General features: G+C 40.4%; 6 protein-coding genes across 12 annotated transcripts; 4 read left to right on the top strand and 2 right to left on the bottom strand.

Moving 5' to 3' along the window:
- Positions 1–27,278: 27,278 nt before the first annotated feature.
- PDCD4 (programmed cell death 4) lies at positions 27,279–57,372 on the top strand. 2 transcript variants are annotated; one of them, XM_060034080.1, is made up of 12 exons: positions 27,279–27,432; positions 33,932–34,039; positions 38,653–38,913; positions 40,729–40,823; positions 41,906–42,019; positions 44,118–44,339; positions 45,895–45,992; positions 46,927–47,041; positions 49,599–49,706; positions 51,091–51,201; positions 51,882–52,021; positions 56,644–57,372. In XM_060034080.1, the coding sequence occupies exons 2-12, from the start codon at positions 33,997–33,999 to the stop codon at positions 56,702–56,704; spliced, it is 1,368 nt and encodes a 455-aa protein (XP_059890063.1). In that variant the 5' UTR covers positions 27,279–27,432; positions 33,932–33,996; the 3' UTR covers positions 56,705–57,372. The 2 variants fall into 2 exon arrangements, with proteins under 2 accessions (XP_059890063.1, XP_059890062.1); XM_060034079.1 differs by having other exon boundaries at positions 27,281–27,432; positions 38,611–38,913.
- Positions 57,373–57,490: 118 nt separating this feature from the next.
- BBIP1 (BBSome interacting protein 1) lies at positions 57,491–75,645 on the bottom strand. Of its 3 annotated transcripts, none has more exons than XM_060034081.1 (4): positions 75,471–75,645; positions 74,425–74,522; positions 63,520–63,590; positions 57,491–59,034 (listed from the first exon to the last, which is right to left on the bottom strand). In XM_060034081.1, the coding sequence occupies exons 3-4, from the start codon at positions 63,563–63,565 to the stop codon at positions 58,868–58,870; spliced, it is 213 nt and encodes a 70-aa protein (XP_059890064.1). In that variant the 5' UTR covers positions 63,566–63,590; positions 74,425–74,522; positions 75,471–75,645; the 3' UTR covers positions 57,491–58,867. The 3 variants fall into 3 exon arrangements, with proteins under 3 accessions (XP_059890064.1, XP_059890066.1, XP_059890065.1); XM_060034083.1 differs by lacking the exon at positions 75,471–75,645 and adding an exon at positions 75,172–75,303; XM_060034082.1 differs by lacking the exon at positions 75,471–75,645 and adding an exon at positions 74,644–75,064.
- Positions 75,298–189,073, top strand: SHOC2 (SHOC2 leucine rich repeat scaffold protein). Of its 4 annotated transcripts, XM_060034075.1 has the most exons (10): positions 75,957–76,039; positions 116,871–116,935; positions 142,601–143,531; positions 158,251–158,388; positions 172,893–173,023; positions 177,294–177,482; positions 182,832–182,954; positions 184,899–185,036; positions 185,358–185,475; positions 186,977–189,073. In XM_060034075.1, the coding sequence occupies exons 3-10, from the start codon at positions 142,829–142,831 to the stop codon at positions 187,183–187,185; spliced, it is 1,749 nt and encodes a 582-aa protein (XP_059890058.1). In that variant the 5' UTR covers positions 75,957–76,039; positions 116,871–116,935; positions 142,601–142,828; the 3' UTR covers positions 187,186–189,073. The 4 variants fall into 4 exon arrangements, with proteins under 4 accessions (XP_059890060.1, XP_059890058.1, XP_059890061.1 ...); XM_060034077.1 differs by lacking the exons at positions 75,957–76,039; positions 116,871–116,935 and adding an exon at positions 75,298–75,325; XM_060034078.1 differs by lacking the exon at positions 158,251–158,388.
- LOC138414308 (proline-rich protein 2-like) lies at positions 75,796–76,647 on the bottom strand. The gene has a single exon (XM_069541531.1). It carries the CDS (start codon positions 76,645–76,647, stop codon positions 75,796–75,798), a length of 852 nt encoding a protein of 283 aa, XP_069397632.1.
- A 23,732-nt stretch (positions 189,074–212,805) lies between the features above and the next one.
- On the top strand, positions 212,806–215,680 carry ADRA2A (adrenoceptor alpha 2A). The gene has a single exon (XM_060033565.1). It carries the CDS (start codon positions 212,885–212,887, stop codon positions 214,280–214,282), a length of 1,398 nt encoding a protein of 465 aa, XP_059889548.1. The 5' UTR covers positions 212,806–212,884; the 3' UTR covers positions 214,283–215,680.
- A 50,434-nt stretch (positions 215,681–266,114) lies between these two features.
- On the top strand, positions 266,115–267,937 carry LOC132439292 (oxaloacetate tautomerase FAHD1, mitochondrial-like). The gene is made up of 3 exons (XM_060033564.1): positions 266,115–266,650; positions 267,670–267,765; positions 267,848–267,937. Exon 1 carries the CDS (start codon positions 266,115–266,117, stop codon positions 266,556–266,558), a length of 444 nt encoding a protein of 147 aa, XP_059889547.1. The 3' UTR covers positions 266,559–266,650; positions 267,670–267,765; positions 267,848–267,937.
- Positions 267,938–270,841: the final 2,904 nt, after the last annotated feature.

The raw sequence follows: 270,841 nt of genomic DNA, 5'->3' as shown, positions 1-270,841 counted from the left end.
ACGCAGTGTGCACTCTGTAGGGACACTGTCTCTCAGCTTCTTTACAACGTTGAGAGACAGGCACCGTTATTCTCCCATCTCACAGGTGGGGAAAATGAGGCTCAGAGACACAAAGTGGTTTGCCCAGGGACAGGCAGCCAGTAAGTGGCAGAGTTGGGATTCAAACCCAGGTCCACGTGACTCTCAAACAATGCTTTTAACCAGTATTCTCTACCGCCCTTCTCAGGGCTGGGGTCTTCTCTTGTTCCTGCTTCTTGCTGAAACCTCTAGACCCTGGGTGGGCCAGGAATAGCCGGCTTGGGAGGATTACAGAGCCAAATTTAGCTAGACTCAGGTGCTTATGACTGACCTCCTGATGGTTAAATTCCTGAAACTGATCTCCTCAACACTTCCCCTCCTTAGAATGTAGCTGAAGAAAGGCCTCCACCCACGCACTGCAGGAAAACAGGCAGGAAGGCTGAAGGTGCCAGAGAAACACTGCTTCTTCCTTCTCCCGACTCAGGAGCTTCCACCCGGGGAGCTGGATCCAGGGGGTGAGGGATGGGGGAGGGCCGGGTGCTGGGGGTGCTGCTTTTGCTTCAGGGCAGGGAGGAAAGTGCCTTGTTTTGTGTTCCTGGGGAATTTCGGGGTATAAGGGCTGTGATCAGAAGGGGATTTCCCACTGCCCCAAAATGCGGGCAGGCTTTGCACTTTTAACCCTTCTTTCCTGAGGGGAACCTCTTAACAGCAAGGAGCTGAGATAATATACAACACAGGCCATGTGTGACCACATTAAGCAGAGAGAAGATATTTTAAGTGAGGATTGAGGAAACCTGGAGGCAGCAAGTGTGTGAGCAGTAAGGGCTGATGCGGTGGTGGTGAAGAAGCATGAAATGTGACTGGGAGCCTCCTGGGAGCCAAGGCAAAAAGAGCAAGCATGCTCCCTTACTTGCCTCTCCTTCTTAGAATAGAGAGAGCATGCCAGTTAATCTGAGGAAATTGTTCTACTCGATTCCATACTCCAGAAGAATTCTCCTTTGAGACTGTACATGGTATGGGCAGAGGCACTAAGAGGCTTGGAGATTATCCTTAGGTAGCTGGCAGCCTGAAGTTGGAAGAGAACACAGTGGCGGCCCCTCTGGAGGGGACATTAGGATGGTCCCTGGTCTGTGTGAAGTGGTTCCTGATGTGACAGTTAGGCCTCCCAAGTGTCCAAATGCCTGACCTTTGCTCATGCCTGCCTAGCCCACATAAGCCAGTGTGCTGGTTTGAGTTGGTGTGTTTCAGCTTTTTTTCCAAACTTTTTCAAATTTCTCTTGTTACTTGGCTGAGCTCCACAGGACAAGGAGGCCACTGTCATCGCTACCATCTGACTGCTCAGCACACCCACCTGAGAACAGAACACTCTGGGTGGGACCCTGCCAGTCTGGGTTCTGGGAAAATCTCGAGGGCATTTACTCTTTGCGGCTCCCCCATGGGCTGACCTCAGCCAGGAGGGAACCCAGCCATACTGGGAAGCACTGATTCCCTCAGTGCTGAGCCTGGAAGCCACCTCAAACCTGCCTGACAAGGACCAGCCCTGGGGAGGAGGAGCGCAGAGGACCCGCCTGTGAGAGCTCTCATGCTGCCGTCTGCAAGGCCGGGAGGGAGGGAGGGAACTTTCTGGTTCAGGAGCCGCTCCCTGTGCCAGGCCTCAGGGCCTTGAGCCCCTGTGTCAGATCCATAGTGAACTCACTCAAGCTTGGGCGAATGCGGACGTCCCGCCACCTCAGTCTTCCCGTCTGCGCTTGATGGCTGTCTTGAGCTTGCCCGAGGTTGTTGAAGGGAAAGTGGGACTTGAGTGGGACTCGAGGCCAGTCACGAGGGGCGGTGGTCGCCTCTGTCCCTGCACTTCCCCCAGCCCCAGTGCTGCGTGCCACAGGCCTGCCGGGAGATCTGGTCCTGTTACCGTCTTCCCATCCCCGCTGGGGCGGTCCACCGTCTGCGGGGGACAGGTCCCTCTCAGGAGCAAACATGGGTGCGTCTGCGGGGCAGGCTGACTCCTGTGCCATCCTGGCCTCTGGGCTCTGGATCCTCATGTGCCTCCACTGGCATCGCTGGAGCTACTCACTGCCTGCCTCGTCTCCACCCGCTTTCTCACCGCCACAGCCTCTACTTGTGGTCCGGCCATGCTCAGTGCTACATCGGTCCCCAAATAGGCCCCTTCTCAGCTCCTCGGTTTTGCGCCTGGTCCACTGCGTGGATGCCCTTCTCCCTTCTATTTGGAAACTATGACCTTCTTTAGCATTCATTCTAAGTAAGCGTTACCTCCTTTATGAAGCCTTCTTTGACCCTCTTTTTTCTCCCCACAGGTGTTACTTCTCCTGCACTGTGTCCCAGGACACAGTCCCGCATCACACACACACACACACACACGCACGCACGCACACACACACACGCCTCGCTTTTATAGCCCTTATCAGGTTGCCCTGTGATCTGTTTATAGGTTTGTCTCTGCATGAGCCATTGAGTCTACAAGGGCAGGGAGTGTGTCCTGCTGCCCTGTGCCCGCCACAGAACAGGCACCAGTGACTGTTAGTTGAAGGGCTAAGCAGCCCCCTTGCCCATCCCTGGGACTGGCTGCAGCAACAGATGCCTGAGCCCCGGATCTCTGCCCAGCCACCAGCTGTGCTGTAGGAACACGGTGTGTCCTTGGAGTGGTGCCAGGGAGCACCCACCTCCCACTTCCCCGCCCTGGCCCTGTCCATCTTTTCCTTCCGGGTTCCCACTTACCGAGGACTTGGGGCTCTGACAGTTGGTGACACAAACCCTGCTTGTGTTGCCCAAAGCTTGTCCTTTTAACAGATTCTTCTACAGCCACAGGGCTGGGCTTCCTGTGCCAGCTTCATTTCTCTGTGCCCCCAGGGGCATCCCCTCTCCAAACCCATCTGTCCTCACTCTGCATCCCCACCTAGTCAGGCCCACCCAGTTCTCAGGGACCTTCCCGGGTAGAGCTGGGAACAAAGCACGGTTTATGACAGTTGTGTCAACACTGGGTAGATGGCCTCAGTTCATCCTGCATCTTGGAAACCACGCCTGCCAGCTGCTTGGTGCCCACACCTAATCAATGCCTCCTAAAGACCCAGGAGCTGCAGGGAGGCGCCTCACACCCTCCTCTCCTAGCATCTGGAAAGCTAGGAGAGCTGGTGAGTGGGGATGTCACAGCTCAGGAAGAGAGAGACCTTGGTCTAGGCTGAATAGGCTGGTCAGATGATTAATAACAGGTCAGATGACCTGTTCCCAGCTAACACACCCGAGCCAGGAATCAGCAGAGATGAGGGGCAGAGAAGGAGGCCTGGAAGCTCAGCATGGGCCCAGCTCCAACCACCCGGGGGTTTGGGAGAGTCTTAGGGCTTCTCCTCACCTACCTAAGGTCCTACAAGTCCACCTCCCAAATAAGTATTTCCTGACTTTTACCACAGGCTGTGAGCTCCGGGCAGGCCTTGGGCAATTCCTAGACTGCAGCCAGCCTGGGTGGCCCTCTCCGGAGGGAGGGGTGGTGGTGGTAGAATTTGCAGATCAGATTGGACTTGGGCTCCACCTTTGTTGACACTTGATTTCCTCAACTCCATCTTGACTTGTGCAGCCTCTCCCCTCTCTTATTTATACTCCCGCTGCCCAGAGCTCTACAAAGGGCAGGGTACACTGGGCACCTTGTCTGATCCTGGCACGGGAAAAGCATTCAGCTCAGGGAAGTGGGAGCCAGTCAGCCGGGTTGCATTCTGCCCTCGTCACTGGGGGCCTCCTAAGTTCTCCCAACAGTCCGTTTCTGGCCACAAGAACCCCGAGACTCTGGGTGCCTGCTGGGCAACTTGGAAGCTGAGGACCCACATACCGGGGCTCAGCTAGGTGGCCAAAGCGGGGCCCACTCATTCCCTCCCCTGTTGCAGATCATCCTTATAGTTTGTCCCCTATTTTTTCCAAGGTCCTAAGGAAGCATGATCTCCTCCCCAGAGGCCACCTTCCCCCCGCCATCCTTCCTCCTTCCTGCTCTGCATCTCCCCAGAGCTAAGAGGCCTTTCCCGCCCAGTGGAGGCCACTCTTTTAGTACATTGTCCAGCCTTTTGTGGTTAGTGTCTATTTGGACTGGGTGGGGAGGAGTGGGCTTTCCAGCCGCCGTGGTGCTCTGGCCTTAAGCCAGCCAGCCTAACCTCTGTCCCTGGGCCTCCTCAACCCCGGGAGGGCAGGCAGTCATCCTCACCCCACCTTCCTCCCTCCTGGTGCTTTGTGAGGTGGGACAGAAAGGCCTCAGTCTGTTATTTAAGCACACGTGCGCATGTGTCTGTGCTTCCCTGCACGCATGTGTGATACATGTACGTGAAGCTTCTGAAGAACAGTGCTCACAGTTGGAGGTCTTAAAATCTGAGCCTTCCCAGGTTGCCCCATCTTAGGGATCACTCCAAGCCTGCCCCTTGCTGCGGCCCAGTGCACCCACCTCTGTTTTAACCGACACTGAGATCTGCCTGTTCTCTCGCTCCTGAATTATTTCTGTGGGATTAGTCAAAGCCTCTTTGCCTTTCCCCTTCCTTGCTAAAGAAAATTTTAACTGCCAAGCATCTGCCCCTCCCTCTCTTTCTTAGTAGCTAAAATAGGTCAATCTGCCAGGCTGGGGAGGAAACAGAGGAGTGAGCCTGGGGTGATGTCCTTTGAAGACAGCTGAGGCTGACTCTTAGAAGAGGGGAGGGAGGGAGGGAGAGAGAGCAGGAGGGAGAGGAAGAAAGAGGATGCACTCTCTGGGGAAGATGTCAAGGAGGTTTCATGATGTTTTGGTGGAGAGCAAAGAGTTTGGGATGGAAAGAGAGGCTTCTGGGCAGCTGTAGGTATTTGAGAGTTGGAAACCAAAAGAAAGCAGTGATTTCAGGACACGTTGCTGTGGATTACAAATTTGATCTTAAAGTTCTTTGAGAGACCCAAATAATATTTTTCGTCTTATCTAAGACAGCATCAATTATCAATTTTATCTTTATTTTTTGTACAACTAGGAAAGAAAAAACACTGCCAATTAAATTCTAACACATGTATTCTTATCAAATCGTTTGTTAGATGCAACCTGACTTTAAGGAATGTTACAATGTGAAAAATTGTGTGTATTAAAATATATGAATACAGTACTTTTACTTTAGATTCTTTAAAATGCAACAACATGCAGGGGCTAGGCAGTGCCAGGCTCTTAAATTTATTCTGAAACAGTCCTGCATTTGTTAGTCTCCCCAGTGCTAACCCATCCCTTGGAGGGACACTGACTCTTTCACCCTGTAACCTTCACAACATTTACTGCGTGAGCCTGGCACATCGTAGGAACCCATTTACTCAATTAAATTTTATGGAGCAATCATATATTCCCAGGGGGCTGCAGTTCCTCTCCTATACGTATTTTTCACTTAAGTGACAGTCTGAGAGATGGATAGACAGACACATACACACATACACCACAGTCTGAACATCTGGATGATCCGGTGACCTGATTTCAGTCCTCCTTGTATGTGTGGGTTTATGATGGCCTTGGTGCCAGCAGCGTACCAATTGCTCTGATTATCCCAGGCCCTTGAGGAAAGTATAGATAGGGGCTTCGCACACAAAGAATGTGTTTGTGCCTGCTGAAGGGACGAGGGGGTGGTTTTAAGAAAGAAATTGGCGGTAATTGAGAGCACAGGGACAGATCACGTTGCCTACAGAGAAGAAAGGAGGTTTTCTGGCAGAGCCCCCAAAGACTACCATCATTGAAGGGATGTGCAAAGGAGTCTGAGAAAAAGCAGCCGTAGAATTAGGAGGAAACCTGGGAGAATATGACATCAAGGAGACCCAAGTAAGAAAGTCTTTCAAAAGGGAAGTACTGGTCACCAGAGCTGAATGGTTGAATTGATAGTCTATAACCCTGATAGATTATATTAGATGAGTGCCTCTGAGCATAAACAAGTAGAAGAGGCAGAGTATGAAATGGTAAATGTGAAACAGCCTAGACAGGTAGAATTGCATTTGAGCAAATGCCATTTTAGAACTGCGATGTCTGACATGATATGACTTCCATTGACTTAAAACTTTCTTCTTTCTTCGGCCCAGTTGAGTTGGGGTTCTGTCACTTGCAAACAAGCGTTCTGACAATAGCCCCATCTGCCTGATGAGCTGGCCCAGGGTTCTCTGTCCTTGGCTCATGCCTAAACTGGACGCCCTCTGGACATTGTACTTTTTGTTGATTTTAATTGATAAAGGTTTAATTTTTAAATGCCTACAAAATGTGACATATGTCAACCAGTCTCATATAATTCAACCCATCTTGTATGTAGATATATACATTTTGTTTCAATGTGGAATTGTTAGAATGTGGATTAGGACCTCTAAAGCCAGGGAACCCTTAAAACATCCACCAAAATGATCCTCTTGATCTGTCACCATTGACTTTCTCATGGGCCTGTATACTTGCCCTCCACTCCATTTGCCCTGACACCATCCTCATCCCAGTACAAACTCTAATGTGCATATGAATCACTTAGGGATCTTTTAAAATGCGATAGGTCTGGGATGGTACCTGAGGTTGTTCATTTTTAACAAGTTCCTAGGTGATACCCATACTTCTGGTCCGTGGGTATTACTGAGGCAATAAACGCTTATTATTCTCAGGTTTGACATCCAGAGTTTGTACTCTTCCCTGGAAGTCCCAAAGGTCCAGAATGTGCAGTGATTTGTCATTTTATTAATCCATGAACTTTAATTAGGCAAGCTTTGAAACTGACAAATAGTATAAGCTGCTTAGCCAGTGACGACCTGGTTAACAGCCTACCAACTGCATTTTAAAAAACCGAAGTAATGTATACACTTAACACAAAAAAATCAAATTGCACTAAAAGACTTATTAAAGAAATGGCAGTTCCCTGTGTTGCCTGCTTAGCCATCCACAACCTACAACCAGCTTCTAACCACTCCCCACTGTTTCAGCTATTCTATTTTCCTCCTTCTTTCTCTCTCTCTTTCTTTCTTTCTTTCTTTCCTTCCTTCCTTCTTTCTTGCTGCATTGGGTCTCTGTTGCTGCACACGGGCTTTCTCTAGTTGTGGCGAGTGGGGGCTACTCTTCATTACGGTGCACAGGCATCTCCTTGTGGTGGCTTCTCTTGTTGCGGAGCATGGGCTCTAGGTGTGCGGGCTTCAGTAGTTTTCTGCATGGGGGCTCAGTAGTTGTGGCTCGTGGGCTGTAGAGCACAGGCTCAGTAGTTGTGGTACACGGGCTTAGTTGCTCCACGGAATGTGGGATCTTCCCAGACCAGGACTTGAACCTGTGTCCCCTGCATTGGCAGTCAGATTCTTAACTGCTGCACCACTAGGGAAGTCCTCCATGTTTCTAAATAATATGCATACAATGCATTCACTCTTGCTGAATGAGTTTTAGACATTCTCTACTGACTTCTTGGTATGGTAGAGGAGAATTTTAGCTTGCTTACACTACCCCTTCCCAACCTCCCTCCCTCCCATTCTAAATTGATATTTGTGTTTTTATTATTATAGCTAAATAGATATGAATCACTCCCGAGCCAAGTAGAAAGCTGTGATCACACTGTCTTTCTTACACTTTTTTTTTTCTTGGTTAATAATTACCTCTTTTTGTTGTTGTTGTCGTCGTTAGTGTCCTTTGAACCCAGTTCTGTAAATAGAATTATCCACAGGGTCAGTAATCTTTTGGTTCCTTTCTTTTCTTTTCTTTTTCTCTCTCTTTTTTTTTTTTTGCCTGGATCTTCTCTGTAGGACTCTTTCCCCACTTCTGTCTGTCACCCAGTTTCAGTAGGAGCCAGTTATCCTCCAGACTTACCATGAAGTTGTTGTCCTTAGACGGTCACTGCCATCATCCTAGATGCCCTTTGCATCTCTCCTGTGTTGTATCTCTTACTTCCTGGAGCCCATACCTTTCTCTTTCTTTATTTACTTTTGTTTTCAGTAGAGCATATATTCAAATAATTCCTGAAAAGCATGGGAAGTAATAGTTTTGAGGTTTTTCAGCTCTTGAAATGTCTTTATTCTACTCTCAAAATTGATTTGGAGCCTGGCCAGGTAGAGATTTCTGGGTGGAAAATCATTTTCATTTGCAATACTAAAAACATTGCTGCATTGTCTTCTAGTTTCCAGTGTTGCTTTTGAGAACTCCCATACCATTCTTATAATTGTTTCTTTGTGACCTGATTTTTCTTTCCCCTCTGGAAGTTTTTGGGATCTTCTTTATATCCTCAGAGTTTTACACATCACCGTATTGTACCTTGGTGTGGTTCTTTTTTAAAACAATTCATTCTGCTGGTTGCTTTTTACCCAGAGACTCACATGAATGTTGTGCTTCGACCTTCCCTAAGGCTATCTCTGCAGCTAGGTCAGTTTTCCCAGCTCCTGAGTACTGTGCTTGGCCTGTTTTGTGAGAAAGAGCCAAGTGGCAGGTAGCTGAGTGATAGCCATATGAACCCTCTGTTACCCATGCTTTGCCCTGTGGTTACAGAGATCAGGTCCACTGTCATAAAACTCCAGGGCACCATGGATTGGTAGTCTATGTGAGTGGTCCCACTGAAGCTGTTCAGTGCACACCCTACATGGTCATACCCAGCGGTCCTAAGAGCCATAGCTTTTCAAACTATGTTCCATTTGACTCTGATGCCACAATATGCAACTCACAAAAAGGATGCCATAGTTGAATAAGATTGGGAAGGCTGCATTTTATATATCCCTCTCTTGGAGATTCTCAGTGGAAATCTGCATACTAAAGGTTCTGAGGTCTTACAGTAAGGTCACCTGGTTGACTTGACTTAATCCTTTCTTTCCCCAACTATTTTACCATGCAATCACTGTAATTCAGAGGATACTTAGTAATATGCCATGCAATACTGGACTTTAGCAAATGCCATTGAACAATACTGTAAATTCCATGAGAGCAGAAACTATGGGAAGTCTTATTTTCTGCAGTATGCCAGGGCCTAATACAGTGCCGGGCACATAGTAGACCCTAGAAAATTATTTGTTGAATAAATCAATGAGTCAATGAATGACATGCTTTCACAAGTGCCTGATCTCCTTGGTACTCTCTATGGACAAAAAGTGAGGTCCTTTTAGTGCATTATTTATTTTGTTTCGCTCGCATTGAATTCTGTTCTGCGGTCAGTCGTCTTTTCCAAATGATACGTTTTTCAGGATGCAGTGAGATTTTAGGCATTTAGATTTGTTCCCTCTGTGCACGGGGCTGGGCAAGCACAACTGTTTCCCATTAATCCAGCCACTCTGAGGCCTCCCTTCTCTCTGTGGTTTGGGCTGGAGAAGAAGCACAAGCAGGCCCTTCCCAGTGGTTTTTTGTGTGGTTGGCAACAAGCTAACGCCAGCCTTGGAGAAGGAAGGGCATGCAGCCTCTCTGACTTCACTCTGTGCTTCTGGGGCCCTTGGGCAATAACGAAACTCCCAGAACCCCTTCTGGGGAGTTGCCAGGCTCAGCCTGTGTGTTCCTTGAGAAGGAAAGGCGTGAAAGTGTCTCAGAAACCCCAAGGTCTAGGAAATGTAGGATTTGGGGGCTGAGGTAAGAGCGAGAATGAAAATATTCTCCTCGGTTTTACCCTCAAGTGCAAGAGTTAATAAACTACAGCCTGAAGCCGAACCCACCCCACTGCCTCTTTTTGTACTGCCTGTGAGCTGAGCTTCATTGAAAACAAAGCGAAAAGAGTAATATTTTATGACACGTGAAAATTATATGAAATTCAACTTTCAAAATGAAATACATCAAATCTCATTACACATCAGCATTAACAGATGAATATTTGCAATAGCTTTTGAAGACAGAGGCACTGACTTTGAACTCCAGTTAAGTGAAATGTTACTCCTCAAAAAAGAATGTTATACTTCTCATCGGGAGACCTGTATTATTAAAAAAAATACTGTACTCTATTATCATTATTATATTTTGAACTCCATCATTAAAAATATCATAGAAATTTGTTTTCTCTTTTGCTTTTTAAGAGATACATAATAGTCCTGATTTTGCCTCTTGCCTACAAAGCCTAAACTATTTACTCTCCGACCCTTTGCAGAAAATGTTTTCTGACCCCTGCTTAAGCGGATTATCTGCTGTGTTGGGCTGACTTAAACTGCCACACGTGGTGGGGAGAAGGGAATTTAAGTTGATTCATCCAGTTTTCATTCAATCAACAAGTTCTCATGGGGACCCTGTAGCTACTAGGTCCTGAGTGTATAGAATTGGTGTTCAAAGTCGTCTTGGTTCCTGCCATCAGGGAACTGACAATCCAGGGTCAGGTCATTGGAAATTCACCAGCCTGTGTGTGCCGGTCTATAGGATAAGTCAAAATGACAACGAACAACTCTGGAGTTTTAAATGTGTCAGCTTGACAGTGGGTCACCTTGGCCAGGGCATGGCTGCCCAGAAGCGCTCTGAGAAGTTCCAGAAGGGTGTGTGAGGAAGGTAGGATCAGGTGAGTACCATGAGGCCAGCAGGAGAGAAGCCAAGTCCAGGAACGTCAACCAGGATAGGGTTGCTCTGTCCTATTGGTTCAGGCAAGAGGCCAGAGAGTTTAGCCAAAAGCAGCACCAGAGGATGAAAAGGAGGTGAGCCGCGTCTGGAGCACGGCTGCCTGTGCTGAGGACTCTTTTATGTTCTCCGCAGAGCGTGGCTAGGAGGGTGGCAAGCCTTAGACTCCGTGGGCTCAGGGCTCCTGAGCACAGCGAGGACACAGGGGTTGTCCTCTTGGGAGGCTGAGCAATTCACAGACTCACTCCTTCCTTTAGGTCCAGAATTTCTCTTTTCTTCCGGCTGCGGGGTCCTTGCTGGGTCCACAAGTACGCACGTTGAAAGTGCTCGCCTTAGATGCCGCCGAATCACCCTCCTCCTGAAGTTGTGCCGATTTACACTTGCACTCGAGGTGGACGAGAGTACTCACTTCTACATACCCTTGCAAGAACTGGGTTCTAATAATTGGAAAATTTTCGCATTTTTTCCACAGCAGTGAGGTTGAACCTCTTTTAATGTTTATTGGCCACCTGCCTTTCTTCTGTGAATTCCCTGTTTATATTCCTTGCCCATTTTTCTGTTTGAATGTTTGAGTTCTTAGCTGTAGGCACTCTTTGTACATTAACCATGGACATCTGTTGGTAGGAAGAAAAAACACTATATTTTGTGTTTTAAAATGTTTTAAAAATTTTTATTTTTTATACAGCAGGTTCTTATTAGTTATCCATTTTATACATATTAGTGTCTACATGTCAATCCCAATCTCCCGATTCATCACACCACCACTCCCCCACCACACTTTCCCCCCTTGGTGTCCATACGTTCATTCTCTACATCTAAAACAACTATATTTTGAAGCACCTGTGGGTGGCGGTGGGCCACCTGGAGCAGGTACTGAGGTGCCAGAAGTCTTTGTTTGACATTAGGGATATTAATCCTCTGTCTGTTAAACGCTGCAAATATTTTACCCAAGTCTGCTACTTGCTTTTAAACTTTATCTATGCTGCCTCCTATGTAAGAGTTTTAAATGTTTAAATGTTTCAGTATTCAAACCTGTCTTTTTTTTCTTTCTGGCTTCTGGGTTTCCTGTCTTGCTTAAGAAGTCTTCTCCATCCTCATATTACATAATTGGTCTACTCTCTTTTCTTGTAATGCTTTTATGGCTTCACTTATTTATATTCTTTTTTTTTTTTTTTTTGTGGTACGCGGGCCTCTCACTGTTGTGGCCTCTCCCGTTGCGGAGCACAGGCTCCGGACGCGCAGGCTCAGCGGCCACGGCTCACAGGCCCAGCCGCTCTGCGGCATGTGGGATCTTCCTGGACCGGGGCACGAACCCGTGTCCCCTGCATCGGCAGGCAGACTCTCAACCACTGCGCCACCAGGGAAACCCCTACATTCATATCTTTAATATTACAGGAATTTCTATCTGGAGTAGATGAGGAATTTATGTTCCCAGCATAGATGCTATGTTTCTGAGATTTTCTTCTCTCAACTCTCTGAATGCATGAAGGGACCCATAATTTTTTAAGTAAAAAAGACCCGTGTGCAGTGTGATCCTATTCATGCACTCATTCATATGAACAATTCTATAGCTTGTTAATGCTGGTTATTAATACAAACGTTAATATTGGTTATTTCTGTGTGATGGGATTGAAGATGCTTTTAATTTTTCTCTCTTCTCATCTGTATTTTCTTGTTTTGCTACATAAACAACTATTATCTGTGCACTGAAGTGTATTTAAAGAAAGAAGTATCAGGAAGAGTGCAGTTAACCTAATATCTCCCATTGACCTAGGCCCCATCCTTGAAAAGCAACAAGTCTATAAGCTTCTTGAGGGCAGCCCCATGTTTCTTGGGTGCCCCTCCCACGCACCTAGCACGGGGCCTGACCAGCAGCAGAAGGTGCAGCTCCATCAGTTAAATTTCTGTACAAGCCCACAGTGTCCACACAGATGTGAAGACCATGGCTTGGCTCGTTGAAAAAGATGTTTCTTCTGGACAGAAACTGTACTTCCTGGTTCCTCCCTCCCTCCCTCCTCCCACAGTGGGCTTGCCACATACCCTGGGAAGAGTCCACACTCTAAACAGTAGCCAAGGCAAAACAAATGAACATTCCAGGCCAACTCTTCAACCAGCATGCCTGTTAGGATCATTCCTAGACAGTCTTCAAGAACAATTCAAAACCAAGGGACTGCCCCTCACTATCCCAATGGTCACTCTGGATAGTGTCTGATACCTTTTCAATAGTTTCTCCATTCCCATTATTTGATTTTTGATCCTTGGGCCAAACACTAGTGTGCAGAGAACATGTATGACTGTGCCCTCCAGAGCACTCGTGGAATATGTATGTCTTTCCCGATGTCTGATGGTTCAGGATATTGGAGAATTTCCCCTTTAAGCACCCAAACATTATTTATTTGAAACACTTGCAAGGAAATCCTTCTAAAATAATATTCTGTAAAGCCCTGCCTTGCTAAACAGTAGAAATAGAGTGCGGTCATTTGAAATGTCCTTGGAAAGTCCTTGAAGGGTCAATTATCACACTAGGCTTCTAGGTGTGATGGCCTTTGGAGCTATTGACATGTGTAACCGTATTCACTCGAGTACTACATGGCTTGTGTTGCTTTCAAAGATCTTGTTTCTGCCCAACAATTTGTTTTTTCTCTTTCCTTTGGTTGCCTTTCTCTTGCTCTTTTGGTTGCCTTTTGTGTCTGTCAGTCACCCGTATGCCTATCTCTAGCAGACCAGCTCCCTGCTAATCAATTGTTTGTCAACTGTGGTCAGCCAGGAAGCAAGAAAACCAAGCATATTCTCATCATATGTGAACTAAAAAAACATAGGCTCCGAGAGAGGGGCAAAGGCAAGTTTTCTCTGAGCAAAGAACGAGATAGACGGACAGGTGGATTCATTTCTTAATTTGTTTTGATTACTCAGGAGCCTTTGGGATGTTCTTCCTGGTTTTCACATTGATGAAAGCATTAGTCCCACTTTACAGATGAGGAAACAAAATGCCACTGAGACAAGGTGACTTGGTCAAGGTCACAGTGGTAGCTGAGAGGCAGAACAAGCACTAAAGCCTGGGGGTCTTCCTCAGCCCCATGGGTGTCGGGCCCAGCCCTGGACGTGCTTTCTTTGATGAAGCAAGTGGCAGGATTCATCACTGCAGAATTCAGCATCGCCTCTTCTGTGTTTCCCACCAGAAGAGTGGGCCAGCTGTAGACCCTTGCCTCCCTGGGAGGCTTCACCAAACCTAGGTTCCATCTGGATCCCTTTTGCTAACGAAGCAGGCCCCTTCATCATTAGAAATGAGAGCCTGGCGAACAGCTGTGTCTACATCTTAAGGGCTTGTTGATCACTGCTCGGTCCTAGAGGGTATAGTTCCAGCTTATCGTCTCTAGATAGCAATGTGCTGAGGGCTGCACAGTTCTGACCCAGGTTGATATCAACTGCAAAACACGTAGTTCTGAACACACGCACACACACTTCTCAGGCAACGTAAGCCAGTTGCAGCTCAGTGACACATCCTTTCTTCAACAGGCTAACTCCTTCCCAGAAGGCTGTAAGCTGAGCCCAGGCAAGCGGGCAGGGCGGCAGAGGTCCCAGGACACTTTGTCTGTTGAGCCAGGACCGTTTCCCTGAGCTGGGTGCCGGCCTCCTGCCCCATATGCCTCATTCTCACGTCTTTCATGCAGGGAGGTGGCTGGGTAAGAGGGCACAGAGGAGAGAGTGGGCATCGGGCTGTGGAACATTCAAGACCAGGGACAAAGGGCAGCTTTTAACCCCTGCACATTTTATGCAAATCCTGAACTACTGTATTCAGGAAATAAAGCCCTTGTAAAAATGGTGGAAGCTGAGCCTTTCTCTTTTAGGAATTCCACAGTCTGGTTTTTCCAGGTGGTAGAGGACTAATAAAACTCTCCGGTCGCCATGGCTCTGATCTGCCCCCTGCCCTAGTCAACAGCCTCTAACAGCTTCCAACAGTCTGGCCCCCTAAAGTCCAAACTACCATTCAAGACCCTTCTTGGACTAGCCACAGCTTTATCTCCCTCCCAGCCTAGAATCACCTTCTTTCTGCCCTCAGCCTTCATAGTCTTTTATCTGTACCCCTCCTAGTACACTTATCACTTTGCACTGCATATTATACTTGTTTTTATGGGTCTTATCACTCCTACTGGTCTAGTCTATGAGCTCCTGAAGGGTAGGGCCTACGCTTATCTTTGTACCCTGAGTCCTTAAAACGGTACAGATTGCTGTGGGGTGCTCAGTAAGAACTGTCGAATTTAACTGAAAACTCTCCCCCAGGGCTGAGTTCACCTTGAGAGACACAGCAAGACATCAACTTCTCCACTGTCCCATGAGCAGAAAGGACACGTTCAACCCAGCCTGATGGAGCGCATTTTACACAGAAACCTCAAGGTCATGTGGCCCAACCCTTCCCTTGCATTTTAGAGACGGGGAGACTGAGACCCAAGCATAGGGCTAGGGGCAGTGGATATTATTTGTTTCCTTTATAGATGAGAGAGCTGAGGTTCAGCCAGCAGAAGCCACTTTCCCAAAGTCAGACAGGTAGAAGTTGGTAGAGCTGGGATTGACACCTGGGTCTGCCTGAGCCCAAAACCTATTTTCTGTTGTGAAAGGGCCCCCTGCCTCAGCCCCTGTACACCCAGCTGTCCTGCTGGTTTCCCAGAAGGGGGCTCTGGCTGACCAAGGCCAGGGAGGGTTTAGGCACTGAGGCAGGCAGCACCTGGCTCCAGTCTAGTCTGAGCTTTGTGGCTGGAGAAGCTGTTTATGAACTCTGCCTGTCCCAGACCTGGCAGCCCAGCCACCCCAGATGCGTCTTTTCACAGAAAACCCATCAGGCAGGTATTAGAACATCACACAGAACCTTTGGCCGGAGGGCACAGTGTTTTCCAATGAGAAGTTTGCCTTGGCCATGATGAAGGGGGCAAGGGAAGTAGAGGCCCCCAGGGCACTGCGCCAAGAAGGCAAAGCCTGCTGCTCCTAGAGGGAGGAGGGCAGAGAGGAGAAGAGAGCGCTTGGGCCAAGAGGGACCCAAGTTAGAAACTTGGGAGGGAAACAGCCTGGGTGGTATCAGGGCCGTGGAGTAGGAACTCCTCAAGGGCTCCAACTGGGTTTTGTGTTGCCAGGCTGCAGTGGGCAGTGGAAGCAGCTCAGGCTTATAGGTCCTCAGGTTCAAATCCTGCCCCTTACTGCTTGGAAGGACTTGGGCAATTTAAAAAATCTTTCTGAGCCTCAGTTTTCTTATCTGGTGTGTAAGGGGATAACAGAAGTGTTTCGCTGGCTGTGTTGAGGATCAGACGCCATGAATACACCCACGCACACAGTAGTCACTCAATAAATGGTGGGGTCTAGGAGTTTTTGGAAGCATTCCCTCAGTTCCCAGGTTTATAAACTAATAAAAAGACAGAGCTATGGAGAACACCTGGGTTAGTGGTGTCGCATGACTGTTGACCGAGAAAAGGAAACAAAATCACCATGAGTAGACCCACATTTAGAGGACCTCTGCCCCAGAAACAGCTGGGCAGAAAGACGACCTGTTTCCATTTAGGGAGCAGCCAATGGAAGAGCTGTGAAATTTGGAGTTGTTGATTCATGAATGTTTTAAACTTAGCAGGAGTATGTGTGTGGTGTATGATGTATATGTTTGTTGTATGTGTACACGGTTTGTATAGGTGTGTGTGGTGTGTGTGTGTATGTGTATAGTATATGTACACGGTGTGTATAGGTGTGTGTGGTGTATATGTGTGTGTGTGTGGTGTGTATGTATGTGGTGTATGTGTATGTTGTGCGTAGTGTGTGTGTTATCTCTAGAATAAGATTTCATCTTCTTACTGGAGACCTTGTCTTTCACCTTCAATAGTGCTCTATAGTGAAGGAAGGAAACATATTTATTATGTAAATGCTTAATCCTTTAGTATATGTTTTTGGCTTAAGTCTCCCAAAGGCTCTGGAAAATAAGGCTCAGAGAGGCCACTTGTCTAAGCTCAGCCATCTGGTAGGTGGCAGAGGCCAGCCCTAGACCCCGATCTGCCTGACAACAGTAGGTGTTGTTGACTCTTGAAAAGAAGAAACACCCAGATGCACATCAAGTGAAGGTGTTGTACGCTCTGACCCTCAGGCAGCTTTCTTGTGGTGTGTCACCCGAGTACCTGTGCTCTGCTCTGGCTCCCAGACCTGCAACTTCCTGAGCAGCACTTCAGCACTCTGGTTTTATTTTTGTCAGCTGTTCCTCTGAATTGTGCTCTCCCCAGTGAAGCAGGCTCAGTGAGAGCAGGAATAGCTCAGGGGCTGGGCCCGGCCCCTGCGCTGAGACAGAAACATCAACCCTGCCCCAGCCCATCAGGTCAGCGTGTTCCTGGGACAGCTGGAGTGTTCTTCTGCACGTTCTGCCCAGATCCAGCGTGCCTGGCCTCCCAGGAGAGCTCTGGCTTCCTGCCGTTCCTGGAGGCCCCTACACATTGCCACAGTTCCCCTCCTTGGAATGTTCTCAGCAAAGCCAGGCTTTAGCTACGAGCATTGAAGGCGGCTTCTTGCAGTTTATTCTCCTGGCAACTCCCTGCAGACCCAGCGAGTGACAGGCAGGCATCTGCTGGGCCAAACCAGGAAGTGAAACTCCCACTGACAGCCTCAGACGGGCTCTTGTACAGAAAATCAAGATTGTATTAGTTCCTTTATTCTTTCGCCAGACATTTATTGACGATCCCCTACGCTGTGCCTGATGGAGGAGCAGGGTTTTAGCCCCGCAGGAGCCCATAGTCTATTGGGGAGCCAGTGTGAAAACAAAAAGCTGAGCCTGGGAGAACAGCATAAGACCCGACAGGCCTATCGTGGGCGGGATGGAGAAAGAAACGCTTCACTCGGCCTGGCCCGGGCAAAACTTCTCACATTTTACCTGAGTCTGAAGGATCAGTCAGAATTCAATAAGTAAAAATAATATCAACATCAATCAAAGTATTATTATTAATTAGGTACTTACAATATGTCAGGCATCCTGCTGAGTACTTTACAAACATTATTTTTGAACAACAGCCCTAACGCAATAGGTAACGTATGATCCAGGTGATTTTACAGGTGAGGAAACTGAGGGTCAGGGAAGATGAGATAACTTGCTCAAAACTAGGAAACACAAGAGCCAGAATCGAACCCAGTTCTGCTGATTCCAGAACCTAGGCTGTTATACTTTTTTTTTTTTGGTGGTACGTGGGCCTCTCACTGTTGTGGTCTCTCCAGTTGCGGAGCACAGGCTCCGGACGCGCAGGCTCAGCGGCCATGGCTCACGGGCCTAGCCGCTCTGCGGCATGTGGGATCTTCCCGGACCGGGGCACGAACCCGCGTCCCCTGCATCAGCAGGTGGACTCTCAACCACTGCGCCACCAGGGAAGCCCTGTTATACTTTTTAATACGTCCAGAAATGATAGGAATATAAGCAGGTATACGCTGAGAAATCTTGCCTCCATCCTGGACCCTGTATACCTCATCTCCCCTTAGCCCTTATAGATGTAAACAGTTATATTCTTTTCTTGTATATCCTTTCTTTATGTAAATATAAAGAAGTCAAATATTCATATTTCTCCCTCTTTCTTGTAACAGAAATTGTCATATATTAACACTAATATTTACCTAATGCAGTCTTAGAGAATCTTCCATTGAAGTGTATAGAGATCTTCCCTGTTTTTTTTTTTTAATTTATTTTATTTCTTTGGCTGTGTTGGGTCATCGTTGCTGCGCACGGGCTTTTCTCTAGTTGTGGCGAGCGGGGGCTACTCTTCATTGTGGTGCACGGGCTTCTCATTGCGGTGGCTTCTCTTGTTGCGGAGCAGGGGCTCTAGGCACGGGGTCTTCAGTAGTTGTGGTGAGTGGGCTCAGTAGTTGTGACTTGCGGGCTCCTGAGAAAGATTTATTTTTGAAAGAGTCCCTATACGTGGCAAGAAGCTGCCACACAGCATAGCCTGCGTGGACATGTGGCCCCTCCTGGATACAAGGACACATACACTGCCACAGTGGTGGCTGGGGAAAGCCCTTCTGTGGAACACGTCCCAGCTTATCTCTGGCCCTGTTCCCTGCAGCCCAGGGCCCCTGCTTTTTATGACATCTTCCCTATGTTATGCCTGCAAAATTTTTATAGAGCTTCCTTTGCCTCGGATGCAGAAAAGCGTATGTAGTCTTAGTGCGTCACCCTGGGCTAATTCACTGATTGTGCAAGAGCCCAGGACCTTCACAGGGGGTACTTAGTGTTCCCAGGCCTCTAGTAGTCCCTGGGAAAGCTTGCCGTCAGGCTGTTACAGACTCAAACACGTTTGAAAGTGAGCTAGAGTCAGCACTCCTTTTCTCTGAGATAGGGGATTCTCCCAGAGGATAATAACGCCAGTGGGAATACATTTAGTCCTTTGAAAAGAGGCATTCGCTTTTAAGGTCATGCTTGGTAAAACCTTGCTGGCTTCAAAGAGGTTGTGCAGTTTCAAAAAAACCAGCCCCATCAAATGTACACGGCCTCCTGTCAGCAGCCTTTTTGTTTACTAAGGTCTATGGCTTTGAGCTTCTCACATGCACTCATCACAGTGATAAAGCCTCCCCCACTCTGCAGTGTGGTTTCATCCTGTCTAGTGCTTAGATATTTACTTTCTCTCTTTGAAGGATTCTTAAGAGACAGTGGCTTATCAGGATAGCAGGTACTACTGTACAGTCTCCTGGATGAAAATATGCATAATCATAGAAAATGGCTATAAGCAGAATCCAAGACGTCATATTGTACAGATCACAGCCCCAGAAAGAATCTGGGAGACGTTTTAAGTTCTGCACCTTTAGGGCAGTCAAATGGCCTAAAGTCACACATCCAATGAGTAGCAGAACTAGGATTGTAATCCAGGCCTCTTGCCTTCTAGCTCAGGTCCCATTCTACTGTATCATTGCTTTCCAGTGTGTATTTCATAAGATTTGAATAGACATTATGTAAAAACGAATGCCATGGTCAAGCAAGGTCAGCAAACATTCGGTTAAAGAAAATTGAATGAGTTTACTTATGCTAGGATTTCTCAGAACCTTTAAAATACCATTGTTTATTGTGATCCCACAACAGGGGAGACACTCAGGAGTTTTCTCCAAGTTACTTCATCCTAGCTTTTGTGCTGGAACATCTGTGGAGCATATTTTGAGAGACAACATATACTGTCTTCTCTCTTAAGTAAGTTCAAGAGTTTTTAAAAGATAAATTTGTGGATATCGGAGCTATATCCTTTGTTAAAGATACATGGTAGGTTCAGTTTATATAACTGACCCATGGAAGTCAACAAAATAGAAGGTAGCTGTCATACCTGACTGGAGTGTGTATTAGGCTGTCCCAAAATGTCATTCCAGCTCTTTTTAGGACCACTGCTATCTCCACAACCAATTTGATTTTGATTTGTTTCCTTGTTGTGGTTATTTTGAAGGTATTTTGATTCTGCACCTGGTTTGACGTACCAAGGAGAAGCCAGTGGCATTTCTTGGTGGAAAATTCACTCTGAAGATGAGCCTCAACATAATAGCATGCTGTATTCCAGAAGTTCTTGATCTTTTCTGGGATATGACTCTTTTGGGGGTCTTATTAATAGAAGTTACAGACTCCTTGGACCAGAAAATACATATTCCTAATAAAATTTGCATAAAATTTTAAAAGGTTCTTGTACCCTTTGAAGCTCATCAATAAATCACTGACCTAGATTCACTGACCTCAAAGAGAGCTTTCTAAAAACAAAACACGCACACACGTGCACATACACATACACAACACAAGAAATGGTGGTAAGATTTTAAGTGGCCCCCTCAGGAGTTATTTTTTTTTCTTTCTTTTGAATTCTTGGTTCTTGTACTTTGTCGCCTGCTAGTTCCTATTGAGATGCTGGCTTTGTCAGTTGTGCTGGAGGGCTGCCAATCACACTGTGTTAAATGTAGAGTTCGGGGATTTCCTGAGGCTGCTTAAAATGTCAGTCCTGGTTTTTCTTTGTGGAAGCTGCCCTTTATGGAGAGGAAAGGAGAGGAGAGGAGAGGAAAGGAAAGGAAAGGAAGGAAAGAAAGAAAGAAGGAAGAAAGAAAGAAAAAGAGGGAGGAAGGGAGAAAGGAAGGGGGAAAGAAAGACGGAGGGAAGGAGGAAGAAAGAAAGAAAGGAAGAAGGAAAGAGAGAGAAGAGAAAAGAAGGAAAGGAGAAAGGAAAGAAGGAAGGGAGGAAAGGAGGAGGGAGGAAGGGAGGAAGGGAAGAAAGGAGGAAGAGTGAGGACTGAAGGCCAAGACGCTGCAGAGAACCATACTGAGAGAGGAAAGCTGAACATAGCAAGGAGGGGTGCTGTGGCTGTCTGTACCTCGCCTGGAGCCAGACCTCTTCCGCTTTCTGGGCCTCAGTGTTTTCATCTGTATTCTGAGCAAGTTGGTCTCACTAGGCCATCTCCCAGGATCTTCTTCTGTCTCTGACCTTACATGGGGCTAACTTCATTTTATTATAAACATTTCATAATAAAAAGAAATATATGTCTTGGCTTAGCCCTTTTCTTTTCTTACTTTCCACTACTTTCTTTCTTTTTTTTCCCAAAATAAATAGAGGTTTGATTCGTTCCCTTCATTAACTTCCTTTTCTTTGTGTGTCTCCCTCTGTCCAGCAGTGACCTCTTAAGCCCACTCTCCACCCCCTCCAGCCTTCCCTGGTTGTGTTTCTTTGTAGATCAGCCTCTCTTAATCACCACCCATGACCACTCACTCTTATTTCCCAGGGTAAAAAGTCCACGTCAGGGCTTCCCTGGTGGCGCAGTGGTTGAGAGTCCGCCTGCCGATGCAGGGGACACGGGTTCGTGCCCCGGTCCGGGAAGATCCCACATCCCGTGGAGCGGCTGGGCCCGTGAGCCATGGCCGCTGAGCCTGTGCGTCCGGAGCCTGTGCTCCGCAACGGGAGAGGCCACAACAGTGAGAGGCCCGCGTACCACAAAAAAAAAAAAAAAAAAAGGTCCACATCATTTCACACCAGGCTCCTTGGGCTCTGCTGCCTCGTTTGGGAGGCAAGCGGGCACTGTTCGGATGCAGAGTGGACGAGGGCGTAATGGCAGTTTATGTGCACTCAGGGCTCACTGGAGAAGAGGGAAGGAACTCTGAGAAGTGTGAAGCCTAGCTGAGGACCCAGGGTTCCAGAAGAATGCAAAAGAGAAAAAGAAAAAGCCCCAGAGACACAACTGGAGGAGTTCTTCTCTACTCAGACCCAACACAATGAATTCAATGCAGGATGTGGCAGTTTTAGCAAGCGCTGGAAGCACTGGGCTGAATGGTCCCCTGATTGCACAGTTCTGAGGAGCTGGAGTTTTCACAGGCTTACAACTCAGGCCAGGTGCAGGAGATGTGTCATAATTTATGGACTCTTTGGGAAAAGATGATCTGGTGGAGCTTCTCAACCCTAATTTTGCTTGTTTCTAAACCCTCAGGTAGCAGGAGTGATTTGGTGGGGGGAAGAACACAAAGACGAATGCACGAAGAAAAGCCCTCAAAACTCGAATTGGGGAAGTAAAACCTCATTCGCCTTTCTTGGTACACACTATTTTTAAACATTGCATCTACTTCTTTGTGCTGTGCTTCACGTTACTCTATGCTCTTTACTCAGGAAAGAGACTCTTGAAAATGCCTCCATCAACAGCTTCTGAACATACAAAGCCTCCCAGGCCCTACGGCCCCTCCTTCCTCACTTCCAGTAAGCCCGCTTCCTTAAAATGTGCTCATCTGATAGCAGGAGGCTCTGGGGACCCATGTTCATATATTTAACTTTTATCCAACAGACTCAAAGTTGAGTGGCAGAGATAGTCCAGGCCAGGCCTGAGTGCCAGAAGGTCTGGACTCTTCCTGTCAACATGCTCCCTAGCCTGTGCAAGGCTGAGACACTGGGAACTCATTTGCACTCTGGCTCTGCTACTAACTAGCTGTATCGCTCTGGGCAACTCACTTAACTTCTCCGGGTCTCTGTTTCTCCATTTGTAAAATGAAGGGTTTGGACTAGAGATCCCCAAATTTCCTTTTAGTATAAAAGTCCCATGGTTACCAGTGATCTACTCAAGTCTCATTTTCCTCACCTGTAAAGCAGAGAGAGTGCTATCTGCTTGTCCACTTCACAGGGAGGGCGTGAAAGTATATGTGAAAGTGCTCAGTAAGTGTTAAAACAACACAAATGTCAGCTACTGTCATCATTATTAGAATTCTTTATGCAGCTCTCTTTCTTCAGAGCATGCTTCATGTCTTTTACCATTTGTGCTAAAGAAGAATTCAGTGCCTTAAAGGAATTCCTAAAATTCAGTCCTTGGTTTGACTGAATAGGAGGCGAGATATCAGTTCAAGCAATAAAGTTGTTGTAAGTGACGGTAGCATCTGAAAGTTCTTCGGAAGCAAGTGGGCTAAGGCATCCCTCAGTCCCCAGAGAGGTGGCCTTTTTTTTTTTTTTTTTTTTTGCCTCTTCTTGATCTCATTCACGGGCATAAACAGTGGTTGCTAAGAAACTCATGTTCTCAAATGGGGTTTTGCCCAACAAATGAAAAGGGCTTAGAGAGTTCCACAGGCAATAGCAGTAATTTGAGGTGCTTATCTTTTGCCTAGCATCTGTGCATTTCTAAGTAACTTACCCACATTAACTCATTAGTACTCCCAACCCTACACCGGGCTTTGGGATGGAGGGAGGTGATATTATCTGAGTTTTGCATTCAGAGAAAGCCCCTGGGTTGAGAGTGACAGTCCCTCTGTTCACACCTGGTAGAATTCTCCCCTGCCACCAGCAGCAAACCCTCTCATCTCTTGTCCCCCACTACCGGGACCCCAGAGGTGCCATCTCAGTGCCTTGCCCAGCATCATGGGGTGTCAGAAGTGAAATGGCTCTTTAAGGACTCCCTGCAGGGCCAATTCCACAGTGCAAGAAATCAGAGACATCTGATCAACCCAGAGGGGAAGTGAAACACCCAAAGCAACACAGCTAGCTAGGGACATAGTCAATAACTTGTCTCAAGAAGCAAAGACTAGAAACCACCCTCTACCCTCACCTTGCCTCCATACACCCTAACAAATTAAACACTCTTTGTGCACCTCTAGGTATCAACAGTGCTTAAACCTGAGGGGTCTGGGGAAGACGAGGTACATAATGTCTATCTGAACACACAGCACAGAGCTTCTGTTGCCACCTCTGAACAGTTATCTCATCCTGGGCCACAGCGGTGGCCCTTCATGGCCTAAGCTCCTGGAATAGGTCATTCTTAAGGGAAATGGAAGTAGTAATTCCATCATTCTGGAGAGGGGGAAGGGCTCTCTCCTTTTCTCTCATCCCGACAGCTAAATTAACATAACCCATAGGCACAGGGTTTTAGGAAATGGAAAAGTCAGTTTGTGAGCAATTATAATGTGAAATGAAAAGGTACGTTGTGGCCCAGAAGCCTGGGCAGCTCTGTGCTTCAGGCATCACCTACCCTAAGGTAGAACACAATGCCTTTTGCCAAGAACACACGTGGATCAGCTCCGTGCTTTTCACAGAATTGGCACACAACAAATATTTGTGGATTGATTTGGTGGGCAAAAATTCTTGGCGCTTGGATACTTTTCCATTTTTCAGCTTATTCTTTTGATTTTTTTATTCTTTTAAAATGTTTAGAACAGGTGGCCGGTGTTCAAAACAGCTGGCAGGAATGTTGGTGATAGAGGCTGTCATCTGTATTTTCCAAAGTGGTTTCTGAGTAACACTGATTCTGTTACTTAGGTTCTGTGTTTAAGTCAGTTGGGGAAACACTACTGAGCTTCCTACTCTGGTCCCTCAAGATTCTCAAGGCACATCAGCTTATTAAAGATACTGAGAAGATTTGGGGCAACAAAACAAAACAAAAAACTGAAAACCAGTTTTAACTTTGTTTAAACAATTTATTTTCAAGTCAATTTAATTATGGAACAATCTCTCCCCCGTTTAAAAAAATGATATCCATTAAAGTTCCACAAAATTCAGGTTCTTTGGAAAACATCCTGGGAACTACTAACAGAGGCCAATTTCTGAATTTTACTAGTGAAAAAACAGAGGTCCTGAGAGGGGCTGAAGTTCTTTCCGGTAGCTAGTGAGGGGAGCTAGGACTAGAACCTCATTTCCTGACTGCCTGGTCCAAACTGGTCAACCACATCCAACTAGAGGGGCATTCCCTAAGGTGGGTCCTGGGATGCCAGGCATCGTGGGAGGTCTTTGAGATAATAGGTAAAAAGAATGTGAACATTTTACTTTATAATAGGTCCTTTTGGGGGTAATTTGCTTAAAGATAGCGGTTGTTTTAGATGCTTTTAAAAATGGGTAATTTTATCCCACTCTTGTTATCTCATCGTTCTTGGGGTGCCTGCCCATTGCAGCCTGTGTGTGCCATAGGTTATGTGTTAAATGAGTAAATGAAAGAATCTAGCAGGAGTCAGAAAGGGAAAATGGGGAGAAAGAACGGGATGGATAAAAAAGGAGCCAGAAGTCAGTGATCAGTGGAGGATAGTGGCGCTCTGACAGAGAAGGGAAAGGAGACAGTTGTAGGTGATGGAAAAAAACAACAAAACAAAATTGAATTTGACCAGGAAGCTTTGCTTTTAAAAAGTGACTCATGAAGCTAATTCAGAACCTGGCCATGCCAGGAGGCACCTGGCCAGGAGATGAGGATTAGCATCAACTGCTGAGAACCTTTGTGAACCTGGATCAAGTTGTATTTATTGCACTGGTACAATAAATGTGCAAGACATTTTCTTAAGCACTACAACAGTAACAGATGAGTAAGACACAGGTCTTGCTGTCAACAAGGTGACAGTCTAATGGAGGAAAAGAGACAGGGACTCAGATAAAACGTCAGGTAGAATGTGATCAGCGCCTCTAGAGGTGCAACAAGCCAATACTGTGAGGAATCAGGAGACTGGCAGATCATATCAAGTAAGAGGCTTAAGGAGGACTGTGTGGGAGACCCATGAGGCATGGATAGGACTGCATCAAGCAGAGCTAAGAGGAGAGGCATTTCAAAGTGGTGGGGAAGCATATGGAACAGTGAGTGGTCCAAGTGGGTTGCAGTCACCGCGTGTGTGTGGACTGGGAGGGGTGTGGAGAGATATGGCTAGAAAGTCTTCAAGTCACACCACGGGGCTTTTTTTTTCTTTTTGTGGTATGCGGGCCTCTCACTGTTGTGGCCTCTCCCGTTGCGGAGCACAGGCTCCGGACGCACAGCCTCAGCGGCCATGGCTCACAGGCCCAGCCGCTCCGCAGCATGTGGGATCTTCCCGGACCGGGTCACGAACCCGTGTCCCCTGCATCGGCAGGCGGACTCTCAACCACTGCGCCACCAGGGAAGCCCATCCATGGGGCTTTGAATGCCTGGCTGAGGTGATGCTCCAAGCAGGCAACGGGAAGCTAGCAACAGATTTTTGTTGTGTGTGTGTGTATGTGTGTTGCGTGTGTGTAGGGAAATAATAGCATTAGAGATGATTCCCAGGCAGGATGACTGGCAGAAAGGGGTAAGCCAGGGGAAGGAGCTCACTTCGGTTCCAGAAAGACTAATTGACCATTCAGGTGTTGCACATCAGACAATCAGAAAATCTGGCCAGAGATACTGGCTAAGTCCTCTCCTGAGAGGACAGAGATAACAGAAGGTTCTGGTTATTATCTCAGGGAATAGGGAAACTAGGGAGAATGTGAGGAAAAGACTAGCCAAAGAGAAGGCAGCCAGGAGGAAAAGATGCAGAGAACAGCCACGGGAGGCCAAAGGTTCAATGAAGAAATTATAGCCATGGTTGAAAACCTCAACCTTGGAGCCGGGAATGTGTGAGATTTTTTTTTTTTAACACCTTTATTGGAGTATAATTGCTTAACAACGTTGTGCTAGTTTCACCTGCGCAACAAAATGAATCAGCCATATGCATACATATATCACCATATCTCCTCCCTCTTGCGTCTCCCTCCCACCCTCCCTATCCCACCCCCCTAGGTGGTCACAAAGCACGGAGCTGATCTCCCTGTGCGATGCGGCTGCTTCCCACTAGCTATCTGTTTTACATTTGGTAGTGTATATATGCCCATGCCACTTTCTCACTTCGTCCCAGCTTACCCTTCCCTCTCCCGGTGTCCTCAAGTCCATTCTCTACATCTGCATCTTTATTCCTGTCCTGCCCCTAGGTTCTTCAGAACCATTTTTTTTTTTTTTTTTTTAGATTCTATATACGTGTGTGAGTTTGAACCCCAGGGAACCGATTAGGCATACTTAGCAACGGGACTTCAAAGAGTTTTTGAGTCTGTTTCCTCATCTATGAAATGGGAGTGATTTCAACCTCAAAGGACCGAGCACATTCGCAAATCTTCTTAGCATGGGGTTTGCACACAGTAGGAGCTAAGGAGAGAGCAGGGGCCAGCGGGAGAAGGAAATGTAGAGGTTAAGGGTATCCCCTTAAGGAGTGTCGGGAAATTGAGGCAGGGCCCCTCAGGAAGCCCAAAGCCTTTGCTTCCGCCGAGTTTCTGACCGGCCTGTGAGGAGAATGGGTGAGCGGCTTCAGCCTAGTCCGCAGCCCGATTCTCCCACACTTCCATCCCGCCGCACCTCCCAGCCTCCCCCCACTCCAGCCTCCCTCCCCGCTCTTGCTCCCGCTCCAGCCAGGCCCCGGAGCCCGATGCGCATGCGCCCTCCCGCGCCCTTGCCCAGCTTTCCACGTTTCACTTCCCTCCTATTCCCTCCGCAACTCCCGCTCTACCGCCACGATTGGCCAGAAGAGCTCTTCGCCTCGGCCAATAAACGCTGACCTGTCGCCTCCGTGTTACTGGGTAGAACAAAACAAAAACAGAGCGAAACTGGTCCGAGACGCTTCGAGGCGGCTGCAGGGGCTGAGGTGCTGTGTCGGGGCCGGCGGACCAGGGACGTGGACGAGCGGCGGCGGCGGCCTGAGGGGTCAGTAGCGGCGGCGCGGCTCACGCGCTTGGGACGACTGCGACCTCTCCCGCAGCCCCTGCCTCTTCTCGGAGGCAGCCGCTCGTTGGGAGGGGGAGGGGGCGTGGAGGCCGCGGCCAGGTCAGGTCCGAGCCGTCGGGGAGGGGTCCGCTGCCTCTTTGGAGCTCGGCAGGCCCAGCCGCGCCCGCCCCAACGCCCCGGGCTGGGGAGGCCTGGGCCCAGAGCGTGGCGGCGCGGGCCCACCGCCTCCCGGACCCCCTCCGGGCTTAGAGGGGCGCGCGGGGCGCTCGCCGGCGAGGGGCTCCTCGTCCCCCAGAAGGCCGAGTTTATATTTTCCTTTGGGGGTGGGCGTCTGGAGGCGAGTTTCTGGCCTGACTGAAATCCTGTGAGGAAGGTTTGCGCCTTCCCCGCCCCCTGGCCTCCTTGGGGCCCCCGGCCCGTCTTCCCAGACCCGGCCCTCCGGCCGCCCCGGTCCAGCATCCCCCGGGGGTCGGCCTTGAATGGGTGCTGCGAGAGTCCCGGCCTGCGCGGCGGGGAAGCGGGCCGGGCCGCGGCGGGAGCGGCTTCTGGGAGGCGGACACGTGCCCGCCGCCCGGGCTCTGCACGTACTTCGCAGACCGCCCCCCCCCACCCCCCGGTCGGTTAAAGGGTCGCTGTTTAGTTTAAATGAAATTTCCAGGAGAAAACAAAGGCAGGAAGGGAGCCCCCTTCTGTGAAACGCTTGCTGTATAGGCTGTATTTGTCAATTTGGTGCTGCAGTGTTCAAGGGGAGGGTGTTTGTTTTTCCAAGAGCTTCAAAACTGCAGACGTCAAAATCGCCTGTCTCCCTACACCCTAGTGAGAACTGACCGCATAGCTAGCAACTGTGTGATATCTACAGATGATTAAAATGATTAAAAATGCAGCTTCCTCTGGGGGAATATAAAGTCACCGCCTGTGTTTTTGTTGCATTTTCACTGTTAAATTTTAGAATTTTGGCATTCTTACTAATGTAAGGCTTTTTAGGAACCACCATTCACTTTTTTTTTTAAAAAGGACCACTGCAGATGTGTTGTAAATTATTGGTATTTATGCCCTTAACTTTCCTTTATTCCAGGTTTATTAAACTCCTCAATATCTCAGCAAGCGTCTTTGAGTTATATTTTGATTGGTTTTTCTGTTGTAGTAATGAGAAAGGAAACATGGTTGCTAGGAGTGCAAAAATAAATGATACTTTTCTTTCCTGCTTATTTTTGCATCATTGTGGTCGAATGCTTTTAGCTGATTTTGTTTTAAAAGGCTAGTTAGCTATGATTGTAGCCCTGGAATGAATACAAGTAGTAGTTAATGTATGGCCTAAACTTGACTCCAAAAAAATGTTGAAGTGGTTTATGAGGTATATTTCAGGAAATAGATTTTTGGGGGGAGGTGGGGTGGGAAAGCCAGACTCTTTTAGTAAATGTCTTGGCAATTGAATACTTCTGATTGTATGTTTCTGTGAAACACACTGGAGAAATGAAAACAATGTTTAATTTCAGCCTTTTGTCTAACTTACAGTTTTGTTTTCTTACTGAAAATTAATTTTATGGTTTAGTATGAAGGATGTGGAGTTTAGATTTTTTGCTTTACATTTAAGTTTGGGGCAAAAATTTTAAGGATTGTTAAGTAACTGGAAACCCTCATTACTTTGAAGAGAGTAAAAACAGGGAGCCCATCTTTATCTTTCTGTAAACTCTTTTAAAACACCTGTGTTGCTATCAAGTGTGCCTGAGTTCTTGAATGTGTTATCATTGCCAAAAGACCCAGACAGGACTTTTTCTTGTTGTTGTGATAATTATTTAATAAAAACAAACCTGGTAAGTTATTTGTAGTCAATTACCTGATAATTTTCTTTGCCTGCCGTTTGTGTAATAGTTTAGGTATTATTTTTAGTGTTTGAAAAGCAGTATTTAAAAATTTGTTGTAACAGTAAGGGTCTGTGTTTTTGTAAGCTTCTCTCTGTTAACCCTAGAAAAGAGTCTTCCTGTGGCATATTAAAGTCTTGCGTTGAACTTGTGCAAACAGTAGTGGATTTAGAAGGTCTGGGTTCTAATCCTGGTTCTTCCAGTGAGCAGCTATCTCTCTTTGGAGAGATTAGTGATCTACCTTCTCTGAATCTGTTTAGTTGTATGCAAAGTGGAGTTCCTACCTCAAGATTGTTCTGAGAGGTACATGAAATAATGCGTGTAAAATTCTTTTTGAATTATAAAGGGCTTTTAAAACATTAGTTATAATCATTTCCTTTATTAGTTAGGTTCTTCAGAAAGTATTCTCTTGAAGATCATATTTGTATCAAGAATGAAAATGATTTTTTAAATGTAACTCCAGTTTAAAAATCTCACACACGTATCATGTGGCATTTTCACTTTCCTATGACATGTAATTCATATACTGAAATGAAACAAATAAGGCATTTTCAGTCCTGGAGGATACTAAATGTTTATGTTTACAAACTATTTTTGTATATATATCTTTTTTTTATTTTTAACATCTTTATTGGGGTATAATTGCTTTACAATGGTGTGTCAGTTTCTGCTTTATAACAAAGTGAATCAGTTATACATATACATATGTTCCCATATCTCTTCCCCCTTGCGTCTCCCTCCCTCCCACCGTCCCTATCCCACCCCTCCAGGCGGTCACAAAGCACTGAGCTGATCTCCCTGTGCTATGCAACTGCTTCCCACTAGCTATCTACCTTACATTTGGTAGTGTATATATGTCCATTATCTCTATGTACTTATTTCTGAGGTTCATTTTTTTCCCCCTAAATCTGAAGTTGGTAGGAGAAAGGAGAAGTTTTCTGGAGAAAAGGGCTGTAAAACTTGTAACATGTTAGAATGGTATATATTGAGGAATTTAAAAGTCAGTTTTCCCTTTGAGTTTCAGGAGGCATCATATCGTCTTTCTAAAATGACAACTAACAGTAGGTTATGTTATATAAAAACTAAATGCTTTTTTGTAATTAGTTTATTAGTCATTCTTATTAATTTGTGCACTTTATATCTTAAAAAAAGGTCACACTGTTGGGGAAATGATTATAAGTGGCCGGAAGGACTTACATCTAACCTATGTTACCTAAACAGATAAATTCTTAAACAGATAAATACTTAAGTACTCTAAACCACTATTTAAAAAATATTTCCAGAGAGATTCTGAAATCGCATTTGGTTAAATCTTCTGGTGATAGTTTTTATGAAAATTTTGATAGTGGGTTTTTTTTTTACAAGTAACAGTTGATTTTTTATCACTAATTGTCTAAATAAAAGGTAACTGATTTCATCAACCAGAACCTTCCAGCATTAATAATTTTTAAGCCATTTTGAAACCAAGGTCTAAAATATAGAGATGCTAATGTCATTGTACTTATTCCTTTCTTAAATAGGTAAGATTTAAAAAAAAAAATGGGTTTTTCAGATTATAAAAGTAATTCTCTCATTATAGAAAATGCTGATTTAAAAAATTTCTCCCAAAGGGAGCCCTCTTGCACTGTTGGTGGGAATGTAAATTGATACAGCCACTATGGAAAACAGTACGGAGGTTCCTTAAAAAACTAAAAATAGAACTACCATATGACCCAGCAGTCCCACTACTGGGCATATACCCTGAGAAAACCATAATTCAACAAGAGTCGTGTACCACAATGTTCATTGCAGGTCTATTTACAATAACCAGGACATGGAAGCAACCTAAGTGTCCATCGACAGATGAATGGCTAAATAAGATGTGGCATATATATATATATGGTGGAATATTACTCAGCCATAAAAAGAAACAAAATTGCGTTATTTGTAGTGAGGTGGATGCACCTGGAATCTGTCAGTGAAGTAAGTCAGAAAGAGAAAAACAAATACCGTATGCTGATACATATATATGGAATCTAAAAAAAAAAAAAAGGTTCTGAAGAACCTAGGGGCAGGACAGGAATAAAGACACAGACGTAGAGAATGGACTTGAGGACACGGGGAGGGGGAAGGGTAAGTTGGGACAAAGTGAGAGAGTGGCTTGGACATATATACACTACTAAATGTAAAACAGATAGCTAGTGGGAAGCAGCCGCATAGCACAGGGAGATCAGCTCGGTGCTTTGTGACCACCTAGAGGGGTGGGATAGGGAGGGTGGGAGGGAGATGCAAGAGGAAGGAGATATGGGGATATATGTATATGTATAGCTGATTCACTTTGTTATAAAGCAGAAACTAACACACCATTGTAAAGCAATTATACTCCAATAAAGATGTTAAAAAATTTCTCCTGATCTCAGAGTCTTAGAACAGTAATTACAGATGCCTACGTGATAAAATGGCAGATTTATCTGCCTTCAGATATGTTTTAGTGTGAAAAATAAGTCAATCATGTCTTTTTTTTTAACCAAAACCATGTTGTTTGCATTTTAGAGTACTAGTTCTTAGAGTTCATTGGTAACAAACTAATCAATATCTATGTATAGCAGATTAATTATGAGGCCTGGTATTCCTAAAAAGTTTGGAATGTGTATATATTCCTTTAACTTGAAATAAGCATGTATAGCAAACATATCTTTTTCTTTTTAACATCTTTATTGGAGTATAATTGCTTTACCATGGTGTGTTAGTTTCTGCTTTATAACAAAGTGAATCAGCTATACATATACATATATCCCCATATCTCCTTCCTCTTGCATCTCCCTCCCACCCTCCCTATCCCACCCCTCTAGGTGGTCACAAAGCACAGAGCTGATCTCCCTGTGCTATGTGGCTGCTTGCTATGTGGCTGCTTCCCACTAGCTATCTGTTTTACATTTGGTAGTGTATATATGTCCATGCCACTCTCTCACTTCGTTCCAGCTTACCCTTCCGCCTCCCCGTGTCCTCAAGTCCATTCTCTATATCTTTGTCTTTATTCCTGTCCAGCCCCAAGTTCGTCAGAACCATTTTTTTTTTTTTTAGATTCCGTATATATGTGTTAGCATATGGTATTTGTCTTTCTCTTTCTGACTTCTCTGTGTGTGACAGACTCTAGGTCCATCCACCTCAGTACGAACAACTCAGTTTTGTTTCTTTCTATGGCTGAGTAATATTCCACTGTATATATGTGCCACGTCTTCTTTATCCATTCATCTGTCGATGGACACTTAGGTTGCTTCCATGTCCTGGCTATTGTAAATAGAGCTGCAATGAACACTGTGGTATATGACTTTTTGAATTATGGTTTTCTCAGGGTATATGCCCAGTAGTGGGATTGCTGGGTTGTATGGTAGCAAACACATCTTTTAATTCCAAGTTAAAGGGGTGCTTTGGCACATTCAGAAATACAGGCTTTTTTTTTTTTTGACAACAGATAAACTTATCAAGAAGATTGAAACCAGATGTTAATTAGGGAAAGCTCTTTGAAAGTAAAGTGAACACTTAAAAAAAAATGGAATTATGTGGTGATTTTTTTTTTTAACAGTCTGAGTAAGTAAATAAAATTTACGTTAATTATATTGGTTTGGAAGATGTTGAAGCTTTTTCTTTCTTTTTTTCTTATTTTATTTTATTTTATTTTTAACATCTTTATTGGGGTATAATTGCTTTACAATGGTGTGTCAGTTTCTGCTTTATAACAAAGTGAATCAGTTATACATATACATATGTTCCCATATCTCTTCCCCCTTGTGTCTCCCTCCCTCCCACCGTCCCTATCCCACCCCTCCAGGCGGTCACAAAGCACCGAGCTGATATCCCTGTGCTATGCAGCTGCTTCCCACTAGCTATCTACCTTACGTTTGGTAGTGTATATATGTCCACGCCACTCTCTCGCTTTGTCATAGCTCACCCTTCCCCCTCCTCATATCCTGAAGTCAGTTCTCCAGTAGGTCTGTGTCTTTATTCCTGTCTTACCCCTAGGTTCTTCATGACATTTTTTTTCTTAAATTCCATATATATGTGTTAGCATATGGTATTTGTCGTTCTCTTTCTGACTTACTTCACTCTGTATGACAGAGTCTAGGTCTATCCACCTCATTACAAATAGCTCAATTTCGTTTCTTTTTATGGCTGAGTAATATTCCATTGTATATATGTGCCACATCTTCTTTATCCATTCATCTGTTGATGGACACTTAGGTTGCTTCCATGTCCTGGCTATTGTAAATAGAGCTGCAATGAACACTGTGGTATATGACCCTTTTTGAATTATGGTTTTCTCAGGGTATATGCCCAGTAGTGGGATTACTGGGTCGTATGGTAGCAAACACATCTTTTAATTCCAAGTTAAAGGGGTGCTTTGGCACATTCAGAAATACGGGCTTTTTTTTTTTTTTGACACAGATAAACTTATCAAGAAGATTGAAACCAAATGTTAATTAGGGGAAGCTCTTTGAAAGTAAAGTGACCAACTTAAAAAAAAATGGAATTATGTGGTGATTTTTTTTTTAACAGTCTGAGTAAGTAAATTGAATTTACGTTAATTATATTGGTTTGGAAGATGTTGAAGCTTTTTTTTTTTTTTCTTTTTAAAGAAATAACATCCCAGAGGAAGAGTTCCATTTGGTAATTTAATCAGTGCAAGTGAAATTAAGGAACGATGGATGTAGAAAACGAGCAGATACTGAATGTAAACCCTACAGGTAAATAATATCTTGAAGGAACCTTGACTGTATTGTGAGCAAGTTTCAGGCCATACCAAATTTTATGAAAACTTCTTTACTTTAAAAACCATCTTACTCATGCTATAAGAAAACAGGTCATATTTTAAAAATCAAGTTTGTGATTCTTATTTTTATGAAATTCATCACATGTTGTATTTTTCTGGCTGTCCTTTCACATTTCATATGTTTATTCTCCACTATTCATAATAAACTATATGGTGTAGAAAAGGAGAAGAATAGTGAACCTGCTCATTACTGTTCTCACATGAGCTAGTTAGTGGTCTTTATAATATAAACTATTGGTATCATTGATATCTTTCCTAACTAATAATCTGTATATTACAAATTAACTGTGTATTTCCCCTGATTTTCCATAATGCTTCAGTAGTACATTATTATCATAAAAACAGTTTTGTGGAATATGCCCAAAAGCTAAATAACTTCAGATCACTGAAAATGTATATATAGTTTTCAGAGTAACCTTTGTAGAGAGTTAATTAGGATTTTGAAATAGTCTCAAGAGTGAGAACTTTTCATGTTGGTACACTTTAGATAATTCTTTGCTTGATGGTTAATATTGAAAAAATCTCTGTAAATATGTTTAACGTATTTCATTTTTTAATACTACAGCTTCATTTTTTCAGTGACTTTAATTCACTATTGTGTCCAGTTACATAGTTTTCTTTGATCTGAATGCATACTTTGAAGTTGAAACTTCTTTGCTATTTTGTATTTACGAACCTGATTTAAAGTGTACTTGAAAATTATAGTTGAAAAAATTACAATAATTAATGATTATTTTGGTGCTGCTTTATATACAATAGCTGTATGAGTACTTGTTTTTTAGGATTACAAATTGGTATCATGTCCCTGCTTCATTGAGGTGAGAATGGTAATAATAAAATTTAAGAATATATTTCACAGATAGGTAATTGTTTCTTCTCTGCACTGTCTGGTATAGCCAGTAGTCACATATGGCTGTTGAGCACTTGAAATGTGACTTACCTGAATTGGGATGTATCGTAGGTACAAAATTACATACCAGATTTCAAGAGACTTGGTATGAAAGAAAGAGATGAAATCCTCAGTAATTTTTTCTATTGGTTACATGTTGAATTGATATAATGGATCTATTAGATTAAATAAAATATATTAAAATAAATTTTACTTGTTTCTTTTTAGTTTTTAATATGAATACTGAGAAATTTAAAATTACGTATTTGGCTTGCATTATATTTCTATTAGATGGCACAGCTCTAAGTTTTATACTTTTTGTTTTCTAACTATAACAAGTCCTTGTTTTAATCTTGTTCTTGATGTCTCTGCTGAGTACTTCCTTAAATACTTCAGTACTTCGATGAGCCTAAGGCAGACCTTCTTTGCAATAAATGCTTCCTGTAACAAATAGTCCAAGTCAGACAGACTAGTGTACTAATTCCAACTTCTACTTTTACCATCTCTGTTACTTGGGGAAAGTGGGTTATTTGCTTTGACCTTCAGTTCTTCATGTATAAAGCTGGGATTATAAATACCCTCTTTATAGGTTTATTGTTAGGATTAAGTGAGATACCGTGCATGTGTGTCATGCCCATAGCACATATTATGTATGTCACAAATGAAAATGAGCTAATATTGTTAATTATATAACTCAGTGGACCAGTAATTGAAAATGTGATCATCTGGTACTGTGGTGTAATATAAGTTGGGCTGGTTATTGAGATGTCAGAGAATTCAGAAAGAGGGAATTAGTACATAGTAGAAAAGAAGTCACCAGATTCTGTACTCAGGGTTTTTATCTTTTTAATTTTGGTCTTCTTAAAGTCAGATCAGTGGTGGTTATGGAACCCCAAACTTAGGTGAGTATGAATAGCAGAATATAAAAGAGCAGTTGATACAAACATGGGTTAAAAATTATAAGATCTAATATATAAAATATACCTAGATGTGTCTACTGTTGTAGATACATAAATGTGTATTTGAAAGGATATTAAAATAGTTGAAGAGAAGAAACTGAAGTGTAGGACATATGATTGCTTGAATACTTTAGTACTCTGAGGGACATTTTAAAGCATTCTAAGAGAGGCCTTTATCTTCTGGATCAGTTGTGGCAGCTTACCTTAATTGTAGAATAATGAAAGCAATATGTTAGAGGTAGATGTTTAATGTTTTCTTCAGTCATCCACTCTTACATGAAATGCCATCTGATTTGTCTGATCTCTGGTCTTTCCTTCCCTTTCCTCCTCTTCTTTTCTCTCTTTGTATTCATTCCCTTGTTGCCTATTTCTTTAGCTGTCACCACTCTGCTGTACTCTAGCTTTGTATTTTCTATAGTTATAGTCGTCTAAGATTCAAATGTGGGTTTGAATCCTGGCCACAGTCCTTTTTAGATATATAACTTTTCTATGAAACATCTTCTCTCTGAAAAATGAGGATAAACAGCTTCATTATAGAGCTTTGTGAGGATTATAGACCATGTATGTAAAGTGCTTGGAACCTGATACAGTAGGTAACAGTACTGATGGTAATGATAGAAGAAGTAATACGACTATTATGACTGACTACTGCTACTGCTGTTACTACTAGTCATAGTAGTTTAGTTATGATGATGTCTCAAACTGACCCTCCTAACACTGGCTTCCTTTCCTAGTCTAAAAATTTTTAAAACACGATTTTATTCTTTATTCTGTTTGAAAGCCCTTTAGTTTTTCTTTGAAAGTGTCACTTTCTTATTTACCCCAAAGTTATTAACCTTACCCTTTCCAGTTAGTTTGTGACTGAATACTGCAACATTTTCTTAGCTGGTCTCTCATTTTATAATTTCTCTTTTTTTCTAATATATCCTGTATTCCTCTGACAAACTAATTCCCCCATCATCTACCTATGGTATCAAATCTCAGCTCTGACCATTTGAATGTGGGAGTGGTCAGCAGCTATTCTAGTGATAGGGGCAAGATCATGAAGGACCTAACATTGCAGTGTAATGAGTTTACACTTCATTTCGACCCAATAGGAATACCTAGGGTTTTCAGTGGGAGAAATCAGTCTCCATGCAGTTTGGAGAATGGTTTGAAGACTGAAGGCAGCAGACTACTTATGAGACTGCCGAAGTAATTTGGCTCTACTTAATGTTTTGTTTGTTTTTTGATTACCACAGGGTTTGTTACTCACTTTCATACTTTTTGTCAAGAATTGTAAAGATTTTAACACATCTGTGCTTCTTTTTATAGGTTGATTTAAAAAATTTTTAGTTTCTACATATTATTACTTAAAAAAAACATGTTAAAGCCCACGCATATAGACTTGATACATCCTAATTATTAGGAATATTTAAAAACATTTGAGGGATTCAGCTCTGAGTTGAGTGAGTCATAATGAACAAAACTTGGGCCCAGGGATAACTAATTCAGTAGCTTTCTGACTTAAAAAGTTTTTGGAGTAATGCCCAGTGTCTCCATGTCGTTTGATCTCCATTGACATTGGAGTTGATGGTATAAAGGATACTCTGCTAGGTGCTGAGGATACAAAAACTACAGTATAAGCATGGTTCCTCTTTTGAGGCTTATGACTTATTTGGAAAAGCAATGACATATAAAAAGAAATAAAGTGATTTCCATGATGTGGTAACTGAGCAGTGTATGAGTGTTATTGTGGCTAGAATTGTTAGGAAAGTTTTCATGGAGGAAGTAAGACTCCAGCTGTATATCCTAAAGGATTTTGGTAACTGAAAAGAGCAGTGAGGATGACATTCTAAATGGAGGACCTTTGGGAACTCCTAATGTTGCTGTCTTTCAGGGGATAATGTACAAATCTTACACAGTCTGGAAGATTTTCAGAGATTGGTAAGTAGTGTGAGTCAGGTTTGGAGAGATGAATTAGAACTTTGAGATGATGGCTTTCTTTGAAAGCAGTGAAGCATCAGCAGTTTGGCACAGTAATCGTATATGATCACGTATTTGCTAAATGCCTTTCATGCTCTTTGGATTAGTACTATTTTCTAAGTGTCCACAATTAATTATGAGGTATTTGGCAAGTTATTTAAACAGTCTTAGCCTTAGTTTCCTTATCTGTATAAATAATGTAGTAAATAGCTCTCAAACTTGTGGATAAATGACAAAGTGCCCAGCCTAGTGCCTGGTAAATAGGCATTCTGTAAATATTAGTTTATCTACCTTCCCTAAAGATCCTTAGTCTTTTCTTACTATCTCCAATTGCTTGACTGTCTTAGCTCATAAAAGTCTCAAAGGTTTTGTACTGTATTTGGTGTTTATATTAACGAAGGTTTTATGATACAAACACATGAAATAACGTGCTTTCAGTAAAATTTTTCATTAACATTCAGTGCCTTAGTTCATTTGGCATGGTAATGTGAAAAGTACTACTAGTTTGTTGTCATGTATTGGACTGAGCCATATGAAATTGCCAATATGTGACTGTAACCTACAAAAATGATAATTTCATGTGATTCAACTTGGTATAACTTATGACTATAACTGGTATAGCAGTAGATGGTTAAAATACTTAGAATTCTTTTCCTTCATTTTCTTTTTAAGAGCCTGATAATTTAAGTGACTCTCTCTTTTCTGGTGATGAAGAAAATGCTGGGACTGAGGAAATAAAGAATGAGATAAATGGAAATTGGATTTCGGCATCCTCCATTAATGAAGCTAAAATTAATGCCAAGGTGAAAAGGCGGCTACGGAAAAACTCGTCCCGGGACTCCGGCAGAGGCGATTCCGTCAGTGATAACGGAAGTGAAGGCCTTAGAAGTGGAGTAACTGTACCAACCAGTCCAAAGGGAAGGTTGCTAGATAGGCGATCCAGATCTGGGAAAGGAAGGGGACTACCAAAGAAAGGTTAGTATATACCACGTCCAAAGACACAAATGGAAAAAATATTATCTGATTATTATACTACAGTTTCCTTGTTCTAAGAATGAGAGAAATTTAAACAGTGATAATGTTAAGGTTTTACGGCTTGTATATGTTTTTACATAGTAATAATCTGAGGACCATACCACTTTTTCTTTTAAGTTGAACCTTTTTTTCTTGTTTGAGTAGATTAGTTTTCTTGAGCAGTACTTTATCTCATATTTCCAGCAAAATACACACCAGTGTTCTTCACGGTTAAGAATTGTGCATGTATTCTCTAATTCTGCTTGAAAGAAGTAGGGTCAGAAATTCATCATGTCTATTATCTAATGAATCTAATTAGTTATGTCCATTGTTAAGAATACATGATAAATATAATTTGACTGGTAATATCTGGGTCAGAATTTTAATAATTTTGTAGATCTGGTTCTGAGTTCTTTTCAGGTCTGTTTGTTTTAGGTACTGGAGTGGAATGGTCTTGTTTCACTGCTGTATCTCCAGTGCCTGGAGTAGTGACTAGCAATCTGGGTACTTAAATATTTGTTGAATGAGGGGTCTGTCAGCCTCTGTCTGTCGTAGAATTTTGATGCAATTTGGAGATTTCACCAACTTCTAAATGGTGGGAGCTTCAAATTATGGCCTAGGATACTTGTAAAATGTTTTTGTGCCCTGTCAGAAATTGTTATTTTTGTTGAATGGCTCTGCAACCATTGGCTGGGTCAAAATGAAACCTAGTTATCAGATTCTGTTTTGCTCTGGTGGCAAGAATTATACTCTATGTGTAAAATAAAAACCTCCCCCCCCAAAACTGGTGATACTGTACAAGTTCTTTAAAAATAATGCAATATACTGAGCTTATAAAAACATTTCAATACGTTTATTTAGTAAAGCAACCTTGAAAGTTGGAATTGTTAAACTTCTTCTGGTGAATTTGTATGTAGAGAAGTAGAAATGATGATTAGTTCTGCTAATGCTTCAATAGCAATTAGTTATTTGTAACATATTTCTAGTTGTGAAGTATTTGTTTCTTTTTATATCTAAAGAGTATTTGACTTTAAAACATTTGATGGTGGTCAGTGTACTTCGTTTTTGAATAATTTCTCCCTTGTGGCGTTTTCCATGCCACATCTTTCTGGCTCAGCATATTTCTTTTTTGTTGTTGCTGTTCCCAAGATATGTCAGATAGAATTTAGAGCTCCAGGGCTTCCCTGGTGGCACAGTGGTTGAGAGTCCGCCTGCCGATGAAGGGGACACGGGTTCGTGCCCTGGTCCGGGAAGATCCCACATGCCGCGGAGCGGCTGGGCCCGTGAGCCATGGCCGCTGAGCCTGCGCGTCCGGAGCCTGTGCTCCGCAATGGGAGAGGCCACAACAGTGAGATGCCCGCCTACCGCAAAAAAAAAAAAAAAAAAAAAGAATTTAGAGCTCCACTGCAGTATCACTTGCCTTGAGGTCACCACTACAGCTATTTTTCTGATTTTTTTCGTTTGTTTGTTTTTGCTTTTATTTTAAAGCATCTGCCTTTTTAGTTTTAACTTTGTAGGCTATTTCAACTTGTTTTTCTGGAAATAGGTTATAAACTATGTAATATCTAATCATTACTGAAAAATCAGTGATCTGAATAAAAAGAGGCTTAACATATAATTCTCAACTGGCAAAATCACTAGCATAGAAATTAAAATACAGTTTTTTAACTGCTATTGAATTAACACCTGAACATCTAGAATTATTTCAGATTTCAATTAAAATTTATGAACTATGGACATTATGCACTCTCCTTTCTCAGTTCTAAACTTTTTCAGGTGGTGCTGGAGGCAAAGGTGTCTGGGGTACACCTGGACAGGTATATGATGTGGAGGAGGTGGATGTGAAAGATCCTAACTATGATGATGACCAGGTAGAAGTGTTTTACTTTCTGTAATATATACTTAAAATACTTATAAACTTTTTGACCTCATGTTTGTAGTATACTCATATATTTGTCAAATCATGTATTCTATATGTATAGTCTATACCATTCAAATCATATATATATATATAATTTTATAATGTGTCATTATAATTTGTGTGATTATCTGATATGTATATGAGTGTGTATATATGTGTGTACACATATTACACACATTAGTATGTATATCTAAATCATATATATTCAGTCCTTTCAGACTGTCAGGTTAATTTTGGATTAGAAAACCAAGTTAACTGATAGTAATGTATGAATAATTTGCACTTGGTTTCTGAATTTAATAATTAAACATGGAAATATTTCTAAGGGAACATGAAAAATATATTTTAAAACTAGTAGGATTCAAGTACTATAAAATCTTTGCTAAATGTTCTAATTTTAATATATAGTCTTGAAAGACTTGAAAGTATGTTGTTAGACTGAAGCCAGTCACGAGTTGCATATAAACATTTCAGGGCTTTTTTTTGCAGGGAAGGGGTATAGAAGATTATTGGACATCTTATTCTTTTTGAAATTTCAGTTGAATAATGCTTTTTCCTTAAGAGATTTTTTGGTCACTACAACATTGATTTTTGTTATAAGGGCTTTTTTATTATCATAATACTAATCATGAAGGCTTTGGCTCCTGCTGTTTGTTTTTTTTTTTAAGTGACGTTTTAATGAAACTACTAGGTGTGATAGGAAGCTTAAAGCTTTTTGGTCACTGAAGTATTGGTTTTGTGGGAGAGAGAAAAAAAATTAACAGAAGATATGGGGGATCAGAAGCAAGTCATATATTTGCTGTAGTTAGTGGTTTTAATCTGTATGTTGGTTTATTGTATTCAGATTTTATAAAAGAACAGTGACATAGATTCTGTTTTTATATTATACAAGTGATCAAAGTATGTAGCATCTCTTTTTCTTGCCCTGAATGGGTATTACTAACCAGTTGGAGTATAAAATTGTGAAACAATTTCAGTTCATCTGAATATTTTGTTCTTTAATTTATAACTTTCTGCCCCTTCCCTTTCCAGGAAAACTGTGTTTATGAAACTGTAGTTTTGCCTTTGGATGAAATGGCATTTGAGAAGACTTTAACACCAATCATACAGGAATATTTTGAGCACGGAGATACTAATGAAGTTGCGGTAGGTTTAAAGTTGAAAGTATAATTTATTTAATATAGGAGAGCAGACACTGTTAAAAGCAAAACATCGTATTCAGAATGATCTTGGATCACTGAAAAAGTTTAAGCATTTTCTTATGCATAAATGAATTTCTAACTAAGAAATGGACTAAAATTTTATTTAGACCACTTCTTACCTATTTGGGATCAGATGAGGGCTCTGTGCCATTTTCTTCTCTGAAAAATGGCACAACACAATAATTTTTATAATTATAGCATTTTTATAATTGATAGTTTATAAAATATAATTAATTTCAAGGCATTTATGGACCTTCTAAAATGTCCTTAGGGATCTCATTAAAAATGCCTCAGTTCCATTTTTTTGACATTCATTTCAATGCTTAGGACTAGAATAAAATTTATCTTTGTACTCTGTCCAGAAAAGAACACAGATACAAAAGTTTGGAAAAGAATGCATGCAGAAATCAAGAGAACAAATGTGTGGTGGTTTTTTGCTTTAAATTTATATATTTAATTAATTTATTTAATTTATTTAATTTGGGGCTGCTTTGGGTCTTGGTTGCTGTGTGCGGGCTTTCTCTAGTTGTGGTGAGCGGGGTCTACTCTTTGTTGTGGTGTGCGAGCTTCTCATTGTGGTGGCTTCTCGTTGTGGAGCACAGGCTCAAGGCACATGGGCTTCAGTAGTTGTGGCACACGGGCTTCAGTAGTTGTAGTTCGCGGGCTCTAGAGCACAGGCTCAGTAGTTGTGGCACATGGGCTTAGTTGCTCCGTGGCATGTGGGATCTTCCCGGACCGGGGCTCGAACCCATGTCCTCTGCATTGGCAGGTGGATTCTTAACCACTGCACCACCAGGGAAGCCCCACAAATGTGTTTTTGAAGCATAATTTGTATGGGAACATTTACTGTGTTACAAATTGTTTGTAAAGTAAATCTAAAAGGGTAAAATTTAATTATTGGTCTAGTTCAGTAGTTTAGTATTACTGACTTAAAGTAATAAAATTGCATCTCCATAGAAGATTTTTATAATTTAGATTCTTTTAATTCAGACTGGTTTTCTTTTTTTTTTTTTTGTGGTACGTGGGCCTCTCACTGTTGTGGCCTCTCTCGTTGCGGAGCACAAGCTCCAGACGCGCAGGCTCAGCAGCCATGGCTCACGGGCCCAGCCGCTCCATGGCATGTGGGATCTTCCCGGACCGGGGTACGAACCCGTCAGCAGGCGGACTCTCAACCACTGTGCCACCAGGGCAGCCCCTAGACTGGGTTTTCTTGGTTTGTCTGATAATATGAGGTTTGATAGCTTTGAGGTTTTGTAGGAATAAAACCAAGTATTTGTTCAGCTTACCTAACCGGTGTCCTTGTTAGTAGTCGTTACTCTAAGTAACTGAGTTACAAGTTAGTCTCTGTGGTCATACTGCCTATATTCCACTTCCAACCTGGGCACTCCTCTGGGTGCCCTCAGCAAATACTTAATTTTTCTGTGCTTTGGGTGTGGTGAGTATGATGATAATACCTCCCTCAAAGAGTATAAACTAAGGTGGCTGTTATAATTCCTGATACACTGTAAGTGGTCAGTAAGTATTAGCTGCTGCTATTATATTTTTTAAGAGAAAATTTTACTTTATCCCAGCATTTAAAACAATAATCCCACTTAAAAACAGTGGTTTAAGATCTCATTTTAAACTTTATATGAAAGTATAAATATTTGGGTGAAGAGAGTATAAACAGCTTATGATAATGTAAAATGAATTTCCCTACAAATGCTCATAAAACACTATTTCTAGAAGTAATAGAGTATAAGGCAGAGGGTTAGTTAACTCCTAACACCAAACTTAGCAATACTATGTAGTTTAATAAACTATTTTAGGTGTAGTTCACCTTCTTGATTTTAGTGATGTTCAGACAGTTGAAGCTTAAAGTGGATCAGTATTTATATGTAGAAAAAGATGTATTTATCTTATCCCCAAATTTTGAGTGTTTCTCTGATTTTTTCCAGTCAGGGAGAGAGAAGGATATATGGGTAATATCTTGATTTTTTTCAAAAATAAAATAAAATTAAATTGAACTATAGGCAGTGACATACTTTTTTTTTTTTGAATAGGAAATGCTAAGAGATTTAAATCTTGGCGAAATGAAAAGTGGAGTACCAGTGTTGGCAGTGTCATTGGCATTGGAGGGAAAAGCTAGTCATAGAGAAATGACATCTAAGCTTCTTTCTGACCTTTGTGGGACAGTAATGAGCACAAATGATGTAGAAAAATCATTTGATAAATTGTTGAAAGATCTACCTGAATTAGCATTGGATACTCCTAGAGCACCACAGGTTTGTATGATTCTTCCTCTTGTTCATTCTCTCCGTCTACTTCACTTGCAAGTATAGAACTAATACATACTCCTAGGAAATTTTATTAGATGAAAGAAGAAAAACTGGCCCATATTCCCTGTCACACAAAGATAGCCCTCTAATGTTTTAGTGTATTTTTTTCCCTAGCTGTTCTCACCCCCGCAACATAGTTTTCATCACACTGTAATTTTATATCTTACTTTTCCCCCCCATGCTCTGTATAGTTTCTAGGTCATGTTTTTTTGCTGTCTGTATATTCTCTATTACATGTAGTTAAGCTGTTTCATGAGCTAGGATTTTTAAAAAACGTAGATTGTTATAATTGAGGATTGAGTTTGCTTCACTAATGTTTATTATAAAAATAATGATAAATAAGATTGTTCCCTTTTGTAGCTTTGTGGGGAAATAATTAGAAAATTCATGACTTATGTATGCTTTTGTTGTTTAGATTCTGTTCAAAGCCTTTTACTTTTATTAGATTTCATACATGCTGACACTATAATATGACTTTCTGGTTTGAAATTGAAAATGTGTGAAATCGTTGCTATTTACCTGAGCAGAGTTTTAAAGCAAGGTAGGAGCACTTAAACATTAATTTAGGAATAGACTATAGGTAGGTTAACATAAATGCTGTTTCTGTTTTACTTTCCTGTGACAGACAGTAAGTAGTCTGTGTCAGTATTGAGCTGTGATTCAAACATGAATTTTTTTTCTTTTTATACAATACCCATACTTTAAAAAAAAACTGTACATAAGTTAATAGTCATTATGGAAGTTTTGAAAAATAGAAGGCAAAAGGAAGAAAGGACAGCAAAAATAACCACTGTTAACATTTTGGTGTTTAAATCTTCTGTTCTACTTTTTGTGGGTATATATCAGTGTATGGTTTTTACATATCCTTACGTTTTTTGTTTTAATAAAAAGTGGAATCATACTGTATATGTTACTTGGTAAACTTCATTTTTCTTACACCATAAAATGTGGTAAACATATTTGGCCACACGGTGTACCGTCTTACATAAATACCATTCAACCACACAATTACCGTTAGACACTAAGTTGTTTCCAGTTTTTTTAAGAAATAATGCTATGAACATACTTTCAGATAAGTATTTGTGCACAGCTTTTCCCCCTCAGATAAATTCCTTTAATCAAACAGTTTTGAGAGACCATAGTCCAATTTTTTTCTTTCCAGAAGAGATGTTTCTCTTGACTATTAAGTCATTGACTTACTAGCAAGTATTTTTGATTATATGCTATGTTTCAAGCAGTGTGCAACGTGTTGGGGATTCAGTAGTGAGCAAAACAGATATTTTATGCCCCCATGGCTTTTAACTTGAAGGTTAAGATGTGGGAGTGTATGCCAGGCATAAACAGTAGGTGCTAAATAGGTGTTTTTTGAATACTCCAACATGTCTTAGGTATTGACTGTGTAGTTCAACCAGTCTTTATCATTTATGTTTTTAGAAATTGTGTCCTATAAAGCTTTATTTTAGATTTTTTTATATAGCTCTTTTTTTTTTTCTTATTATAGCTGGTGGGCCAGTTTATTGCTAGAGCTGTTGGAGATGGAATTTTATGTAATACCTATATTGATAGTTACAAAGGAACTGTAGATTGTGTACAGGCTAGGTAAGTAAATTAATTTTTCTACTTAGACTTTCAAAATAGGGGAAAGTTCTACAGGATTCTGTTGAAATGACACTTGAATTAATCAGACTTTGTGGACGCCTATTTGTCATTTTTGTGTACTCTTTACCATTAAAACAAAATTGAGAGATTCTTGACATGATATAACAGAAAGAAGACAGTACTATAATGCAGAAGTTCTGGGTTTTAGCTAAACTGTTAGCTACCTTTATGTCAAGCCACTTTTCTCTCGGCCTCAGTTTCCTTATTTATAAAATGAAAGGATGGGACTTGGAATGTTTTTTAAGGTCCCTTTAGGTTTTAATATTCTGTAATTATTTAATATTCTAATAAGATGGACAGTATTAACAAAGGAGCCCTGTTTTCAATTCTATATTTATTTGCTATAGAAATCTTAGGAAATAATGTTTTTCACTTTTTTCTTTGGTATAATTTTAAGCTAAATGTGATATTTGGGAGTTATGCTCAGTGATTTTTCATAACTTCCTGGAAACTTAGACTTGTACTTAGCCATGTCTTAGGTTTTCACAGGTATAGATATTAATTTTCTAGGACTACTTCAGGTCAGAGTGGCATGGTTGCCCTGGTGGAAAGGCATGGATCTATGTAAAAGTTAGTTTTAGGTGAAACATTGCTTCTCAGGCTAGATCAGTAATTTTGAAATAACGTTATTAGACTTTTGTTGACCAAGAAATGGAAATGAGTGAGAGAATATTAATATGAGAAGCAACTTTTTTTTGTTCCCAACTTTTTATCTTGAAAAATAGTTTTTTAAGAGACTTCTGAACTTTAGGTTGCTTTTATGTTATATGAAAGCTTTTAGTGTATATGGGGTTTTTTCCCCCAACTTCATCCATAATTTGGTCAATCTCAAGCATGTCCATATGTCAAAATTAACTTTTTTTTTTTTTTGTAGAGCTGCTCTGGACAAGGCTACCGTGCTTCTGAGTATGTCTAAAGGTGGAAAGCGCAAGGACAGTGTTTGGGGCTCTGGAGGTGGGCAGCAGTCTCTTAACCACCTTGTTAAAGAGGTAACTACTGGGCATTGTCTTTAGCTTAATTTATATGTATTCTTCAAGGAAACAAACTCTACCCTCTAGCTGGTATTGTTGTGGACAAAAATTAATTTCAGTCTTATAGCTGCAAGTGGAAAATGGAATAATCCTTATATATTTGGATTTATGCCCTTTTGCTATAAATTATACAATAATTATATAGTCATTATTAAATTTTTATGGTTTCTCTGACTTAAACTAAGACTGTGTTAAGTTAAAGGGGCTTTCATGAAGTTAAAGGGGTTTTCATGAAGAAGGCTGTGTAGGAACCTCAAAGGAATACCTAAAGTCTTTTTCTTGGAATGTAAAATTTTTCAGACTGTTGAGTTTCTGTTTTGTAGTTATTCAGTAAATGTCCATATTTATAAGAGCAGTTTGAAACTGGGTGGTCTCAGATTGTAAGTTATGCATTATGAACACTAGAGTAGATCAGAGTGGTAGATTTTTGTAGGGAAGTTCACTACCTGTATGCATTCTTTAAAAGAAAAAGTAATTGGTTTTTGCATTAATACCAGATTTATTCTCTCTGGATTTTTTTTTCTGGCAGCAAAGTGATATTCTATAATAAGAAACCAGAAAAAGTAGTTAATCCTATTTGAAGATTTTTAAGAAAATTAGAAGATTTATATAGTACATGTGCTTCTGATTTTTGAGTATAATCTTTCATGTGACTATAGTTTTGATATTTAATAAATATTTTAATGATATGTATACCAAGTTTGAGTGTTAAGGAGCTCTAAATATTGTTAGAGCTTTGACCAGTTTTGTTTTTATATATGTTAAGGTAGATGAGTTGGTGTTTGTAATGTCATGATTGCAATATCTGTTTTAAAAAATTTTTAAAGTTATTACAAAAATTGAGGTATAAAAACAGTGGAAGTACCGGAGCAGTTCAGCAAGAAAATAAAATAAAGGCATCTAAGTTGGAAAAGAAGAAGTAAAACTATCTCTGTTCCCAGATGACATGATCTGTATACAGAAAATCCAAGTGAATTCTCAAAAAAACAAAAACACCAAACTATTATAAACGAATTCAGCACAGTTGCAGGATACAAGATCAGTGTACAGAATTTAATTCTAGGTCTTTTGTACACTAGCAATGCAATGAATGGTCTGAAATGAAATTAAGAAAACAGTTGCATTTGTAATAGCATAAAAAAGATTAAAATACAAAGGAATAAATTTAACAAAGGAACTGCAAATCTTGTGCACCAAAAACTGCAAAACACTGTTGAAAGCAATTAAATAAGGCCTAAATAAGTAGAAAGATATCCCATGTTTATGGACTGAAAGATTTAATATTGTTAGGATGATAATGCTTCTCAAAATTAATATTTTGAGAAACTGCCGAACTGTTTTATGGTATGTGAATTATCACAACAACAAAAAATGGTCACGATGAAATTGAAGTAAAACTACCAATATATGAGGTTGACATTATTTGGATATTCATTTATTTTACATGGAAGGATGAGTTGGACAGAGAGGACTTTCAGAAATATATACATGTATTTATAATTTATCGTTCTCAACAATACATGGGACCCAATGGGAAACACTTAAATACTTTAAATTAATAACAGTTAAAAAACTAAGTGATATAATTTAAATAATAAATATATTAGCTTATAATTATAAAGTGAAAATACTTTATTCAAGTAACATGCTTCAAATATTTATTTTCCTAAAGCATAATAACAATTATTCATCAAGATATATTCTGTTGATCAAATTTTACTATACTTTTAATGGAAATACATTGTAGAAGTTGAAAGTAGAACATACTTAAATGAGATTTCAGTCAGCCAATATTCATTGAGTGTCTGTCTACTAGGTGCAAAGATTATTTTAACAGGCGATGTATAGGGGAGGACATTCCTCGTTGAAGTTCTTGTGTTGAAAAACTTCTTTTCTCTGGAGCCATAGATGTTCTTGTGCAACTTTCAACAGGAGAGTCAAGACTTGCCTCCTTAGCTATAACTGGAAGCTGAATTACTGACGAACGTTTTAAATAATGGTCCTCAAATCTTCAGTTGTAGAGAAAAGAGAAAACTGCTTTGGAAATCTTTGCCCTGTCTAGTAAAGCCCTATTATCTCTCATTTTTTGGCTCCCACTTAATGTCATGCCGATGGAAATGGGTTTGCACCACTTTAAAAATTCATTTTGAGACTTTCAGTTAGTGCCCTCTAGTGGTATTTAGGGTCCCTTGTTTTACAGGGAGCATTGAAGCATTATGGTCACAACTCAGGCCAAACACATCTTAAGTCTACTCATCGATCGCAGTGGATTATTGAAACACACCGAAACACTGCATTACCTTCATGACTATGAACCATTTAAAATTTGGGAATTTGCTTTTTAATTATTAAAAAATTCTGTTATGATAGTGTCATGTCAAGACTATTCTTAGACAACTGTCTGTGACCTATTTATCATGTACTATATTGAGATGAGGGTAAATAAATCCTTAGGCAAAACAGAATTTTTTAAAAATCAAGAATTCTAACACATCTCAATCTTGAAATCTAATAGATTGTTATGCTGCTGAAAGAGTATTTACTCTCTGGAGACATATCTGAAGCTGAACATTGCCTTAAGGAACTGGAAGTACCTCATTTTCACCATGAGCTTGTATATGAAGTAAGATTACTTTGACATTCCAAAAAGAATTATTAAGTGTTCCTTTTTGCACCACAGTGACATAATGCTTCTTTAATAACATACATTTTTGTTTTCTTTTAAAAATTTTAATATTAAGGGGGAGAGGGTTTTACAATTTTTTCTTTTTTTATCAAGGTATAATTTAGAGTAAAATATACTCTTTAGCTGTGCAGTTCAATGAAGTTTTGACAAATGTATCAAGTCACATAATCACTATCTCAGAATATAGAACATTTCCATCACTTCCAAAAGTTTGGGGCTAACCTGCTCCCCTACCACTATCATCTCCTGGTAACCACTAATCTAATGTTTGTCCCTATAGTTGTGCCCTTCCCAGACTATCAGTCATATAAATGGAATCATACTGTGTGTCTGACCTTCTTCAGGTAGCATAATGCATTTAAGATATGTCCATGTCATTTTATGTAACAGTAAATTCACTTTTTAGTGCTGGGTGATATTGCATTTAATAGACCTACCATATTGTTTCCAGTTTGAGTGATTATTAAAAAAAAGCAGTCATAAATATTCACTCACAGGTTTTGTGTGGACATATCTTTTCATTTTTCTCGGGTAAATACCTAGGTGTTGAATTTCTGGATCATACAGTAAGAGTATTTTTAACTTTATAAAAACATTCATATTCATGATATGTACTTTCCAGATTTTTCCTTTATTTTATAATATCTTTATTAAAATAATGTTTTCATTCCAGAATATGCCCCCTTAACATATTGTATTAGATGTTTGGCAATATGTTAACACAATGCATTGGCTTTAATTTCTATATAGCATCTGTCATTTTATCTCAGATAATGATAATGCCAGGAGGTTTGAGTTAAATGAAAAGTACTTAGATAATGTTTAGCAGTTCTAGATTTAAATCTTAGCCTTGCACTTCTCATCTGTGTGCTTTTGAGTGATTCATTTTAACTTTTAAAGTATTAGTTTCCTCATCTTATTATTTATTTATTTATTCCCCCCCGACACACACACTGTATTTTATTTTTACAAGAGATAAATAAACTGACACCAAGCATTGTAAATGGATGATCGCAACAAAAGCAACAATGATTGCAACTACTGAATACGAAACACACTCATATTATGTCATATGACGTTCAGTCCAGTAATCCTCCACTGCAACAGCTCCTTTACTTTGCAGTGATAATTAATTTGTATATTTTTTGCCTCTGAGTCCTTGTTGGATTTTTTTTATTCAAACAAAGTCACAAAAATTATAATTATAATCATCCTCATCTATACATGTATATACACATATTAGAGATGAGATCTGATAGATTTTAGGAGTAGTTTCTTATATGAAAATGAGCAATAATTCAATCATTTATTCCATTTTTAGGCCATTGTAATGGTTTTAGAGTCAACTGGAGAAAGTACATTTAAAATGATTTTGGACTTATTAAAATCTCTTTGGAAATCTTCTACCATTACTCTAGACCAAATGAAAAGAGTAAGTATAACATTATTTTGAACAATTTTTAGGCTTACATCTTAAATATATATGATTGAATACAGATTACAAATTGTCAATGAATTTTCTTTTAGGCTTGTGTAGTAATATTATGCCTATATATATATATATATATATATATATATAAATGGTACTGTTTATGTTTGAACCTCTTATAGCCATTTCCTGGCAAGTAATAAATACTCCAGTATTTTTGAACCTGTATTTTGGAAAATGTGATGTGTATGTGTTCTTCAAGAGTTCTAAGATACGATAATTTCTTTTTTATATCTAGAGAGAAACATGAATTTCTAACAAATTTATAAAGTACTTAATTTATTCCTATTTAAAATTGTATGCATTGTTATTAAATATTGGTGAGGTTCTTACTTGCCTTTTATTTTTTAAAAATGTAGTAAATGTATTATAGAGAAGTAGATGGGGAAGAAATGTGTCCAACGTCTAATGTCTGCCTGAAGCTCTTTTGAGAGAACAGTTTTAAAGAAAATATTCTGTAAAAAAATAGACTTACTCTTTGTACTTTTCGAGGTTAGGATCTGACTGCAGTCTAATTATATGAACATTTGGCCTTAAATATAGATTGATAATAGTGATGGATTGTATGGCATTATGTATTTTATATGGGCTAACAACTCTGTATGTAATTCCATTGTTTTTAGGGTTATGAGAGAATTTACAGTGAAATTCCAGACATTAATCTGGATGTCCCACATTCATACTCTGTGCTTGAGCGATTTGTAGAAGAATGTTTTCAGGCTGGAATAATTTCCAGACAACTCAGAGATCTTTGTCCCTCAAGGTACTTTGTTTATTACTTTCTCAACGTGAAATACTGGCTGAGGTGCTTGGGAGGGCTAAGCTAATTTTCTGTTATTCCAGCTGTGTCTGAAAAATAATAGTATCTTCCCTGAAGTCACTCATCAGTGAAAATCATCTGAATTTATGGAGAAACAAGGGTGAAGCTTATTTTGTTCTCTTGTAAATCTGTATAGGACTACCTCATGAAGCCACAGTTCATTGGAAGGAAAATAATTTTGTGGAGTAGTTCTGTGTACCAGGCTCTGTTCTAAGTGGTTTAAATATTATTTCAGAGTAGATATCACCAGTGAGATGAAAAAATTGAGGCTTACGGCAGTGTAATGTACATTTTCTAAGGTCACGGTAGAAGCCAAGGATGGATCCAGACTTTTTCTGGCTTTTAAGATCTAGGTTCGTTCCTGTATTTCATGTGGGTTCCTTTTGCTCCCTCATAGAATGGAGAATTGGGACTGATTGGATTTTACCGCTCTAGAAAGTGTGTGTGTGATTCTTTTGGAGGTATTATATATGTGCTGCTAGGTTCAAACTCCTTAGGAGTTGATGAATTTTTTTTGTTATTGTTAAAGCTTATAATGAAGTTTGTATTGTAATAGATATAAAAGTTTAGCAACAGCTAACCCTCTGGTCTGGGTCTGTTTTATATTTTAAGTTTTTGTAATTTTTATATGAAGAAGTTTCAGTCTTTATGTATTTTTATGTAAGTGCACTGTGAGAATTAAATCTCAAAAAATACTTCCCGATAGTGTCCTTTGCTCTACAAAGTTTAGAAGCCATTAAGAGAGAAGAAAAAGATAATGGTGGAATATACATTTTAATGGCTTTGATAAAAATGTTTGAAAATGTAGATCTCTACTTTGGTGATGGCATCATTGATGTACTGATGTGCCAAGTGGTATACATCAGTAACAACTGCCAGCTTTGGCAAGGCTTTCTGCTACTTGCTGCTTCATTTCCAGCCTTGATCTCCTAATATTATAGTGTGAAGCCTTTACGTTCAGGAAAATACAGCTGGTTTACATTTAGACTTAGTATGAAAAGGGGTTAACTTTGGCACTGGCTCTTTTAAAAAGTTTTTCAGCCTCTATTCAAAGGTCTAACTAGTTACTTCTACTGTGGCTTTACTTTCAAGGATCATTTGAAGAGATGTCTAAACCTTCTATGTATTCCATAGAACTTTTACTTTTTATCTCTATCCTTTTGCTTATTTGGACGGAGTGCACATTTATGTGTGACCTTGAATGCCTGTGTGTATTGGTCTAGGGTCAGAGAATAATAAGGGCTAATCCTGCTCAAGTTCTGTTTAGCACTTACTGCTTTAGGCTGCTGTTCAACTGTTCCTCTTGGGCTGCTGTCACTACATGTAGCTAGTGTGTGGTTACATTATAGAGGAAGGTCTCTTGAGTTTGAAATAGCAGAAATCTCAAAATGGGGCATATGGGACTTCCATATGGGACGTCCAGTGGTAAAGAATCCGCCTTACAATGCAGGGGACATGGGTTCATTCACTGGTCGGGGAACTAAGATCCCACATGCCGCGGGACAACTAAGCCCGCACACCACAACTACTGAACTCGTGTGCCTCAACAAGAGCCTGCGTGCTGCAAGCTACAGAGCCCACGTGCTGTGGAGCCCGCACGCCGTGACTACAGAGCCCATGCACCCTGGAGCCCGCGCACCACAGCTACAGAGCTGATGCGTCCTGGAGCCCACGAGTCACAACTAGCGAGAGTAAACCCGCATGCCACGATTAGAGAGAAGCCTGCGTGCTGCAATGAGACAAGTCCACATGCCGCAATGAAGACCCAACACAGCCAAAAAAAAAGAACATAAATAAGTAAATATTTTTTAAAAAGGGGCATATACTGGAATTAACTGGACTCTGTTTTTCCACATTCAGGTTATGGCTTTTCTATATCTGAGAAAAAAACTAAACATTTTTAAACATAGATATTTTGATAGCTTCTGTAGCTCTAGTTTGCATAATTCCCAATCATGTTGGTGTTTCCTAGTTGGTTCAGTGTTTAGCTTTCAAATAATATTAATGACATACTAGAAATAAATACAGGCATACCTCATTTCATTGTGCTTTGCAGATGCTGTGTTTTTTACAAATTGAAGGTTTGTGGCAACCCAGCGTTGACAAGTCTATTGGTGCCATTTTCCCAACCAGCATTTGCTCACTTTGTGTCTGTGTTGCATTTTGGTAGTTCTCAGTATTTCTAACCCTCCACCAGCAAAAAGATTAATGACCTGTTAAAGGCTCGGATAATAATTAGCATTTTTCAGCAATAAAGTAGTTTTAAATTTTGATATGTACATTGGGTTTTTAGACATAATGCTTATTGCACACTTAATAGGCCACAGTATTGTGTAAACATAGTTTTATATTCAGGAAACCAAAAAATTCATGTGATTGTAATGTGATAGCACTTTATTGTGGTGATCTGGAACTGAACCCACAATAATTTTGAGGCATGTTTGTATTAAATTTCCAGACAGCATAATAATGTTTGCCTTATTTATATTTTAATTTTTTTTTTTACATGACTTCATTTGGACAGTGAACTTATTTCAATCATCAAGCTTTTATTTAACTAAAAACTGCTCAGATTAAGCAGTTCATTTGATATGTTCTAGGATACGTATCAGAGGAAGTCTTTTCAAAAGACTTAGAGGAATGCTGACTTTTAAAAATATAAATGACAATACACCCCTTCAAAAATTAATGAATAACCAAAAAAGATGAAGTTTTAAATTCTTTTAGTTGACTGTAGTCAGAATTTGTTTTTTTTTTTTTTAACATCTTTATTGGAGTATAATTGCTTTACAATGGTGTGTTTCTGCTTTATAACAAAGTGAATCAGTGATACATATTATTATATCCCCATATCTCTTCCCTCTTGCGTCTCCCTCCCCCCCCATCCCACCCCTCCAGGTGGTCACAAAGCACTGAGCTGTTCTCCCTGTGCTATTTGGCTGCTTCCCACTAGCTGTTAGTTTTACATTTGGTAGTGTATATATGTCCATGCCACTCTCACACTTTGTCCCAGCTTACCCTTACCCTTCTCCGTGTCCTCAAGTCCATTCTCTAGTAGGTCTGTGTCTTTATTCCCATCTTGCCCCTAGGTTCTTCATGACCTTTTTTTTAGCTTCCATATGTATGTGTCAGCATATGGTATTTGTTTATCTCTTACTGACTTACTTGACTCTGTATGACAGACTCTAGGTCCATCCACCTCACTACAGATAACTCAATTTCGTTTCTTTTTATGGCTGAGTAATACTCCATTGTATATATGTGCCACATCTTTATCCATTCATCTGTTGATGGACCCTTGGGTTGCTTCCATGTCCTGGCTATTGTGAATAGAGCTGCAGTGAACATTGTGGTACATGACTCTTTCTGAATTATGGTCTTCTCAGGGTATATGCCCAGTAGTGGGATTGCTGGGTCATATGGTAGTTCTATTTGTAGTTTTTTAAGGAACCTCCATACTGCTCTCCATAGTGGCTGTTTCAATTTACATTCCCACCAGTAGTGCAAGAGGGTTCCCTTTTCTCCACACCCTCTCCAGCATTTATTGTTTCTAGATTTTTTTGATGGCCATTCTGACTGGTGTGAGATGGTATCTCATTGTAGTTTTGATTTGCATTTCTCTAACGATTAATGATGTTGAGCATTCTTTCATGTGTTTGTTGGCAATCTGTATATCTTTTTTGGAGAAATGTCTATTTAGGTCTTCTGCCCATTTTTGGATTGGGTTGTTTTTTTTTTTGATATTGAGCTGCATGAGCTGCTTGTAAATTTTGGAGATTAATCCTTTGTCAGTTGCTTCATTTGCAAATATTTTCTCCCATTCTGAGGGTTGTCTTTTGGTCTTGTTTATGGTTTCCTTTGCTATGCAAAATCTTTAAGTTTAATTAGGTCCCATTTGTTTATTTTTGTTTTTATTTCCATTTCTCTAGGAGGTGGGTCAAAAAGGATCTTGCTGTGATTTATGTCATAGAGCGTTCTGCCTATGTTTTCCTCTAAGAGTTTGATAGTGTCTCTGGCCTTACATTTAGGTCTTTAATCCATTTTGAGTTTATTTTTGTGTATGGTGTTAGGGAGTGTTCTAATTTCATTCTTTCACATGTAGCTGTCCAGTTTTCCCAGCACCCCTTACTGAAGAGGCTGTCTTTTCTCCATTGTATATTCTTGTCTCCTTTATCAAAGATAAGGTGACCATATGTGCGTGGGTTTATCTCAGGGCTTTCTGTCCTGTTCCATTGATTTATATTTCTGTTTTTGTGCCAGTACCATACTGTCTTGATTACTGTAGCTTTGTAGTGTAGTTTGAAGTCCGGGAGCCTGATTCCTCCAGCTCTGTTTCTAAAGATTGTTTTGGCTATTCAGGGTCTTTTGTGTTTCCATACAAATTGTGCAATTTTTTGTTCTAGTTCTGTGAAAAATGCCATTGCTAATTTGATAGGGATTGCATTGAATCTGTAGATTGCTTTGGAAATTAATGAATAACCAAAAAAGATGAAGTTTTAAATTCTTTTAGTTGACTGTAGTCAGAATTTGTATCTGTTTTCATGTTTGTGTTCTTTTCATTGCAGGGGCAGAAAACGTTTTGTAAGTGAAGGAGATGGAGGTCGTCTTAAACCAGAGAGCTACTGAATATAAGAACTCTTGCAGTCTTAGATGTTATAAAAAATATATATATCTGAATTGTAAGAGTTGTTAGCACAGTTTTTGGTTTTTTTTTTTTTAGCACTTGTTTTGGGTACAAGGCATTTTTGAAATTTTGTAAACTTACATTTAAGGGAAATTTTTAAAGTAAGTGTTTTTTCTTTTTCTTTTTTGAGCGTGTAAAGGAGGGACAGAAAAGTAACCACTTCTTAAGTGGGATATTCTCATAAGCTACCTTTTTTAAGTGCCATGTTTATGACATAATCATTCCAAGTTTTGCATTGATGTCTGACTGCCACTCCTTTCTTTCAAGGACAGTGTTTTTGTAGTAAAATCACTGGTTTATACAAAGCTTTATTTAGGGGGTAAAGTTAAGCTGCTAAAACCCCATGTTGGCTGCTGCTGTTGAAATACTGTGCTTTGGGAGTAAAAAAAAAAAAAAAAAAAAGTTATTTCTTTGTCTTAAAGAATTTTAAAAAAATGACTTAGTTATGAGACTTATTCATCTTTCCAGGGAACATTGCTCGGTCTTAAAGACTAGACAGTTAAGTAAATGGTGGCTGGAACATCTATTTTTCTACAAAACTGGACGAATGAACCCAGTTCTAGAAGAATGTATGACAAAATAAAACATGTGAAGCAGTGTTGATTCTTTATTGGGAGTACCTTTATTTTAGGGCTTTCAAAAAACATATTTCACACAACAAATTTTAAATCATATAAAAGAGCATGTTTGAACCTAGTGGATTTTAAACTTTGCTCCTAGAAAACTTTTAAAAACAAGAGTACAGTAGTAAATGAATTATTTTAATATTATACTTGGTGGGAAATACTTGCACACTTACCTCTTTTTGATCTTATCTAGAGCTTAATGAAATTTCTAAAACATATATACCTTTCATAATTCTTAAGTTCTATTACCAAGTAATGCTTGTGTTACAAAAAATTATTCTTCAAAGACTCATAGTTTTACATTTACCCAGTGTCTGAGAAAATAGTTACCAATAAATAAGTTATCTAAAGAATGATCACATTTCTGACCTCTTTTGCCAAGCCTAAATACTCAGCAAGGCCTCAAGGTCCATACTAATTTAAATTGTCTGATACTGACTGCAGCAAACCAACCAAGAATTATATTGAGAATTCACAGAGGTATTCTTAGAACATACCCATTACAGGTTTAGCTACAGTCTTTTAGAACGAAAACTTCCAATTTTATGTTCATATTTACTTCATGGGCTCTTTCAAGTCCATATTAATTTCCATTTTTAGGGTTTTAAAATTGTGTTTGATACCTGGAAGACAAAGGTGGCCAGGTAAGTCCGTAAAATCAGTATAATTAAAAGCTTAGGTAACTACTGGATAGGTGAGGGTTTCTTAAAAATTAAATTTGTTTAAGAAATACAGTTTTGTCATTACTAGTAGTATCAGTTGGTCAGGCAAGATAGCCTTAAATGTGTCATGACACAAAATTCTTCAAATTCAGTTTTTAATAAACATTTACAGGATTCTCTGACTATAAAAGGTGCATTTACTCACTTGTGCCTAAGAATGTTATCTAGAAAATTGATGGGAATGGTGAACAATAATTGGCAGTTCTAAAAACTTGGGTTAAAAAAAACCAAAATCTGGGTTCAAAGTTTTAAAATTGCTTCTGTTTAGTACAAACTGGAGTGTTTTTTGTTTTAATTATTTTATATTTGTTTTTGGCTGTGTTGGGTCTTCGTTTCTGTGCGAGGGCTTTCTCCAGTTGCGGCAAGCGGGGCCCACTGTTCATAGTGGTGCGCAGACCTCTCACTGTCGCGGCCTCTCCCGTTGTGGAGCACAAGCTCCAGACGCGCAGGCTCAGTAGTTGTGGCTTATGGGCCTAGCCGCTCTGTGGCCTGTGGGATCTTCTCAGACCGGGACACGAACCCGTGTCCCTTGCACTGGCAGGCAGATTCCTAATCACTGCGCCACCAGGGAAGCCCCAAATCGGAGTGTTTAAATTCACAATCCAAGTTTTATTAATCTTGGTTATTTTTATATTATGGGAATAAAATCTGTTTTATTAATACATACTGCTTTCAGCATACAGATGCAGGTTATTTTCTAGCTATTGTTAATAATAAGGAAGGTGTAGGGTGTTCTGCAGAAGTGCTAAGTTATCATTCAGTGACTTATTTGCGGTTGTTCCTTTTCTGCCATTTCCTGTTGGCGAATTGTATCCTGTGCTGCTTGCTGCATTTTCTCCAGTTTTTCCAGAGTCAGAGATTTTAGGGGTAAAAGTTTGGGTTTACACAGCACCATTGTGGTTATATCTTCTACAGACAACTGCCCTAAAGTTTAAAAAGAAAGAAGAATTGGAGTGAGATAACACAGCTGTTTGGTGGTTTGGATTTGCAGCTAGAATTAAGGTGTAAAAACTTAATCCATTGACGTTGAAAAATCTCTTGTTCTCATAGTTCCCCCCCCAGTGTATCTTCAGTATAAAAATATAAAAGCAACATTTACCCTACAGCATATCTTCAATATAAAAGCAACATTTAATACTAGGAAGTTCATAAGGTATTGAATTTTTTAAGATCCTAAGCTACAATGAGACAACTTTTTGTGTCAAACGTTTAATCTCAAAAAAAAATTTGGGGGAAATACAATGTACATAAAAATAAGAGGAGGAACAAGATGGCACAGTAAAAGGACCTTGAGCTCACCCCCTCTCGTGAGCACACCAAAATCACAATGCTGAACAACCGTCGATAAAAAAGACTGAAACCTATCAAAAAAGATACATCCAAACACATAAGGCAGAAACCCAGTGAGATGGCAGGAGGGGCACACTCGCAATAGAATGATATCGCATACCCCCCAGGGTGGGTAACCCACAAACGAGAGAACAGTTACATTGCAGAAGTTCTCCCACAGGATTGAGAGTTCTGAGCCCCACGTCAGGCTCCCTAGCCCCGGGGTCTGGCATCAGGAGGGGAGCCCTCAGGGCATTTGGCTTAGAAGGTCAGTAGCGCCTGAATGCAGGAGCTCCATAGGACTGGGGGAAACAGACTCTCCACTCGTGGAACACACATACCAGGTATTGTGTGCCCTGGGACCCAGGGCAAAAGTGCAGTGACTTGATAGGAGCCTGGGCAAGATAGACCTGCTGGTCTTGGAGGGTCTGCTGGGGAGATGTGAGGTGACTGTGGTTCTCAGGACATAAAGGCTGGTGGCAAACATATACAAGAGTACTCATCTGAAGGCTAACATCTTGCTTGGGACGTTAACAAAAACAATAGAAAAGATTAATGAGACTAAAAGCTGGTTCTCTGAAAAGATACATGAAATTGATAAACCTTTAGCCAGACTCATCAAGAAAAAGGAAGAGGGCCCAAATCAGTAAAACTAGAAAAAGGAGAAGTTATAAGCAGCTATATGCCAATTAAATGGACAACCTAGAGGAAATGGACATTTTTAGAAAAGTACAATCTCCCAAGACTGAACCAGGAAGCAATAGAAAATATGAACAGACCAATTATAAGCACTGAAATTGAATCTGTGATTAAAATACCCCTGAAAAAAGTCCAGGACCAGATGACTTCACAGGTGAATTCTACCAAACATTCAGAGAAGAGTTAGCACCTGTCTTTCTGAAACTATTCCAAAAAATTGCAGAGGAAGGAACACTTCCAAACTCCTTCTATGAGGCCACCATCACCCTGATACCAAAACCACAGGTATCACAAAGATACCACAAAGAAGGACAATTACAGGCCAGTATCACTGATGAGCATAGATGCAAAAATCCTCAGCAAAATACTAACAAACTGAATCCAACAATATATTAAAAGGATCATACACCATGATCAAGTGGGATTTATCCTAGGGAAGCAAGGAGTTTTCAATATCTGCAAATCAGTGCCATATACCACATCAACAAATTGAAGAATAAAAGCCACACAATCATCTCAATAGATGCAGAAAAAGCTTCTGATAAAATTCAACATCCATTTATGATAAAAAAAAAACTCTCCAGGAATTGGGCATAGAGGGAACATACCTCAACATAATAAAGGCCATATATGACAAGCCCACAGCTAACATACTCAACGGTGAAAAGCTGAAAGCATTCCTCTAAGGTCAGGTACAAGACAAGGATGCCCAATCTTGCCACTTTTATTCAACATAGTTTTGGAAGTCCTAGTCACAGCCATCAGGGAAGAAAAAGAAATAAAAGGAATCCAAATTGGAAAGGCAGAAGCAAAGCTGTCACAGTTTGCAGATGACATGATACTATACATAGGAAATCCTAAAGACACTACCAGAAAAATACTAGAGCTCATCAATGAATTCAGTAAAGTCACAGGATACAAAATTAATACACAGAAATTTGTTGCATTTCTATACACTAACAATGAAAGATCAGAAAGAGGAAATAAGGAAATAATCCAATTTACCATCACATCAAAAAGAATAAAATACCTAGGAAAATAAACCCATCTAGGGAGGCAAAAGACCTAACTCTGAAAACTATAATACAGGGATGAAAGAAATCAAAGATGACACAAACAGATGGAAAGATATACCATGTTCTTGGATTAGGAGAGTCATTATTGTCAAAATCACTATACTATGCAAGCCAATCTATAGAGTCAATGCAATCCCTATCAAATTAGCAATGGCATTTTTCACAGAACTAGAACAAAAAAATTTAAAATTTGTATGTAAACACAAAAGACCCTGAATAGCCAAAGCAATCTTGAGAAAGAAAAACGGAGCTGGAGGAATCAGGTTCCCTGACATCAGACTATATGACAAAGCTACAGTAATCAAAACAGTAATGGTATGGCACAAAACCAGACATACAGATCAATGGAACAGGATAGAAAGCCCAGAAATAAACCCACTCACCTATGGTCAATTAATCTATGACAAAGGAGTCAAGAATATACAACGGAGAAAAGACACTCTCTTCAGTAAGTGGTGCTGGGAAAACTAGACAGCTACATGTAAAAGAATGAAATTAGAACATTCTCTAACACCACACAGAAAAATAAAATGGATTAAAGACCTAAATGTAAGACCTGATTCTATAAAACTCCTAGAGGAAAACATAGGCAGAACAGTCTTTGACATAAATTGCAGCAATATCTTTTTGGACCTGTCTCCTAGAGTAATGTAAATAAAAACAAAAAGAAACAAATGGGACCTAATTAAATGCTTTTGCACAGCAAAGGGAACCATAAACTAAACAAAAAGACAACCTACAGAATGGGAGAAAATGTTTGCAAATGATGAGACTGACAAGGGATTAATCATCAAAATATACAAATACCTAATACAACTCAATATCAAAAAAACAAACAACCCAATCAAAAAATGGGCAAAAGATCTGAATAGACATTTCTCCAAAGACATACGGATGGCCAATAGACACATGAAAAAATGATCAACTTCACTAATTATTGGAGAAATGCAAATCAAAACTATACTGAGGTATCACCTCACACTGTTCAGAATGGCCATCATCAAAAAGTCTACAAATAATAAATGCTGGAGAGGGTGTCAAAAAAAAGGAACCCTCCTATACTGTTGGTGGGAATGTAAATTGGTACAGCCACTATGGAGAGCAGCATGGAGTTTCCTTAAAAAACTAAAAATAGAGCTACCATATGATCCTGCAATCCCACTCCTGGACATATATCTGAAGAAAACCATAATTTGAAAAGATACATGCACCCCAATGTTCACTGCAGCACTATTTACAATAGCCAAGAACATGGAAGCAAACTAAATGTACGCTGACAGATGAATGGATAAAGATGTGGTATATATATGTGTGTGTGTGTATATATATATGTATATATACACACACATACATGCACACACACACACACACACACACAATGGAATATTAGTCAACCATAAAAACGAATGAAATAATGCCATTTGCAGCAATATGGATGGACCTAGATACTTTCATACTAAGTGAAGTAAGTCAGACAGAGAAAGACAAATATCATATGATATTGCTTATATGTGGAACCTAAAAAACATGATACAAATAAACTTACATACAAAATGGAAATAGACCCACAGACACAGAAAACAAACTTATGGTTACCAAAGGGGAAAGGTGTGGGAGGGATAACTTAGAAGTTTGGAATAAACATATACACACTACTTTATATAAAATAAACACCAAGGACCTACTGTATAACACAGGGAACTATACTAAATATTTTGTAATAACCTATAAGGGAAAAGAATCTGAAAAAAAGTAGATATATATGTATGTATAAGTGAATCACTTTGCGATACACCTGTAACACAACACTGTAAATCAACTATACTTCAATAAAAAAAAGAAATGGAAATACAACAACAACAAATATGTAGTAAAGTATGGTATTAACATGAATACTCAAATTACTGAATGTAATTGTAATTCGGCTTTTGCTACATTGTTTGATTTAGGTTTCTTTTCCCCCATTTTCAGACCTTATTTAGTATTATGGTAAATTATGGTGCTATTTTTTTCCACTGGAAATTCCTTATTGTAATCTGCAATCTTGAGTGTAACAGAATTTCTACATTTAAGAAACAATCCAACTGTCATTTTACATCCTTTTACTAGTGGGGGCGGGGAGGCAATGGATTACTCCTTTACAACCTACTCATGACAAAAGCATAGTAAAGGTGGAGAGTATGTGTGGTGTATAGAACACAAAATAGTTTCAGATATTTAGCTATTGAGCCTGCTACATGACACTGCCTATTAGTTTTTAGGTTCCTACAATATTCTATGACCTAAGTATTTGTAACTTAGATACCTTGTTTTGGAAGAACTTCCCGGAACATTGACTTCATTTCTGCCATATCTGAATTGTTGGATAGTTTCTTCCTTCAATGAGAAAACAATTATTAGTACTATTCAAGAATGAATTACCAAAGCATATTGCTTGAGATAGATATTTCCATTGCAGTTTAAGAAAATCACAATTCCTATAGAAAATGAACTATCCTATCCTTGCATAATTTTCCCATTAATTACCTGTGAGTCTTTTCATTGAAACAAGGTTGAGATAGTTCATATAAGCATGCAGATCTTGTCAACTTTCATTCATAAGTGGTGGTGGTAATTGGAAGGCTGCATGTTCTAAATTTTTCCCCTCCTAGTGAAAATTGGGCTTAAGTTTTTCAGGCAAAGGTAAATTATCCAATAGTTATCTATCCAGCTGAGGAAAACCAAAGGGATTTATGTGCAGCTGATAGCATCTCCCCTGAATGGTGGGTGATGTAAAAGACATGACCATTTGGGAGGTGGGGTAAGGCAGAGTGTTAGGGAAAGGAGGAGGTAGTATGTAAGTACTGCCTAACATCCCCACTTCCTTCAGTAACTAACAGCCAGTTTCTACTTTAATTCCTTTGCTATAATGACAAAAAGCATCTTAAGGATCAGTTACTGGCTACATAGCTGCAATTTGTAAGGAAGCAACACAAACAGGTGAAATTGGCTCTTGGATACCAGAAGCGAGGTGTGCTCTCAGTTTATTTTCCTCTAATACAGAGATACTCTATGCTGAAGCATCAGTGAATACCCTCACGTGAGTATTTTGTTATGAATATCCCAGCATATATGTCATCTCTGGCTGATTACAACTGTTCCCAGTGTTACATCCCAGTTTATGCCATGTTATATATATTCAAGGTGTTCTGGACTGTAACTTGCAGCATGACCCCTTTCCAAACACAGATGCTACTCTAGACAGTCCCACCCATTTTGTGATATTTCGCCATACTGATGCAACTCACTGTATATCTTTCACAACATCACCACCACAGAAGAAAGATTATTTATAATGTGGTGATGCTGGCTTGGTGCCTGCCTTTACCACCCACTGCAAATTAGTTATAATCAAGTGAAGCTGCTTCTGGTCTTAGTTATTCCCATTACCTCTACTTTGACATTCCTAAAAAAAGCTTCATACTCCCCATCCACCAAGCCTCTTCCCCTTCTTGTTCAAATTCCTATTCTGGAAGATCTAAAGTTCCTGAGGAAGCTCTATCTGCTTTCCACAACTGTCACTGAAACTTACCCCTATACTGCTGTCTCTGGGAATGAAGATGAAGTAGGGAATGGACCAGGAATAAAGCAACTCATCACTACCTAGAATCTGAGATAAATGCAATATACAATTTACTCAGAATGCACAGCTTCTCCTTCTGACACATTCTTTCCTTCTTGTTACTTAGGCCTGCCAGTGGTAACTAGTGTTCATTCCTTTTTGTTGTTGTTGTTGAAGGTTAGTAATATTGCAGATCTCTGAGTAGCATGAATACAACTATAACAAACAATACTTAGCCTCTCCATTCAGGATAACACAATGAAAATATTCATTAGGCCCTTATTTAGTACAAATCTGACATGATATGCTACTGAAAGGGAGGATAGACATTATAAATGTTGATGAATGTGAGAGAAATGCATAGCATCTAAGGGTTTTTTTTTTGAGGTACGCAGGCCTCTCACTGTTGTGGCCTCTCCCGTTGCGGAGCACAGGCTCCGGACGCGCAGGCTCAGCGGCCATGGCTCATGGGCCCAGCCGCTCTGCGGCATGTGGGATCTTCCCGGACCGGGGCACGAACCCGTGTCCCCTGCATCGGCAGGTGGACTTTCAACCACTGCGCCACCAGGGAAGCCCTAAGGGTTTTTATATCACCAAATTTTTAATCACCAAAATGATAAAATGATGGATGAACAAATACTTAACTCTTAGCTGTTTTAGAGTAGCAACTCTAGTTACTCAGAATTTAATCACTATCTTTTGCTATCTCTTCTTTTTTTTTTTTTTTTTTTTTTTTTTTTTTGCGTTATGTGGGCCTCTCACTGTCGTGGCCTCTCTCATTGCGGAGCACAGGCTCCGGACATGCTGGCTCAGCGGCCATGGCTTATGGGCCTAGCCGCTCTGCGGCATGTGGGATCTTCCTGGACCAGGGCACGAACCCATGTCCCCTGCATCGGCAGGTGGACTCTCAACCACTGCGCCACCAGGGAAGCCCTGCTATCTCTTCTTTATACCTCTTTCACATCCAAAATCTGGCTTGCGGAAAACAATGAAGCTTGGTGCTCTACCAAACCTTAGTTCTCTGAGTAAGCTTCCATTGTTACTGGAAAGGGTGTGGAGCCAAAGGCCTTGTAGGGAGTGGGTTGGGCCTGGTGTGGGGAAGATCAGTGCTGTCACTTGCCTGGGTGGAGTGTCTACTTTGCTAGGGTTGATTCTTGTTCCTAGGCCCCCCTAGGCATTGGCAGGAGAGGAACAGGAAGGGAGGGCTAAAATAAGCAAGGTGGTGGTTGGATGCCCAGCACTGCCAAGGCTACACTGTCTTGATAATCAACTGCCCAGGGAGCCCAGCGTAGGAAGGAGCATTTATATCCTTCTCCAGGGTAACTGCTAATAGCCAAGCATGGGTGTTTTGCCTGGTGTGATGCACCCTAAGGAGTTGTGGCTACCCCTAAGGGTACTTTCTAATTGGTAAGGTAATATGTGTGTACCACCAGGGATAGATGGGCCAAAGAAGAAATATATCAGCTGGGGATGAAATTCATGTGTATTATTCAAGTGCCACATCATTCAATTCAATAAATATGTGAGTGTCTACCATGTGCCAGGCACCATTCATTAGTGAACAAAAGAGAAAAAAATGTTTGCTCTTTCAGAGCTTACAGTCTAGAGTATGGGGAGAGAAATAATATAATGGTAGTAAGTGTTATAGAAAATAAAATAGTTTAAGGGGATTTAGGAGGGCTGGGTGTTGTGATTACAATTTGAACAGGAAAATCATTATAGCCTCATTAAGAAAGTGAAAATCATTGTGGTCTCATTTTGGTGTGTGTGTTGTATCTTTTGAGATTGTAAGAAAATCAGAAGCCTAGTATTCAGTTAGGGAATGTATAGGGTAATGGACACTCTATTGGTGGGCGGGTTTGTTGGTACAGCTTTTTTAGAGGGATAATTTATAGTATCTTTTAATATTTTGTAGTATCTACTAAAACTAAATATGCACATTTTCTTTGACCCAAACCTTCTACTAGTAATGCTCACTAAAGAAACAAAGCATGAGTGTGTAAAGATATAAGAATAAGAATGTTCATTAGGGCACTGCATTCAGGCACATGTCACAGGTCAAATAAATCACGGAACCACCATACCATGGAGTACTATGCCAGATTTTAAAACGATACAGATGGGCAAGCCATATTTTAAGAGAAAACATCAAATTGCAAAAGTAAAATGGGGCTTTCCTGGTGGCGCAGTGGTTGAGGGTCCGCCTGCCAATGCAGGGAACACGGGTTCGTGCCCCGGTCCGAGAGGATCCCACGTGCCGCGAAGCGGCTGGGCCCGTGAGCCATGGCCGCTGAGCCTGCGCGTCCGGAGCCTGCGCTCCGCAACAGGAGAGGCCACAACAGTGAGTCCCGCGTACCGCAAAAAAAAAAAGTAAAAGAAAATTCCTACAGTAATAGAACCCAAACTTTTAATGCTTAGAGAATGCAGTGTCAATTAGTCACTTTTTGAAGCTTTTAGTCTGGGTAATTAGAAAATAATCTGCTGTTTCCTTTCCCCCCAGTTTCTTTAGTTTGTAATTTCTCCCAGAGATAATGGTTTTGACGGATAATGTGTTTCAAAATCATGATAAAGGAACCAAACCTGTTGTAGCATTTGAGCTAGATGTCTAAAATTAACACAAAAGAACCCAGAGGGAAACCAAATCTTTGTCATGAAAAATTTTACTAAGTTGTTGGTGTGAGAGTTGAAAAGCATTTATGTCTAGGCAGGATTAGTACTTTAAGTCAATCATACACATGTTGATAACATAAATTAGTCATACAACTTGGACAAGTTAGAAATCTCTGGGGAGATTTAGTTTGATAACCAAACTAGATTCACTTTGACAACCAAACTAAATTATGGGTGTGGGACTGGACAAGAGCACTAGTGTGTCCTTCTGAACCTTAAGAATGAGTTCAGTAGTCCTCAAATTTTATCCTTGTATAACCCTTTTGAAAAAACTAGGCAGAGAAATTAGGTCACCTTTTACACGTTTCTAGATAGACATATAAATTTGTTATAAGTTTAGTTACAAAGGATAAAATTTCCAGCATATTTAAAAATAACATATTAATCCTTAAAAATATATATAATATAATCAAAATATCATAGCAATCTGATAGCTACCATCATCCATTAATAAAAAATGAAGAACTTAAAAAAATTTTTTTTTTAAGATTTAATTTTATTTTTTTGGCTGTGTTGGGTCTTCGTTGCTGTGCGCGAGCTTTCTCTAGTTGCGGTGAGCGGGGGCTACTCTTTATTGTGGTGCGCGGGCTTTCTCTAGTTGCGGTGGCTTCTCTTGTTGCGGACCACGGGCTCTTGGCGTGCAGGCTTCAGTAGTTGTGGCTTGCGGGCTCTAGAGCGCAGGCTCAGTAGTTGTGGCGCACGGGTTTAGCTGCTTTGCGGCACGTGGGATCTTCCCAGACCACGGCTCGAACCTGTGTCCCCTGCACTGGCAGGCGGATTCTTATCCACTGCGCCACCAGGGAAGTCCGAAGAACTCTTTTTTAAGTCAGAAATTTTGTATCTTTTTTTCTCCCTACATCTCTATTTCCACTCCACTTAATTTTATTTTAATGTATGTTTTCATGCTTGAACATATTTTAGTAATTATCCTACCATACTTCTCTGCCACAAAAATGTTTATAAATTTAAATGAAAACTTAAAATATTTTGGATTGAGTTATTCCAATTATTAGTGAAAATCAATAAAAATAAATTACACATCAATAATATAATTACTGAGCATAAAGAATAAAGCTAATGGCTAAAAAAAATCTCTTAGTAGGAAAAAATACTTTTTGTCTGTGGGTTTTGTTTTATAGCATTAGTCTTATTTTTAAAAGATGCTGCCACTGGAACTGTCAGATCTCAAGCTTAATCAGCAATAAGCAACACTTGAAAAGCTTACAAGTTTTGCATATTTTTCATAGATTAGCTTATATGAAAACATACTGTTGAGACCAAGATCATGGGTTAAATAGCTAAACAGGACTGTTAGCTTTAAATTGTACTCTATTTTCATCTAGCCAGCTGGAAAATGTAGACTACAGTCAGATGGGGGCAGACAGAGAAGAGGAATAGATTACTCAAATCCAAATTCCATTCCTGGTAACTCAAAACATATACATATGGATCAGAAATATCAAAATGGAAACATACTGTGGATGCCAAAGCCAAGTCTTAGCTTCTAAAAATGCTCAGGCCAGGATTTGGATATTTTAAAAACTCTCCTCCTAGGTCATACTAAAGTCTCCTTAGTCTAATATTTGATCTTTGATAGGAGCCCCAAAAGAGCCATTCTGTGGGTCAAGTGGTGTGCCTACCACTTCTAGTCCACCATTAGCTTTTCATCATTTTTTTCCCTCCATTAATTTATCTAAACTTACCAGCTTATCCTAATGGTACAAAACCCCATTTTTAAATTCTGAAATTGAATGCTTCAGAGTATTCTAGGATCCCAAGTATTTTAAACAAGCTGCAACGGTATAATCCAATGTATGATTTAAAACAAAAGCTTGTACTGGCATTTTTGTTTGTTTTCATTTTTTTCGGGTCAGTATATTCCATGTTTATACTTTAAATGGGTTGTACTCTGGCTAATTAGCTTTGTGACATTGAAAACATTTCCTAACCAATTGGAGGTTTGATTTTCTCATAAAAAACATGTTTAGTACCAGTCTTGAGTTGCAAGGTTCAAATGAAAAGTGAATGTAAAAGTGCTTAGAAATACAGTGTGACATTTATTATTCCATGTCTAATTTTCGTATCTCTATAATAAAAAACTTGTTGTACATTTCCTGTTAAGTGCCTTCCCACACTTAAAAACCCTCTGAATCCTCATCAACACCACAGTACCTACAAAAGAGCATGATCTATTTAAAGATGTTTTCCTTTAAAAATCTGTCTTAATTATTTACTTTTAAAGAGCATGGGCTACCGGATTGTTCTTTCTTTTCTTTAAATTTAATTAATTTTGGGCTGCGTTGGGTCTTCGTTGCTGTACGCCGGCTTTTCTTTAGTTGCAACCAGTGGAGGCTACTCTTCGTTGCGGTGCGCAGGCTTCTCACTGCAGTGGCTTCTCTTGTTGTGGAGCATGGGCTCTAGATGTGCGCAGACTTCAGTAGCTATGGCACGTGGGCTCAGTAGTTGTGGCGCATGGGCTTAGCTGCTCCACGGCATGTGGGATCTTCCTGGACCAGGGCTCGAATCCGTGTCCCCTGCATTGGCAGGCAGATTCTTAAGCACTGCACCACCAGGGAAATCCCATTTTTCTTAAATATATTAAAGATATGATAATAAAGAAAACTTATTTCCTAATATAATTCAAGGTTGAGAAAATGTGAACAAGTTTTTAATTTGGTGGAAAACAGTAAAAACCTTTTAAATTGCAATCAAGGAAATAGACACTTAGTGTACATAAGAGTCTATCTTTAATTTTTTTTTTTTTTTTTTTTTTTTTTGCGGTACATGGGCCTCTCACCGTTGTGGCCTCTCCCGTTGCAGAGCACAGGCTCCGGACGCGCAGGCTCAGCGGCCATGGCTCACGGGCCCAGCCACTCCGTGGCATGTGGGATCTTCCCGGACCAGGGCACGAACCCGTGTCCCCTGCATCGGCAGGCAGACTCTCAACCACTGTGCCACCAGGGAAGCCCCTCTATCTTTAATTTTTGATGGAGGCGATAAGTGACTTGTTACCTTACTTAGAGAAGTAAATGCACCTGAAATACGGCAAAAAAGGAAACATTTCTAAAGCATTCTGAGATTTTCAACCAAAGTACCAATTGCGTTTTTATGCAAGAAACACAGAGGTCATAAACTCGTAGCCCTTGGTGTTACCCAGTTAAATGTTTTGCTGGCTTGATTAATGTTTAAAAAGTATTCGAACCAATGTTTAAAAGTCAGGAGAGTTCAAAACAAAAAAAAAATTAAAAAAAAATCAGGATATTTCACATTAAGTCCACATTTTAGTTCCTCTTGACAAATCTGGTAACACCAGGTCCATATCCCCAGATGGCAAAATTTGGCTGGGGCTGGGAAGTGATGCCCCATTTAGGTGAGCATGGGGAGTTCTCCAATCCCCACCACTGCCTATTGTTTCCCTTAACATTACCTGCCCGGCAACTATAGGCACCTGACTTCACAACTTCAGTAAAACAGAGCCACGCCAATATATTACATGCCAAACGATCCTCTTTTATCATTAATAGGCATTAAGAAGCAAAAATACAATCTCTGGGAACCGAGGGAGGCACTGGAAGCAACCTTGTTTATGTAGAATACAGTAAGGGGTATTTTTCTTTTGTGACTATTTATTAATTCCTTTTAAGTAAGTTCAATCTCCCTGCTGCAGGTTGTCGATGGGGGTGGCAGGAATGGCAGGAACAAAAATGAAAAAATTTATCTTTTGTCTTATGCAAGACTTGTGTGGTTGACTGACAGATGAATTTTCAAACGCATATTAGATTTCTGAATGTAAACTAACATGAAAAAAGGTGAAAGAGGGAGTCCCAAAAAACGTGGTTTTCAGCAGATACAAATTAGTAATGCTCACTCTCACTCAAGTGGTTGACCACATGCTAGCAGACTGCTTAATTTGGATTGATAATGTTCAACCAGAGATGCCAAATAACATCATATGTCATGTAGTTGGAAACTAGAGTAGATTCTGTTTTGTTTTGCTATCTGGCATCTGCTGGTAGAAAAATGTTGCAACATGTTCAATTTGGCTAATTAATCCAGACTCATGTGAATAATATGTGCAGTGTCTAGTTTCTGAAACATGCCTAGGCCTAAGAACAGGAACTGCTCTTCTTGGGTGAACCTGGATGATGCCATTGGTTCTGTTACATTCCAGTAGCAGACACTACTGTTAAGTTAGTAGAAAATGACATATCCTACTCATGCAGAATACCTTTTTCTAATAATTTGTTTTTTCAAAATTCAGTACTAGAAAGTGGTTCTAAAACTGTTAGCTACTAACCCTTAAAAAAGGGTTAAACCTTTTTTAAAAAACGTATCTGAAGAACTTTTTATATTCTCAGCATCAGAGATATAAACCTACTTCAACAGTATGCAAGGAAGGGGAAATAAAGAATTGTTTGATACTTTACTATTTCTGAAAGCCTGAACCTCAGATCACCTATATCAAAATCCCCTGGACAATTATTAAAAATACAGATTCTTCAGGAGTCTTCCCCAGACTCATGAATCAGAATCTCTAATTTTTAATTAAGTTCCCCACATTAAAGTTGGAGAACCAACTTAAAGTCATTCACTCATTCAATAAATAAATATTTAATGCCTACAATGTACTCAGATTGGACTGCTTTAGAAGCTACTAATAACTACCATACACTGACCATATACCATGTACTATATACTATGCTAAAATAAAGCATTTTATGTGTTTGACTCATTCTGTTCAACAATTCTAAGAGGTTTTACAGCTCCATTTAATAGATGATAAACAGAATGAGTAAACTGTCCAAAGTCACCAGCTAATGAATGTGCCTGTTCCTGAAACCCAGGTCTGATTCTAAAATCTGTGGTCTTAATTGGTATATTATTTTGCCTTATTTGAATCTGGAGTAAACTTAAAACTGTTTCATAGTCCCACCATGAGCAAATTTTCTTCTACACAAAAGAAGTGACTGAAGGAGTGCATTACTTAACTTTCAATATGAAGGCTAAAAACATTCTATATCAATCTAAGAATTTTTGCCCTACCAGAGCATTTTCTTCTGTCCCCTTAAGTGCATTTTCTTCCTTCTGCTTATCTTTCATGATCAAATATAAGTCTAGGATAGAAGGAATACATAAGCTTGGCAATCTGGGGAGTTTTCCTCTTGTGATTATGAAGTAAATTCTGCAAACACTTCTCTATCCATTGGACACAGACTGTACCTAATGTACTAAGTGCTAAGTATAATCTTGATTTTGCAATTTTTAATAAGCTCTGATGAATGCTACCAAAAGCCTATCACAGAAATACCAGGACTAATTAGGACTTGCAAGAGTTTCAGGGAGAAAAATAACATTGCCGAAATTGGATGTGGCCAGATGGCCAGCAGTTGCCCCAGTCTCTGCTTTGATAACATCAAGATTCATCTGTATTTGAATTGCAGGGCCCACACATCTTTCATCAACTGTCCCTGGGGTGCCAGGAGTTGAAAACTCATGAAACTATGCTGACATCAGTACACTTTGCTGAAGATTACATTGCATCAGCTCCAAGTGTAGGCAAAGTAGCAGCAACACTTTATTAAAAGGTAGACAGTCTATGTTGCCATTGCAGGGCACTCTCATACTCTACGTAGACAAGAGGATTAAATACCAAACTCTTCTTTGTAGGATATCATAGAAGGGTGGTATGTTGAGAAGTGGGATGGATTTAACAAGCAGCTCATGGTATGGTAAAAGTAGCTTCATTTGAGAAGACTTAATCATGATTGGAAAAGTATGAATACTGTGAAGTATTCTTGCAAAAAATGTTAAATTGAGTCTAATCACACCTCCAGACCAACTTCTGATTTACAAGAAATAAGAAAAAAGGAGATATTCAAAAAGACCCCTGGCCTGAACACTTCAAAATGACAATGTCACATGGGAAAGAGAGATGGGGGAACTGTTCTAGATTAAGGCCAAAGAGTTATAATACCCAAATACAATACATAAACCATGACTGGATCCTGGTTTTGTTTCTTTTTTGCAAGGAGGAGAAGGTATAAAAGACATTCTTGGTTCAAATGGGAAAATGTACATACATTCGGATTGAATTTCAAAGACTACAGAATTATTAACTTCCTTAGTTGTGATAATGATGTTTTGCAGGAGAACTTTATAATTCTTAGGAAATACATGTTGGGAATTTTAGAGATGTCTGCCTAACAATAGGTGTCTGCAACCTATTTCCAAATGTCTCAGTGACAAACAGTGTATGAGAAGGAGTGAAATAAATATGGCACGACGTTAACAACTGTTGGATCTAGGTGAAACCTACATGAATGTTTATTGTATTCTTTAAACTTTTTAATGTATGAATATTTCTTTAATAAAATATGGGGGGAAGAAATAATTTTGAAGAGACTTCAGAGTGGAAGCCTAAGAAAAGGTTGAGTAACAGGGACTAATGCTGAATTTCTGATAAACTGAAGTTCCCTTCAACTTTGCTGGCAACATCTTGGGCATCCAGGAGACACCCAATATATTCCATTTTTCAGTATTTATCAAAATAATATCATGTGCAGGGTAAAGTAACAGGCAGATAAATCTGATACAAACCATTCTATTTAGGAGTAAATATGGTAGTGAAGCTAAGAACACAAGCAGCTGTTATACAAAATAGTGGTTGTCATAAAAGAGGTACAGAAAGTGCTAGGTAAGCTCAGAGAAAATTACTTCCTGCTGGGGAGAATCTGGAAACACACCTCCAATTATAACTAGGACATGGATACAGAATCACAAAAGGTTGGTGCTTCAGTGATAAACCTTGTTAGAGAAAAGAATACATAGTTCATTTTGGCTGGAGCATGAGTACTAAGGATACAAAAAGAAACTAAGCAAAGAAGGTAGGTGTGCACCCTTGTTGTTGACTGGCCTGGATATAAACAATTTTCAGTTTACCTGAAAGTTCTCCTGATCCTTTTTCCCGCAGCTTTAGGCACCCAACCCGATATTACCGAGATGACTCACAGCTGTTGACTCAAAACCTACAGAAGGAACTACATGAGATAATATGTGACAATTCTGGTAAAGAGCCATATAAAACTAATACGATAGTTTTACGAATATTCACAAACATTGTTTAATAAACCGTAGACACGCAGGATTAGGGCAGTATACCTTCATCCAGAGCTGCAGTCAATGCTTACAAACCCCCACCGGAGGAGAAACAAAGAAAAGGGAGAAAATTCAGAATCTGAAGACAGGAAGTGCGAAAATAAGACTTAGAGGTGTTGCCGCGGTGGTGGGTAACCATCTTTTTCCTTTATAGCTGGGAATGGAAAATGATTTCCTCAAGCTCCAGAATTCTCCCTCCTCAAAGGTCAGGGGGTGAAAGTACGTAACAGACTTTGCGGGGGCGTGGTCAGGAGCTCCACTTCGCGGGAGTTAAGGGCCACACCCAGGCCCCTCCCGTCCCAGCTTGCAGCAGCGCGGCGACGGGAGCCGGTTGAGCCGCCTCACCCCACAGGGAACCTCAAAGGGGCGGAGGGGGGTGGGGGGCGGGCCGCCGCCTGGCCAGCCCGGAAAGAAAACCTTCTTCCAGCGGAAGCGGCTCTGAGTTCGGCTAGCCCCATCTGCGCTTTGTCTCCCAGGGGCCGTTCGGCCTGCTCGGGCCTGACCCACGGTTCGGGACCAAGGGACACTTACCTTACTTCGCCACTCCTGTCAGAATGGGTACTCCCTGGGGCAATGGGGGGCGCAAGCTATTCCCATCCTTCTGCCATAACCCCATTCAGAAGTGTCAAAGGCAACTTCCGGGCAAGACAGGGGATTCCGGAGCCCTAAACTCCTGTCCACCTAAGTAAGTGACCAGACGTCCCAGCAGAATAAGGGCCAGGAAACCTGCTCCCTCTATCCCCGAACCCGGGCAGGTAGTCCGGAATAGGAATTAACTTGTTTAACATGGGATGTCTGGTCACGTTTGGTTCTGTTTCGGGCCTACTTACAGATGCCTCTCTTCCCAGACGGCTCAACTGTTGCCCAGGGCAACTGTGAGATTGGGCGAAGGGAAAACTACGTCACACAGGAGACGGCAGGCCCGGAAACTCCCGATGCCATTATCAGTTATGGCTGCCTTAGCGTCAACAGTAACTTCGGATTGAGAGTTGTCTCTCTACCCAGCTGGAGGCTCTCTCTGTGGCCCAGCTAGCCAGCGGCGCCCTGTGGGCGGGAGAGAGCGCGTTGAGGAGCGGAGGAAAGGAAAAAGGCGGAGAGAGGGAAGCAGGCGCCCATACCTTACTCTGATTGGGTAGCGTCGCTGGCGACAGTGCCTCACTCTGATTGGGCAGCGTCTGTTGCCCTGGCTCCGCCTGTTTTTCTTCCCCAGCGATTGACAGGCCTGCACCGGAGGGGTGGGGCGGGGCGGTAGGAGCGAGAGTGTGTATAGGGGGCGGGCGGGCGGGGCGGGGCGAGTGGGGGAGGGGCGGGCGGGGGGCGGCGGTTGGGCAGAGTCGCCTCCAAGGAGGAGGAGGAAGGAGGGCGAGCGAGGAGGATGGCGGAGTCGCGGCTCCTGACGGTAACCAGGGGCCGCTGAGGCGGGAGGGTGCCTGTTGGCCGGTTCTTCCTGCCTTCCTTCCTGCCCGTCGGGCGGTCGGGCGGGCTGTCGATAGGGGGAGGCCCCGCGCGTCCTGACAGGCGCGAGCCGGCGGGGCCGGGGCGAGGCCCGAGGGGCCGGGGCCCTGGGAGGCGCCGCCGCCGCCGCTTTCCTGGGTGCTGTCTCCGGGAGGGCCGGGCCCTAGTAGCTGGCTCTCGTGCGGGGCCCACAGCCGAGCGCCGAGAGCGAGCCGGCCGGCTGACAGCGTCCGGGGCCGGGCCTGCGGTGGCGGCGGGCGACCAGGACAGCGCCCGGGCGAGGACTAAACCGGCTCGAGAACCGGGGCCGGGGGCGCCCGGAGGACGGTGCTGCTCCACTGGGCTCCCGGGGTCACCGCGCCCAAGCTGCCGGGCGCCCCGTGGGCGTGTGAATCGTTGGCGGGGGCCCTGGCGCGGCGGTAGTGCTACGGGGTGGAGTCTTTCCTCGCCCCTTCCCCAAAGCCCACCGCGCTCTCCCTGTCTTCTCTCCGTTCCTTGAAGAGTGGTGAGTCGGCTTTGGGTGTGTTGCTTGGTGAAGCGAGTTGTAGGCATCCAGGACTGCTCTGTTGGACATGCCTAATGGCAACCTCTTTCCGCGGTAGATTTTAGGGACAGAGGAAAAGTACTCTTCTTTCCCGCCCCCCCCCCCCGCCCCATGCTAGAGGCTTCAGGACAAAACGATTTTTCCCCAGCCCCTCAGTATCCATTGTTTTGTACCATCCCCCTCCCCCCTTTCCTAGGTAGAAGAATAATGACGCCAAGCCATTAATTGCTCCTTTTTAAAAAAAAATCAAGAGGGTTTGTGTAATTGTGTTAATATGGATGTACAAACAGGTGAAATGAATACCGTTTCGGTAGTTGAAAAGAAGATGCTTTTGAGTGTGTGTGTGTTTAATTAAGCCTTCAACCCTTGCAGTTGGTGATTTGATTTTCTTGTCTGTTGCTTTGTATTATAATGGGGGTGATGAGAATAAAAGAGGAAGCAGTGTTTTGCAACCTACCCAAAAAAATGTTTTCTAAGTCTTTGGGGATGCTGAAGCAAAATTGGGTTGCAGATGTGGACTGTATAGTATTTGCCTCCCTCACGATAAGTACCAACAGTCTACATCTAAGCTTACACCTGTGCAGTTTTGTACACTTCTTCATAAATGTCAGCACTTTCTCGTATCTGCTCAGAGTAATGGATAATTGTATCTAAAACTATTTTTTGTTATGTTTTTCAGAATCTTAGGGTACACTTGTGTAACTAAATATTTTTTATTTAAATGTAGCATCAACACTGAAAGATTGTCTTAATTTTAAAAACCTGTTTATTAGTTGCTAACCTCTACCCTCAGCTTTACATGCCATAGCCCTTGTAACTGTTTGTTACTATGTATTTGAAGAGACGTAGCTATTGGGTACAATTTGTAACATTCAGTAAGCTTAGTTCATAGCTTGAATTTGTCAAGTGTTGATGTTTTCTGTGTGACAGTGACAAGAATTATTAGGAATAAGTATGTAAATGACCATTCCCAACATAAGGATCTTAGACTGAATGTGATAAATCTTTTAAATACTAATTTGGAAATCAGGTACACTGTAAAAGTTTTATTTAATTATGAATATGCATTTAAAAATAGCTGAGAAATAAAGGCTTTGTCTTAAGTTTTGTGACTTTCAGATGGCTTAAATGTAAGATAAAGCTGACATATAAAACTGTATTCTTGAAATGCCAGTTTGGAGGTATGAACTTGGTCTATCTGTAAGGTTACTACTTTTCCCAAAGTGTTCAGTTTTTGAAGAAAACATTTATCTCAGGTTGGCACTTGTTTTCTGGTTTCTGATAATACAATTTTCAAGTGTTTAAGATTTTCTCTTATTTGTTATGAATTGTTGTGGATTAAAGAGTGATATTAAGAAATACATTAATAACTTGCAGATGGATTTTTTTTTAGTTTTTAAACTACTGTATTCAGAAAGTTGATCAGAGCTGTGTTTTGATAATTGTAGCAAGTAAAACTCATACAATAACTTGTGAACTAGAAACCAGTCAGAAATATGAAACATTCCACTTTTCAAAAGGAGCACTAAAATTATAAATTCTTTTGTTATGCTTGCTGGAACTATACTTTTTAAATATTGTTTCTTCAGTGACTTGGGACAGGGCTTGTCCCACGTTCAAGAGAGATATAAACTGGAATTCTATGTGGAATGCTCATAGATAGCTTCTGAATAGCTGCTGGGTTTTTTTTTGCCTTGGCTTACCTATATGGATTTTGAGGGGAAGCGTGAATAAAATTGAAATTCTTTGTTATCCAGACAGTTAAATTGCATTCATATTTGTTTTAAACATATGCTGGATTATCAATATCTGTTGTGTAATTTAGTATTTCTGTAAGACGTGTTCTTTAAACAGTTTAAATAGTTTTTAGATTTTATATATCATCTTATGAGAAAAAATATCAAAATCTGTTGTGTTTTTTTACTAAAAAATATACACTAACCCTGACATACAGATATAAGGATGAAGTTTTTTGGAGGTTGAAGATTAAATGAAAGACTATATCTTTATAGGATTCAGTTCACTATATCATTCATGTATCATTCATGAATGGAAAAGCATAGAATCTATGCTTATAGTAATAAAAACCCCAAACAAGGCCAAAACACCCCCAAAACAATAAAAAAAACCCAGAAAAACAAGTTGACTCCAAGTCCTTCAGTCAGTTCTGAGGTCTATAGCTTGGGCTTGGTGGAAGTGTTCTTTTTTTTTGGGGTGGTGGTGGTGGTGGTGGTGGAAGTGTTCTTGAACTAGTTTATATCAATTAGGAGAGGAAACTTAGATACAGAAATGCCAAAGTTTTATAAGACTAGTGGGGAATTAGTAAATACTTTGTTATAGATGAATTAGAAATTGGCTGTCATTTAGCAGCAGAGTGGTAAAGTACTTTTATGTGGTACTTGAGAAATGACTACCTCAGATACTAAATTGGTTGCTATTTTTGCTTATTGTTGGACTTACATTTCATGCATTACATGTTATACATTAGGCATATTATAATTAATAATTTAAGGTTAAATCTTTAACCCGCTAAATAATATATAAAAGTTAAATCTTTAACCCGCTAAAGAATATATATGTAAAATTTGCTATTCCTGTCTTCTGAATTTTACATTGTATCAAAGTTGTGTGCTGTAGGTCTTTCTGGAAATATTTTTTTCTGTTAATGTAATAAAGTTTGTATTTTCCTAACTACACTGACTTTTAAAATATGAAAAGTTTCTGAGTTACAAGGTGACCTATGGTGTGCTTGAACTTGATATATTATAGAGTGTTCTGAAATCTAATTGTCAACCAGTGCAGGTAGAAAAGAGCATGCATAAGTCTAAGAAACTGAGTTATGTTCTAAAATACGTAACTGCATTATTTTAAGGTAAACTAATGTTCCGTCTTTGGCATTTTCTCCTGATTCCCAGTTTTTCAGCACATCATCTTTAACTCAGCAAATCAAAGTTCTAACATGTGAAAAGAGTATTCTAATTACAGAGGGCTCTTCAGCTTTTGAGATGTTGGTAACATATGTGCTTTTTGAGAAAGTATGATATTGCCATTATCAAGATTTAAAGAACTAATTAGATTATTTCACACTATATGTCTCATTCCAACTTTTCTAAAGATTAGAACTGATTGCAAAAAGTAGCTCATGCTGTAAAAGGTAAAGGTTTTTTTATCGGAAAGAATGAACAAATTGCTTGAAGCTAAAACATTACAGGTGACCTTAAAAGAGGGTATAATTGGTCCCTATGTGAAATGAACCTGAAAGACTTTTATGAAGTATTTTGGCATGTCTGTCTTCTAATGTTCATAGCACTGTGAACACACAGTTTAAGCATTTTATTTGCCCTCAAACACTATTTATAAATCTTGAAAATATAATTAAGTAATTTCACAGTTGACAGATAAGTCTTTTTTCTTTTAGTTTTTCTGATGTCTTTGAGGTAAAGTGGAATGACTTTTTCTGACACAGATAATGTCTAGAATTTTGAGTTAGTTTCATCAGTTAAATTTGGGCTTTCTCAGTGTCCACTTTTGTGTTGTACAACAGTCCTTTCTGCTTTCAGGACTTTCACAATTTTGCAGATAGTCTTTAAGTTAACTTTTAAATTTTGTTCTATAAATATTTCTTACTAACTAGTTTCATACTCACTAATGTCATAGACCTTCTACTGAGTGCCATGTGTGTCCCATACTGTGAGGGAACAGGAATAAATATACTATGTTTCCTGCTTTCAGTAAGTTCACGGTTTGTTGCATGAATGGGACAAACAGTAAATTGTTTTACAATGTGACAAGCGCTTTGATAGCAGTATACACTGAAGAACTCAGATGAGTTAAGATTCAGACTGCATGTATAACCAGCAATGCTTACTGAAGGTTACAACGTGAACTAACTCTTGAGGAATTAGTTGGATAGGTAGAGGGTAGAAAAAGCATAGAAGTTAGAGATGTTAAGGTCCATTGGAGAACTGCAGGGAATAACAATATGGAGTCCATGTATAACCTAATCTTTTAAGTGATACAGTAGGCTCTCATTAAAGTTATCATTTTTAGAGATTGTTCTGTCTTGTGTACCTCATTTAATTTGGGCCTTGAACTATGGATCTCCATTAATGTTGGGGAGCTGCTCCAAATTATTATTTAAAACTTTTAACTGTATATTTTCCATTAATATTTTAATTAAATACAAGAACATATCAGCCTAATGTGGAATAATTCTGAGAATTAGAACTTGGATAATGATAAAATGTTTCAAAATCATATTTAAATATATATTTCTCAGCATGTATGCATCATGTTAAGGTAACATTTATGAATTTCCTTCCTTAGAACTCACGGTAAGGTTTTATTATACAAACATTTAAAATGTACTCTTCTGAGAACATTAAAAACACCTCTTTGGGCTTCCCTGGTGGCGCAGTGGTTGGGAATCTGCCTGCCAATGCAGGGGACACGGGTTCGTGCCCCAGTCCGGGAAGATCCCACATGCTGCGGAGCGGCTGGGCCCGTGAGCCATGGCCTCTGAGCCTGCGCGTCTGGAGCCTGTGCTCTGCAACAGGGAGAGGCCACAACAGTGAGAGGCCCGCGTACCGCAAAAAAAAAGCACAAAAGAAACACAAAACAACAACAACAACAACAAAAACAACCTCTTCTCATACTTATTTCAAAGTGTCACTGTTTGCTTTAGGTAAGTCAGACTATGATCAGCAGTTACATCCTGGTAGAAGTCTTTATATGGCTTTATATGATTTAAAAGTTCTCTGAACTTGAATATTAAGTAATTTTTCATATAGGATGATTTAATACTTATTTGAGGGCACAATGAGGGACCTTATTTGTCATTCCAAACTTCATTCCCTCCAAAATGCCATAGTTTTCCCATTTAAAAATTCTTGTGTTGCTTTTTTTTTTTTTGGTTTTGATTCTTCCTGTTATTTTCATTATAGAAATCTGAGAAATCCTTTTTAAATGTTCACGTTTTAGCAATTACCTCATAAATATTATAACATTTCACTTATCTCAAGGTTATCTTTTAGGAAACTAAAACGTTTCTGGTATCATCTCTTTGGATACAACCCCATGCTCTCTGCACCTGGCTAACTTCCTATAATTGCCCTTCAGGCCTCCATATCATATCCTTGGGGAGGCCTTTGATCTCTAGTTAGGTTCTCCTGTTTTAAGGTCCCTTACCACACCTGTATTTCCTTTTTATAAGACTAAATTATTTTTGTAACGATGTGTTTGTTTTTTTGCTAGACTGTAAGCTTCATGATGAGCATCAAGTATGTCCGCCGCCTTTACTACCATTTCTCCAGTATACAATGTCTTGACTTTGTAGGCTCTTAATAGAAAATTAGTTTAAATTAATAGTCTCGGGCCCCCAAACAAACAGGCCACTGAAAAGAACAAAGAGTTGTCATAGTGCTTTTGCTCTTAAACACATTTCCTGCTCTTTGAATCCCCTAGGTCTTAATTGAGGGCTCTCTAAACTCTTAAAATGTACAATTTAAAAAAGTTTGTTAACCAAATGTAAAAAGGACTGGGGTACTCCTCGAGACCACATGAAAGTTGAAAATAAGAGCAAGGGTAAAATACTTAAAAAGCAGATATAACACATTTAAAAGAATATAGCAGTTTAAGGCAAATTTATGGGATAAACATTTGAAATCTTTTTAAATTTTGTTAAAGATGACACAGGAGCATGTATTATAGTTCAGAAAGATTTCCATCTAAAATGATACAATTAAGAATTTTAATGTGTTAACCTTTTGTTATTGGGAAGATTCGCTTAATGAGACGAAACGTAATAGGTATTGTAAGTATTTACTGAGTAAAACCAAGTTGAAGCAAATAATTGTCTGAAAGTACTGAATCAGTGCAGTATAATATTACTGCCTTAAAGTTTGTAGGTTTTATACCTACCATGTGTTTCTTTATGTACTGAGGTATGAAATATGTAAAATTGAGTAACAACATGTTTTCATCAGTTTTGAATGAAAACATACCTGTTGCAACGATATGACAAAATGACATAAATATTTCTGCAACTTTTAAACTGTTAAAGAGAGTAAGTTTTGTTTATTTATTTATTTTTGGTATTTCTTGGTAACCTGGACTGGAAAAATTAGATTGCAGGTCATAATTACTTCTTTGCTTGGGTGACCTGAAATAGATTATATTTAATTCAACTTTGTTTTTTATATCTTCTGGGATAAAGAATTTGATATTTCACTGAAGGGCTTTAGTTCTGGTTCATATAAATTGCATTTTGTCTTAGTTTTGTAACCTGTTGAATTCTCTGAGTATTATAAGGATAGGTAAAAGAGCTAGTTATTTCTTATTTGTTGCTAAAACAAATACTGGTTTATCTACCATGTGTTAATTACAGTTTTAAACTCATAGAAATGGGATGCTTATATACCAGGGAGCTTAAAATAGTAAGGTTTTATGATTTAATCTTGAAAATAGTTATTTCTGTACTTTGGAAGTAGGGATTTGAAATTCTTAATACTAGAAATATGGCCTAGTTTCAGAACACCCACTAAGCAACTGTGGAAACTCAGCATGTTAAATGGTTTGTAGTGCTGCAATATTTTTTAATTTTTCCCACCTCCTGTTATATAATAGCTTATAGTAGTACGCACAGAACATGAGTATTTAGGACAAGAACAAAGTGTATTGAAGTGCCAAAACATGTGAGACTGTCGGGCTTTGGGCAGTAAGGACCTAAAGGTGATCAAATATAATGATGGTCAGTGAGTGAGTGAGTGACATAGATCAGGTAGTAATGTTTTAGGTTGCAAATAAGGCATGAAAAGCAAGAATTGTTTTGGGGCTTGAGAAAAATGACTTTTTAAAAATGGAGTCACTATTTTTGAAGCACAAACATTAAAAAAAGTCTATTAAAATTTAATATTTTTATTTAAAAAGTTTGATAACTGATGTAAACATTTCCATGATGCTTGTGTACAGGACTTAAATATTTCAGTGGAAATAATTTTAAACATTTCCCCTAGAATGTTGTGCAACCCAAACGTTGCAGCATTGTGTCAGACTGTGAGAACCAGATACTGAAACTGATTAGAAACTAAATATAAAGAATGAAATCCACTAGTTTATATCCATTGTTCAGGATAGTATATTGTGAAGGCATTTGGTAAAACATACTTTTACCAGCTTATTTTGTTAATTAAAAAAGGGACTGAGTTGATCTACACTAATTATAATATCAAGCAAATGGATATTAGAGTTAAATGTCTCAGTTTAAAGATTTTTGTGATATGAAAAAGGAATGACAATAAATTTGCCTTAAAAGTCAGCTATATAATTTTTATAGAGTCAGCTCTGTCAACAACACTTTGATGCATAAGTAATTATCTGCATACAAAAATATAAAAAACTTATCTGACCTTTTTTCAACAGGAGCACACTTATGCCTGACATTTCCATACACACACACACACACACACACACACACACACACACTCTGTGATAATTGATATAATAATAATGATCCTGTGGTAAGATCTTGAAGATTTTTGTTTTATCAAAGAAAGTTGAAATTGTTTCATATAATTGAAGTTTTGCTATATTTTATTATATTCAAATTCTTTGAAGATGAATGATCTGCAAATGTAGATTCATGTCTAAAAATACAAATAATTTATTAATTGACACATCTTTTTTCTGACCATACCATTATCCAGTTTTTATAACTAACAATTTGATAATATTTGAGTTGCTTCTGAGAGTAATTGAAATTAAGTAAGGCCAAATAATGTTTTACCTTTCTGGCATAATTTAAGTACTATATCACTTGCAACCTGCACATTACTAAATGGGATTTACATCTTTGTGGTGTAAGAATTTTTTTACATCACAGCTTCTGTAAAGTAGGTGGGAATCATATTTTGCAGTTATAGTCACACAATAGTAGATGGTACATACCAGTTGGGAACTGGTTAGATTTAATGTGTTAAGTTACAAAAATAAATGTGTGGTTTTTTTTTAATGTATATTCAAAACTATAAGCGAGGGATGCCTGTCAATATTTAGAGTAGCTTCTGATGGGAGAAATTCTTTATTAACCCTAAGTTAAATTGGGCCGGGTTGCTCAACGTATTTCTTTTGATCTTGTATGAGGAGGATTTTTTGCTTTGGGATATTTTTAAAAATGTAATACAGAGATAACAAGATTATATTTTTAAGGCCCAAAATGCACGGTGTAAATCCTATTTTAACAGCTATTAGGACGACTAGATAAATAATTAGTTGAACATACGGTCTTCATCTAAATAATCTCAAAAATGAACTCTGTGAATGTGAGAAAGGCTATTTGTTTTATAATAATGGCAACTTACTAAATACTGATGCTTGAATGTAAGATACCTTCTTTGAGACCACACTTCTAATCTTGCTATGTGTAGTAAATTTTTTTTGTTTATATTTTTTTCTGACAGTTTCTGAAAAATAGTTTATAGAATGAGTAATGGAAAGGATTTATAATCAGATAAGACCTAGTGAAAGAATGTGTGGGTTTATACATACAAAAACAAAGCAGTTAAATGTAATTAATTTTTAGCTTAAAAGTACTGAAAATCATTTGTTTAAGTTGAAAATACTTTGTGAATACTGTAGTCACCTTAGTGCCTATAACCTAAGATAGCAATTACATTTTATCTCTTGTGCTTTACACTGATAATTAGGTAACCAGCTTTTTGATTTATTGCCAATTAGCCCATGTTAAATGAAGAGTAAAGTGTATGTTGGGAATACTTAGGTTCTGTGTGACGATTTGAGTTCATTGGAAAGAAAGGCAGTTTAAACAGATATTCACAAGCAAATCTTTGAGATTGTGTGGCATAAGAGTTTTTCAGATAAAGTTTGCTCAAGATATTTGATGTTTATTATTATATCTTAATCATATTGAGATATTTAAATCCCTTCTACCCCACCCCTGCCTTTTCTTTTGCTGGAGAATCTTGCAATTTATATATATATATAGTGAGTTGAAGTGTTATACAAGAGGGCTGTAGTCTCAATTATGGATTGACTTTTAGGTTGAATAAACAAATTTTCAATTCTTTGCTTAAAACTTCTGTTTGCTCAGAATCAAAATTACGTAATAAGTCTTATTCTTTCCCGTAAGAAAGAACACCAGATTTCTTGAAAAACTCTCATGTATTTGCTACTATATAAAATTTAGTCTTTCTCCATGTCAGTCCAAACTATTTCATCTTGCCTCTTTACCACAGCGGGGAAAAGCTGAATGAATGAATTTAGAGGTGCTATGAGTTGTACACTCTTGGCATGATTCTAATTAAGATGGACTAATACAGAGCATTTTATTTCTTTATTTACAGCTATTTCTTTAGCCTCCATGAAAAGTACTCTCACCTCATGTTCACTCATGCTGTTTAAGGATGTGTTTTTCCATTTCTCTCTGAACAATAACATTCCCTTGAACATGTTAATTTTGGATGCTTTCTTGATCTTTGGTCTTCCAGTTTTGAAGATTCCTTTTTTTGACTTTTGAACTACAAAAATACATAGCTTTATGTGATTTGGAGGGGAGAGCAGTTTATTGTCCTTTAAACTACGTAAAAGAGTAAGGAGCATTTCAGATCTTTAAAAACAAAGGAAAATAGTTGAAATGTTGCCATTTTTAGGTATTCATTAAAAAATCGGAGTGATTTAGAGTTAATTTTAGGTAGAGTATAGGGAAACCTTGCAATGAGACAAGGTTTTTGTCTTTGCTTATTGTTCAACTGTCTTCAGCAAGTGTTTAATACATGCTTATTGAGTGCTTAACAAAAAGTTAATAGTATCTTTGAAGTTGTACTTTAGAGTAGAAATTGTAAGGAGGCTGCTATTTAGTAGGGTAGATAAAGCCAAGTTAACAAATATTTATAATTCTTTCAGTAAATATAACTCCCAGGTATTATTTATAAATATTAGGATACAACTGTGAAAAAGACAGAAGGCTCCCTGTTTTCCCACTACTTTAAATGAGAGAGTCAGACAACTAACCTGACAAATATGATACAGTGTGAAAAATATTCTAATGAGGGAGTTTTAAATGGGAGCACAGAGCGGGGGGAGGCAGTATTCAGAAAGGCTTTTGAGTAGTCAAGAAAGGCTTCCCTGACTTCTGAACTGAGATCTGAAGGATACATGGAGTTAGCTCAATGAAGAACTGTAAACCTGTTTCTGGTCGAATGAAATAGCTCATGCAAAGTCCTGGGGACAAGAGATAGCAGGACTTGCTATGGGATCTGAAAGAAGTTCATGTGACCAGAGGACAAGGTGGGGAATGTTGGAGTTATGGCAGGCGAAGTCAGGGGCCAGATATTGAAAGGCTTGGTAGTTATTGCCAAGAATTTTGGATTTTATCCTGAGGGCTGTGTTTGTGGGGCCACCTATTCTCCCCTCCAAGTGTTCTAAATTGGACAGTTGCTTGATTAGATTTGAATATTTGAATGATCACTCTAATTACAGTGTAGTGATTAGGTTAGGGACAGGATGGGGAGTGCATGTTGTGAGACCAGTTACAAAGCTATTAGAGGAGAGTATTCAGTGTACCCTGGAACAGGGTAGTGGCAATGAGAATGAAGAGAAGTTGAAGAGTCAGAAGTTTTATGGGAAGAATGGGTAGGATTTAGTGATTGTTAGGATATGAAAGTTGGAGGAGAGAGAGGAGTCAGGATGATTCCAGGATTCCTGACTCCCTCCCACTCTTTTTAGTTGATTCCTTCTTAGATGTTATCTCTTTTAAGAAGAAGCCTGAGTCCCCCAAACTCCAAGGCTGGTTTAAGTGCCTTCTCTTTGCGCTTCAACAGCTCTTACCACACTATGTTTTTTGCCTTTTCCACTTGTTGGTGAGCTTACAGGTAAGGACTTTGCCTTGTTATTGTTGCATACTTAGCATCTTGCACAGTGCATAGCATTTAGTATGTATTAAATAAAATGTTGACTGGATGAAAATACAGTTTTTATATTTATAAAAATTGAAATATTCATAAATGGAGGGAAAGACTGGTTTCTGAACTGCCAATATTCAAAAACTTGGTTTATAACTTCAGTGTGAATCAGATCACGCCAGGTACTTTTGAATATCTCTTGTAAAACAATGTACATTACAATTCACATCTGAAGTATTGAATATATTTAGTTCCTCATGAGCTGTTGTAGACTAATTTAAATGGGCTTTGATTATGTTGAGCTCCTCTTGTATTATATATTCAGGTTTTCTTTATAAATACATTTTATTATCCTTTGTCAGGTTAAAAGTGAACATAACCAAACTCATTTTCTGTTTCAAAATGAACATACCTTTCCCCCCCCCGATTATAAAAGGAGGGAATGCTTATTGTATATATTAAAAAAATAATACAGAGATAAATAAAAGTGAAAGCCATCCTAATAACCAAGGGTAAACATTGCTATCATTTGATGGGTGTTTTTTAGACTTTAAGATTTTATATATATTTATATATATAGATAGATGAACAATATGATTAAGTTAAAAAAATCGAGAGAAAATATTATATATAATTACATGTATTTATATGTATGTGTATATATATGCATATATATATATACACACCTATATATCTCCTTCATTGGAAGAATTCTGATAACTAGTACGTAAACAAATAACTCAATAGTAATGGGGTGCTAAACTTAAATTCCTACAGGAGATCAGGCAGGTAACATAAGTGAACTCAGTAAGGTTAATATATGAGATTGTTAAGTTGGAGAGCACTGGGTGGGCACAACTTCTATTTAGCACCAGTTGCTTTTTGTCATTAAGAAATGTTAACCCAGTGGTGCCCACTTTTTTTGAATTTTTTAAAATGAAAGTAGAGGTCTGAATTTGTATGTGAAGCTCCCATTTATTAAATATAGGCACTGTAAGAAAAATTTAAACCACAATGTGTGTTAAAAATAGTGTAGCTATGGTCTGTTTTTTGTCTGAATACCACAAATAGTGAAAGAATGGAAAGATTTGTTCACCCTCACTAATCAAGGAAGTATAGATTAGATAATATATCATTTTTCATACATCAGATTGACAAAAACGAGAACAAATAATAATTGGCAATATTGGGAGAGTATAAATTGATGCCATCTCTTTAGAAGAAGACAGTTTGGAACTACCCATAAATATTTAAAATGCACATTAGATTTGACCAAACAGTCTGCTTTCAGGAATCTGCTTTATGGGAATACTGGTTCCTGTGTATGAAGATTTATGTTGGTTGAAGCATTGTTTGTACTGGCCAAAAAAAAAAAAAGGCTAATAGAAGCAACCTAAATGTCAGTTGATATGAGAATGATTAAGTAAATTATGGTGTAGTCATACCACAAATTATAGCAATGAAAAGGAACGAACTATATCTGTATTCTTGTATAGAAAGAGTCCATAATTTACTGTTTATCATTTATGAACAAAGTTATAATTTTATACATAAATTTATACTGCATGTATATGCTGTCATTTTAAATGTCTAAATGATACTCCATTGTGTGGCACCATAATTTATTGAGACTACTGATGTACATGTAGGTTATTTCTAATGTTTTGCTATTTATATGCACATTGCTATGAACACTTTTTAACATTTGTATTTGTAGTGTTGTCTCCAAAGATAAATACCCTTTGTATATTATGTAGTAACATATTAAATATCTGAACTTTCATAGGTACTTTGAAGAAATACATTTGTCTCTGAGAGTTTGCTATTTATGACCTTTGATCTGAGTAAACGTACCTTAGGCATAGTAGTCAGAGAACTAATCAGAAAAATAGCATTGTGTTCAGTCATCCTAGATTCCTTAACGTTTTTAAGGGTACTGATTTTTAAGTACTGATTTTTATCTGATCAGTATATGCTTATGATACAAAGTCCAAAAGATATAGACATGTGAAGCAAATCTCTCTCCCACTCTGAAACCTCTTCTGCCTGGTTTCCCTTCCTAGGAAACCACTATCAGTTTTGTGTGTACCTCTACAGATAATTTATACATATATAAGCATATGTTAATATATTAATTTTTTCATAAATGATAGCATACTATGCTGTTCTACAGCTGGGTTTTTCTCACTTAACTATAACTAATCTAATACTTATGCAGTGCTTTGTATGTTCTAGGCCCTGTTCTAAAAAGCACCTTGGTATTCATTATTAATCTTCTTCACAACCTTGAGAGTTGTGATAATATTATTTATCCCCTTCTTACAGAGGAAGAAACTGAGGCATAGAAACTTTAAGTAAAATGCTAATAAGTTGTGGAGCTGGAAGTTCAACTCCAGCAGTCTGTCTGCAGAGTCCTTACTATTAGCCAGTATGCTTTACTATCTCAATTGTTTAATACCAGTACATGGGTGTTGCCCCATTCTTTTAAATAATTACATAATATTTCACTGAATAAAAAATAATTTATGTAACCAGGCCCTTGGTGATGGATATTTAGGTTGTTTGAATATATTGTTACATATAGTGTTACAGTGAATATTCTTGTGTCTATATAATACCTATGTCATTTTGAACATATAGAATCTGCCTGTATTTCATTTTCATTCTTTCAAATTTGGGTGAGGTGGGGTGAATCTAGTATGCATAGTTATATTTTGTTTTGTGATCTACTATCAGACTTTTTCCTTTAATGAGTGTATTTAGTTCATCTATATTATACTATCTATATTTATGCTTATTTCCTCATCTTTTATAGCTAAGAGATTAAGACATAGATCGAGCTGTAACAATTGAAGTATACTTAAAGGTATAAAGCGTACAGTATAAAGGTGTGAGCATACCTTAGTCCATTTCCTCTCCAGTTTTTGTTGGTTATATAACAGCATTGTTGGGATTGTAATATATACATTATATTCTGTAGCCATAAACATCTCTCTTTTTTTTAAAATTCTAAGACCAATAATGAAATGGAATTTATGCTCAAAACTTGTCCTTTTGTCAGTAGTTTTTCTTTTTTTTCTTCCAGTTTTATTAAGATATACTTGATATACAGCCCTGTGTAAGTTTAAGGTGTACAGCATAATGATTTGACTTATGTACATCATAAAATGATTACCATAATAGATTTAGTGAACATCCATCATCTGATATAGATATGAATTAAAGATTTGTACAAATTAAAGAAATAGAAAAACTTTTTTTTCCCTGTGATGAGAACTCTTAGGATTTACTCTCTTAACAACTTCCATATGTAACATATAGCAGTGTTAATTATGTTTATCATGCTGTGCATTGCATCCCTAGTACTTGTTTATCTTATAACTGGAAGTTTGTACCTTTTGACTGCCTTCATCTAATCTCCCCTCCCCCTATGGTAACCACAGATCTGATCTATTTTTCTTTCAGGTTTTTTTGGTTTGTTTTTGAAGTATAATTGACCTACAGGACTGTGTTAGTTCTGGTACGCAACATAGTGATTTGCTATTTCTGTACATTTCAAAATAATCATTATGATAAGTGTAGCTACCATCTGTCACCATAAAAAGATATTATGTAATTGTACTGTACATTATAATGTACATACTGTACATTTCAGACCCGTGACTCATTTAATTTGTAACTGAAAGTTTGTACCTCTTAATCTCCCTCACGTATTTCTCTTCTCCTCCACCCCTGTAAGCAACCACCTATCCTCTGTATCTATGACTCTGTTTCTGTTGTGTTATGTTTGTTCATTTGTTTTGTTTCTTAGATTCATATATAAGTGAAATCATATGGTATTTGTCTTTCTCTGTCTGACTTATTTCACTTAGCATAATATTCTTTAGGTCCATCCATGTTGTCATAAATGGTAAGATTTCATACTTTTTTAAGACTGAGTGATATTCCATTGTATATACCACATTCATTCACCTATTTGATGGGCACCTAGGTTGTTTACATATCTTGGCTATTATAAATAATGTTGCAGTGAACATAGGGATGCATATATCTTTTCAAATTAGTTTTCTTTGGGTAAATACCCAGGAGTGGAATTGTTGGATCACATGGTAGTTCTACTTCTAATTTTTTGAGGAACCTCCATACTGTTTTCCATAGTGGCTGTACCAATATACATTCCCTCTGGCAGTGCACAAGGATTCCTTTTTCTCCGCATCCTCTCCAACACTTGTTATTTGTTGTCTTTTTGATGACAGCCATTCTGACAGGTGTGAGGTGATATCTCATTGTGGTTTTGATTTTCATTTCCCTGATGATTGAAGATGTTGAATATCTTTTCATGTACCTGTTGGCCATCCGTATCTTCTTTGGAAAAATATCTATTCACGTTCTCTTCCCATGTTTTAATTAGGTTGTTTGTTTTATTGGCATTGAGTTGTATGAGTTCTTTATATATTTTGGATATTAACTCGTTATCAGATATGTCATTTGCAAATATCTAATCTCATTCAGTAGGTGGCCTTTTCATTTTATTGATACTCTCCTTCACTAATGCAAAAGCTTTTCGTTTGATGTAGTCCCATTTGTTTGTTTTTGCTTTTGTTTCCCTTGCCTGAGGAGACATATACAAAAAAATACTTCTAAGACCGGTGTCAAAGAGTGTACTGCTTGTTTTCTTGTAAAAGGTTTATGCTTTCAGGGTCTTATATTTAAGTCTTTAATCCATTTTAAATTTATTTTTGTATACGGTCTGAGAAAGTCTAGTTTGATTCTTTTGCTTGTAGCTGTCCAGTTTTCCCAACACCGTTTATGGAAGAGGATGTCTTTTCCCCCTCTGTGTATTCTTGCCTCCTTTGTTGTAGATTAATTGACCATAAGTCCATGAGCTTAATTTCTGAGCTCTCCCTTTGTTTCCATTGATCTATGTGTCTGTTTTTGTGCCAGTACCATACAGTTTTGATTACTGTAGCTTTGTAGTATAGTCTGAAATCAGGTAGCATGATACTTTCAGCTTTGTTCTTCTTTCTTAAGATTGTTTTGGCTTTTTGGGGTCTTTTATGTTTTCATACAAATTTTAGAATTATTTATTCTAATTCTGTGAACAGTGCCATTGGTGTTTTGATAGGAATTGCATTGAATCTGCCTTGGGTAGTATGGAAAAATATTAATTCTTCCAGTCCATGAGCATGGTGTATCTTTCCATCTGTTTGTATCATCTTTAGTTTCTTTCATCAGAGTCATATAGTTTTCTGGGTACAGGTCTTTTTTTTTTACCACGTTAATTAGATTTATTCCCAGGTATTTTATTCTTTTTGATGCTGTTGTAAATGGAATTGTTTTCTTAATTTCTCTTTCTGATAGTTTAGTTAGTGTATAGAAAAGCAACAGACTTCTGTCTGTAAATATGGTATCTTGCAGGCTTATGGAATTCATTAATGGGTTCTAGTGGTTTTTTTGATGGTGTCTTTAGGATTTTCTACGTATAATATCATGTTATCTACAAACAGTGACAGTTTCACCACTTCCTTTCCAATTTGGATTCCTTTTATTTCTTTTTCTTTTCTGGTTGTTGTGGCTAGGACTTCCTATAATATGTGAGTAAAAGCAGCAAGTCTTGTTCCTGGTCTTAGAAAAACTGATTTCAGCTTTCACCATTGAGTGTAATGTTAGGGTTGTCATAATGGCCTTTATTATGTTAGGATATGTTCCCTCTGTACCCACTTTGTTGAGAGTTTTTATCATAAATGGATGCTGGATTTTGTCAGAAGCTTTTCTGCATCTTATTGAGGTGGTCATATGATTTTTAGTCCCTAATTTCTGAATGTGGTGTATCACACTGATTGATTTGTGGATAATGAACTATCATCGTTGTACCCCTGGAAGAAATCCCGCTTGATCATGGTGTATGATTTTTTTAATATGTTGTTGAATTTGGTCTGCTAATATTTCATTCATTGAGGATTTCTGCTTCTGTTTATCAGTGATATTGGGTGTAATCTTTTTTTTTTTTTTTTCAGTGTTTTTTGTCTGGTTTTGGTATCAGTGATGGCTGGCTTCATAGAATGAGTTTGGAAACATTCCTTCCTCTGCCATTTTTTGGGGTAGTTTTAGAAGAATATGTATTAACTCTTCTCTAAATGTTTGGTAATATTCATCTGTGAAGCTCTCTGGTCCTGGACTTTTGTTTGTTGGGGATTTTTTGATTAATGATTTGATTTCATTCCTGGTAATTGGTCTGTTCATATTTTCTGTTTCTCCCTGATTCAGTCTTGGGAGATGGTACATTTCTAGGAATTTGTCCTTTTCTTCTGTGTTGTCCATTTTACTGGTGTATGTTTGTTCATAGTAATCTCTTGTGATCCTTTGTATTTTTGTGGTGTCAGTTGTAACTTCTCTTTCATTTCTGATTTTATTTATTTGGGCCCTCTCTTTGATGAGTCTGGCTAAATGCTTATCAATTTTGTTTTTCTTTTCAAGAACTTGCTTTTAGTTTCATTGATCTTTTCTATTGTTTTTTAGTCTCTATTTCATTTATTTTTGCTCTGATCTTTATGATTTCTTTTTTTTTGGCTAACATTGGGTTTTGTTATTTCTTCTTCTAATTCCTTTAGGTGTAAGGTTAGGTTGTTTATTTGAGATTTTTAATGTTTCCTGAGGTATGCTTGTATCACTGTAAGCTTCCCTCTGAGAACTGCTTTTGCTATGTCCCATAGATTTTGCTTCATTGTATTTTCATTTTCATTTGTCTCTGGGTATTTATTTTATTTATTTCACTTTATTTCTTCAATGATCCATTGACTGTTTAGTAGCATATTGTGTAGCCTCCATGTGTTTGTGTTTTTTGCAGTTTTTTTCCCTTGTTGTTGATTTCTAGTCTCATAGCCTTGTGATTGGAAAACTTGATATGATTTTATTCTTCTTAAATTTACTGTGACTTGTTTTGTAGCCTAGCTTGTGATGTATCCTAGAGAATGTTCCATATGTACTTGAAAAGAGTGTGTATTCTGCTGCTTTTTGCATAGAATGTTCTCTATGTAGCTATTAAATCCATTTGGTCAAATGTGTCATTTAAGGCCAGTGTTTCCTTATTGATTTTTCTGTCTGGATGATCTGTCCATTGATGTAAGTGGGGTATTCAAGTCCCTTACTATTACTGTGTTACTGTCAGTTTTTTTCTTTATATCTATTAATATTTGCCTTATGTATTTAGCTGCTCTTTTGTTGGGTGCATATATGTATTTACAGTTGCTATAGCTTTTTCTTGGATTCATCCTTTTATCGTCATGTAATGTCCTTTGTCTCTGGTCACAGTCTTTGTTTTAAAGTCTATTTTGTCTGATATAAATATTGCTACCCTGATTTTCCATTTGTATGGTATACCTTTTTCCATTCCCTAGCTTTCAGTCTGTGTGTGTCTTTAGACCTGAAACGAGTCTCTTGTAGGCAGCATATATATGGGTCTTGTTTTTGTATCCATTCAGCTACTCTATGTCTTTTGTTTGGAGCATTTAGTCCATTTACATTAAAAGTATTTGTTGATAGGTATGTATCTGTTGCCATTTTGTTTGTTTTGGGGTTATTTTTGTAGTGCTTTTTGTTCCTTCTTTTGCTCTTTTGTGGTTTGGTGACTATCCTTAGTGTTATGTTTGGATACTTTCCTCTTTTTTGTGTATGTATCTATTATAGATTTTTAGTTTGTAGTTACTATGAGGTTTATATTACAGCAATCTATACCTATGTATGTGAGTATTTTAAGTTTCTGATCTCAAGTTTGAATGCATTTTAACAACCCTCCATTTTTACTCCCCCTCTCTCATTTACTGTTTTGATTGGTGTAAGATATTTTGTATCTTCTTGTTTTACATATCCCTTAATTACTTATTGTGGATATAGATGATTTTACTACTTTTGTCTTTTAACCTTCCTACAAGTTTTATTGATCTACTACCTTTATTGTATATTTCCCTTTACCAATGAGATTTTTCCTTTTGTAATTTTCATATTTCTAGTTGTGGGTTTAACCTTTCTTGTAAAGCTGGTTTTGTGGTGTTGAACTCTTTTAGCTTTTGCTTGTCTGTAAAACTTTTGATCTCTCTTCCAAATCTGAATGAAAGCCTTGTTGGGTTGAGTATTCTTCATTGTAGGTTTTACTCTTTCATCTCTTTAAATATATCATGCCATCCCCTTTTGACTTGTGGAATTTCTGCTGAAAAACAGCTGGTAGTCTTATGAGAGTTCCTTGTACATAAATTGTTGCTTTTCCCTTGCTGCTTTTAATATTCTCCCTTTATCTTTAATTTTTGCCATTTTAATTACAGTGTGTCTTGGCGTGGTCCTCTTTTGGTTGGTCCTATTTGGGGCTGTCTGTGCTTTCTGGACCTGGATGTCTGTTTCTTTTCCCAGGTTAGGGAAGTTTCCAACTATTATCTACTCAAATATGTTCTCTGCGCCACCCCCAACCCTCACCCCCTTCCAGGATCCCTATAATGTGAATGTTAGTATGCTTTATGTTGTCCTAGAGGTTTCTTAAACTGTCCTCATTTCTTTTTATTCTTTTTTCTTTTCGGCTTCAGTGATTTCCTCTACTCTGACTTTCGTTTGCTGCTCCATTCCTCTGTATCATCTAATCTACTGTTGATTCCTTCTAATATATTAGTTATTTCAGTTATCGTTTTCATCTGTGGTTGCTCTTCATATTTTCTAACTCTTTGTTAAACTTCTCACTGTGTTTATCGAGTCTTCTCTGGAGTTCTTTGAACATCTTTAAGATCATTACCTTGTACTCTTTATTGGGTATATTCCATACCTCCACTTAGTTCTTCTGGGGTTTTAACTTGTTCCTTCATTTGGGATATATTCCTCTGTTCCCCTGATTTTGCTTAATTTGCTACTTTTATTTCTATGTATTAAGTAGATTGGTTATATTTCCTGATCTTGGAATAGTGGCCTTATATAGGAAATGTCTTATGGATCCCAATAGCACACTCCCCTCTGGTCACCAGAGCTGTAAGTCCTAGGAATGTCCTCTTTGTGGGCTCTGTCAGCACTTATGTTGTGGTGGGCTGCCTATTATGGGCACACTCCGGTATGGCTGGCCCCCAGTCTAGTTGGTTGCCAGGCCCCGCCTTTTGTGGAGGCTGCTGGCCGCTGGTGGGTGGGGCTGGGTCCTGGCACATTTGGCTACTTGGCCAGAGGAGTCCTGGGGTGGTCCTGGCCTGTTGGTGGGTAGGGTGGGTCTTTACATGGCTGGCTGTGGGGCCACAATAGTTCTGGGACTGATGTTGGCCCACTGGTGAGTGGGGCTGAGGCCCAGGGGTTCTAGGGGCTTGTGCCTGCCCAACAGTGGATGAGGCTGAGTCCTGGTGCCAGTGCTGGCCTACTGGTACATGGAGCTGTGTCTTGGGGTCTCTGGCTGTGGGACCTCGGGGTCCCAGACTTGGTGTTAGGCCACTGGTGGGTGGTGCTGAGGCCCAGGAGGTCGTAGTTTTTCTACTTGTCTTCTGGATGATTGAACTTTATAAACTAGTGTTTTCTTCAAGAGCAGTTCATAGGCACAATATTCCTTGAGTTCTTACATATTTAATAATATTTACCTGTTGTTTTTATACTGAACGATATTGTTAGACTCAGTATTAATTCTTGGTCAGATTTTTTGACCTTGAAGACTCTATACATATTGATCCGCTGTTTCTGCTATTGACTTCCTTCTCCTGTTCATTTTTAGGTAGCAGTGAGTTTGTGTAGATTCTCAAAGAATTCTCTTTGAATCCTTGAAGTACAATAGTCTTTTCCCCACCCCAGGGAAAACATGTACCCTTTTAAACTCTATGATTTCTTGTTCAGTTCTGATTTTCCTATGTCTCAGTGATGCAAAATGAAATCTGTGAAAGCTTCCGATATGCCAAACAAGGGATTGTTGGCCTTACCTTCTGGCCATGCCAAGTACTTTAGAGAACTGAGGTATGATAATGTTGAGATTTGAAGCTGCAAGCCTTCTCCCTTGCTTGAGACCATCCAGCATCCCTCTTTAACCCATTGCATTCTCACATATGGTTAGGGATGTCTCCTGGTGTGCTTAAGGATGAAAGTGTAGTTTGTATTTGTTTCTCATTGTTTTCTTAGTTTTGAGATTTTTTCAAGAGGAGAAAGAGGTCACATCATTTTTTACCCTGCCATTTTTAAACCAAAAATCATAAGGGCTGTAGGTCCAATTTTGTCAGAATTAAGATAATTTTTAAAGTACAAGGAATGGGGGTGGGTGGGATGAATTGGGAGATTGGGATTGCCATATATACCGTACTAAAATAGGTAACTAATGAGAACCTACTGTATAGCACAAGGAACTCTCTCTACTCAGTGCTCGCTGGTGACCTAAATGGGAAGGAAATCCAAAAATGAGGGGTTAAACCACTGCGCCACCAGGGAAGCCCCCTAAACGAGCTTTTTATTCATTAGCTCACATGTTACTCCATTGTATATACAGTATTCTCATTGAGATTCAAGTATACATCTACTTTGTTTTGTTTGGGTTTTGTGATACTTTATGATCTTCGGGAATTATATTTACCATGGTATTTGTAGATAGGAATTCCAAAGTTAACATGGCAGGTTTTCCTTGAATGTTAAGGGAGATATATATATATATATATATATATATATATATATATATATATATATATGTATAGTGTTAGTAGCCTTCATTATGTGGTTAAATCATAGACTTTAGGGCTTCCCTGGTGGCACAGTGGTTGAGAGTCTGCCTGCTGATGCAGGGGACACGGGTTCGTGCCCTGGTCCGGGAAGATCCCACATGCCGCAGAGCGGCTGGGCCCGTGAGCCATGGCCGCTGAGCCTGCGCGTCCAGAGCCTGTGCTCCGCAACGGGAAAGGCCACAACAGTGAGAGGCCTGCGTACTGCAAAAAAAAAAAAAAAATCATAGACTTTAGAGTTAAATGTTAACCTTAGAGGTCATTAAAGTTATTTTGTCAGTTGAAAAAAAGAAAAAGTACAAGGAATAAAATATGTGCTGATGTAGTTTTCTGAAAGTTGAAAACAATTCATTTACAGAGGTTCTTTTAGATCATTTTTTTAATTAAAAAAAACACAAACATTTGAGTTTGATTGTATTCCTTAATTTATATTTCTGAAGCCTTGTACATTACAAAGCATTAAAAATGAGACTAGAAACTAATGCCTGTAGTTAGGAATTAGAGTACTCTTTAGTTCTTTAGTTTATTTAGATGTTGATTCCTTTTTCAGTTGAATCTGAAAATTGAACTTTTGTACTTTAGTTGCTACCACTAGAATTTTTTATTTTAAGTCTTTTGGCATAATACATGTTAGTTCTGGAATAATCTGGTATTCTGAATGGCATCTTGTTTTTCAAGGGAAATGCCAATTATTTTCCTCACTTAATGACTCTATTAAAAGAAATATGTTTGAAAAATCTTGATAGCTTAGTGGGCAAGCTTTCTTCTGTTCTCTGATTTGAACATATATTCATTTGACCCAGTTCTGTTTTACCTACCCTTTGTCTACTAGCAGGAGCAGGGTGACAGCTCAGAGAAGGTAGATATTTTTTCCACCCCATTCCTATATGACTGTGTGACTGAATATATTACTTTGTTAGCCCCAGATACAAAAGCTCATTCTAATATCCTTACAGAGAATTGTAATGCCTGGTAGATTATTGGAGATTTCAGTTTTAAGTGTTTGTTACTCCAATTATTGATCCAGTGTTTTTTAAATATCAAATTTTTAAATAATTCTGTAAAGTTCTATCAGTGTTCTAATTTGTCTAACAGTGACTTTTATTTACTGCTAAATATTTGTGCTTTTCACTTGAAACTATGAGATACAGATATTCCTCAGAAAAGGTTTTCTGATGCAAATAAATTGGGAACTCTTGTATATTATATTCTTCATCAAGAGTACATTATTATACTAGGTACTTCCCTAGTGGCGCAGAGGTTAAGAATCCGCCTGCCAGTGCAGGGGATATGGGTTTGATTGCTGGTCCAGGAAGATCCCACATGCTGCGGAGCAGCTAAGCCTGTGAGCCACAACTACTGAGCCTGTGCTCTAGAGCCTGTGCTCTAGAGCCTGTGAGCCGCAACTGCTGGACACATGTGCCACAACTACTGAAGCCCACATGCTCTAAGGCCTGCATGCCACAACTCCTGAGCCCGTGTGCTGCAACTGCTGAAGCCCATGCGCCTAGAGCCCAAGCTCCACAGCAAGAGAAGCTGCCGCGATGAGAAGCCCGTGCACCACAACGAAGAGTAGCCCCTGCTTGCCCCAACTAGAGAAAGCCTGCGCACAGCAACGAAGACACAACTCAGCCAAAAAAAAAAAAAAAAAGTACATTATTATATTAAAAGTACTAATAATTTCTGCTGTCAGACAGCAGAAACACATTTTATTCTAAACCTATTTGACCATGGAACTAGATGTTGTAGAAATACGTTTTGGGAAATGCTGAGACTGTATTACAGGACATATTGTGATTAATACATTGTAAGGGTATTTCCAAACATTTGCAGCTATGATTACCTATAGCCATGTGGGCCAAGTAAGCTTTTTAATATATATAGATGGTAACTACTGTCGCAGAATGTAAATATAATCAGAACACACTTAATTTTGGAAGTATCTTTTCTGTAATTCTAAGGGTTTGGGTTTTGACCTGGACATTTTGTTAGAATGAATTTTCCAGTCTGAAGGTAATTCTTAAATATACTACTATGTGTTGAACACCCAAAATTGGTCTTTGGAACTACTTTCTGTGAAGACTTAGCAGTAAGAGTTTTACAGCTTTAAGGTACCTATGAGATCATATAACTCCCCAAACTCATTTTTCAGATAAACTGAGGCCTAGAAATGTAAGGGAAGTAGAAATCACATTGTAATTAATCAAGGGATTTGGAGCCCAAACCCACAGCCCCGGATCTTATGCTTTTTTTTTTTTAATTGCATTTGTTTTTCTGTAGTACTTTTAACCAAAATCCTTTAGAGACAGAAGCTAACTAGGTGATACCTACATATAACATGAGAATACAGGGTAGAGACTGAATTAGATTATAAGGTGGGTCAAATTTAATATAGCTAGAACTCCTAAAGTCTCTGGACATCCAGTTCCCCCCTCACTTATCTGAATAATTCTCTTTATCCTAGACAAGAGAAAACTAGTTAAAAAATAAGCATGTACTCTTCTAAAAAAATTTATTGGAGTATAGTTGATTTACAGTGTTGTGTTAGTTTCTACTGTACAGCAAAGTGAATCAGTTATACATATACATACATCCACTCTTTTTTAGATTCTTTTCCCATATAGATCATTACAGAGTGTTGAGTAGAGTTCCCTGTGCTGTACAGTAGGTTCTTTTTAGGTATCTATTTTATATATAGTAGTGTGTTTATGTCAAATCCCAATCTTCCAATTTACCCCTCCCCCCTTCCCCCTTAGTAACAATAAGTTTGTGTTCTGCATCTGTGACTCTATTTCTGTTTTGTAAATAGGTTCATTTGTACCATTTTTAAGATTCACATATAAGCAATATCATGGTATTTGTCATTGACTTACTCAGTATGACAATCTCTAGGGCCATCCACGTCACTGCAAATGGCATTATTTTGTTCTTTTTTATGGCTGTGTAATATTCCACTGTGTGTGTGTGTGTGTGTGTGTGTGTGTGTGTGTGTGTGTGTATGTGTATATATGTGTGTGTGTGTGTGTGTGTATATATATATATACACACCACATTTTCTTTATCCATTCCTCTGTTGATGGACATTTAGGTTGCTTCCATGTCCTAGCTATTGTAAATAGTGCTGCAGTGAACATTGGGGTACATGTAATTTTTGAATTATGGTTTTCTCTGGATATATGCCCAGGAGTGGGATTGCTGGATTATATGGCAATATTACTATAAGGGAATAGTCAGTGCTAGTTTTTAATAATTAGTGCATGGGCCAAGGATGCCTGAGTCAGGTTCTTTTCTAAATTGAGATGCATCATCACTTCCTAGTGGTCAGTTATTGAAACATTTATTTATATATTCTATTAATGGAAAAGTGGGCCTAAATGGTTGTAGAGTTAAACTCTAAGGTACTGAATTCAAATTAATTTATAAAATATATTGCTTTTATCATACTTTTCCAGAAGATACCACTCAGTAATAAATAATTTTTTTTAATTAATTATTTTGGCCGTGTTGGGTCTCTGTTGCTGTGCGCGGGCTTTCTCTGGTTGTGGCGAGCGGGGGCTACTCTGCGTTGCGGTGCGCGGGCTTCTCGTTGCGGTGGCTTCTCCTGTTGCAGACCACAGGCTCTAGGCACACGGGCTTCAGTAGTTGCAGCATGTGGGCTCAGTAGTTGTGGCTTGCGGGCTCTAGAGCGCAGGCTCATTAGTTGTGGTGCACGGGCTTAGTTGCTCCGCGGCATGTGGGATCTTCCCGGACCAGGGCTCGAACCCGTGTCCCCTGCGTTGGCAGGCGAATTCTTAACCACTGCACCACCAGGGAAGCCCAGTAGAAAATAGTTGAACTCGTTGAACTTGAGGTTATATGAATTATGCATATAGACATATAATAATATATTATTGGAAAACATTTACCTTTTAAATGCCAGATTGCTAAGTAAACTACTAGTGTGATCTATATGGGGGGCGATAATTTTTTAAAGACAGATATTTAGATTTTCTGTTTTGGCTTTTTTTATTCAGCATTTCTTCAGACTATAGAAAGCAGTCAGTCCTACCTTTTCAAGTCTTGGTTTGTCAGAAATTTTCCTTGGTTCATGTGTCTAATCCTGCTTATTTACATGATTATGTATAACCACTTAATGTATTCTGAAATAGTATATTGGTTAAGACAAGGATTTTGCAGTCAGAACTGTGTTAGTCTTGTGACTTGCCAATTATGGTCTATGTGGTCTTTGACAAGTTGTTTGATTGCTCTTGAGCCTTAGTTTCCTTATCTATAAATGGACTTTAATGTGCTTCAGAATTGTTGCAAGGACTTAACGATATATGAGCTAAAAAGCATTTAGCACTGCTGCTACCTCTAGTGGTGTTATTGTCAGATTCCCACCGTGCTATTGGGCAAATGATTTAACTTCCATAAACCTTGGTTAACTCATCTGTTAATGAGAATAACACTCTCGGGGTGCCTACTTCACAGAGGGTTACTTGGGAAATCAAAGGTAATCATGTGATAGTAGTTGATAAACTTCTCAACCTATCTAAGCTGAGGTAACAAGTCTTACGCCATTAGGACTGGGCAGGTAAAAGCAGAGGGAGTGGAGATTTGCTTTTTGGGAAAGGGCTTAGCTGAAGTCTTGATGACAGATCTGTCTTCCTTCAGTACTGCTAGACTGTGGCACATGCAGACACATAACTTCCTTTCCAGATAAGTCAGGCTCAGAATGCATAGCTGTTTCATCACTGTCCTCCATGTGCTTGTAAGATCCTAGGTGAAGAATTTGTGATAGAGTCCAAACTCTTTTAGTTCAGTAGCTATGGCCCTTTATGATTTGCTCTCAACTTCCATTTCTTTACCTCATTCCCTGGCATTTCCTCTTATCTCTCTCTCATAACCTCTATCTCCTTTGTTTTTTCCAGAGAGAGGAGTAAGCACTTAAATGAACAGTTTGAGAGTATATTCTTTTATTTTTTTCTGTGTTCCTACACAGATGTGTAACTCTCACATACATTTATATTTTTCTTCAAACAAACAAAAAGTGCCAAGTCAATCATATTATGAAGACGCCACATTTTCAGAAAGTCTTTACTGGATTGTATGCCCATCAGCAGTCTGTGAGGGTACAAGTTTCTCTGTGTCCTCACCAGCATGGTTCTTTTTTATTTTTTAATCAATTTGATAGATAAAACATTACTTCTCATTGTATTTGTTAAATAAATATTCTTCTAATAACTAGTGAAGATGTCTTTCTAGATCTTTCAAACAGCCAGGAGAGGAACTCAAGGTTCATTTGAGCATTTGCTTCAAAATGAAAACATAACTTTGGACTCTATGAAATCCACTTGTCAAACATTGGGTTAGCGTACTATCTTACCTTGTCTTTACCCTGAACTACAGCTTAGAAACCACCATCCCAAATTTGATGTTTCTCAATCCTTTGTGTATGTATGTATGTATGAATGTATGTAATCACAGGCCATATACATTAATTTGTATGTTTTGAAACTTTATACACATGGAACCATTCTTTACCATTCTGCAACTTACATTTTTTTGTCTTTTTTTAAAAAACTTTTTATTTTATATTGGAGTATAGTTGATTAACAATGTTGTGTAAGTTTCACATGTACAGTGAAGTGATTCAGTTATGCATGTACACGTATCTATTCTTTTTCAGATTCTTTTCCCATTTAGGTTAGTACATATTGAGCAGAGTTCCCTGTATATAGTAGGTCCTTGTTGGTTATCCATTTAAAATATAACACTGTGTACATGTCAGTCCCAAACTCCCTAACTATCCCTTCTCCCCACCCTTCCCCCCAGTAACCATTAGTTTGTTCTCTAAGTCTGTGAGTCTGTTTCTGTTCTGTGAATAAGTTCATTTGCATCTGTTTTTTAGATTCCACGTATAAGCAATATCATACGATATTTCACTTTGTCTGTCTGACTTCACTCAGTATGATAATCTCTAGGTCCATCCAGGTTGTTGCAAATGACATTATTTCATTCTTTTTTATGGCTGAGTAATATTCCATTGTATATATATATATACTACATTTTCTTTATCCATTCCTCTGTCAGTGAACATTTAGGTTGTTTCCATATCTTGGTTGTTGTAAACAATGCTGTAATGAACATCAGGGTGCATGTATCCTTTTGGACCATGTTTTTCTCTGGATATATGCCCAGGAGTGGGATTGCAGGATCATATAGTAGCTCTGTTTTTAGTTTTTAAGGAACCTCCATACTGTTCTCCATAGTGACTGTACCAATTGGCATTCCCACCAACAGTGTAGGAGGGTTTCCTTCTCTCCACACCCTCTCCAGCATTTACTGTTTGTGGATTTTTTGATAATAGCCATTCTGACTGGTGTGAGGTGATATCTCAATGTAGTTTTGACTTGCATTTCTCTGATAATTAGCGATGTTGAACATCTTTTCATGTGCCCCTTGGCCATCTGTTTATCTTCTTTGGAGAAATGTCTATTTAGGTCTTCTACCCACTTTTTGATTGGATTCCTTGTTTTGATGATATTAAGCCACACGAGCTGTTTGTAAATATTGGAGACTAATCCATCGTCCGAGCTGTTTGTAAATATTGGAGACTAATCCATCGTCCGTCACATTATTTGCAAATACTTTCTCGCATTCTGTGAGTTGTCTTTTCATTTTATTTATGGTTTCCTTTGCTGTGTAAAAGCTTTTGAGTTTAATTAGGTCCCATTTGTTTCTTTTTGTTTTTATTTCCGTTACTCTGGGAGATGGATCGAAAAAGATATTGCTGCAATTTATGTCAGATAGTGTTCTGCCTGTGTTTTCCTCTAAGAGTTTTATGGTGTTCAGCCTCACATTTAGGTCTTTAATCCATTTTGAGCTTATTTTTGTGTATGGTGTTAAAAATTTTTCTAATTTCATTTTTTTACACATAGCTGTCCAGTTTTCCCAGCACATTTGTTGAAGAGATTGTCTTTACACATTGTACGGTCTTGTCTCCTTTGTCATAGATTAATTGACCATAGGTGCATGGGTTTATCTGTGGGCTTTCTATCCTGTTCCAGTGATCTATATTTCTGTTTTTGTGCCAGTACCATACTGTTTTGATGACTATAGCCTTGTAGTATTGTCTGAAGTCAGGGAGCCTGATTCCTCCAGCTCCGTTTTTCGTTTTCAAGATTGCTTTGGCTGTTCTAGGTCTTTTGTGTCTCCATACAAATTTTAAGATTTTTTTGTTCTACTTCTATGAAAAATGCCAATGGCATTTGATAGGGATTTCATTGAATCTGCAGATTACCTTCCGTAGTATAGTCATTTTGACAATACTGACTCTTCCAGTCCAAGAACATGGTATATCCTTCCATCTGTGTCATCTTTGATTTCTTACACCAGCATCTTATAGTTTTTGGAGTACAGGTCTTTGGTCTCCTTAGGTAGTTTATTCCTAGGTTTTTTATTCTTTTTGATGTGATGGTAAATGGGAGTGTTTCTTTTTTTTTTTTTCCCATCTTTATTGTAGTATAATTGCTTTACAATGGTGTATTAGTTTCTGCTTTATAACAAAGTGAATCAGTTGTACATATACATATATTCCTATATCTCTTCCCTCTTGCATCTCCCTCCCTCCCATCCTCCCTATCCCACCCCTCCAGGTGGTCACAAAGCACCGAGCTGATCTCCCTGTGCTTTGCGGCTGCTTCCTACTAGCTATCTACCTTACGTTTGGTAGTCTATATATATCCATGCCTCTCTCTCGCTTTGTCCCAGCTTACCCTTCCCCCTCCCCATATCCTCAAGTCCATTCTCTAGTAGGTCTGTGTCTTTATTCCTGTCTTACTCCTAGGTTCTGCATGACATTTTTTTTCTTTAATTCCATATATATGTGTTAGTATACAATATTTGTCTTTCTCTTTCTGACTTCACTCTGTATGACAGACTCTAGGTCTATCCACCTCATTACAAATAGCTCAGTTTTGTTTCTTTTTATGGCTGAGTAATATCGCATTGTATATATGTGCCACATCTTCTTTATCCATTCATCTGATGATGGACACTTAGGTTGTTTCCATCTCCGGGCCATTGTAAACAGAGCTGGAATGAACATTTTGGTACATGACTATTTTTGAATTATGGTATTCTCAGGGTATATGCCCAGTAGTGGGATTGCTGGGTCATATGGTAGATCTATTTTTAGTTTTTTTTTTTTTTTTTTTTTGCGGTACGCGGGTCTCTCACTGGTGTGCCCTCTCCCGTTGCGGAGCACAGGCTCTGGATGCGCAGGCTCAGTGGCCATGGCTCACGGGCCCAGCTGCTCCGCAGCATGTGGGATCTTCCCGGACCGGGGCACGAACCCATGTCCCCTGCATTGGCAGGTGGACGCTCAACCACTGCGCCACCAGGGAAGCCCTATTTTTAGGTTTTTAAGGAACCTCCATACTGTTCTCCATAGTGGCTGTACCAATTTACATTCCCACCAGCAGTGCAGGAGGGTTCCCTTTTCTCCACACCCTCTCCAGCATTTATTGTTTCTAGATTTTTTGATGATGCCCATTCTGACTGGTGTGAGATGATATCTCATTGTAGTTTTCATTTGCATTTCTCTAATGATTAATGATGTTGAGCATTCTTTCATGTGTTTGTTGGCAATCTGTATATCTTCTTTGGAGAAATGTCTATTTAGGTCTTCTGCCCATTTTTGGATTAGGTTGTTTGTTTTTTTGTTATTGAGCTGCTTATAAATTTTGGAGATTAATTCATTGTCAGTTGCTTCATTTGGAAATATTTTCTCCCATTCTGAGGGTTATTTTTTCGTCTTGTTTATGGTTTCCTTTGCTGTGCAAAAGCTTTTAAGTTTCATTAGGTCCCATTTGTTTATTTTTGTTTTTATTTCCATTTCTCTGGGAGGTGGGTCAGAAAGGATCTTGCTGTGATTTATGTCATAGAGTGTTCTGTCTATTTTTTTCTGTAAGACTTTGATAGTTTCTGGCCTTACATTTAGGTCTTTAATCCATTTTGAGATTATTTTTGTGGATGGTGTTAGGGAGTGATCTAATCTCATACTTTTACATGTACCTGTCCAGGATTCCCAGCACCACTTATTGAAAAGGGTGTCCTTTCTTCACTGTACATTTCTGCCTCCTTTATCAAAGATAAGGTGACCGTATGTGCGTGGGTTTATCTCTGGGCTTTCTATCCTGTTCCATTGATCTATCTTTCTGTTTTTGTGCCAGTACCATACTGTCTTGATTACTGTAGCTTTGTAGTATAGTCTGAAGTCAGGGAGCCTGATTCCTCCAGCTCCGTTTTTCGTTCTCAAGATTGCTTTGGCTATTCGGGGTCTTTTGTGTTTCCATACAAATTGTGAAATATTTTGTTCTACTTCTGTGAAAAATGCCAGTGGTAGTTTGATAGGGATTGCATTGAATCTGTAGATTGCTTTGGGTAGTAGAGTCATTTTCTCAATGTGGATTCTTCCAATCCAAGAACACAGTATGTCTCTCCATCTATTTGTATCATCTTTAATTTCTTTTATTAGTGTCTTATAATTTTCTGCATATAGGCCTTTTGTCTCCTTAGGTAGTTTTATTCCTAGATATTTTATTCTTTTTGTTGCAATGGTAAATGGGAGTGTTTTCTTGATTTCACTTTCAGATTTTTCATCATTAGTGTATAGGAATGCCAGAGATATCTGTGCATTAATTTTGTATCCTGCTCCTTTACCAAATTCATTGATTAGCTCTAGTAGTTTTCTGGTAGCATCTTTACGATTCTCTATGTACAGTATCATGTCATCTGCAAACAGTGACAGCTTTACTTCTTCTTTTCCAATTTGGATTCCTTTTATTTCCTTCTCTTCTCTGATTGCTGTGGCTAAAACTTCCAAAACTATGTTGAATAAGAGTGGTGAGAGTGGGCAACCTTGTCTTGTTCCTGATCTTAGTGGAAATGCTTTCAGTCTTTCACCATTGAGGACGATGTTGGCTGTGGGTTTGTCATATATGGCCTTTCTTATGTTGAGGAAAGTTCCCTCTATGCCTACTTTCTGCAGGGTTTTTATCATAAATGGGTGTTGAATTTTGTCGAAAGCTTTCTCTGCATCTATTGAGATGATCATATGGTTTTTCTCCTTCAATTTGTTGATATGGTTGATCACATTGATTGATTTGCGTATATTGAAGAATCCTTGCATTCCTGGAATAAACCCCACTTGATCATGGTGTATGATCCTTTTAATGTGCTGTTGGATTCTGTTTGCTAGTATTTTGTTGAGGATTTTTGCATCTGTGTTCATCGGTGATATTGGCCTGTAGTTTTCTTTCTATGTGACATCCTTGTCTGGTTTTGGTATCAAGGTGATGGTGGCCTCGTAGAATGAGTTTGGGTGTGTTCCTCCCTCTGCTATATTTTGGAAGAGTTTGAGAAGGATAGGTGTTAGCTCTTCTCTAAATGTTTGATAGAATTTCGCCTGTGAAGCCATCTGGTCCTGGGCTTTTGTTTGTTGGAAGATTTTTAATCACAGTTTCAATTTCAGTGCTTGTGATTGGTCTGTTCATATTTTCTATTTCTTCCTGATTCAGTCTTGGCAGGTTGTGCATTTCTAAGAATTTGTCCATTTCTTCCAGGTTGTCCATTTTATTGGCATAGAGTTGCTTGTAGTAATCTCTCATGATCTTTTGTATTTCTGCAGTGTCAGGTGTTACTTCTCCTTTTTCATTTCTAATTCTATTGTTTTGAGTCTTCTCCCTTTTTTTCTTGATGAGTCTGGCTAATGGTTTATCAATTTTGTTTATCTTCTCAAAGAACCAGCTTTTAGTTTTATTGATCTTTGCTATTGTTTCCTTCATTTCTTTTTCATTTATTTCTGATCTGATTTTTATGATTTCTTTCCTTCTGCTAACTTTGGGGTTTTTTTGTCCTTCTTTCTCTAATTGCTTTAGGTGCAAGGTTAGGTTGTTTATTCGAGATGTTTCCTGTTTCTTAAGGTAGGATTGTATTGCTATAAACTTCCCTCTTAGAACTGCTTTTGCTGCATCCCATAGGTTTTGGGTTGTCGTGTCTCCATTGTCATTTGTTTCTAGGTATTTTTTAATTTCCTCTTTGATTTCTTCAGTGATCACTTTGTTATTAAGTAGTGTATTGTTTAGCCTCCATGTGTTTGTATATTTTACAGATCTTGTCCTGTAATTAATATCTAGTCTCATAGCGTTGTGGTTGGAAAATATATTTGATACAATTTCAGTTTTCTTAAATTTATCAAGGCTTGATTTGTGACCCAAGTTATGATCTATCCTGGAGAATGTTCCATGAGCACTTGAGAAAAATGTGTATTCTGTTGTTTTTGGATGGAATGTCCTATAAGTATCAATTAAGTCCATCTTGTTTAATGTATCATTTAAAGCTTGTGTTTCCTTATTTATTTTCATTTTGGATGATCTGTCCATTGGTGAAAGTCGGGTGTTAAAGTCCCCTGCTATGAATGTGTTACTGTCGATTTTCCCTTTTATGGCTGTTAGTATTTGCCTTATGTATTGAGGTGCTCCTATGTTGGGTGCGTAATTATTTACAATTGTTATATCTTCTTCTTGGATCGATCCCTTGATCATTATGTAGTGTCCTTTGTCTCTTCTAATAGTCTTTATTTTAAAGTCTATTTTGTGTGATATGAGAATTGCTACTCCAGCTTTCTTTTGGTTTTCATTTGCATGGAAAATCTTTTTCCATCCCCTTACTTTCAGTCTGTATGTGTCTCTGGGTCCGAAGTGGGTCTCTTGTAGACAGCATATATATGGGTCTTGTTTTTGTATCCATTCAGCCAATCTGTGTCTTTTGGTGGGAGCATTTAGTCCATTTGCATTTAAGGTAATTATCGATATGTATGTTCCTATTCCCATTTTCTTAATTGTTTTGGGTTCGTTATTGCAGGTCTTTTCCTTCTCTTGTGTTTCTTGCTTAGAGAAGTTCCTTTAGCATTTGTTGTAAAGCTGGTTTGGTGGTGCTGAACTCTCTCAGCTTTTGCTTGTCTGTAAAGCTTTTAATTTCTCCATCAAATCTGAATGAGATTCTTGCTAGGTAGAGTAATCTTGGTTGCAGGTTTTTCTCCTTCATTACGTTAAGTATGTCCTGCCACTCCCTTCTGGCTTGCAGAGGTTCTGCTGAAAGATCAGCTGTTAACCTTATGGGGATTCCCTTGTGTGTTATTTGTTGTTTTTCCCTTGCTGCTTTTAATATGTTTTCTTTGTATTTAATTTTTGACAGTTTGACTAATATGTGTCTTGGCATATTTCTCCTTGGGTTTATCCTGTATGGGACTCTCTGTGCTTCCTGGACTTGATTAACTATTTCCTTTCCCGTATTAGGGAAGTTTTCAACTATACCCTCTTCAAATATTTTCTCAGTCCCTTTCTTTTTCTCTTCTTCTTCTGGAACCCCTATAATTCGAATGTTGGTGCGTTTAATGTTGTCCCAGAGGTCTCTGAGACTGTCCTCAGTTCTTTTCATTCTTTTTTCTTTATTCTGCTCTGCAGTAGTTATTTCCACTATTTTATCTTCCAGGTCACTTACTCGTTTTTCTGCCTCAGTTATTCTGCTATTGATCCCATCTAGAGTATTTTTAATTTCATTTATTGTGTTGTTCATCATTGTTTGTTTCCTCTTTAGTTCTTCCAGGTCCTTGTTAAATGTTTCTTGCATTTTGTCTATTCTATTTCCAAGATTGGATCATCTTTACTATGATTATTCTGAATTCTTTTTTAGGTAGACTGGCTATTTCCTCTTCATTTGTTAGGTTTGGTGGGTTTTTATCTTGCTCCTTCATCTGCTGTGTGTTTTTCTGTCTTCTCATTTTGCTTATCTCACTGTATTTGGGGTCTCCTTTTTGCAGGCTGCAGGTTCGTAGTTCCTGTTGTGTTTGGTGTCTGTCGCCAGTGGCTAAGGTTGGTTCTGTGGGTTGTGTAGGCTTCCGGGTGGAGGGGACTAGTGCCTGTGTTCTGGTGGATGACGCTGGCTCTTGTCTTTCTGGTGGGCAGGTCCACGTCTGGTGGTGTGTTTTGGGGTGTCTGTGGACTTATTATGATTTTAGGCAGCCTTTCTGCTAATGGGTGGGGTTGTGCTCCTGTCTTGCTAGTTGTTTGGCATAGGGTGTCCAGCACTGTAGCTTGCTGGTCGTTGAGTGAAGCTGGGTGCTGGTGTTGAGATGGAGATCTCTGGGAGATTTTTGCCCTTTGATATTATGTGCAGCTGGGAGGTCTCTTGTGGACCAATGTCCTGAAGTTGGCTCTCCCACTTCAGAGGCACAGCACTGACTCCTGGCTGCAGCACCAAGAGCCTTTCATCCACATAGCTCAGAATAAAAGGGAGAAAAAGTAGAAAGAAAGAATTAGTAGAAAGAAAGAAAGGAAGGAAGGAAAGAAGGAGGGAGGGAGGGAGGAAGGAGGAAAGGAAGGAAAAAAAGAAAGAAGATAAAGTAAAATAAAATACAGTAAGAAAAATATAATGAAGTTATTAAAATAAAAAATAATTATTAAGAAAAAAATTTAAAAAAGAAAAAAAACGGACGGATAGAACCCTAGAACAAATGGTGGAAGCAAAGCTATACAGACAAAATCTCACACAGAAGCATACACATACACACTCACAAAATGAGGAAAAGGGGAAAAAATCTTAAATCTTGTTCTCAAAGTCCACCTCCTCAATTTGGGATGATTCGTTGTCTATTCATGTATTCCACAGATGCAGGGTACATCAAGTTGATTGTGGAGCTTTAATCCGCTGCTTCTGCGGCTGCTGGGAGAGATTTCCCTTTCTCTTCTTTGTTCTCACAGCTCCCAGGGGCTCAGCTTTGGATTTGGCCCCGCCTCTGCGTGTAGGTCGCCGGAGGACGTCTGTTCTTCGCTCAGACAGGACGGGGTTAAAGGAGCAGCTGCTTCGGGGACTCTGGCTCACTCAGGCCAGTGGTGGGGAGGGAGTGGCACGGAGTGCGGGGCGAGCCTGCGGCAGCAGAGGCCAGCATGACGTTGCACCAGCCTGAGGCACGCCGTGTGTTCTCCCGGTGAAGTTGTCCCTGGATCCCGGGACCCTGGCAGTGTCGGCTCCCCGGAAGGGGGGTGTGATAGTGACCTGTGCTTGCACCCAGGCTTCTTGGTGGTGGCAGCAGCAGCAGCTTTAGCGTCTCATGCCTGTCTCTGGGGTCCGCGCTGATAGCCGCGGCTCGCTCCCGTCTGTGGAGCTCCTTTAAGCAGCGCTCCCAGTCCCCTCTCACGCACCAGGAAACAAAGAGGGAAGAAAAAATCTCTTGCCTCTTCGGCGGGTCCAGACCTTTTCCCAGACTGCCTCCCGTCCAGCCACGGTGCACTAACCCCCTGTAGGCTGTGTTCACACCGCCAACTTCAGTCCTCTCCCTGCGCTCAGACCCCAAAGCCCGAGCCTCAGCTCCCAGCCCCGCCCGCCCCGGCGGGTGAGCAGACAAGCCTCTCGGGCTGGTGAGTGCCGGTCGGCACCGATCCTCTGTGCGAGAATCTCTCCACTTTGTCCTCCGCACCCCCGTTGCTGTGTTCTCTTCCGCGGCTCCAAAGCTTCCCCCTCCGCCACTCGCAGTCTCCGTCCGCAAAGGGGCTTCCTAGTGTGTGGAAACCTTTCCTCCTTCACAGCTCCCTCCCACTGGTGCTGGTCCCATCCCTATCCATTTGTCTCTGTTTATTCTTTTTTCTTTTGCCCTACCCAGGTACTTGGGGAGTTTCTTGCCTTTTGGGAGGTCTGAGGTCTTCTGCCAGCGTTCAGTAGGTGTTCTGTAGGAGTTGTTCCACGTGTAGATGTATTTCTGGTGTATTTGTGGGGAGGAAGGTGATCTCTGCATCTTATTCTTCCGCCATCTTCCCCTTGTCTCTAATGTTCCTTATTAAATATAATTTATATTCACTGCTAGTGTTCGAGGGTCTCCTGCAGAGGCGGGAGGTGGCTCTGTTTCACCATGGGGACAAGGACACTGGCAGCAGAAGTTCTGGGAAGTACTCCTTGGCATGAGCCCTCCCAGAGTCTGAATGGGATTGTTTCTTGAATTACTCTGTCTGATCTTTCATTGTTAGTGTATAGCAATGCAACAGATTTCTGTATATTAGTTTTGTAACCTGCAACTTTACCAGATTCATTGATGAGCTCCAGTAGCTTTCTGGTAGCATCTTTAGGATTTTCGATGTGTAGTATCATGTCATCTGCAAACAGTGAGAGTTTTAACTGCTTTTCCAATTTGGATACCTTTTTTTTCTCTGATTGCTGTAGCTAGGATTTCCTAAACGGTGTTGAATAGAAGTGGTGAGAGTGGACATCCTTGTCTTATTCCTGATCTTAGAGGAAATGCTTTTAGCTTTTCACTGTTGAGTATGATGTTATCTGTAGGTTTGTCGTATATGGCCTTTATTATGTTGAGGTATGTCCCCTCTATGCCCACTTTCTGGAGAGTTTTTATCATAAATGGGTGCTAAAGTTTGTCAAAAGCTTTTTCCTGCATCTGTTGAGATGATCATATGGTTTTTATTCTTCAGTTTGTTCATGTGGTGTATCACACTGATCGATTTGCAGATGTTGAAAAATCCCTGCATCCCTGGGATAAATCCCATTTCATCTTGTTGTATGATCCTTTTAATATATTGTTGGATTTGGATTGCTAGTATTTTGTTGAGGATATTTGCATCTGTGTTCATCAGTGATACTGGCCTACAATTTTTTGTTCATGTGGTATCTTTGTCTGGTTTTGGTATCAGGGTGACGGTGGCATCATAGAATGAATTTGGGAGTTTTCGTTCCTTGGAACAGTTTCAGAAGGATAGGTGTTAACTCTCCTCTAAATGTTTGATAGAATTCACCTGTGAAGCTATCAGGTCCTGGACTTCGTTTTTTGGAAGTTTTTAAATCACAGTTTTCAATTTCTATGCTTGTGATTGGTCTGTTCATATTTTTTATTTCTTCCTGGTTCAGTCTTGGGAGATTGTACCTTTCTAAGAAGTTGTCTGTTTCTTTCAGGTTGTCCATTTTATTGGCATACAGTTGCTTGTAGTAGTCTCTTATGGTCCTTTGCATTTCTGTGGTGTCAGTTGTAACTTATTATTCATTTTCAATTTTATTGATTTGAGTCCTCTTCCTTTTTTATTCTTGATGAGTCTGGCTAAAGGTTTATCAAGTTTGTTTTTCTTTTCAAAGAACCAGCTTTTAGTTTCATTGATCTTTACTATTGTTTTCTTTGTCTCTATTTCATTTGTTTTTGCTCTGATCTTTATGATTTCTTCTAGTAACTTCAGGTTTTGATGTTGTTTCTCTAGTTGCTTTAGGTATAAGTTTATGTTGTTAATTTGAGATTTTTCATGTTTCCTGAGGTAAGGTTTTATTGCTATAAACTCCCCTCTTAGAACTGCTTTTGCTGCATCCCATAGGTTTTGGATTGTTGTGCTTTTGTTTTCATTTGTCTCTAGGTATTTTTTGATTTCTTCAGTGATCCATCGGTTGTTTAGTTGCATGTTGTTTAGCCACCACATGTTTGTGCTTTTTACATATTTTTCTTATAGTTTATTTCTAATCTCATAGCATTGAGGTTGGAAAAGGTGCTTGATATGATTTCAATTTTCTTAAATTTACTGAGGCTTGCTTTTTGTGGCCCAGCATGTGGTCAGTCCTGGAGAATGTTCCATGTGCACAGGAGAAGAACGTGTATTCTGTGGCATTTGGATAGAATGCTCTTCTATAAATGTCAATTAAGTCCATGTGGTCTGATGTGTCGTTTAAGGCCTGTGTTTCCTTATTTGATTTTCTGCCTGCATGGTCTGTCCATTGATGGAAGTGGGTTGTTAAAGTCCCCCACTATTGTTGTGTTACTGTTGGTTTCTCCCTTTTTGGCTGTTAGTATTTGCCTTATTTATTGAGGTGCTCCTATGTTGGGTGCATATATATTTACAATTGTTATATCTTGTTGTTGGACTGATCTCTTGATCATTATGTAGTATCCTTCTTTGTCTCTTTAACAGTCTTTATTTTAAAGTCTATTTTGTCTGAAATGAGTATTGCTATTCTAGCTTTCTTTTGATTTCCATTTGCATATAGTACCTTCTTCCATCCCCTCACTTTCAGTCTGTATGTGTCCCTAGGTCTGAAGTGGGTCTCCTGTAGACAGTATATATACAGGTCTTGTTTTTGTATCTATTCTTTGTGTTTTGGGTGGAGCATTTAATTCGTTTACATTTAAGGTAATTATTGATATGTATGTTCCTATTGCCATATTCTTAATTGTTTGGGTTTGTTTTTGTAGGTCTTTTTTCTTCCTTTCCTCTTTTTTCTGCGGTACACGGGCCCCTCACTGTTGTGGCCCCTCCCGCTGTGGAGCACAGGCTCTGGACGCGCAGGCCCAGTGGCCACGGCCCACGGGCCCAGCCGCTCCGCGGCATGTGAGATCGTCCCAGACCAGGGCGCGAACCCATGTCCTCTGCATCAGCAGGCGGACTCTCAACCACTGCGCCACCAGGGAAAACCCCTTCCTTTCCTCTTTTGTTTTCTTCTCTTGTGGTTTGATGACCATCTTTAGTGTTGTGTTTGGGTGGCTTTTTCTCCTTTTGTGTGTGTATCTGTTGTAGTTTTGGGGTTTGCTGTTTCCATGAGGTTTTGATATAGCAGTCTGTATATGTACAAGGTTTGCTAAAGTTGCTGGACTCTTCCTGCCTAGAGAAGTTCGTCTAGCATTTATTGCAAAGCTGGTCTGGTAATGCTGAATTTTCTCAGTTTTTGCTTGTCTGTAAAGCTTTTGATTTCTCTGTCAAATCTGAATGAGAGCCTTGCTACATAGAGTATTCTGGTTGTAGCTTCTTCCCTTTCATCACTTTAAATATATTGTACCACTCCCTTCAGCCCTGCAGAGTTTATGCTGAGAAATCAGCTGATAACCTTATGGGAATTCCCTTGTGTCTTATTTGTTGTTTTCCCCTGTTGCTTTTAATATATTTTGTCTTTAATTTTTGTCATTTAGATTACTATGTGTCTTGGCATGTTCCTCCTTGGGTTTATCCTGCCTGGTACTGTCTGTGCTTCCTGGACTTGGGTGATTGTTTCCTTCCCCATATTAGAGATGTTTTCAGCTGTTACGTCTTCAAATATATTTTCAGGTCCTTTCTCTCACTCTTCTCCTTCTGGGACCCTTATAATGTAAATGTTGGTGTGTTTTAATGTCCCAGAGGTCTCTTAGATATTCTTCATTTCTTTTCATTGTTTTTTCTTTATTCTGTTCAGCAGTGATTTCTACCATTGTGTCTTCCAGGTCACTTATCCATTTTTCTGCCTCAGTTATTCTGCTATTGATACCTTCTAGTGTATTTTTCACTTCGGTTACTGTATTGTTCATCTGTTCTTTTGTTCTTTTAGGTCTTTGTTAAACATTTCTTGCATCTTCTTGATCCTTGCCTCCATTTTTTTCCCAAGCTTCTGGATCATCTTCACTATCATTATTCTGAATTCTTTTTCTGGAAGGTTGCCTATCTCCACTTCACTTAGTTGTTTTTCTGGGGTTTTATCTTGTTCCTTCATGTGGGACATATTCCTCTGCTGTTTCATTTTGTCTAACTTTCTATAATTGTGGTTTTTGTTCCCCAGGCTGCAGGATTGTAGTTCTTCTTGCTTCTGCTGTGTGCCCTCTGGTGGATGAAGCTATCTAAGAGGTTTGTGCAAGCTTCCTGACTGGGAGGAAGGGGTGGTGGGTGGAGCCTGGGTCTTGTCCCTCTGGTGGGTAGGGCTGTGCTCAGTAAAACTTTAACCCACTTGTCTGCTGATGGGTGTGGCTGTGTTCCCTCCCTGTTGGTTGTTTGGCCTGAGGCGACCCAGCACTGGTGCCTACAGGCTGTTTGGTGGGGCTCATGGTGGCCTCCGGGAGGTGAGGGTCTCAAGCCAATGAGTACTTCCCAGAACTACTGCTGCCAGTGTCTTTGTCCCCGCAGTGAGCCACAACCACCCTCTGCCTCTGCAGGAGATCCTCCAATACTAGCAGTTAGGTCTGGCCCAGTCTCTTAAGAGGTCACTGCTTTTTTCCCCTGGGTCCTGGTTCACACGAGACTTTGTGTGTGCCCTCCAGGAGTGGAGTTTCTGTTTTCCCCAGTCCTGTGGAAATCCTGTGATCAAATCCTGCTGGTCTTCAAAGCCAGATTCTCTGGCGGGGACTCCTCCCATTGCCAGACCCCCAGGCAACTGGGAAGCCTGACATGGGGCTCAGATCTTTCAGTCCAGTGGGAGAACTTCTGTAGAATAATTGTTTTCCAGTTTGTGGGTTGCCCACCCATGGGTATGGGATTTGATTTCATCGCAGTTGCACCCCTCCTACTGTCTTGTCGTGGCTTATTCTTTGTCTTTGGATGTAGGGTATCTTTTTTGGTAGGTTCTAGCATTTTTTTCTGTGGATGGTTGTTCAACAGTTAGTTGTGATTCTGGTGTTCTCATAAAAAAGGGTGAGTGCACATCCTTCTACTCTGCTATCTTGAGCTAATTCTGGAAGGAATTTTCTGTTTTTTTGTCTTGTTTTTATTGTTTACCATCTCTTCTGAGATCTGTTTCTGTTGCTTCCTTTAGGTGTAGTGATTTATTTTTCCATTGGGTAGTATAACCTTGCCGCAGTGGCTCCTTGTGCAAATACAGAAGTTTTCATACTGTAAATACCTAGAAGTAGAATTGATAGATCAAATGGGTTTACCTGGACATTTTCTAATTCATCAAATTTTTGCCATGTTACTCTCCAAAGTCGTTTTGACAATTGATACTTTTACCAGCAGAGTGTGAGTTCTCACAGCTCCACTTTCTCCCATGTTGGTTTTAGCAGACTTTTTCACCTGCTAACCTGATGGCAGTTACAGCTTTTCATATTTCTCTAATTATTAGTGCTATTGAGTATTTAATGGACTTTTAAATATCTCCTGTGAATTGCCTGCCCACTTCTTAGTGCAGTATTTGCCTTTTCTTAGAAATCTGCTAAGTTTTTTATGTTTTCTAGACTCAAATCCTTTTTTAGAAATGAGTTACAAAGATCTGTTCCTAGTCTGTAGCATGTTCTTTTGTTTCTATTATTTCTAATTAACATTTTAAAAGTTGTTAAATGTTCACAAACTTAGAAGTTTGGAGTTCAGTAAAATAACCTGTTTTTTCCCAAATTAATTGAGAGTAAGATGTTCATCTGATGCTCCATCATCCCTGAGTATTTTAGCAGCAGTTCTCTATCCTTTTGGCCTAAGAACAACTTTACAGTCTTAAAAAATTATTTGGAAGTTTAGAACTTATTTATATAACGGTTATATTTACTCATATTTACTATATTAGAAATTAAAATTAAGGAATTTAAAAATTAATTTTTAAAAGACATATTACATGTAATATAAATAAAAACTTCTATGAAAAATAACTACTTTTCAAAACAGGTGGATTTGTTTCACATTTTTTGCAAATTTCCTTAATGTCTTCCTTAACAGATAATGGCTGAATTCTCATAATTGTTTCAATCAGTTGCAATATGTTATTTTGGCTGAAGAATATGAAGAAAATCAGTCCTCAAACATATATGTAGTTGGAATATTTTAATATCCTTTTCAGATAATTGAAGATATTCAATGATAACTAGTTTAAAATGGCAGTGATAAATAACTTCTTGAAGATTAACTGCAATGTAGAATTTAAACCTATATTAATGAACTTTTTCCCCCTAACTTTTTTTTTTTTTTTTTTTTTCCAGGGGTTTCTGAATTTTTTTTTTTTTTTTTTTAACATCTTTATTGGGGTATAATTACTTTACAATGGTGTGTTAGTTTCTGCTTTATAACAAAGTGAATCAGTTATACATATACATATGTTCCCATATCTCTTCCCTCTTGCGTCTCCCTCCCTCCCACCCTCCCTATCCCACCCCTCCAGGCTGTCACAGAGCACCGAGCCAATATCCCCGTGCCATGCGGCTGCTTCCCTCTAGCTATCTACCTTACTACGTTTGTTAGTGTGTATATGTCCATGACTCTCTCTCGCCCCGTCACAGCTTCCCCCTAACTTTTTATTTAGAAATAATGATAGACTCATAGGAAGTTGCAAAAATAACACTTCACTTAGCATCCCTTAATGTTAGCATCTTATATAATTGGAGTACAATATGAAAACCAGGAGATTGACATTGATACTATACGGGACTATAAGACCATATTCTGTTTTTTGCCTTTCTTTTTAGGTGTTTTTGTGTGTGTCTATGATTCTGCATGTTTTTATCCCATGTATAGGTTCACAGTTAAGATATGGAATGGTTTCATCACCTCAAAGGAACTCTCCCTCCCTACCTTGTCCTTATCCCCTGAAAATTCCTGTTCCATTCTCCATCTGTATAGTTTCATCAGTTCAAAAAATGTTGCATAAATTGAATTATAAAGTATGTAAACTTTTCAGATTGACCTTTTCATTAAACTTAATAGCCTTGAGATCCAGCCAGGTTGTTGCATATATCAGTAGCTCATTCCTTTTTTTGCTGAGTAGTGTTACCTTGTGTGAATGTACCAGAGTTTAACCATTCACTCACCAAAGGACTTTTGGATTGATTCCTTTTTTGGGTGGGTGGGGGGATTACAAATAAATGGTATGAACATTGGTGTACAGGGTTTTTTAAAAAATATATTATTTATTTATTTGGCTGTGCAGGGTCTTAGTTGCAGCACGCCGGTTCTTCGTTGCTCTGTGCAGGATCTTCATTGCTGCGTGCAGGATCTTTAGTTGCGGCATGCAAGATATTTAGTTGCGGCATGTGGAATCTTTAGTTGCAGCACGTGAGATGTTTAGTTGTGGCATGTGGGATCTTTTAGTTGCGGCATGTGGGATCTTTTAGTTGCGGCACGTGGGATCTAGTTCCCTGACCAGAGATTGAACCCAGGCCCCCTGCATTGGGAGCGCGGAGTATTTTATTTATTTATAATTTTGGTTGCATTTGGTCTTTGTTGCTGCGTGTGGGCTTTCTCTAGTTGCGGTGAGCTGGGGCTACGCTTCATTGAGGTGCACGGGCTTCTCATTGCGGTGGCTTTTCTTGTTGAGCATGGGCTCTAGGCGCGTGGGCTCAGTAGTTGTGGCGCATGGGCTTAGTTGCTTCTGTGGCATGTGGGATCTTTCCAGACCAGGGCTCGAACCCATGTCCCCTGCATTGGCCGGCAGATTCTTAAACACTGGGGAGTGCAGAGTCTTAATCACTGGACCGCCAGGGAAGTCCCAGTCTACAGGTTTTTTGTGTGAGCACAAGTTTTCATTTTTCTGAGGTAAATGCCGAAGAGTGAAATGCTGGATTATATGGTAGGTATATGTACCATATACATATTAGTTATACGTTATAACTAATTAGTTATAAGTAATCACTAAACTATTTTTTCAGAATTTTTGTATTCACCTCTGTTTTACCTTCCCACCAGCAGTATATAACATATTTGGCTTCTCTGCATTCTTGTCCGCATTTAATGTTATTACTATTTTTTATTTATTTAAGGTGCTCTGACAGAGTGTAGTAATATTTCATTGTGGTTTTAATTTTCATTTCCCTAATAGCTAATGATGTTGAACACCTTACTTGTGCTATTTGCCATATGTATCTGCTCTTTGGTGAAATGTTTACACCTCTCTTTTGCCCATTTTCCAGTTGGGTTGTTTTTTTAATGTTGAGTTTTGAGAGTTCTTTATGTGTTTAGATGTAAGACCTTTGTTGAATATGAGGTTTTCACATATTTTCTCCCATAGCTTGTCTTTCCATCCTCTTAACAGGGTCTTTTGCAGTGCAAAATTTTAAATTTTTAATGAAGTTCAGTTTATCAATCTTTTTCTTTTATGGGTTGTACTTTTGGTGTCATGCCTGTGAGATCTTCACCTGGCTCTAGGTCCCAAAGATTTTCTCATTTCTTTACTTCTCCAAGTTTTACAGGTTTACATTTTATATCTAAAAATATCATAATTTTGAGTTAGCTTTTATTTAATTAATTTTAAATTAATTGAATTAATTTTTGTACAGTGTGAGATTTAGATTGAGGTTCTTTTTTTATTTTTCTCCTTCCTCCCTCCCTCCTCCCTCCCTCCTCCTCCTCCTCTCCTGTCCTCTCTCTCCTCTCCTCTTTTCTTTTCCTTTTGGCCTATGGATGTTCAGCTTTTCCAGTGCCAACCTGTGGACTTTTCATTCCATTACAATATGGCTCATTCATTTGTCTTGTAATTTGAGTGGCTCTGTTACCCATTTGTGATTTTCGAATCATCATAAATTAGTCAACTGGAAAATACTGTTTTATTGAGTTATGTAGATTTCCTCAATGTTGGCACACTTTATAGTACAATATTTTAAACATCCACATTTGTTAATAATGCCACTGATCTCATCAGAAAAGTCTTCAAAGGGCTTCCCTGGTGGCGCAGTGGTTGAGAGTCCGCCTGCCGATGCAGGGGACGCGGGTTCGTGCCCCGGTCCGGGAGGATCCCACATGCTGCGGAGGGGCTGGGCCCGTGAGCCATGGCCGCTGAGCCTGTGCGTTTGGAGCCTGTGCTCCGCAATGGGAGAGGCCACAACAGTGAGAGGCCCGTGTACCACAAAAAAAAAAAAGAAAGAAAAGTCTTTAAATACTGAGTAGCTTTTCAAGCTCATGATAAGAAGATACGTGTTTTCCAAAGTTCTGATTTTTGTTTTAACTCTAATTTTGTCATTGGCAACAAATATTCTCAGTTGTTTTATGTGAAGTGATGGGCTCACTTGCTTCATTTTTAAGAAAATGTCTGCCAAATACCTGGGTCTGCAGAGCTATGTATTCTCCTTATCTGGCTCAGGTTTGATAGTCCACATCAGGCTACTTCTAGTAACACCTTCCTTGGCTTACAGGGGCTCTGACTTCCTTTGCTAGGGAATTGGACACCCTCTTGTGTGGACACTCTTCTCATCTGCTTGGGATTCTAATTCCCTTTGTGGTTTCTTCATAGATTGTTTTAGGAATGTGGTTTTTAATTTCTACATATTTGTGAATTTTTCAGATTTCTTTCTTTTGTTGATTTTTAATTTTATTACTTTGTGGTTGGAGAATGTATTTTCCATTTTACTTACAGAAACTTAAAGTTTTACGTTCCAAAATATAGTTTGTTCTAGAGAATGTTTTCTGTTCACTTGAGAAGAGTGTGAATATTCTGCTGTTGTTTGGTGGAGTATTGATAAATGTCTCTTAGGCCTAGTTGGCTTATAGTGTTGTTCAGGTCTTCTATTTCCTTGTTGATATGTCTAGTTGTTCTACCCAGTATTGAAAGTAGGGTATTGAAGTCACTATTATTGTTGAATCATCTGTTTTTTCCCTTCAATTCTGTGAGTTTTCATTTAATATATTTTGATGCTCTGTTAGGTGCATATGTGTTTGTAATTGTTTTATCTGCTTGATGGATTTACCCTTCTATTGTTATAAAATGTCCCTTGTCTTTAGTAATAATTTTTGTCTTAAAGTCTGTTTTGTCTGGTTAGTATTGGTGTGGTATACCTTTTTTCATCATTTTACTTTCAATCTATTCATGTGTTTTAATCTAAACTGTTATCCCTTGTAGACAGCATACAGTTGGATCACTTTTTTTTTAATCCATTCTACGAACTAATGGCTTTTAAATTGAGGGTTTAATATTATCTATTTACATTTAGTTATTGATAAGGTAGAATTTGCACCCTGCTACTTTGTTTTCTGTGTGTCACATGTTTTTTGTTTCTCTTTTCCTCCATCACTGTCTTCTTCTGTGTTAGATATTTTTTAGAGTACTTTTAAAATTCTTTTGTCATTTTTTAGTGGCTGTCCTACAATTAACATATTAAGTCATAAGAATCTAGTTTGGATTAAACCACGTTAATTTCAACAGTCTACTTAAACATTGTGCCTATATAGCTAGCTCCACTCCTCCCCCCACCTTTTGCTGTTACTGTCATACAGAATTACATCTTCGTACATTGTGTGCCCATCAACACATTTATAATTACTGCTTTGTGCAGTTCTCTTAAATTGGATAGGAGAAAAAAGCTATGGGCAAGAAATACATTTATAGTGTCTTTTATATTTATTTTTGTAGTTACTTTTGCCAGTGCTCTTTCTTTATTTGTATTCGAGTTATTGTCTAGTGCCCTTCCATTTCAGCCTGAAGGACTCACATTAGCACTTCTTGTAGGGCAGGTCTGCAACAAATTCTTTTAGTTTTTGCTTATCTGGGAATGTTTTAATTTTACCTTTATTGAAGGGTAGTTTTGCTGCATATAGAATTCTTGACATTTTTTGTTTATTTGGTTTTCCTTTCAGAACTTTGAGTATGTCTTCCCACTGCCTTTGGCCTCCATATTTTCTGAAAAGAAATGACTTGTGGAAGTGACTGTTAATCTTCTTATGTCTCATACATGATGAGTTGCTTCTCTTGCTGCTTTCAAGATTTATTTTTTTTGTCTTTGTCATTTAGCAGTTGGTAAGGATGTGCCTATGTGTAGATCTCTTTAAGTTTATTCTGCTTGGAGTTTGTTCAGCTTCTTGGAGGTGTAGATTAATGTTTTTCTTCAAAACTTGGAAGGAAATTTTTGGCCCTTACTTCTTCCAGTATTTCTGCCACCTTCTCTCGTCTCCTTCCAGGACTCTATTTATGTGTATTGTTATTTAAAATGTTCACTTGATGGTGTGCGCAGATCTCTGATGCTCTGTGTATTTTTCTTCATTCTTTTTTCTTTCTATTCCTTCTGTCTCTTTTCTTTCTATTCCTCAATGGATAATATCAGTTGACCTATTTTGAGTTCATTGTTTCTTCTGCTTGCTTATATCAGCTGTTGAACCTTTCTAGAGAATTTTTCATTTCTAGAGTTCAAAGTTATTGTACTTTGAACTCTAGAATTTTATTTTTTGTTTTTTTGTTTTTTTTGTGTGTTTTTTTGCAGTACGCAGGCCTCTCACTATTGTGGCCTCTCCTGCTGAGGAGCACAGGCTCCGGACACGCAGGCTCAGTGGCCATGGCTCACGGGCCCAGCCACTCTGCGGCATGTGGGATCTTCCCGGACCGGGGCACGAACCCATGTCCCCTGCATCGGCAGGTGGACTCTCAACCACTGCGCCACCAGGGAAGCCCTAGAATTTAATATTTTTAGTAACTTTTTTTCTCTTTATTCACATTCGCTGTTTGGTGAGACATTTTTCTCTTGCCTTCTTTTAGTTCTATAGACATGTTTTCTTTTAGCTCATATTTAAAATAGCTGGCTTAAAGTCATTGTCTAGTAAGTCCAACATCTGAATTTCCTTAGGGACAGTTTCTGTTGTTTGCTTTTCTTCCTGTGTTTGGGCCATTCTTTCTTATTTCTTTGCCTATCTTGTAATTTTTTATTGAGAAACTATGGACATTTAAAATACTAAATGTACATTTAAATAACGTGAGCATCTTAGATAGCATAAAAATGTCCAAATAACGGACACTTTAAATAACAAAATGTGGTAATTATGGAAATTAGATTTTGCCCCCTTTCTGGGGGTGTTTATTGTTCCTGCTTATTGTGGTTGCTGTTGGTGTAGTAACTTTGTGAACTAATTCTGTTTCATGTGGCCAGTGAAGTCACTATTTGGTTAGCTTAGTGGTTGGCTAATGATTGGGCAGAGATTTCTTTAAATGCCTGCAACCAGTAAATCTCCCAGTCTTTGCCAAAGACCTCTGTGTGTATTAGGGCATACCTTCAGCACTCATCCAGGCAGTTAACTGCCTTAGCTGTTGCTTTCTGCTTGTACACAGCTCCAAAGTTAGTTTGTCAAAAGTGATACCTTAGGGCCTTCTCAGGTCTTGCTGAGTGTACACACAGCTCTAGCCATGCACATAGCATTAAGTGTGTACATAAGCTTCTAGATTCCCAGGAACGTGGGAGCTTTTCAAAGTTCCTATGATATCTCATTCTGAGATATTCCTTTCAATCTTTTTGATTAGTCTGTTTGCCCCAACTGTTGTTCACTGCCTTAAGCAACTGTGAGGATAAAATACTCGCCTGTAATTGTTTTCAACAAACGTCCTCTTGGGGAAAAGGTCTTTTGCACTGAGTAAGTTCTGAGTTAAGTCAAATACAGGTAGTGTTGCAAATGGGGTCTTTCCAGGAGCCACCAGACAGGTCAAATAGTGATAATTCGGAGGGGCTGTTGGTGAATGAAGCTTTGAATGAGCTCCAGCTTTGTTCTGTTCCGTCTGGTGTCTGCTAAGCTGAGCTGGGAATGTGGACTGTAATTTTTCAAGGCTGTCATGGATTTGGAGAGCAGGGGAAGGGGCTAGGGCAAGTTAAAATGTCACAAAGCTTGTTGTTCTTACTGAGATCCTTTCTTCCTTTTTGTAAATGCATCCTGGGTACAAGCTCTTGGCTAATTTTGAGAGTTCTGATAGAGTTTATTCCAACTGTTTTTGTCATTTTCCTTGCTGTTTTTATGGAGGAGAGAATTTTCAGAGTTACTTACTGTACTGTTTTCTCTGATGTCACCTCCACTTGGCTTTGACATCCTGTGCTGACAGGCCTCCATGTTTGGAAGTCCTCCCAAACCTCCACCCCCCACCTCACCCAGACTTTGACTCCCCCTGTCAGACCACTCTGCATAGATGACCTCTTCACCTTGCTTGGACTCGTAACTTTCCATGCCATGCCACCTACCCCTTAACCACTCACCCCTCCATGTAGACATGGTCCTCACCATTCTTAGATTCCAGTATCGCACACTGGTTTGTCACCACCTGTGGATGCTCTTCTTGTCCCAATAAGACTCTGATTCTCCATGCTGAGCCATCTCCCTATGAGGATACCCATCCCCACCTCACTTGAACTCTAATACCTCTTGTGTGTTACCAGTACATGTTGATATCCACCCTGTCCTGCTCAGGCTCTGATACCCTATACTGAGCTGCCTCTTGTGGGATTGTCTTTCACATCTCACCCAGGCTCTGCAATCCAAGATGCAGTGGGTCTTCTATACTTATACCTCTTCAATCTGCTTGGGCTATGACTCTTTCTGCTGTGGGACATTTTGATTTGTCACCTCCCACGATCACTCGGGTGGATGCCCAACTTGCTCTGCAACATTCAGTTGCTTTAGTATTGAGTTGTTCAGGATGCAGAATAGATGTGCTTAATTTTTTGACACTCAACAATGTTATTACAGATTTACTAAAGAAATAAGAAAAACACAGATCCTAAAAGGAACAGAGAGAATATATAAAAGACAAGTATACTGCTGTTGTGAAAGTTAACAAGAATTTGAGGTGTAAAGATTTACCTAGGAACTTAAAATAAAACCAGTAATTTTTTTAAAATTCATGTTATATAGTGACAGACATTCATAAGAGCTCCTCCCAGGAGGAGGAGGCTAGATACCTAGCCTAATCAGAAGAATGTAGGAAAGACTTTCTGGCAAAAGTGATTCCCAGAAGTCTCAAGAGATGTTTATGGGTTCATCTGGAAAGGTGGTACTTGGAAAAGGAACAGATGTGAACGGGGAAGACGTACAAGCAGAGGAGCAAACAGCAAGAGTATAGGTATGGACACAGGAAGCAGTACCTTCTGTTCAGGAAATAGAATACTGATGAGGATAGTGTATACAGGGTATGGCCAGGGAGACTAGGGAGTAAATGTGGAGAGGAGGAAAAGATCATCCCCACAGAAGGAGCAGTCCGAGCAAAGATATGGTTATATGAAAGCATTTTAAGCCTACTGTGTCAATAGTATGGTAAGACTGGAATGGAGAGTGTATTAAGGGTGCAAAAGGTAAACATGGAAAAGATAGATTGGAGCCTGATTATGGAGAAACCTAATGTGTGTTTATACATATGTGTAGGTATATGTATGTGTACTTATTTGTGTGTGTGTTGAGTAGGGGAGTGGCTTCAAATCAGTGATTTAGCCTGAAGATGCTTAGTCTGGCATCACTGGTTGGGATGGAGAAGGGGTTGCTGTTTAGAATTTAGAGTCAGGGAGATGAATTTGGAATCTTACGTAATAGCTTAGTGAAGGTTAAGAATATGGTAAGAGTTGTGGGGATTGGGCACAATAAGAAGTAACACGGAGTTTGAGACGCTTGGGAATTGATCATTCGAGGAAGCCAGAGGGAAAAGAAATAGAAAAAGCTAAAACTTGGTGTAGAGATTGGATTATTGTTTAGGATTTAAAATTAAAACTGTGAAGAGGTAATTGGTTTAAGAAATGCTGGGATGGTCAAAGGAGAAATTATCAGCAAGCTCAGCTCCAAAAGTGGGACTTGTGACCCAAGTTGTTAAGATGTTAAGAATTGATTGATTGGCAGCTCTGGAGTGTAAGAGTCTTACATTGTGAGGACACATGGGAAAATGACTGAGCCTGAAGGCAGTGAACACAAAGGAGAATGCAATACAGAACTCTAGTGGGTAGAGGGGAGAAGTGTTTGGAACTTTAGTGACTTGAGAATGGCATGAGAAAAGGCTAAGTTTATTTAAACCTTAGGCCTCATGTATAATATGGACAGTAGAGATTTGATATAATCAGTGGAAGGTTAAAAACTGAGAGGATAAACCAACATGAAGCCAGTGACTTATGATTAAGGGCTAGTTAACACCAAAAGACTAAGAGTGTTCCACTTATGAGACTTTGTTCCCCTTACATAAAGGAAACAGTAAGTTGTGGATTTCAGTATGTTGCTCCCTTTGTGTGTCAAGCAGGTTTCAGCTAATGTTACTATTTTGTTAGGTTTCCCAGAGATTTCTACTTGCTGTTATAGGATGAAAAAAATTAAGGAATATATGAATTGGAATGTTTTCATTTTTTAAAAATTGAGCATATCAGTTCATTATAATTCAGCATTGTTCTTTTTCTCCTTTTGCATTAGTCTGCTTTGCTTACTTATTAGTACAATATGTTGCTAGTTTAATTTTATCTTTTATGCATGGCATCATTAATTCAGGTGCCCAGTGAGAACTAGATAAAAGTTTATTTAGATGATGATAGTGTCCTTTTTATGTAAAAAACACTCACTGTTTTCTCTTTCCTCACATCTCCCTTGGGGTTTTCTTGGTAGTATTTCCCTTCAGGTCCAAAGTTTGGACAGAAGTTTTTGAATTCGTAATTAGAATGTTTCCTTAATTCTAGGGAATAGTAATAAATGGATTAGAAATGTGAGACAAAAAGTAATCATTTCAAGTCAGTACTTGCAGGGTATAAAATATATTTTAGGATAATTGTTTTCAATTATATGAAAAAAATTTATTAAAATTTCCTGCCTTTCTGTTTCCTCTGTTTCTGTTCCCCAAACAAGTTGACAAACAGCTGTGACAGAAGCAATCTTAAAATAAACAAAAGTATCTTAAGTTGAATAGTATATGTCATAATATCACTCAATGAAATCCTTTGTATCTTGTTATTGTAGTGGTAACTCTTGATAGGTATGGGAAATGACACAATTCTATATTGTGCCTTCTATATTTTTCATTTTAGTTTTTGTTTTATTGAGGTATAAAAGGTATTTTGAAACTAATCATTTATATTTACTAAAGAGGAAGGAATTCTAAAAAATTATTATCTGGGTTTTTTCATTTGTTCTTTCATTTATGTGTTAAATGCTTAATGGGCATCTAGTATTGGCCAGGTTCTAGGCTCTGAATATACAGCTGTAAACCAAACAATCAGAAGTCCTTGCTTTCAGAGAGCTCACATTCTTGGGAGAGAGGGAGACAATAAACAAAATCAATCATTAAGTATATTTTTTGCCAGGTAATGAGTGCTGCGAAGAAAAATAAAGCAGAGGAAGAAGAATAGGAAAGAGATATTTTTATTTTATATGTTGTAGTCAAGAATGAGATATTTAAGTAGGGAGCAAGCAATGTGGATATTTGGGAGAAAGGACTATATAGAGAGAGAAAGGACTAGAGCATGAAAGGGCTCTTGAAGGTCAGAGTAAGAGCCTGGGAAACCATCAGATTTTTTAAAGTAAAAGAGTGACATAATCAGGCTTAACAGTTAAATGGATCACAGTGATTGCTAAGAGAACAGTTTGTTAAGGGGGTAAAGATGGAACGTAGGAGGCCAGAAGGCTAACAGTCCAGGCAAGAGGTGATGGGGGCTTTTAAATGCGGAGGTAATATGAAGTGGTTGGATTCTTGGTAGATAGAGCAATGGTGTTTTCTGATGGATTGGATGTCAGATTGAGTGAAAGAAAAGTCAAGGAAGCCTCCACGGTTTTTGGCCTGAGCATTTGAAAGGATGCACTTGCCATTTATTGAGATGGAGAAGAAGATTGAGAAGATGGAACACATTCAGGAGTTCAACTTAAGTCATTTTAATTTGAGATGCTTGTTACATATCCAAGTAGAGATGCCAAATAGGCAACTGGATATACAGATCTCTGGAGTTAAGGAAAAACATCCAGGTTGGAGATGGTATTTGAGCATCGAGAGCGTGTAGGTAGCATTAAAATAATGGGACTGGGTGAAATCATCGAGTCCCTACTTGAAAGTGAGTACGACAGAGAAGAGATGTGAGTCCTGGGAATTTCTTATGTTTGGAGATTGCGAAGATGGGAAGGAACCAGCACAGGCTACTGAGGAGTGCCAGTGAGATACCAAGGGAGAGTGGTATCCTGGAAGCCAATTGTAGAGTGTTTCAAGGAGAGAAGGATGATCAGTCTTGTTAAATGCTGTCGATAGTTTTGAGTAAGACAAGGATGAGGAACTGACTGTTAGACTTACCAGTGTGGAAATGCTGAAAGTTTTTTATTAATATGTCAAAATATAAACTCTGAAAAATATTGTCTGCTTTTATGTGAAGAGGAAAAGGAATATACATGTTTAGAACTAGAATTATTTGGGGCAGGAGTCCTTAGTAGTAAGTTGGTTCAAAACAAATAAAATTTGTGATTTTCTGGTTCTGAGCCTACATGAGAAAAACAAAGGCTGCTATAGCCTAAAATATGATCTAGCTAATAACATACAGCATTGACATTGTGTCCAAATCAGTATACCTTTTCTTAAGTTGTGAGCTCCCAAGGGAAAAAACTCTGTTTCCTCAATTCAGTTAATATAACACTTAACATGGTACCTAACTTTGTGGGAAGATACAAATAAGTGTGATTCTTGTAAATGATTTTAATAAGTTAAATTCTTATGTATTTATATAGGAAAGAATTTGTAATAATTTACTCAAGTAGCTGGGTATAAGTGGAAATAACGTATCCATTAGTTATGTATGTATGGTATAGTAGAAAGCGGTAGCAGAAAGATTCCTAGAAAGTAAAGCTTTGGTTCATTCCTGCCTCTGCCACTGATTGACTCTGTGAATAAAGAATCAAAGACTTGGCTATCTAGAATCAGCTGTCAGTACCTAGTTAGGTGACAAGAAAATGTTTATGTTGGCATTAAAAGGATAGTAAAGTCATTTTCTGTGCAATGATTTCTTAAAACACTTTTCTCTTTGAAAGTAAGTTTAAATATCTGATTTCATTCTTTTAATATGTTATATAGTCTTAGTTTGTAAGCTATAAACAAGTTTTGAATTTATCCATACTATCAGGGATACTCTCTCAATTTGACTTAGTCATTTAGCTCATATTTATTCAGCATCTGCTATATTCCAGACTGATACAGATGCTAACAGTATACCTGTGAAGAAGAGAGACAAGGACTCTATCTTATGGAAGTCTTATGGAGTAAGACTGCTTTCAGGGGACCTCGGGGAAAAATAGAATTTTTTAACCAAGAAACACATTATCTGAGGTAATCTCATTGCTCTGTCTTCTGTAGTTTTTTGTTTCAACCAGTACTTAAGAGCAGATTCGTTCAGCATTGAAAAAGTTCTGCTCTCATTGAACTTACATGCCAGTTGGGGAGAGGGAAGAGTATAAAGACATATAAGAAACAACGAGTAAAATACTTTCATATAATTTAGAGGTCATTGTCATAATAATCGTAGGATATGACAAGAGTTATAAATAGTGGAAATAGGCTTATTAAGTATGTGGGTAGCATGAAACTTAGATAAAAATTACTAAATTGAGGGCTTTGTAGAGTCACCTGTGTAGTTTCATCTACTGTCCATATATGCCTCATTGCCTGAAGTGGCTTCTGTGGGCTCAGCAGGTTTTTACAATCCATGACTTTAAAGACCACCCTACTATACCAGGCTAGCCCTGGTCTGTTCACATAGAGAGGCAAGGGTCTGGAGAGAGAGAGCAGAAGCATGCAAGGCCTCTTGCAGTCTAAATTGGTACAGAATTGTTTTTGTTACATTCTATAGGTTAATGAAAGTTAAAAAGGCCAGCTCAGGTTGAAGGCATGGAGAAGCAGGTTCTAGCACCTAAGTTTTGCCTCGGGCCTTATTTTCTGTGAAACTCAGACTATGAGATTGTCTATCATGCTACAGTTTTGTTTTGTTTTGTTTTTTCTTTAGCCAATGTCCTTGAATATGCTTAAATTTTTTTGGTATAAGTACTATTAAGGTATGATTAATAAAAATAAAACAATACAACATTGTAAATCAACTATACTCCAATAAAAAAATTTTTCAAATTATATATAGTCCCATTACCTCCACAATAAAACAGTCCATTATTTTCCAATTTTCTTTTCTAATGCTTTTCCATATACATAAAACATTTTGCAGTAATTCCTCCTTGACTACTTATCATAATATATTCAGCATTTTTTTCTTTTTTAACCTCACCCCAACATGATAGTCATTACCACTACTGAATTATCTTCAAAAATGTTCCTAATGGCACAATACTCAAATTTTGAGAGATCTGACAGATTATTTTCATTTTTGTTCTATTATTGACTCTGTGGTTTTACTATTAATGATACTCATAAAAATTTATATATAAAGATTTTCTGACCTCTGCTTTTCTAACATGTAGCATGATTGAATAAAAGATCAAAGAACTTGATATGAACAATCACTTAGTATAAAATGTGTTGCAAAATATAGTCACTAACAATAATCTGATTGTTAGCTTTATAATTTTGTGCAGTTTATATAGAAGAGATGAATTGTTTGATTTGTTCACTCAAAAAATATTTGTCATATGCCAGGCATCATTGTAGCCTTCTTAAATACAAATACAAATAAAATATGGAATTGACCTAAAAACAACAAAAACAAAAACACCCTGCTTCTTCAGATACAACTGCTTGCAACTTGTGGTCTGTGGTACTTTTGCTAGTTTTATATCTTTGTATATATATCTTTTCATCAAGGGCTCCTTGTCCTAAAGTTTCCTTCACTGCACTCCCACTTAAATTTTTTCTTTCTGCTTATAGTCCAGTCAGTTGAAATATGTACTTAACCAAATCAAGTGATATCTATGAATGGGTATATATTTTTATCTTATACTGAACAAGATTGAGAGAATCTTTTCCCAGCCAATTTGAATTGCTTATTCACTTATTTTAAAAAATTTTGATTTTCAAAATATGCTTTTTTTAAATGTGCCTTTTAAACTTTCACTTATTTAAGAAACGCCAGTATACTTCTTTGTAATCTACATATGGTAGATTTGTATCGTCCATTGTATTTTATTTTTTACATTTTTCTTTTGAAATAATTTTAGACTCATAGAATTTATAAAATTATTAGTACAGAGAGTTCTCCTGTACCCTTTACTTATTTTTCACCAATGATAACATCTTACATAACTGTAGTACAATTATCAAAACCAGGAAGTTGACATTGGCACAATGCTGTTAATGAAACTACAGTTCTTGTTTGAGATTTCACCAGTTTTTCCATGCAGTCTTTTTTTGGAGGATGGGGGTTCATAGTCCTATGAAATTTGATCACATGTGTAGATTCTTGTAACCACCAATAACCACCACCACAAAGTACAGAACTATTTCATCACTTCAGAGAAGCTCCCACATGCTACTCCTTTATAGTCACACTCTCACCCTAGTCCTAAGCCATGATAACCACTGATTTGTCCCCATCACTGTACTTTTGTCACTTAAGAATATTGTGTGAACAGAATCATGTAGTTTGTAACCTTTTGATACTTTGTCACTAACCCCTAATGCCCCTGAGATTCATCAAAGATTTTGTGTGCAAGGATAGTTCGTTCCTTTTTATTGTTGAATAGTATTCCATTGTATGGATGTACCACAGTTTATCAGTTCACCCAGTAAAAGGCGTTTGGGTTGTTTTCACTTTGGAGGTATTACAAATAAAGCTGCTGTGAACATTTGTATACAGATTTTTGTGTGAACACAAGTTTTTATTTCCCTAGGACAAATATCTAGGGGTGCAATTGTTGGGTTGTGTGCTACAAGTGTATGTTTAACTATGAGAAACTGCCAAATTGTTTTCCATAGTGACTCTACCGTTTTACATTTTCATCAGTTTCTCCACATTTTCATCAGCACTCGGTAACATCTGTATTTTTAAATTTAGCTTTCTAATAAGTGTGTAGTTATATTTGCATTTTTCTAATGGCTAATGATGTCCAACATGTTTACATGTGCTTATTTGTCATTTTTACCTTTGGTGGAGTGTCTCTACAAGTCTTTTGCCCATTTTCTAATTGGATTGATTGTTTTCTTACTGATGAAAGGTGTCCTTTATGTATTCTTGGTACATTTTCTCCCAGGCTGTAGCCTGTCTTTTCGTCCTCTTAACTGAGTGAAATACAGTGCAAAAGTTTTTAATTTTGATGAAGTCCAGTTTATCAATTTTTTCCCTTTAATGTTTGTGCTTTTACTGTCTTATTAATTCCTTGCCTAACCATAGGTTATAAAGAGTTTCTCCTATGTTTTCTTCTAAAAGTTTTATAGTTTTTTTTTTTTCCACATAGATCTTTGATCCATTTTGAGTTAACTTTTTTATAAGGTATGAAATTTAGGTCAAAGGTCTTTTTCTTGCTTATAGAGGTCCAGTTATTCCAACAGCATTTGTTGAGAGGCTGTTCTCCTCCATTGGGTTGCTTTTGCATGTTTGTCAAAATCAACTGGACGTTGCCAAATGCTGGCGAAGATGTGGAGCAACAGTGCTGGTGGGAATGCAAAATGGTATAGCTACTTTGGAAGGCAGTTTGTTAGTTTCTTACAAGACTAAACATACTCTTATCATTACAACCCAGCAATCACTCTCCTTGGTATTTACCCAAATGAGTTGAAAGTTTATGTCTGAACAAAAACTTACACAAGAATGTTTATAACAGCTTTATTAATAATTGCCAAAACTTGGAGGCAACCAAGATGATCTTCAGTAGGTGATAGGTGAATAGATAAATAAATTATGGGACATCCAGACAATGGAATATTGTGTAGCAGTAAAAAGCTATCCAGACCCAGAAAGAAATGGAGGAAACTTAAATGAAGGTCATTTTTTATTTCTTTCATCATTGTTTTATAGTTTTAAGCACACATATTCCATATTATATATATACTTAAGTATTTAATTTTTTGGAGTGATTGCAAATGGTATTAATTTTGGTTTCCACTTGTTTGTTTCTAACAAAAAGAAATATGATTGATTTTTGTGTGTTGACCTTGTTTCCTTTGACCACGCTAAACTCTCTTATTAGTTCTATGAGTTTTTTGAGAATCCCTGTAGTGTTCTACATAGATAAACATTTCATCTCCAAACAGGGACAGTCTTATTTCTTCCTTTGTAGTCTGTATGTTGTTTCTTTTTCTTGCCTTATTGCACTGGTTAGGATTTTAAGTACTGTGTTCAATAGGAGTAGTAAAAGCTGTATTGATTTGTTTATATGTCATTGAAGATTTTTGCATCTCTGTTTCTGAGGGCTGTTGGCCTGTAGCTTGCTTGCTTGCTTTTTTTTCCCCTTATTGTTGTTGTATTGTCTTTATCTGGTTTTGGTATCAGGATAATGCTGGCTTCATAAAATGAGTACTTCCTGGAAGAGACTGTGTAGAATTGGTGTTATTTCTTTTTTAAATCTTTGTTAGAATTCTCCAGTGAAATCATTTGTGCCTAGCAATTTCCTTTTTTGGAAAGTTTTAAACTATTAATTCAGTTTCTTTAGCAATTATAGATAGGACTATTTAGATGATCTGTTTAATCTTGGGTGAGTTTTGGTAATTTGCGGTTATCAAGGATATGGTCCACTTTAACTTGTTGAATTTAAATCCAAAGAGTTATTTTTAGTGTTCTCTTATTATTCTTTTAATGTCTGTGGAGTATTTAACTATATTCTCTGTTTCATTCCTGATATTGGTAATTTGTGTTCTCTTTTTTTTTCTTTGTCAGAGTTGCCAGATGTTTATCAATTCTGTTGATCTTTTTAAGGAACCAGCTTTCAGTTTTACTGATTTTTATTTATTGCTTTTCAGTTTTCAATTTCATGGATTTCTGTTCTATATTGTATTTTCCTTCTGCTTGCTTCGTGTTCCTTTTGCCCTTTTCAAGTTTCTTGATGTGGGAACTTAGATTATTGATCTGCAGTTTTTCTTCTTTTCTAATGTAATCTAATATAATCATTCAGTAATATGTATTTCCCTTTAAGCACTACTTAAGCTACATCTCATAAATTCTGATATAGTTTTATGTTTATTCAGCTCAATATATAGTTTAATTTTCCTTATTACTGTTTTTGACCCACAGATTATTTAGAAGTATGGTGTTTAATTTTCAGGTGTTTGGAGATTTTTGTTATCTTCCTATTAGTGATTTCTAGTTTAATTCCATCATAGTAAGAGAACATACTTTGTATGATTTCAGTTCTTTAAGATTTTTTATGATATAAGATATAGTCTGTCTTGGGGAATGTTGCATATGCCTTGAAAAGAATATGTATTCTACTTTATCAAATGGAGTATTCTGCAAATGTCAATTTAAATCCATTTGATTTATGGTATTTGTTTGTTATCTTATATCCTTGCTAACTTTCTGTACTGTAGTTTGTCCGTTACTGAGAAGGTTTTGAAATCCCCAACTGTAATTGTGGATTTGTGGATTTTTCTTAGTTCTATCAGTTTTTACTATGTCTTTTGAAGCTCTGTTCTTTGGTGCATACACAGTTAGGAAATGTTTTATCTTATTGGAGAAATGACCATTTTCTTTTTGTAGTCTAATCTCCCTCTTTGTCCCAGGTAGTTTTCTTTGCTCTGAATTTTATTTTGCTATTAATACATCCACTCAAACTTTCCTTGATTAGCATTTGCATGGTATAACTTTTTCTATACTTTTAACCCTCCCCCTTTGTTATTAAATTTGAATTGAGTTTCTTGTAGATGGTATATAGTTGCGTCATGTTTTTAAAAACTCATTCTGACAAATTCTTTTAATTGGTGTGTTGAGAATGTTTACATTTAATATAATTATTGCTACATTTGGATTTAAATGTGCCAGTTCATAATTTTCTTTTTGTGCCCTCTGTTTTTCTTTTTTCTCTTTCCCTGTCTTACTCTGGGTTACTTGAACAAAGATTTCAATTTATCTGTAGTGTTTTTGAGTATACTTCTTTCTATATTTTTTCTTGTGATTGTTCTAGGAAATACAACATACATTCTTAAGTTATCATAGTCTACTAGTATCAACATTTTACCACTTCAAATACAATGTAGTAATCTTAGCATCACTCAGGTCTTTTCACTCTCATTCCCTTGTCATATACTTGTCTTAGTACCTCTATATACATTGACAACCACCTCAGAGATATCTTCTTTGCTTTCAGCAGTCAAACATAATTTACAAAACTGAAGAGGAAAAGAATTGCCAGTTATATTAATCCATATTATTACTCTTTCCATAGATCTTTCTTCATTCCCGATGTTCTAATTTTCATTCTGTTTGCTTTCTTGTCTGAAGGTCTTCCTTTGACAATTATTTTAGAGCAGATCTGCTGGCATCAAATTCTCTTTGTTTTCCTTCATCTCAAAATGTCATTATATTTCCTTCATTCCTGAAGAATGCTTATGCTGAATGAAGAAGGCTTTTTGACTTCTTTTCTTTTTCAACACTTGAAAAATATCACTTCCTTAGGCCTGTTTGATTTCTCATGAGAAATCCACTGTCATTCAAATCATTGTTCCCCTATAGGTTTATGTTGTTTTCTGGCTGCCTTAGTTTTCAGAAATTTTATTATCATATTCTGGGAATGAATTTCTTTGGGTTTTTCCTGTTTGGGATTTGCTCAGCTTTTTGTCTCTATAAGTCCAACCCCTCCCCGCCAAATTTCAGATGTTTCAGTCATTGTCTCTTTAAATAATTTTTCACCCCCATATCCATTCTTCTCTTCTTCTGGGATTCTGAAGAAACAAATATTAGACGTTTTGTTTCTGTCCCACAGCTTACTGAGGCTCTTTTGAGTTTTTTTTTTTTTTTTTTTTTTTGCGGTACACGGACCTCTCACTATTGTGGCCTCTCCCATTGCAGAGCACAGGCTCCGGACGCGCAGGCTCAGCGGCCACGGCTCACGGGCCCAGCCGCTCCGCGGCATGTGGGATCTTCCCGGACCGGAACACGATCCCGTGTCCCCTGCATCAGCAGGCGGACTCTCAACCACTGCGCCACCAGGGAAGCCCTCTTTTGAGTTTTTAAAATCTCTTTTCTTTCTGCTGTTCAGATTGGATCATTTCTACTGATCTTTCTTCAAATTCACTGAGTTTTCAATAATCTCCATTATCCTATTGAGCCCCTCCAATGAGTTTTAAATTTCATTTATTATGTTATTTGGCTCTAAAATTTTCATTTGATTCTCGATTTACCTTTTATTTCTTTGTTGAGACTTTATAGTTATTTGTATGTTTCCAGAGTATATGTAGTTGTTGGAGCATTTTTTTTTGGTTTTGTTTTTTGAGACCTGCTTTAGAATCCTTGTCAGATAATTCCAACATCTGTCATCTCATTGTTGGTATCTGTTGATTGTCTTTTCCCATTCAAGTTGATATTTTCCTAGTTCTTGGTATGATGAGTAATTTTGGATTACATCCTGGACATTTTGAGACTTATAAAATTTTGATTTCTTTTTAAGCCTTCTGTTTAGCAGTCAACTTGTTTTGTTTCAGAATACATGCCCTAACCCATTTTTGTGGTTTTTGGTTCCAATATAATTTTTTTTCTTTTACATCTTTATTGGAGTATAATTGCTTTACGATGGTGTGTTAGTTTCTGTTTTATAGCAAAGTGAATCAGTTATACATATACATATGTTCCCATATCTGTTCCCTCTTACGTCTCCCTCCCTCCCACCCTCCCTATCCCACCCCTCCAGGCGGTCACAAAGCACTGAGCTGATCTCCCTGTGCTATGCGGCTGCTTCCCACTAGCTATCTACCTTACGTTTGGTAGTGTATATATGTCCATGCCTCTCTCTCGCTTTGTCACAACTTACCCTTTCCCCTCCCCATATCCTCGTCCATTCTCTAGTAGGTCTGTGTCTTTATTCCTGTCTTACCCCTAGGTTCTTCATGACATTTTTTTTCCTTAAATTCCATATATATATGTTAGCATACGGTATTTGTCTTTTTCTTTCTGACTTACTTCACTCTGTATGACAGACTCTAGGTCTATCCACCTCATTACAAATAGCTCAATTTTGTTTCTTTTTATGGCTGAGTAATATTGCATTGTATATATGTGCCACATCTTCTTTACCCATTCATCCGATGATGGACACTTAGGTTGTTTCCATCTCCAGGCTATTGTAAATAGAGCTGCAGTGAACATTTTGGTACATGGCTCTTTTTGAATTATGGTTTTCTCAGGGTATATGCCCATTAGTGGGATTGCTGGGTCATATGGTGGTTCTATTTTTAGCTTTTTAAGGAACTTCCATACTGTTCTCCACAGTGGCTGTATCAATTTACATTCCCACCAACAGTGCAAGAGTGTTCCCTTTTCTCCACACCCTCTCCAGCATTTATTGTTTCTAGATTTTTTGATGATGGCCTGGTGTGAGATGATATCTCATTGTAGTTTTGATTTGTATTTCTCTAATGATTAATGAAGTTGAGCATTCTTTCATGTGTTTGTTAGCAGTCTGTATATCTTCTTTGGAGAAATGTCTATTTAGGTCTTCTGCCCATTTTTGGATTGGGTTGTTTGTTTTTTTGTTATTGAGCTGCTTATAAATTTTGGAGATTAATTCATTGTCAGTTGCCTCATTTGCAAATATTTTCTCCCATTCTGAGGGTTGTCTTTTGGTCTTGTTTATGGTTTCCTTTGCTGTGCAAAAGCTTTTAAGTTTCATTAGGTCCCATTTGTTTATTTTTGTTTTTATTTCCATTTCTCTGGAAGGTGGGTCAGAAAGGATCTTGCTGTGATTTGTGTCATAGAGTGTTCTGCCTATGTTTTCCTCTAAGAGTTTGATAGTTTCTGACCTTACATTTAGATCTTTAATCCATTTTGAGATTCTTTTGGTGTTAGGGAGTGATCTAATCTCATACTTTTACATGTACCTGTCCAGTTTTCCCAGCACCACTTATTGAAGAGGCAGTCCTTTCTCCACTGTACATTCCTGCCTCCTTTATCAAAGATAAGGTGACCATATGTATATGGGTTTATCTGTGGGCTTTCTATCCTGTTCCATTGATCTATCTTTCTGTTTTTGTGCCAGTACCATACTGTCGTGATTACTGTAGCTTTGTAGCATAGTCTGAAGTCAGGGAGCCTGATTCCTCCAGCTCCGTTTTTCGTTCTCAAGATTGCTTTGGCTATTCGGGGTCTTTTGTGTTTGCATACAAATTGTGAAATATTTTGTTCTACTTCTGTGAAAAATGCCAGTGGTAGTTTGATAGGGATTGCATTGAATCTGTAGATTGCTTTGGGTAGTAGAGTCATTTTCTTAATGTTGATTCTTCCAATCCAAGAACACAGTATATCTCTTCATTTATTTGTATCATCTTTAATTTCTTTCATCAGTGTCTTATAATTTTCTGCATACAGGTCTTTTGTCTCCTTAGGTAGGTTTATTCTTAGATATTTTATTCTTTTTGTTGCAATGGTAAATGGGAGTGTTTTCTTGATTTCACTTTCAGATTTTTCATCATTAGTATATAGGAATGCCAGAGATTTCTGTGCATTAATTTTGTAGCCTGCTACTTTACCAAATATATTGATTAACTCTAGTAGTTTTCTGGTAGCATCTTTAGGATTCTCTATATATAGTATCATGTCATCTGCAAACAGTGACAGCTTTAGTTCTTCTTTTCTGATTTGAATTCCTTTTATTTCCTTTTCTTCTCTGATTGCTTGGCTAAAACTTCCAAAACTATGTTGAATAAGAGTGGTGAGAGTGGGCAGCCTTGTCTTGTTCCTGATCTTAGTGGAAATGCTTTCAGTCTTTCACCATTGAGGACAATGTTGGCTGTGGGTTTGTCATATATGGCCTTTATTTTGTTGAGGAAAGTTCCCTCTATGCCTACTTTCTGCAGGGTTTTTATCATAAATGGGTGTTGAATTTTGTCGAAAGCTTTCTCTGCATCTACTGAGATGATCATGTGGTTTTTCTCCTTCAATTTGTTAATATGGTTTATCACATTAATTGTTTTGCGTATATTGAAGAATCCTTGCATTCCTGGAATAAACCTCACTTGATCATGGTGTATGATCCTTTTAATGTGCTTTTTAGGGGTATTCTGGTCTGCCCTGTTTGTATGCCACCCCAAGGCCAATCTGAAAAATAGGTGATATTCCACACTACAGTTCAGTTCTCAAAGCATTTGTTGTTTTCATTCTGGTTGGTTTCTTGCTGAGCTTCTAAGGAGTGTGCTTGGGAATACACAGATTGAAAGAATCCCTTTCTCCAGCTCCCTCCTCTCCATAATTTTCTCCTTCCCCCTCTAGTTGTGAAGGAGTGGTGTGCTGTCTCTTTGCTAACATTTGCTTAGTGCACGGCAGGGGATGATCCACAGGATTCTTCCTCATAGTACAGCTTTTGCACCAGTGGGGAGGGAGAGGGCTACCACTTCTTGGCTGACATTTACTAAGTACAGGGTGGGGATGGTCAACAGGGCTCTCCTCCATAGTTTCCATGGCTGCAGTACTGATGCCAAGGGGGATGTGTACTGCTTCTCTTCAAGTTAGTGTAGAGCTGGGTGGTTGGCAGAGTTTTACTCTACAGTCTTTGTGGCCTCAGTGCCAGTTGGGAGGGGTGGGACATGACTTCTTCTGTGGTGTTCAAGTGGAATAAGGAGGGGTATAGTCAAAAGGGTTCCATCCTGCAGTGCTATTCTCTTCATAGTCCTTTGACTAGAGACAGCAGACTTTTCTTGGACCTTGTTTTAGTCCATGCTTATTGGTGTTTTGTGTTTATGGGCTTCTCTACTGCCCAGGCCAGGATATATAGGAAATAAAAACAAAGCAAAACAAAAAACCCCTAGAGTACTAACCACCAGGTCATCTGCAAACCAAGGTTCCTAACCAGTCTGCCTTCTTTTCTCTACCTTTCAGAATATTCTGCTAGTTGCTTCATGTATTTTGTCAGGGTTTTAAGTTGTAATTAATGTGAGGAACAAGGTAGAGTGGGCTTATTCCATCTTGTATGGAATCAGAAGTCTTGTTTATTGTAATTCAAGATTCAATATTGTAAAGCTTTCACATTGGCATTTAAGGTAAGACTAAGGAATATATTTAGTATATATGGTCTATTGATGTGGTTTTTTAAGTAAATAATTATTAAATGTGATAATCATCATTATAATCTTATACCAAGAATAGATCTTATTAGGTTAGTGCTGTCTCACTTCCATCTCCCCTCATCTTTTCAATCTTTGTGGATCATTTTGGGTCAGTCATGTTACCAGTGAACCTTTTCTACTTCTAAGAACCTTTAATCCTTCTCACTATCAACTAAAAAAGCTACCTTTGCAGTTCCTAGAATCTGGTAATTAGCTGCAGATAGAGCAGTTTTACCGTAGTGATTAAGAATATAGGCAGTGTACCACCTACATTGGAATCTTAGCTCTGCCACTTTTCCAGGATCACAAAGCTAATTACTAAAAATATTTCTGTGCCTCAGTCGTCCCTGTGTGTAAAATAGAGATAAGAATTTGTCTCATAGAGCAGTTATAATGTTTGTAAATTCCATACAATAGTGCTTGTACATAGAAAGCGCTCAGACATTAGCTGCTGTTGTGATTTCTCCCACTTTTCAGCTCTTAAAAACATTTGCAGTTTGGTGACTTGCATACCTGTCTTACCTCTTCCTGTTAGATTGTAAATTCCTTAAAGAGAGAGCCCGCCTTGTTAATTATTATAATTTTTCAATGGATTTTGCAAAGTAGAAGGTGTTCGATAAATATTTACTGTATCAAATCTTAGGAAAATAGCAAAATTTTCAGTAAGATTGTTTTTCAGAGCCCATTTACTTAATATAAATTTATAACCTAAAGTAATATAATACTCTCTCTGTATTATATTTCAGGAATTCTAATGAATCATTGATTGACCAGCACCATTTTACCAGTTGGAATGAGTTATCAGAAATGGGCATAGTGCTTTTAGATCCAACACGTAACAGATGGCGATTACTTCTTGAAGCCAACACCTTTTTTGATTGTGTAGGATTTTTGTCTCTTCATCTTTGAATTCCAGTTTCTGCTGTTGGCAGATAAAAGGAGTTCATGTAGTTTTTGCCCAAGCTTGAGTCACCATGAGTAGTAGTTTAGGAAAAGAAAAAGACTCTAAAGAGAAAGATCCCAAAGCACCATCAGCCAAGGAAAGAGAAAAGGAGGCAAAAGCCTCTGGAGGTTTTGGGAAAGAGAGCAAAGAAAAAGAACCTAAGACCAAAGGGAAAGATGCCAAAGATGGAAAGAAGGACTCCAGTGCTGCCCAACCAGGGGTGGCTTTTTCAGTTGATAATACGATCAAACGGCCAAATCCAGCACCTGGGACTAGAAAGAAATCTAGCAATGCAGAGGTGATTAAAGAGCTCAACAAATGCCGGGAAGAGAACTCAATGCGTTTGGACTTATCCAAGAGGTCTATACACATATTGCCATCATCAATCAAAGAGTTGACTCAATTAACAGAACTTTATTTATATAGCAACAAATTACAGTCCCTCCCAGCAGAAGTGGGCTGTCTAGTAAATCTCATGACACTTGCTCTAAGTGAAAATTCACTTACCAGTTTGCCTGACTCTCTTGATAACTTGAAGAAGCTGCGGATGCTTGATTTACGGCATAATAAACTGAGAGAAATTCCTTCAGTGGTGTATAGGCTGGATTCTCTTACCACTCTTTACCTTCGCTTTAATCGAATAACTACTGTGGAAAAAGACATCAAAAACCTGTCAAAACTCAGCATGCTTAGCATTCGAGAGAACAAAATCAAACAACTACCTGCTGAAATTGGTAAGAGGCCTTGGGTTACTATTATTGTTTGTAGTATTTGTTATGCCCAATAATTTTGTCCAGTGCTTTTCCATATCAGAAAATATCTGATACTTGTCTAAAAAACAGCTGGTTTCTAAGTTTTGTCTTCTTTATGGTTTACTTTAATCAGTTATAGTGGTATTAATAGTACATGGTTTGAGATTATTTTATAGACCTAGATAATTAGTTAGAATGTATATGTAATTGGGCCTTTTTCACACAAATCTAGTCTGCTTTCATTTTCATTGGAAAAAAGTAAATTTGAAGCAGAAAAAGAATTTTTACCTAATTTTTTAATTGTTACCACCTGTTTTTAAAGTATTTACAAGATATGATTATATAAGATGCTTTAAGCCTGCATTTTCTCATTCTCTGACACCTTCTTTTTTACCTAAAAAGTGTTTGTTTAAATTCATATTACTTTTCTACCTAATTTACCACAAAAGATTGGCATATCAGAGCCTTGTGAAGAAGCAGGGTTGTAAGAAAGTTGAAAAGAAAATTTCATTTTGAAAGTACTTACATGTTCATTAAAAACAATCTAAGGATACAGAAAAGTAGAAAAGTTAGCGATAGTTAATGCCAACACTGTTAGTATTTCGGTAGATTTCATTCTTGTTTTTATATGTAAAGCTAAATTGTACTGAAAAAAGGGGACTGTTTTTAAAAGAATAGATAGTAGAATAAAAAATAGGAAATGCACATGTGTAAACAAGTCAGTAAAAAGAAGTTAGTTGTTTTGATATTTTTAATTAAAAAAAAATTTCAGCAACTTTTGGAATGTAGTCAACCGTTGACTTACCGATTTTGAGAAATTGATAGACGGTATTATCTTTGTGGGCCCTTTTTATGAGAGTTTGAAAAATTGACATAAAAATTGATTATACAGCTTTTAAAGGGAAGTTTCCCTTTTTTGTGTGAAACACAAATTTATTCTGAATAAAACAGGTTAAATATATTGGTTGAGCATTGGTCTTATAGTGGGTGATGAAGGAAACTTTGTTTTTAGGCTGTGCAGCTATGTAGAGATATAATATTCTCTGGGTGTTTCAAAATTTTTATTTAGCTTTGAGAAAGATGCAGTTTAAATTTTAGGTATGGTGTTCTATTATATTTAGCTCTAACCAGACACTTAATTTAATTTTGGTTTAATTAAATGTATTTAGAAAATCCACAGTCATTTTTCTCAAGCAATGTACTTGTATTTATAAAGTGTGACACACTTATGAGATACTAAAATATCCCTAGGAATTCGAATGGATATGTTCCTTTCCATGTCTTCAGATAACAATGTGGTTGTTGAATGACATTTGATTTTTGTACCAGATTCAGTCAAAATTTGACCTGTTTGTATGACTCATTGTAGAATAGAATTATAAGCTGTTGGGGAAAGAAATGCTGAATTTTTATGTAGAAATATAAAATGTTATTTCCAGTCTTTGTACTTATTGTTGTTTTGTGCATGTGTTACACTCCATTCTAAAATGTTGGCTTTCATTCATATGAAAGTCTTTCTTTGAGGATTTTTTTTTTCTTTAGAAGATGTTGTCAAATTACCTGGGAATTAAGAACATGCATTTCTTAAGCAGGAAATTATTTCATAGGACTTTAAATTTACTTCACTTTGTTCTTGAGCAGATGGTTACAACATTTTTACTAAAAAGTGAATTTATTTTTAAAAATTGGCAAATTATATTTAATTAAATGGTTGATTTTTGTGGCTGCCTAATCTTTGGAACTTTATTCCTAAATTTGTAATTTATAAAATAACCATTGATTTGTTTTTTAATGAGCACCCTCCCACCATTAGTGACATTGAAGTTTTGTGTTCCTGTAATTTCTGTATTTCTATAAAAATAGTAACTTCATAAATGTCATTTATTTTATTCCGAGCAGGGCATCAGATAGAAAGTAAACTGCTTTAAAAAATAAAACAATATTTCTTATAAGGAGTTAGAATTTATAAGGTTTAACTTACATGCATGGATTTGGGACAAACATTGCTGAAGTCTGCGTTATGTTTCCTTATAGGGAAAAAGAAAATAAAGATCTAGTAAAAATAACATAATTGTAATAATAAGAGTAGCTGTTGTTTGAGCACAGTATGTCATAGAACATACACTATTTTGTACACGTAAATTTACATCTAATATCTCATTAAATTCTTACAGTAATCCAATGAAATAGGTACTTCTCACCTCATTGTACTGAAAAAGGAACTGAAAATTTAGTGAGATTAGATAATTTACTAAAGATCATACAGTTAAGAAGATGGCATAGTCAGAGTTTGAATCTAGGTCTCACTGTACTGCTCCCACTAGTCTAGAAGAGTGGGTCTCATCCCATAGATTATGATTTACTGGTCTGGCAGGTCCAGGGGATCTGTACTTTTAATGAGTAAGTTGGGTTATTCCAAGTGTAGCTGCAGTTGAAAGCTATTACAGTAGATTTTTTTTTTTTTTGAGAGGGGACAATGTTAACAGCTTAATTGAGATATAATTCACATACCATATGATTAATGCATTCGAAGTATACAATTCAGTGGGTTTTAGCATGTTCACAGACTTGTTCACTATCACAAACAATTATGGGAGATTTTCATCACCCCAGAAAGAAACTCTGTTCTGTTTGGCAGTTACCCCACCCCACCCATGTTTTCTCCCAACTCCTTAGCCCTAGGCAAACACTAATCTACTTTCTTTTTCTATAAATTTACCTATTCTGGACATTTCATATAAATGGAATCATAAAATATATAGTCTTTGGTGGCTAGCTTCTTTCACTTAGCATAATGTTTTCAAAATTCATCCAGGTCATAGCATCTATCAGTACATCGTTCCTATTTATTGCTGAATGATATTCCACTGTATGATTATACCACATTTTGTTTATCCACTCATCAGTTGTTGAACATTTGGGTTGTTTTCACTTTCTGGCTATTATGAATAAAATTACTATGAACATTTGTGTAAAAGTTTTTGTGTAGACATTTGTTTTCATTTCTCTTCGGTGTATACCTAGAAGTAGATTTACTGAGTCATATGGTAACTCTATGTTTAATCTTTCGAGGAAATACTGGACTATTTTCTTAAGTGGCTACACCATTTTACCTTCCCATTAGCAGTGTATGAGGGTTCCAATTCCTCTATATCGTCAACATTCTTGTGATTATCTGTCTTTTTTTATTATAGCCATTCCATGAGTGTGAAGTGGTATCTCATTATGTTTTTTATTTATAGTTTCCTGATTATTATTGATTTGTTTTTAACTCTTGAAGGCTATCTTTTATTATAAAGGAAAGACAGAAATAGTTATTTTCTGTGATGCAGATCTTGCTTTACTGCTTTTTTAATTACAAAAAAACCCCCAAAATCCTGAGCTCCTTTGAGAATGCTTACAAAATAAGACTCATGCACCCAGATCAAATAAAATGGAATTTGACATTTCTAAAAGTTATACGTCTTTAATGCAATTTGACTTACTGCTGAAACTCATAACAAGAGAATTTACAATTCAAAATATATGCTAATTATCATTTTGTTAAACTTTCATTTATACGTATTAGATCCACATTATTATAGAGATATATATATATTAGATTTATATTATGCATATTAAGTGCTTATTCTTCTCTGTTGTTTTTATGAGTATACCACTTTCAATCATGCCATCCAGTTTGTGTTCAGCAGTATATTTGAGGAATGTGAGAAATTAGAAGTTTGTGAAACATAGCCTAGTATTTAGTTTAAATAATGTATTTGGAATTTAGCAGCTGTGCTGTTGCCTTTATAGGGAAATTATGTTAAAATCTGAATACCTGTTTAAGCATTAATAGTATCTTTATTAATGCCATGTGATTTGATACTAATGATGCATATTCACGTGGGTGAATACTGGCAGAAAGCAGTAAAAGGATACTGAAAGACATACAAAGAGCCAGACATAATACATTAGAGAGCAGCCAAGAAAACTCTTCACTTGGTAATATTGACTTACTTTTTTCCTTTTGTATGGTAAGTCATGGACAAATAAAGTAAATGTCCTATCTTTTTGTGTTAAATAAGATAGATGGAAACCTTAGTCATTGCTTTTTTAGATTAGTGTTTCATTATTCCTGCCCATACCTCCTTTCACCATTTTTAATCTTGAAAGAGACTCTTCACTGAACACCAAGGCACTCAAGAAATCATGTTTTCAGAGGGAAAACAGTGAATAACCACTCCCTTACCCCATCCTTCCCTGCACCGCCCACCCCCACCCCCACCCCCCCGCAATTGGCCTGGTTCCTTTGAGTTTCATGTTAGAGATGTGCTTTTGTAAATTTTTTTGGGTGGGCCTGAATAGATTAGAGTGAGGGTCATCAGGTTGTCAGTTTGAATAATTAATCACTTTACTTAAGGAAACTCTGATTAGTGAAGTTTTAAATCATTTTATTTTTCTAGAAAGAAAATGATTACTCTTTGAAACCAGAAATAAACTCCATCTTTGTCTCTTACTAATATTCCTACAACTTTTCCTTCATTGAATTAAAGGCTGGTTTAAGATTGCTTCTCCTTAAAGTATCCTCCTATTATTATTTATAAAAACGGCTAAGTTAGAGGGAATCTTAAAAAAATCTGTTTGTCCTATATATTGTATGTTCAATAAAATGCTACATCATTTATATTGTATACAATTTTGTGTAAATTTCTCTTAGGAGAATGATCTGCTATGTTATGTATGCTTTTTGAGAACCCAGATCATTTTTACTCATTAAAAAAAACCTCTCACAGCATTCAGATACATGAGAAATTAGAAACAGCAATTTTTAACCCATATGACTCACTAACATTTATTGAAAACAATCAATTTTCTACTATATATACTATAGTACTGCAGTTATTTTTTATGTCAAGTAATATATAATAAATATGTATAATCAATATATATAAAAATACTAAGAACAGAATCAGCAATTTTTTTAAGTTGAAGGACCTTAGAGATCTTATTTAATTCCCTATTATGTAATTTTCTATGAATTTTTGCAGGTAATAAACGGTGGGTTTTCAGTAAATGTGGCTTGAAGTGAATTTAGTGAAGCCAAATACTATTACCCAATTTTTAATATTAACCTAAATTGTAACCCTTAGTTCCTAAAATTCTTGAAGTTCTCCTAGGACTGCCAGAGGTGCTGCAATTGCTTTCATGGTCCAGGTAACATTATTTAATGATCTCATTTGAGTGTTTTGTACAAGTGCTAATGAGTAACTTAGTTTGGCAGGAAAACGAAATCAGGAAAGGGAGTTCATAGTTGTTAATAAATAACTTCTTTTCACTGGAAATCAGTAAGAAACCTTAGAGGCCTAGAAATGAACTGTTAACTTAGTTGATTGTTATCAAATTGTCAGGTGTTTCACTAAACAACAGAAACCTGGAAAAGTTACTCTTATTGCTAAAGGAGGATGTAAGAGAACAGAAAAAAACACTTCAACCATCTTAGAAGGATCTGATAGAACCAGAGGATACATTTGACTTCCCACACTGCTAAGGTGTAGGGAGGAGGGCAATCATTGTACTCTAATGATAGCATGCTATCCATTCAAAGAATATAGACACTGTTGTCCATGTTGCTTAGTTACAGAAGCACTTGCTCAGAAGAACTACTAAAGTTTTCTTTGCAATGAAAGGGAGAATTAAGCTTTCAAGACAAATTTATGCAAATATAATAGTGTGTATTCTGACCTAAGTCCCTAAATCTATTCAAGCTTGTGTAATAAGTATTTCCAGCCCTTGTTAATTATGTAGTTTTACAAATGTATTTTAGTAAGATTTGATGTGATTTTTATAGAGCTAAGCTCTGAATGTTTGAAAAGTAACCCTATAAGCTCAGGAACGAGAGTTACTTTAAAAATGTAAGCGTCCTTATTAACGTGAGTCAAATGATAATATACGGAAGGCCACAACTTATGAAAGAAACCTAAATTATTTATTTACCAGTATTTGAGTGCCTGTTAATAGATATGTTTTAATAGGGCCTTTCTGTATGTTGCTAGGTTTAATTTACTAAAATTTAAAGAGTTTTTGCATTTATATTCATCATGGATATTGATCTGTAATTTCTTTTTTTTCTTCTGTTTTTTTGTAATGGTTTTCTATCAGGGCAATGCTGGCTTCATATTGTGGAATGAGTTGGAAAGTGTTCCTCTTTTATGTTCTGGAAGAGTTTGTGAAGAATTAGTATTATGTCTTCAAAATGTTTAGAAGAATTTATCAGTCTTGTAATCTGGGACTGGGGTTTTCTTGGTAGGAAGGTTTTAAATGACTAACTTAATAGGAAGTTATTTGGGTTTTCTGTTTCTTCTCAGTTGAACTTTGATAGTTTGAATCTGTCAAAGCATTTGTCTATTTTATTTGATCTGTTGAATTTTTTGGCATAAAGTTCATAATGGTTCTTTATTCTTCTAAAGTTTGTAATATATATATTATCACATCCCTCTTTCATTCATTCCTGATATTGGCTTTATTGGTCCTTTCAAAAAAACTGCTTTTGGTTTTATTATTTTTTAAATTATCTTCCATTTTTTTTGTTTTCTGCTCTTAATTATCTAGTTCCTTATTACTTTATGTTTAATATGTCCTTTGTCTTCTGTCTTAAGTTGTTAGATTGATTTTGTATCTTTCTTCTTTGCATTATGTAAGGGCATTGATAGCTATAAACCTCCAAGTACTGTTTTAGCAGCAGCACATACATTTTGATATGTTCTGTTTTCATTATTATTTAGTTCAAAGTATTTTCTAAATATCTCTTGTTATTCTCTAATCCATGGATTATTTAACAGTGCATTGTTCAATTTCCAAGTATTTCAGAGATGTTTTCATATTTTTTTTTTTTCCCTTTTTTAACTTTTTGGCTGCACCATGCAGCTTGTGGGATCCTAATTCCCTGACCAGGGATCGAACCTGAACCCTCAGCAATGAAGGTGTGGAGTCCTAACCACTGGGACTGCCAGGGAATTCCCTATTTTTTGTTACTGATTTATAAAATACAGTCTGTCTTGGTAAATGTTCTATATGCAGTTGAAAAGAAGGTGCATTTTGCTGTTATTTTTGGAGCAAGGTCAAATTGGTTGATGATGTTATTAATTTCTTGTATACCCTTATCGATTTTCTGTCTACTTTTTTCTTCAATTAGTAAGAAATGAGTGTTGAAATACCCAACTATAGTAGTAGATTTGTCTTTCTCCCACTAGTGCTATTATTTTTGCTTCTTACATTTTGAAACTCTGTTACTAGTTGTATATATACTTAGGATTTTTTTTTTTTCTGATGCAGTTTATATCATTATGAACCATCTGTCTTTATGGTAATATTTCTGGTAGTATCTCTTTTTCTAAATTCTGATTTTATTTGATATAGCCATATCTTTTTCTATCTTTTTACTTTTTGTGTCTTTATATGTATTTAAAATTGTTTCTTGTAGACATCATATGGTTAGGTCTCTTGTTTTATTGTGACAGTTTGTCTTAATTGGAGGGTTTAGACCATTTACATTTAATATAGTTATCAATATGATTGGTTTAAATCTGTCAGCTGGCTGGCTATTTTCTATTTGTGCCATTTGTTACTTTTCCTTTTACCCTTCATTTCATGCCTTCTTTTGGATTTTTTTTATAGATTCCACTTATCTCAACTGCTGCATATTAGTTATACATCTCTGATACCTCTTTTAAGTGTCTGCTCTAATATTTACAGTGCATATCATAACAATAAGTCTACATTTATATAATATTATACCACTTTACATGTATCCTAAGAACCTTACAATAGAACACTTCTGTTTCTCCTGTTTTTTGTGCCATTATTGTCATACAATATATGACAATATACGTTATATATATTATGTTATTCATATATCATAAATCCCATAATAATATATTGCCATCGTTTTTACTTTAAACTTTATCTTTTTTTTTTTTTTTTTTTTTTGTGGCACGCGGGCCTCTCACTGTTGTGGCCTCTCCCGTTGCGGAGCACAGGCTCCGGATGCACAGGCTCAGCAGCCATGGCTCACGGGCTCAGCTGCTCCGCGGCATGTGGGATCCTCCCGGACCGGGGCACGAACCCGCGTCCCCTGCATTGGCAGACGGACTCTCAACCACTGCGCCACCAGGGAAGCCCTAAACTTTATCTTTTTTAAGCTATCCATTTTGGACAAATTTTAGAGGTAAAGAAAAATTGCAAAACAAATACTGAGGGTTCCTTGGTGGTTCTTCCCCAAAACAATTATTACTATATTCTAATGATGATTTTTTAAAATTTCCCTTGTTCCTTTTGCATTTATTAATTGAAATTCTTCTATAAGGAAGAGCTGTCCTTCACATTATTTATCATATTGGTGTATATAGTTAGAGAATATTCCTTCTCATTACTGCATAATATTTCATAGTGTGAATATACCATGATTTTATTTATTCATTCTATTGTTTTTGGTTGAACAATACCAAATGCTGGTGCAAACTCTCATTCATTAACTGTGGGAATGCAAAGTGGTACAGACACTTTGGAAGACGAAGACAGTGGCAGTTTCTTCCAAAACTAAACATAGTCTCACCATACAATCTATCAATCATGCTCCTATTTACTCAGATGAGTTGAAAACTTATGTCTATGCAAAAAACTGTACACAAAATGTTTTTAGCTGTTCTATTCATAATTGTTAAAAATTGGAAGTAACCAAGATGTCCTTCAATAAATGAGTGAATAGTAAACTAGTACACCCATACAATGAAATATTTGTTCAGTGGTAAAAAAGAAATGAACTATCAAGCTACAAAAAGACATGGAGGAACCTTAAATGCATATTGCTAAATGAAAGAAGTCAATCTGGAAAAGCTGCATATTATATGATTCCAACTATACAACATTCTGGAAAAGGCAAAATAAAAGATCGATGGTTGCCAAGGGCCCCAGGAGAGAGATGGATCAATGAGTAGTGAAGCACAGGGGATTTTTAGAGCAGTGAAACTTCTGTATGATACTATGATGATGGATACATGATATTATGCACTTATCAAAACCTGTAGAACTGGACAACACAAAGAGTGGGTGGTGATGTAAAATATGGACTTCTAGTTAATAATAATAATGTATAAATGTTGGTTCATCAGCTGTAACAAATGCACCAAATGCAGGATGTTAATAATAGTGGAAACTGTGGGGAGGTGGGGTATGTGGGAACTCTGTACTTTATGTGCAGTTTTTCTGTAGACCTGAAACTGCTCTAAAAACAAACAAAAAAACTACTCTTACTACCCTCACCACTACCGCCTTATTCAAAGCTGAAGTCCTTACCTTAGCCCACAAGACCCTGACTCCGGGCTGCTTCATCTCCTATCACTTTCTTCCTTACTCATTCTTCCAGCCACACTGGCTTTCTGTTGTGTTTTGAACTACTCTCTTGCCTCAGAGTCTTTGTGTTTGCTGTTCACTCAGCTTCCCCCAGATATTTCCATTGTTTCTTTCTTCTCCCATTATTCAGGTGTATACTCAAATGCTACTCCATCGGGGTTACTTTCCCCTTCTACTTACTATCAATATCTCTAATCTCCCCTTCCCCCATCACACTCTTTTATCCTGCTTTATTTTCTTTTATAGCTTTTATACATCCTCACCTTGGTTATATATTATTTATTTTTTCCATATTAAAATATAAGTTCCATGAAGGCAGGAATTTTTTTTTGTTTTTTTTGTTTGTTTGTTTGCGGTACGCGGGCCTCTCACTGTTGTGGCCTCTCCCGTTGCGGAGCACAGGCTCCGGACGCGCAGGCTCAGTGGCCATGGCTCACGGGCCCAGCCGCTCCGCGGCATGTGGGATCTTCCCGGACTGGGGCACGAACCCATGTCCTCTGCATCGGCAGGCGGACTCTCAACCACTGCACCACCAGGGAAGCCCAAAGGCAGGAATTTTACCTCTTTTTTCCCTATTGTATCTTCAGTCCCTAGAATAGTGCCTAGTACATGGTAGGTGCTTAGTAAGTATTTGTAGAATGGATCAGTGAATGAAGTCCGTGTTCTCTCTGTAGGCAAATCTATGTAGGAAGTCAAACTTAAAAGATTGCTTACTAAATATGGAATATGAGTCATAAGATGTATCGTATTAATGGCTCGTGTCATCAATATGATAACATGATGTGTTCATTTTCACTAAAAGATACATCTGCTCCACAGACAGGAAACTTCTATTTAAGAGTCAAAAAATGCTCTTCCATGTACAGTGTAGGAGAGACTGCTAGTATTTACCTCTTGAATCTCCCTTTTTTTTTTCTCTTTGGATTAAAAAATGTGTAAAAACAAGGAAAAATCACAAAATACAAATATATAAAGTAGAAAATAAAAACCACTCTTCAACCCAGCCAGAGACAAGTCACTGTTAAGACCTTGATTATTGTCCTTTAGAACCATCTGAGATGAACTTATATTTTGTTAATAATATTTGGATCATATAGTAAAATAAATGTTTAAAGTACTAACTAACTGGACAGAGTATAGAAATAATAAATAGTGTGAAAGTAGTTTATGAACTCCTTAAATATTTAATATTCTGTCTTTTGTGATTTGTAGCACGAGCTCTTATCCTGGCACAGTATTGTCTAGTGCAGAATTTATCATATATTCAGAATTTTCAAATGTTTTTGATTATTTGAATATGAACAAGAAAAGCTTGGGCAGTTAGGAGTGTTGCTCTAAATAAGAGAGATCTTAAACTCCTTTTTTTTTCTCCTCACACTAGAAATGTTTTGTTAATTGCATTTAATAGGACATTTTGGATTAGTTCCAAAAATATTTTAGATTTTCCTGGAAACTATCTTTTATTAATTATAAACTTCCTGAAGTTTTTTAGATCTTTTTCATTAGACTGAAGAAAATTCAAAGTTCCTAAGAGAAAATGTTTTGCATGAGTCCTTTAAAATGTATACGTGGATTTTGGGGAAAATCTAAAGTTTCAAATTTAACTCAATAATATATATAATTTACTTGTGAGTTTATTGTATTTCATGGACTAAAATAAAATTTAAAAATCATGTTACTTTTGTGTGCTGATGCTGTTAAAAACTTAAATCACATTTCCTGAGTTTTAAGCATTTTCAAAACTTTTCGTCATTACTAGATTGTGAGAAAGAAGTATTAGTGTTATTAGATGACACTCTTCTTAATGTATCGGTGTTAACATGATTTCCTGACTGCAGAGTGTTGTATTGCTGGAGGATAATTTTCGGGAGAGAATATATACTCAAAATAATTCAGTTATTATATGGTGACTTATATAAATCAAAAAAGGATTTAGGATTTAACTTAATTTGAGTCTAGATAATTATATTCCCTGCTTTTTAAAAACACTTATTTTTTAGTTTAATATTAGATAGTCATATGTAAGTTCCTGTCCTAAGATATTGGTAATTCATCTGCTTCTGTGTTCAGAGGTGTCAAACTGGCATCCTGAACACTGAAAAAAGCCCACAGATACGTTCGATAACACAGTGTTTTGTTCTGTTTCAACCTAAAAATTAGTTGTTAGTATTTGAACATTAGAAGATTTTATATGAAAATATAAATTTCCAACTTCTTTTGACAAGCATGAGAATTGGACAATATTGAGCTTTCTCGTCCCAACATTGCTGTGATTCTCAACCAGGGGCAATTTTGGCAGTGTTACAAAAAAGGACATTTGTCAATGTCTAGAGATAGTTTTGATTGTCATGACTTGGTGGGGAGGTGCTATTGACATCTTATGGGTAAAGGCCGGGGATGCTGCTTATGCACAGGACAGCCTCCTACAGCAAAGAATTATCTGGTCCGAAGTATTTCAGTATTAAAGTTGAGAAGTCCTGTAGTGTAGCAATAATTGACCTGAGTTGAATCATATCTGTTCCGAATAGGCTAAAGTTAGCCAGTCTCCTCCCAACTTGCTTTATTTACTTTCTGGGACTCTATACACTTTTGAATTTGTGCATATTCCTTTAAAGTAGTGGGATTTACTTTCATGGGAACTGAAACAACTTCAAGTATTATTAGAAAAGTTGCGGCAAATACAAAAAACATTTATTACTTCTGGCCTGAAGAGTATTAGAATCCAAGTTTTATTTTCCCCAGTTATCATCATTTATTCTTTCAGTTGAACATGGTTCTGTGTACTAAGCACTATACTAGATATGGAGGAGATGAGCAGCTGCTTACACTTTAAGGATTATTATGTCTTGGAGATATGTTCTGTTTACCATTATGTAATGCTTTCTATATCTTTGATAATTTTCCTTGCTTTGAAGTTGACTTTGTCTGAAATCTATGTAGCTACTTCAGCTTTCTTTTGATTAACATTAGCATTGTATTTCTTTCTCCATCCCTTTATTTTTAATCCACTGTGTCTGTAAAGTAGGTTTTTCGAAGACAGTACTATTTAGTTGGGTTTCGTTTTTTAATCCACTTTGATAGTCTCTGTCTTTTATTTGGTGCATTCACATTCACATTTAAAGTGTTTATTGACTTAGTTGGCTTTTTTTAAATTAATTTTTATTGGAGTATAGTGGCTTTATAATATCAACTATATTTGGAACTGTTTTCTATTAGTTGAACTTGTTCTTTTTTTTTTTGTCTTTCACCATTTTTCTGCATTATCTGGGTTTAATTGAGCATTTTGTATTATTTCATTTTCTCTCTCCTTAACATATCATTTATACTTGTTTTAATTTTTTTTGTTTGTTTGTATGTATGTATGTGTGTGATTGCCCTGGAGTTTGCAGTAAGGATTTACAGCTAACATAAGTCCACCTTCAAACAACACTGTACCATTCAGGGGTAGTGTGGGTACCTTATAACAGAATATTCCCAGTTCCTCCCTCCTGTCCCTTGTAACACTGCTGTCATTCATTTCATTTATCCTTAATCTATAATCACCTGCTATATTGTTGCTGTTAATACTTTGAACAAACTGTTATCTGTTAGATTAAGAATAAGAAAATAAAAGATTTTATTTTGTCTTTATTTATTACTTCTCTAAAGTTCTTCCTTTCTTTATGTAGATCTGAGCTTCTGACCTATATCATTTTCCTTCTTTCTGAAGAACTTATTTTAATATTTCTTGCAAGACAGGTCTGCTGGCAACAAATTCCCTCAATATCTGTTTGTCTGAGAAAGTCTTTATTTCTCCTTTACTTTGAAGGATAATTTCATTGGATATAGACTTTAGGTTGGTGATTTCATTTTTTCTCTCAACACTTTAAATATTTCATTCCGTTCTCTTCTTGCTTGCATGGTTACTGAAGAGAAGTCCAATGTGTTCTTATCCTTATTCCTATATAGGTAAGGTGTTTTTTTTCCCCCCTCTATCTTCTTTCAGAAATTTCTCTTTGTCTTTGATTATCTGTATATGATTTTGAATATGATATGCCTAAGTGACAATAGGAGGGGACTTTTATCTTCACCCTGAGAACCTGGGGTGGGCCTCCTGGAGGTAAAGCACAAGGATTCCAATTTCTCCACATCCTTGCCAACATTTGTTTTGTTTGTTTGTTTTCTTTGTTCTTTTGTTTGTTTGTTTTGATTGTAGCCATCTTCATGGGTATGAAGTGGTATCTCATCGTATTGATTTGCATTTTTTAATGATTAGTGATGTTGAGCATCTTTTCATGTGTTTATTGGCCATTTGCGTATCTTTGGAGAAATGTTTGTTCCAGTTCTTTGTCCACTTTTAAATTGGGTGGTTTGTTTTTTTGTTGTTGAATTATGGGAGTTCTTTATACATTCTGGATAATTAATCCCTTAGCAGATATGTGATTTGTAAATATTTCCTCCTATTCTGTGGGTTTTCTTTTCATTCTCTTGATAGTGTCCTTTGATACATGTAAGTGTTAAATTTTGATGAAATCCAATTTACTTTCTCTTTTGTTGCTTATGTTTGTAATATGTGGCTTAATAATATGCCCTACACCCATTTTTCAGTTTTATGCACTTCATTTGCTTATCTTACTTTTTCAGTATTTCCAACCTCTACCAAAAAAAAAAAAGGAAAATCATGAGAGAGCCAATATAACTTTTATAAATAAGTTTTTGAAGACAGAAAAACACTAAGAATAATCTGAATTGCCAAATACAGTCCTTTCAACCAGAATGAGGAGAAAAATACCTTATTTTCTATCCTTTTGGAGTACTATTAAATTGAGAAGCAGTTTTGATTTATAAATCTCAGTTTACATATTTATATAACATCAGAACATATGCTTATTTGAAAGCATACATATTTTGAGGTAAAGGTGACCCTCAAGTTAAACTCAAGATGTATTTGATATTATTGTGTTGAATTTGGTTTAAAAAATTAGTAAGCTCTTTTTGAAGTAATGGAATATACAAATGTAAATGTGGTTAAATTGGTTACTTAAGTTAAAAAAATATATAATATTGGTTGGTAATGATTTACAACCAACATTTTAACATTATCAGATGTCATTTTCCTTTTTTCTTTAGGTATAATTGACATATAACCTTATATTAGCTTCATAATTCAGTATTTGTAAAATGTCATTTTCAAATAACAGCTTCAAATTTTGTGTTTGACTTTTACTTTTTCAGAAAAAGTATAGTTATGATATAGAAAATGTTTTTTCTTTCATTATTTAATATATTCTTTAAAAATTCTTATTAAATTTTTATGTTGGTCAATTTACAGGTGAATTATGTAACCTCATTACGCTGGATGTAGCTCACAATCAACTTGAACACCTTCCAAAGGAGATTGGAAACTGCACACAGATAACCAACCTTGACTTGCAGCACAATGAATTGCTAGACCTCCCAGATACTATAGGTATGAGAGGAGAAAGAAGATACTGTTCATCATTTATAGCTACTTGGACATTAAAATCCATTTTGATAATAAAAAATTAAAATTCAGTGTTGTCAAAGTGGTAAAACTTCTAAAAGACAGTATTTTAAAATCATTTTTTAATTTCCATTTCCAGGCAAAGAAAATAACTAAATTTTAGGAAATGATCTCAATTAAATTGTAAAGAAGACAGAATATTGAGTAATATGTATATGTTCTATAAATCTGCTTAAATTGCAGAATGGGTGCATTTTCTGTTTTTGCTTATTTCAGAATGTTGCATGCTCTTGTATAGGGTGTGGTCCCTTCTTTGCTAAAATAGACCACACTGAAAAATAAAATCATTGCTGTTTAGTTTTTAAAACATGGCCAGTATATTTTAAAGTTTGTTCATCTTAATATTGAGGGACTAAAAGATGTCTCAGAGTGCAAAATGTGTTTTGAAAGTGCATAGCCAAAGAACAGAAAGTTGGATTGCACTTACTCTGATGTGTTCCATATTTATATATTCTTGTTTCTTTTTCTAAATGACCCCAAATTTATACAAACAGTAGAGGGAATTTTTACATTAAAAAAATTACTCTATACTAAGTTTATATAATTTTGGTAATGAATATTTACAAGGTTCTCTTACTAAATCATTTGAGGCCTGTGATAATGTTATCTTTCTCCAGAAGGATTTTTGTTTGCTTCTCTCAGGTACCTAGGGTGACCACTTTATTCCATCTGTGTTCTAAGGTTTGTGATTTTTCTGGTCCCCCAAGTGATTCAGAGACAAGCGGCAGACTAATTGGAGGGTTGTTTTAATTCCGTTTTACCCCTTGTACTAGGGTGCAGCCCTGTAGGGTCTCAGTTGATATTGATTACTAGACTCCCCACCCTTGGCAGGCTCTAGATTTTGACTTTTGGTGGAAACATGCCTTAGCCTTTCAGCTGCATCTTCTAGCTAGGAAAGCACTCTCGGGACAAAACCTTCTCCAGTGTTCTGCTTGTTTCTGGGTTCCCAGCTGGTTTCCAGCCTGGTTACTAGTCATTATCTTGTTAGCTTTCTGGTTTTTGTTTTAGAAGTGTTTTTAGTTTTCTTCAATGGGAGGGTTGCTTGAATTATCTAGTCTACCACTACTTGAAACAGAAGCAGTTGTTATGGAATTTTTTAATAAGTTACAATAGACTGTCTTTGGTTAGATGACACCTGTTCACAGAAGAGTAATCTGAGACTTCTTCAGGATATAATAGCTAGCCATTAGAACCTATATCTTTCTGATTCTTGTGCCCTAGAGTCTAGAACAGACAGAAAAATACCAAATAAATACAAAATAAATGAAAAAAAAAGTCATGGAAGACAGGACTAGAAGTTCTAGAAAGAGAATAGAGTAAGATAATGAAGAAGCTATAAAATATAATTTAATATTTCCCTGAACTTGACAAAAACCCAGATAATAAGATTGAAATTGCTTACCAAGAAGAAATAATGAAAAAACATACATTCTGGTAGAAATTTTAAAAATTAGATTTACTTAATTAATTTTAACAAACAATATATTCATACATAATGTTATAAAACCTGTTTTTGTCTAGTTTCAGTTTCAGGGTAATCCTGGCCATATATAATAAGTCGGGAAGTACTCCCTTCTCTTCAATTTTTGCAACAGTTTGTATAAAATTGACATATTTCTTCCTTTAATATTTGATAAAATTAATTGGTAAAGCCAGCTGGGTCAGGATTTTTCTTTGTTGGAATGTTTTTGAAAACAATTTCAATTTCTTTGATAGACATAGGGCTATTTAGGTTATCACTTTCTTTTTGAGAAAACTTGGTCATTTGTGTCTTTCAAAGAATGTGTCCATTTCTTTTAAGTTGCCACATTTAATGGGCATAAAATTGTTCATAATAATCCATTTTTATTTCAATATCTATAGAATCTGTGGTAATGCCATTTCTCTCATTCCTGATATTGGTAATTTATATCTTCTCTCTTTTTTTTTTCCCTAATCAGTCTGGTTAGAGGTTTATCAATTTTACCAGTTTTATTGATTGTCTCAAAGTATTGATTTTTCTCTATTCTTTCCTTGGTTTTTGTTTCATTGATTTCCACTTTGACCTTTCTTCTTCCCTTTCATCTGCTTACTTTGAGTTTTATTTGTTCTTTTTCTAGTTTCTTATGGCAGAAGATTGAGATTATTGATTTGAGACCTTTCTTCTCATACAGGCATTTAGTGCTATAAATTTTGCCTTACATACTGCTTTAACAACATCCCACAACTTCTGACATCTTGTGTTTTCTTTTTTGTTTTGTTCAAAATACTTTCTAATTTACCCTTTTGTTTTCTGTGATCTGTGTGTTATTTAAAAGTATGTTATTTAGTTCCCAACATCTGACAGTTTTCCAAGGGTTTTTCTGTTATTGATTTCTAGGTTAATTCCATTGTGGTCAAGAACATACTTTGTGTGACTTGAATCATTTAAATGTATTGAGACTTATTTTATGGCTCCGTGTATGGTCTATCTTGATAAGTGTTCCATGTGCAATTGAATGTGTATTCTATTTTTGTTGAGTAGAGTAATGTAGATGAGGCAATCAGTGAATTTATTCTACTACTTGCCCTTTTTGGTCTCTTTTCCTCCCAATTTTTATTAGCTTTGTTGTTAGGACATGCAACATTTATGTTATGTCTTGTTATGCCGGTCTGTATTTTTATTTTAGTCATAATGTTCATCATCAATGCTGTTGCCATAATTGCCCAAGTCATTTCTTGGTTGGCTGAAGTCAATCTTGTAGTAGTTTTCTCAGAAATGGTTCATGAACAGTAGTTCCCTAGTTCTTGTATGTTTGTAACCTTTATACTTAAAGAACAGTTTGATGGATGTAAAAATCACTGGGTTCAACTACTTTTCCTTGAGCATTTTAGGAGAACTAGGAGGTAGCTCTGTTGTCTTCTGGAATTGAATATAAAGTATGAAGCCAGTCTAATTTTTTTTCCATTATAAGTGACTTAATCTTTGTGCCTGGCCACCCAAAGTGTTCTTTATTTCTAAAGTTCAAGAACTGTATTATATCTCGCCACCCAAAGTGTTCTTTATTTCTAAAGTTCAAGAACTGTATTATATCCCAGGGCCCATTTCCCTGGGATACTCTGATCCAGTTCAACATATAGGTTTAATCTTTATTTCAGTATAGTTTTCTTAAATTACATATTGACATATTTACTTTGTGTTGTATGTTCTTACATTGAAATATGTCTAAATTTGCTTATTTTGAACAACCAACTAATTTTAATAGTAAAGGAGGAAAGAAAGAATAATGCATTTTAACATGATCACTTTTCGGTGGAATGAAACATGAAAGCACTTTAGAAAAGAAACTTATAAAATTAAAGGCTTGCTCAGTCTTAGAAAAAAGTAAAGATTGTTTACTCTAGCAAATCAGACAGGGGAACTGAAATTAAAGATGCTTGAAATGTTATAAAGTTATGTCCTTATCACTCTCATTGAGGGATAATTATTGTATATTTCTTAGGATATTATAGATGCATATACTTTATTGTTCCTTGAGCATATCAGCCAAGTTCTAGCCTCAGGGTCTTTGTACTTCCCAGTTTCTCTGCTTAGAACTCTTTTCTCCTAAATATACACATAATTTCCTCTACTCTTTCAACTGATCATATGGATATATAGAGTTCTATAAAGGGCATGGTCATCAATCAGCCCTGTTCTTACTCTCAAATTATCTAACAATATTTTGTTATTTAGTATTTTATGCATGTGTCTGTTTTCCTGTCTTGTTAAATAACAATCAAAGAGGGATGCAATTAAAGTACTAAAATGAATAGTCTTGGCAAACAGAGATAGCATAGGTAGTGGAGGATGGTAAAATCATCCAGTTAGTAAGACTAGGGTGCTGTGGATTCACTTCCTCTGACAAAGGGTAACTTCTCCATGTATCCTTCTTTCTCCTGGCTTTCTTAATTTTACATTTCTTTTCTCTCTTCTATCAGAAGTAATTCTTCTGTATTTCAAGTGTGTTTATTAATATGAAAACATTTGACTTCATTATTAATCTCTACCAGTTGACATATTATCTCAGAATAACACAGGTGCCTCACTTCTAGCACATTCTACATGGTCAGATTACAAATATGTATTGTAAATCAATGAGAACTGAAACATTAACAGTAATAAAAATTTAAATATCTCATTTATTTTTATATGCTTTGATAGTTGTCAGCAAACTAATACAGCTGTTATTCCAAGTAGTAGCAAAGTGAATAAGTATTGTTTATTGAAAGTTTTTATAATATTGTAGTCATTTATCATATACCGTGTTTATTAAAATAATTATTTTGCCTTTCTCCATCCCTCTCATCCCCCATATTTTGATTGTATAGCGGAAGGTTGAGATTTGGTGAGAAATCAGAACATTTGGGTCTTGGTCTGTTACAAATCTCAGCAGTCATAATTGACCTTTGAGATCCTCCCTCTCATCTACTGGAGAAGAGCAATTCACCCCAAACCGTCAGTGGCAGACTTTTAGAATATAGTTCTCCTGATACTTTTCTTCTCTTTTCTGGACTGCTTCTTGAAAAGTATAACTTAAAATGAAAAACAACAACAAAAAATAACACCTATCCTGGAGAGTTGATGCTAGTCCCACAGAAGTTGCCGTGCTCTTTTCCCTGGTCTAAAGAAACTAGCCCTAAACTCACAATTGAAAAATCAAATCTTCTATCACCTTAAAATCACTTTTCCAAAAATCACTTTAATTCTTTGCCTTTTCTTTTTCTTGTAAGTAGACCCAGATATTTTAAACCCTCTCTTTATTTAACACAAATACTCCTAGAGTAGTTACCATTCTTTGGCAGCACGCACTGCCATTTACTTCCAGGCTGAGCAGTGCCAGGATCACTGACAACTCAGGATGTGAAGAAGAGGCAGAAGGAAATGGGGAGAGGGGCAGCTGGTTGCCGTTAAGTGAAAGAGCGCTTAAAAACATATTTAGAGTTTCTCTGATTTAACCATTAATCTGCCCTGTTGAAGAGTATAAAGTATATTCTTTTCATGTGAATATTTTCTAATTCAAGAATCAGCTATAAACTTAAGAAAATGTTAAGATTCATTATAGAAGTCGTTTTGTTTCAAGCTATGAACCTGATATCTTGAAGCCTTCTGAGGTCTCAGGTGGTTTTATGAAATCAGGGAGAGGAGGGTCTGAAGTAGGAAAAAATATTTTATTTTCTATTTCTTTTCAGAATGAGAGAAATAAGGAACAAGTCCTTGCCTTCAAGGCTGGAGCACAGAACAATTCACAGAGGTCTTTTTGTTGCAGTGGTCTCTGAAGAAATGTTACAGTAATTATGGTTATATCAACAAGCAGAGTTTTAGTGATTCAATTTTAGGTAATTACAGTGCTGCTTACATATAACAACTTGTTTGTTTTTTAATGGTGGCATTCTTTTGAGTTTTTAACTTTTAAGAATTTTTGTATAACTTTTCAGTTTATTTTCAGTTTCTCAGTTTAATGTTTCTGGAAAAAATTGTACCTTTGACATTATTTCATTGTTATAACTTGTGTGCCTTTTCTACTGATTTTTTGCTACTTTGTTAAAATAAGATAAAGACTATTTGAGGTAGAGTCTTACTCAAAAGACTAAATTAACCTAAAAATGCTGATTATATTTGCTGAAATTGAAAGCATCTAATTTTAACTCCTAGCCATTTGATGTTTCCATATTTTAAAAATCTGACAGCATAAGAAAGCAAGCTGTCAGAGCAGAACACAGAGCAACTTACAGTCAAAGTTAAGCACAACTGAATGCCAGTGATTGGCAGTGATCAGCCTACATTTATACACAGAAGCTCAGCAACGTTGATTTTATTTCTTAGTCACAATGGATCAATATTAAAGCAAGCTATGGCTTGATTTCTAGGTTGCAGTTTAGTTTGTGGTTAAAACCACTTATTGAAAGAGGTTAGAGTTGAAACCACTGCAGGGGGTGAATCACAGTAAATGCCAGACTTCTGATGTCAAGTTTTCTTCTGGCATAAGAAAGCGTTGATATTTTATCCTTACTTTTTTTCACCTCTTTTGTTTTGCTGGGAGTAACGGACTTTGACAAAATGTGGATGACTTCTTGAACATGCCATGTTCTCAAGAAAGTGACAAGTGCTTTGCAAATGTTAGTTTCTTCATCAGAATAGCATATTCTCATACGTTACAATTTTTAAAGTTCATGCTCTTCTACACCACCCTCCCCCCCCAAAAAAAAGGAGAAAAGAAAAAAAAATGTTTAGGAAAGTAGGAGGTATCATTTTTGTTTAAATAACCACTAGTTTTGGTACTAGATAATTTCATGTGGCATTTTCACTACTTCGTTTTCATCTTATAATTTTTATTTATTTTTTAATTAAAATTTTTTTGTTTTTGTTTTTTTGGCTGTGCCGCACGGCATGAGGGATCTTAGTTCCCTGACCAGGGATCAAACCTGTGCCCCCTGCAGTGGAAGCACCAAGTCCTAACCACTGGACCACCAGGGAATTCCCCATTTTGTAATTTTTAACTTCTAGAAACCTATTCTGACTTTAAAACTGAGAAGCTTATTTTGCTTTTGGAAGAGAAATTTCAGGAATGTGGTTCTATTTACTGGGTTTGTGAGTTGATAAGCATTTAGAATTTGGTTACCATACTAATCTTTGTTACCAGAGAAAGTTTTTGGGTTTCATTGAGAATAAAAATTGGTTAAAATATTGTATTCACCTACTTTTCTACTGTAAACAATTATTGAGGCATGTCAGTTGGTGGAGCAAAATTATGGGGACTTTCTGCTATTAATAAGCCCTTTCCTCTTCTGGCAGATTTCATAGACCCTTTGGTAAATGCTTCTGCCATTTTATTACAATGGAACAACTTTCTTTCATAGGGAAAGCAGTGGTATGAAGGAGAGAAAGGGATGAGCTTCTTTACTTCCAGTTCTTTTTTAAGATTGAGCCTCTTTTATCTTCAACTTTGTATAGCAAATTAAAATTTTATCAGAAGATTTTGACATTCTTTGTAGTCAGACATTATCACTGCTTGCAAGAAAATTTCCACCTTTACCAGCCTTGTAGCTATAGTGGCCGTGGGCACGGGATAGACAAGGGATAAAATATTGATACCTTCCCTCCCTCCCCATTTTGAAAGGATATGAGTAAATGGCCGCTGTCCTTCAATTTTGGTGGGAATGAAATCGATATAGCCTAGTGGCACTGTCTTATCAAGATTTAAAATATCTATATCGGGGCTCCCCTGGTGGCGCAGTGGTTGAGAGTCCACCTGCCGATGCGGGAGAGGCCACAACAGTGAGAGGCCCGCGTACCGCAAAAAAAAAAAAAAAAAAATCTATATCTTTTGATACATCAGAAATATTTTCACATGTATGCACAGATATGTATTAGAATGTTCATTATAGAATTCCTTTTTAAAAATTAGAAACAAATGCTGTCAATTGGGGAATGTTTAGATAATGGTGCACATCGTAGAATACAATGGTTAAATAAAATTAAGTATATCTGAATTTACTCACCAGAAAATATTTCTGTGACCTGTTATATAGGGGGAAAAGTACGTAAAATGATCCCATTTATGTAAAAATAAACACGGAAACATTAAAAAAAATCCTGTATTTGTATATGTGTAAGTAAATGCTTACAGAAAGGTCTCAATAGGTACATATTAGACTACAAACCATGGTTCTCTGGGGAAGAGAGTAAGTTGCACGTATATATTTTGTAATTAAAAAATGATTTGGTGGGATGGGAGGAGTGCAAAGAGTTGGAAATGATTAGTTCGTTCTCCGATATCTAAAAATGGGCTGCGTAGACATTGGGTGTCTCAGAAAAAAATTATAGCAGATATTTGTAAAAGAACTAACTTGTACTCAGACCAGACAAATCTGATATGTATTTTAAAACCATGTCCAGTTAACATCTGTGTTTCATAGACAGGCTATTTTATAAGATGAGAATGGGTCAAAGAAAAAATCTTTTTATGAACCTTTCATATAATTTTAAGTTTTTGCATCTTGTTCCTAATGGAAAGGAGGACAAAATGAAATATTTTAGCTTCTATAATTATTAAGAAAGTATGAATGAGTGCCTGCTGTGTGCTTAGCACTGAATTCTGTGTGGAGACAGAAGTACATAGCAACCTCCCTTACTTAAAGGATTTTCAGTCTTTTGGGGGAGGTAACTAATCCATGAAACAACTAACAACATAAGACCAAATATAAGTAAATGCCAACGTATGATGAAAACAATGTGTGGCCATGAGTCCAGTTTATAGGGAAATCAATAAGGTCTTCATAGAATGACCAGAGAAAGCTTCATGAACAAATATGCTGGACTCAGTATGGAATAGAAATGCATTCCATGAGCACAACAAGGACAGTCAAACAGTGTGGAGGCAAGAATGAACATATCATGCTTCTGTGTTAGGAGGAAACAAGCTCACTGGAGCAGAGTCGATGAAATTCACAAAAAATGATTACTTGATAAGGAGCCAACTGACTTTGATTCTAGCTCTGCCATTAATTCACTTTGCATATCTTATGCTAAAGTCTGTGCTGAGTACTCTCAGTTGGCTCTTACTGCTACTTCTTGGGTATCTTTCTTATCTCCTGTCTTTTTTATCAGAATGGCTATCTAAAACTTCAAACTACCGTGCTCTGTTTTTCCACAACTTAGCTCATATCCTCACTGTATGGAGAAAATGAGCCTCACAATGTAAAATGTCCAAACATCTTGGTCTACATTAGTATAAAACTTCTCCAAAATGTAAAATATTCATTGAATAAAAGGCTGGTATAAAGATATCACAGTTTTTAAAAGTAAAATGACTTTAGAATTATAGACTTTTTCTTTATCAAAAGGGTGTTTTAAAATTACAAAATTATAGAAAATTAGGGAAATTATAGACAAGTTGACAGAAAAAAATTTAATCTTCCATAATTCTATCATGCAGAGATAACTGTTAGGGTTTTTTTGGTTGGTTTTTTTTTTTTTTTGTGGTACGTGGGCCTCTCATTGCTGTGGCCTCTCCCGTTGTGGAGCACAGGCTCCGGACGTGCAGGCTCAGCGGCTATGGCTCACGGGCGTAGCCGCTCTGCGGCATGTGGGATCTTCCCAGACCGGGGCACGAACCCGTGTCCCCTGCATCGGCAGGCAGACTCTCAACCACTGCGCCACCAGGGAAGCCCTAACTGTTAGTTTTGATGTGTTTTTCCCCACTGTTTTTGCATGCATGTGTTTTTTACAATGTTGAGGTAATAAAAAGCACGTGATATTGTTATCTGGCTTTTTTCATTTAATATCGTAACTTAGTCTTTCACATCTTAAAGATTTTTGTAACATAATTTTAATAGGTACAGACTGTAACAGAATATAGAAATACCATAGAATAAAATCATGTTTTGAAGATCTGTTAGGTATCAGTCATTGTGCTAAGTATCTTACACACATTGTATTTAATCCTTAGAGTGACCCTGTCGGATAGGTGGCATTATCCCCACTTTATGAGTGAGGAGATAGACTGTTGTTAAATAAGTTGCCCAGGGTCACATAGATAATATAATATCCTTTGTTTTTTCTATTACACTGTGGTGCCTTCAATTTAAATAATTATTCATCTATTCTTGAACATATAGGTTGTCCCCATTTTTTGCTATTAGAAATATGACTATAATTAACATACTTCATCATAAAGCAGATTATTTTTTGCCATCCCAACTTCTAAGTAACATTTGTATCAAATTCAATGTCACAGTGCAGTGACAACAATAGTAAATATTATTCTTGCCCTTATTTCTGATCTCTAAATTCTCTGGAGCTTTGAAAAGTGACCCAGCCCTCTGCTTGTTTGTTTTTTCTCCCCTTCCAAAATTGACACATCTCACTGGAGTGTCATCAGAAAGATACTAGTGAAGCATCCTTAGTTAATTTAGAAAACAATTTAAAGGCAAATTTAACTTGTCTTTGCTAAGTGGTAGTTTTTTTTTTTTTTTAAACCCCACATTTGTTTATTTATTTATTTTTCTGGCTGTGTTGGGTCTTCGTTTCTGTGCGAGGGCTGTCTCTAGTTGTGGCAAGCGGGGGCCACTCTTCATCGCGGTGCGCGGGCCTCTCACTATCGCGGCCTCTCTTGTTGCGGAGCACAGGCTCCAGACGCGCAGGCTCAGTAGTTGTGGCTCACGGGCACATTTGCTCCGCGGCATGTGGGATCTTCCCAGACCAGGGCTCGAACCCGTGTCCCCTGCAGTAGCAGGCAGATTCTCAACCACTGCGCCACCAAGGAAGCCCTAAGTGGTAGTTTTTATTGTTGCTTTTTAATTCAGTTTTCTGCCTGTTGGAATCTTAATTAATCATAAATAGCAAACTCTCGGCCTAGTTTCCAAGCACTGTTATAAGAAACTAATATAAATGAGCATAGCATACCTCTATAATAGTTCTAATTGCAGGAATTGAAATGGTTGCTAAGGTTTTTTTCACATTATAGTTGGCTGGACTTATGGTATAGAATTATCATAGTATTTTTTTAAAATATTTATTTGGCTGCACCGGGTCTTCATTGAGGCATGTGGGATATTTAGTTGTGGCATGCAGGATCTAGTTCCCTGGCCAGGGATCGAACATGGACCCCCTGCACTGGGAGCACAGAGTCTTAACCACTGGACCACCAGGGAAGTCCCCAGAGTATTTTTTTTTTTTTTTTTTTTTTTTTTCTGTACGTGGGCCTCTCACTGTTGTGGCCTCTCCTGTTGTGGGGCACAGGCTCCGGACGCGCAGGCTCAGTGGCCATGGCTCACGGGCCCAGCTGCTCCACTGCATGTGGGATCTTCCCGGACCGGGGCACGAACCCGCGTCCCCTGCATCGGCAGGCAGACTCTCAACCACTGCGCCACCAGGGAAGCCCTCCCCAGAGTATTTTTGATAGCAATACTAACTCTTGAAAATGTAAAGGGTAAAAATTAGCTCCATTTAGTCATTTCTTAGAACCTTGATCACTGTTTTCTTCAGCAAAAGGGAAGGATGCAAATGAGTATAACAGGATAAGGAATATGAGGCATGGTGACTACCCTCCTAGGTTTTAAGGCTTAACTTATTCTATAGGCTAATATATATTTTCTGTAAATATTGAAGTAATGTTAGACATATCTAAGAAAGAAAATTATTCGTACAACAACTTTTTGAAAAGTGGTCAAAGCAAAAAGAAAGAAATGGACAAACATCAGAAAGTGGCTGAAAGTTGAAAGGCATAAAAATATTTATCTCCAAAAAGTTAAGTGTGACACAGTCATCCACTTCTATACAGGCATACCTTGGAGACATTACAGATTCCATCTCAGACCAGCACAACAAAGCGAATATCACAATAAAGCATCACACAAATTTTTTGTTTCCCAGTGTATATAAAAGTTATGTTCATACAGTACTGTAGTCTATTAAGTGTGCAATAGCATTATGTCTAAAAAATGTACAAATCTTAATTTAAAATAGTTTATTGATTAAAAAGTACTAACCATAATCTGAGCCTTAAGGGTCTTGCCTTGGTCCTCATGGCTGCTGACTGATCAGGGTGGTGGCTGCTGAAACTTGGGTGGATGTGGCAGTTTCTTAAATCAAACCACATAAAGTTTGCTGCATTGACTGACTTTTCCTTTCATGCAGCATGTAATGGTATGTAATACCATTTTACCCACAATAGAGCTTCTTTCAAAATTGGAGTCAGTTCTCTCAAACCCCTGCCGCTGCTTTATCAATGAAAGCTTATGTAATATTCTAAATACTTTGTTGTCATTTCAACAGTCTTCACAGCATCTTTACCAGTAGAGTAGGTTCCACCTCCAGAAACCACTTTCTTTGTTCATCTATAAGAAGCAGTGCCTCATCTGTTAAAAGTCTTATCATAAGATTGCAGCAATTCAGTCACATCTTCAGGCTCCACTTCTAATTCTAGAAGTCTAGAGAGTCAGCCTGTCTGAAGCTTTGAAGCTAAGCATTGACTTCTCCTCTATAGCTGTGAAAGTTCTAAATGGCATCTTCAGTATAAGGCTGTTTTGTCTACATTGAACACCTTGTTTAGTGTAGCCGCCTTCATTAATTATCTTAGCTGCATCTTCTGGATGACTTGCTACAGCTTCTACATTAGCACTTGCTGGTTCACCTTGTACTTTTTTTTTTTTTTTTTTTTTTGCGGTATGTGGGTCTGTCACTGTTGTGGCCTTTTCCGTTGCGGAGCACAGGCTCCGGATGCGCAGGCTTAGCAGCAATGGCTCATGGGCCCAGCCGCTCTGTGGCACGTGGGATCTTCCCGGACCGGGGCACGAACCTGCGTCCCCTGCATCGGCAGGCGGACCCTCAACCACTGCGCCACCAGGGAAGCCCACCATGTACTTTTATGTATGGAGAGCCATCTCTTTTCTTAAACCTCATGAACCAACCTGTTAGCTTCTAACTTTTCTTCTGCAGCTTTATCACCTCTCTCAGCCTTCATAGAATTGAACAGAGTTAGGGCCTTGCTCTGAATTAGGCTTTGGCTTAAGGGAATGTAGTGGCTGGTTTGATCTTCTATCTGGACCACTAAAACATTCCTTACTTCAGCAATAAGGCTGTTTTCCTTTTCTATCATTCACGTGTTCACTACAGTAGCTCTTTTAATCTCCTTCAAGAACTTTTCCTTTGCATTCGCAACTTGGCTGACTGGCGCAAGAGGCCTAGCTTTCAACCTAGCTGTCCACATGCCTTTCTCACTAAGCTTAATCATTTCTAGCTTTTTATTTAAAGTGAAAGACATGCGACTCTAACTTTCACTTGGTTGGAGGTCACTGTAGGGTTATTATTGGCCTAATTTCAATATTGTTGTATCTTAGGGGAGAGGGAGAGAGACAGGGAAGCAGCTGGTAAGTGGAGCAGACAGAATACACACAGCATTTATCAATTTAAGTTCACCATCTTAAATGGGTGCAGTTTGTGGCAACCCAAAACAATTATACTAGTAACATCAAAGACCACTGGTCAGGCTTCCCTGGTGGCGCAGTGGTTGAAAGTCCGCCTGCCGATGCAGGGGACACGGGTTCGTGTCCCGGTCCAGGAGGATCCCACATGCCACGGAGCGGCTGGGCCCGTGAGCCATGGCTGCTGGGCTTGCGCATCCGGAGCCTGTGCTCCGCAATAGGAGAGGCCACAGCAGTGAGAGGCCTGCGTACCGCAAAAACAAAAACAAAAACAAAGATCACTGGTCATAGATCACCATAACAAGTATAATAATAATGGAAAAGTTTGAAATATAGCAAGAATTACTAAAATGGGACACAGAGACATTAAGTGAGCAAATGATGTTGGAGAATGGCACCAATAGACTTGTTCAATGCACGGTTGCCACAGACCTTCAATACATAAAGTTGCAGTATCTGTGAAGCACAATAAAGCAAAGTACAGTAAAATGAAGTATGCCTATAATTTCTAATACTGGTAATACTGTTTAATTTAAAACTAGAGGCTACATTTAACATTTTAACCTAGCCCAACTAAAAATGTTATAGCAACAATTGCAATGTGGAATCAGAAAATAAATTAACCAGTCATGGCAAAGAAATACATTGAACTAAATTCTCATTACTCTTATCTTTTTTGCTATCAAAATGAACTTATTTTCTGATGTATATTTGGGAAATTAAATTTGATTTAAACCTTCTATGATAGCAGATATCATCATATTCATCCATGTAGCTTACATGTAGCTTGCCATGGGTCTTAGCAATAAAAGTAGAAAATGTCTATTTTTATGCTTTGCTTATTTTAGTTATTCAATAGTGGCTAATATGCTCAAGCTGGATATGTTTAGATAATAAGAGAGACTATAACTTTCACTTTTGTTTGTAAAAAATTACTTTGAGAAATTTTTTTACCATCAGGTCAACTTTTTAGAGAAATTTTGGAATGTTTATATTTAAATTCATGGAAAATATTGAACCTTTCTGATCTCACAAAATAGTTGTGCATCTTATATTTTAAATAATACCATTTTAGAAATTTGAAAATTTTTTCTTCAAAATTACATGTACATTTTTATATATAGCCACTTGTTCTATATTGGATCACCATCACATAGATACAAATGGGATTAACTATTATAAATTTAAAATATTTACTACTTTGATGTTATTCAATTAGGCCTTATCTAAAGGTTATTTTTTTATTAAAGTATGACAATACTTTCCAATAATTGATTTTAAAAATTGACTTATAGCTGTGTATTTCATTATTTCTCTAAGAGGGCACGAAAGTGGTTTCAGTTTCATCCTAATTGATAGAGTGTAGTGTGCAGTTTCTTGGTACAAAAAGTTAAGGATCTTGCTGAAATAGTGCTTCAAAGTAATTCATAAATACTGCTTGATAGCCTGGGACAGTGACAGGCTCATCGGATTAAAAGAAATTCCCTTTTTTTGTGTGTTCACAGGAAACCTGTCCAGTTTAAGTCGTCTTGGTCTGAGATATAACAGACTGTCAGCAATACCCAGATCATTGGCAAAATGCAGTGCACTTGAAGAATTAAATTTAGAGAACAATAACATTTCTACTTTACCAGAGGTAAGAAGTGGATTACGGTAAACTCTTGAAACAAGCCTGTAAGATAATGAAGGGAAAACTAGTCAGTCTTTACAGCTGGGTAAATAATATGATGATTGAAATTGCTTAAATAATGGGTATGCTATGGACATATAGCCCACCACTAAGATAAAAATTCCGAAAAAGAAAGAGTAGATATGATTATAGGAACAGAAAGGAAGGTGGAAAATCAGTGTTCTACTTTCTGCTTTAGTACCATGTAAATCTTTCTCATGTCATTTGGGACTTGACAATAAAAGCCATTGAGGAGAGGTTGTATAGCTGGTTTTAAAACTCAGCTACCCCACCCAGTTCAGTAATAAAAGAAAAAAGATATTGTAGAAAGATGATAAAAGAATGACTATATAGAATACACTACTTATTATCCAGATTAATATGAGCTGCAACATGCCTGTGACCCAAATTATTGCCCTGCTTATACAATAACATTAAAGCCTGTTTAGCAATACCAGTCACCAGAATCTGCTATTTTTTTAACACATTATTTTAAATTTGGGTTTTGTTGGTTCTGTTAGAAAAATATTTTCACTTTTGCGTAGAGATTAATTGGGCAAGATGCAATATTCTTTTTTAAATTGTTTTTCTCAACTTTATTATTTTTTACTCTTGCCATTTCTTCTTTTGCTACCTACTGTTTTAGCATACCCAACAACTAGTAAGTTTGCTTGTAGTTATTCAAGCATAATATCTTACTGTAGTATTCTAACAAGCAAAAGAATGGAATTGTGGAGTTATTGATTGAACTTTGCGAAGTCTTTTTTCTCTAATAATTAAAACTATATAAGTAGGCCTATTATGTTTAGATTATTACTAATTTTCCCATCTCTGTGTGTGTGTGTGTGTGTGTGTGTGTGTGTGTGTATATTTGAATTAAGAATAAAGGTGCTTTGGATGAATGTTTTTCAGATATATGCTTTGATTTATAATGAACAATTTGAGTAGGTGAGGCTCTAGGTTTGTAGCAATTATTTTATCAAATAAATTTATTTAATTAATTTGTTTCTTAGGCATACAGAAATAAAGTAGCACCTATTAATTCGGTTCCTATTAATCTAGATGCTTGCGTTTTCAGAAAAAACTTGGTCAGAGTACAAAAATGAGTTTCCCAGGATTGTAGTTTCTAGTCTGGACCAGTTCACTAAAACTACTATGACAGTATATCACCTGTGTCAAAAGAGTACTATTGTTAGTAGTAGTTTAAGTGGGATAAGGATTAGAATCCACAGATTGTAGATATCGCCCTGACAGCTAGACTGTTTGGATTTTTTAATTTCTGTGATGTTGGTAATTTACAGTGATCAGAATGGGTGAGGTTCTACTGTTTAATGTCATCCTCTTTTTAACAGTAATTCATATCCATAATAAGGGAAATAATTAGCATATTAATTAGACCTTGTTGGGATTTTTTTAGGATGTGATTTGTGAGCTTAAGTAAGACTGACTGCTTTTACAATGTCAATATGCCTAAATATAAAGACTGGGTGTATATCAAGTTTCATCAAGTGAGAAATTTTAATATTTATTTATATATCCAGTCTTATTGTTACTGAAGGGAAACATAGTTATTGGAAACCTCTTAGGATAAAGACACGTGCTAAGTATATAATATTTTGTTACTGAAATAAGTTAGGATTTATTTTTGATAAGAGAATTATAAAGAAGACAGCTCTCTTCAGTCTGGCTGTGGAAGAAAGGGTGTATGTGTATTTAAACAGGCCTGTTTTCAGATAGAGAAGCTATGGGGGAAATCCTTGATTGGCCTTGTTCAAATATTGGAAAACATTGTTTTATTTAAAAGTAGTCTATGTGCTTTGGAAGTAGTGTATTCTTAATGCAAATGTGTAATTATCTGCGTTTATAATCACAATAAGAAAAATAATAAAATCCATTAAACAGCACTTAGACGTTCAAGCTGGCAAGAAAAATCAGGAAAGTGGTTTTCACTGGGGGCGCATTATATTGCTGAAATCAGAGCTGGCAAAATGACTACTTTTCCATTTGAAGACTGTCTGAAAATGGACTAGTTTTAATGTAGACATAAACACAAAAGGAGAAAGAACTTAATGAATTTAAGCACATATACTCAAGGCATAAGGCTAGGAGCTCTACATGTATTATTCCATTTACATCTTCACTATAATCCTACTAGTTATTGGGGTAGTCTCATCAAATAGGGAAATAAGACTTAAGAAAAGTCATGTTTTTGGCCAAATTTGTCACGCTTAAATATTTTTTCTGGAAATATGGTGAGAGATATATTATCTAATTAATTCACCAAAGATCACAAGGCTGGTAAGTAGAAGATGTGAGATGGGAACCCAGATGTGCCTGACTCTAAAGCAATGATGAGCAGCCCCAAAGCCTCATAGCATGACCTAAGAACGGAAAGGCTGGAGAGCTGCATTCTTGTTGCCCCTTTTCAAATATCCTCAGGTGTTAACATTTTTCATAAAAGAATATCAATTCAATAAAGTAAGTCAGCTGTAAGAATAATAAAAATAACATTTTTGCCATGAGACTCAATAGAACTCCTTTATTTACAGTGGAGTAGGATGTAGACATTTTCCCTGAATTGACTGCCATGAAAGTTTTCTCCTTCTCTATTCTTTCTTTTTTCTGTGTATAGCAGTTGACAAATGTTGAGTAGCTTATTCATGTTCATCATAAAGGACAAGTTTCAGTTCACTTCACTAATTATAACTTCAATTATATAGTTATTTTTTTCCTTCAGTGGGCCTTGCAAATCACAGCTGACACTTCAGGTACTAAGTCTTCAGTTTCCTCATGGTGGATAGCCAAAATTAGAACATTATTTAAAACACACACCTCACAACGTTTGTTTTCTCCTTGCTTGGGCCTTTACATCAATCCAGAATATTTTCTTCTGCTTCTCTGAGTATTTAAAATTTTTTTTCATCCTTTAAGATCTGGCACACTCTCAGACTCTCAGCCTTCTTCCTGCTTTTCTGGTTATTCCAGTATTTATTCTTTTCTTTGAATTTAAATAAAGAAGTGACTTAAAATTTGAGCACTTATTATAATGCGAGGTATTGTAAAGCTGTTTATATATTTTTATTTCTTTAAAAAAACTCTATTATAGCCTATAAAATAAGGCATCATCATTTTACAAATGAATAAAACTAGTGTTCAGAGAAATAACTTGCCCAAAGTCACAAGCTACTAAAAGATAGGGCCAGGATATAAAACTGCTTTATAGCCTGTACCAGTGTTTCTCAGACATTAATGAGCATACAGATTACCTGGGAATCTTAAGACTCATATTATGATTCTGTAGGAGTGGGGCCTAAGAGTCCTTATTTCTAGCATGCTCTCAGGGGATTCTGATGCTGCTCTTCCTTGAGCCAGACTTTGAATAGCAAGAGCCTATTCTGTATACTTTATTACTGATTATATACAGTTATATATTATTTTCTTTTTCCTATCTGTGTGCTTTATTTCTCTAAGTGGGATTTAGTCTTCTTAATGGCAGAGACTTTTTTATAACACCTAGCACTGTGGTTTCATGGTGGGAGACTGAAATAAGAGGGAATATGGGGTTATATGCTAAGTAAATACTTGTTTGGTAGATGTATATTCCCTCAGAAATTTACTGTATGGAAAAGCAATATATAATATGAGGAAGTATATTATCTTCTGAATTTAATATTCCTAAAAGGAACATTTAAATTACTGAATGACACATTACTCTGTGCTAAGCATTATATTAACCTTAGTAATAATTTAGAGATAGGTACTTAACTAAGACCTGGATAGGATTGATCACATAGCAGGTGGCAGAGTCAGGACTCAGACCCAGGACTGTCTGATACCAATGTTTCTGCTTTTATAGAGGTCTAAAACTAGCCACTCATGAAACACCTCTTACCCACAGATATATTTTCTTTACCCTGTAGACTGTTTTAAATAAATTAAAGCCAAAGAATAAAAATCAAGAGATTTAATATAAATAAATGAATTTCCTGTTTCTTTGTAAAGTCTGGAAATCTGACTACATTGGCTCCACATTCCTGCAAGGCAACAGTTAGCTAGAGCTGAGTGGTGAGTGACTTTCCTCTAGATGAGGCATCACAGAACCGGTCCAACTGGTCTGTCATTTGTTACCTGCAAGGCCCTTTGAGGCATTTGTTTGTGACTGCTGCTCTGTACTCTACAGAATAAGTCTTGTTACAGTTCTAATTCTTATGTTTATTTCATTTTTTTTTTTTTACAGAGTCTTTTATCAAGTCTTGTGAAACTGAATAGTTTGACCTTAGCTAGAAACTGCTTCCAGTTATATCCAGTAGGTGGTCCATCTCAGTTTTCCACCATCTATTCCCTCAACATGGAACACAATCGAATCAACAAAATCCCATTCGGAATTTTCTCCAGAGCAAAAGTATTAAGTAAGCTGAATATGAAGGTAAGCCTCTATTTGTATTAGGGGAAAATAACTACTATGACTAGTACTTCTAATATTTATGGTTTATCAGAATGGGTACTTGTTTCTGGCTGATGAGAATCTAAACTGATAATAAGGATACTTCAGGACAATTTGTGTTAGACAACAAATAGCTTAGAACCATGCAATATCCTTAGCAGTTTGAATAATCATGAATATCCATAAAGCATAGTTGTAGGGATATTTATTACAGAGCTTTCCATTTAACTGGTACCAACTTATTGAAATTAATAGGGATTTCATTTCTTAAAAGTACTATATCTTCAGTGAAATAATATGAAGCAATTACAAATAATACTCTAGTGTAGAAGAATATTAAATAGCAGTTGAAATATTCTCAATTTATTAAGTAGGAAAAAGTTAAGCATGTAAAGATTCTCTTTGTACACATTGTTTTTAAAAGCTGTTTTTAATGTGTTCAATTATATATTAAATATCTGTAGATTTATATGCATACATACAGCCAGTGTTTACTAAAATATAATGTTTATCTTTGAATATCAGAATTATTTATGGGTGATCTCTTTTTTTTTAATCTTTTTTATTGAGGTATAATTGACCTCCAACATTATATTAGTTTCAGATGTACAACATAATGATTCAGTATTTGTATATATTGTTAAATGATCACCGCAGTACGTCTAGTTAAAATCCATCACCATACATAGTTACAGAATTTTTTTTTCTTGTAATGAGAACTTTTAAGATTTACTCTCTCATCAACTTTCAAATATGCAATGCAATATTATTAACTATAATCATCATGCTGTACTTTTGACTCTCTTCATCCATTTCATCTACCCTCTACCCCCCTGCCTCTGGCAACCACCATTATGTTCTTTTTCTCTCTGAGCTTGGTTTTTGTTATTGCTGTTGCTTGTTTGTTTTTTTTGGATTCCACATATAAGTGAGATCATATGGTATTTTTCTTTCTTTGTCTGACTTATTTCATTTAGCATAATGCCTTCAAAGTCCATCCATGTCCTCACAAATAACAAGGTTTTTATACTTTTTTATGACTGGATAGTATTCCATTGAATATATATACCACATCTTCTTTATCCATTGATTCATTGGTGGACACTTAGGTTGTTTCCATATCTTGGCTGTTGTAAATAATGTTGCAATGAACATAAAGGTGCATATTTCTTTTTGAGTTAGTGTTTTTGTTTTCTTTGGGTAAATACATTGGCGTAGAAATGCTGGATCATATGGTAATTCTCTTTTTAATTTTTTGAGGAACCTCCATACTGTTTTCCATTGGGACTGCACTGATTTACATTCCCACCAACAGTGCAGAAGGATTCCTTTTTCTCCACATTCTCACCAACACTTGTTATTTCTTGTCTTTTTGATAATAGCCATTCTGACAGCAGTGAAGTGATATCTCATTATGGTTTTGATTTGCATTTCCCTGATAATTAGTGATATTGAGTACATTTTCATGTATCTGTTGGCCATCTGTATGTCTTCTTCGGAAAAATATCTATTCAGATCCTGTGCTCATTTTTTTTTTTTTTTGCGGTATGCGGGCCTCTCACTGTTGTGGCCTCTCCCGTTGTGGAGCACAGGCTCCGGACGCGCAGGTTCAGCAGCCATGGCTCACGGGCCCAGCCACTCCACAGCATGTGGGATCTTCCTGGACCGGGGCACGAACCCGCGTCCCCTGCATCAGCAGGCGGACTCTCAACCACTGCGCCACCAGGGAAGCCCCTGTGCTCATTTTTTAATTGGATCGTTTGGGGGTTTTTTTGCTGTTGAGTTGTATGAGTTCTTTATATATTTTGGATATTAATCCCTTGTCAGATAGATGATTTACAAATATTTTTTCCTAACGGGTGATTTTTAGTTTCTTTTTACTTGTCTGTATTCTCTACAGTGAATGAATTTCACATTTGTAATAAGAAAAAGGAATTTTATTGCAAAAGGAGGAAAGAAATGAAAAATGATTTGTCCAGTGATTTAATTTGTAGTGAACAAACTTTAGGCCCACAGGTAATAATAATTGGCCACATAAGTAATTCATGGCTGAGGTAGGAATCCAGAAAGCGTAGATTTCCTGCTTTCAGGTATAGTGTTCTTTATATTGTATCATACTACATCCTTTTGTCTTTGAACCATTTCAGAATAATTGTGGTTCTTTAAACTACAGTCTAGTTGTATAATTTTTAATTCTATGTATACTTCTTCATAAGTATATGTATCTTTTTATAATTGTTTGGAAGTATATAATAAGTGAACCAGTGGAAGTTCAAAATAGTCTTATAATCTTAAACAAATAAAATGTACTGTTAACTAATCTGGTTATATGAGGTTTACCAGTGGTAATGGCATTAGTTCTGAATGTTCAATTTGTAATACGAGGCTTAGACAGCAGTCCAGGTATTCATTTGGTTAAACATTTTCTTTAAAATAAATTTATTCATTTATCTATTTTTGGCTGCACTGGGTCTTCGTTGCTGCACACGGACTTTCTCTAGTTGCGGCGAGCGGGGGCTACTCTTTGATATTGTGCACAGGCTTCTTATTGCAGTGGCTTCTCTTGTTGCGGAGCACGGGCTCTAGGCACACAGGCTTCAGTAGTTGTGGTTCACAGGCTCTAGAGCACAGGCTCAGTAGTTGTGGCACATGGGCTTAGTTGCTCCATGGCATGTGGGATCTTCCCGGACCAGGGCTCGAACCCTTGTCCACTGCATTGGCAGGCGGATTCTTAACCACTGCGCCACCAGGGAACTCCCATTTGGTTAAACATTTTTATGGATGTTATGTTAATTGTAATATGTTAGCTTGGAAAAGCTTGCTGTTTTCAGTGAAATGATAAAAAAAAATTGCATAGAGCTTTGAAATTAATTTTTCTTCAAAATCGAGACAAATGGTTAACAAAACATTTTCTTGAAAGAAGTCAGAATGATGCCTGACATTCTCCTCCTCACATAAGCATCAGTAGTAAATTTTTTTAATGAAAATGCTTTATCGTGCTAATAACTATCAGTGGTTTGGGCATAGGTAGATAAGAAGTTTAAATAGGTAATAAGTTTAAATATTATAATAAAAGAAAAACTTGGCTTTCAAATGTATGTTTGCTACTTGAGATTTCTCTTACGGATGATTTTGTGTAAAATGAGATCAGTAATTAATGTACATTGCAGAAAAAATTTTAAATACAGATGAACAAAAAGGACATAAAATTTTAAAATTCCACTGCTGTTAATAAATTGGCACATATCATTGATACCCAACTGGGACAGGGAATACTGATGGTCCCATCTCAGTACCAAAATACCCTGACCACACAACAGTGTGGTAAGAGTTGTTTTATAAGTGAATATGAGGAAGCGGAGAAAAAAAACTAATGAATCACTGGCATGTATTTCACTCTATTTTCTGTGTATAGCTATATCTAATTTTTAAATAAAATTAGAATCACAGTGTTTCATCATTTGTTTTTATTATTTAATGATAAGTATGTTTTTACCATCTTTTCGTATGGATTTTTAAAGTAAAATCATGAATACTTAGTGTTTTAATGATTTAATTTGCTGTCTTATTACAACTTTTTTCCTCTCCTACTTTATTGTTCAGCATCTCTAGAATTGCTGAGCTTATCTGGATTCCTTGTGGGCTATAGTTAGATATGTCTTCTTCCATTGTGCTCATGAACATTCAGATTTTATTCAGTGATTTCTATACATTACTGTGAAGTGAGGAAAACATTATATTTATCACTGGGACCTTTGAAATCTCAAGTGTTCATCTGTATAGTGTATTTTTCCATATCCAACACAGATAATCGCATAGGGAACAAACTTCTAGTTTAGACTTCAAAATAAAAACCTAATTACTGTTTGAAAAACTTTGGAGGCTTAGAGTTTTTGTTCCTTTTCTTTTCTTTCTATTGGGTGGGCCAGAAGGTTCGTTCGGTTTTTTCCTTAAGATGGCTCTAGTAGCACTTAGTTGTCTTTAACTTCATTCAAAACAATTTTGTTAGATTGTATGTGACAGCTGTCATATCATTGTGCATTTAAAAAAAGACTTACCAAAATTGGTGAATTTTTGTGTAGCCATTTTAATATTGAAGAATAAGAAGAATATTGAAAACAACATTTTTGGCATATTATGCTTTATTATTTCAAGAAAGGTAAAAATGCAACTGAAATGCAAAAAGAAGATTTGTTCAGTGTATGGAGAAGGTGCTGTGACTGATCGAACGTGTCAAAAGTGGTTTGCGAAGTTTCATGCTGGAGATTTCTCGCTGGACGATGCTCCACGGTCAGGTAGACCAGTTGAAGTTGATAACGATCAAATTGAAACAATAATTGAGAACAATGAACATTATATTATGCGGGAGATAGCCGACATACTCAGAATATCCAAATCAAGCATTGAAAATAATTTACACCAGCTTGGTTATGTTAATCGCTTTGATGTTTGGGTTCCACATAAGTTAGGCGAAAAAACCTTCTTGACCATATTTCCACATGTGATTCTCTACTGAAACGTAATGAAAATGTTCCCTTTTTAAAACAAATTGTGATGGGCGATGAAAAGTGGATAGTGTACAACAATGTGGAATGGAAGAGATCATGGGGCAAACAGAATGAACCACCACCAACCACACCAAAGGCTGGTCTTCATCCAAAGAAGATGATGTTGTGTATATGGTGGGATTGGAAGGGAGTCCTCTATTATGAGCTCCTTCTGGAAAACCAAATGATTAATTCCAACAAGTACTGCTCGCAGTTAGACCCACTGAAGGCGGCACCTGACGAAAAGCGTCTAGAATTAGTCAACAGAAAACGCATAATCTTCCATCAGGATAACGCAGGACTGCGTGTTTCTTTGATGACCAGGCAAAAGCTGTTACAGCTTGGCTGGGAAGTTCTGATTAATCTGCTGTATTCACCAGACATTGCACCTTTGGGTTTCCATTTATTTCGGTCTTTACAGAATTCTCTTAATGGGAAAATTTTCAATTCCCTGGAAGACTGTAAAAGGCACCTGGACCAGTTCTTTGCTCAAAAACATAAAAAGTTTTGGGAAGATGGAATTATGAAGTTGCCTGAAAAATGGCAGAACTTAGTGGAACAAAAGGGTGAATACGTTGTTCAATAAAGTTCTTGGTGAAAATGAAAAAATGTGTCCTTTATTTTTACTTAGAAAACCAAAGGTGCTTTTTGGCCCATTCAATATATTTAGACATCAAAAAAGGGAATGACTTTTTCTGTTTAAGAAATCTCTTTCTATAGGGAGGTACATATGGTGCTTTGTTTTTGTGGTTTTACCTTGAATGCTTCTTTTTGTCTTTGTCAGGACAATCAGTTGACATCACTTCCCTTGGATTTTGGAACTTGGACCAGTATGGTAGAATTGAATTTAGCTACAAATCAGCTCACGAAGATCCCTGAGGATGTGTCTGGTCTTGTTTCTCTTGAGGTGAGTATAAAAGAGCATCTAGAACTCCTTAGACTCTTCCACAGTTTTCTCACTTGTGAAGTTTCCAGTTAAACAATTTCTAAGTGGGTGAAGATCATAATTACCGGGGTTGGCCAAAAAGTTCGTTCGGGTTTTTCTGTAAGATGTTACGGAAAAACCCGAACGAACCTTTTGGCCAACCCCATAGAAATGTTAGTGCTCTCGGGACTTCCCTGGCAGTCCAGTGGTTACAACCGTGTGCTTCCAATGCAGGGGGCATGGGTTCCATCCCTGGTCTGGAACTAAGATCCCACATGCTATGCAGCATGGCCATAAGTAAATAGATAAAGTCCAGATTTAATCAGTTAAGAAAAAGAAAAGAAAAGAAATGTTAGTGCTCTCTTAAACATGCAGCCCTATTAGGATGATGAAGTGTTGACTTAATCTGGGCTCAATGCTTTTGAATTACTCTTGCCCACTAAAAGTTGGTAGGTTTGAATGCTATAAAGTATCTTTGAAAGAAAGGGTCTCTAAAACTTAGCATCTTTTAGAACATATTTTTTTCTTAGCTCTGTTTAAGAATGTTGCACCATTGTCCTCTAAAATAATTATGGGGTCCTCAGATGGGAATTCAGAACCCTTCATGTAATTCTGACCTACTTTTCTGTCCTGAATACCCACCTCCTCTTTTATTTACTAAGTTGATTATTTTCTTTGTTGGCAGTGTGTGCATATTTCTAGCTCTGTACCTTTAGTCTTATTGTTCCCAATATCTAGTATGCTCTCTTCTCATCCCCATAAATTTTTCTTTTAAAATTATTTCTCATAATTAAAGATCCATCTTCCTGTCACCTCCTCAGTCAAGGATGATTTCTCCTGCCTCTAAGTTACTAACATTTTCACCCTTTGATGAAAAAGTTTACTAATAGTAAATAAGCATTTCTAAAAATGTCCTCTGTATTCATGTTTTAAAAAAATCTAATTTCTCTATTATTATTGTATTTAGTAAGGTGAAATAGTATGGTGTAGTGGTTAACAGCAGGAGCTTTGAAGCCGAACAGATCTGGGTACAGTTCCACTTGAACTCTCTCTATTTATGGATTTAACATGCCCAAGCTTCAGTTTCCTCAGCTGTGAAATGGGGATGATAGTATTCTCCTCATAAAGTTTTAGTTAGGATTAAATGCAATAATGCACATTTCTCATTTAGTATAGTACAATGCAAATAGTAGTAAACTCAGTAAATGATAGCTCAATAAATGATATCATTTCTTGGTCTTACTGAATATGTTTACTTCATTATGTGTAGTATAACTTTGGGAGAAATAAGTGGGCATAAAAAATTAGCCAGAACTTTATATAGATCTTTTCATTTAGTGCTCTTTTCACTATCCCTGTACCCAGTATTGTTTCCCCACCTAACCCTCCCCCATTGTAACTTCTCTGAGAATAAGGACTGTTATCTTCTTCAACCTTTTTTTTTTCCTTCTTCAGGATATTTCAGGATGCCTTGCAATGTAATAAATTTTCTACAAATAATAACTGTAGTGGATTGATATGGGCAGTTTAGAAGTCAATTGTCTCCCTTAAATGATGGTTTGTAAGGAGTTTTGAATAAATAATTGGTTTCCTATTAGATACATATTTGTAACTATTCAGTATCAAAATACCATTAACTGTATGAATCTTAGTGCAAGTAGTTAATAATTTTATATTTTTTGTAATTTAGTTAAAATTAAATTCTTTCCTTTTGCTTTTATTAGTTTTGTCTTAAACTATTTTGTTTCCAATAACTATGGTGATTTTTTTTTAGAATAGTAAGTTTAATGTTTTGTTATATAATTAAACATTACCCTTAACATTCACTGTTTAGGAAATTAGCATTGCTTAATAAATTTTAAGCCACACAATAATACATAATTCTGTTTTGTGAGCTGTCAAACATTATCAAAAATTTCTCTTTAGGTTCTGATATTATCAAACAATCTTCTAAAGAAGCTTCCCCATGGTCTTGGAAACCTTAGGAAGTTAAGAGAGTTGGATTTAGAGGAGAACAAATTAGAATCCTTGCCAAATGAAATTGCTTATCTTAAGGATTTACAGGTAAAACATTATTCTGATGATTTTATAGGTATATAATTAAAGTTTTTGTAATGCATTCCAAATTGCATGTTATTCTTGGACCAAATAGATTTTCCTGTTATAGCATTAGGGCTGAATTTTATGTTCATGTAACCTATCTGCTTTTGTCTTCCTAACAAATGATATTTTTTGAAAGAAAAGCTTATTTAGTGATTCTTATATTATCCAATCTAATTTCTATGTTTATTTTATTGGTTTAGTAGTTTAGATGTAGTTTTTAAAAATTTACATCAGTTATAGGAAATATATATGTAACCGTCTTTTATTTTGTTAATCTTTTAGAAATTAGTCTTGACAAACAACCAATTAACCACTCTTCCAAGAGGCATTGGTCACCTTACCAATCTTACACATCTAGGCCTTGGAGAGAACCTACTTACTCATCTTCCTGAGGAAATTGGTATGAACCCTTTGGATACTTGACTTTGTAGTAATAATTTGCTTTTGTGTGTTCAAGCAGTATTTCAGATAAATATAACAAATCTACTATTTTTTTCATCTTAATCAGGTTACATCAGGCTCAAGATTTTTTTATAGAGCACCAGTAGTGCTTGGTTGGTTGGTTGGTTTTGATTAGGTTTCCTCGTGGGGTTTTAGGGTTAATACTATATTTGACAATGTTTTAGCATACTTATATTTCAGTAGATTTAACCTCAATTTAGAAGAGTTATTTTTCTTCCAAATTTAAAAAGTACACAAGCTTGAATTAAATTAGTAGTGTCCTATGCCAAAAGAACCTTCCCTTGTGAGGTTTTAGGATTGATACTAATATTTGATTAATATTAATATTTGAGAGTACTTTAGAATTTTCTAAGTGTTTTCATATCCATTATTTCATACTATCAATGTAAACACCTTAAACTTTAGGCAGTGTAAATTGCCTCATTTTACAAAGAGAGTTAATTGATTAAGGTCACATAGTAATTCTAAAATTAGTAATCCCATGTATTATATTCTCCCATCTGTATACCATGCTGTTTCAGAGGCACTATAGATTAGTGGTTAAGAATGGTTTTGGAGTAAAATAGACAATTCAAAATCTGGCTCTGCTGCTTATTGGTTTTGTGGCTTGGATAAGGTACAGAAACTCCCTAAGCTTCAAGTTTCCTACCTGTAAAATAAGGATAGTAGTAACTTCTCATAGAGTTGCTCTGAATAATAAATAAAATCTTAAATGTGAACAAATCCATTACCTAGTAACTGTTGTTTTTTTATTTTCTACATACCACTATCAAATAATTATAAATTTTGAAGTTTAAAAATTGGAAACAATAAGGCAACTATACACTTTTATTTCTAGTATGTTTATCCATCTGGCCTCATGCAATTGCTAGAAACATTTGCCTAGAAAGTATGAGTATCCTAAGACAGTCTAAGAAAAAATTTTAAAAGATTACATAAATTGATTTTTGGCCTACTGTCAAATATGTAATAACTCTCTTAGTGAAAGATTTATACAAAGTAATAAAAACCTTTCACATGAGAAATTTATTACTGAGAGAGATTATCACATTTTCTCCAAGAGGAAAGTGATTATAGGCATTGACTGTATAATAAACTTACCTCTGGAATTTTGAAAAAATACACATGAATGCCAAGCTATCCCAAACAGAGTCTCTGGAGTTGTAGTATATGTTTTTTCAAATAAACTCCAAGCTTGAAAACTAACCATAAAGGAAGAGATTCTGATTTAATTAGTATAGAGCGTGATCTGGACATCAGTTTATGTGAATATGCGGGAACGTTTGAGATCCACAGTTGTAGAGTTTTAAAACTAAGAGAAGAGAGTAAAAGGAAATGTGTGTTCAGTATGCATAATACCCAGGATAAGGATCATGCCCAGTTGAACTTTTTAAATAGTAATTAATTTTCTTAAAAAATAATTTTGTTTTTTAAAACAGGTACACTGGAGAATCTAGAAGAGCTGTATTTGAATGACAACCCCAACCTGCATAGCCTTCCCTTTGAGCTGGCTCTTTGCAGCAAGCTTTCAATCATGAGTATTGAGAACTGTCCACTCAGCCATCTTCCACCTCAGATTGTTGCTGGGGGTCCTTCTTTCATCATTCAGTTCCTAAAGATGCAGGGTCCATATCGTGCCATGGTCTGATACAAATCTGCTGGTCCCACACACTGTTCGAAAATAGACTGCCGTTAATGTTTCATATCTATATCTGTATCTATTTATGTAGATATTGATATATTTGGCAGATTTATAAAGACTGCGTTATGTGTTTCTGCTAATAGAGGAATCATAGCCATTTAGATTTTTTTAAATTCTGTACAAAAGGCTTATATAAGTTTTCTTTGCTGAACTTGATGGATGTTTTCTGTTGTGTAATATGATATGCCAGTTTGCTTAAAACATTTGCCAACAAATTATGAAGTTATTAAATTTAAGGGCCAGAGGTAGTATAGTTAGATATACTTTCTCTTAGCAAAAATACTGGGCAAACAATTTTGTTGCAACTTTTCATATATATTTTCCCCTTACCAATTGTCAGATCTTTATAGTATTATAGGCCCTGAAGGTATAATTTTTCTTTAACTTATTTTGAAATTTGAGATTTGAATTTTATATATTGTTTACAGTCAGAGTAAATCACTGGATTTTTTTTTTTTTTTGGTTTTGATTTGCTCTGTTTTGATCAGTGAAATCTAGAGTTTATATCCTCTGCTAAAGAATTTGCATCAGCTGATTTAAATATTAAACGATATTTGCTTGTTAAAACAACTGGCAAAGTGAAAAGATACAGTCAGAAATTCTAGAATTCCTTTAATTATGTTTCTCTGATCAATTGTGAAGCAAAATATCTGAAGTGAGTCTTTGGGTTTGGGGGGAGGGTATTGAGACCTTTTCTAGTATAAATATCTTTTCTTAAGTTTGGGGGAACAGAAACTTGTAGTGTAAAGGAGTTTTCATTCCTGAAAGTTGCAGATCCACAAAAACTAACAGAATAATTTGGCAAAAAAAAAGACAAAGATACACATAAACACACATTCTATATATGTATATACAATGCTATATAGATATGTATTTATTATATCATAAACTACGATAGGTAACTTTAAGGATTTCTCCCTAGCCTTGTACAATGAAATGAATGTTTTTCTTTGAACACTGCAATATATGTATGTTTCAAGGTTATTTAACAGTGTACTATGGTTTTATATCTTGACTTGCCTTGTACATCTTTCAGTTCTGGAATATCTGCGTCTAAGCACAATATCTTCACACTGTGCTATATTGCTGCTGAACTAAATGCACTTTTCCCCACATGTGGAGTACTGGCTTCAGACAATTCAGTTCAGTACCTTTGATTTCAATCTCATCTTTCCTTTTTTGGTAGTTAATACAGTTATGGAAAAGAGCACATTGCATAGAAGCCATTGATAGTTCAGTGGAAGTTCTGTAAGATATGCATGTGCTGTTTGGTATATTTTCTTTTGCTTTACTGCTTTTAAGGCTAGCAGTATTGTGTGTGCCCCTTATTACAGTATGCTTACTTTTGATAGTGTCAGTCTAGTCGATTTAATTTTTGAAGAGACTCACAGAGCAAGTGCATTCTAGATATCATCCTAAAAAACACTTCCCATATAATGAATAACTATTATGTATAATTACATATTGCTGCTTGGTTTTCTTTTCTTTTTTTTTTCCATTTAGATGGGCATTGTAGTTTAAATAAAACCATTTTTGAAGTAAGGTTATAACATTAAGATAGAAATTTGGAGTGTTGTTTTGCTTTTCCTGGCACTCAAAATCAGGACTAAGTTTGAGGTTCAACCTGTAGACGTAATTGGCAATTTTTAAAGGAGCAACTAAGAAATGGAAGGCAGGTAAAGATATAAAACCGTAGAATGCTTAAATGTGCTGTAAAACTATTGTAGATGTCACTGGATTTTACCAAGTAATATCCTTTCTTCTTTTTTTCCATCTACTGTGGCTTTTCAGTTAAAGTTGTGTTTATAAAAGGAATTTGTTTATTACAGCTCTACCTAGAGCTTGTGTGTATGTGTGGTTTTTAAAAATCTCATATCCAGGTGTGTTTATATCTTAAGATAATGGAACTTGAACTTTAAAGGCAGTAACATAATGTCTTTTTTTTTTTTGAAAAAAATATGGGTATTGTTGCTTAAAAATGAATATAGATATGGTTTTTAAAACATTTTGGTCCCCCTACTCTCATTTATGTTAGTTTGCAGGAGAAATGCAAAGTGATCACAGTCCTACATGTAGAAGTGATATAACAGGCAAACCATCTATAGCTGAGGAATTATATATATATTTTTAAGATGCATATAACGTGTCACATGTATGGCTGCCGCCTTGCAAGAACTCATGAATTTCATTACTTCTAACACAAAACTAAAATGGACTCTAATTTCCCAATTATCCTGTGCGATCATACTTAATATTTAAGTAGTTTGAGTATAGTAAGGGATATTGTTGAATGACTACATATGAACTAATATTTTCCTAAAACTGCAGTGGGACGAATTGCCATATCCATCAATTGTCCTTTATTTTTTTTTTAAAAGAATTTAGGTTTGGTTTCTCTGTGAGGCTCAGTAAATAGAAAATGTCATAGAATGTTACACTGTAAAAACATTGCTCTAAACTTTGCTTTTTGTTAATATATATAGTAGCAAACTGACAATGTCAAACAATCCTTTTGTGGTAGTTTAATACTTTTAAAATCCCAAATGATTATTTCATACAGAAAGAATCGGGAGATGCTAATTAATTTATGGATTTGACGGATACATATGAAAACAATAGAAGATAGAAACTCTTGGAGGAGAAAATACACATAAAATATTTATTTGTACTTTTAGTAAAAGGTGGATAATACAATTGAAATACAATTGAAATGAGCTCTATAAATGTAATTGCGTATTTCTAATTTATCTCACTGTAAAAGCCTGAATCATTTAACGTAGATAAACTGTTATACATCACAATTTAGTCTTTCTCTGATAACTTTTGTTGTAACTTTTGCTTTTCATCTCAGTTATTGCTAAGCCATGTATAAATAGTGAGTCCAAATTTCAGCTTGCAGAATTTGTAATTGTTCATCAGTAAGAAAGGGTCGTGGTTAAAGTGTATAAAGTGGTACACTTTGAAATGGAAAGGGGGCTATAAATTGTTGTGTTGGGCCAGTAGCCATACATCAGAACTGTCTGGAAAACCAGGATATATGGTTATTCTTGCATGATTAAAACTTAGATGAAAGCAAGTGATACAACCCAAAATAAGAAAAAGAATACATTCCTGAAATTTTCAAATTTAACTAAAATAAATAACTTGTGAAGAAAGATTTCCTTCTGCCTATACCAGAAGAAGATGGTATACCACATATCCTTAGCTAGAACTTTTCTCTTGCCTTATTCTTTTGGTTGGTTTAGCCTTTAAGAGCCAATTTGGGGAACTGGAATACACATGACAATCTTTGGTTAATTATCAAATCTCAGAATTTAAATATGCAAGAGTTGTAATACTGATTTGGTATCTAAGGGAGTATCTTGAATGCTGTTGTATTACAAAAATATTATGAGAATGTTTTATAAAACATCAGTACTTTGTTATTGAATAGAATGTCTTCTTAAACCTGACAACACTAATTCTAAGAAAACATTTGTGGGGTTAATTTTTAATTTTGAAATTTAATTTAAAATATAAAGTTCGAATTTTTTGTTTTAACTTTTAAAACTGAAGTTGGTCCTCAGTACCTTTTGAAAAACTTTCTCTTTACACACTTATTTTCCTGTTGATAGCATACATTCTAAATGTAAACTGTTTTGAATATAAATACCTGTTAGTGATTAAGACTTCAACTGGATAGTAGTTTATAGTGTTTCAGACTGGGGACTTTTTAAAGTTTGGTAGGAGGAATAGTGTCCACTATTGAAAGTAGTATGGGCAGGGCTATCACGTACGGGTTTTGCAGGTTGTGCAGCATACAACACTACATGTTGGGGGGATTTAGTCACATCATAGATTTGCATATTTATTATGACAGTTTTTCAGCAGATGGCAGTAAAGTGCCTTGTTCTAACAAATCATGATATTATGTCAAATTTCTGATACATGGAAGTAAAGAGTCTTGAGGAAGGAGCATTTTCCCTCCTCATTTGCACAAATGGCACTAGGTGGGATAGTGGAGAGACTTTGATCTTCATGCAAATTATTAGAGCTCCATCCTAACAATCCTAATAACAAATAATATTTAAATGACATTAAAATCAGTTTATTTGTTATAGGTACTACTAAAAAGGATCTTACTCTAAAAGTCTAATTAGAGCCTATAGGTGCTTTATCAGTGACCATTATTATTTAGATTTCATATGTTATCTAATTTACCTTTTATCATTACTGGTATTATTTATATGCTGAATTTAACCTTCCACTGGTCTGATGAGGCTTAATATACAAATAACATTTGCATTAGTCATCTATACCACTTTTATCATGATTTTGTAGAAATTATTTTTCAATAAGTCTAGCTAGCTAGCTAGCACATAAAACCTCATTCCACTACCAAAGGGAATGTTTCGTATATGGCTCAAAACATTTATTTTAATATTAGTCTTTAATAGAAAAGTATACTGATGTATATTTTTTCCTCATTTCTCACCTCGAAACTCATTTTTAACAGAGTTCAGAAAGTTATCTTGTAATTAAGAATGAAACAAAGTATTTTATATGATGATGGTGTCTTTTGATTATATTTTAATCTGCACACCAGAACTTGTTTTTAATTAGATACATGATAATTTACATAGTACACAGTTTACAAGGAATAGACAGAACACTACAAAAATGATACCTGAGAACAATATTTAACAGTTTTGACTTTTCTCCTAGTAAAAATCAGCCTTCCACTGATGTTTAACGTGGTTTGTGCTATTCTGAGTTATGACTCAAGGCTAAAAGGTATAAACAGCCTTCAGAAAATGTACTTTTAACCTGATTTATACTGTTGATTATTTTGACTACATAAAAATTTCCTTTTTTAGTCAGTCATTAGTAGGTATTCAGTATAAATAATGTATTTTTTAATGTTTTGCCATTGAATCTTTTAAGAAACCTGCAATCCTATGTGTAACTGAAGTTGGACATGAAATCAGTCTTTGCAATGTCATTGAACCACAAGAATGTGGAACTAAGAGAAATGATTCTTCACTACCATTTAATCTTCTGGAAAACTTTAAAAAAGCAAATGGCATGCATAAGATACACAAAAACAGATGCACAGAAAAATGCAACAAAGTATTTTGTGTGGTGAATAGTGACCTTCAGCATAATTATTATATTGTTCATATTTACTATTTATAAAATTCCAAACTTATAGGATTTTGGGAGATTTTTAAAAAACAGTATATAATGAATATATCCTGTAATGAAGACTGTCCTATAATGGAGACATTGAATTATTAGAGGTAATTCCCCATTCTCTGAGCCTTCATTGAAGAAAATGCTTTCTGTTTTGTTTGTAACCTTTCATAAGAAAGTCTGCCGTTTAAGATGTCTTGGTAACTAAAGGTGGAAATTGAGTACAGGATTCCTAGAAAAAGAAAGTTTTAATATTGGCTAATAAAGACCATTAAGTTGTGTTTTCAAATGTTAATGAGAACAAAAACTATAAGGGTAAAAGAGACCTTACCCAGTGGGAACTATTTAATTGGCTGAAGAAAACTTACCAGGGCAGGTAACAAATATTTGTCCTGTTCACAATGTGATTAACTGTCATCTTTCCTCTTAACATTCTATGATATGTGTTGAATATTTTTAAAACTTCACTCTGGCCATCTTGAGAAGAATGGATTGGAGGGAATCAAAACTAGGAGCCAAGTGGCCACATGGGAGGCTGTTGGTGTGATCCAGGTGAGAGATGACAGTGGCTTTGATTGGGATTGTAGCATTGGGGATGGAAAGCAATAAACATTTAAGGGAGTCTTAGGAAGAAAGTTTAGTAAGACTTGATGACTGGTTGGAAAAAGTGAGTTAGAGAATCAAAGGTTACTTCCAGGATTATGGCTTAAGCACCTGCATGTATTTGCTAAACTATGGTACTTTGCAGGAGGACCAGGTTCTTTTAGTTGTCTGGGTGTGAGGGGAAGATGCGTTCTAGTACCTGTGGGACATTAAGTGGAGATGTCAAGTAAGCAATTAGATACTTAGATCTGGTGCTTAGAAGTTAGGCCTGGAAACTGATGATCCAGCAAATAGATGGTAATTGAAGCAAGAATTTCCTAGGGAGAACATGGAGAATGGGAAGAGGGTGGAATACTGATGAACTCCAACATTTAGCTTTTGCAGAGAAAGGGAAGAATCTGCAGAAATTGAGAAGTAGCTGTAGTAAAACTGTGAAGGAGACAAGGAATATGGTATTTTGGAAATAGAATAGTCAATTTCATTCAGAGTTTACTTTTTCTAACCTCTCAGTGTATTCTTCAATATCATTTTACTTTCTATGCCCATTTTTCTAGGACTCTGCACTGTCTGAAATAGTTGCCACTAGCCACATGTGGCTAGTTAGATTAATTAAAATTAATTTCTCAGTCACACTAGTCACGTGTATGTGAGTACATATATATGAATATGAGAAAGAGCACAATGGTGAAAACATAAATGAAGTGAACTTTATGTGTTTTAACTCAGGCAGGTGACTGATTTGTAAAGAAGTTCTCTGGGTTTTCTTGATTTGGAGGGTTGTTATGTGTCGCTCAGTTTTATTATAGGTTCCATACTTTTAACTAGCACTATTACTTGGTGCAAAGCAATGTTTATCATATACCTTGTCAAACACACACTGCGGACACAAAATTTTGCCTTTGAGGAGATTACAATCTAATGAATTTCACACCTATTTGAGTAATCTGCTTTAAAAAAATTAAGAATAGCTGATTTCATTGAGAGTTCAGTTTTTCTAACCTCCAGAGCAACTCCTGTTACTGTTTAATAAAGGCCATCCCAAGGCAATTGAGAACACTAATTGAGTTATTAAAAGTACTGATAGACTGGTTTAGAGAGAATAAAATATTAACGAGTTATGAAGGAGCCTGGGTTTGGAGTGATAACCATTTTTCCACCAAATGTTTGGTGATTTCTTTTTCCTTCCTTGAACATCAGCGTAGATGCAAGTAATCTACACATTTTGACCTTTGATGTCAACTTGAAAAGAACCCCGTACAGTCAAGAATTCTTCTAAGTAACTCCTAATTCGGATTGCAGAAGCAAAATTTTTCTAGTTTTATGCTTTTGTACAGTCATAACTTATTCTGTGACTTTTCCCAAGACAATTAGTCTTACCACATTCATTAGATGCTATCACAGATGAGATATCTGAGTATTAGGATTTACTTTTTTCATTTTATATGCATACACACGCACACACACACCACTCACTCTGTGTCGAGATTACATTTCTCCAGTTTGAATACCATGTAGTAAATACCAGCTTTTTAAAATATTGTAAAATATACAAATAATTCTTTCAAGGGAAGTCTTTAAAACAAGTTCTAAGGTCAAAAAGGGTTTGCTTATACCAAATTGCCTTGGCAGTTATTTTATCACTTTTTTCCACTCTACTATTATTTCTCCAACAGTGAATTTTAAAATAATTTGAATTACTACAATTCCATGGCCTATGAATTTTATTGAGGATTCAATTTTATTAAGGATTCGGTTTACTTCTGTATCTTAAAAAACAACATTGATAATTTCTCCTACTTTCTTGGTTTGGGTTATGTTTAGCTTTAAGGATCAGTTGTGTATTACTCTAAGTAACTAAGCTAGTTTCATTATTCCCTTGCTGTTCTTTTGGTTTTTATGTAAATGTGACTCCATTATCTTTATTTTCAAGATGAGAGAATATCCAGGGTAATTAAATGAGTTACACACTGGTGAGTATCATGTCAACATTGAAATTAGAGCCTGCGTCTTCTGACTCCTTAGTCGGTGATCTTCCTACTCCACTCCCAATAAACCACGTCATCTGCACAGCCCCAGTTGAAATAGGTTACTCAAGTGAAAGCTGATGAAGTGAGGCCTGATTTAAACAGGTTAACCAGGTGAAAGCCAAATCAAATTTTCCTCTGTTAAGAATCTGCTAATTTGAAAAATCATACATTGTAACAGCCATAATTTTGAACAGTTTAGATTGAGTTCCCCACTTCTTTCCTTCTCATCCTTTTAAACCAAATGCAAGATACAGAGTGTCAGACTTAAGTCTATAATGTGTAATTTATATACTTAACTGATACTGTTTTTGTGTGGGTAGTCTTTCATCTTGATTATAGGTGAAATATTACTAATGAAATATTTGTTTTGGACAAAGGATCAATGATTTTAGAATTGGGGATTCAAAGACATCACATGGACCATTCCCTTTCAGGTAGATAAGACATTACCTATTTTAAAGATAAACCAAACCAAAGAGCTTGTTAAGTCAGCTAATAAGTAGTGCAGTGGACCTGGGGACTACCTCTACTAGTGCAGTGTTCTTTTGACTCTATCATGTTGACTTTGTGATGTTGTATGCTTAGCTGTGAACACATTCTCCTTACTAAAAATTCAGCTTTGGGAGAGAGATGTTTGGAGCTGTGTGAGTAGTAATTAAGAAAGGTGGCTTCCTGGCTAGCCATCCTGATCAGTTTAAATTAATCCAAGGGAACAATGGAGTGACAGGTGTTGTAACTAGACTTCATTTGCTTCCAAGACCATTGAATCCAGGTGGCCTGCAGGGTATAAATCCAAATTAAAGTTATCACAGTTGTCTTTTGTGGTATGGCTGATAGAGGATTTTGCATTGAAGTTCATTTGTTTTTCTATACCCTAGACTTGGATATGAAGAAATGGTGGGCATCCATTCAGCAAATATTTGAGCACTCTCTGACATGCCAGGCACTGAGCTAGGTGCAGGATATATTAGTGAGCAAAACACCAGAATAAATGAAACTTACATTCTAGTGGAGTAAGGCAAGTGATGAACATAATAAAACTTCCAGTCTATTAGAGGCTGATAAATGCTATAAAAAACAACAACAAAAACAAAATTCGAGTTTCTAGTCCTGCATGTAAGGAGCTTGGGAGTTGTCACTATGTCCTAACAACAAATGGAAAGCTAAACAAACTGAAAACAACTCTTATTAGATTTGTCAGAGAATTGAGGTCACAGGGAAAATTGCTGCCCCCCAGATTGGAGAGGTGAGTGGATACAGATAATCACAATTACCAGAGCAGAAACCGATGAGCATAAGTTTCCATGGAAACCAGTGCTGGGGTAGGAAACCTAAACTGTAATTAATAATTGCTGATGGTTCAGCATGGACAAGTCTTGAGAATTAAAAACTTGCTGTGGCCCAGTCTAAAGGGGTCCCCACACTTATTTTGAGTTTCTATCTCCAGAAGCTCTAACAGGTTCTCACAGTGAAGATTGGAGAAGAATCTCTTCATACTTCTAGCATGGGGAGGTAAAAAGTAGCCATTTTGAAATATACGGAGAGCATTTCTGTTCTTAAAAAGCCCTGCCCTCAAGAGAAACTGTTTTACCAGAGCCTAATCTCTGGGGTTTTATCAGGGCCTGACTGTTCTTGGGGAAGGGAAATATCCAACTATAGGTCCCTCCAGCTCTCCACGTGTGGGAATGGAAATATCTAACTCTAGCCTTCCTGTCCCACTGAAGGTGGGGCAGTGGGGAGTAGAACTAAGTATTTCTTGGTCACAGCCTAGGAGCAAAAACACAAAGATGTGCCTATGCATAAGGCTATGGAGCACTTCCCTTTCCCCCAACCTCTTAGCACCACATCACTGAAGCCGTATCTACATCAGCTCCTTTTACCCAATATGTCATGTCTAGCTTTCAACAAAATGTTATAAGGCATACTAAAAGAGGTACTTGAAGAGACAATCATCAGAACCAGATTCAGATATCACAGGGATGCTGGAATCATCAGACCAGGAATTTAAAATGACTAACATGCTAAAGACTCTAATGGAAAAAGTACACAATGTGCCAGGAAGAAGGGTAATATAAGCATAGATGGAAATTTTAAGAATTAAAATGCTAGAAATGGAAAACCATAACAGAAAAGAAGACTGCCTTTGATGGGTTCAGTAGATGACACTGCTGAGGAAAGAATCAGCTTGAAGATATGTCAGTAGAAATATTTCAAATGAAAAGCAAAGAGAAATAAGATCAGACAAAGAAAACAAAAACCAAGAACTATGGAACAGGGACATCCCTGGTGGTCCAGTGGTGAAGAATCCACCTTACAATGCAGGGGATGCAGGTTCGATCCCTGGTTGGGGAACTAGGATCCCACATGCCGTGGGGCAACTAGGCCCTCATGCCACAGCTACTGAGCTTATGCACCTCAACTAGCACTTGCGTGCCACAAACTACAGAGCTCACACACTCTGGAACCCGTGCGCCACAACTACAGAGCCCATGTGTCCTGGAGCCTGCGCACCACAGCTAGAGAGAGAAAACCTGCAAGCCACAACTAGAGAGAAGCCCTCGTGCCACAATGAAGAGCCCATGCACCACAATGAAAGATCCCGCATGCCTCAACGAAGACCCCGTGCCATAACTAAGGCCCGATGCAGCCAAAAATAAATCAAATAAATAAATCTTAAAAATAGAACTGTGGGACATCTACAAAAAGTTTGATGTACATGTAATGGGAATACCAGAAGGAGAAGAAAGAGAGGAACAATGTTTGAGCAATAATGACTGAGAATTTCTCAAATTTAATGTCAGATGCCAAAGTACAGATCCAGGGAGCTGAGAGAATACCAAACAGGATAAATACCCTCAAATCTATACCTAGGCATAGTACATTCAAATGACAGAAAAATCAAAACTAAAGAAAAAAAAATTGAAAGCCAGAGAGAAAAAAAAAACTTACGCGTGGAGGAGCAAGGAGAAGAATTTCATCAGACTTGTTTTCAAAACCATGCAAGAAGAGGGTGGAGTAAAATATTTTGTGTGTTGAGAGGAAGAAAAAAAAACCAACCTAGAGTTCTGTACCCTGTGAAGTATTTCCTTCAGAAATACTTCCTTACACAACTAAAATTTAGGGAATTTGTCACCAGTGGACTTGGCTTGCAAGAATTGCTACAAGAAATTCTTAAGAAGGAAGGAAAGTGATGTAGGTGAGAAACTTAATCTACATAAAGGAAGAGCATTAAGGAATAAATGAAGATAAAATAAAATCTTCCATTTTTCTTAACTGATTTAACATAACTGTTCAAAATAATAACTATATTTGGTGACTATAGATTATGGATAAGTGAAATGGCAGTAATGTTATATATAAAGGATGAAAGAGAGGAATTGGAAACACTCTACTATAAAGTGCTTGCCCTACCCATTAAGTGTGTAAGTATTATTTGAAAGTGAACTTGGATTAGTCATAAATGTATATGGCAAACTCTAGGTCAACCACTAAAAACAGTTAAAATATACTTAATATGTTAAGAGGAGAGAAAATGGAATCATAAAATGCTCCATTCAAAGCACAGAAGGCAGAAAAATTATGGAAGACAGAAAAAGAGAACAAGGGTAATGAAGTTAGATATTAATTCAACTATATCAGTGATCACGTCAAGCACCAATGAAAAGAGATTGACACAGTAGATAAAAAAACAAGACCAAATATATGTTGCCTCCAAGAAGCACACTTTAAATATAAAGATACATATATATTAAAAGCAAAAGAATGGAGAAAGATATACCATGCTAACACTAATCAAAGTTGGAGTAGCTATATTTCAGACAAAACAAACATAAGAGCAAAGAAAATTATCAGAGGTAAAGAGGCATTACAAAATGATTAAAAGATCAATTCTCTAAGAAGACATAATTTTAATGTGTGAATGCCTAACAACAGAGCATCAAAATATGTGAGACAAACACTGATAGAACTGACTGTAAGGAGAAATAGATCAATCCACTGTTGCTGTTGGAAACCTCAATACCCTTCTGTCTCTGAGGGATAGATCCAGCAGTTAGAAAATCAATAAGGACATAGTTAAACTCAATAGCACCACCAATCAACTGATCTAATTGAAATCTATAGACTATTTTACGCAACACTATATGAAGAGAAGGCTTTATGCACTGATATGGAGTCACTTGCCGGAGGTAACTTATTCAGTTAAAAAATGGAAGTGGAGGGCTTCCCTGGTGGCACAGTGGTTGGGAGTCTGCCTGCCGATGCAGGGGACGTGGGTTCGTGCCTCGGTCCGGGAAGATCCCACATGCCGCGGAGCGGCTAGGCCCGTGAGCCATGGCCGCTGAACCTGCACGTCCGGAGCCTATGCTCCTCAACGGGAGAGGCCACAACAGTGAGAGGCCCGCATAGCGCAAAAGAAAAGAAAAAAAAAGGAAGTGGATATTACATATATACTACCTTTTGTTTAGAAATAAGGGGAAAGAGGGAAAATAAATATATGTTTATCTTTATAGAAGGAAGACGATTAAGTTTGTTCAAGTGGTGGTGTATTACAGACCGGAAGGGATAAAGGTGGGAGTGACACTTCTCTGAGTATAACTTTTGGGTATAGCTTTCACTTTTGGAAGCATAGTCAGCACATTCACAATATAAAGTATGCAAGGATTGGAATGGGAAATTGAAAAACCCGAAAACTGGAAGCAAACGTACAAACTCAATTGTATTTGACTGTATTCCCTCAGTCATTGGGGTTGCAGGATAGGGGAAAACTGCTTATGATTTCTGAATTCTTTAAAAAAAAAAATTAGGTGAAATTCACATAACATAAAATTAACCATTTTAAAGTGAATATTTCAAAGTGCTCTTTGGTACATTCATTATGTGTAACCACTACCTCCATCTGGTTCCAACAATTTTTATCACCCCCAAAGAAAACCTCATACCCCAAAGCAGTCATTCCCTATTTCTCCCTTCTCCCAGACTCTGGCAACCAGAAATCTGCTATCGGCCACAGTGAATTTACCAATTCTGGATATTGCATATAAATGGAATCATATAATATGTGAATTTTGTGTCTGGCTTCTTTCATTTAGCCTACTGTTATCTCTGAAATCTTTTGAGGAACTTGATTTTTTTTTTTTGTAATGGTTTAGGTGAAGTGATCCTGAAATTATTTTATATGTATTATAAAATTGAGCAAATGGATGGGAGCCAGGATTCTCACTATGAAAGAAGTGTCATACACATTTGGAATGGGGAAAGCAAGAAAGAACCCTGTGGGGATGGACTGACACTGGAAGTAACAATGTAAGCTCATGATTTCCAAAATATGTACATGTGCACATGTATGTGTGTGTGTGTATCTAGGTGTGTGTATGTGTATATACATTTGTATATTTCTTAGCTCACTGGAAGGACCTAGAAGCAGACACCCCAGGAGCAAAGAGTACTCCTCGTATCCAGATCTTTGTTTCTATTACCCCACTAACAGAATCCAGGGCTCCTCAGAAATGGCTGATTCCAAGGCTGCAGAATCCTTGAAACATCTTGTTAAGTAAGAGCAAGAAAGTGCTCCCCAAATTAATGGGAGCATGTCACAATGACAGAGAAGACAGCTTGAAGGACTGGCCAAATCAGGGATTATTTGGACACCAAAATAAGAGCAGTATTTAATTATAAATCATGAAAAAAATAGGAAGCCATGAATCCATATTTGTGATAGACACATAAACAGGGAAGAAGTGAGGGTTCTGTGCAATGTCGTAAATGAAGAGGCAGTGCTGAGAAAATAATTTTGCAACCATCACAGTAAAAAATGATTCAAGCAAATATCAGTGATGATAATTTTTTATTTTATATTTTGGCCTCGCAGCATGTGGAATCTTAGTTCCCCGACCAGGGATCAACCTGCGCCCCCTGCAGTGGAAGCGCGGAGTCTTAACCACTGGACCGCCAGGGAAGTCCCATCAATGGATGTTCAATCTAGGGGAGAAGTTTTGATGAGGAGCAGGACATTTGCATGACCAAAAAGTGGGTCCCCACAGATTGCTCATTAGTTGCAAGGGGGAAAATCATAGTTATTTTTTAAAAAAAATCCAATAAACATCTTAGCTAGGTGATTAAAATTAAGATCACCAATGAGGGGCAGATGGATATGAAGTTACTCTGGATGTGATACACTAAGAAGGATACAATGTCACACATATTAGTATTCCTGCTGGGAATGTATAACTGGAACCTAATCAGGAGGACATCAGACAGACCCAAAATGAGGAATCTTCTATTAAAAAACAAAATGAAACTCTGTTCTTCAAAAATGTCAATGTTATAAGAGACAAAGGCTGTAGAATAATCCGTTGGCGGCTACTCTAAAGACATGACAAGTACAGTAAGTCCCCATACATACTAACGAATTCCATTCTGAGAGCCCGTTCGTAAATCCAATTTGTTGGTAAGTCCAACAAAGTTAGCCTAGGTATCCAATTAACGCAATCGGCTATATAGTACTGTACCGTAATAGGTTTATAATACTTTTCACACAAATACATAACAAACACAAACATTTTTAATCTTACAGTACAGTACAACGGCTGGCATACAGAGGCTGCCATCAAGGGAACGGGCAAGAAGAGTTACTGACTGGAGGAAGGAGAGGAGGTGGGAGATGGTAGAGCTGAAGGATCGCCAGCAATAGGAGATGGAGGGCAAGCTGCAATTTCACTCACGCCTGACGTTGATGGAACACATGTTCTCATCTTTGAAAATTCGCAACTTGAAGGTTCGTATGTAGGGGACCTACCTAAATGCATCCTAGACTGACTTCTGTATTGGAGAAAAAATGCTGTTGGGTCAATTGACAAAACTGAAATACAAAGGGAGATTGATAAAATAATGTACCAATGGAAGTTGATAACTGTCCTGTGATTATGTAAAAGAACATTTCTATTCTTAGGAAATAAACACTGAGGTATCTAGAGGTGAAGTTCCATGATATTTGCAACTTACCCTCAGGTAGTTCTGAAAAGTAATATTGTGTAATTATGTGTGTGTGTGTGTGTGTGTGTTTGAGACACATACATACACACATAGAAAGTATATGATAAAGCAATTGGGATAAAATAGGTGAATCTAGGTAAAGGGCATATGAATCTTCTTTACACTATTCTTATAACATTTTTTGTAAGTTTGAAATTATTTTAAACAGTTTCTGTAAAAAAATTATTTGGCGATTGCCTGACATATACACAAAAAACTAGTTTAGCTAGATCAAAAAATAAATAATTTTCATTTATTTCTTATTAGAAACCAAAATATTCAAAGTCTGGGAAGATAAAAGGCTTTTAATACTTAACAAACATCTCTTTAAGGCACAGCCAGGAAATCCTTACCTCTGCTTCCTTTAACCTAACATCACGTTGGGGTGATGCTTCTTTTGCCAGAGAGTTTTAAGAATTTCCATTAGCTTAGAAATATTGTGCTATAATTACTCTGTCTTCACACTTTATTCACCCTCAGTTCAAAATCTGGCTTTCAACATCAATAGACCAAGAAGTGAAGAGTGACCATTAAGAGAAAATGAATGTGCCCTGTCTCTTCGCAGCCAACAGGTATCATTATCCTGTGTCGTATCATTGGTCATTTTGGTTAGAGGTTGATCAATTTTATGTATCTGTTCAAATAACCAGCTTTTGGTTTTATAGATATTTTCTCCATAGTTGTCCTGTTTTTAATTGATTTCTGCCCTTCATTTTTCCTTCCTTGTTTGTTTTGGGTTTAATTTACTTCATTCATTCATTCACTTAGTATTGAGATATAAATTAACATATAACATTTTATTAGCCTCAGGTATACAACATAATGATTCAATATTTGTATATATTGTGAAATGATCACTACAATACATCTAGTTAACATCCATCACCATATATAGTTACAAATTATTTTTTCTTGTGAGAACTTTTAAGATTTAGTCTCTTAGTGACTTTCAAATATGCAATACAGTATTATTAACTATAGTCATCATGCTGTACACTACATCCCCATGACTTATTTATTTTATAACTGGAAGTTTGTACCCTTTGCCCTTCACCCATTTTGCTCACCCCTTATTCCTCACCTCTGGCAATCACCAATCTGTTCTCTGTATCTATGAACTTGGTTTTCTTTTTGTTTGTTTGGTTGAATTTTCCTTAGATTCCACATGTACAAGTCAGATCATATGGTATTTGTCTTTCTCTGTCTGACGTATTTCACTTAGCAGAATGCTCTAAGGGTCCATCCATGCTGTCACAAATGGCAGGATTTCTTTCTTTTTTATGGCTGAGTAGTATTCCATTGATATATATATATATATATATATATATATATATATATATATATATATATATACATATATATATATACCACATTTTCTTTATCCATTGATCTACTAATGGACACAGGTTGTTTCCATACCTTGGCTATTGTAAATAATGCTTCCATATCTTGGCTATTGTAAGTAAAGCTGCAATGAATGTGAGGGTGCATGTATCTTTTTGAGTTAGTGTTTTACCCAGAGGTGGCATTGCTGAACCATATGGTAGTTCTATTTTTCATTTTTTGAGGAACCTCCATACTGTTTTCCATAGTGGCTGCACTAATTTATGTTCCCATCAATAGTGCACAAGGGTTCCCTTTCTTGTCTTTTTGATAATAGCCATTCTAACAGGTGTGAGGTGGTGTCTCATTGTGGTTTTGATTTGCATTTCCCTGATGATTAGTGATTTTGAGCACCTTTTCTTGTACCTGCTGGCCATCTGTATGTCTTCTTTGGAAAAAATGTCTATTCATATCCTCTGCCCATTTAAAAAAATTAGATTATTTATTTATATTTTTGTGATTGAATTGTGTGGATTCTTTATATATTTTGGATATTAACCCTTTATCAGATACATGATTTGCAAATATATTCTCCCATTCTGTAGGTTGCCTTTTCATTTTGTTGATGGTTTTACTTTGCTGTGCAGAAGCTTTTTAGTTTTATGTAGTCTCGAGACAAGGGACTTCCACCCCCTCCCTTGCCGTTCGCACACACAAAAAGGAATAAATACCTGTTAAAACTCATTAAAGTCACGTTTCCCCAGTTTTATTTTGTTTTTTAATTCTTATTTCTCATGCCAATTTAAAAATATTTATTTTTGGCTGCATTGGATCTTCATTGCTGCACACAGGCTTTCTCTAGTTGCGGTGAGCGGGGGCTGCTCTTCAATGCAGTGCGCGGGCTTCTCACTGCAGTGGCTTCTTTTGTTGTGGAGCACGGGCTGTAGGTGCACAGGCTTCAGTAGTTGTGGCACATGGGCTTAGTAGTTGTGGCACACGGGCTTAGTTGCTCTGCGGCATGTGGGAATCTTCCCAGACCAGGAAGCAAACCCGTGTCCCCTGCATTGGCAGGTGGATTCTTAACCACTGCACCACCAGGGAAGTCCCTCTCATGTCAATTTATTAACTAATTATCAAACTTTAAGTGGGCAGGTCTTAGGATCTCTTTGCATCTGTCTGAGGAAGAATCAGATTAATAAAGAAGAAAGTTTTGCCAAATAAACAAATGTACTTAATGCATGTCAAGCATTTATTAAATACTGAACACTGTGTTATGTATTTTCCATGTATTTGTTCATTTAACACTCACTTAAGAGCCTGCATGAGGTGCTTACTACTATTTTCCCCATTTCCATATGAGAAAAACAAGGTCCAGAAGGTTAAGTAAGTTAATACTGTTACTAAGTGACAGAAGCAGGACCAGAGCCCAGGTTTATCTTATTCCAAAGCTCAAATTCTTAATGACTCCACTCTAATGCTTCCCAGGAGCTGGCAGGCACCCCTCCCTTTAGAAGGGAGAAGCTTGTGCTTTGCTGGTGTCATTAACTAGGGAGAATGGAAAAAAGAAATCATTTCCAGGGAGCAGAATGACCAGATTACCTTTTATACTGTGTGTGTGTGTGTGTGTGTGTGTGTGTGTGTGTGTGTGTGTGTGTGTTTCAGGCATGGGGTCTCCATGGTTTCTTTACGTGAATGTGAAGGGGGATTCACCTTACCTAATTTGGTTAATGAATGTTAGTTTAAAAGTTATTAATGTTGGTGACAGATATCTCCTTTACACCCAAGGGCCAGTGGCTCTCGCTCACCTGTGTGCCACAAATAGCCATCACTCGCCATAACTGATTCAAGGTGTGCTTTTTCTTATGCTTCTGGACAAAGCAGTCAAGGCAATTCACCTGGATGTGGTGGGAAAGGGCCCTTATTTGTGAGAACTGACCTGGAAAACTCAGGAGGTGATGGTAAGTTTCATGTGTGCGGACAGCTCTCAGCAGTCACATTTTAGGGGAAACACACATATGTCCTGCAAGGTTGGCAGCAGCAAAGAGCCAGATGGGAGCCCAACCTTTCTTGGCATCCTTAAGGTAGAGTTGATCCTGGCACAGACTGCTGTCTTTTGGGTCTTGGCCGGAGGCCCTTGCAGGGGCAGAAAACACTTGGCTTCATCTTCCAGGTGGGGGCAGGATGGGCTAGCACCTTGGAAAAAAGATGAAGGTGGCGGTAGGACTTCATACTTGTTTTCATGGGAAAAGCAGGATGGACCTGCCAGTCAGTGACGAGAAACACGGAAGGTGGTAAGTAAGGCAGCTCCTTCCAACAACACTCTTGGAGGTGATGCTTTTCTTTTGGCTTACATTCACCTTCAGGAACAATGTGCTTGCAAAGAGCTCCAGCACTGGTAGCAAGAAAGTGGAGGAATTAAATTATAGCTCAGAGGAAGCAATAGATATTTTTCTGGTGACTGCCACCCCCTCCCTGCCCCTGCCCCTGTGTCAGCAATGCAGTGACTTGACAGATGTTTGTAGTTTACTGCAGCATTCGGTTCCAGCTATGTGTGGGGCATGGGCGGCAGTGGGAACATTGTGTTCCCCACCTGCTCATCATGTTCAGACGGATGACCGTGTGTTTTTTGTTTGTTTTTGTTTTTTGCTGTACACGGGCCTCTCACTGTTGTGGCCTCTCCCGTTGTGGAGAACAGCCTCCGGACGCGCAGGCCCAGCAGCCATGGCTCAAGGGCCCAGCCGCTCCGCAGCATGTGGGATCTTCCTGGACCGGGGCATGAACCTGTGTCCCCTGCATCGGCAGGCGGACTCTCAACCACTGTGCCACCAGGGAAGCCCCAATAGTACATTATTATTGACTAAATTCCCCACACTGTACATTTCATACAGGTGACTCATTTATTTTAGAGCTGAAAGTTTGTGCCTCTTAATCTCCTTCACCTATTTTTCTTCTCCCCCACCCCCTCCCCTCTGACAAACACCTATTTGTTCTCTGTATCTATAACTCTGTTTCTATTTTGTTTTGTTTATACATTTGTTTTTTAGATTCCACATATAAGCGAAATCATGCAGTATTTGTTTTTCTCTGACTTATTTCACTTAGCACAATACCCTCAGGGTCCATCCATGTCGTCACAAATGGCAAGCTTTTATTCTTTTTTATGGCTGAGTAATATTCCATTGTATATATATATAACACATCTTCTTTATCCATTCATCTATTGATGGGTACTTAGGTTGCTTCCATATCTTGACTATTGTAAATAATGCTGCCATGAACATATATATATATATACATATATATTTAAATTTTATTGGAGTATAAGTTGATTTACAATGTGGTATTAATTTCAGGTGTACAGCATAGTGATTCAGTTATAAATATACATATATTCATTCCTTTTTCAGATTCTTTTCCCATACAGGTTATTACAGAATATTGAGTAGAGTTCTCTGTGCTATAAAGTAGGTCCTTTTTGGTTATCTATTTTATATATAGTAGTGTGTGTATGTTAATCCCAAGCTCCTAATTTATCCCTCCCCCACCATGTTTCCCTTTGGTAACCATAAGTTTGTTTTTGAAATCTTTGTTTCTGTTTTGTAAATAAGTTCATTTATATAATTTTTTAAAAAATTAGATTCCACATATGAGTGATATCATATATTTGTCTTTCTCTGTCTGACTTACTTCACTTAGTATGATAATCTCTAGGTCTATCCATGTTGCTGCAAATGGCATTATTTTGTTTGTTTTTTTATGGCTGAGTAACATTCCATTGTATATATGTATCACATCTTCTTTACCCATTCCTCTGTCAATGGACATTTAGGTTGCTTCCATGTCTTGGCTATTGTAAATAGTGCTGCAATGGACATTGGGGTGCATGTATCTTTTCGATTTATGGTTTTCTCTGGATATATGCCCAGGAGTGGGATTGCTGGATCATATGGTAGTCCTATTTTTAGTTTTTAAAGGAACCTTCATATTGTTCTCCATAGTGGTAATGTAATTGTACAAATTTACATTCCCACCAACAGTGTAGGAGTGTTCCCTTTTCTCCACACCCTCTCCAGCATTTGTTGATTGTAGACATTTTCTTTTTCCTTTTTCCTTTTTTGGCCATACCACACAGCATGTGGGATCTTAATTCCCCAACCAGGGATCAAACCCGAGCCCTCTGCAGTGGAAACGCAGAGTCTTAACTACTGGACCACTGGGGAAATCCATAGACTTTTTCATGATGGTCATTCTGACTGGTGTGAGGTGATACCTCACTGCAGTTTTGATTTGCATTTCTCTGATAATTAGTGATGTTGAGCATTTTTCTTGTGCCTTTTGGCCATCAGTATGTCTTCTTTGGAGAAATGTCTATTTAGATCTTCTGCTCATTTTTTGATAGGGTTGTTTGTTTTTTTGACATAGAGCTTCATGAGCTGTTTGTATATTTTGGAGATTAATCCCTTGTTGGTCACTTCATTTGCAAATATTTTCTCCCATTCTGAGAGTTGTCTTCTTGTTTTGTTTATGGTTTCCTTTGCTGTGCAAAAGCTTGTAAGTTTAATTAGGTCCCATTTGTTTACTTTTGTCTTTATTTTCATTACTGTAGGAGGTGGATCAAAAAAGGTATTGCTGAGATTTATGTCAAAGAGTGTTCTGCCTATGTTTTCTTCTAAGAGTTTTATAGTGCCTGGCCTCATATAGATCTAAGTCTTTGATCCATTTGGAATTTATTTTTGTGTATGGTGTTAGAGAATGTTCTAATTTCATTCTTTTACATATGGCTGTCCAGTTTTCTTAGCACCACTTATTTAAGAGACTGTCTTTTCTCCATTGTATATTCTTGCCTCCTTTGTCATAGATTAATTGACCACAGGTATGTGGGTTTATTTTTGGGCTTTCTATCCTATTCCATTGATCTATATGTCTGTTTTTGTGCCAGTACCATACTGTTTTGATTTCTGTAGCTTTGTAGTATAGTCTGAAGACAGGGAGCCTGATTCTTACAGCTCTGTTTTTCTTTCTCAGGATTGGCTAGTTGGGGTCTTTTGTCATGAACATATATATTTTTTGCATATATCTTTTCTAATTAATGTTTTCATTTTCTTTAGTTATATACTCAGGAGTGGAATTGCTGGATCATATGTTAGTCTGTTTTTAAGTTTTGAGGAATCTCCATACTGTTTTCCACCATGGCTGCACCAATTTACATTCCCACCAACAGTGCACAAGGGTTCCCTTTTCTCTGCATCCTCACCAACACTTGTTATTTGTGATCTTTTTTGATGATAGCCATTCTGACAGGCGTGAGGTGATATCTCATTGTGGTTTTGATTTGCATTTCTGATGATTAGCGATGTTGAGCATCTTTTCATGTGCCTATTGGCCGTTCGTATGTCTTCTTTGGGAAAATGTCTATTCAGATGCTCTGTAGTATCTACTAATAGTAGAAATAATAGTGGATCCCCATTTGTGTGCCCAGGAGTGACTTCTCCTCAGGCCAGGAATGCCAACCTCCATATTTACAGTGGCTCTCAACTGTTTGTTATGCCTTGTGTGCCTGGAGGGTTGTGACACCCTCCTGGCTGTCCCAGGAGAATCAGGACAGTTATTCTCAATTTGGAGCCCATTCTTGGTAGCTCAGGCTGGCTTGATAAAAGTTCCCAGGTCATTTGGACACCCCCTTCTTGCCCCCACCAAGGCAATTGCTCATCACTCCTGCCCCCACTGAGATTTATTACTTAGAGCAGCGAGTGTTAACTGAGCACGCATATTAGCATCTCTCACAGAGCTTTGTTAAAATACACACTGCATCCCATCGCAGACCTGATGAATTATAATTACCCTGGTGGAGCACCAGTAAGTGTATTTCACCTTCCCAGGCAATGCTGATATACAGGCCTGGTTAAGAATTATTGTCTTTGTGGATATCTCTCTGCTCAATGCTGTCTCACTCAGCAAGCACAACACTTAATCTTCTAGCAATAAATAAATAAATAAATGGCATCCACACAGCTTTTTAAAGCTCAGAGATACTGACCATGAGTGTCAAACTAAGGAGGCAGAGCCTTTGGTGATAAGATATGTGTATCCAGAGGAAGAACTCTGCATGTAAGAGGGCTCTGTATATAGCCCCGGACGTGTTGCGTACTAGGAACTTAACAAAAGGCAGCTATTGTTATTATTAATAATTGTGGTGTATTGGCCTCCGAGACCCTAGCTCTTTGAAAAGCCTGTTTCCATTTGAAAAGCCTGTTTTCCATTTCCACTTTCCAGAAAAGTTTCCAAACCCAGGAATTAAGAAAATGACTGGCTGTTTGGGAAGCATTTAGAAAATGTGACAAGAGGTGTCATACACAGGCTAGCAGCAGAGATTCCAAGAAAGGAAAGCACTGTGGCCTGTGTTTTCATTTCCCTTTTTGCTTCTGAAATGAGATAGGAAGGAGAGATGTGTGTCAGCAGCTGGTGTGGAGATGGGAGTTGATGGCCTCTCAAAACTCAGTCCCTAAGGTCTGGGAACAACACAGCGAAGTCCACATTGCCATGGGCTTTGGCTTTTGGCTCTCTTAGCATTCATACTTGAGGTTTGGGGCTCCTAGTTTCTGTGCAAAGGTGAGTGTAACCACATTTCCAGCTGAGCCTAGTGCAATGTCTCTGCCCCCTGACAGAATATACAGAGCTGAGAATTGGTTAGAAGATGGAAAAGAATGGACTCAACAGAGGGAGGAAGTTCTGCCTTAACTTTCTTTAGATGCTCCAGAAAAGGGGATTAGAAAGGCTCTTCAGAATTAAGACTGGAAAGGGAGGTCATCCCACTGGAGCAAAAATCGGGAGATAAACCTACTCAAGTCACATGAGACACCTGTGAAGTACTCTGAAAAGTACAGACTTCAGGACTATCTACATCAAGAGCAACAGCATCAATCACTGTATCACTGGTCTGTATCACTGGTGGATGCTGTAGACATCAGCTGCTGTTGAGGGTGATGCTCAAGGTCCTTAATCTAGTCCTCAGCCCCTGAGCCTGAACCCTGCCGGGCAGAGAGGCAATCTGCTCAATACTTGGAACTTCCAGCTTAGTTGACTACATAAGGTATTTTGGTTTAGTAGGTCCTTAAATAAGACAATTTTTCTTTAGGTCTAATCTCTCTCCTGCTGACAGTTCCTATCCTCCTGGGCCTCACCCTTAAACTGCCTGCTGTTTATTTGAAAAGTGCAGATAGCACAATGCAAGCTGGTACTCTAGCAAACGTTAAAATCTATCTCAGGACATCTAGCAGGCAGAGGAAAACTGCACTCACCCCCACTCCGTGCTATTCCTATCAGAGAGGACATAGAAAATATTCTCTTCTCTTGGCCGGCATCCTCCCCTTACTGAAAGACGCAGCGTGTGTGCATCTGAAATGGAGGTGTGGAGTGGGGGGTGGAGTCTAGCTTTCTGGCCTCAACAAAGACACAATGGTTCAGAGAAGGCCAGAGCAGAGCAACCAGCCAGGCAGAATCCAGGCCTCTCGGATCTGCGGGAAGGGTGGGCTGCCCTGTGCCGGTCCAGGGTGGAATGCCAGTCCTGGGCTCTGTTGCCTGCCGAGCCCTTCCTGATGTGACTTTATCAGAACAATCCTCACTCTCGCTGGTGGAGAGGGTACACACACAAGATTTCTCCTTAGGAAGATTTCTCCAACATGACAAAGTGCAATTAGAAATCTGGGTTCTCTTTTCCTGAGCTTGGACACAAATTTGTCCTGAGATGGGAGAAGGCTCTGTAGGCAAAGGACTGCAGGGGCGGGAGTAGGCTACAGGCGCTGGCCTGTAGCTTCGCAGCGGTGACGGCAAGCGGCCGGCAGGTGTCAGTGCGCCCTCGCTCTGCCGCCGCGCGCGGCCTCCGCTCCAGGACCCTTCCTCACCGCGGTCTAGGGGGCGCGGTTCAGATCCTGCCTGCTAGTGTCTCTCAGACAGCTCTGCAGCTGGGACAAGTGGCCGTTTCTCCCCAGAGCGGAGCTCTGAACTCTGGCGGGGCCCGCTCCCCGGGGGATGCTTCCCATTTCGCCCCAGGAGTTGCATCCGGACGTGCACCTTCCTCTCTCACCAGCCCCACTGCCCCGCCGTCAGGAGCACTTGGGGGGCTGCTCCGGATGCGACCCGTACCGGTGTGTTGCTTCTCCCGATTCGGCCGGGGATCCCTACCCTTTCCGCCCGAGTCCCACTCAGCTCGATGTGGGCACTCCCGGGTGCCCGACGCGTTCTGCTCGGCGGTCCCAGAGATGCTTGGCCAATTCCCAGCAGGGACCGCTGCTCACTGCCCGGGCACGCTCTTTAAATCCCTCTCTCAAGGTACCCGCCTCCCCAAAGGGCCAGTTTTGCCAGGGGGCCAGGGCTCCAGTGGGTCCGGCGCCCGGCGCGGACTCCAGACCCGCGGAGGGGAGGCGCAAGGGGCGGGGGAGGGTCGGCTTCCCACGTGGGGGTGACGCCGGCTGCTCGGCAACGCCGGCTTGATCCTGGGGCTATAAAACCAGTCCACCGTGAGCGCCACGGAGAAGCACCGGCCCCAGCTCCCGTGCAGACGCCCAGCAGCCGGCGCGCCGCCGCCCGGCCACCCCCAGCACCTTCTCCCCCAAGCCCTGCGCTCCTGCCCCAACTCACGCTGCCCTCGGACCCCAGCTGTCCCGTCGCGCTCAGCGCCCGAAGCTCGCCGGGCCGACGCCCAGGAGACCCCCTGCCTCGGCCGCGGCTCCTGGAGGGCCGATCGCCCACCCGCCTGGGCCCGCCTTAGGACGGGGGCGCCTTCATGCGGCCCGCACACCCCTCACCCCGCCGCCGCCTCCGAGCTCCACGCGCTGCGCCCCAGCCCCTGCAGGGCACGCAACTTTGGAAGTCCCGCGGCGCTCCGAGAGGCGGCAGAGTCTGCGCCCTGGCCCTAGCCCGGGCCTCGCCGACCCCGCAGCGTCTGGGGGAAGCGAGAGAGTCGGTAATCGCTTCGGGGATGTAAGGAGACAGACATAGGACCCCAAGCCAGCATCAGCACCCCTCGGCTGCCTCTCGGGGTGGGGGCGGGCCCCGCACACGGTAAGACCTCTTGCTTTCGCTCAGGCTCCAGAGTCAAAGATACAGATATATTTAATTTCCTGTTATCCTTCCAAGTCATCAGGCCACCGATTATTTTTGTTCTCTCTTCTTGAAGAATAAATCTCTCTTTCCTCATCGGCTCGACCTACTACTCTCTCCCGCCGCTTAGAAATAAAACTTGGCGGTGCTTAGGAGCTGGGAGCGAGAAGGCGCCGACCCCGAGCGCTCGAAGCGCGGGCCGGGCGTGCTTCCCGGGAGCCGGGTCCATGGGCCGTTAGCGGTCCCCCAGCTCGGGCTCGGCCTCCCAGAGGCCGCTTCTCCATGTGAGGCGCGGCGGGGCGAGCGGGGCGCAGGAGGAAGAGGAGGCTCAACGGGCGCCGGCCGGAAGGCAGCTGGCAGCAGGCCCAGGCGAGCGGGCACCCGCGTTCATGTTCCGCCAGGAGCAGGCGCTGGCCGAAGGCAGCTTCGCGCCCATGGGCTCCCTGCAGCCGGACGCGAGCAACGCTAGCTGGAACGGGACCGAGGCCCCGGGGGGTGGCGCCCGGGCCACCCCCTACTCCCTGCAGGTGACGCTGACGCTGGTGTGCTTGGCCGGCCTGCTCATGCTGTTCACGGTGTTCGGTAACGTGCTTGTCATCATTGCCGTGTTCACAAGCCGCGCGCTCAAGGCGCCCCAGAACCTCTTCCTGGTGTCTCTGGCCTCGGCCGACATACTGGTGGCCACGCTTGTCATCCCTTTCTCGCTGGCCAACGAGGTCATGGGCTACTGGTACTTCGGCAAGGCATGGTGTGAGACCTACCTGGCGCTCGACGTGCTCTTCTGCACGTCGTCCATCGTGCACCTGTGCGCCATCAGCCTGGATCGTTACTGGTCCATCACCCAGGCCATAGAGTACAACCTGAAGCGCACCCCACGCCGCATCAAGGCCATCATCGTCACCGTGTGGGTCATCTCGGCCGTCATCTCCTTCCCGCCGCTCATCTCCATCGAGAAGAAAGGAGGCAGTGGTGGCCAGCAGCCGGCCGAACCGCGCTGCGAGATCAACGACCAGAAGTGGTACGTCATCTCGTCGTGCATCGGCTCCTTCTTCGCGCCCTGCCTCATCATGATCCTGGTCTACGTGCGCATTTACCAGATCGCCAAGCGCCGCACCCGCGTGCCGCCCAGTCGCAGGGGTCCTGATGCCGCCGCCACGCTGCCGGGGGGCGCCAAGCGCAGACCCAACGGCTTGGGCCCGGAGCGCGGCGTGGGCCCCGTGGGCGCCGAGGCGGAGTCGCTGCCGGCCCAGCTCAACGGTGCCCCGAGGGAGCCCACGCCGGCAGGGCCGCGGGACGCCGACGCGCTGGACCTCGAGGAGAGCTCCTCGTCCGAGCACGCCGAGCGGCCCCCGGGGACCCTCAGGTCCGAGCGCGGCCCCCGGGCCAAGGGTAAGGCCCGGGCGAGCCAGGTGAAGCCCGGGGACAGCCTGCCGCGGCGCGGGCCAGGGGCGACGGGGCCGGGGGCACCCGCGGCCGGGCACGGGGAGGAGCGCGGCGGAGGCGCCAAGGCGTCGCGCTGGCGCGGGCGGCAAAACCGCGAGAAGCGCTTCACCTTCGTGCTGGCGGTGGTCATCGGAGTGTTCGTGGCGTGCTGGTTCCCCTTCTTCTTCACCTACACGCTCACGGCCGTCGGCTGCTCGGTGCCGCGCACACTCTTCAAGTTCTTTTTCTGGTTCGGCTACTGCAACAGCTCGCTGAACCCGGTCATCTACACCATCTTCAATCACGACTTCCGCCGCGCCTTCAAGAAGATCCTTTGCCGGGGGGACAGGAAGCGGATCGTGTGAGCGCGGAGTCCGCGCCCCGCGAACAGACTCGCGCCGACAGCGGCCACTGGGATCCAGGGGTGCGTCTACGCAGTCCCAGTACTCCGAAACCTGGGTCCTGCCTATTCCGAGTTTCTTGGCCTGAAGGTTGCTCTGCGGCGCCCTGCCGGCATCTGCACTCTCCTACCAGAGAAAAGTACTGGCTGGGGGTGGGTGGGGGACCGTAAGGGCACACGCCCCCCCCAATTGTTCTTAGGGCCGCTCCTCACTCGGAGCCATCTTCCTGGGTTCTTAGGCGGGCCCCCAAATCAGTATTGTTTCCTAAAAGTATTTTCACCTCCCCTGGATCCAGCTCTCACCGTGGTTCAGAGCAAGCACGAGAGCTCAGAGGGGATGGCTCTCAAAGGGTTAATAGATGGTGGCACCCAGCCCTGGCTCTCCTCCTCCCCCGACTCTATTTTTAAACAAAAGCTCAGGGCAGCCCTGCCCGCCCTCCCATCCCCCCCCCCCTTGTAAATATACACTATTTTTGATAGTACACGTTGTCCGCAATGTCGCTTGGCTTTTGATGTTGGCATCCTGGCTGTTGGAGATGCTCTCCAGGCAGACACATTGTGGCTAGCTCAGGGCAAGCCTCTTTGCAATGTGAGCCCTTTTCTGTTGTCATTACCTCCCTCTGTGTCATTTTCACCAGCAACTGGTGACTGTCCCTTGGGACTGGACCTGCTTTGAGATTTCCTGAGGGGGAAAAGATTTCTGTCCATTTTTTCCCCTGTGCCTAACAGCATGATTGCCTTTTCCTATGTAAATATTACAATGATGGACCAAGACAGAAGTAAATGAACCTTTCTGCCTTGCAGCAGCCCTGTGTATAAAGCCATTATCCTCTGATGCATCCTTCTTCGCCCCAGTACCTCACTTTAAAACCTCCTCTTTCCAGTGTCCCCTCCCTCCTTTCCTCGGGGGTCACTGCTTGAAAAATATGTATGTTTCCATCTTGTATGTATGTGCACCCCTCCCTCCCCCAAAGTGCTGACTGTGGGGAATCTTTTACCTGCTGTTTTTAGACACGGAGAAGTGGAAATTATGTGGAAGAAGCAAACCTGATACAATTTGCCCAAGGTAAACAGTCTGAAGAGACAAATGGGCCTGCCAAACTGTACAGTTCCTGCCCCAAGAGCTCCTAGGTATCAAAGTGTTGTCCATTTTTTCCTCCCTGTTTTTTCTGGTTGAGATCAAGTCATTAATGAACTCCCAAAGTCAAGGCAGGAGGGTGGAGACCTTGTTTACATCCAAGTTTCCCCATGTTTTAGACAGAGACTCTTTAAGGCCTGTGCTCTTATTTCACTAAAGAAAAACTAATGTCAGCACATGTTGTTAATGACAGTGGAATTTTTTTTTAAATAAAAAGTTTACAGATCAAATGTGAAATAAATATGAATTAAATGGTCTGTCTGTTATCTGAGTTTTCAAAATCATTAAGACTCTGGGAATGTCTGAATTTATGTATATTTGAAATTCAAAGATACTTATGCATTATAAAACACCTTTAAAAGTGCAAGCAATAACAAAGCTGTCATTTACCATGTGTTTCTCCTGTGCTAGACACGATGGTAAGTCTGTTATAAGCTCTGTTTCATTTAATCGTCCCCCAAACCCCATGAGGTAGGTACTATTATGATCCCCATTTAACAGGTGAGGAAACTGAGTCTCAGAGGACAAGTGATTTGCTCAAGGTTAACCACAGTGGTGGGAGTGCACTGCATGCAGCATGATCAGGTTCTAGGGTCTGTACTCTTCACCCTGCAGCCTTGCCGGAGTTACATCACTAACACTTTGCAGAATGCTCCCAGAAGTGAGGTCTCTACACAAGGTGTGCTGTATCCACAGAGCATGGGGTATATCCCAAGTGTGGAGATATACACAAAGTGTGTACGTGCTGTAAAGCGTCTTTATGCCCTAAAGTTTGTTATGCCTCAAAGTGTGTGTATCCCCCAAGTACGGTACATGCACAAAGTGTGACATATACTCCAAAATGTGTACCACACCTTACAGTGTGATGATATATAACATGTGGTATACAGCCCATAGTATGGTATATGCACCAAGTGTGGTATAGACACCTAAAGGGAACCACGCAGAAGGTTCCCTTTGTTCCCTGGTTCCTGCTGGTCTCTGGCAGAAGGTTGGGGTGCTTCCTGCTGCATTCCTGTAATATCAAGTTCTGTCCTGATGTCCAGGAGGGCCTAAGACCCCTGCCCTGTGCTTATGGGTATGGCACTTTGAAGCTGGAAGTGTCCTTAGAGATCCAGGAATCCAGCCCCTCATCTTCCCAGAGGAAGTGACTGCTTAGGGTCCCACAGCTCTGGGTGACATTCAGTTAGAAGCAGCTGCCCAAGAGCGGAATAGTTCTTGGATGTGTATAATCAGATGCTGCGCTGGTGAAGGAGAGACGCTGCCCCAGGAGCTGGGTTTGAGGGGCAGTCAGAAGTGACAGGTCGCGGTTTGGGGGAAGATGGGTTTGTAAGGCCAGCCGCCTACAACACAGGTGCAGCCCAGCTCTGGACACCCCGGAAGCAGGGCTTCAGCTCTCCTCCACGTGTTCCCTCTGGGCAGCACCTGCAGCATCTCCTTATCTTATTAAGGAGGGTAGGTGTGCAGGGGTGGGAGGGTGCAGAGCCCTGAGAAGTTACCTGGGCCTTGAGGAGCCTGGGAGAAGAAAGACCATGGTTCTGAGGGGTTTTGTTAGAGGTGGGAAGGAGTTTCCACCGTCATCAGGGTCCCCTGATGCTGAAGAGAGGATGGTGGGCAGGCCCTTAGCTCCAGCGACCCTTGTCTGGAGCTTCAGAAGCCATGGCCTTTGGCACCAAGGCTGCCTGGTCTCGGGCTGTGCCCTGCTCCCCACCTCCACTTCAGCCTCCTTGTCCCTCCCCGCTCAAGGCAACCATTGCCCCAAAGGCAACAGTGCCAGACAGTAGGCCACCCTGGCAGGTCCCCAGGAACTGGGCTGTGTGTCCCAGACATGGGGCAGATACAAACACTGCTTGCTATTAACTCTGTGTTCTGCTCCGTCTTCAGGGAAGTGACCCTGCTCCCTGGGAAAGAGGGAAGTGTGGGCATTGGTGCCACAGAGGGCAGGCCTCTGGTGTCAAATACCACCCCCCCCCTCCATTCCAGCTGCAGAGAAGCCTCAGAGATGGATGGGGCCTGGGGAAAGTGGGGGAGAGAGGGCTGGAGCCAGGCTAGGATGCTGGGGGCATCCCTGTTTGTTCACTGCAGAGAGCTCAAGCCACAGTCTAAAAGGTCTCAGGTGGGGAGGGGATTTGAGGAAGATAAATGGCTCACTCGGGGCTCTCAGCCTAAAAATCAGGAGATGAGACGGTCACCCTACATCTTCCTGTCCCTACCTGGTCCTGATTATCTGGGCCTGTCACTGTGGTGGAGTCTTCTATTTTATGCGACTTTGGTTGGGGCATCAAAAACCACTGGCTTTGGGGTCTGAAGTGTCTTGCCAGATACACTCCCACAGGGTGCCTGGAGTTGGGGGAGGGGCAGCCTTGTTTGAGCCTGGGCACCAGTGCTACATCCTCCCTGCAAGTCTTTGTTCAATTTCTTCTGTGCTAAAGGGCTGGAGAAGAGAATGACAACAAAGTGGCTTAGGCTTTCCCCTCTGTATGATTCTATAATAAAATTGCATCAGAGTTTTAGAGCTAGAAGGGTCCACCTACATCCTCAACTCCCATGTTGTGTGGTGGGGGGCACTGAGACCCTGAAAAGCAGGCTGGTTCTGTAGCTTCCTGGGATCCCTCGAGCCTGCCCTTCCCCATGACTCTCTGCCTGTTGCCACAGATATCCAACAGGAATTCATCTTGCTGTTGGACATGGTGAGTTGCTACAAACCCCAAACACCCTGGCAGGCACTCTTCCATCCATGTGTGTGCCCTGCAGAGCCCAGCCCTCGTCCCTGGGAAGCTAGCAGAGATTAGGGCCTGCCCTGCACCCAGCAATCCTGAAGGCGCTGTAGGGAGACAGGATGTGTCTGCGTGAGGCATTAAGTAGCCGCCATGTAACAGCGATAGCTGGGGGCAGTAGTGGACATTGAGTGTCCACTGAGGTAACGTGCCTCTTTCTGGACGGTGAGCATGCGGTGGGGTACAGGTCGCTGTGGCTGCAGGAGCTCAGAGATGCCCAGGGAGCAGGGGCAGGAAGGCAGATCTGGTTCTAGCAGCTGAGCCCCATGAAGCAGTGCCAGGCCTAGGCGGTGCCCCGAGGCCTAGGTCAGGCCCCAGATTTCCTTTCTGCAACCCCATCCCTGGGGACAGCATGGCAAGTGTCTGTTCCCATTTGGGGACACACATCAGGAAGCCCGCCTCCCCAGCTCCAGCAGAATAGCAGGATCCAGGTACCCAGAGCCAGGGCTCAACATCACCCTCACCTTCAGGCCTCTGTCCTGGGCCCTGCCACCCCACCACGGTGGGCCTGGAGTCTGGGATGCAGGAAAGAGCGCCTTCCGCAGCAGAGAGCACACTTGAGAGGGAAGCCCTGCGAATACACTGAGTGCAGTCACAAGCACCAGGGTCTGTTTTGGAAATAGCATCCATCTCTTTCATCACCAGAAGTCCTGGGGGTTAGAGTTAAACGGAAAAGGAAACAGGGCCTATTGGAAAGAGCATTAAGAGACCTGGGCTCTAGCGCCAGCTTTGCCTTTTACCAGCGGTGTGACCTTGGGCAAAGCCCTTTCTGAGCCCCCATGTCTTCATTATAAAATGAAAATCGTTGATCTGGATCCGTGTTATTTAAAAGTCTGTTCTGTTGAATTTATGTAACTATAAAATCAGTCTCTCTTTCTCTCTCCCATCTATCATCTGCCTCTCTGTCTGTCTATCCATCTACATCATTTAGCTGATGAAATGCTGGGTTAAGTGACCTTTAACAAGTATCTTTTGTTCAGGACCTCTCAGAACCTTGGCTATGCCAGTGTGGATGTGGTTCTCAAAAGGGGATGTTATGGTGTGCTGTTTCCCAAACTCCCTGGACTGCAGAATCGCATTTTTCACAGAGCATCTCAGTGAATTGTGTTTTGCTGGAACACTTGTTGGATCTCACCAGGCTTTTCTGTTGATGGGTTTTGAGCTTCTATGAAATGCCGGCTCTGCTCTCTCCTGTCCCTGCTTTAGGTGAGGCCCACTGGCTCGGGAAGGAATGTTCTTCTTGGGGACAGCCGGCTCTAAGAGTCATTGGCTTTACTGATGCTTGGGGTAAAAGTGAGTTTGGTGTGTTTTTCAAATGTGGGCTGTGCCTTTGTGTGTGTGTGTGTGTGTGTGTAAACATGTGAATAAGTGTGTGTGTGTACATGTGTGAAAAGTGGATGTGAATGTGTCTGTGAATGGATGTGTGTGTGTGAACACCTGTTTTAAATGGATATTTTGCTCACCAGGATCTGGGGAGTAAGCAGCAGGGGAGTTGAGGGTAGATGTGTATGTACCGGATGAAGAGGTCATAAGGCGTGTGAAGGGCAGAGCAGGGTTGTGCCGTCAATCCACTTATAAAAGCCCCTCCAGCTTGTGAGGTGCTCCCCCCCGCCCCCCGCGCTGCAATCCCACTCGCCTGTCAGGCAGTGGAGCTGAGTCAGAAGGAGGAGGCTTGGAGGACGGGGTTGGCTGTTTTGGAGAAGCTGACGCGGGTTCTGTAGCAGTTTACTTAGCAGCCGGGCTGTCCTGTTCTCCATGGAGGGGGGAGTCTGACCCCAGGGAGCTCAGGAGGGTGTGGGAGCCCAGGTGGGAGTGGCCTTTAAGGCACCAGTCTGCTCAAGGGCAGGAACTTGGGGCCTCTTTGGAATCTGCATCTGAGAAAAACAAGATGGTGCACTGAGAAGGGGTGGATAAAGAAGATGTGGCACATGTATACAATGGAATATTACTCAGCCATAAAAAGGAACGAAATTGAGTTATTTGTAGTGAGATCGATGGACCTAGAGTCTGTCATACAGAGTGAAGTAAGTCAGAAAGAGAAAAACAAATATCGTATGCTAACACATATATATGGAATTTAAGAAAAAAAATTGTCATGAAGAACCTAGGGGTAAGATGGAAATAAAGACGCAGACCTACTAGAGAATGGACTTGAGGATATGGGGAGGGGGAAGGGTAAGCTGTGACAAAGTGAGAGAGTGGCATGGACATATACACACTACCAAACGTAAAATAGATAGCTAGTGGGAAGCAGCCGCATCGCACAGGGAGATCAGCTCGGTGCTTTGTGACCACCTAGAGGGGTGGGATAGGGAGGGTGGGAGGGAGATGCAAGAGAGAGGACATATGGGGACATATGTATATGTATAGCTGATTCACTTTGTTATAAAGCGGAAACTAACACACCATTGTAAAGCAATTATACTCCAATAAAGATGTTAAAAAAAAAAAAGGAACTATTTACAAGGTGCAGCTGGGTTAAATCTGACAAGGGGAGGTGAAGTGCCCTGGTGGGAGCTGTCAGGGGTGAGGGGAGGGGAGGGAGGGAGCTGTAACTCAATTCATTAGAACTGCAGTTTGGAGGGAGGATGGCTGGAAGGTGCTGTTGGTCGAGGGTCATTGTAGCCCACGGGCAGAGAGAGAGCCCCGGGTGTCAACACCTCCTCCTTGGCCACGTCACCCCTGCGCCCACACCTGCTGGTGTGTGCCCACAACCAGGACCCGAGAGCATGGCAGAGACAAAGAGGAAGGCAGCAGCTCCTGGGGGCCGCCTTCCAGGGCTTGGAGCAGATGGGCAACGGCAGGGGCAGGTGGGCACTACCCAGCGCAGAACCTACCACCTGAGAAAGGCTGAGCGATGTCGCTGCTTTTCAGGATGGGCTGGAGGGAGGTCAGTGCCTAGTTCCTTCAATTTGTCCATGGCCAGCTGTGTGGGCCACTGGGCAGGTGTCGAAGAAAAACTCAGGCCCTCCTTCCTCCTGGACTTGGTGGATGGGAGGGCGTGTATTGGAGTCGTTATGAACATGGCCAGGCTGTGCACACACACAGATATACAGACATGCACAGACACACAGACACAGACGCACACACCTGCCAGCTGGCGCGTCAGGTGAGAGAGAGCCCCAGACACCCTGTGGCTGGCTCTTGGCCAAAGTTCTCTAGACCGTCTTCACATCTGTGGCTCAGGTCCAGCTTCGGAGGCCAAGAAGCAGACGCTGAGCTGCCCGGAAGTGATGACCCAGGACGCTGGGCCTGGGTGAGCAGTGGTGGGACTGGCCCAGCTCAGTGACCCCGTCTGTCCCCTGGGTACATTAGGGATTCGGCTGCTTGTTACTCGGCCCCCGTGGACACCCCTTAGCCTTCCTTCCCAGCATATACGCACCTTTAGGATTCTTTTTCATGCGTTGGCCTCAGAGGAGGCACTGAGAGTTTTAATGCATGACCGATTCCTTTCTTCATTCATTCATTCATTCATTCCCTCAACAACTATTTTTTGGAGCTGTCCCCAAACTCATATCACTGACAGTGCTCTATTCGTGTTTGCTGAGGCGGGTAGAGTGGTGAACACGATAATTAGATCTTTACCCTGCGGAGCTTCTTCTGTGGGGCAGTCAGATATTAAGTGGGTACTGAGGAGTGGTAAGCAGGTTGACAAGGATGAGACAGTGGATGACAGGGACTCACTGTGCGGGTAACTGGCCTGGGCTAAGGTGTCAGGGGAGGGGCCTGGAGAAGTGACAGCCGGATGAGAACTGAAAGCTGGGCAGGAACAGGTCTGGCGAAGGGACTGTGGTTGAGAGTGGGAGAAACAGATGTTCAAGCAACTAAACGAAGTCCACTTTGGTTGGAGCATGTGTCGTGAGAGGCCAAAAGGAGGACGGAGAGGCTGGAGGAGGTTGGGGCCAGATCATGCAGCCACCTGGAAAGACTTATCTTGAGGGCAATGGGGAGCCCCTGGAGGGATTTTAAGCAGAGGGTGAACGTGATCCGATTATTTTTAATTTGGAACAATATTCTGGCTGCTGGGTCGAGACTGATGGGCAGGGGTGTGTCGGGAGCAAGAACCTGGAGATGAGGGCTTCCCTGGTGGCGCAGTGGTTGAGAGTCCGCCTGACGATGCAGGGGACGTGGGTTCGTGCCCTGGTCCGGGAAGATCCCACATGCCGTGGAGCGGCTGGGCCCATGAGCCATGGCCGCTGAGCCTGTGCGTCCGGAGCCTGTGCTCCACAACGGGAGAGACCACAACAGTGAGAGGCCCGTGTACCGCAAAAAAAAAAAAAAAAAAAAGAACCTGGAGATGACAGGGGCCTGGAAAGTCTAGGGCCCCTGCCTCCCCCAAGGTCACTCAAGGGCAGGGCCAGTCTCCGTGCAGACTGAGATATTGGGATTTCAGAGGTGCCCTTGCTTGCAAAGTACTGTACACCACCGCCCCTACCCTCTGTGAATTTCCATCTCTAGAGGGTGGTTCTGGGCTCAGAGCTTCCTGTTGCCGTTGACACGAAAACATCTTGACGCGTTAACTCCGTCATCTTGGTGGTCTGTAGACCTAATTGGTCGTGCGACCTGGTCTGACTCGCTGCCCATTTTGAACCTCAGTCGCCTGTCTTTACGACGGTCAGGGAGGATTAGAGGAGACCATGAGAACAGCAGGCTGTGTGCTCTACTGAGCCTCCCAAAGCCTCGTTGGCAATGCAAGAGCATGAGAGTTGGAGGCCCCCAGCAGCCCATGGATTCCGCTTGGGATCAGAAAATCTGATAACCCACAAATCGGGGGCTCGCCCCGCTTACTCCTGCACCCGGCTTAGCCAGGACTCTCCAGGAGAAAAGCCCCCTGTTTGCAAGGAGTTCAGGAAACCCGTAACTTGGCACACCTGTCTGTTCTGCCGGCTGCCAGGCGCTCGCAGCTGCAGACCCATGACTCCTGAGCGCCTCTTCCTCTGACTCTCTACACCTGCTTGTTTGCTTAAAACCCAATCCCTAGGCTTTCAACAAGTGCTTATTTGCTAGCGAGCTCTCTCTCCCAGGAGTTCCCGGAGAACGTGTCCAGGTCTTGGAGGGAATGGCTGGCATTTCTGAGAAGGACATTTTAAAGTTAAGACTTGGGAGTCAGAAGACCTGATTGCAATCCTGGTTCTACCACATTGCTTTGATTTTAACCTTGAACAGATGACCAAGCCTCATTTTCCCCACCGGTAACTTGGAGATAATGGTTCCTAGCGTTTCAGTGAGTTGCCCAGGCTGGTGCTCGCATAGGGCAGAGCCAGTACTGTTAATCTTTTCTGCTCCAGTTTGGAAGCTGGAGGCTTCTTTTTGCTCAGGAAGCTGCTCTGGGCTGAGTCAGGCTGGGCTGGCCAGTTTGGGTGGTGCTAGCATCACGCCCTTAGAACCGCTGTTTTAGGGAGATTTGTGACGGTGATTTGAACTGTTAGGCTGTTAGCTTTCTCTCTTTCCAGCCGGATGAAAGGAAGACCTTGTGTTCTTTATTACAGCCAGAGGGTGGGACTGGATGAACTCCAAGACCCAGACCAGACCCATGGTGGCCACGATGGTTTCTCTTGAAGCAACCTTGAAACAGAGGCCTCCTGGTGGCCAGGTTGGTGCCCTTCCCTGCCTTGCTGCACCCCAGGCTGTTTTTACTGTGTCCTGATGATAACACTCTTGCTCTTGCCTCCATAACTCTGCTTCTCCTACATGGGGAATGCCACACCACTCTTCCCCGGCTGCCTAGAAAAATCATACCCAAACTTGAAAGCCAAGCTGTGCCACAACACCCTTGAATGTTAACAGTGGGAAGAACCTGGGATCTGGCATCAATTATTCCAGGACTTAAACCTTGGGTCTGACTCCCTGTCCCTGAAGGTGGCAAATGGGGGTGCATGGGGAGGGGTACCATGCTTCTACTCAGAGGGGCTGCTCCTGGGCTTGCCGCCTGCCCAAGCCCATCCTCCAAAGCTCTGAGGGAACGTCTTTTCACCACTCCTTCTTGCTCAAATGGCTTGAGGGTGAGGACTGGTGTCTTCACCAACTCTACTGTACTCGCTTCATGGGGGAACTTTTGTCAGAAGAGTTTCAGACATGAACCAAGAGGAAAACGTGAGAAATGTAGATATCTTGCTTTTGAAAAGTTCTCTCCCCTTTCAGCTACGCTTAGCCTACAAGTTCTCCCAAGCTCTCCAGCACCTGGGTAAGAGGAGCTTAGATTTTGGTGTTAGAAGTGGGGTCACACCGTGGCTCCATCTCTGGCTGTCTATATGACCTTTTTCCACGGTGTCATGGCTGCATGGTTATCATGTCATATCCACATGTTCATCATGTTTTATCCATGAGAGTTTAAGTTCCACAAGGGGAGGGACTTTGTTACCTGCTGAATCTCAGGCATCTACAGCCCATAGTAGGTACCCAGTAAACGTTTGTTAGGTAATGAGTGAATGATGCTTAGTGTGATAGAGTACACCCAGGGCAGTAGACATGACCATTGAGAACCAGGATAAAACACAGAATGGTGAGTGCAAAAGTGAAGGCATGGTGTCAAGTGGGAAAAGGAGAGCCTAAAGCAGGTGCATATACTATGTGATGCTCCCCACGTGTACCTGCCCACTGGGCAGGACAGAACAGGGGGTGTGCTGTCCAGCAGAGAAGAACCTGTCTCCAGGTAGATGAAGTCCCGTCTCCTAAAGGTATTTAAGTAGGGGTTGATTTCGTCAAATGTTTCTTCTCTGGGCTCGGGTTGAATCAACTGAATTCGCAGGTCTTCTGACCTCCAAGAACTGCGGTTCTGCTGTGCTTTGGTGCCTGAAATGACTAGAGAATGAAGGCAGGTATTCCAGGGTATGTGGACAGACTTAAAGGCTGTAGAGGTCCCAAGGGGCCTGACATGAGCACAGGCTGGAGGGTCATGGAGGGATCCCCAGAGAGAATACTTCTGTGCAGGGCCTTGAGGGTATAGAGGAGTATGTGTGTGTATCTATCTATCTATCTATCTACCTACCTATCTATCTATTATCTACCTACCTACCTATCTATGTAGATTAATTTTAGAGAATTGGCTCACACAATTGTGGAGGCTGGCAAGTTCAACATCTATAGGGTAGGCTGGCAGGTTGGAGGGCCAGTGAAGAGCTGTAGTTTGAGTCCAAAGGTGGTCTGCTGGCAGAATCCCCTCTTGCTTGGTGGGGGGGGGGGGTGTCAGTCTTTTTCCAGTAAGGCCCCCAGCGGAAAGGCTGAGGTGTCTCCACATTATGGAGGTCAATCTGCCTTACTTAAAGTCTACCTATTTAAATATTAATCTCATCTAAATAAAAACCACCTTCTCAGAAACATCTTGAATAACGTTTAATCAAATATCTGGGTACTGTGGCCTAGCCATTTCATTCTTCAAATACAAATATGTATATACAAATGTATAAAATTAACTGTCATAGGTAGGTTTAAAACAGCCCTGATCTAGGAGTTTGTCTGTACTCAGGACATTGGAGTTGGCTGGGACAGGTTTTCCTGTCCCAGCTTTTAACCGAAACACAAAAGGTAGTCTCGGCTCATTAAGACTGGCCCTGACTCAGCGGGGAAGGACCAGAAAGGGCGCAGAACTAATCACCTCACGTGACTCAGTGCTTCACAGTCCTGATGACCCTTTGTGGGTGCAGCAAAGACACCAGCCTTTATTTTGCTCCCTGGGTGACTCAACTGCTCCCTGCCACTCTCCATGGAGACTGCGAGAGGAGAGCCTCAAAGTCAGGGTCACGCTGGGACTGCCTTAGTAGCCGCTCTGGGTTCTGTGTCGTGTGGCCTCCTTGTGTGTGGCCTCCTGTCGTGTGGCAGGATCTGGGCCTCCTTATCATCACGCTTGCTCAACCTTCAAGCAGCTCTGGCTGTACTCACTGTTCACAGTATTGGTCCTGAACCACTCATTGCAACTCACTTGCCTACGCCATCGTGTCTGACTCCGGGCTGTCCTGGTGGCCAACGTGGTCACTGACTCTCTTGTAATTGGTTGGGTTTTGGTTTTGGCACGTGCTCTTGTCTTCTGGGTCTTGGTTCCTCTTGGTGATAATGATGATGGTGGTGGTGATGATACTCGCTCAGTAATAGTGATGTCTGCTCTCTGTCCCAGCAACACACGGAGAATGTCTTGGGCATGCCTCCCTGACCCAGTCCCTGGGGCCTTACTAGGAGGGTGACAGGGATGACTTATACTCTGCTGGGCTGACCTTTGCAGATGAGGCTAGACAGTTCCCCTGGTGGGGGGCGGGGGTGGACCATGGGGGCAAAGTGGAGGGGGGCAGTAGATGTAGAGTGCTTTTCCTAGGCTCCACCTCCAAGATCTTCATGGGGTCAGACACTTTGTCTGACCTTCTGCATATCCCAGCTTCACGGCAGCACCCCCAGGACTCTCCCCTGCACCAGGCAGAGGGAACAGAGGTCGTGGTTTCTGCCTGTAGCTCATCAAGGTCACGTGTATGATGGAGTCCATGAGTGAAAGTTGATCCGGTTGCTGTAGGTCCTGTGGTGAGCGTCATGCTTTGCCCCCGCCCCCCTCCCCCAGCCTCCATTCCCTCTCCAATGGGAGGGGCCTAACCACCCCTCCAATCTGCCTTTGGGTGCTTTCCTCTCAGTCCATATAGCTGGGGTGGGCCCCAAGGTGACCACCTGAGCTAAACCCAGGCCAGTAACCTGCCAGTGTAACTCCCTCCCTGACTTCAGTGATTGGGTCGTCGTCCTAGTCCCTTCAGTCTGTGTAACACAGACTATGTATCACACACGGAGTGGTTTTTTTTTTTTTAATTTTTGCTGTGTTGGGTCTTCGTTTCTGTGCGAGGGCTTTCTCTAGTTGTGGCAAGCAGGGGCCACTCTTCATCGTGGTACGCGGGCCTCTCACTATCGCAGTCTCTCTTGTTGCGGAGCACAGGCTCCAGACGCACAGGCTCAGTAGTTGTGGCTCACGGCCCCAGCTGCTCTGCGGCATGTGGGATCCTCCCAGACCAGGGTTCGAACCCATGTCCCCTGCATTAGCAGGCAGATTCTCAACCGCTGCGCCACCAGGGAAGCCCCAACGGAGTGGTTTATAAACAACAGAAATGTGTTGCTCACAGTTCTGGAGGCTGGAAAGTCCAAGATCAGGGTGCCAGCATGGTTGGTGAGGACCCTCCTCTGGGTTGAAGAGTTGTATCCTCACATGGCAGAAGGGGCAAGAGAACTCCTCAGGGTCCTTTTTATAAGAACACTAATCTCATTCATGAGGGCTCGGCCCTCATGCCCTAAGCACCTCCCAAATGCCCCACCCCCTAATACCATCATATTGGGGGTTAGGATTTAAACATACAAATTTTGAGTGGACGTAAACATTCAGACCACAGCAGTCATGGTCCCATCCCTGAATCCATCAGAGCCAGAAGACTTTTGTTGGCTTTGTTGAGAGAGAGGCAGGTGTACTCTCCCACTGGACCTGCTGAGTCTATCTATTGCCTGGGTTCACCATGGTAGATGGCAGAGTCTGAAGGGATGGAGTGTTGGTGACATCAATTTAGCCCTCAGTCCAGATGTATGTGAAGTAAGCTCTGCCTCTAGACTTAAAAAATGTTTTTTTCATGAGCAAATAAATTCCCTTGCTTTTATTTAAGCCAATCTCAATTGGGTTTTCTGCCATTTGCGACCAAGAAAATACTAATGGATACAGCCCTGTGACCTTTGCGTCAAAGTCACCTCGTCAGTATTCTCAAAGGCTGCATGATTTTGAAGCGAGTTTAGTTGTTTCGCTTCTTTAGTTGGGTGTCCCTTGGTCCTTGTGTTATGATTAGCTGTCTAATCCAAACTGTGTTGACATTGCTTTTGGTTTTCAACAGCCTCAGACTGTTCTTTGAACTTGTCTGAACGTGTCTGAAAGTTGGAAACCCATAACTCACTTGGACTACGGGAGCCAACAGGTTGAATGTATAGGATTAGTTGGTGCAACTCCTTGGATGATGGAGAGGAGCTTGCAACTGGAATTCTTTTCTGCTGTGGATAGGAGGTGAAGGATTCCTGGTCATCTGGGCTTCCACTCCCAGGATCCAACTTATCCTTCATGTGTTTCTAAAGAGGACAGAGCTGTTGTTCTCACAACAGTCTCCTGGCTGAGCAAATACTACAACATGGCCATCAGCACCAAAGGCAACCGAGCTCATGACCCAAATGCTGACTGTCCCTGAAGAGGAGCTATTGCCACCCAGTGATTTATTTCACGGCTAAGCCTTCCAGGAAATGGATTTAGAGGTTGTTGGAATGCATGTGTATTTTTTTGTGTTCAGTTTTGGGGATATTCTTCTTTGACCTAGTTGGCAAAATGAAACCGTATGAGCTGAGAGCATGCACCATTTGGGCTTCCAGCTTTCTGCCTTTACATTCTGCCTCTTTTCACATTTTTATAGATGTTCGGCCTTCAAAGCTGTGCAACGGTGATTGGGCACAAATCCTATAAGGGCCAGTAATATCTGCAAGTCAGCTCTGTGTGAATGTGGGTCCAGTGAAAAATGAGGGAGCCCTGTGGTCAAGAATATGTACACTGGGTCTGCAGACCTGTGCTCCTTACAAGCTACGTGATTCCAGAAAAAGAGGAATGTCTGGGGACCACATTTCTCTCATCTTTCCAAGATAAGCTGGGGTGTCACGAACTCTCCAAATTCCTCAGGTTTTTTTCTCACTTAGGATCTTTCTCTGTTGCTTCCACCATGTACAGGGATGAATTCTGGATATGTGTCTTGCCATATGGTTTGATGGTTTTTTTTGGAGGGGGGGAGGTTGGTCAATGTGAGCCTTTCCTTTGTCTCAAGCTAGCCTGAAACCGCTGGGTAGGTCAAGACTGTGCTTTACTTCTCTACAAATCCACCTCTCCTTCTCCCTCAGCCCCCAGCATCTATCGCAGGGCCCTGCATATAGAGGGTGTTTGGCATGGCCTTTTGCCCCCAGGCCTTTGCTGTCCGGGGCGTGGGGCGTGGTCAGTGAGTGTGAGGGAAGAGTCTGAGGGCAGACGTTGGGTATAGGAGGGGAGGTACAGGTGGAGTAGAGGGCGGAAGTGGCCAGTGAAAGGTGGAGGCTAAATACCTGCTCTGTTGTCCAGTCTGTGTTCAGGTGCCTCATAGCTGCACTGAGCCTCAATAGCGTCTGACTGGATTCATGGCTTGAGGCAGAAGCAAAAGTGACCACAGCCACTTACACGAGGTGGATTGACTTGCAGGTCTGGTGTCCTTCCCCTGGGCCAGCCCTTCCCGTGGGCCAGCCCTTTTGGGTGGTCTGTGTCCTGACCCATGACCTGTGAAAGACATGGAAGGGCTAGAGGCCAGAGCTGTGGGCAAAGGGCTTGCCCTGGCCCTTCTTCCACAGAGAGCATGGAAGGCATCTGGAGTTGTTTCTGATCCTCTCCTGTCTGCAGTCTTATCCTAAGGATCTCATGGCTGCAGGAATCTTGAAAGTCCCAGCCCTGTTCTCAGAATGGCTGCATTGATAGTGGGACCTTCTTCCCTACTATCTCAGCCCCAGGATGACTGCTACCCACTCCATGGGAGACACCCCTCACCCACTGGCCTTGCACATGGACTCTGTGTTTGATTGTTGGCCAGGAAAGAAATTTAAGCTCCCCAGAGGAGCAGCCTTACCCCTCCCCCTCCCATCTGAGATGGCCTGGGGGTCTCTTGGATGCTGGATCCCAGACTCACCTGGGGGCATGTGTGCATGTGTGTTTGTGTCTGTGTGTATGGAGGGAGAGAGAGACAGACAGACAGATAGACTGATTGAGGACTAGACAGGAATAGGGGGCAGAGACAAGTAGAAAGTCACAGAAAGGACTTCCTCTCTCTCTGCTGCCCTGGTCCCCGTCCCTGTGGATGGTGACTGTCCTGGCATGAGGAAGCTGTGGTGGGAGTGAAGTACAGAGGGCCCAGGCACTTGCGGGACCCCTCACTTCCCGCAGTGGGCAGTGCGCTTCAGGGAGAGGAAACACATGAACAGCGACCTCTCCTTGGTTACCCAGTGTGTGGACAAAAATGGGCATCTGGGCCTGGCTTCTGAACCAAGGCCCTGGGGCCATGTGAAGGCCGATCCTCCCACTTACTGTCTCTGTGGCTTGGATACGTCATCTTCCTCTACACTGCCTTGACTTCCCCATCTGTAAAATAGGTATCCTACCACCACCTCCATAGGGCAGTCAAATGAGACCATGGATGAGGCAGCGCTTTGCAAACTGTAATGTTCGTGCTGTAGTGATGATGGGCAGGGCAGACGCCAGAGCACGGGAACCCCGCATTGCTGTGCTGTGGGTCTGCAGAGGGACAGGAGGGACAGGAGAGGCTGCTCCGAGGAAGGCAGTTTGGTCCCCACAGGCGTCTCGGATCTTTCTCCTTTTGCGCTGGGGCACGAGAAACCAGGAGCTCAGTGTGGTTTCGGGGTGGTGAGTGTAGGTGGCTGAAGTGGACGGAAAAACCGGCAGAGCGACCACTTTCCTCCTTGCCTCCAATTTATCCGGTCACTTGCCGCTGTTCTCGGAGCTGATGCCTTTGCCGACTGCAGCAGCAGCTACGGGGGCCCTTGGACCTTCAAGTGTAATCTTTTAATGGAGGTGGTGTTTGGGGACTCAGGAAGAAAAGCAGCCCTCTGGCATTGTCTCAGTCTTGGCTGCCCCTAAAAATACGATGTGATAACGGCTAATGAGAAAGCACAGCAGGGCTGGCTCGGCATGACCTAATATAGCCTGGCGTTCGAGCCCAAACCAGGACAGAAACGGGGACTGGTAATTGAAAGCACAAGATGTCTCTCCGATGGGACGGCAGGGAGCCTGCTGTGATCTCCAGAGCCCGCCCCCCCGGGGGCTCTCCTGGATTTCCCAGTGTGGTGGGGTGAGGGCCTGGCTGAGATCACCTTGCAGCCTCTTGCCCCCTCTTCGGCAGACGGCTCAGCAGCAGGTTGACTGGCCCAATTAGCTCTTGTGGGGAGGATCAGTGTGCCTGTGCCACCAGGGCCGTCATAAATTCCATTCCTCCAACCCTTTGGAGAGCGGCACGGACCAGCCTGCCCTGCCCCCAGCCCTGTGGACCGCTGGCTAGCCTGGTCTTGGCCCTCCATCGATCTCTGAGAGACTCTGGCCCAACCCTCCCATCTCAAACGATGGGTTGATGCCAACCTTCAGTGTGGAAACATGGCAGCAACACCAAAGCCTTACTCATCCTCTGTCTCCCTCCTTCTACATAGATGCGGTCCCATGGGTCAGCCACGAAGCCAAAGGGCTCAGATGCTGCTCTGTGTTGACTTGTGACTCAGATCTGGGAAGAGGAGTTGGCAGAACATGAGAGGGAGAACCAAGACTGTGAGTGACCAACTCATTCCTCTTTGCTTGAGACTTTCCTGGTCTTGGCACTGAAAGTCCTGAATCCCAGGAAATCTCTCAGTCCCGTGAAAGCCAGGATGGTTGGTCACCCTACTGCATTGCCCCCTGCGCCCCTAAACCGGCTCATTGTGGGGGTCCAGCCTGCTCACTGGAGTCCCAGGTGACCCACCCAAGGTCACAGGGCTGCCAACCGGGAGAGCAAGGAGTTGAATCCAGGCCCTCTGCCTGCAAGTTCAGGGATGGACGTGGTGGTGATAGAGCAGAAAGAGGGCGTAGAGGGGGGAATTGGTCACCCTCGGGGGATTGAAGGCTCAGGGCTACGAGACTTAAAGAAGGGAAGAACTTAATCTCTGCTCTTAAGAATCTGACACTCTGGTTAGAAAAATGCAGCAGGCTGGCCTGTGGCTGCCTGGCTGAGGTGCCACTTTGCGCCTCCCACCTCACACACACACGCACACACATGCACACGCACACACACACGCACACACACACGCACACACACGCACGCACATACCACGGAACAATAGATAAAAGATACGGCTTATGGAGACTGTATTACTCTCACTTTCCTTAAAGAACTTATTAGTTCAACAAATATTTATTGAATATTTGTTCTTAAACATGTTGTTCCCTCTGGAACACAGTCTTCTTCTCCCTCCTCCTTTATCTCTGCCCCATCCCTGCAGCCCAATTCCATCCATTCTTCTGGCCTCAGCTTAATATATCATATTTATTGAACACTTAGTATGAAGCACTTTGCACTGAATAACTCACTTAATCCCAATGAATATGGTATGAAGCTATTAGACCCAGTTCACAGGTGAGGAAACTGACCGGTTAACTGGCTTGCCCAAGGACACATGGATCTTAACTGTTAGGCGGGGGTGCAGCCTGGCTTGTGATTTTCCTGGAAGGAAGGCTTTCCCAATCCCCACTTCCCTGCTCCCAAAGCCCTCTGGTTCTTCCCTGTTGGGACACTGGTCACAGAGCCATGAAATGCCTAGTCTCATCTGTTTCTTCCATGAGACAGTTCCTGGAGGGCTGGGATCCTCCTTGCTACATCACGAGTTCTAGGCATTTAAAAAGAGTTTAGTAAATACCTGTTGAATGGATGGATGGATGGATGGATGGATAGATGATTTACTTCAATGGCTGAAGGAGCTCTGAGGCTGAGTTCCTCAGTGAAAGCTTTTGTTTTGTCCCCGTGGGGCACCGCACACGACGTTGAGTCACTGGACTCTTGATGTCACGGGATAAACGCAGCTCTCCTGTCTGGGGTGACACTGTAACTGTGAGATAAGAGAACAAACTGATTTTTAAACACTAAGACAAACTTGGACTATGTTTTTGAAATAGAGTGAGATATTTTTGTGAATTCTTAGGATAAAACTGAGATTTGGAGGGAACTTCATACTTGCGGAGCCCTTGACAGGCAATTCTCAGGTATTGCTTCCCTCCCCGCTCCAACCTTCCACTGCAATTTCTCCTCTGCTCTTCGGGGTGCTTTGGCGGAAAAAATTTGAGAGGAGCCACTCAGAGGAGTGGCTGGAACTCAGGGATTGGGGCGGCGTGACTCAGTGTTGGGGAGAGGGGAAGCCATTCTGGGGAGAGCACAGCATGAGAAAGATGTGGAGATGGGAGCAAGGTGCAGCTCTGCTGGCCCCCGGGAGCTGGGTGACCAGTCTGTCACTGTCACAACAACCATCACGGTGAGTGGCCTTGGCTTTGAGCTTGCCAGTAGCTGTTGAAATAAAGGCTTCATAGCCACATCCTGAAGTACCACTACAGCCTCTTGGAAAACCTCACACTATTTTTAGTCCTTTTAGCTCAAGAAAATGCCATCTCTTTTCCTCCCCACAAGCCAATTCATTGTTGATCTTGCCTGGGTTTTAAAACCTCGTTCTCCTTTTTAGCTCAGGGAGACCAATCAGCTGTGGGGTGGAGTTCCTCTGTCCATTTCTATTTTCATATCTTGTGTCACTCATTCACATGGGAAAAATCCAACCATTTCCCCACACTGGGGCCCCGTGTAACCTGCTTTCTCAAGTAGGCATGTGATTGTTGTGAATCACGTAGGGGGGCAGACGTGAATGACGGAACATCAGGATTTAGGGTTCAAGGTGCCTGAAGTTGGTACAACTTGGGCTTGACACAGAGCTTGTTTATTTCAGAAAGCATTTCCAAGGCGAAGAGGAGGAACCAGTGCCTTCTAGGCTGTGAGGAACAAAGAGGGGTGATTTTCTCCACTGGAGGAGTTCACTCTAATTCATCAGGAACCAGGGGATGCACAGCAGTCAGTCCTCTGCAGTTTACCAAATGCTTTTGTTGAGTTGCCTGCCTATATGTGTGCTTCTGCATTAGGGAACTGAGCACAAGGCTGTGGGCAAACAGATGATGGAGGGGCTGAGTCTGTCTGGAGGGATCAGGAAAGACTTCACAGAGGAAGTGACATGTTAGCTGGCTCTTAAAGGCTGAGAAGAAAGGGGGACATGTTCCAGGCAGAGGGAACAGCACGTGCAACGCAAGGACGTATGAAAGGGCGCGTGCTGAGGAGACTAGGGAGCCAGGTTGGGTCCAGAATTGGAAGGGCCACAGGTTTTGCTGGAGGCAGCAGGGAGCTGTCAGTGTCTATTTTGTAGGACGCTCACTCTGGAAGCTGAGTAGAGGCTAGACCATTCTGGAGTGTGTAGAGGGCTGTGCTGGGCACAGCATGTTGGACCCCAGTGTGAGACGACTGACCTTTTATTTTAAAGGTCATATGGCTACAGACTGGACAGGCCAGGGTGGGGAGCTTTAATTTAATCCCCCAAATAGGATTCTGTTGGTGTTTTATAAACCAGTGGTTAGGCGTACAGGTTCTGGAGTGAGACTGCCTGTGTTCAAATCCCTGTTGCCACTTACTCTGTGAGTTCGGGCAAATTTGTTAATTTTTTAAAGCCTCACTTTCCCCATTGTATATTTCATAAGAAACTGTATCATATCATGAGAATCTTCACGTAAAGAACACAGCCAACGTATTTCATCTACTGTGTACCAGGTACGATACAATGATTATTTCTGATGTTATTCTTATAATCATCATCAAAATAGCTCCGTGACAAGTGTGTCCACATCAGAGTAGCCATATCTCGATGTCATGTGTCACTTGTGGGTGACAGAGAAAGCGGGCTCTAGCAGCTCCTGTGTGGCTGCGAGATTGGGGTGATGAGGGTGGAGGGCCTTGGGTAGGCTCTTACCAGGGGTTCTTCAAAACCCCTGTGCCCTAATATTTAATGTATTGCAGTTTCTGGGGGCTGGGTGTGTTGTTGGCTGGACTTTAAGTCTCAGCAAACAACTCCCCTCTTTGCTCCTCCCCCCCTTTCTCAGCTCCTCCCTCCAGCACAGAGAGAGCAGCCTGAATAATAACAAGAACGATGATAATAACAACGTTTGCCAGACGTCTCTTACCATGAATCCTCCCGACAACCTGGAAGCAGAAGCTGGGAAGGCACCTGAATCCTCTTGGCCATTCCATATTTGTCAGGTTTTTTTTTTTCCATCAATATGCATCTTCCAACAATTACTGTTGGGCCGGAGTTCTGCATCTTTTTCTTGCTACTTGGAGATGACCAGATTCTGCCACGTGAAGAGCTGTAGGCAAGTGTATGAAAACATCACACCTGTTCCTATGAGCTGGGAGAGCTCCTTGCTCTGTCCTTGGTGCTGGGACAGCTCCATGCATGAAACCACTCCAGGTGGAAGAAACAGTGTTTGGATGGCAGGACCTGCCACCCTTCTAGGCAAATTAGGTGACAGACCCCTCCATTAGGTAGGGAGTGGGGCATACACGACCAAAGGGAACACTAGTCCTCTGCTAGGTGGCTGGGTTTCTGAATTCTTGAATCCTGTTTATGCAAAGACAGTCTTTCCAGCCAACCCCGTTCCTTGAACCCCTACCATTTCACCCATGGCAAGTATATCTGATCTCCTTTAGGTCAGGCTACAGACCCTATGGTTCAAATTTAGGAAAGGATATTTGAAGCCCTCGGTAGCACCTTCTTTTTTTTTTTTTTTTTTTTTTTTTTTGCGGTACGCGGGCCTCTCACTGTTGTGGCCTCTCCCGTTGCGGAGCACAGGCTCCGGACGCACAGGCTTAGCGGCCATGGCTCACGGGCCCAGCCGCTCCGCGGCATGTGGGATCTTCCTGGACCGGGGCACGAAGCTGTGTCCCGTGCATTGGCAGGCGGACTCTCAACCACTGCACCACCAGGGAAGCCTGGTAGCACCTTCTTAGAGTGTCTGGACAGGGAACTGCAATTATTGACTAATTGCCTCAGAGTGAAGATGACAGTAAATTTATATACACATATACATTTACTTCACATTGTTTATACATAAGTATTTTAAAGTAAGTAATAGATGACATAATAGGGACTTATTTTAACCGTGACTTCACATATGGGGAAACTAAGCCTCAGGAAGTAGAAGCAACTTGCCCAAGGTCACATAGCCACTGATTGGGGTGCCAGGATTAGAACCCAGGGCTCCACCAGCCCAAAGTCTAGTCCTCTGCCCTATCCAGCTTTTCCTGAACAAGACTCAGAGCCCTTAGGATCCTCCATCTGGAATGGCCTCCATAGAGTCTGGGTGAGGGCTCTGGCTTAGGGTGGCTTTAGACCCTCGGTTCCAGGGCCTCAAGGAACTGGTGGGAAGGGGCCAGGGCCCAGGCCCTGGAATCAGCTCTGCCACTTCCAGCTGTGTGACCTTGGGCAGATTACTGCATTTCCCTGAGCCTCAGGTTTCCCTTCTGTGCAGTGTGAGTGATAATTCCAACATCACACAGTGTGTATGAAGAGCTTAATTCAGGGCCCAGTACTTACTAGATGTGGAACAACTTTTGCAGTCATTGTAAGGAATAGAACTCCCAGCTTGAACTGGTTTAATCGTGAAAGGTGATGTTTGGTTCATGTAACCAGAAAGCCTGGAGGTGGGTAAATTGCAGGACTGGTTGATCCAGGGCTTCAGTGATGTCACCAGGGACCCAGCTTCTTTCCATCTCTCTGTCTGATGCACAGTGACTGCCGGCTGCCTCAGGCTGCATAGCTGGGCTTTTAGGCCAAGACAGAGTCTCAGGGATCCTTCTGACTGGATGGGCTTTGGGCTTTGGTCACATGTGCTCCCTCAGACCAAGAACTCTGACCAGGAGATAGAATGTACTGATTGGCTTAGCCCGTTTGGGGCCTACCCCTTGAGCTGTAGGTTTCAATTCCTGCAAAGCATGTGGTGTGTGTGTGTGTAAAGGGTGGCTATCCCAGTGTCAATCTGGGTTTGGTTGGACAGAGGAAAAGAGGGCTGGGAGATGAGTGGGCAGCCAACAAGCGTTCTTAATGGTTTTCTTTTTTCCCTTTTCCTCCACCCCAGCAAGTATAAAGAAAACTGCCCCCCCATGACATCATTGCTGCCCTGTGGTGGACCTGGGCACCAGAATTTCTTCTCTGCCCCACAGATGGCCAGGAATTACTCCTGTCCTGTGTTGTTCTCATTTTGGACACCCCCAGCCTGTCCAAATGGGTCCTCTGTGAGGTTTCTCCAGGAAGCCTTCCAGAGGCTTCCAGCCATCACAAATGGGAGCCTCCCTGCACTGCGGCCTCACAAACGGGCACCCAGGAGCACTCTGCCTGCCATGCTTTCTAACTGCCTTGTGGAGACTGACTCCCCACTAAATGAGTGCGTGTGCAGGAGCCCTCACCCTGAGCGTGTCCCCTGACTACACTCCTGGTCCTTCACCCGGCAGGTGTCATCCCAGTCATGGGCTGGGCCATTCCTAACCAGGGTGGAGTGTAGAGGGAAGCTGTGGCCTCCACATGGAGAACAGGGCTGGGCATTGATCTTGCAGCCCTAAATCCTCTTGCCCTTTTCCACCTCAGGACCTTTGCACTTGCTGCACCATCTACCTGAAAATCTCTTCCCAGAGCTGGCTCTTTCACATCCGTTAGATCCTTATGAATATGTTACCACTTTGACGAGGACTTGCTTGATCACCTTTCTAAAGCTGGACTCTATAATTCTTTATCTCAGCTCTCATGTTCCCCTCACAGAACTGCCCATGATGTGCAGTTATTTCATGCATTTGTTTGGGTCCAGTTCTCCCAGTATAAGAAAGCTCTTCCATGGAGGCAGGGGCCATAGTTGTCATGTTCACCCTTATATCCCCAGTGCTTAGCACAGGGCCCAGGGCAGATGAGGTAATTAATTTTGTGGAATGAATGAATGAACATATATGTAAAGAAGCAAGGGAATGAATGCCTGACCTGGAATCTGGCATGAACTCAGGTATCCAAGGGTCTATCCAGTTGCCCTTTACTTCTTTCATTGTCTCTGCTGTTGGTTTCCTGTGGCTTCTGTTCGGGTCCCATGAACCTCCCTGGCTGGGCCTGGAGCCACGCCCTGAGTCATAGCTTGCACTATGCTTGTCAGAATTCTGAGACCCCAAGGTTGTCAGAGCTCTGAGACCATGTGGTTCTGAGGGTGTGATGGGGGACAGAGGGCTTCCCTTCCTCCATCTCATGCTGCCTGCAGGGCATTGTTTCCTCCCTGAGCTCACCCTGGAGGCCGGACCAGCCCCCATTCATCAGTTCGTCCCTCTTCCTCCTCAAAACTGCCCAACCCCCAGCTGGTTTCCAGGTTCAGATCTCACACTAAGTCAGCTTAGCCCTCCCTTTCTTCCTCTTTTCTCTCCTCCCTTAAGAGCCTCATCCTTGCCTAGTCATCCCCACTTCCCCGCCTGGTGGGATGGGGCCAGGGATGGAAGCAGCCACAGCCCATGCCGTGTGCTCTCTGTGTTGGTTGATGGGCTGTGGGCTTATCTGTGAACAAGCCCTCTGAGGTAAGGGCTCTTCTTCTCCGCATTTCACAGATGAGAAAATTGAGTCAAGACAGGTTGGCCGTGAGCTCTGTTTGTTGGCCAGGGCTCATTTTGACTAGTAACTCCATGGGCCAGGCCTCGGCATCAAAGGGCACTCGTGTGAGTGGCCTGCTGCTGGTGGGGGCAGCGGGGCTCCCTGGAGCTGCTGAAGGGGGCGGGATCAAGCCCCACAGGTGATCCTTCCATGTGGACGCCCACCTGTTAGAACAATACTCCAGACCTGTCTTCTCCCAAGGGAGTGGGTGGGAGGAAAGCAGACAGGATTTAGCTGATGAGTGAGCTTGGGAGAAGAAACAGGTCATGAGAACCTTCATTTCCTCTTGCCTGAGTCTCCATTGTTGTCGTCGTTGTTGTTGTTTTAAAGAAGGATGTTTTTAAAAAATTGAAGAATAGTTGATTTACAAGGTTGTGTTGATTACTGCTGTACAGTAAAGTGATTCAGTTATACATAGATATGCATTTGTTTTTAAAAATTCTTTTCCATTATGATTTATCATAGGATATTGAATATAGCCCTCTGGGCTATACAGTAGGACCGTGTTGTTTATCCATTCTATGCCATTTGCAGCAACTAGAGATTATCAGACTAAGTGAAGCAAGTCAGAGGGAGAAAGTCTCCATTGTTCTTGGTTCTGCTAAGGGTTAGGGAGATGGCAGTTCCCCTCCCCCACCCCGCCCACAGTAGGGCTGGAGGGTCCAGGGCTGCCTGGGGCTGGGTAGGTGATTTGTCTAATTCTGGGGTTCACTGTTAGGAGGCCCAGGTGCTTGCAGCTCTCAGCCATGATTCCCCCAAATCGGCTTTCTCAGCCATCAAGGTGATATTTTGGTCTCCTCTCCTGCCCACTCCTCTCTCTTGGTCGTTTGTTAGGCTGTGGTAGGGAAGAGGGACCATGTATTGGGCCCCCTCCAGCCCTAACCCCATAGCACTGGGGGGGCATAAGGTGGTCTGTGAGCACATCCTAGGCTGCCCCAGGGGGTGTATTGGTGCCCCCCCAGAAGCTCCCAAGGGCAGTGGAACCATTTTGGAGCACAGTCCACTACTAGGTAAGAGAAGATGAGGGATTTGGAGTAGAGTTGCGGGGAAAATGTAAGATGCCAAGTTACATTTGAATTTCAGATAAACAAATGAATAATTTTTTAGGATAAATATGTCCCCAGTATAGTACAGGACATACTTATCCTAGAAAAAGTATTCCTTCTTTACCCGAAGTCTAAATTTAACTGGGCGTCATGTATTTTTATTTGCTAACCCTAGTTTCAATAGGCTCTGGATGTTTCTCAAGCTGGATGTGGGGACAGGAGGGGAGATGGGATCCCTAAATCTCTTAGAAGGCCTGTAGCTGCCGGTAACAAAACTCTGAGTGGATGGACTTGGGCATACAGACATATATTACTGCTCATAATAAGAAGTCCAGAGGCAGGGAGGTATCCCCCCTGCCCCCTGAGTTCCAGCTGCACCTGCTCTGAGCTTCTCTCAGCTCTGTCTCCAGGATGGTGCCCCTCAGGGTCACTGGATGGATGCAGTATCTCCAGGTGACATATCCATGTTGTTGCCATCTGGTGGCCATCACCCACCCGCAAGGAGACCTTGCCCAGTGGCCCTCCAGCAGGCTTACATCTCATTGGCCAGAATCACATATCCAAGCCCAAAGGACCACCATGACTGGCTAAAAGCAATCAGACTCACCTCTTAGGGTGTGATCTCTACAGGAGCCTCTCACAGAGGAGAGGGTGGGTACCTGCACTAGTACTTGGGGTTCTCCAGGGTCTGAGGTCACCCCCTGCTCCATGGAAGGGGGACAGCCTGTGTGAGAGCAGCTTCCAGGGCTCTCTCCTCTGGCCGCTTCCCCTGATCCCTGCATGTGGGTGTCTTTCTCTCCAAGTCAGTGTTTCTCTGAGCACCCCTGGATCCCAGGTGCATGGACTTAGTGTCCCTGTGCTTCAGATGCTCATCCCTGCCTTTCCTGTGACCCCACCTCACCAGGAACGACCCATATTCTCTTGTCATCTATATCCTATCCCCTGGGAGCACTTCTCCACTGGTCTGTAAGCACCTCTCTGACGGATAGGGTGCTAGTTCTGTGTCCCCGCTAAAGCACCCCTGGGAACCCTGCAGATCGTTGTTGCATCTGTGAGAGGTCCCTGTGGCCCTTTCCACCGCAGCCTCAGATGATGGGCACTGGTGCTGTCATCCTTCTCCCTCCCTCCCTCTGCAGACTGAGTGCCCTGTTCTCCCCTGTAAGGGACACAGAGCCTGGCACACAACAGGTGTTGTCTGAATAGGCCCAGTGCCAGGAGCCCAGGCCGGCTGGGGGTTAGTGCCCAGGCCCACAGTCGCCTGTAGGCCTTTCTCAATGGGTTGGTCAAGCAGTCAGGGAAGCCTGCTGGGGCCAATTGTGACAGGTGTGGGTCCAACTCCCTTCTGGACTCACTCAAGAAGCCCCTGCAGAGGAGGCCCTTTAATTGAGGACAGGATGGGCATCAGGCAGAGAGACGTTAGCACGTTCAGGCTAAAGCTGCCTGGGCCTGATAGACATAGGAGCGAGGCCTGCTGGGAGGTCTCCCTCCCCGGCCCCTGGGCTGAAGGAGCTGTGACTTTGAAGCGGCTTCAGCTGCATGAGCCGTGGGCTCCCTGAACTCGGCAGAGCTCTTGTCTTCCCCGGGAGAGCTCGGATGGGGATGTCTCCATCTCCCTGGCCTTGGGTCCTGCTGACACAGGAGAGGGGGTGCCAGGACACAGCTGCCTCCGCCCCTGGAATCCACTTTAGGACAGACCTGGGAGCTGGTGAGTATTCCTGCAGAACCTAGCTTGATTCAGTTTGATGGGCATTTAGTCAGAGGCCGCTCTGTGCCAGGCTTGGAGGCCAGGGTATCTCCAATGAGGTGTGACTCCCACGTTGATTCAGGATGGAATGCCAAGGATCAGGCTAAGTGTTTTATGTGCTTTAATCTTTTTTTAATCTCATGACATCCCTGCGAGGCAGGTATTATTCGTATTCTCATTCCCATTTTACAGATGAAGAAACCGAGGTTCTGAGAGCTTTAGTTACCTCACAAGTACACAGGTATGAGCAACAGGGCCAGGATTTGAAGTTAGGACTATCTGCCTGACCCCCAGATCTGTCCTTGGCCTTGAGCGATTCCCTGTTCCCGCAGGAAGAATAAATGAGCCCCCATTCCCGAGGGGTAGGAGGACATGGAAGGCTGTTCCTTCCCGTGTTGGGGCAAAGAGTCTCCCTAGATGGTCCAACACCCAACCCCGCAGCTGGGCCCAGGTACCCACCCCTCCCTGCTGTGGTTCTGCCCTTTTCATCCTATTTCTCTCCCAGGCTTTCTTCTCTTGTACCGGGAGGGTGGTGGGGGGCAGGAGATGAGGATATAAGGCTGCATGGAGCCACATGTTTGGGGAAGCAGTGTGTTCTCTCTCAGGAGGCTTTGCTCAGCATGGAGGGAATTATCAGCCACGTGCATGAGGCGAGCAGCACGTGGCTGGTGAGTCCTGGGGGCACATCCAGAAAGTACAGAATGACGAGCAATATTCCACAGCTGGTCACTGGCTGTCGGGCAGAGCAGACCCCCAGTGTGCCAGACATTAACCCTTTGGTTGCTAGACTGTGGGCGTCCGGGGGTCCTAGGGTAGGGGCTGGGGCAGAGGGTACTGAGGGAACTGTCTTGACTGGAATAGATGAGGCGTTCCAACATCTGACCAAGCAGGGTGGCTGCCGGAGTATCCTGGCAACATGGCAGCCCTGGTCCGGGAGGCTGCGGGAGGACAGGCCCATGGTTCCATGGGGGGTGGGGGATGGGCTATTTGGACACGCTGCTTCTCTGGCCGGCACATGTACTGATTCTTTTTCCTATTTTCCTCCCAAAGGGCCTGGTAATGGAATTGAAGAAATCTGAATGAATTGTCTGAGGCGTCATGACTAAGCTTGCAATGTGCCAAGTGTCCCCCGGGAGAGGGCCTCGGGTAGCAGGGCTGGAGTGCCAGGATTGCACGTTGGAGAACATTCTCAGGAACAGCCACTGATGTCAGCTGCGCCAAGTTCGAGAAGTGCTCGGAGGGTTTGAGGAATTGTCCCATGGATTTGTGACGCCAGCCTCGTGGCCTGGGACGAAGGGGTGGTGGTGCAGTTTGCCGGCCCGGCTCCGGGGGCGGATGGATCTCTCAGTCCACGCGGCATGCTTCACTTCTGGACAGCTTCGATTACTCTCAAGCCCTGTTATCGATCCCATCTTGACTTCCCAGGAAGCTCCATCTCTTGGTCTTTGTTTAACCTTCTGGAGCCTTGCAGGATAATTCTCACTTCATTTCCACGAACACTCTATTTCAAGTGTGTTCAGGGAGCCCTTAATCATTTCTTTTTGGGGAGCCTTCACTCCCCCTCTGCCTCCTTCCTACATCTATTTTTCTCCAGGGAGAATGTTGTCAATTTTATTAATTGTTCTTCCTGTGTTTTTACGTCTAGGTCCCTTTACCATGCTCATCAACGGATATGAGATTTATTTATAACTTACTTGACATGGACTCTAAAAATCTGGTGCACATACTGTATTAATGGTAGTAGCCAACAGCTTTTACTGGGCTTGGACTCTGTGCCACTGTACTTCGTGTTCATTTTCTCTTTAATTTCACAATGACCTTTTAAAGTCGATACTGTCATTAGCCACCGCTTTATAGATGAGGGTACTGAGATTCATGCAGGGTAAGTACCACTCTCACTCAGAGTTATATAGCAAGTGAGGGGGTAGAGCTGGGCCTGGACCTGGGAATCTAATCCCAGGGCCTGTGCTCTTAACCCCTCCACCCTGTTCCTCAAAGTGTGGCCTTCAGACCGGCAGCAGGCAGTCCCTGGGGCCTTGTGAGAAACGCTGAATCTCAGGCCCCCACCCGGGATCCCTGGTGATTCACATGCACATTCGAATCAGGACAGCTCTGGTCTAGCCTCCCTGAAAGCAGACAGGTCCCTTGACTTCTACTGATGCTGCCTGAGACCACACTGGAGCTGGTTGTCACAGGCCCTCTACCCTAGTTGACCCTGCCCTCAGGCTCACCTTTGTCCTGCTTAGGCCCTTCCCTCAGGAAACACGATTTGTTAGAAAGAAGAGAGGACGGTTAATTTTATGTGTCAAATTTGCTAGGCCTTGGGACCCAGATATTTGATCTAACGTTATTCTAGATGTTTCTATGATTGTTTTTTTTGAGATGAGATTATCATTTAACTCAACAGACTTTGAGGGAAGTGGATTGGCCTCAATAAGATGGGTGAGCTCATCCTTCCCCCTCTGCTCCAGAAGATGGAGTGTCTCTACTGTTCAGAAGTTCATCCATCCAGATGGGGGGCAGACATGAACAGGTAACTAACAGCTCGAGACCGAAATGCCAGTATGGAGCAGAGAAGATTGGTCACTGGTCTGGGTGTGCATCTGCCCCAGGAAAGCTGCTGGAGTTCTCTGGGAGCTGCCCCACTAGGCAGAGCTTGTTGTTCTCTGCACTTTGGGGAGAGAAATAGGATTCTCTCAACTCAGTTGACTTAAGCAAACATTTGTTCTGTGCATATTGTCCATCAGGTGTTGGGTCCCTAAAGACGAGCAGACTTGGCTCTGCCTTTGAGGGTTTCTGAGTCTGATGAGTGAGGCGGATGGGTGACCAGCACACGGGTGCTGCACGGGGTAGGGGGGAAGGCAGATGTGTCTCGGTTCATCAGCTGATGAGGTGAGACTTCCATGGTGGTCCTGAATTGTGCCTGGGCTGGCTTGGCTTTGGGACAGGAATGTTTGAGAGCTCTGCCTTCCGTCTGTGCCACCTCCCTCACTTCCTATTCATAAGGGGTGTTCTGTCATGTGGCCGTTACGTGAGCAACCGGGGACTGGGAACCTGCCAGTGTAGAGACTTTCCTGTTTGTTCTGTTTATGTTGTACAGCAGAAGCTCACAGGGCTCGGACACCTTTGTCTCTGAGAGTGTGTAGAGTGGGCCTGGGGGAGTGTCTCAGGGACACGCATTGTGGGATTGTGGCTCTTTTCCTTTGGGGAGGTGTGAGTGGACATCGGGGTCCTAGCTTCCAGCCCTCCAAATGGATACTTTTCAAACCCTAAACCTGTGCCTTGATGGTATAATAATGAAAATAGCTAAAATCGATTGAGCTCTTCCACGTGCCAGGCACTGTGCTAAGTGCTCTCCAGGCATTCTCTGGATGCATTTGTACCTTATTCAACCTTATGCAGTAGGTCCAGGAGGAAACTGAAGCTTTACAGGACTAAGGGACTTGCCCAAGATCACACAGTTCCTACGCGGCACAGCCAGAATATCCCTCAGCCCCGTCTGCCGGGGGAATGTCACCTGGGCGTGAAGGTGCTGAAAGGTGCTGGCTTCCGGTTCTGCATCATTCACTGCCCTGTAGGATCTAAACCTCTTGTCTGCACGTATGATGGACTCGTTGACCTTTATCACTGCCACTCAGGCTCTCCTCTGATGTACAGACTGTGCGGGAAGCCAGAGCAGATCTCTGCAGAGCCACCCAACTCAAATAAGCCCCCTGAAATGTAGACAAGATGGAAGGAGGCTGGGGACCGAGGACAGCATGAGACCTGACCACCCAGGCTTCCCTCCCCTCTCCCCACAAGGGCAAGAAAAAGAATCAGAGGGCAAGCAGTGTTGATATCAGACGTGGTGGGTGAGAAGGCACTCATCCTTCAAAGCACAGACACTCTTCTCTGAAGCACAACACTGTTATTCTTTGCTTTTGGTCTGACTTGTTCTGGTAGGAAGCAGGATGTACTTCAGTCGACTCTCTGGTTCACATCCTACTCAGCTGGGTGTGGTGTCCACTGGGAAATGACAAGGGATCAGCCATTCATAATATGTGAGAACTCCACAGTTAGCAAAATCCTTTTATGTTTTATATGGTCTTCAGAATAACCGTATGTGGGAGGAACTCATCGTCTCTGGTTTAGAGATAAGGAAACTGAGGCTCAGAGATGTCAAGTCCCTTATCCCAAATCACCAACCTAAGATGAGTCTGGACGTTTATTTCACAAACATTCATGGAGTCCTGGCCAGCTCCAGGCCCTGTGTTAGGGGACTGGGGATACAGAGATGAGCCCAACCCTGTCATCCAGGGGGCCTGGGCACAGATGGCAATGTTGATACACTTCCCAGTTTGCTGCCTCTGTCTTAACAAGTCAAACCATTTTCTGAGTACCAACTCTGTGCTAGGTGGGTACCCAAGGGGCACCTGCCCATCTTCATCACTCGTGCCCTCCAGGAGCTTACCGTCTCCTCACAGAGATAAGAAGTGCGTGTGAAACAGTAACCAATGCCATTAGGCCAAGTCAGTGCTGCTGGGGAAGACGTAAAACTTCAAGAAGAGCTCAGCTGGCTCCAGCTGCGGTTGGGAGGGGGCGGATCCCTAGAGTTGTCAGAAAGGAGGTGGGATTTAAGCTGTTTTCTGCAGGAAGAATAGTCCATGTTCAGTTAGGGAGGACGTGGAACAGAATTTTAAGGAGGAACATCATAACCTTGGTGGTAAGAAAGCAGAAAACTTGTTCTGGAGACAGAGGCCAGTCTAGTGCAGCCAAGGGGAGAAGAGGAAGGCACTATGGGTCTTCATACAAGAGAAAAGAGAGATGTGTTGAGTTATAGAAGGAAGCCCTCAAGTGGGTCCTGTAGAGGGGAGAGAGGAGATTGGGAAAGCAGATGTTAATGGAGGATCTTCATCTCAAGGCTACTGGGCTTAGCACTAGTGCCATCTGCCCTCGCAGTCTTGGCTTCTGCTATGCGCTGTATTGTCCTAAGATTACAGTTGATTCCTTACCACGGTCTTCAGGATAGCTCTGACTCCCCTTGCAGTGGGGAAGGACACCCAGGATCTGGGTCAGGTAGCATGAACACACACCCAGAGCCTGCACAATCAGGCCCATGCTGACCTCTCTGAATCCACCTCCCATCACGCCACCTGCCACTGCCCACTTGACTCAGTAAGCCTTCACCACACTGACCTTCTGTCCATCCATCCAGCACACTGATCTCTTCCTGCCACGGGGCCTTTGCACTTGCTGTTCCCTCTGCCTGGAATGTTCTTCTTTTAGTTTGGCACAGGTCTGGCTCCTTCTGACCCTTCACTTCTGATTTCAGGTGGCTCCTCTCAGAGTGGCCTTCCCTGAGCGCTCCGTCTAAAGTAGGTCTCTCTCCACCTCCCAGTTACTCTGTGACATCACACTGTTGTTCGTTACCTTGACAGTACTTACTACCTGCTGTAACTTCCTCATTTATTATCTGTTTATCCCCTCTATAAGATCTGTGAGGGCATAGACCTCCCACCCAGACCTCCCACTACTATGTCAGAATATGCCTGACATAGTAGATACTCAATTGACATTTATCGAATTGATGAATGAGCACTACTTCTCCCCAATCTGCTTTGACCATGGTAAGAAAGTGTAAAGGGTGGACCAGGCTTTGGAGTGGGGTGGGGAGCTATGGACCTCCTGGAATTACGGGCAAGCTTCTATATTGCATTCTTTTCCCTGGGAAGTAGGTTGGTGGTAATCCTTAGTGTTCTTTACCAAATACTTCTGACTCTCTCTCTTCTGGGTACAGGGTAGGACTGTACTTCTTTGGCTTCTTTGAAATGAGGCATCGCCCTGGGACTTGTTTTGGCCTTTGAAATGTGAGTGGAAGTGACATAAGTCACTTCTGAGCAGATGCTGTAAGTGACAACGTGTGAGTCACTGTGTGCCTTTCCTCCACCAGGATATGGTCATGGACTTTTACTTATATGTTGAGATGGGGCCTCCATCAGGCTGAGTCTCTGAATGACCATAATGGGAGAAGCCCTGCTGACCCATGCTGGACGTGTAGCAGGAACAGGAAGTAAACTTTGGTTGTGTTAAGCCACGAAGATTCTGGACTCGGTTGTTACCACAGCACAGCCTTGCCCATCCTGACTGCTAAAGAGCCTTTAGTTTTCATTGGGTTCTCTGAGGGGTCTCTTAGCCAAACAAGGTCAAGAATCACTGGCTTGGGGGTCAGCTAGAAAGGTGTGGAAGGGCAGGGAAGCTCATATGAATTACATGCCCCATTATGTGCCAGACACTTTGCTGAGTGCTCCGCATGTGTCATGGTGTTTAATCTCCAACAGCCTTGGGAGGTAGCTAGTGTGAACCCCATTTTATAGACGAAACTGAGGCTCAGAGAGTTTAGGGCATTGCTACTCAAATGGTCTGCAGACCAGTAGCATCTACATTTCTAACCAGTAGTAGAGCTTGTTAGAAATGCAGAATTTCAGGTCCCTCCCCAGTCCTATATCAAAATATCCAAATCTATGTTTTAACAATAGCTCGCTAGGTGATTTGTGTGCACATTAAAATTTGAGACGCACTGATTTGGGGGATTTGCTTGACGTTGTCTAGCTAGCTCATGGCAGATATAGATAAGGGGTCCAGGCAGCCATCGTTCAAGAGGTGGGGATGGCTCTACCCTCCACACCCACGTTAGGAGAGTGGGGACCAGGATGTGCAAAACTTGGGTCAGGCACCTGGATCTCGCTCCCAGATGGTGTTCATTGGCTCCCTGGCAGGCACATCTTCAAATAGTTTGAGTGGTTTATGCTAAACAGAGCTATTTATTGATTTACAAAGCCACCCAGACTGTGTCCAGGGCGTATGTGCTTTCCAGATGTGGATTACTGAGTGAACGCGGATGGTGGGCTGGGACTGGGGTCAGACACATTGTCCATGGTGGGGAAGTCTCACTCCCAGCACACGGAATGTGACTGGAGACCCAGGATAACTCCTTGATAATGGCAGCCACATGTCTTGGGCCTCTGCATGTGGCCGAGTTGGGCCCCCTTGGCTTTGAGCTTGGTGTCTGCCTGGACCATGAAGTGCCCTGACTCCCTGGCACTGAACCCTCCAGAAGATCTCACACAGTGCCTGGGTCCGGGCTCTGCCTACAGGGGCTGAGCCTTGCTGCTCTGTTATCACGTTATAGATGAGGAAGCGACCAGGGAACTGTGCCAGGAGAAAGATTGCTGCTCCCTGGGTCCATGGCCAGGGCTGGGCATCTGGGAAAGACAGATTTCTGTGGCCCATGGCCTCTGGCACCCTTATCAGTTGGTGGCATTCATCTCTTTGGAGCCACGATGGAGTTGCTGAGGAAATCGGAGCTCTTGGTAGAGGAGCATACTTTGGCTTCTCTTTCCTGGAATTATGAGATCGTCATCAGCTCTCCTCCAGATATTTAGATTTTCCGTGAAAAAGGCACAGTTCCCTGTCCCTTGGTTGTGATCTGGTTATCCATTCAGCTAAGTGAGAAATTTCATATTACAGAGAGATCAATTAATTCAACAAATATACATTGGGTTACCCGTTGAGTGTCAAGCGCTGGGAATACAAAAAAGCACTTTTGCCTTTGGTTAGGCTCTGGACTAGTTCAGATATAAAGAAGAAAGCAATAGGGCGGAGACAGGACTTCGCTTTGCTGTGATGTAGATGACTGAGGAGCCTGTAGAGCATTCCCTGGGCCCACATGGGAGGAGATGACAGTGCAGGGCAGGGGCTTAGAGTGCTGGCTGAGGACCTAGATGTGGGTCCCTGTTCTGGATCCACCATGGGCTCCCTCAGGACTACATCTGTTAGACACAGAGAGCAATATACCTGGCGGTGGGGAGGGAAGGAGACCATTGCCATTGGCTGAGCTCTTCTTATAAGCCAAGTGTTGGACTTAGGCACAAGGATTATTGGAAGTTTGAATCAGTCGGTGCTTAGGGGATGTTGGCGGGGAGGGCATGACCATTTGAGAATCTCATGTATGAGCCAGGAATGAGTCGCCCAGGGCCCCAGAGCCAGTTGGTGGCAGAGTTGCCTCCACCTCCCAGGCCTCTGGTCTCTTTCCGCATTGACTGGGCACTTGTCCCATTTTCCCAAGCTGGACTCGGTTTTTGTTCTGGTATGGAAATGTGGCTGCAGGGGGATGAATGTAGCAGAGAGGCGCACGCAGGACCATCGCCAACTCCCTTCCCATAGATAAATGGAGCCTGGACCTCCATATGGCAATCAGCAGAAAAACAAATTAAAACAGAGCAGCTCTCATCTCCTCTTCCCTGCTCATCCCACTCTGACAAATTTATTTTGGAAAGCCACAGGAGGCTAATGGAATCACTTAATTTTCCTGATAATAAATTACCCCCAAGTGCAACAATTAAACGTTTCACAATAGTTTCCTTCTGCATAAGCTTCCTCACAGGCTCCTCCCACTCTGACAGCCCTAGCCCCGCCCCTGCCCCATCCTGCCCCACCCCACCCCCAGCTCTGCCCTGAGCTGGCCTGGCCTCTCTGGTGAGTCATTTTTATTTCCGGGCTTTGGGATCCTGACCAGGTAATAACAATAGCAGGAGGACCTGACAGGATTGTGGGAAGAAAGAAAAAAAGTGTGATGAGAGAATCAAGCAGATCCTGTGATGCGTGATTAACGTACAATTGACTGTGGGATGCACAGCTGTTGGGTATTTTCAAGGCAACTGGCTCCATAAGACCGAGAAAATACCCAGGGCTCATACACTGCAAGGTCTGGCCTTGATGTTAGTTACAGACAGTAGGCAAGAGTCAGCCCTGCTCTCCCCCAGGCCTGGAGGATGGAGACAGGGTGTCTGGTGGTCCTTTCAGTGTCTGCAGCCCTGGGAAGGAACCCCCGGCAAAACATCCTGTATTCTGATGGTTTCCTCTTGTGTTACCCACGTGGCCTTGTGGGCTCCAGCCCTGGGCTCAGCTCACTTGGGATCCAAGATGGACAAGACACAAGAGCCTTGCACCCAAGTGCAGTCCAGAGGGGCCTCAAATGTATGCCCATCTCTTCTAAGGACAGAGGCAGGGGAAAGCGCTGTCCTATGTTGGGGGACTTTAGAGAGGCACCCACCTCTAATTAGGAAAATGAGGAAGGCGGCGTGGATGGTGGGTGAAAGGCACGCCATGAATTGAGCCTTTAAAAAATGTCATTTATGAGGGTAGCTGAGAGGAGCTACAGATTTGCTTTCTTGCACCGTCAGCCTACATCTTTGTGTCTCAGTCCCATCACTTACAAAGAAGAGATAATAGCTCCTGTTTCGCTTCAAAATTAAATGAGATAATGTCTGCCCAGTGTACAGCACATGCTGGACCTGCTGCAAGAGCTTGAGGGCAGGCAGCTGCTCTGATGCTCTTAGACAGGGTTATTCAGTCAGCTGAGTGGGTGGTGGGCAACTTGCCCTGAGCCCAAGATTTCCCTTCAGTCCTTTCTTCCGTTCTTCTGCCTGAGAATCTTTACACGTTTGTACTAGAATTGCTTGTCTGGGAGGGCATGACCTGAGCTGCCCAGGAGGGCTGGGAGAGGGCGGACAGCTCACCATGGCTCCTCCTCCTTGTGGAATCCATGCACCCCTGTCTCCCCCCCTCCCCCCTTCTTTCCTGCCTCCTTCAAGGATCAACCCCTTACCCTCTTGGACCAAAGCCATGCTGGGATGCTCATCCTGCCTGCCTTTGTCCAGCAAAAACAAGGTGCCTCTAGGGCTCTGCCCCAGCTCATTTGGGAATAAATTTCAGTCTGTTTCAAAAGTCCAGCTTTCAGTTAATGGAATTTAACTGGAACCTGGGGGGGGGGGTAATCCAATAACCACAAACACGGAGGATGAAAGCTGCACTGGCCTTGTGCTTGTTCAGGAAACCTATGGAATTAACTGGGCGGGAAGACAGTGTTATTTACCCACCAAGCCCTCTGTTTGGCATGTGGCTCAGGTGAGAAACTTGAGAGGCTTGTGTGGCTGGAGCTGAGCTGTCGAATATCATAGCAGAGCATAATCAGTGCAGTTTAGGTCTGAAAAGGCCCCAGAGAGAATGCAGTCCAAGAGTCTCCTTTACAAGTGAGGGGACCCATGCTTAGAGGCTTAGAGAGGGTAGTGTTAAGCTTTCCCAGTTGGTTTTTCTTTCTGTAAGTTGAGTGCCCGATTTAAGCTTGGATTGTTCAGGCATCCACTCCAAAGATGGTGAAGATTCACTTCCTGAATAAACATGTTGAATAAACACACTGCCAGCCACAGGACTAGACCCAGGCCACATTCCCCCACCCCTGACAAGTTCCTTTGTTTCAGCGATCTTTGGATGGTTTAGATAACTGACTGGTTGCCCACTTCTTTTTTTCTTTTCTTTCTGAACTTTAATTCCCACTCTTATTTTTTATTTTTTTTTGGGGGGGTACGCGGGCCTCTCACTGTTGTGGCCTCTCCCGTTGCGGAGCACAGGCTCCGGACGCGCAGGCTCAGCGGCCATGGCTCACGGGCCCAGCCGCTTCATGGCACGTGGGATCTTCCCGGACCGGGGCACGAACCCGTGTCCCCTGCATCGGCAGGTGGACTCTCAACCACTGCGCCACCAGCGAAGCCCCCCACTCTTATGTTTTAAATTCACCAATAAAGAGTGAACCCCACCCTCAACCCCAGTAAAAGCAGAATCCCAGGCTCCCTGACCTCACCATCCACGAGACCTGGCTGTGTGGCCCCCGGTGTGCTGCGTACCTTCTAGGACTTATGAGTAATGAACCCTCTCTTTCAAAGTTTCCTGATGGTTATTGCTGAGGGCGTCTTGCAGTCATAATAAGCACCACAGGGGTGGTCCAGCCACAACATGGGTTCTGAAAGGGGAACCCGGGCCCAGGAGACTGCCCCCTGGCATCTCTAGCATCACTACCATAGGCTAAGACTGGCACAAAACAGAAAGGTGCCCTTGGTTCTCTGCAATGTCCAGCGTTCTGTTCTTTCCCTTGGGGCCAGTGAACTCATGCCTTAACTGCAGCTACCTGTAGCATGTGACCTGCGCAGCCTTGATAGGAAAAGTGTTCTGTTGCTGTGTTACTGTGTGTCCCATAGCAACAAATATCTGTTGAGAGAGCAGATTTTTATTTGCTCTTTCAATTTAAACTATTGTCTCCAGAAAACCCAATGAAAATGTAAATATGATTTCTGGGAAAGGTAGCCTGTTAAGCTATTAAGTCTATATCACCAGTTTGTTGAATTAGTTCTGGCTACGTAACTGGATTCTGAGGGGCCCCGGATGGCCATTTGGTGACCGGATATAGAAGCGCAGAATAGGATGATAGGGTGGGTTTGTTTTCGGTTAAGGACCTGCCAGGGAGTGTCAGGCTCCAGAAGGAATGGGCTCCTTCAACCTTTTGCCAACCCTGTTGGCAGGGTTTTGGACATTCGCAAGGAGGAATTGGAAAGACTGTCCCTTCAGGATCCTTCCAAATGCAGGTCTCCAGAAAGGCACTGACGTTGGGACATTTCCCCCGTTGCCAGTTTGCCAGCTATTGTACTGAAACGATTAAGGAGAAATTGAGAAGCATCCAATCACTGCGTCACAGAAATGTATTCCATATATATTTTAAAGTGTTTAAAAAGTGTGATAAAATAGACACAGCATAAAATTTACTGTTTTAACCACCTTTAAGTGTAGAATTTAGTGGTACCAAGTACATTCACAGGTGGTACAGCCATCGTCACTGTCTAGCTCCAGAACTTTTCATCATCCCAATCAGAAATTCTGTACCCATTAAACAAAAACCCCCATTGCCTCTTCCTCCTTAACCCTCATAGCCACGATTCTACTTTCTGTCTGTATGAATTTGGCTATTCTAGTTGCCTCATATAAGTAGAACCATACAAAATCTGTCCTTTTATGTCTGGCTTATTTCACTTAGCATAACGTCTTCAAGGTTCATCCATGTTGTAGCACTGTATCAGAATTTCCTTCCTTTTTAAGGCTGAGTAATATTCCATTGTATGCATATACCACATATTGTTTAACCATTCATCTTTTGATGGACATTTGGGTTGTATCCACCTTTTGGCTACCGTGAATGATGCTGCTATGAACATTGGTGTATAAGTATCTAAGTTCCTGGTTTTAATCCTTTCGGGTATATTATATCCAGAAGTGGAGTTGCTGGATTATATGGTACTTCTGTGTTTAACTTTCTGAGGAACTGTCATGGTGTTTTCCACAGTGGCTGTACCATTCTAAAGTCCTACTAGCAATGTACAAGGATTCCAATTTTTCCATATGCTCACCAACACTTGTTATTTTACAATTTTTTGTTGGTTAATTGCCATATGAATGGGTACATCCAAATATTTTTTAAGTTGCTCTTTCTTTAGTCACAAATATGAACAAGAGCCAACATACCCTTTGATTTTTAAAAATAGTGACTGTTTGACTCCAACAAATAAGCAACACACTATGAGATGCAGCATGCATACTGACATATAGCAAGTGAAGCCAACGTATAATTTAATAATGTGCACAGCATAAAACTGGGCACAAATGGTAAGTGCTTTCCGTAAGGGGAGTACTTTGTCAGATTTTATAGAGCCAAAATAAACTGGGTGTTTCTCTGAATTTGTCCCCAGTATCACACTCAGTGTCTGGGGTGTGTGTGTATGTGATGGTTTTCCCTGATGCTTTCTCTTAGTCCCACCTCTAGTCCAATTGGATAAAGTACCTTTTCTTCCAAGGACTCAGTCTTTCCGTTCTGTTTTCTACTCTTCCTTCATCCTCTTGTATTGGATGCTGGTAGATGTATAGGAATACAATTCTGGGTCCTGAAGCTGAGGGTCATGAAAGAAGTTGCGCAAAGCCACAGAGCCAAGTTCATACCCTACAGATGTCCATGGTCCACCCCATCGGGCCTATGCTAGATAACTTCTGATGTATTGATTTTGTGGCATCCCCACAACAAGGCAAGGGAAATCATCCTTGTTTTACAGATAAGGACACTGTTTCCCAGAGAGGCAAAAGATTTGTCCAAAGTCACCCAACGGCTAAGCGGCAGGGCTAAAACTTAAACCTGGGTCTTCTGACTGAATGCTTTTCTTCCTTGCAACACCACCTCTTCCTTCATAACTGAGGTGGTTGAACCAGAGGTGTGTGGACAGTTGACTTCCAAGCTGGCACTGTGGGAGAGCTGCTTTACACCATGATTACTCATCATAATGCAAGTATTTACCAGGGTGCCTACTGCATACCTGCCCCTGTGAACACAGGCTTCCATGTGCCTCTGCAAGAGCAATAAATCAACCTTTGAACGGTCCTTGTGATTTTGCCATCTCATAGCAGATTGGCTGTATGAGGAAGGTAGTTATATCTGAGACCTCTAAGAAAGCCTTTCGATTGACACTGGTTATTTATGAGAACAATGCAAGAAAATCCTCCTTCGCGGGTCCTAAGTTTTCTCAGTTACACGGGCTGCGTTGCTGGGATCTTAATGAGCTTGAGGAGGATGATGACGAGGATGAGGGAGCTACTATTTATTAAGACCAAACAAAATTCTGGTTTGCTGGAGTGATTTTTTTCACTAACATTGAAAGTTATTTATTGATTTATTTACTCGGTACTTGACATGGGCAGGTACTAGGGATACAAAGATGGAAGATGACCAGGACATGACTCCAACCTTGAGCAGTTCACTATCCACGACTAACAGTGGAGACAGACACATAAACCTTTAATTAACACACGACGTAAGAAGTGCTGCAGTAGAGAGGTATTCAAAAGGACCGTGGTTACAGGGCTGCAGTAACAATGACCTCTCGCCACAGAAATCATTGAAGGCTCTACTAAGCAGGGGACATTAGAGTTGGGTATGAGTAGAAGCTTGCAATACGCAGGAATGGAAGGTTAGTGTGTGAGGTGATGAGACTGGTAATTTGGCCTGAGGCAGCTTGATAGGATTCGTGTAGGGCATGCTCAGGCGTTGGACTTTTACCTATTGGCATTGAGGACTTATTGAAGGAAGGATTTTAAATGAGCTACTAAAGGCACAGGGCTCCCTTCTGCCTCTCGTGCTCTAACAAATCTTTCCCAGGTTGCCAGGACAACTGGTAAACCCAATGTCTCTGAACATGTGCGCATCGTAAGCATTCTATAAACCACAAAATGATTTCCAAATTACCTACAAGCTACTTTTGGATTTTTTAAAAAAATTTCTGAGGGATCTTTCAAGTTTGGTGGTTTCAAAACTCTTTCCAGCCCTTCACCTCAAAAGTCTCCCTGCCAAGTAGATTATGCCTTTCTCGTCAGGCTGTTTTTAGGGATTAATGAGCTCATTGCCATAATGTGCTTGGCACACAGAACTGCAATAGCTGGGATTTCATTGAGCTAACTTGCAATTTCACAGATGAGGAAACTCAGCCATGAGGATGATGAATGCCCTGAACAAGGTCTCACAGCTTGTCATCTGGAGCCAGGATTTAAACCCCATATGCCAGACTGCAGGATCCTGTTCTTAACCATGACACCATTCTCCCCCCAGTGAAAATCCCTAAGTACGGCTTAGTAATTCACAATCTGCAGGAAGAGTCTTAAAGTTTACCAGAAAACACTGAATAGTGGAGAGAAAAGGAATATGGAGTTAGATCACAGGTTTAAATCCTGACGTCACAAATTTTGAGTAATTAGACCTTAGGCAAGTCACTATACCTCTCTTTGCCTTAATTTTTCCATTTCTAACATGAAGTTAGGACTTACCTTGAGGTATTATTGTAATTAGAGACAGTATACATAGAACACGCAGAATGGACCTGGTTCATAGAAGATGCATAGTACATGAAGGCGATTACTACTACTAATGATGACAGTAATGCAATTATAATGAGTTTCTTTCATAGAGATCTTTTCCTAACCTCAGACTACAGAATATTAGGTAGGTAAGTGTTTAATAATGGTTGTTGGAAATGATGGTAAAACCATTCTATTTCACAGGGAATCAGAGCACAGGAAACCCAAGCCAAGGCACACCACGGCCATATACTTGGTTTTATGCTGTATGCAAAGCATAAAGGAGCAGGAGGTGGTGGCCTTTCCTCTCTGTATGAGATGATAATCTCCCTCACAACAGCTGTCCCCCCACCCACCCCTCTACTACCCTTACATGCTTGTTTCAGAAATGTGGGAGAGAAGGAAAAGAAAGTGCTCTGTGGTGAGAGTGTGGATTGGTGCAGCCACAGTGCAAAACAGTGTGGACATTTCTCAGAAAACTAAAAATAGAACTACCATGTGACCCAGCAATTCCAGTCCTGGCTATATAACTGAAAAACACCAAAACCCTAATTTGAAAAGATACATGCACCCCAAAATTCATAGCAGCATTATTTACAATTGCCAAGATATGGAAGCAACCTAAGTGTCCATCAACAGATGAATGGCTAAAGAAGATGCGATATATGTATACAATGGATTACTAATCAGCCATGACAAAGATTGATATCTTGCCATCTGCAGCAACATGGATGGACTTGGAGGGTCTTATGCTAGGTGAAATAAGTCACACAGAGAAAGATAGATACTGTACATTATCTCTTATATGTGGGATCTAAAAAATACAACAAACTAGTAAATATAATAAAAAAGATACAGACTAACAGATATAGAGAACAGATCAGTGGTTACCGGTGGGGAGGGACAACATAGAGGTGGGGGAGTGAGACGTACAAACTAGTAAGAATAAAATAAGCTGCAAGGATATATTGTACAACACAGGAAATATTGTCAATATTTTATAATAACTATAACCTTAAAAAATTGTGAATCACTCTATTGTACAACTGTAACTTGTATAATATTGTACATCAACTATAATTCAATAAAAGAAAAAGAAAGTGCTGGGTAAGCACTTGAGAGTGGGCATATTTTCCACTAACGAAAGCTGGGGAGACATCAAGAGGAGGGGCTTTAGCCAGACCCGGAAGGACAGGAAGGACAGGTGGAGATGCTGGGGAGCAGAGACCCGTTGGGCAGACAGGGGGCGTGGGAGGATCGGGGGAGGACAGCAAGTGGGCGCCCTTTGCATCTTCACTGGAGACTGTGGCACCTAGGGAGAGGGAAGCAAGTGGCCCCGAAGGGTCCTGGAGGGCAATGAAGAGAGACAAGGGGCTGTGATGAGGCCACATGGCTGTGAGTCATGGAGATGAGTAATGAGGGCATCAGTGTGGAGCCAGCTCAGGGGTTTTCAGGATAAACACACAGAGGTGCTTCACGGAGGCTGACAGAACCTTCCCCTAATGCATCCAGGGGATCCTAAGTGCTTTAGTATATTCTCTGATGAATAATTTCTCCAACTCTAACCACGTTAGGGACACACGCGGCCACGGCTCAGTGTTCTGTCTGTCAGATGTCGTTGCCATTTAAGTGAGTGATGCAGAATGGGTCGCCCACAGTGCCTGGGTCTGTGGAGGAAGCAGGCAGCCCGGAGAGCTGGCCTCAGAGGTTTTATTTCTTCGGCTTTGTAATCAGATTTGAGGCAGAATGTTTTTCTGTGGTTCCTCCATATAATCTCTCTGTTTTGATTCCATCTCCCCTCCTCTGCCATTCTGCTCCCTATTGGTCTTGAGGGTTGACATGGTAAATTGCTGTGTCTCTCGTCCTTCCAGACCCACTGCCCAGGCAGGATTAGAGAGGGGAAATGACCCCACAGTGGGCCGTCCGCAATTCTGTGTCCATGGGGAGGGGAGGAGGGAAGAGAAAGCGTGCTTATCAAATTTCCCAAAGGTTCAGAGCCAGAAAGCTAAAGTGTCCATGGCAGCATGGGGTCGAAAGGCCCCTAACAGGCTGGAAGTCAGAAATGAATGAAATTCTGCTGGGATAGATGCAAAAGATGGCATTTAGTTCCCAGAAGTCAACTACATAAGATCAGGGGGAAATTCCCTGGACTTTATTTTTTGTGAAAGACTTAACATGGACTAATTGTGTGATAGAGCTTCTTAAAACACTGAATGTAATCTTAGGTTAAATACAAAATTTTACGATTAGAAAAGAAACTAGTATTCGTTCCCCCCCAGAATTAGAAAATTACAGAGGGCAGAGAGAGAGATGGTAGTGGTGCATAATTACCCTTAATTCTCACAATTATCTGTTAACCCATTGAGTTATAACCTATTTTTTTCCCCTAGACAAATACACACACACACACGTGTATATATAAATATATAGTTTTTGAAAGAATATAGTTTAGAAAACTGGCTTAATAGCTCACTATTATAAACAACTTTCAGTTATATATTTTTCTGCAACACCATTTTCATTTTCTTTTTAAAAGAAATTTATTTTAAAGTATAGTTGATTTACAATGTTGTGTTCATTTCTGCTGTACAGCAAAGTGATTCAGTTATACATATATATACATTCTTTTTCATATTCTTTTCCATTATGGTTTATCACAGGATATTGAATATAGTTCCCTGTGGTATACAGTAGGACCTTGTTGTTTATCCATCCTATCTATAATAGTTGCAACACCATTTTCAGGTATTGCAAGCATTCTAAGGATTTACCAAAATTTATTTACAAAATTTTATTTTGTACATTTTTCCTCTCAATTTTTCTCTAATACATTAAATGCTGGAATGAACAGCCTTGGACATAAATTTTTGTGCACACTCTTGAGTATTTCTTTAATATAAAGTCCTAGAAGTGGAAGTTCTAGGATTTAAAGGATTATGAACATTTTAAAGGGTTTTATTTTGTTGTTTTTGATGCATATGACCAAACTGTTCCCTAGCTGTGCCACTAATGTACCTGTGTTTCCCCACATTCTCCCTAGTACTGGGTATTATGAGTTTAAAATAACTTGCCAGATTGATAAGTGAAATGTGGTATCTTATTTTAATTTGTTTGTTTTGGATTATTAGTGAGGTTAAATATTTTTTCTTTCATATTTGGCATTTTTAATCTCTTCTTACAAATGCCTATTTGTGTTTTTGCCCATTTTTTTTCTGTCGGTATTATCTTTTGTTTACTGACTTTAAACGTTTTTAATGTTAAGGCTATTAGCTCTTTATCTGCCATCCAGGTTGCAAATATTTCTTTTCAGTTTGCTTCTTGCCTTTGAGTTAGTGTATGCATATTTCAAATTTTTATATTGTCCAATCCATAAAAATTTTATTTTATAATCCATCAAAAATTTTATTCAATTTTTCCTTTTGTGTCATATCTAGAAAAATCTCTTCTAACCTAAGATTATATGTTCACCTATATATTTTTCCCAATGCCTTTTAGGTTTTGTTTTTACACTTAAATCCTCATAATTTAATTACAATGCAGTTTAAACTAATATCCAAATCAAAGGATTTAAGTTATCAGGAGGAAGATTTTGATTCACTATGTGAGTGAAATTTCTAATGATTTAAAAGCAGACAAAAAGAGAAGAGATTGACAACTGCGAAAATAAGCTAATCTCATAGCTTGACCTCCTACTGGGTTTTTTTTTTTAACATCTTTATTGGGGTATAATTGCTTTACAATGGTGTGTTAGTTTCTGCTTTATAACAAAATGAATCAGTTATACATATACATATGTTCCTATATCTCTTCCCTCTTGCGTCTCCCTCCCTCCCACCCTCCCTATCCCACCCCTCCAGGCGGTCACAAAGCACCGAGCTGGTATCCCTGTGCTATGCGGCTGCTTCCCACTAGCTATCTACCTTACGTTTGGTAGTGTATATATGTACACTTCTACCGGGTTTTAAGAATTGCCCAGCATTCTCTAAGTGCTCAATTAACATTTGCTGAAAGAACGATGGTACGAGAGAGCTTCGTGGCACCTTTCAACGCTGCTTCTCTGACTTGGTTTGGTTTCCAGCTCACGCCATCTCCACAGATTCTTCCAGAATTGGAGATTGTGCCTCTCAGGGGTGAAGCAGACAAGAGGACGGGATGACACGGAGAGAGCTAATTCCAGGGCGTCTCCTTTTCAAATTTCAACCTCCACATGTTGAGTAAAGATTTGAGGGTTCATCTCTGTTTGTTGGTCACTAAGATGGGAGTGAAATAAGTAGGCGAGCCGGTCCTTAGTCAAAGGGATTTACAAGCAGATTGAGCAGGTGAAGCAGGTACCCGTGAGGACTGAAGGAAAAGCACGTGTGCCGTCAAGGAAGAGGGCTGTAGGAAAGAAGGGGTGGGCGGGGTGCTGCTGCAGGGTCTTGAAAACAGCCAAGATGCATTTTATGAGTTGTGTCCAGAGGTTGCTCCAAGTGGTTCTCTCCTGAATGACTCTTCTAAGAAGCTCTCTGTTCAGAAAACTGAAGAAATCACAAGAGGTAAGAGTTTCTTTTCTACTTTTTCAAACGACTCTGTGACTCAGGGGAGAAGAAAATGTACATACTTTTTAAAATGATAAGTGAAGCATGACTACACATGTCTATACACGCACTTGCATACAAAACCCGTGTGTGTACATGTGCATGTATACCTGTCTGATGCTTGATTTATTGTTATATTTTTTTCTCAATAAAGATACTGTACATTCTAGATTGTAGATACCAGCCCAGGGTAAAAGTAGGGTCTTGATGATAGTGACAAATAAGAATTTCTGTCTCTACCTCATGTGTACTATGAGACGCCAGCATCCCTTAAAGGGCTCATGAACACGTCTGCTCGCCTCCTGGTAACCCAAGGCACCTGCCGTCTCTGCCACTCTGTTTCCCATCTCAGGGATGCCAAGAGTGGTGGCTCTGCCTCCTGTCTTCTGGCTGCCCCTGCTGAGCCGTCTGTGCCCGGCTGACCAACACCAAGAGGCAGAGGATGATGTCTGCATCCAGGGGCTGCCTTCGGTAGCACCTGAGTCTGCCCAGGGTTCCAGCAGTTTTCATTTTAATGGCTCTGTAATTTTACCTTCCGTGGCCAAGATTCACGTGAATCTTTGGGGATTGGGCAGGGGGATGATTTGATGGGCGGCTGTAAGGGAAGCCCCTTGCCATCCTGACACTGGTTTATTCTGTTTGGAGAGGATGTGGGCAACTCTGCACCTCTTCTCCTTTCCTGGACTTCTTGTTCCTTCAGGCAAAGTCTTCTTGCCCTGATGTGACTGAAGTCTAGGATGAACACAGTTTATCGGACACGCTGACCCACTGAGGACTCACATGATGGGTTTTCAAATGGGCTCCAAAGCCAGCTGCTTTGGTTCGTACCATTTATTAGCTGGGTGATCCCAGTCACATGGCTTCACCTCTTTGGGCCTTGTTACTCATCTGTAAAGTGGAGATAATAGTACCTACATCATAATATTGCTATAGAGATTCTCTGAGTTAATATAAATGAAATGGTTAAAAAAAGTGCTAGGTAGATGCTAAGCACCTAGGTCGAAAAACAACAACTGTTATTTTAACTTCAGGTTCATTCTCCTGTTTTTTAGATTTTGCTTGATTGGAAAGTTCTAATCGACATGGACTCCTCATGGACTTCAAAGGGTTGAAAGATGAAAACAGAGGGAAGCCACTCAAACAGTGCTGGTCATCACATCTACCCAGGTTTGGGGCTACTTTTGAGGACCAGTGGCTTGGCTAGACCAACTTTCCTTCTTGCTTTCCTGTGTCCTTCCTTAAATATTTTTTGAACAGAACAGACTTGTTTCCTGTTCTCACTGAGCTCCAGTTCTTATAGAGAAGGAATAAAAGGAGAGAAAATAATTGGGAGAATGGGAGAGAAAAGAGATTCATAGGGTGGGCAGTGGTGTTGGGCATACAAGTTTTGGAGTCTGACAAAGACCGTCTTTGTCATCTCTAGTGTGACCTTAATTGCTTAGCTATTTAGAACCCAAGATCTTTACAAGGGGGTTACTCTCTACCTATCTTATGGGGTGGGGGTGAGGATTAAAGGAGAGAACTTATATGGTAGCTACTCAATAAATATTAATTTCTTACCTCCCGCCTGTCCTTACCCTAACAAGATAAAGCCAAGGTCATAAGTTGCCTGCCCATGACATAGACCTTGGAAGAATTCAGAAGCCTTCAAAAGATTATTTTAAAAGAGTTTATCTAGCAACATCATTCCGTAATGATTTCCCTTAACAGATTTTTTTTTTTTTGTCTTTTAAAGCAGGGGGCTCGTCTGAAACAGGTACAGGTGAAATCTGCCAATGGTAGCTGGATCCAAAGATGGCAGTTCCCTCACTTGGAAACTGACTTCTTCTGACTGCTGGTGTTGTGAAATGATGTTGGCAATTGACACATTTTGTCACTTTCCATCTGCTCCTTCCTCTCCCCACCTTCGTTGGTATTTTTGGAAGAATGGTTAAGTACATCAACCTTCAAAAAAAAAAGTAATTATTAAATCTTTCTTGTCATCAAGATGTAGTGGGGTTGTGTGTCATGCATAACTCTTGGCAGTGTCTAAATCTGGATTTTAGAAACAAGATGAATTTTTTCCTTGGTCCTTTTTTTCCTTTTAAAAAAGTTCAGCTTCTGCAGGAGCCTGATGGTTACCTTTCAGAGCTTGTCTTGATTTGATCGGTAGCAAAATGACTTTCCCATTTTGAACAGCTCTGCCGAGGTCCACCAAACCACACAGAGCTGGGTGGTGACTACAATGAACTTTGCCACTTACAAAAAATAGTTTTTTGGTTTATTAACCTTTTATGTCTGGAGCCTGAAATATGGAGCTTCAGCAATATGCTCACGCGAGCCTACTGGCTGGTTGGGCTGCTGGATGAATGAAATGGTGCTTAAGGGGGTTACTATGGAGAAGTAACTACCGCCATTATTGAATAAGCTCACCCTGTGCGAGCAACTGGAGAAGTACTTTAGGTGCCTTATTTCCACTGAGACCAAAACCGCAGCTAGTATTTATCGAGTGCTTACTGTGCATCAAGTTGTGCTCAGTGATTTTATAGCGTCTCATTTGACCTTCATATCTTCCTAGGAAGTGTAATTACCTAGTGAGGATGCAAGTGAGAGTAACTTGACTCAGCTCTCTTCAATTTCCAAGCTAGTTTTATTGGATGATGAAACTGAAAAAAAAAAAAAAAAAGTCTTTGGGATAAATCTGGATAGCTTTAGGCCTGGCTGTATCCAGGTGCTCAAATGATATGATCAGACCTCTCTCTCCTCATACTGCTTTGCCTGCCTTTATATTGACTTTGTTCTCAGAAGAAACTCTCTATGAGAGTGGTTCTGGCTTATATCCTCCCAGCGTAGAGGCCCAAGTAGAAAGAAAGTGCTTTTGCTTAGTGGCTCCAGCAGTCACTCTGAGTGTACTACATTTGGTTGCATGCTCCAAAGGTAGTCTTCAAACCTGAACCAGGGAGGTAGACTAGATTGAGTGGCCAGAGCTGGGTCATGTGCTTATACCGGGTCCTTTGAGGAGGAGTAAGGTCCACCCCATCCATAGCATATGAAGTGAGACTGGGAAGGGATGGTACACCCAAAGAAAACTGGGGCCCTTTAATCCAAAGAAGACAAAATATCAGGCATCCACCACAGTTCTATTATTGGGCCCATTTCATAGACGAAGAGACTGAGGGTCAGAGAATTTGTGTAATTTAAGATCTCTCCACTGGGAAGTGCCGGAACTGGAATTTGAACCCTCAGTCCGTCTTCCTTCCATTATTTGGCCTATTTTGGGCCTGACCAAATATATTACAGTTCCTGACTCAGGAGCACCTCTTGCGTCTTTCCGCGGGCTTGGCTTCCTACAGGTTAGTGGTGAGCAATTAGAGCCAATTGTCAAACAAGAAGTAATCCAGTTACACAGGTGGAAGATTAGAAAAAAGCTCTGCTGTGTGCTGTGAATCTGATTCCTGTACATGACGAATCTGCCCCCAAAGAACCTTGGCAGAGCGGACAGGCACAGAGCGAGTTCCTTGGGAAGCAGGGAAGGTGCATGAACTTGCCACCCTAATATGTCACTAGGGATCCTTCTGCTGGGCTCTGTTCTCGGGTGCATAGGAAACATGAGGCAGGTGGGCTGATTCTGCTGTCCTCACGGTTGGGGTTGGCAACTCCCTGCAGTTGAACCAGGACCACTTGCTCTGGACACTGAGCGATCACCGGGAAGGAGATCTGTGGGCTCCCCGACCACCCTTCCACAACCTGCAGTGTTGTATCTGCAAGTGTTGGATGGGAACTTCTGGTTGCACAGGAGAGAATTCAGATGGGATATACACAGCGGTAGCATTAAATTCCAGAGAGCTCATGGTGAGAAGTGTATTCCGTCCCCTGTTCTCTATCAGTCCTTCTGGTCAGCATCTCCCCAAGACTTTGTCCTTGATGGAAGCACATCCCAGCACAAATCACCACTCTCTCATTTTCTTTCTGACACTAGCAGGATGGGCCTCACGCTCAGCGCCTTTGGCAGGCAGTAGCATCCAGCTGGAATTCCATGACACTGCTTTTGTTTTTATTGTATTTATCTTTATGGTTTCCTTCCATTATGGCAGGTGGCACTGGTTTTCTACTTACATTTTGTGCACAAAATACATTGCTTTTAGTAAAATAAGGTGAGTGGGTTGAAAGAAAACCTTTTTAATTAGATGTGTCATATGCGTCAGTCAGGGTTCAACCAAATAAACAGAGGCAGGAGGAGATATGTATGGCGATTTATTGCAAGGGGCTCACATAGGTGTGGGTCTGGCTAGGTGAGCTTGAAATCCATAGGTGGGTGGTCAGGGAGGGCAGGCTGGGCTGAACCTGCTTCCACAGGGGGAATTCCTTCTGCTTCTGGGAAACCTCAGCTCTCAAGGTGTCTGAACTGATTGAATCGATCCATCCAGATCATCTGGGATCATCTCCCTTACTTAAAGTCAACTGATTACGGACTTTAATCCTATCTACAGATGCTTTCACCTAGACTAGTGTTTGATTGAGTAACTGGGGCTGTTGCTTTGCCAGGTTAACACACAGGAGTTCCCACTAGATAGCGGCACAGGTGACACAGCTTAGCGGAGGTTGTGAAGGAGGTAAGTCAGTGATGGGCAGTTACTACCTGAACTAAGCAGGTGGGGCAAATGGCTAGGATATTTAAGTCCTGATGAGGGAGCTGGGCGTTCAAGCCGGAAGTGAGGCTTTCTGGGCTTGGAGATGGTATTTTAGCCGTGCGGGTGCTGGCAGGAGCCTCGGGAAATGGCGCAGGGAGAGCAGAGCACAGCAGCCTGCCTTTGGATCACCTTCTCTTAGGCACATTTTCTATGGGACCAGCTCCTGTCTGCCTCTCTTTTCCTAATTTCGTCTGTTCAGCTTAAGAGAGGTAAGTTTGGTCTTTTATTTTTTTTAACATCTTTTCTGGAGTATAATTGCTTTACAATGGTGTGTTTCTGCTTTATAACAAAGTGAATCAGCCATATGCATACATGTCCTCCCTCTTCCGTCTCCCTCCCACCCTCCCTATCCCACCCCTCTAGGTGGTCACACAGCACCCAGCTGATCCCCTTGAGCTATGCGGCTGCTTCCCACTAGCTCTCTATTTGACACTTGGTAGTGTATATATGTCCATGCCACTCTCTCACGTGGGTTTCTTCTCAGAAAAAGTCTGCAGGCCCGGTGTGGGGCTGCTGAGGGCCCCCTGAGAGGCAGCGTCGGCTGGAGAGCTGCGCCGGAGCCTCCGCCTCTCTCCGGGGACCAGGCTGCGTCCCCAGGCCGGGCAGCGCACAGGGAGCCACCAGACAGCGGCTCCCAGGCACCGAGGTCAGAGTCGGGGACAGCGCTCCGAGGTAGTCGGTCCTCTCTGGGCAGCTGTAGGCGTCCGATGGCCGGCCAGGCAGAGTCCACGTGACTCCGGGGGCCACAAGTAGGAGCGCGGCAGCCGCCAGGCCGCCGTCCCGCTCCTGAGGGTGGGGGATGAGCATCGTGTGCTCGGGCAGGAGCCGCGCGGCCCCTGTCGGGGAGATGCAGAGCGCCCTGCAGAGAAAGCCAGCCCTGCAGAGAAAGCCAGCCCTGCAGAGAAAGCCAGCCGGAGCTCTTCCCCGGAGCCTCCACTGCCTGCGCTCGCGGGTCCTCGTGCCCACCTACGCGTATAGCCTGCACCACGAGCTCCAGCTGGGGGTGGTGATGCGCAAGCGCTTCTGCGCCGGCCAGGAGGCCGCGGTCGTGGACTGTGTGGCCGGCTACGCTCTGTGCTTGGACGAGACCGCCAGGGACATGCAGGAAGAGTGCAAGAAGAAGGGGCTGCTTGCGACTCAGGCCAAGAGCTCCACGGCCTCCTGCCCTGTCAGAGTGTTGGTGCCCAAAGAGAAGATTCCTGACCCTCAAAGCCTGAAGCTCTGGCTCAAAGTCAATGGCTAACTCAGGCAGGCGGGTGAAATATCTTTCATGATTTTTTTCCATCCTCCTATACCATCAGCTACGTTTCGAAGATAATGAACTTGAAGAAGGAGGTATTATCTTGACCGGGACGCCAAAGGGAGTGGGACCTGTTAAAGAGAACAATGAGATCCAGGCTGGTATACAGGGGGTCGTCAGTATGAGATTTCAGGTGGAAAGGCCAGACTATTGAGTCTATACAAAGCACCCTAACTTCTTAACAGAAGTTTCAGGGGAAAAGGGAACAAGACAAAAGCAAGAAAAGGTTATTTAATTAAATGTGATAATCCTTTAATACGAAACCACTCTTTAAAAATGACTGGACTGCCATGCCTCAACTCAAGGAAAAACCTGATCTAGAAGAGCTGGGCCGGAAATGGAGATGAGAAACAGTGTCTTCTAGGAATCAACGAACCAAATGTTCAGAAGACTTACTTTCCTTTCCTAGAGCTGGACTGGATAAGACTTTTCACTGAGTCATTCTGGGACCAGGTGTTCAAGACTTAAAATCTGCAAAGAAAGCAGAAAAGCACGTTTCATCAGTGTTTCCCAAAGTTCCTTGATCATTAAAATCACCTGGAAGTATTTGTAAAATTAAAATTTCCAAATTACTGGCCCATCCCAGGCCCCATGTATTAGTTAATGGAATTAATCTCTAGCACTCCAAGTGATTCTTATCATGGAAATGTGGGAAAACACTACACCGTCAGTTAATTAAAAGTTTTATTTAATAAGTGAGCAATTAATGAGGACCTCACTCATTTGCTTAGGGGGTGTATTCTGGCCCATAGATTCTGGTTTCAGGATAATTTTGAAACTATTGTTTCCCAAATAAATACTGTCTTTTGTTTGCTCTGTACCCCCCCCCAACAAAAAAGAAAAAAGTGCAAAAGGGTAGGACTCCAATCATATAACCAGGTGGTGACTGTGATTCTCATGAAGCCTCCCCTCATCACCAGGGACACCCCTTTACTAAACTCTTCACTGTCAGATGGACTTCATCTTTGAAGCCCCGAGGTGGTCCCATCCAGTGATAATGGTCATTGAATTGGAAATGTAATTACATGATTATTAATCATTTTTTTCCCTCCAGATTGAAGAAAAACTGAAAAAGTCCATGGGGAACTTCTTGTTGTGACAATTGGAAAAGGCTGTGGAACTTGCACTTAGATGAGAAGATTGATTCCAGGTGAGTTTCCTGGGGATGTGAGGGGAGGGGAGGGCAGTTGGTTTCATTTTTTAAAGACTGGAATTTTCTGTTTCCTTTGGAGGCCTTAATTAACTTTCTGGACCATGAGCCATGCCTTCATAGAACACAGAACTGATCAGATTTCCAGTGCTTGACCCACGGAGCAGTGATGGTAAGTGAACGTCTTTGCTAACATTCTGAGATTGATATTGTGACAAGTGAAGTGTGGCCTGGAAATCTTTTCCATCACTGAGAATGTACAGTGTTTGTCACGGTGATTGCCCTGGTCTAGCCCTCCTCCCAGAGCTTCAGAAGCAGGAGTTCCCCCTCTGGTGACCAGAGGAAGGACTGGATCACTTGGATCACTTTCTAACATTAGCCACAAAGAGATGGGTGGGTTTGGGTGCCTGTTTCATGTTCACCGGTATCTGAAAGGCAAATCATATTCTGGGGATCCCTAGGGGGAAATCGTCTTACTTAAGTCTGTTGAGATGAGAGGAAAAAGCATGTTGCAGCTTTCTTTTCCGTGGCCTAAAATCTTCAAGTTTGCAGATGACATCCAGCCAGGTAAATAGGTCTCATTTCAAGGGCCAACCTCACCTGAGTGGTAGGGGCTGCCTGAGGCCAGGGAGGATGCCAGGCCTTCCCTAGGCCCAAAGGGGAAAGTCCTGAGACTGTTGCTGATGTCTGTCATGGGTGGTGGGCATGGGGGTAAGAGTGGCCTGGGGACGAAGCCACAGAATGTAAAGATTAATGTTTAGATTAAGGTAGAATTTCTGTGCTTTTTTCCCCTCACTTAGATTGTAAACTACTTGAGGGCAGGGTTTGGGAGTCGTTCATTTATAGTGCAGGTGACTGCTTCTTTTGGACAGCCTCTTCTCTTGCCCTATGCATGCTTTAAACACGGAGCAACTCTCTCATGCCCACCTCCCTCCAGAAGCCCCTCTCTGACCCTGCCAAGGCTCTCCAAAGGCATCGGGGAGGGGATTTCACTGAACGTCTCGTCCAAGGACAAGGAGTCCCATTGCTCACTCTCCGTCTGCATCTCCTCCGGATTATTTTGGGACTTGGGCTTGGCTGCAGGGAGTGCTAGCTTGACTCACAGGGCTTAATCCCATGGGAGTTTATTTTTCTCTTATAACAAGGATTCTGGAGGTGGGCTTCCCACGGGCAGCAGCTCCACCTTGGTGGAGGTTTTCCTGGCTTCCTCTGTCTTCGTGCTCTGCCATCTCTAGCACATGGCTTTCATGCTCAGGCTTATCATGTCATGGTAGCGAGAGGACTGCTTCCCCTGCGGGCCTCAGGTCCATATTCTGGAGGAAGGAGGGGAAGAGAGGAGAGCATGTCACGTTGCCAGTTAGCTGGTCCCTTTTTATCAACATCCAGCAGGTTTCTGCTTCCATACTTCCATCTCTCCAGGCAGAATTGGGTCACATGGCCGCTTCCAGCTGCACGGGAGTCTAGGGTGTTTCTGGGTTTCAGCAGGAAGGGCAGAGCACACACTGGCAGGCAACCAGCCAGGATAGGCACAGCTCCCAGCCACCTCCTCATCTTGCCTCTGTGGCCTGAAGACATTCCCCACGCCTCCAGCCATTGTTGATTCCAGACTCCCCTTCCCACCCCAAATATCCCCCCACTCTGGGGGGTCATGGAGGTGCCCTGCTCGGATCTCCTTGCTGGGGCACAGCTGCTGCACAGCCTCAGCTGCCTGCCTTTCGATTCCCCGCCATGTTCATGGTGAGACCACATTTCCCCTGTGTCCACCCGGCCCCTGACTGAGTGCAGCAGGGTCACTAGAGTTGGCCATTCCTCCTCAGCGTGGGACTCTTCTAACAGACAGCCTTTTCTCAGAGCCTTTCCATCAGCCTGGCCAAGGCTTTCCGGGAGCTGCCCTGAAGTCTAATTTTCCCTCCCCCCCACACCGCCTCCTCTCCTGGAGGTTAGGCCCGCATCATGGTCTGAAGGCTCTTCTCTCCCCTCCTGCTTCCTCCCCTTTTATCCTTTACAGGCATTTCCCCTAAATAAACCTCTGCTCATCTAACGCTGTCTTGTTGTCTGCTTCTCGGAAGGCTGACACTGACTTGCCTCCCTTCCCACGTCTTCAGAGCCTTTCCCTTATGTGGAGAAATTTCACTCGCTGGGATCTCCAGTTTGCAGTGAGAGCCACATAGTTTTCCTTGTAACCTCTTCATTACCCCTTGACTTCTAAAGAAGGTAGTGCCCGAGGTGGATTTTTCGTTTGAATTCTTTTAGGAATATTTCCCTTGCCACAAAATGAATCAGTCACGCTTATTGAGAGTTTGTTATGCACCAGGTCTTGTTTTAAGTGCTGGGGGAGACTAAGATTTATCAGTCTGGGTCCCTGCCCTGCTGGCGTTCACAGGCTAGTGGATTTAGGGAAGAGCCTTGCTTTTTCATTGGAAGGGGGTGTGCCCTGTCCACCTGCAGTCTCTCTAAACCCTGGGGTCCTATCCAGCATTTCTACCTCGAGCCTCTCTGCCACTTTCCTGGCAAATTACAGAAGAAGCAAAGCAGCTGTTGCCCCTGCAACCAGCACATCAAAAGTCCAGGTAACACGGGCTTGGTGTAACCATGGCAACCTTAATGGGGCACAATGACCCAGCATAAATCCAGCCCCAAGCTCACTGTAAAATGTGAGGGAGCTCTGTCTCTGCTCCAGAGCGTTTGGAGGAAAGGTGCCTTGCTCTCCGTGCATGCCCAGTAGGTTTCCCTAATACAACAGGAGCATCAGGTGATGCTACCCTCAGAGTGTAGAAGAGCAGGAAGCCCTGTTGTTAGTGCAGGATGGTTTTCCGTGGCCTGTGAACTGGGTTGATAGATTCATCTGGCCATTTATTTACACGCTCTGGATCTGCCTTGGGCTTGCTAAATAAAGCCAGATGGGCGCTCTAGCCGTGGAAGGAACATGGGACGTCTTATATGCAAATATGCATGTACAAGTGCGCACAGTGCCATGCATGTGGATGAGTCAGAACTGCCCTGTGAGTAATTCCTTACATCTGTCTGTTGTCTCTTTTCACCTTGCATGGCTGGGAACGGCTCCATCGCTATGCCT

Source organism: Delphinus delphis, chromosome 16, assembly GCF_949987515.2.
Source record: "Delphinus delphis chromosome 16, mDelDel1.2, whole genome shotgun sequence".
Lineage (NCBI taxonomy): Eukaryota > Metazoa > Chordata > Mammalia > Artiodactyla > Delphinidae > Delphinus > Delphinus delphis.
The sequence above is the reverse complement of the archived record's forward strand: the minus strand, read 5'-3'. Positions and strand labels throughout refer to the sequence as shown.

Coding starts and splice junctions, on each gene's coding strand:
- PDCD4 (XM_060034079.1), top strand. CDS start 33,997: ATGGATGTAGAAAACGAGCAGATACTGAATGTAAACCCTACAG. Junction 40,824..41,905: donor CTAACTATGATGATGACCAG/GTAGAAGTGTTT, acceptor TTCCCTTTCCAG/GAAAACTGTGTTTATGAAAC. Junction 49,707..51,090: donor ACCATGAGCTTGTATATGAA/GTAAGATTACTT, acceptor TTCCATTTTTAG/GCCATTGTAATGGTTTTAGA.
- BBIP1 (XM_060034081.1), bottom strand. CDS start 63,565: ATGGCAGAAATGAAGTCAATGTTCCGGGAAGTTCTTCCAAAACAAG. Junction 59,035..63,519: donor GGAAGTTCTTCCAAAACAAG/GTATCTAAGTTA, acceptor TTTAAACTTTAG/GGCAGTTGTCTGTAGAAGAT.
- LOC138414308 (XM_069541531.1), bottom strand. CDS start 76,647: ATGCCTACAACTCGCTTCACCAAGCAACACACCCAAAGCCGACTCACC.
- SHOC2 (XM_060034077.1), top strand. CDS start 142,829: ATGAGTAGTAGTTTAGGAAAAGAAAAAGACTCTAAAGAGAAAGATCCC. Junction 177,483..182,831: donor TAAGTAAGCTGAATATGAAG/GTAAGCCTCTAT, acceptor TGTCTTTGTCAG/GACAATCAGTTGACATCACT. Junction 185,037..185,357: donor CTTATCTTAAGGATTTACAG/GTAAAACATTAT, acceptor TTAATCTTTTAG/AAATTAGTCTTGACAAACAA.
- ADRA2A (XM_060033565.1), top strand. CDS start 212,885: ATGTTCCGCCAGGAGCAGGCGCTGGCCGAAGGCAGCTTCGCGCCCATG.
- LOC132439292 (XM_060033564.1), top strand. CDS start 266,115: ATGAGCATCGTGTGCTCGGGCAGGAGCCGCGCGGCCCCTGTCGGGGAG.